Source organism: Drosophila willistoni, chromosome 3R (genome assembly GCF_018902025.1).
Source record: "Drosophila willistoni isolate 14030-0811.24 chromosome 3R, UCI_dwil_1.1, whole genome shotgun sequence".
Classification (NCBI taxonomy): domain Eukaryota; kingdom Metazoa; phylum Arthropoda; class Insecta; order Diptera; family Drosophilidae; genus Drosophila; species Drosophila willistoni.
This window is the reverse complement of record NC_061086.1, coordinates 16629352-16904349: the sequence shown is the minus strand read 5'-3', so window position 1 is coordinate 16904349 and position 274998 is coordinate 16629352. Positions and strand designations below refer to the sequence as shown.

At 36.5% G+C, this 274998-nt stretch overlaps 47 protein-coding genes, 4 long non-coding RNA genes and 4 other non-coding genes across 78 annotated transcripts; 29 read left to right on the top strand and 26 right to left on the bottom strand.

Annotated features, from left to right (window-relative positions):
• Positions 1-2239: 2239 nt before the first annotated feature.
• LOC124459773 lies at positions 2240-2856 on the bottom strand. The gene is made up of 3 exons (XR_006953790.1): positions 2802-2856; positions 2666-2702; positions 2240-2588 (listed from the first exon to the last, which is right to left on the bottom strand). It is a non-coding gene; the product is annotated as an uncharacterized LOC124459773 (long non-coding RNA).
• LOC6647446 lies at positions 2343-2449 on the top strand. The gene has a single exon (XR_049902.1). It is a non-coding gene; the product is annotated as a U6 spliceosomal RNA (small nuclear RNA).
• A 940-nt stretch (positions 2857-3796) lies between the features above and the next one.
• Positions 3797-4325, top strand: LOC124459772. The gene is made up of 2 exons (XM_047009380.1): positions 3797-4031; positions 4093-4325. The coding sequence occupies exons 1-2, from the start codon at positions 3839-3841 to the stop codon at positions 4227-4229; spliced, it is 330 nt and encodes a 109-aa protein (XP_046865336.1). The 5' UTR covers positions 3797-3838; the 3' UTR covers positions 4230-4325.
• A 36089-nt stretch (positions 4326-40414) lies between these two features.
• Positions 40415-40521, bottom strand: LOC6647447. The gene has a single exon (XR_049903.1). It is a non-coding gene; the product is annotated as a U6 spliceosomal RNA (small nuclear RNA).
• A 7910-nt stretch (positions 40522-48431) lies between these two features.
• On the top strand, positions 48432-50107 carry LOC6647225 (sorbitol dehydrogenase). Its single transcript, XM_002070774.4, has 5 exons — positions 48432-48578; positions 48642-49111; positions 49300-49518; positions 49579-49700; positions 49771-50107. Exons 1-5 carry the CDS (start codon positions 48491-48493, stop codon positions 49952-49954), a joined length of 1083 nt encoding a protein of 360 aa, XP_002070810.1. The 5' UTR covers positions 48432-48490; the 3' UTR covers positions 49955-50107.
• On the top strand, positions 50038-54062 carry LOC6647226 (myosin type-2 heavy chain 1). 2 transcript variants are annotated; one of them, XM_047013159.1, is made up of 4 exons: positions 50038-51787; positions 51866-52661; positions 52717-53357; positions 53773-54062. In XM_047013159.1, the coding sequence occupies exons 1-4, from the start codon at positions 50216-50218 to the stop codon at positions 53827-53829; spliced, it is 3066 nt and encodes a 1021-aa protein (XP_046869115.1). In that variant the 5' UTR covers positions 50038-50215; the 3' UTR covers positions 53830-54062. The 2 variants fall into 2 exon arrangements, with proteins under 2 accessions (XP_046869115.1, XP_023034437.1); XM_023178669.2 differs by having other exon boundaries at positions 50038-52661.
• Positions 54063-55640: 1578 nt separating this feature from the next.
• LOC6647227 (axoneme-associated protein mst101(2)) lies at positions 55641-58436 on the top strand. Of its 2 annotated transcripts, XM_002070776.4 has the most exons (3): positions 55641-55920; positions 55985-56086; positions 56147-58436. In XM_002070776.4, exons 1-3 carry the CDS (start codon positions 55707-55709, stop codon positions 58330-58332), a joined length of 2502 nt encoding a protein of 833 aa, XP_002070812.2. In that variant the 5' UTR covers positions 55641-55706; the 3' UTR covers positions 58333-58436. The 2 variants fall into 2 exon arrangements, with proteins under 2 accessions (XP_002070812.2, XP_023034228.1); XM_023178460.2 differs by having other exon boundaries at positions 55985-58436.
• An 11-nt stretch (positions 58437-58447) lies between these two features.
• On the bottom strand, positions 58448-61535 carry LOC6647228 (arrestin domain-containing protein 17). Its single transcript, XM_002070777.3, has 4 exons — positions 61348-61535; positions 59856-60011; positions 58933-59784; positions 58448-58866 (listed from the first exon to the last, which is right to left on the bottom strand). The coding sequence occupies exons 1-4, from the start codon at positions 61460-61462 to the stop codon at positions 58712-58714; spliced, it is 1278 nt and encodes a 425-aa protein (XP_002070813.1). The 5' UTR covers positions 61463-61535; the 3' UTR covers positions 58448-58711.
• Positions 61536-61911: 376 nt separating this feature from the next.
• On the top strand, positions 61912-64755 carry LOC6647229 (E3 UFM1-protein ligase 1 homolog). Its single transcript, XM_002070778.4, has 6 exons — positions 61912-62074; positions 62139-63142; positions 63194-63671; positions 63735-64045; positions 64104-64451; positions 64509-64755. Exons 1-6 carry the CDS (start codon positions 61998-62000, stop codon positions 64646-64648), a joined length of 2358 nt encoding a protein of 785 aa, XP_002070814.1. The 5' UTR covers positions 61912-61997; the 3' UTR covers positions 64649-64755.
• On the bottom strand, positions 64741-68822 carry LOC6647230 (PAX3- and PAX7-binding protein 1). Of its 2 annotated transcripts, XM_002070779.4 has the most exons (10): positions 68656-68817; positions 68420-68541; positions 68033-68355; positions 67310-67550; positions 67064-67246; positions 66301-66945; positions 65694-66242; positions 65436-65631; positions 65054-65377; positions 64741-64992 (listed from the first exon to the last, which is right to left on the bottom strand). In XM_002070779.4, exons 1-10 carry the CDS (start codon positions 68766-68768, stop codon positions 64941-64943), a joined length of 2748 nt encoding a protein of 915 aa, XP_002070815.2. In that variant the 5' UTR covers positions 68769-68817; the 3' UTR covers positions 64741-64940. The 2 variants fall into 2 exon arrangements, with proteins under 2 accessions (XP_002070815.2, XP_023034023.1); XM_023178255.2 differs by lacking the exons at positions 64741-64992; positions 65054-65377; positions 65436-65631; ... (1 more) ...; positions 66301-66945; positions 67064-67246 and having other exon boundaries at positions 67444-67550; positions 68028-68355; positions 68656-68822.
• A 307-nt stretch (positions 68823-69129) lies between these two features.
• LOC6647231 (G patch domain-containing protein 11) lies at positions 69130-70120 on the bottom strand. Its single transcript, XM_002070780.3, has 2 exons — positions 70015-70120; positions 69130-69955 (listed from the first exon to the last, which is right to left on the bottom strand). The coding sequence occupies exons 1-2, from the start codon at positions 70059-70061 to the stop codon at positions 69208-69210; spliced, it is 795 nt and encodes a 264-aa protein (XP_002070816.1). The 5' UTR covers positions 70062-70120; the 3' UTR covers positions 69130-69207.
• Positions 70121-70239: 119 nt separating this feature from the next.
• On the top strand, positions 70240-73200 carry LOC6647232 (nucleolar complex protein 3 homolog). The gene is made up of 4 exons (XM_002070781.3): positions 70240-70334; positions 70392-72019; positions 72090-72713; positions 72787-73200. Exons 1-4 carry the CDS (start codon positions 70326-70328, stop codon positions 73001-73003), a joined length of 2478 nt encoding a protein of 825 aa, XP_002070817.1. The 5' UTR covers positions 70240-70325; the 3' UTR covers positions 73004-73200.
• LOC6647269 lies at positions 73126-74515 on the bottom strand. The gene is made up of 2 exons (XM_002070782.3): positions 74444-74515; positions 73126-74385 (listed from the first exon to the last, which is right to left on the bottom strand). The coding sequence occupies exons 1-2, from the start codon at positions 74513-74515 to the stop codon at positions 73282-73284; spliced, it is 1176 nt and encodes a 391-aa protein (XP_002070818.1). The 3' UTR covers positions 73126-73281.
• Positions 74516-77759: 3244 nt separating this feature from the next.
• LOC6647270 lies at positions 77760-84121 on the bottom strand. Its single transcript, XM_002070783.2, has 4 exons — positions 84091-84121; positions 81383-81429; positions 81055-81321; positions 77760-80991 (listed from the first exon to the last, which is right to left on the bottom strand). Exons 1-4 carry the CDS (start codon positions 84119-84121, stop codon positions 77896-77898), a joined length of 3441 nt encoding a protein of 1146 aa, XP_002070819.1. The 3' UTR covers positions 77760-77895.
• Positions 84122-101912: 17791 nt separating this feature from the next.
• Positions 101913-104560, top strand: LOC6647271 (facilitated trehalose transporter Tret1). Its single transcript, XM_002070784.4, has 7 exons — positions 101913-102228; positions 102294-102411; positions 102527-102638; positions 102721-102851; positions 103149-103507; positions 103573-103985; positions 104054-104560. Exons 1-7 carry the CDS (start codon positions 102147-102149, stop codon positions 104249-104251), a joined length of 1413 nt encoding a protein of 470 aa, XP_002070820.3. The 5' UTR covers positions 101913-102146; the 3' UTR covers positions 104252-104560.
• A 3248-nt stretch (positions 104561-107808) lies between these two features.
• Positions 107809-109753, top strand: LOC6650339 (facilitated trehalose transporter Tret1). Its single transcript, XM_002074185.4, has 7 exons — positions 107809-107871; positions 107935-108052; positions 108118-108229; positions 108294-108424; positions 108489-108838; positions 108904-109316; positions 109393-109753. Exons 1-7 carry the CDS (start codon positions 107865-107867, stop codon positions 109588-109590), a joined length of 1329 nt encoding a protein of 442 aa, XP_002074221.3. The 5' UTR covers positions 107809-107864; the 3' UTR covers positions 109591-109753.
• A 4318-nt stretch (positions 109754-114071) lies between these two features.
• On the bottom strand, positions 114072-115800 carry LOC124459771. The gene is made up of 3 exons (XR_006953789.1): positions 115294-115800; positions 115133-115190; positions 114072-114831 (listed from the first exon to the last, which is right to left on the bottom strand). It is a non-coding gene; the product is annotated as an uncharacterized LOC124459771 (long non-coding RNA).
• Positions 115801-118612: 2812 nt separating this feature from the next.
• LOC111519421 lies at positions 118613-119884 on the top strand. The gene is made up of 2 exons (XM_023180316.2): positions 118613-119301; positions 119359-119884. The coding sequence occupies exons 1-2, from the start codon at positions 118779-118781 to the stop codon at positions 119379-119381; spliced, it is 546 nt and encodes a 181-aa protein (XP_023036084.1). The 5' UTR covers positions 118613-118778; the 3' UTR covers positions 119382-119884.
• A 6637-nt stretch (positions 119885-126521) lies between these two features.
• On the bottom strand, positions 126522-128918 carry LOC6650338. The gene is made up of 7 exons (XM_002074184.4): positions 128571-128918; positions 128196-128503; positions 127568-128130; positions 127363-127509; positions 127195-127305; positions 126976-127133; positions 126522-126915 (listed from the first exon to the last, which is right to left on the bottom strand). The coding sequence occupies exons 1-7, from the start codon at positions 128779-128781 to the stop codon at positions 126629-126631; spliced, it is 1785 nt and encodes a 594-aa protein (XP_002074220.1). The 5' UTR covers positions 128782-128918; the 3' UTR covers positions 126522-126628.
• Positions 128919-130388: 1470 nt separating this feature from the next.
• On the bottom strand, positions 130389-147338 carry LOC6650337 (phosphatidylinositol-binding clathrin assembly protein LAP). Of its 17 annotated transcripts, none has more exons than XM_023180049.2 (16): positions 146794-147338; positions 144270-144412; positions 141852-141927; positions 141430-141462; positions 141025-141127; positions 140848-140969; positions 140599-140792; positions 140399-140535; positions 139596-139761; positions 139205-139520; positions 138572-138658; positions 137559-137783; positions 135091-135409; positions 134226-134325; positions 132666-132755; positions 130389-131802 (listed from the first exon to the last, which is right to left on the bottom strand). In XM_023180049.2, exons 1-16 carry the CDS (start codon positions 146927-146929, stop codon positions 131587-131589), a joined length of 2463 nt encoding a protein of 820 aa, XP_023035817.1. In that variant the 5' UTR covers positions 146930-147338; the 3' UTR covers positions 130389-131586. The 17 variants fall into 17 exon arrangements, with proteins under 17 accessions (XP_023035817.1, XP_023035825.1, XP_023035820.1 ...); XM_023180057.2 differs by having other exon boundaries at positions 135091-135313; XM_023180052.2 differs by having other exon boundaries at positions 139247-139520.
• Positions 147339-147874: 536 nt separating this feature from the next.
• LOC6650336 (protein SHQ1 homolog) lies at positions 147875-150419 on the top strand. The gene is made up of 3 exons (XM_002074182.3): positions 147875-148164; positions 148233-148638; positions 148702-150419. Exons 1-3 carry the CDS (start codon positions 147953-147955, stop codon positions 149941-149943), a joined length of 1860 nt encoding a protein of 619 aa, XP_002074218.1. The 5' UTR covers positions 147875-147952; the 3' UTR covers positions 149944-150419.
• A 1601-nt stretch (positions 150420-152020) lies between these two features.
• On the bottom strand, positions 152021-174161 carry LOC6650335 (putative epidermal cell surface receptor). Of its 3 annotated transcripts, XM_023180278.2 has the most exons (9): positions 173641-174161; positions 161286-162481; positions 157876-158140; positions 157036-157668; positions 156745-156946; positions 154912-155948; positions 153060-154085; positions 152643-152867; positions 152021-152574 (listed from the first exon to the last, which is right to left on the bottom strand). In XM_023180278.2, exons 1-9 carry the CDS (start codon positions 174083-174085, stop codon positions 152567-152569), a joined length of 5037 nt encoding a protein of 1678 aa, XP_023036046.1. In that variant the 5' UTR covers positions 174086-174161; the 3' UTR covers positions 152021-152566. The 3 variants fall into 3 exon arrangements, with proteins under 3 accessions (XP_023036046.1, XP_023036044.1, XP_023036045.1); XM_023180276.2 differs by lacking the exon at positions 154912-155948 and having other exon boundaries at positions 156707-156946; XM_023180277.2 differs by lacking the exons at positions 154912-155948; positions 156745-156946; positions 157036-157668.
• A 13971-nt stretch (positions 174162-188132) lies between these two features.
• Positions 188133-188995, top strand: LOC6650318 (non-structural maintenance of chromosomes element 3 homolog). The gene has a single exon (XM_002074180.4). The coding sequence runs from the start codon at positions 188197-188199 to the stop codon at positions 188905-188907; it is 711 nt and encodes a 236-aa protein (XP_002074216.1). The 5' UTR covers positions 188133-188196; the 3' UTR covers positions 188908-188995.
• LOC6650317 (interaptin) lies at positions 188952-191928 on the bottom strand. The gene is made up of 2 exons (XM_002074179.3): positions 190032-191928; positions 188952-189973 (listed from the first exon to the last, which is right to left on the bottom strand). Exons 1-2 carry the CDS (start codon positions 191844-191846, stop codon positions 189122-189124), a joined length of 2667 nt encoding a protein of 888 aa, XP_002074215.1. The 5' UTR covers positions 191847-191928; the 3' UTR covers positions 188952-189121.
• A 104-nt stretch (positions 191929-192032) lies between these two features.
• Positions 192033-197531, bottom strand: LOC6650315 (GPN-loop GTPase 3). Its single transcript, XM_002074177.4, has 3 exons — positions 197448-197531; positions 196726-197384; positions 192033-192245 (listed from the first exon to the last, which is right to left on the bottom strand). Exons 1-3 carry the CDS (start codon positions 197490-197492, stop codon positions 192095-192097), a joined length of 855 nt encoding a protein of 284 aa, XP_002074213.1. The 5' UTR covers positions 197493-197531; the 3' UTR covers positions 192033-192094.
• LOC6650316 lies at positions 192374-196588 on the top strand. Its single transcript, XM_002074178.4, has 4 exons — positions 192374-193112; positions 193166-195168; positions 195676-195823; positions 195888-196588. Exons 1-4 carry the CDS (start codon positions 192642-192644, stop codon positions 196449-196451), a joined length of 3186 nt encoding a protein of 1061 aa, XP_002074214.1. The 5' UTR covers positions 192374-192641; the 3' UTR covers positions 196452-196588.
• A 1191-nt stretch (positions 197532-198722) lies between the features above and the next one.
• LOC6650314 (coatomer subunit beta') lies at positions 198723-199715 on the top strand. The gene is made up of 2 exons (XM_002074176.1): positions 198723-199086; positions 199150-199715. The coding sequence occupies exons 1-2, from the start codon at positions 198723-198725 to the stop codon at positions 199713-199715; spliced, it is 930 nt and encodes a 309-aa protein (XP_002074212.1).
• Positions 199716-201265: 1550 nt separating this feature from the next.
• On the bottom strand, positions 201266-206782 carry LOC6650313 (pancreas transcription factor 1 subunit alpha). Its single transcript, XM_002074175.4, has 5 exons — positions 206392-206782; positions 205355-205659; positions 205135-205300; positions 204863-205007; positions 201266-201610 (listed from the first exon to the last, which is right to left on the bottom strand). The coding sequence occupies exons 2-5, from the start codon at positions 205546-205548 to the stop codon at positions 201372-201374; spliced, it is 744 nt and encodes a 247-aa protein (XP_002074211.1). The 5' UTR covers positions 205549-205659; positions 206392-206782; the 3' UTR covers positions 201266-201371.
• A 3387-nt stretch (positions 206783-210169) lies between these two features.
• On the top strand, positions 210170-210241 carry Trnag-ucc. The gene has a single exon. It is a non-coding gene; the product is annotated as a tRNA-Gly (tRNA).
• Positions 210242-210260: 19 nt separating this feature from the next.
• Positions 210261-211497, bottom strand: LOC6650310. The gene is made up of 4 exons (XM_002074174.4): positions 211410-211497; positions 211269-211321; positions 210835-211023; positions 210261-210772 (listed from the first exon to the last, which is right to left on the bottom strand). The coding sequence occupies exons 1-4, from the start codon at positions 211450-211452 to the stop codon at positions 210302-210304; spliced, it is 756 nt and encodes a 251-aa protein (XP_002074210.1). The 5' UTR covers positions 211453-211497; the 3' UTR covers positions 210261-210301.
• On the bottom strand, positions 211068-211139 carry Trnag-ucc. Its single transcript has one exon. It is a non-coding gene; the product is annotated as a tRNA-Gly (tRNA).
• A 224-nt stretch (positions 211498-211721) lies between the features above and the next one.
• LOC111519451 lies at positions 211722-213141 on the bottom strand. Its single transcript, XM_023180452.2, has 4 exons — positions 213128-213141; positions 212330-212651; positions 212095-212266; positions 211722-212031 (listed from the first exon to the last, which is right to left on the bottom strand). Exons 2-4 carry the CDS (start codon positions 212645-212647, stop codon positions 211850-211852), a joined length of 672 nt encoding a protein of 223 aa, XP_023036220.1. The 5' UTR covers positions 212648-212651; positions 213128-213141; the 3' UTR covers positions 211722-211849.
• A 576-nt stretch (positions 213142-213717) lies between these two features.
• On the top strand, positions 213718-217018 carry LOC6650309. The gene is made up of 2 exons (XM_002074173.4): positions 213718-213824; positions 216147-217018. Exon 2 carries the CDS (start codon positions 216157-216159, stop codon positions 216511-216513), a length of 357 nt encoding a protein of 118 aa, XP_002074209.1. The 5' UTR covers positions 213718-213824; positions 216147-216156; the 3' UTR covers positions 216514-217018.
• Positions 217019-217139: 121 nt separating this feature from the next.
• On the bottom strand, positions 217140-218392 carry LOC6650511 (dephospho-CoA kinase). The gene is made up of 3 exons (XM_002074172.4): positions 218036-218392; positions 217658-217949; positions 217140-217589 (listed from the first exon to the last, which is right to left on the bottom strand). Exons 1-3 carry the CDS (start codon positions 218145-218147, stop codon positions 217277-217279), a joined length of 717 nt encoding a protein of 238 aa, XP_002074208.1. The 5' UTR covers positions 218148-218392; the 3' UTR covers positions 217140-217276.
• Positions 218393-218503: 111 nt separating this feature from the next.
• On the top strand, positions 218504-220303 carry LOC6650510 (THO complex subunit 4). Its single transcript, XM_002074171.3, has 4 exons — positions 218504-218930; positions 219360-219570; positions 219636-219833; positions 219903-220303. Exons 1-4 carry the CDS (start codon positions 218658-218660, stop codon positions 220061-220063), a joined length of 843 nt encoding a protein of 280 aa, XP_002074207.1. The 5' UTR covers positions 218504-218657; the 3' UTR covers positions 220064-220303.
• A 717-nt stretch (positions 220304-221020) lies between these two features.
• LOC6650509 (terminal uridylyltransferase Tailor) lies at positions 221021-223596 on the bottom strand. Its single transcript, XM_002074170.4, has 8 exons — positions 223428-223596; positions 223194-223319; positions 222690-223134; positions 222410-222634; positions 222107-222349; positions 221878-222048; positions 221610-221811; positions 221021-221547 (listed from the first exon to the last, which is right to left on the bottom strand). Exons 1-8 carry the CDS (start codon positions 223530-223532, stop codon positions 221346-221348), a joined length of 1719 nt encoding a protein of 572 aa, XP_002074206.2. The 5' UTR covers positions 223533-223596; the 3' UTR covers positions 221021-221345.
• Positions 223597-224263: 667 nt separating this feature from the next.
• LOC6650508 (tubulin alpha-1 chain) lies at positions 224264-226422 on the top strand. Its single transcript, XM_002074169.4, has 2 exons — positions 224264-224433; positions 224841-226422. The coding sequence occupies exons 1-2, from the start codon at positions 224431-224433 to the stop codon at positions 226188-226190; spliced, it is 1353 nt and encodes a 450-aa protein (XP_002074205.1). The 5' UTR covers positions 224264-224430; the 3' UTR covers positions 226191-226422.
• Positions 226423-228512: 2090 nt separating this feature from the next.
• LOC111519397 lies at positions 228513-229465 on the top strand. The gene is made up of 4 exons (XM_047009379.1): positions 228513-228579; positions 228637-228741; positions 228931-229349; positions 229409-229465. Exons 1-4 carry the CDS (start codon positions 228526-228528, stop codon positions 229446-229448), a joined length of 618 nt encoding a protein of 205 aa, XP_046865335.1. The 5' UTR covers positions 228513-228525; the 3' UTR covers positions 229449-229465.
• Positions 229466-229544: 79 nt separating this feature from the next.
• On the top strand, positions 229545-230804 carry LOC124461507. Its single transcript, XR_006955108.1, has 2 exons — positions 229545-229732; positions 229810-230804. It is a non-coding gene; the product is annotated as an uncharacterized LOC124461507 (long non-coding RNA).
• Positions 230805-231509: 705 nt separating this feature from the next.
• Positions 231510-234211, bottom strand: LOC6650506 (importin subunit alpha-4). The gene is made up of 6 exons (XM_002074167.4): positions 234070-234211; positions 233655-233846; positions 233196-233576; positions 232307-233137; positions 232059-232235; positions 231510-231973 (listed from the first exon to the last, which is right to left on the bottom strand). Exons 2-6 carry the CDS (start codon positions 233712-233714, stop codon positions 231878-231880), a joined length of 1545 nt encoding a protein of 514 aa, XP_002074203.1. The 5' UTR covers positions 233715-233846; positions 234070-234211; the 3' UTR covers positions 231510-231877.
• A 309-nt stretch (positions 234212-234520) lies between these two features.
• Positions 234521-237589, top strand: LOC6650505 (protein Son). The gene is made up of 2 exons (XM_002074166.4): positions 234521-234589; positions 234654-237589. The coding sequence occupies exon 2, from the start codon at positions 234687-234689 to the stop codon at positions 237333-237335; it is 2649 nt and encodes an 882-aa protein (XP_002074202.2). The 5' UTR covers positions 234521-234589; positions 234654-234686; the 3' UTR covers positions 237336-237589.
• A 550-nt stretch (positions 237590-238139) lies between these two features.
• On the top strand, positions 238140-242384 carry LOC6650504 (zinc finger protein 2). Its single transcript, XM_002074165.4, has 6 exons — positions 238140-238633; positions 239495-240350; positions 240406-240492; positions 241203-241673; positions 241732-241881; positions 241946-242384. Exons 1-6 carry the CDS (start codon positions 238487-238489, stop codon positions 242023-242025), a joined length of 1791 nt encoding a protein of 596 aa, XP_002074201.1. The 5' UTR covers positions 238140-238486; the 3' UTR covers positions 242026-242384.
• A 206-nt stretch (positions 242385-242590) lies between these two features.
• Positions 242591-243044, bottom strand: LOC124461489. The gene is made up of 2 exons (XR_006955095.1): positions 242839-243044; positions 242591-242640 (listed from the first exon to the last, which is right to left on the bottom strand). It is a non-coding gene; the product is annotated as an uncharacterized LOC124461489 (long non-coding RNA).
• On the top strand, positions 243031-245082 carry LOC6650503 (kynurenine aminotransferase). 2 transcript variants are annotated; one of them, XM_015176818.3, is made up of 4 exons: positions 243031-243046; positions 243321-243617; positions 243677-243913; positions 243982-245082. In XM_015176818.3, the coding sequence occupies exons 1-4, from the start codon at positions 243044-243046 to the stop codon at positions 244792-244794; spliced, it is 1350 nt and encodes a 449-aa protein (XP_015032304.1). In that variant the 5' UTR covers positions 243031-243043; the 3' UTR covers positions 244795-245082. The 2 variants fall into 2 exon arrangements, with proteins under 2 accessions (XP_015032304.1, XP_046868957.1); XM_047013001.1 differs by lacking the exon at positions 243031-243046 and adding an exon at positions 243142-243201.
• A 328-nt stretch (positions 245083-245410) lies between these two features.
• LOC6651054 (cytochrome c oxidase subunit 5A, mitochondrial) lies at positions 245411-246139 on the bottom strand. The gene is made up of 2 exons (XM_002074163.4): positions 246124-246139; positions 245411-246065 (listed from the first exon to the last, which is right to left on the bottom strand). The coding sequence occupies exon 2, from the start codon at positions 246050-246052 to the stop codon at positions 245603-245605; it is 450 nt and encodes a 149-aa protein (XP_002074199.1). The 5' UTR covers positions 246053-246065; positions 246124-246139; the 3' UTR covers positions 245411-245602.
• A 105-nt stretch (positions 246140-246244) lies between these two features.
• Positions 246245-247758, top strand: LOC6651053 (histone-lysine N-trimethyltransferase SMYD5). The gene is made up of 4 exons (XM_002074162.3): positions 246245-246354; positions 246414-247028; positions 247084-247261; positions 247330-247758. Exons 1-4 carry the CDS (start codon positions 246319-246321, stop codon positions 247683-247685), a joined length of 1185 nt encoding a protein of 394 aa, XP_002074198.1. The 5' UTR covers positions 246245-246318; the 3' UTR covers positions 247686-247758.
• Positions 247759-247831: 73 nt separating this feature from the next.
• On the bottom strand, positions 247832-248986 carry LOC6651052 (DDRGK domain-containing protein 1). The gene is made up of 2 exons (XM_002074161.4): positions 248824-248986; positions 247832-248758 (listed from the first exon to the last, which is right to left on the bottom strand). The coding sequence occupies exons 1-2, from the start codon at positions 248915-248917 to the stop codon at positions 247929-247931; spliced, it is 924 nt and encodes a 307-aa protein (XP_002074197.1). The 5' UTR covers positions 248918-248986; the 3' UTR covers positions 247832-247928.
• A 273-nt stretch (positions 248987-249259) lies between these two features.
• On the top strand, positions 249260-250324 carry LOC6651051 (transmembrane emp24 domain-containing protein eca). Its single transcript, XM_002074160.4, has 2 exons — positions 249260-249480; positions 249543-250324. Exons 1-2 carry the CDS (start codon positions 249348-249350, stop codon positions 250058-250060), a joined length of 651 nt encoding a protein of 216 aa, XP_002074196.1. The 5' UTR covers positions 249260-249347; the 3' UTR covers positions 250061-250324.
• A 311-nt stretch (positions 250325-250635) lies between these two features.
• On the top strand, positions 250636-253682 carry LOC6651050 (peptide transporter family 1). Its single transcript, XM_002074159.4, has 7 exons — positions 250636-250912; positions 250979-251176; positions 251738-251966; positions 252174-252448; positions 252513-252718; positions 252781-253086; positions 253146-253682. The coding sequence occupies exons 1-7, from the start codon at positions 250879-250881 to the stop codon at positions 253557-253559; spliced, it is 1662 nt and encodes a 553-aa protein (XP_002074195.1). The 5' UTR covers positions 250636-250878; the 3' UTR covers positions 253560-253682.
• A 23-nt stretch (positions 253683-253705) lies between these two features.
• On the bottom strand, positions 253706-255269 carry LOC6651049 (nucleoside diphosphate kinase 7). The gene is made up of 4 exons (XM_002074158.3): positions 255032-255269; positions 254808-254974; positions 254575-254742; positions 253706-254516 (listed from the first exon to the last, which is right to left on the bottom strand). The coding sequence occupies exons 1-4, from the start codon at positions 255137-255139 to the stop codon at positions 253820-253822; spliced, it is 1140 nt and encodes a 379-aa protein (XP_002074194.1). The 5' UTR covers positions 255140-255269; the 3' UTR covers positions 253706-253819.
• A 500-nt stretch (positions 255270-255769) lies between these two features.
• On the top strand, positions 255770-257391 carry LOC6651048 (alpha-2-macroglobulin receptor-associated protein). The gene is made up of 5 exons (XM_023180195.2): positions 255770-256043; positions 256110-256325; positions 256387-256597; positions 256669-257030; positions 257093-257391. Exons 1-5 carry the CDS (start codon positions 255834-255836, stop codon positions 257219-257221), a joined length of 1128 nt encoding a protein of 375 aa, XP_023035963.1. The 5' UTR covers positions 255770-255833; the 3' UTR covers positions 257222-257391.
• Positions 257392-257502: 111 nt separating this feature from the next.
• LOC6651047 (flocculation protein FLO11) lies at positions 257503-262306 on the top strand. Of its 2 annotated transcripts, none has more exons than XM_023179901.2 (8): positions 257503-257798; positions 257999-258136; positions 258192-258322; positions 258394-258807; positions 258865-259005; positions 259079-259683; positions 259741-260032; positions 260474-262306. In XM_023179901.2, exons 1-8 carry the CDS (start codon positions 257662-257664, stop codon positions 261229-261231), a joined length of 2616 nt encoding a protein of 871 aa, XP_023035669.1. In that variant the 5' UTR covers positions 257503-257661; the 3' UTR covers positions 261232-262306. The 2 variants fall into 2 exon arrangements, with proteins under 2 accessions (XP_023035669.1, XP_023035668.1); XM_023179900.2 differs by having other exon boundaries at positions 260471-262306.
• Positions 262307-262432: 126 nt separating this feature from the next.
• Positions 262433-265833, bottom strand: LOC6651280 (BTB/POZ domain-containing protein KCTD3). The gene is made up of 2 exons (XM_002074155.4): positions 265547-265833; positions 262433-265422 (listed from the first exon to the last, which is right to left on the bottom strand). The coding sequence occupies exons 1-2, from the start codon at positions 265606-265608 to the stop codon at positions 263214-263216; spliced, it is 2271 nt and encodes a 756-aa protein (XP_002074191.1). The 5' UTR covers positions 265609-265833; the 3' UTR covers positions 262433-263213.
• Positions 265834-266148: 315 nt separating this feature from the next.
• On the top strand, positions 266149-268377 carry LOC6651279 (L-asparaginase). Its single transcript, XM_002074154.4, has 3 exons — positions 266149-266338; positions 266400-266635; positions 266699-268377. The coding sequence occupies exons 1-3, from the start codon at positions 266239-266241 to the stop codon at positions 268187-268189; spliced, it is 1827 nt and encodes a 608-aa protein (XP_002074190.1). The 5' UTR covers positions 266149-266238; the 3' UTR covers positions 268190-268377.
• Positions 268378-269905: 1528 nt separating this feature from the next.
• On the bottom strand, positions 269906-274626 carry LOC6651278 (F-box only protein 11). Its single transcript, XM_002074153.4, has 4 exons — positions 272087-274626; positions 271492-271672; positions 270348-271422; positions 269906-270285 (listed from the first exon to the last, which is right to left on the bottom strand). Exons 1-4 carry the CDS (start codon positions 274211-274213, stop codon positions 270156-270158), a joined length of 3513 nt encoding a protein of 1170 aa, XP_002074189.1. The 5' UTR covers positions 274214-274626; the 3' UTR covers positions 269906-270155.
• Positions 274627-274998: the final 372 nt, after the last annotated feature.

Genomic DNA, 274998 nt, shown 5'->3' with positions numbered 1-274998 from the left:
CCATACCGTCAGTTAAATGAAATGAAAAATGTTCTTAGCCAGATACATTTGGCCAGTTGTGGCTTGGCTATCTTGCCCTAAAACTCTCTCCCTGCGTCTCCCTGTGTTCCTTTAAAAGCTGATGTCCTCCGAAGAGGGAATGTCATCATCAGCAGCAGCAGCAACGGCAGCCAAAGCAGATAAAAAATCCATTAAAATAAAAATGCGATAAGGTTTTCCTTCTTCTACTGCTTCGTTTTTGCTTTCTTTTTTTTTTTGGCCTGCTGCTGATGAAAGCGTGAAAAAATTGTCTAAATTTATGCGGCTTTGCCATAAATTTGAGCAGGCTATAAGGATATCATTAAAGCTCACCCACACACACACACACACACACACACACACCGCACAAAGAAACAGGCAAACATCTTGGCAAGCTTTCACTTTCATACAACTTGAGCCTTGTCCTTCAGAAAGTGATGGACAATGGGATTAAGAAATTTGAGGACTTGTCGTAAATTGAAGAAATATTTGAAAAACAAAAATAAATTAGACAAATTAAGGACTTAAAATCTATATCAAAATTCTGAATATCTCTGTTGTGTTTACAAAAATTGATGTCGGAATCGATTCCGGTTATGGTTTAAGTGTTGAAACTAAAACCAAAACTAACAATCTTACATCATTATTAATGTTAAACAAAGGTGTTTAATTAATTACTTAGTATCTCAGTAAAGTTTATTTTGATTTGCTCGTTCCTTTCCAAATAATATGAATTAGTTATGATATAATTAGAATGAACACGTCTTATATAATATTTTACAATATTATAAATATCTATATAGACCGTAAACCTTGCAAGGATACTAAATACAATAATAATAGCAGGATCCATCCCATCGTTATCAAGAAACTCCTCATTCAGCGACAGTCATGAGAAAGCCTAACAAACATTTTTCCTCCTTTTGGCACATTAATAATAATTTTCGATATTTATGACAGGAAACATCGAGCAATATTCTGCCCCCGGCCTCTCATCAGCGACCAACGTGAAATGTGATTACAAAAACCAATTCATTCTGCCTCCCCTCCTTGCCCCAGCGCGGGACAGGGAAAGACAACAAACATTTGCCATTTGATAGAGTATTAAAACTTCGGCGTTTGCATGAGCTATTGTTATGCTATGGTGAGGGCGGAGGGCGGTAAGACAGACGAGTGGCCAGTGAAATGTTTTTCTTTGCCAAAATTTTTGGGGCAGCGAAAAAAAAATTACAACAACAAAAAAGAAAAGAAAGAAAAAGAAGAATTTCATTTATATCGAAATAAACAACCACTGGAAACCCTCTGTTCGGGGCGCACTCCAACGTTATTTATGATGTCATCCATCATTTTTATCGTGAAAAAACATTTTCCTGTCTCAGACCAAGCGCCCGAGCCTGCTCCTTCTGCTAGCTGCTGATGCCGCTGCTTCTGCTGCTGCTACTGCTTCTGCTTCTGTCATTGGCCAAGGACTTTTTGTGTGTCGCTTGTCGCTGATGCTGATGCTGATGCGAAAGCCATCGCCCCACCACTCACACACATGCAGAATCCTTGAAGAAATTAGAGGAAAGGTCTTTGCCAAAAAAGGACGTAAATTTTCTTCGGGGAAAAGGCTCGACGCTGCTCAAACGACAACTCTAATGATGCAGCCAACCCAAATGCCTCCCTTTTCTACTCTCTCGCATTGAGTTTGTCCTCCAAGAGCCATTCAACTGCAAAACTCTTCCACGAGACGAAGATCCTTCAGCCATAACGGGGGGAGGATGGATGTTAATGAAGTGTATGCGAATGAAATACGGAAAATTACTGTGGAAACGAAAAGAAAAACAAGAAAACCCACAAGAAAAGGAGCGAAGAAAACTGCAAATGTTGTTTACGATGTTCACGGTTTCCTTTCGATTTCGTTTGCAATTTATGGTGAACAGCAAATTTGGAATCGGTTTCGGTTTCGGTTTCAGTTTTGGTTAGCTTTTTTTCGGGTTGGCTTGCTTTCGATTGGTTTGGGTTGGGCTAAGAAACTTCATTAGAAGTGGTTTCATATTGGTCAAAATGTGACTCACACTTTGGTGTGGGTCATTAATTGAGGCAACTGAAAGGATTGATTCGTTGCGGTATATGATTTGTATACGTCTAATGTGTTTCGATAATACTTCTTTGGTTTGTTAGGAAACCATTACCATTTGTAAAATTCAAACAACTACTGACAAAGAATAAGAGAAGCCAATTGGACCAATTGAGGGTTCACTCAGGTAAGTGCTCGTTATAATTCTCAAGTGTTTATTTGCCACAAGTGTGAAATAAATGTAACCTTCTCCTCAGTAGTTTTCGTTCTTGCTTCGGCAGAACATATACTAAAATTGGAACGATACAGAGAAGATTAGCATGGCCCCTGCGCAAGGATGACACGCAAAATCGTGAAGCGTTCCACATTTTTTTGCTGCCATTTAAACCAGTAACTTTGTAGATAGTAGGCCGTTAGATTTTTGGATGAAACGTTTTTCCACTTTGACGGGAAACAGTAACAAAACAACAAAATACAAACAATGACGTTAACTCCGGGCTTCTGGTTTTTTCTGAATTATAAAAATTTCATTTCACTCTGCAAGGCCATAAAAACAAAACAAAAACGAGCAGCTCCAAAGTCGCTTACTTTTGTTTTCTTCATTCAAATCCAAATAGGCTTTTCACTGCAGTGTAAAAATAATAAAACTTTGTGATAAAATATCAATTTTCCTTGAATTTCTATCAATATAATGGAATAACAATAAATATTTATTTTAACTCACTGTGAAATTGTAACGTTTTAGGGTAACTGGAACAGATTTCACTTTATACTCCTATACTTTTTCACCTGTGCATGAGTATATATGTACATACATACGTCAAACGAGACTATATAGACAGTATGCAAAATTGCATTAAACACCCGAGGGCTGGGGCTAACTTCGACCGCGTTAAAGTTTGTATACCCTTGCAACTTTTTTGGTAAGTATTTCCTTACCCATAGCCATCAAAGTGGAAAAACGTTTTATCTAATAAGGCGAAAGAACGGCCTACAAATTAGCATAGGAAATAACCAAGATATTGATCAAAGTCACTGTTTTGCACCGATCGATCCTATGGGAGCTATATGATATAGTTACGCGTTCTTTACCAAATTCCGCACAGTCATTAACAGATATATTAAACTAACAAATGTTTAATTTGAAAGCAATCGCGTTAAAAGTAACGAAGTTATTGACAAAAGTCACCGTTTTCGACCGATCGTTCCTATGGGAGCTATATGATATAGTCACCCGATCTTGATCAAATTTGGCATTGTCAAATATATGTGTAATAAACTCACCAATATTTCATTTGTGTTCGTGACTTTGCCATTTGTATGGCAGCTATATGATATAGTGGTCCGATCCGGCTGAATCCGAGATATACAACCCCTGCAGTATATACAAGCCTACATACAAAATTTCAAGGCTGTAGCTCCAACGGTCGAGGAGAAGTTTGCGTTGATCCAGACGGACAGACGGACGGACGAACGGACATGACTATTTAAACTCGTCTCGTCGTGCTGATCAAGAATATATATACTTTATATGGTCGGAGATGCTTCCTTCTATGCGTTGCACACTTCTGACCAAAATTAATATACCCTTTTTGCAAGGGTATAACAACTAAGTTCTGCATGTTACATTTCGTTCAGAGTATCGGTATCGATTACATTACTACTTCAAATAATTCGATTTGCTTCAAACTCTTGAGTTTTATTTCAGCATTGCAAACCTTATTGTTATTGTTAGTAAAAATTTGTTCACTCCTCAATAAGATGATGGTATCGTTCCCTTGGCTTGTTATTCATTTCTTGGCTTTTTGCTCATTTTTGGAGTACACTGATTCTTTCTTTTATCCAGATAGATTTACGGATAGATTTATCATATGTAGGCCTGGGGATTATGGCTGCCGACGTTTTATTATGAAAGCGGATCCGCAAGATTCAGAACCGTCGTCACAGAAACATAGTAAGAATTTCAAATGGTTTAAAATATCCAACAATCTAATAATTATATACTTATTTTAAAGAGCGTCAAAGAAGACCAAAGCATCAACAAGGTCGGAAGAATAAGAAGACGGATGTCCTTCAAGGCATTCGTGACTGTTTGCTAAAAAAATACACCATGTCGTTTCTCAAGTGTATGAAAGGTATCAAGGGTTTTTAAGAATGAAGTAATCTATTTAATATTTGGAATTTAAAAAAACTGAATTTGATTAAACATTTAAAATACATCAGATTTAATAAACAAGTTAATCCGAAATCCGAGAAATGGATTCTTACTTCAGAAATGATGGGTGTACTTTATAAATAATGACTTAATCTATATATGTATGTATGTATATTGAGTATTAAGATTTATTTCGCATTGTTGAGAAGAATACGCGAAAGTTTAAAGCAAATCGATTTATTTAAAAAAAAAATACCGTAAAGGAAATGTAACATGAAGAACCTAAGAATGCAATTCATTACACTGTGTTCTCTTACCCATTATTTTATTGTGAAAGTTTTGCTTAAAATATTTTAACCATTTTTATGATTATTTCATTAAATATGTAGCAAACTCTGAAACACCATAGTCCTGAATCCAGCCCTGTGAGGTTTGCCTCTTGTGATGTCTGCCAAGTGCATGTAAAAAGTAAAATACGCACACAAGTTTATAAAATTTAAGTACGCAGAAAATGGCCATAAATTAAAACGTATTTCATTTGGAAGAAAAAAATCGGAGGCATATAAAAACAAATAGCATTTAAAATTTGCAGACGCATATGCAACGTCTTGATATAGTACATTTAAATATAATTCAAATTGGAGACAAAAAAAAAATAAAAGAAAAACTTACGGTTACAAAAATTCAATTTCTTTCTGTCCCGACGCCAGGCAAGGCAAATGGCCGAAATGCTTGACAGCCATTTAACCAGACTGAAACAGAGACATCCACAGATACGAGATTGACGAGCGTATCCATGGACGATGATAGATATGTATATCGTTTCAAGTCTGAGGAATTAAATCATCTTGAAAATACAAAATCGAAACGATTTCGACATTATAATAAAGTCGTTTTTGATTTCCTGTTTCCCTAGAAAGAAGGCAGGAGAAAGCAGGGAGTGGAATGGGTGGGATGGGAGAGAGAAACGAATTTATGTGGCGAAATAATTAATTCTGTCAGCAGCATTTGGCATTAAATGCAACACAACACAGAGAAATTGACAGAATGAAATGTGCATAAGGAATGATTGTATTTTTTTTTTTTTTTTGCTTTTTGTGTTTGTTGTTGAAATCGTTTTTCGATTATGTTAATTTTCAGTTGCCATTTGAGAGTTGAGCTGAGATGAGCTGATTGTGTGTGTGTGTTTGGGTGTGTGTGTGTGTGTTTGGAGTGGTGTGGCACACATGCCGGCAATATGTCCAATGGGGCGTTGGGAATAAATCCAAATCATGCGATCCAATGATCACATTGTGCCCGCAACTTGAGTTATGGCCACAACGACAGAGACAGAGACAGAGACAAAAACAGAGATAGATAGACGGAGACAAGTTGAAAGAGTGAGTGAGAAACAGAAGCCAGCGCCATGAATAAACAGTTTTTCAATGTTCTGATGGCAAATAAATTGCAGATGTGAAACAACAACAGGACAAATATTTTGTGCAAACATAAATAAATATGTACACAACGACAAAATCAACTAAAACAAGTACTTGAGCCAGCTCCTGAGACATGAAGGAGTAAGGTTAAAGGATGGACTGGCAAAAAAACTTACGGGAGTGTGTGTGTTTGTGGGAAACAGCCATCAAATCCACTTTAAAAGTTCAACTTCAGATAATTTCTTTTCACCCACATGTTAAAGTTGAAGATTGCAAAACTCAAATGTTGATGACTAGCTTTTAAACACAATAAGAGGATGAATTTGTCACATTAATTATTTTAATCGAAATATTTTAATACATAAATACATTCATACTTACATATATTTGTTTAACTCTGACAAATTTGCTTTGTTAGGAACAATTTTTATTTTTTTAATTTAATATACACTTCAAATTAAGCAAAAAGTTTAACTGAACCAAAATATTAGTGCGCGTGCCAACGATACAAATTAAATAAAATGCATGTTCTATTCGAATGCAAACATAAAGTGTGAACAACTTTTTTAACGAATCTATTCCAAAGCTTGAAATACACCAGAAAGTGCGAAGAATGCTTGAAATAAGATAATATAAAAAAATAAAGTTATTTTACCATTTCGTTTTCGAGTTATGAGCATTTGTAAAGCGAGCATACAGGGTGTCCTATTCAAGTGGCGGGCAGTGTACACCCTAAGACCTCTTGCCGTAGGCCAAACACACGAATATCCTAGCAAATAAACGCCTCATCATAACCTTATGTGTTCCGTCGGAATCAGAAAATTCCTTATAAGTATATACGAACCATCTGAAGTGGCGCCTTATAAATTAACAATTCAATGTTTTTTTTAAAATCAAAGAAAAACTTAGTCATCCTAACACAAGAGCACTTCAAATAATACTTTATTGCAAGTTATGTGAAATATTTGTTGTATCACCTTTATCTTTTAAAATCTCAAGTACCCTCACGAAACTCTTTTAAGGACTTTATTAACCTTTTGCCAAAAGTGCCAAAAAAAAAATAACTTTTCCAACTATGTGAAGACCTCAAATTAGGATTGAACCTTATTGAAACTTTAAGGCAAACAAAAGATTCGCAGCAGAGCGAAGAGAGAAGGATGCAGGTTAAGTCATGCGGAACCACTTACAAATCCATAAATGTGAATATTATTACCAAAATTGTTGTTGTGGTTGCAGCCAAAAGACTGAAGTCGATGAGGAGGAGGAGGTTAAGGAGGAAATAGATGGAGATGAAGTTAAAGCTATGGGGAGGCGGCAGTCGGGCCAAACACCGCAATGACTTTAGCAAATAGTCAAGAGACAACAGCAACTGCAACAACAACAACAACAACAACAATGTTTGCACTTTGCTTTTGCCGATTTGCAGTTGCTGGTCGAGAAAGAGAATAAATTTCCAGTAGCCGGAAACGAACGATTTTATTGCTGGTAACTAACTGCAATTGTTGTTGTTGTTGCTGCTGCTGCTGCTGCAGCAATTGTTGTCGTTATTATTGTTGTTGTTGTTGTTTTTGTTGCTATAACATGTCGTATTATTTGCGATTTTTGGGTTATTTGCCTTTTGTTTTGTTTGGTTTTGTTTTACCCTCCAAATTCCTTTCCAATACTCTTCAACCTCTTGTCTCTGGCAATTGATTTCATTTTATTTATAGGTTTTGCCCTTAAAACTATTAAAAATTGTTGTTGTTGTTGCTTCTCTATTTTTTATTATTGTTTTTATTTTTGCCATTCTGAGCCAAATGAATAATATTTTGTGGCATCGTTTTTGGTTGTTGACTTTAGTTATTCGTGTTTGGCTTAATTTTTTTATTTTTGTTTCTCCATTTTCTTGCAAATAATTTGATTTACAAAATAATAAATTTCACAAATATATAAATTATACTTAGTTTGGATTATTACAACACTTTTAAGGGATTATAATATCAATAACAATAACAAAAAACAACGGAAGTAAAAAATGGTAGATTACAACAGGGATTTTGATTTTTATTGAAAGAAAGAAAAGTTGTACAAACATATATGAAAACAGGTGTCAATATAATTTAATAACATAATATGAACTTCTTTAAAATATAGACAATTGTTTAACATTGTTAAATTTGAAAGTAGAGTAAATGTAAATAGATCCAAGTATTTTTATCCTGTCTCAGAAATACCAAAAATAAAATACCCTAACTTAATATGTATATTAGCTGTAACCATGTCTATATAATTTACATATTTTGTATATATTTCACTTGGCCTCAAAATAAATAAATTTTAACCATCAATAGTTATGCCAAATTTAGCTAAGATGGCGGAACTTGGGCATAAATTAGCCGTTCGAAAAACTTCCCTCGAACAGAAATCAATTCCGATACTTTGCCACAAAACACACAAAGCAGAACTGAATTCGTTTGCTGACAAAAAAAAACTTTGTTTTCCCCCATTTTTCATTGCCCTTACAACAGAAAGTTTTAAGTAAAAAATAAATTTCAAACGGAAAGGAACTAACAACAACAAAAAACCAGAAAGAAGTGAACTAAAATCAAGAGGGGAACAGGAAGAAGAGAACATTTCTGGTATTATTATTTTTCCTTTTTTTTTGCCGCATATATTTTTGCCTTGCCAACCGAATAACAGACAAAACGTCGGCAAGTCACTCAGTCAGTTAGACAGTCAGAGATTATTTTCTACTTCAGCAAAACCATTGGAACGCATCCAAATTATAAGTTTTGCCCTCATTTCAATTTCGCTGCAGAAGCAAGAACCCCCCCAAAGAGGGCGGGGTGGGGCAAAGGCAATTTGTCGCATTTTGAAGTCTGATGCGGTAGCAAAAAAGAGAATAATAGACGGGCCTCAAAGTGAAGTTCATAAAATTGTTGTTTATGTATATTATTTTTTAAGGATGTCAAAACAGAATGCCCCAAAACGTAACGAAGTCGAGACCATTAATTTTCCAATCGCCGCGAATTGAGATACTCCTTCAAGTGCCAAATTCTCACACCTCGTGTGACCCTGCAGAGACTGCAGAGAATAAGTTGTTTAGCGTTTAACGAGATGCCTCAAGATGGCTTAGAGCCGATGGCGGCTTAAACTGCATCAGGAGCAGCAGCAGCAGCAGCCATTGTAGGAAGATATGCGTTTCTTGCATTCGAATGGTTTTTTAACTGGCAGAATAGGAAAGACCAAGAGAGTGCGAACTTTGGGGGGCTGGTCTTAAGGTGGCTGATAATGATAATGTGCTATGCTGATGCTTTGTGCTTTACTCAGGATAAAGCTCTATAGAGTGGTCTCTCCTGGTGCCGGTGGAGGACTCAAAGTGCCGCCATTATGATGGGAAATGGGAAACGACGATGACTACAACTACACACGATGATGATGATGATGATGCAGTCATAGTACCAGTCCACGAGACTCCACTTCAAGAACAACTGCAGCAACAACAACAGTAACAAGAACAGCTGCAGTGGCCCCACGCACAGTGATTTCAAAGACAGGTAATAGAAGTCAAAGCAAATATACATATGAGTAATTAAGTGAAGATTGTAAAATGCTAAAGCTTTTCGATTTGGATTGGAAAATTCGCAAAACAATTTTCTCCTCTTATTGTTAGTATAATATATTTCAGGCCTGTTTTCTCCTTTTAGTCAGCCGCTGCAAATTGCTTCAAGCTTTGCTTAACTTTTGGCATTTCAATCGAAATTAAGAACAACAATTTCGAAAAATTAATTTTTTATTCCTGATCCGTTCTTACTTGGACCATTATTTATTGAGTGACAAAAGAAATAAGAAGAATGGAATGAATATCCTTTAGGTGGTACCGTTTTATGGGCCTTGACTGAGTACTTTAAATATTATTTTCAAAAGATGTTCCAATTCTTTATTGAAAAAGGTCTACTTAAGCATAGATTATCCAATTAATCACTATTCTAAGGCATTAAACGTTATTATTATTAAAGGTGTGACTTTAATTTGGAACCCTAAACGTATTACCAATTCCAAGTGCACTACAATTGTGAGACATTTTCAACCACTGTGCCGCCAATCGAATTCGTTTTTTGGCTGCGAGTCAAGCATTTTGGATGCATAAATCAAACATTTATATGCGGCACAGCAACGGCAACGGCACGGCACGGTATTGCCTTGCCCCCACCCATGCCACACCACACCACGTCTCACATATGGACACATGGAGCCGGGGCACTTGAATGCGATTACGCAGCAAGAGATTGCACAAGGGAAGAGTCTCAAGTTGGAGAGTAAGAGTATGAGAGACTCACTCACATGCTTGGCCTCTTCTCCATCCATCTACAGTTTGGCTTGCCTCAATATCTCTGAGTCATGGTCGTGGCCAGGGCATCAAAGGAGTCTCCGACTATGGCTCTGACTGGAAATGAAGACGATTACTTGGACTTGCTTGCGAGTTGGAGCTGGCTGGCATTGGCTTCGACTCTTGTTCCTGCAATGATGATGAATATTATTCCTAAGGCGAAAAGTCTTTGCCCAGCGGTGCTTTGCGACACCAAAGCGATTTGCGCTTTGATTGATTGCTTTATGGCGATTGCAGCAGCGAGGAAGGATTTTGGCAAAGGATATTCTGCTGATTTCAGCAGAGTGTGTGTAACAATGCGACATAAATATGGCTTAGAGGTTGATTCCTTGGCCTGAAGATCACTAAAAAGCAATGGATCTGGAAAAGGAATTGATATCTTAATTCTCAGGATACGTATATAACTTATCTATAGCTATATGTATATAAGGAGCCTTTTCTCTCAGTTCAATTCAATCTTTGCTCGTTCCGAGTTAGACTCATGAATAATGCATAAAATTGGACTTCATTGAATGAATACAATTACAAAACTTGCCCAGTCTGTCGAAAGTTGCTGCTCAAGTTTTTGCTTAATAAATTTACGAGTTGAACTTTTAGTCTCTGCTCTACTCGACCTAGCACTTCCTCCCGCTGCTGTTTCCCCCTGCAGCAAAAAAGTAATCACTTAACTTTACATTGTTGTTGCTCGAACTCTCTTAGCATGGCGGCGCGGGGCATTGTCTTAATCATAGCATTTGCTGATATGTTCAGCTCGTATAAAAATAGTCAAAAGTAAAGATCTCGGCTTCTGAGCCAAGGAAACAAAGAGAGAGAGAGAGGGAGAGAAAGAGAGAGGTGCCCATTAAATTCATGAAACTAATTTGCCAGTTGCCACGGCCATTGGTATGATGTGGGTGTGGGGGGAGTGTAGTAGAGATGAAATAATCCTCACCATATCTTCCCTAGCTCATCTCTCCATCGTCAACTGTTTGCCACCCGCGTGGAAAGCCATAAAGCAACAGCAAAGCAAAGAAAAATAAACTTATATACACAAAATATACTTACGCATTATTTATTTTTGCAACAACAAACAAAAAACAACCAAAAATAAATAAAAAAAAAAAAACAAAAAATCCAAGGGAAAATTAAAAAAAAATACTATAAACACGATAGGGCAGAATGAGAATTCATTAAATACAGGGTTTCCACATTAAGATAATTACGAAAAGCTAAAACAAATCGGTTCATAGCCTGGCTTTTCATATATATATATAAATTTCTCATATCCCTTTTGTCGATTGCTTCGTTGTTTGTTTAGTTATTGCTTAATTAGCCATTTGTTGTGGAGCACCCTGTTAGGTAGTCTTAGGAAAGATAAAGCTTAAAGTTTCGTTTCATCATCAGACAATAGACGCAAGCAAGAGAATCGCATTAATTTTTTGCTCCTTTGTTCCATCTTTTCGCTCCTCGTCTTAACGTGCCGTCTCGCACTTAAAAATTAATTTAATATCCTTGTGTATCCTTTTGCACGAAACGAAACTTGCTAGCATGCTAGATATACCTTAGAGCCATAACGGTACATCATAAAACCTCTGCCGGGCCATCCGAGCCAACGGGCGAGACGCTCCCTGCGTTCCCGGGTCCCCATTCACGTTTCCTTTTCGTGTGACGGCGACGATGGCTGTAAATATAATTATGTCGGGAAAATCCGATCCTAGCAGGATTAATTAGCGAGCATTATGAGACGCACTGGAAGAAGCCCTCTGAGTTCTCAACTAATTTGGGCATCAACAAGGGTGCCAACCCACCGGTAAAAAATGACGAAGGAACACACAACAAATGGGATACATTTGCTACTAATTAAGAATCCATGTTTTAAATTTATACATACAAGTTCACATATGTGTGTGTGTGACTCTATTGTGGGTATGTGTGTGACTCTATTTGCCTTGGGGTTGCTGTGCATGAGTGTGGGTGGTGGCTTTTGTGGTTTTGAGTTGCAAAGAGCAGCCATAAAAATATAAGTAGAACATGGCGCATAACTGTTTCAAAGGTATTCAAAACCCAAACCAGGATACATCAATAAAAGGACCGTGTTTTGAGAAAATTGATTGAAAACATTCGCTTAATTTGTTGGTATGCAAATAATTCATTAAGATGGAAATTGAGTTAACTTCAATTCGAAATCTTCAAACTCATAATTGCCTATAAGAAGCTTTAAGAGCGTCTTCTTGATTGAAAGCATCTTTTTCGGATCCTTCGGATGAAAAAAAACTATCATCCGAAAACGGAGAGTTAACTTCTTATTGAATATGGAGCAGATTGAAGTGAAAACCCTTTGCTTCTTTGACGAGGGCAGTTCTCAAAAGTTCTCAAACTTCAACGCAACAAATTAAACCTGCTTAATCAAATCAAATGATATTCCAGATTAACTAAATGATCTATAATCTATTTACTATTGATTTATTAATCTCTTTACTATTACATTTACCTCATCGCTTCGTGGCTAAACGAATCTTACTCTAAGGAAATTTAAAACATGATTACAATTTAACTATAAATTATGCTCAGTGTAAGTAAATTGATTATCTGCCGTCTTTATACCCCAAAAATTGCAACAAATTTTAAAAAATTATTTTAAAATATTTTTTATATATATATATATATATTTTTATTAAAGATATCTTGGTATTATCATTTAGAATGATAAAGCTTTAACACTTATACAATGCCTAAAAAACACCTTGAAAAGGTGATTAAGTGATAGATATTTATAAGTCAAGATAAATTCACTATTTCTAAAGAAAAGCACGTTATGGAGTGATACGATTACCAGCAAAAATACTAAGTCATATAAACCTACTATCCATATTCACTTTTATCCTTCCAATTTCACTTTATTTTCTAGGAAGACTGTCCCATCATCCGAATCAATAAGTTCCATCTACGTTAGAGCATTGGTCCGTTCGTGGCATTTTCTAAAGAGAATCTCACACAATTGAGATAATGAAGACATCCAATCAATGTTGCTTTAAACGGCATTTTAATTTATTTACTCTCTAACTGGGTAGAACTGACAACCGAGCAGGCAAACGAGACAAATCTCGTAAAACTCATAAATGTTAGCAATAACAATAAAAATTCCGGTTGCAAAATAAAGCTACCAACTTTTTAGAGGCAACACGCCGGAGATTCTCAAAAGAACATGTTCATAAAATCATTGTCGCCTGTTGCCTTTGCCGCTGTCGCTGCCTTCGCCGACGGCAGGCCAGACCAGACCAAAACCAAACCAAGACAGACCAGACCAGACCCAACCGAGACGAGATGTACAAGTAGAATTCAGCAACCAACTGTTGACTGAATTTTACGAGGCGAGTAATGACGTCATAAAAATTAACAACTTCAAGGACTTGAGTGTGCAAAACAAGAGTTTTTATTGAGACGAAAGGTTTATGTAGGCGAACAGATTGAATCTCTGAGTATAAAGAGTGTGAAACGAAAATGCCATAAAAAAAAAACTCAAAAAAAGAAGAACATGTGAAAATTGAAAAGGTGGAAAAGGTAAAACAAAAAAATTTTGCAAAAAAAATGCGTGGTGAGATTTTTCAAGCCAAAAATCGAAGCCAACAAAATGCACACACACTCTCACACGGACAGAGAGAGAGAGGAGGAGACACTCATACACTGAAATGGACAAATCCGGCCGGGTCCTGGCTTCTGGCCGAGTGCATTTTGTGTGTGCGTCGCCGCCGCGTTGGTCCAACGACGAATAATAATTTATTCGATCTATGATAGCGCCAGCCACGGCTGCCCCGGTCCTCCGTCCGGCATGTCTCATAAAAATTGCAGTTTAATTACTCCATCGACAGTATCAATTTAGCGAAATCTTTTATTAGTGCCCCGCAGATGGATTGCCATCCGTGTTAAAGCGACATCTGTTAAAGGTAAAACTGAATAAGGATGAAAGCGTGGCTATTGACAAAAAGGTTTTTGGATTTTATATATAAAAAAAACAAATTTTTGGTATTCAGCCATAGGATATACTCAATATCGGCATACTAGTGTCTGATTTGGGTCTGGTTTATCCATAAATAATAGTAGAAGCAACAGAGCTTGGCTTAATAACTTATAAAGGATCCTCTTTTCGGAGGATTGTTTCAGGAATATTAAGATGTTCATTTGCCTTACAAATTCTTTCTATAAGACGACTTGGTTTGACTTGACTTGGTTTATATCATATAAGGTGAATGGTCATTGTTTTTCCAGTAAACGTTTTGAATATTATAATAATGACTATTTAAGGCTTGTAAGATAGTATGAGTATGGGACCCTTATTTTCCTATTATTATTTAGTTTTATTGGCGATACGGATAGCCTCAGTTTCAATTTGCCCGTGTGATAATACAAGATTAAAACAATATGTGTGAAAATTTTCATCCAAAAATATTCAAAATTGAGTGAGATATAGGCAACCTCCGGCGGGACCTCGAACAAAAGTGGTTTTCGGTGAACATCGTAACTCGTCACAGAATCATCGGAAATGAAAAATTCAAATTGCATTAGTTAAAGCGTTACCTGAAGAATTCAGTTAAGAAGTACTGTGCAAAATTTCAAAACGATTCGTCCAGTAGAATTTGCAGGATCGTGTTCACCGACTTTGAAAATGGCAACTTTTCAGGAGAGCGTTTTAATATAATATAAAACGGTCGGCCGATCTGCGTTCAACTGCCAATAACTTTAGAAGTTTTACTCGGATCGATCTAAAATTTAAAACACTATTCTTGTGATGTTGTGCATTCAGAAAAAATATACAAAAAAAAATTCAAAAAAAGTAATTATATCCAAATATAAAAGATGATGCCTAATGCTCAGCAATTATTTTCCGTTTATTTTTTCAAAGCAGTGTAACTAAGAACTAATGCTAAAATCAATGTTTTGTTTTCATTCTGACAGATTCTAAGTGTGTACAGATCTAAATATTAGTTAAAAACTTAAAGGTGGTCAAAAGTTAAGCGTAAGGAATAGATTTACCCTTAAGTAGGGAGCCTTCTTAGTCTCAGATTCACTTCCATTCTGAACTAAAGCTTAGGACGCAGCTGCTTTTCTCTCCTCTCCCATTGGCAATGCCGCCCAAAACTTTACATCCTATCGAACAGGGAGCAGGGGTAAGGAAAAAAGAAAACCCCAAACCAAACCCACCAAATGCTGCACGCTCATCCACAAGATTTATGTATCTCAAAAATATCTATGTGTGTGTGTGTGTGTGTGTGTGTGTGTGTGTGTTTGTGTGTGAGACCGAATGCCTATGCAGCTGTAGCCCAACATTCACAATTTTCCATTTCCACAGTTGCTCTCGTTGTTGAGACTTTTTCTTCTTCCCTATGTATATCTCATCCTCTCATTTCCTCAATCGGATCTCTCTCCCCTCTCTCTCTCTCTCTCTATCTTTGTAAATAAGCGAAAGCAAAAGCAGCAACAGCAACAATAAGAGAAATGTTTTTGTTATTGTGTTTGCCGCGCTTTTTAAATTTACGTGCGGCAAATGCAACATACTTCACTTACGGAATTTGCGTTAATGTGAATTTGCAGACCACTTCAGTTTTTCGATGCCCCATGCCCTGGACTCTGCTCCCTTGCCCTTGTTACCCCCACCCCAACAACCTCCTGCATCTATGGCGGACTGCTTTCGTTGTGCATTTGCATGCCGGCCGCCGACGCATTGCCGTTTCAATGGCTTGTGGCGGGAGGGGGTAGAGGTCAGCGGAGTAAACAGGGGGCTAGAGAGATGGCGAGTGGAGAGAGAGAGAGAGAAGTTGGAGGCATGTGCAGGGCACAAGTGCAGCGGCCTCGACTTTATACAAATGCACTCGTATGACTGCATGTTGCCTATTGTCGTACCTGGCATGGAGAACGGAGCTCCTTTCGGGCATATCATGCCCAGGGAGATCATTCAATTGCACCAGTTTCTCCCACATTTCATTGGTTGTTCTTGTTTACGAATTAAAATGACTTTTATCATAGATATTTTCCATCTTACTTTGTATACAAAGGATAACAAATAGATCAGAGAGCAAGCTGTCCAATTTATTGATTAAATTAGCAGAATTTCTAAATATCCTCCAAATTTCTTACCTCATCTTTCCCTTTTTTATGATTTCCACCAAAATTTGCAAGAAAACTGCTTCTACAATATTGAATAGCATACTTTTTGGAGTAGTCCCTTCTTTACTGGGTACTTATTGTGCGTATAGTGTCTTGTAAATGCCAAAAAAAAAAGAACTGTTCATACTTACTTGTTGTGGCAGGGATTTTGCTTGGGCTCTGTGGCTGTTATTGCAGTTGTTTTTGTTTTTTCCCCTGTGATGATGCAGCCAGCCCAACGTTAGCTACAAGGTATGCACATGCATTCAAATATACATACATATATACACAACAACAGACCGACATATATAAGTATATATAGGATACATTCAACATTTGTCGATGCCGGTGTCTGTGCCGCTGCAGACTCTGGCCTCTGAGAGTCTAAAGGTCGCTCTATCTCTGTCGCACACGAATGCAGCAGCTGCCTGCATCTGTGGCGGCCAGTGAGTGCAAGTGAGTGTCCCTCCATCTGTATGTATGTGCGTGTATATGCGTGTGTGTGTGAGTGTGTTTGGTTTGAAATGTCCGTCCGTATGTATGCAAGTCCATCTGTCCGCCTGTACGCAAATGCAGCCATGATTTATGATCTGAAACAATATTGAGCGCACGAAAATTTATGGAGTGCTCCGCTTTTTGCAAATAAAGCGAAATAAAATTTTGTCAGTTGTATTTTTCGTTTCAATATTTTTTGTTGCTCTTTCTTGTTGTTGTTTTATTTGCTTTCGTTGTTGTTGTTGTTTTATGTCTTGCCCCATTCATCCTTTTGGTATCCATTCATTTCGCTCTCGATTTATTTCGTTTCCGTAATTCGTAGGCGTCGACTATACGATGCAGAGATGAGATGGTCAAAAATGCATTCAAGCTTAATATTTGTTCTTTATTGTTCAATGAAATAGTTGAAATTTTAAAGAGTTCACTTCAATTTCGAAGAATTTTATTTCTATTCTTATATATTAATAACTTATTGGTAGAGAATTCTTAGCTGAAAGTAAATTTGTTTGAAAAATTAAATGGGAAAAGCACATGAGTCAAACATAGTATAAACAGAAAAGAAAAATAGAAACAATAAAGATTAAACACAATTAAATTATGAAAAAGGAAAGAAATCCAAAACGTGTTAAAAAGGAGAGAAGAAAGTGAAAATGGAACAGCAGACTATAAAAAGTCAAGGAAAATACAAATAATAAAGGTTAAAAATAATCTAATTTTGAAAACGAATCCTCAATGGATATAAAAAGAGAAGATTATAGAGCAAACGAGACAAAAAGATGCTGCAATTTCGAATTTCCCATTATTATTATTTTCTTTAAATCGGTAATTATTATTTTTGTACATTTTCAAGTGCCCAAATGTTTCCAACAAGGTCTTGATGAATGGCTTTCTTGATAATGAGTAAACTCTTCAAATTATCTCTAGCTACATACACTTGGAATAGTATCAATATCGATGGGTTCATTTGATGTCTAGAACCCTCGGTAGAGAATAGATTTTGGACTTTCTCTTCACAATCTCCTTCTAAGCCTAGCGCTGGAGCTGGAGTCGCATGTGTTCGAGTGCGTTTAGTCGAGGGGTTTGGATGCATTTGCAACTGACAACTGGCAAAGGAGGATAAGTCGAACATTTATCATGTTCAGCTACGGCTATGGCAATCGATTTGCGTTCGATTTGGGCCTTATCAGCAATAGCAGCGGCAGCTAGATGGATGGGAAGAAGTTCGAGATGGTAGAAGTTGTCGTGGTTGTAGTGATGGAGCTGCAGGAGGACGGCATGCCCAATTGAAAGCCGTTACGCTTAGACGGAAAGACGCTTCCTGCCAAAGGACACAAAACACACACATGCATAACATATCTATCACCACCAGCATCAGTAGCATCATCTCCATCTCCATTGCCATCTCCAATCCTCAACCCCAATACAAATTCCAATTCCATACAAATGGCAGATGATTTTGGAGATGCACCATTTTGTGTTTTCGACTAAGAGTCAGGCATATGGGCACAAGCGGGTGGAAGTGGAGGATGAAGAAGATTTTCCTGAGGAGGGTTCTCTTCTCTTCTTTTAGGCTTTTCCCATTTCTATTTTCGTTGCGTATGCACGTGACTTTTGCTCACAAAATTGTCTATAAACTGAACTAAATTTTTAATTGATTTCTGACAAAAAAATTTCAACAACATATCTCAACATATGTTAGAAACCAGAACGAGAACCAAGATAGAAAAGTTTCCTTCCTACGACACAGACACTTGCCGTCGTCTCTAAGTATCCTGCAATAAAATGCCATAAATCATAAAAACGCACAGGAGGAGGCGGCGGAAATAAAAACAACGAGCCGAAATTATGTTTTGCTCTAGATATGCCCAAGGAACGAATTGCGTTCATATTGCGTAGTTTTGCATATGCAAAAAGGGACCAAAAGATGCCATAAAACAGCAACAACAACAATGCACCGAAAAAATATTTACACAAATTCATACATATACAATATATTTCTCAGTTTTTTTTGTTTCTCCTTAGTTTTTGGGCGTTTTTTTTTCCAGTTTGCATGTGGTGCACTGTGATTTATGATGATGCAAACGGAAAATCGTCGACGAAAGATGACAACAAAAACTGCCGAGAAGCGCATAGAAAACACTAGCCAGCCAGCCATCCAACAATTGTGACGAAATTTTTATGTCCCAGAACTGAAATCTTAAAGATTGATCACATTTTTAAATTCTATTCTCTAAAAACTAAATTCAACTCTATCAAAAACGAATATAGTAATGCTGCATACCCAAAATTTATTTATCAATGGAGTTTTAAACGAATATTTAATTGTGCAGAAACGAATAAAATTTGAATTTATATTTGAAAGTGATATACAGTGGCAGCAAAAAATTTGAGACATTTTTTTTTTGTACCTTAAATTCTGATTTCATTCGATTGTTACTTAATATTAGTGAAAAGTTTTCATATGTTAATTTATAGCCTTCAATTGGTCCTTCTATTGAGATGATGTACTGTCAATTTCGTAGGCGTATCTCTAGCGGTTTTTTTTTATATGGATTTTGATAAAAAGCCCCGAAATTCGGACCCGGCAAACAAAAAAGACACGTTTTTAAAACTTGTAAAATTGATCGTACATCTTTGGACTCAAAGAAAAAATTTTAGGTCTAGTAAAACTAAGATAAACTGCATACCACAAATTCTCAATTTGGCTCCAGTGTCCAATTTGGAGCCTATGAACTATGAAAGATAGTGAATTAAATTTCCCGTCGTATGAGATATTGTCCATAAAAATCGGCGTAAAAATAGATAGACTTCGTTGCCCTGCAAAAAATGTGTTTTTTTTTTTAAAGAGGTGTTCTCAACAGCCCAACTCTGTAGATGGAAATAGGAAACCAACTATACATATTAGAAAAACCTTTGACAGAAAAGTTAATTTGAGTTAACAATGTTCAAAACAAAGTGAATAATTTGAATGAATTTGAAACGCGACTTCGTCTTAACAAAATGACAAACCACTCAGTCAAGCAACACTCAAAAGCAAGAAAAAAACGAGTTGAATGGGAACGGGAAAATTTGAATAAGGACTTGGCATTAAAACTGAATATGAAAACTCTTCGTATTGGATATTCGGAAGAGTTATCCAAGTTGAGACTATCTGATCGAAATAAAAGAAAATTATATTGGATTATTTCAAATTTGATATTGACTTTGATTTGGATTATGGCCCATATTTTGCTGGGAATATATATTTAAACATTTTTTGGCAAAATCTTCACTTCAACTAATAGAAATTTGAACTCTTTGAAGAAGTTGTAGATCTAGCAAAACTACGTTACTTAGAAGCCGAGAAAAACAGAACTAAAATCCGAAAATTGTATTTACATAGTATCAGGGTCAGAGGTATATTGGTTTTTTGAGTCAAAAACAAAGCAAACTTAAAGTTTATTTCCGTCAGAGAGTTTAAATTTGGAAAAGTTTTTCAAATATGCAAATCGAAGAGTTTTCAGTTTAAGTTGTTATGTTTAGACCTAATCCACGTATCTGAGCGAGAATAGAAACAATTAAGATTAATTAATTGTTTCAATTCTCGCTCAAAAGTCCTCTAGTCCTCCAGTCCTCTCCTTAATTTCATTGGTTATATATAACATCTTTTTCTATGAGGATAGCAATGAACAGCAGGAGTTTCCATTAGACTCTGCGGTAGGTAATTAAATGTCCATATAACCGAGCATTAAAATGGTTAAAATATTAATTTCAGATTTCTTAAGGACCCCCCCCTCTCTGTTACCCATCCCATTCTCAATCTCTTGAGTAGCAGCTAATTTATTATTAATTGAATTGAATGTTGGCCCATCATCTTCGCATTTTCATTGCTTATATCTGTTTTATGTCCCATTTTATGTTGTGCAAACGATGTGTCTGTGTGTGTCTTGTGTGTAGGTCCCCTCTACCCTCTCTAGAGCCAAACACAGCCGTTGTCCCCACTTCAAATAATCGTAAAAATATCAAAACAAATCGTTAAAATCGATCATTGTCATTCGAATGGCTTCATTTGCGAGAGTTTGCCACTTTTTCTTGTTTCGTTTTCTCTTTCAGTTTTGTATATGGTGGGGCAAACGCGTGTCAATTGGAAAATTCAAAGAGAGAGAGAGAGGGAGAGGAGAAGGGTGTAACAAGGAGGGAAAATGTATCTCTATCTCTGTATGTACATATCTCTCTGTTTCTCTCTGGGTGCTCCCACATGGCTACCCCAGAAAAGTAGCTCATAAATTTTGTGACTTAATTAAGTTGGTTAGAAAGAAGGCGGAGGGTGGCTGAATGGGAGCCATCACTTGAAAATTGTTTGAATATTTTTTGTTGTTGTTTTTATTGTGGTTTGTCTTTGTTGTTGTGTGTGTGTGTGTGTGTGTGTGTGTGTGTGTGTGTGTGTGTGTGTGTGTGTGTGTATAGGAATGGATGTGTGTATCGTTTACAGATAGTTAATAATTGTAAGAGGGATCTACATAATTGATTCCAATATTGATTTATAATTATTGAATTGACTCAAGAGCTCTTTACTTAGATAGACAAAAGCCAGATAAAGAGAACTTTAGAGTAGAAATGACGACAAAAAAGCAGATGATAAGCAATAAAGGAAAGTATACATTTTAAATAGTATTTAAATATTTTGTAATTGCTAATTGTCTTATCAGATCTTTTAAAGCAAATCTTTTTGCAAGATTAAGTTTAGGTTTTTTATTTCAAACATCATGCAAAATATTTTCATCCTAGCTGATGTATTTTTAGCTTTTCCAACTTTTCTTGGCAAGGAATAATTTTAGATCACCTAGCACCTGAACTTAAACCTAAAACCTTTAACCTTTAAATCTTTCAACCTATATCAAATATCAAAAGCCCGATATTTTGTAGTTTAGTTATATTATAAATCGTAAATTAGATAGGTCTTGTGTCTCTTTTGCTGCCATTGAGCATAGTAAATTCTCAAATTATGATCCAGATTCGAATGGAAAATTTTCAATATAAGCAAAATGCGAGAAAGAAAACATAAAAAGATTACATTTTGGGTCAAGATTACATTTTTTGTATATTTTGTCCCAAAGCTCAGGAGCGGACGGATTTAGAGGCTTGATGTCTTCCCAACATTTGTAGCTCTTTCAATTTTAAGAAACTGTGTTAAAGAAAGTTTGTAAAAAAATGAATATTTTAGAAGTTAGAAGCAAATGAAAAAAACATCCTTTTCGAAAAAATTACAAATTTTATGAAAAACTTCCGCAAAAAATTTTGTATAAAACCATCGTGATAACTTAAAAAACTAATGATGCAGGTCGATTCGCAGGACCCGAAATAGGGTGAAACCATCGAATTTTGCCTTGCCATGTCGACTATCAGTGTTATTAGAAGACCAATATTTTGTAGTTTAGTTACTATAAGCTACTGGAAATTAACTGCCCATTTTGATATTAGAACTATATTACTATCTTCCTTTACTATATACGTTTCTAAAATATTCTACATCATTCGTTTTCATTTTCTTCCATATGCAAAGTTTTTTTTTTTAACGAAACCATTTTATTTACTGATGCTTAAGCTCATTGTTGAAAAATATTCGAAAAATGAAAAATACCATAAAAAACGAGTTTATTCATCATCGGAGTCTACTTTTTGTTTATTTACTTATGGCTGAATGGTGAGAAATGTTGAAAAACAATACTAGAAACAAAAACATGTAGAAATTTTCGCAGCATGCCCCAAGTACATTCAAAATTGAGGGAAACTAAGAGACTCTATGGCTCCCACTGCTATACGCAAATAGAATGAGGTGTTAGATGATATGTGCACACACATACCCACAGAGAGAGGGAGACGGGATGGGGAAGGTTTATGGAGGGGTGGAGGGGCGCAAGAGGCGCTTGTTTATCCAACGGGGGTCGACACTTGCTAGCCATATGCCTACTATTTGTTTTTATAGACTAATTTTTATGTGTTGTTGCTGTAAGGCCCACCACAACAGAAATTCATGTTTGTTTTTTTCCTCTTGGATTACTCAACACTTGTGAGGATGATGATGATGAACATGATGAAGCTCTGGAACACACACACAACATAGCATAATAATCATCATAATAAAGCATTAACTTCCTCATTAACCACAACACCATGGACACACAAAAGGATTTTCGGTCATAAAGACATCATAACTTAACTGCCTGCTGAAAGGATAGAACGGACATCACACTGTTCCGTTCCCATTCTGCCCTTTCGTGGCCTTAACTCTACTCTAGCCATAATTAAGTAGTTTTCTATGCAAAAAGTAAAACAAAAAAGTAGTATCTAGTACCTGAAATTAAAAAGAACACCCTCTGTGTCCTGGCAAGACATTGTCACACATTATCCAAGACTGAAACTTTGCATTCGGCAAAACAAAAGGCGCATAAAAAGGGTTGACAAGAGGCAAGAAAAGTGTGGAAATGGCAGCGAGTCGAAAGACAAAGTTTTTCACGCCTATCGACAAAGTCGCCCTCTGAGTTAGTTCCCAGTTCACGCAGTTCTCTGGGCTGTGGGTTCGTTCTTCGTTCTGGTCTCAATTGCAATTACGGCAAATTACTTTATTACATCCGTAATTGTGTGACCATCGAGCGTGCCATTTTTCGGGCAGTGAAAATTAGTAAGAGCAATGCCACAAGTGGTTGGTTGCTTGTTTCGTTGCCGTTGGGTTTGTTGGGCCCCTTCCAAAATCCTGCTCCTGCTGATATTTATGATGATGTTAATGCACGCACAGCCGCCGGCAGGACACAGGTTCATTCGCTGCTGCCGTTGATTGAAGTGGAGTGAAATGACTCAACATTACCTACCTCACTCATGTCAATCCGTCGGCAATTTGATTATTTGAGATACTTTGTTGGCATTTTCAACATTTCTCATTTCAACAATTACTAACAAAGCAAAAATATATTAATATAATAATAACATTTTTATTTTGTGTTCATCTTCAAAAATATGAGATTCAGTTTAGATTTATAGTACTAGTAATTTGATGAAAGCCAACTAGTCTAACGTTAAAAGCGGATAATCGTTATAACCATATTCCTTTTTTATATCTTTAATAATTTGAAGAACAGAGAGCTTCTTAAATATATGCTATATTTTAGATTATTTTAAGCTGTCTTGTAGAAATTTGTTTTGAATAGCTATTAAAAGTAAGACCTTTACATTTTGTAATACAGTGGTGGACAGTAGGTTAGCCCCTTTTTTTCCCAAGAAATTAAATGAAGAAATTTTTTCAGTAATTTGTTGGTTATTGTATTTAGATGATGACCCGTAATGATTGTCATGTCAGCTTTCGACGTTTTTTTACAGGTGCCTTTAAAGGAAAAGCGTTCCCCAAATTCTGGTCAATAGTTTAGCCGGGTCTTTCCAAAATGGTTAATATTATAGTTAGACATGTGTATTCTTTGAAGAAGTTGTAGATCTAGGTAATCTAAGATAAACTGCATTCGAAAAATATTCATTTTAGGCCCAGTCTTTATTTTGGGGCCCATCGAAATTTCGGTTTTTTTTATATAATTCTTTCGTTTTACGATACCAATTTTAACTAAAGTACAGTAAAAGTAGTAAGTTTTTTCTTAATCTAAGTATGAAAGTTAATTGAATTTTCCGTCAAATGATATATGTTTTATAAAAATCCGACAAAAATTAAACCGATTTCATAGCCCATACTTTAAAAAAGAACCAGGTATGCATATTTATGTATATTATATAATTCTTAAAATAAATTTTATGGTATAGTTTAAAAAAAAAACAAAAATTGGTTGACCTTTCCGGCGGACTGAGTGCTTTTGATCTGTTTAACTGCAGCAAAGAGCTGAACAAGAATAGTTTGAAAATATTGAATAATTAAGAAAAAGAAAAGTAGTTTGGCTTATAGCCCTTTTCGAGCTGAACGTATCATGATAGTCGTTTTTGAGATATGATATTGGCCAGTTGAAGAAAAGAACTAAACGCGTTTGATACCAGGCGTAGTGCAGTTCTTCTTAGGGCTATAACGCGAAAACAATGACTATCGAAAAATGCATATATATATATGAATGAAGAAGATATTCTTCAGATGCAATTTATATAAAACGAATGTTCGTTTTTTAAACTTTGTCATACGGGTCAACACCCTTGAACAAAAAATTAATAGTCATTTGACTTGTTTTACTAAGTAAAGACAGAAAATCGTAATCTTAATAAATAAACTACCTACTTTACATACAAATGTGTTACAATAGTTTATTAAATTTTAAATTTTACTTTATTATTCATACCTTATAGGAAAAATGATTCTTTTTAGCTTATATTTTGGAATCGAAAGTTCATCAATATTGAATACACTTTAAAAATAGATATAAATGGCGCATTTCAGGCATTATGCATAAAAATTTTGGAGATCTACTAATATAAAATACTTTTACCTACATAAAAACATCTATTTTTCTGTGACTTTGAGAATTCTCGGAATGTAAAATATTTCGTACCAAGAATAATGTAGAATAAAAAATATAGAAAAATTTGTAACTTCTATCAAAGTATTTCACATTTACATTATTTATTAGATCTTAAGCACCTTTCCATTTCGATAATTCGTGGCCCGTGCCTAAAGCTAATTATCTGTGATCGTGATCAAGAGCATGTTTTACCCCTCTGACGTCACAGGTTTTTGGCCGAGTATCTCCAGATAACCGCCTGCCCCTTTTCCCGTCTTTAAGACAAAACGAAACGCGCGCCAAAAATTGTTGAAATCTCAAGACCAACAACTACGCAGACTCTTGGCTCTCTCTCTCATGGAGAGGAGTTACTCTCTCTCTCTCTCTTTCTCTCTCTTGCTCTCATACTCGTTGTCGCTCTCTCTTTCGCGCTCATGTTCTCTGTCGCTCTGCAGCCATATTTATGATGTAAACAAACCATTAAACGGGAAAAATTACGAGCGCAGTCGCAGTCGGACGGCCATCATGGCGGGCAGAGGCAGAGACGCTGACAGCGCAGCATACGCCGGCTGAGCAGTTTGCTTTATGGCTGCCGAGAATGGTTTATTGCTATATTACACACACACACACACACACACCCTCCTGCAGCTAACTGAGTCGGCGCTGGCTCTCGCTCTTTCTCTCTCTGTCTATCTGCCTCTTTGAGAGAATCTGCTTTGTGTGTCAAGCATATGTTGTTGTTGCTTCCTAGGCTCCGCCTCTTTGAGTATTAATGAGAAACCTGTTAGAGGAGAGAAAACCAAAACTGGTCCATTACCCCCAAGCCTCTCTCTTCCTCTTAACCATTTCTGCCAGAGAATTTATGACTACACGTGGCGCGTTCATTGAGAAAACAGATTCTCTGATTCTCACTCAGTTTTTGTTTATGGGCGTTTACATTTCGCAGCATTCAACAGCGATTTACGACCATTCTCAGTCGAGTGAAAACTCCAAATGGAGTGAAGACTCAAGTGTTGCATGCGCTGGCTCCTTTGTTTTTTTATGAGCCCTTTTTATGTTGCATTTGAACTTGAAAATTACTTTATTAATCATCCAGGAATAAGAATGTCTATTTAGGCACATTTATCATTACGCGTTGTAAGTATATCGGACTTTCCCTATGTCCATGGTGTTGGGCAATTTTTACTTCAATTTAGATTAAAAGTGATCCTCAAATTGATTGATTAAAAGATGAAATGTATTACAAAAGTTTTGAGTCAAGTCACGTTGAATATTGATATTGGAAGTTTTCTATTTAATCAGTGAAAGACCAAAGAGCCTTGCTAACAATCCTTTCAAATCAAAATGGGCTTATGCAGGACAAATTTAAACAATGTTTTATCGACTAAAATAGTTTAAAAAATTGTAAGATATTTAAAATTTTTTTTCCAATTTTAGCCCTTTACATCCACTACACATATCTGATATGGTTGATCTTATGCTACAAATACTCATCGATAATATATCTTTCACCACTATGCTTAAAAAAAATTGTAAACATTTTTTTTGTCATTGTTAACAACGATACCGAAATTTAAATTTTTGTAAATTGAATGTTATTCAATAATTTTAAAAAATTGACTAATTTAATACTAATTAATAATTTATTGGTGTGCCCAAAAACTAGCTTTTCGCAAATATCTCGAAGATGTTGCTAAAGCAAAATAAACGAATTTTACTTTTGTTTCCGTCGACTTCAGTTATCAAGTATTTGATTAAAAATAATTATTATTATTGATTATAATCAATCATCATACATCAATCTTGAAGTAGTTGAAACTTCAACTTTAAAATATTGCATACTTTTTGTAGAGTATACAGTTGTTAATTACATTAAATTTTAAATAAAAACTGAATACAGTTTTCATCTTTTTCACGAACAAAATACTAATGTCTTATTTTTGAAATTTGCATGTTTTTTTAATTAAAAGTTTTGTCTTTTTAGTTACTTTTGTATGCAATAATTAATAACACCTTGAAAATTTACTTATTTACTTATACCAACGAGTCCTCAATAAAATATGACTACATAAAAGTAAGAAAGATCATTTTGGTAATAGATAAATGATGCTTTCATCAAATTTTTCAGAAGTTTTTAATGTGGATTCGGACCGATCTAGAAATAAATGTTAAGGGGGTCTAATAAAAAAAATGCTCAATAAAACAAAATCAAAATTGGCCTTTTATTGTTAGATACAGCTATTTGAGTCACAGACATTACTGATACATATTGATACATGATCCATAATAAAGAATAAACTGTTTAAATTTATCAGTTACTAAACAGTTTTAAAGATCGTTTCCTGAACGGATTCTTCAGTATGAATCTGGAACTGGACACTGGATTATCCTCCTGCATCCGGAACTGAGCTGTCTCTAAAAACGCGAATAATAGCACAAGAATTTTATTTTTTATTTTTAACTACTTATGTACATATATAAAATAAACCGATTGCAATTTGCATATGAAACGATCAATTTTAAATTACTCAGTTCAACTTATTACCCAAATTAATACGTTAGACTTGCTTCAATTTAACTATTTGACGACTTTCTAATTGCCACCTGGAAACTATTTAGTTTTTATTTTAAAATGTTTTTTAATCCCTTGTTTATTTTGCCCATCTTTCCTTAAACTTTATGTTAACCAATTAATTTGAATACAAGTATAAGCAGCTTCTTTCGGTCTGTCGTAGCGTGTTGGTAACATTTAAAAAATGGTTATTCCTTACAAAGATCGTGGCCCGGAATGCACAGCAAATTAATCTTATTAGGAACAAGTTGAGTGTGAAATCGCCTCGGTAGACCAAACCAAACAAGACCAGAGTGGAGTAAACCGAGACCTCCGACCAAAAACCACATGAGCAGGCGTCGGCAGCAGCACAAATTTATAAACTTGCGTATAAAACTTGAACATGGCCAAAAAGGAGACAGCCACAATACAACAAGCTCACACACACACACACACACACACACACACACACACACACACACACACACACTCCCAAATTATGGCAAGTTAAAATAAGAAGAAACCTAAAAAAAAGAAACAATCACAAGATGAAGTTTCCAAGGCTCAAAAACACCAAAAAGAAACCTCAAGGAGCAAAGTTTTCATTTTTGGTTAAATGCAAAGCGAAGAATGGGGCGGAGGGAAAGCCAAATAGAGAGAGAGATAGAGAAAGAGTGAGGGAGGTGGTTGTGGGGGATGAGGTGAAATCGGTGGGGCATTCATGTGTTTGTGACAAACTATCTTAATGGCTTTTCGCAGCTTGGCGGCTGTTAAATGCGAATTTAATTAATTGGACACTTAAGTTAACGACATTTCTTTTGGTTTTATTTTCACTTCACGCACTCCACCACTCCTCCTCCTCCTGCATTCTGGTGAACTGCCAAGGACTGCACACGGCGACGATTTTGATTAATTGATAAACTGGAGGAGCAAAACTCACTGGCCAAGCCAAATGTAAGCCGATCCCCCAGTCCGCCATTATCCAGCCGAGGTGTTGCTTAAAGCAGCAGGAGGATTTGCTTAAGATTAAGTGCCCGACGGCTTATTAATTAATTAAGTCAGTTGGATCACTAAAAATGTAATGCAATTGACTTGGAAAAATTACCTACACAAATTTTATGTAGATCCATTTGTAATTCTTTGCCACCAGGTTGATCCAAGAAGGAGTTTGATAATCAATCTAATCTATCCATTCCATAAGTATTATTAACAAAATGTAAATATTTCAAATCAGTATACGATTCTATTATTTCTCAGAGTTTGAATTCCATATATGGGCGTATTTGACCTACGTCTATAACCTTCAATATATCACCCTAAACACCATAAAGGTCCTTTGGAATTAGGGACTTTTAGCTACTAGAGAGAGGCTACTTAACTTTAAAATGTGCACAGAAACAGGCCTGATCAGAAATGGATTTTGCAACCAGGATTACATGTTTTGGTTTCGACACAGAGAAGACTTTCTTTTAATTCTTCAGGCAACAAAATCATAGTATTATAACTTTATTTATCATAATATTTTAATTGCTATATGTATATACGCTCTGATTCTGATTCCCTCTAAAACTCCCACATCCAAGACACATTCATTAATTTACTTTTGCAATTCCTTTTTCTTCTTTTTTCAACTACATTGTTTTAAATTCTATTTTGTCTTTTTGTGAAAATTTATGAACTCAAGTAACTGACTTAACATTTTCTTCTGCCCAAGAAGTTTTTACCACACCAACACCCACAGCAGTTAGTTAGTTTTGTTTAAACATTTTGCCAGTTTTCTTCTCCTTTACTCTTTTACAATCTCTTTTAATTTATTTTGCGGCAAGTTAATTTATGGGTTTTATTTTTTTCCCTTATTTAGACTGTTCAAATGTGAGCAGCCGCTTATCAAATAATTGTTGGCCCAGCAGAATGTTACAACAATTAAGAGGTAAAAAAGGTTCGACCATATACGACCCCACGGAATAGTCCCCCCCATACCTCAATTCAAAGAAAACATACGTGTTATTTTCCCTTTTCATCCTCCCATCTTGGCCATCTATCTGAATGCTTGTTGCTCTATTTCACCTGCGTCCTGCCATTTCTTTTTTTCCTCTTTTTGGGTTAGCTATTTTTTAATATGCTCCATTTTCGGTTTATCTTTATAGTCGCGTTTAGTGGTTAACCAAAAGAATGATGGCGCATTTTGGCGACATTGCAAATGTTTGTATGTATGTATGTATGTATATAGGTTCTTATTCTTCATTTTTGGCCAACATTTGTAGTAGAAATTGGCCATCCTCTTTTTAAGAGTTGGAATATTTAAATGGTAATTACGATAATTTTGATGTTTGAATTAAATCAATTGTGAAAATAAAATATTTAAAAAGTTTAGGATTGTTTCGAAATTGTCCAAGACAGTTTATTTTTTACATTATTCAAGAGAGCTCAAGAGCACATAACATTAGGTATATAGTATAAGTATAAACTGAACAAATTTTTATAGTAAAAAATCATAATCATGGCCTGAAGACATTTATATTGACAAATTTGTGCAGTTTTTATAACTTTTTTACATATTTTCGGAAGTTATCCTGTCGAATGATGTACTTAATCAAACGGTCAATCCCTAAAAAGGATCCCTTTTAGCAAGTTTGCTGTAAAACTGTGTATAAAGTCATATTTTATGAAACAAAAGTTTATGGTTACATTAAAATATGAAAGAGATCTATGATTTTGAGAAGTGTCGCAGGCAAAATATTTTCACTTAGCCTTCCTTGGAGGATTCATCACTCAAATGCACCAAGCAAAATATGACAAAAACTGAGATGAGAGATTTTATTTTCAGTACATTATCGTAATGCTATTTAAAAAAAATTTTTAGGAACCAAATTAGAAACCAAATCGAAGTCAAAAATTGGTTTGACCAAGTAGAATTTTTTAACCAAACTCTGACTCGGAGTTTTGGGGGGAAATTTACCCTTTTTCACCCCCGTAGATCCGCTACCGTCATTACTGCATATCTATTTTTCCATATTTTGCGTAGATCTTGTTTCAAAATACCCATATTCTAGATCAGCACGACAGTATGACGAAAAAAAATATTCTTACAAACTTTCTGCCTGAATTCTATTCACATTTTGATCAAAGTTTTACTTTACCTTTTTAAAATAAATAGAAAGAATAAAATGTATTATTCACCGAATTACTGATAATGATGCTATTGTAAATTGCAAATTTTGAATGTCATATAACATATGACATATGACTCAATAATTGACTTGGTCCCAAACATATTGGTTGGGTTCATCAGGTCTTGAAAATGCATTTAGCGGATAGCAAGTTCACTTGATAAGACAAGAAAGAATAATGTATAAGGAGCTTCAACCCGTGGCACATCTTCTAAGTATATCACCGCCCCCCTCTCTCTCTCTTCCTCTCTGGTTATTGTTAGGTCTATCAGCCTATGCCGCACACGAGTAAGAGGCAAAGTCCCCACTGTCACTGGGACTCACTTGCACTACGAGTCTGTGGCTCCAGCTGGTGGACATCGATCATTTCATTTCGAAAAGCGCGTGTGTGCAGTCTGATGGTGCAACCTGATGCCACAGGGCAAGGTTGCTTTTAGTTGGTTTTTTTTTTGTTTCTCTCTCTCTCTCTTGACTCAAAGGTTCGTAGAAACCCAACCAAGAGCAGGAGATACGGCCATCTTGTTTGGTCCAAGGTGTGTCACATCTCGCACATTTGTCAGAAATTAATCATGTTCTTGTTCCCGCATGGAGGTATGTGAAGATACTCTTCCATATCTCGGTGTGTGTGTATGTGAGCTTATGTGGTGTGTGTGTGGCGTTTGTATGTATGTGTGGGCAACATTCCCAGCATTTTGATAAATTAACCAAGGAAAGGTGCGACTGAGGTGCCGTCTGAGAGTGTGTAAAAATGCAATTAAATGCGTCCAAAACACACGACTTTGGTGGCGCAATTAATTTTCATTAAAAGACACAAAACAAAAAAATAAAAAAAAAGCATGAAAAACGAATTGAAGAACTAACCAGACATACCGGATCTGAACTTGAAAGTAAATACCTGTTCAACTATTTCTTATTTTTACATTTTTTGTGTTGCATTTGTTGGTTTATTCCTCTCAATCGAGATTCGTACGACATTAATTGATATTCTTATCCAAGCCATCGATTGGGTCATTACATTTACCTTAAGCAAGTTCAATCCACTTTCAATTTGACAGTTGCGACAGACAGGTGACAACCCATAACTCACCCATACCCATACCCAAACCCAAACTGATCCAAAGTCGGCGCATTGTTTGCCACATTGTTATCCCTCGCGTCTTGGCATCCACTTTAACTTATGTATGCAATCCACTGCCGTCTTACGCATTTACTCTGATCTCTGGCCAGTGGTGGTGCTCTTCATATGCAATGCCAGACACGATTCCCACCAGTTGGCGGCACTTGCTCAATGGAATTCTGCAAAAAGGAATAAACAAAAAGAATCCCAAATATCCAAGAAGTTCAGCTTTTGTTGAATTGACTGCATTTTGCCATAACATAATTGATGATATTGTCTTTTAATTCGTTTGCTTTCGACGCGTTTTGCATGGCTAATATCACTTTTGGCCATTGTCATATATTAACCCTGATCCGAGGATCACTAGCAGAGAGCATAAGTATGTGTACATATAAAGATGTTTTATAAACGACACTTTTGAATGGATTAAGAATGAAATTTGAATGAAATAAGATATAATATATATCTGTGTATTATATTGTATAATATTTAAGGATTATAACGAGTATGATAGCTTCAAAGTATTTTTCAAAAAATATCTAGACATATTTAAAATTTCAGTTGACTGATCTTAGATTTTTCCATTTAGGAAATTTCTTCTGTGATATGCACATGTAAAAAATAAAAGTCCTAGTATTGGTATTCGTTTTAAAGACATTGAGAATTAGTTTATTTGTAAAAATATATAGTTTTTTCAAATCTTAATCTACATACATTGTATAAAAATTATATTCAGATATTTTTACTTTATTTATCAGGTAGTATTGGGTAGTCAAATATTCGATCTTTCACAAAGCTCAGTTTTATTCACATCTTTAGAAACACGAATGAAATTTAATTAGGTCTGATGTCGCAAAAATAATGGATGATAGAGAAAATATAGTAAGAAAGACATCCGTAAGTATATATATTTAATGTATATATATTTTATGTTTAAATAAATACACTTTTACTTGTATTTCCCTATTACTTTTCCCTCAGCTTGATACTTCTTTATCCTTTTTTATATTGATTTAAGTTTCAAACCCAAAACGTGAATCTAAAATGGCTAATCTTTAAATTCTTTACACTCTCAGCATGTTTTCAAAGTCAGCGACAACAAAAGGGGATTTAAATGAAGGCCAACAGGATTCTAGTTACCTTTTTATTTCGAGCAAAACAAATTAGAGATTTGTGAAGGTAATTTATGACCAAAATGCTTGATCTATGGTTACCGAAAGAAAATTAAATAAGGGTTCAGGTTGAGAATGGTGAGGCTTTTGGATAGTGGATGGTGGAGACCAACACTATCGATGCATAGTCTAGTCTAGTAGAGGTGAGAAGTAGTGTAGAATGGGAGATAGATTTTTCTTTTCGTCTTCAGAGTATTTCTGTGTTATTTGTACAAATCACCGCCATGACCAAACAAAAGTCGCCAAGACGCCATTTGTCTTCTGGTTTATACTGCATCGCACATATCACAGATATATGTATGCGAAGAAGGAAACTGAAAAATCTTTTGCTGCAAACCGGCAAAATAAATCAGCGCAGTCGAGAGCAAACAGCGAGCTGAGAGATATGTCAAGTGTATTTTTGGACCTCGACACAACTCTTTCGTTTCAGTTTTCGGTTTTAGTTTTCTTTTATTTTGCTGCCCGCTTTTAACTTGGCTAAGATTTATGACATTTTAGTTGGCAGCTTCTCTTTATACTTATCTTATCGAAATTTTGGCATCGTCTTGGGGTGTAATGCATATTTTCCGAACAATAAATGACCTCATCCCGAGCAATGCCTGCCTAAGAAACAATCTTCCCTCCATTGCTCGACACTTTCGATTGCTCAATGTTCTGCCATTCAAAATTAATCACTCTCTTTTACCTGTGTTGGGAAAGGAAAGTAAGAGTGCCGCAATAAGTACGGCATAATGTTAATGTCTAACGGTAGAGCATTAAAATTGACCTAAAGTCAAGGTCAGTCTTTGTTTTGTTTCACCATTGACTCACCTGTACGAGTTTGTCCTTCAGCTTGAAATGCTTTAAGGTCAGCAAATATTTGTATTTCAGCTTTATTTGTTAACGAATTTGGAAATTGCGTCAAATCGTAGTACCTACCGAACTGCTCGTATTTAGGGGAACAATAAAAATAATTACCATATCAAATCATTTTATATATATATTCTTTTATATTTATTTTTATTTGCGATGCCTCCTAAATGGATAATAAGCAAATATTGTCAAAGGTGATCATGAAATGCGGGGTGGAATCACCTGGCCTCTGGTCTAAATGGCAGGTCAAGTGAGTGACTTCTTTTCAGACGTCTAATTAGCATGCTGAGCATGGCTTTTCATAAGATATAAAAATCAAAATTAATCCTAAATAAAATAAAAAATAGAAAACATTCATAAAATAGAATTTATTTTGTAGATAAAAAGGTTGCCATATTTGGTTTAAGATATCGAACACGAATGAACCTGGACAAATTCAAGAGCAGAGTTTTTTTGTCTCCCGAAATGTCATTATTTTGAATAATTTGTGACCTATTTTGGAAATTTTACTGAAATTACTGATCCGAAAATCCTGATTTATATATCCATTGGTTAGATAGCACTAAAAGGATAACAAAAATATGTTTCCATAAACTTTTTCAAGTGGTATAAAATCTACAATATTACAAAATTTTTGTCTCTTAGTTTCAATACAATGAAAAGAGTTATTTGTATTTGAAAATTTATGAAACTAATGGTAAATTCAAATTATAAAATAATTGATTGGTAATAATTAAACTCTTTTAATATCTAATACTTATTTTAATTTAGATTAAGACAAACGTACATATATCAGATTTTGAGATCTAAAGTTCATAAATGTTGATTCAGAATAAAAGTGAAGAAAAGTGACTTCTAAATTTGAAAAATTGTTTATGGTCTCAAAAATATTACCCAATTTAGTACTTATCAACTATAAACTAGATTTTTTGAAATCAAAATCTGTTAAATTCAATGAGCTGAATCATAAAGAGATTCATTTTTGCACCTTTTTTTGAAATTGTATCCCACTTTAAACTTATCAATGCTCTGAGGGCAATTTTAAGTGTGATAAGGATAAGGGCAAATGGCAGACCAACCAAAAGGAAAGCAAAAAGGGAAAGTGGCCGGGATTAGAAACCATTTTGTGGTGCCAATGGAGACACTCACAGGGCAGCCCAGACCCAGAGCCAGACCCACAGATATACACATAAGGTCCTTACGTACTTAGGTGTATCCCGAATATGGTAAAAGGGATAAAGAGGATAGCGGATACGTGTCAGAGTGAGTGTATAAGGGAGTGGGTGTGCGAGTGAGTGTATGTGTGAGTGTGTGTGTGTGCGTGGTGTTGGTGGAACATCCATAAGTGTCATGTTCGGGTATCCTCATTCATCCTTGGCATGCACGCACGTTTTTTGCGCCCCTTTTTTTTTGTTGTTTTTGTTTTATTATGTGCGCACGAATACGAATTTCTATATGAACAACCGAAAGTGAATGTGTGTGTGTGTGCAAAGCCAAATAAATTCCGTAGCGCTAGAAGCAAAGATTTATTATCAAATTAAATTTCTGACAGAATTTATTGCTTTATCTCTCTTGCCAAACATAGTTCTTTTGCCTTTCGGCAGCATCAACCAACCAACCAACCAACCAACCAACCATCCAGCCAACCAACAATATTATTCTCATTCTATCCACCCACTCGAATCAACCGAAACAGAGAAAAAAAAGAAGAACCTCTAGCCCTTGGATTCATTCCGTATGTAGTATTCGTATATTCCGTACTCTCCGGTAATTCAGCAGCACAAATTTCATTATGCTCACTTTTGCTTTTTTTGTTTATAAAATTTATAGAGAATAAATTTGAACAATATGCGAGCATTATATCTCGCGTGTTTTCATACATTTTATTTGCAGAAAGACAGAGGACATAGAGGATGCGGGCCAAACACACATACACACACACATGCAACTGCCACATTAGCGTCAGCCAAGAACCCTCCAACTGCTTTCTCTCCTTTCCATTCCATTCTTTCTCTTTTCTCCTTTCTCCTTTATGAAATATGATGCATTGCCTCACATAATTAACTAAACAAGCAACAGAGAGTAGAATAAGTTTAGATCGATCCGAGGTGGAGTTTGCACAAATCCGTTGCATACTTTTAGGTTTCGTATTTGAACTAAAGCAATAAACGAACAATGAGATTTTTAATTAATTTTCATTTTGGCATCACTTTGGCTGAGCACTGAAACTTACCAAATCTAATCTTAAATTTATTATTAAAGAAAATCAACCAAAAAAAAAATTAAATGATTCGTGTATTGGTTACATTTTTGACCTGTTAGAGAAGATCTTGAGTTTGTAGACTAAAATAAGACTTCTGCTTTACAATTAAACACAAGCCACATGAAATTAGCCAGATTCCATTGGTAATCAGATCTAAAAATATAATATATATATTTTTTTTTTAACCTCCTTTAAGCCTAATATTATTTTGTTTATCGAAAAACCCACGAACTGTTTGAGGTTCAACAAGTCTTAGGCAATGGCAATACCCTTCCAAATCACCAAACAAACATTTCTTCTTTTTGATCGAACGATTTTTTGTTTCATGAAATTTTAATTCAATAATTTGAAAAGGTTTTAGTATCAATATTAGTATTATTTGAACGTTCATATGGCGGAAGAGGACTAATTAAACAGTACAATGAACAGGGAGAAACCTATCTGACAGATTAATTTGTAGATTTTAAAAAGGGAAGCATGAATCAGAAAAGCCTAGCCTACTTTTGATATAAGTACAGTACAGGACATAAGTACATACAGATGGTGACCCAGTCATTTACCCAACTGAACAGCGAGGATCCGAGTTTGAACCCCAGGCTAGTGTATGGATATAGTTTTCGTCTAAGCCGAAGGCCTTAGTTGCCAGTGATTGTAAAGTATCGTTAGGTTGATAGTTTACAACAATATCCTATACTTTAATAATAATAATAATATACAGATGGTTAGACCGAAGTCGTACGAAGACAATTATAGCTAAGCTCTTTATTGATTCACTTAAAGGCAAACAGTTCAAACGCCAATAATTGCCACTTATGGTCAGCTCTGTCAGTTATGGTGGTGAAGTTATGTCATATCTATATAGTTTGCTGACAAGGGAGAAAGTGGGGAAGCTCCACTTTTCAGTCGAATTTTTGGGTTTAGTTGTTCCCGTGCAGAGCAGTAGATCGAGATATTGGATTGAGTTAAAAAAATTCTCAAAGTTATAGTCTGCCAAAATCGTAGCAGTGTTTTTTTGTAATATCTTCTTCAATATGGGCAGAATTTAACTTTTTATACAAAAAATGAACAAGAAAATGAGCTAAAGTTTTATTTATGTAAACTAATTTCATAATAGTTGAATATTTAAATAAAATTTGTTTCAATACAAAATTTTAACTGTACTTAAAAATACTCGTCACCAAACTAAATAATTATGCAACAGAATTTAAAAATAAATTTACCTTTTACTTCTTTTTATTAAAACTTGAAATTTAATAAATCCGACCACTGTGCAATAGCCTTACATGTCTTAATTTAATAAATAAGATCTTTATCTTTTTTTAGTAGGAAATTTAAAAAAGATTTTTATAGAAATGTTATTGTTTCTGTTATTATTTTTTTACCTAACTTGATCAATTTTATTATTAAGCCTATGATGATATAACTTCTTGTAAAAATCAAGCAATGCTTATTGTGTAAATTTTGTTCTAAGAAAAAAAAAAGGGGAATAACAATAATTCTTAGTTAAACCTTTAAATAATATGTTTTCATAGATCATTTGAATTTTCGATTCGGAACATGTATTATGTGTAATACAATCATATTGATTTATCTATATAAAAATACATATACATATATTGCCATTTACGTATGCCGAAACACACCCACAAAATGAATGGAAACTTTGGCAATTTCAAATAATAATGAGGCCTGGGAGTGTGCCTCTTCTCTTCTCTTATTCTTATTCTTATTTTTTTTCTTCTCTTGTTGTTGTTGTTGGTTTGGCCAAAACACGCACCGTCTTAGTAAATGGGACGACTAGGAGTAGATGTAGCAGACCAGAGGCAAACAAAAGCAGCATCGAGCAACCCACAAAGTAAGCAAAAGGAAAAGCAAAAGAAACGAAAAGGAAAAAAGAAAAACTTTCTTATTGCCAAACTGCCAAACTCACCGAAAATGCCAAAGAGAACAAACCCCTCCAGAAAACCACCAAAAATTCCCCATCGTTCACATCTTCCATTTTCCATCTTCCATCTTCCATGTTCCGTCTTCATCTGCTCCATCTTCGCCTTCGGTCTGCCAAGACCAAGACGCGGCGATAGCATGAGGGATTACAGCGCTTGATTTATATGGGATTCCGAAGAAATATGGGCGAAATGTGTCGGCAATTTTTATTGGACATTTTAAAAAGCAAGTAAGATGTTGTTGCTGTTGCTCTCGCTGTGGCTATGGCTATGGCTGCTGCTGCTGCTGCTGCTGGTCTACACTTCTCCAGGGAATAAGAAAATATAAGGAACTGCGGCAAAAGCGAAACCAACCAACCAACTTAGGCATGAGAAGGAATATGCACTGCTGGGGCTATGGTGAATGGTGTTGGTGGTGGTGGTGGTGGAGTTGGTGGTGCTCTACCGCACACATATTTTCCGCGGCAGCTGCTCCCCAAACACTTGATTTCGTTTGCGTAGTTAGTAAGGAAGTCGCGTTCATTTCGTTCGCCCAAACAGCATCTTCTTCTCCCTAACGAGCAGCGAAGCAGTGCGAATATTTATGATCAGCCCTGCTGCTGGTCCGGCCAGCAGCAAAGTTTTGCCCAAACTTTTGAGAATTTTCAACGGCGGTTTTTGCATTAATTTAAATTTCGTATGCAAATGAGCCAATTTCACTGAGTGCCACGTTCTTTTTTTCCCTATTTCATTGAGGCAAAATCCATAAGAAACTGGGCAATTTCAACCCTTCGAAATGGAGAAACTGCAGCCAATTGTCGTCCACAATTTGACAAATTGCATAAAGCCCAAGCTCAGGCTCAAGCCCCAACCATTATCTTTGACCAACTTTGATGTGACTCCAAACGCTCTGCTCGGCCGTGTGAATTGTGACACTTAAACTTATGCCTCCGAATGGTGTCAAAATGAGTGCGGTTCTTGGTCGACTGCCGTGTAGTGGCGTCTTCCTTAGATTCTCTACCCCTTCTTCATTGAAACAGGGAATGAAATATCTTTAAATAGTCAATAGTAATTAGATAAGTGATTTGTGAGTTGAGTTGGATTACTTAATTAAGTTCATTAATTGTATAAATTTAAAGTATTTTGAAGAATTACAAGTGTCTGATGTCTCCTGTTAAACTCGGCTTTCCTAATAGATACTATCTTGATCATCTGTTGTCTGCTTACTGCTGCAAAAAGTCTGTAACTCTCCACCATAACTTATATATATAAGGTACAAATAAGTATTTGGAATTTTTTTCCTTTAATTTTTCCTGTATGCAAACCCTGGTCATAATCGTTTTGTCAGTCCGATCTCGTCACCCAGTTATGAATGAATTCGACTTCAGAAAACACTCTTCAAGAAGGGTTTGAAATTGATCATTCACATCACTTGCTGCAGGTTTTTGATCATGGGTTTCTTCGGTTTCTTTTAAAGAGATATAATAAAATTTTAGCTTACACCTTGTACTGAATTTTCCAAAAGGTAATTACATATATGTATGTATGTATGTGTTTTACAATCGGCTGAATAAATTCAATGTTTTAGTTATGCCAAATTGTATTATAAAGCTAATAACTAAAAATAATATCAACTCCAATATTAACTAATATATTAGGTAATAAGTATTTTCACTGAGAACATTCGGAGAACTTCGAAAAGTGAAGTCCACCAGCTTTAGCAAAAAGTAGTTCCTTATAAACAAACATTAGTAATTTTTTTTTTTTACCAAATAAAACAAAAAACAAATTCGTCCATACACTCTGCCCAGGGATTTGAACCCGGATCCTTTTGAGAACTGTCACAGACTATCATCTACTAACAGCTGCTTGAAGTCCACTTGGCGTTTTACTTATAAGTCACCGAATCTATAGCTTTAAAGCCGATTTATTATGAAAATATAGAATAAAAATATAGAATTTCACACAGCTTTAAATGACGAGGTATTCTACAACATATCCAAATATCATCCATGAAGTTTCCCTTGTAAGATAACAAAATAGGAAATTAATCTCTTGTAAGATAGGAGTTTTTACTACTTCTGCTCTGCTCTGACATTGAGCATATAGAAAAAATTCTCAAGTGCTATTTAAGACCTCTATTAGAAGTGTAAAAATTAATTAAATAGCTGAATACTTATTTAAACAAAATAAATAAAAAATTATAATAAAATGTGATGCAATTTAAATATAACCAAAATTTTAAATGTATTTGAAAAGAATTTTTGACAAAAAAATGTGGAACGCTTCACGATTTTGCGTGTCATCCTTGCGCAGGGGCCATGCTAATCTTCTCTGTATCGTTCCAATTTTAGTATATGTTCTGCCGAAGCAAGAACGAAAACTACTCGGGCAAATGTTGCATTTATTTCACACTTGTGACAAATAAACACTTGTGAATTACAAGGAACAGATGGAGGAGATACGTTTAGGGGTTGTTTTTCCCGTTGTACCTGGAGACTAATACATCTAATTAGAATCTGATTGGTTATTGGAATCTTAGCATCGTAATTACATTTCTTTTCTAGTTTGACTGTTTTTACTCTTTTGCTATAATAGGAACCACAATTGAACAAATAATTGTAGATGGAAAAGGCTAGAATTGGAGTCTTTTATGGCCATAAATTAAGTTAAACATTTTCAAATCGAGCAATCGAACAAAAATTGATATGCGATCAGTAAATAGGTTTTCCGCTTTTTGTTTTGCTAATACACTTCCTGGCCAGGACTTCCGTTGCTCAACTTAAATTTTTAAATGGATGCCGCAGATGGTGATGGATGGATGGGTCGACCGATAGAGAAGATGAGAGAGGAAAAGGGAAAGACACGAAAATATGGACAACAGCAGAGAGTCATTACTCTCAGCTGGTGTCCTGTAAACTCGCAACACTTTGATGTTTCACAAAAATTATTTCATTTTCTATACACACACACACAGGACGCGGGTTAAGAGATTTATGGCCACTACCCAGACAAAGTGTCTGCTGCGGTGAGAAGGATAAAAAAAAGTTGCAGTAGCTAAAAATTCTGACGACGACCAAGAACATTCTGTGCATTCATCTATGTGTGTGTGTGTGTGTGTGTGTGTGTGCATTGTGTCCCCTGCATCCTTGCCAAGGCAAAAACTTGAGCAACTTGGCTAAGCTCTCACATGCTGAAGTTTGCACTTCTCTCATGCTCTATGCTGGTAAGACGAAAGTTTAGTGCACTTTTACCGGAAACCGGAAGTACTCCATATTCCAATCTGCAAATAAAACCTCTCACCCACTTGCAATCGAAATGAGAAATTCATTTTTTATTTAAATTGTTCTTTTTTCGTTTTCTTTGCATTGCATTTCTTTGCCCGTACAAAGGAAAAAACATCCTGCGTGATCCTGCCTGCTGGCACTTCCGCTCTGCTAGCTAGCACCAGGAAGATGTATGCCTTCAGAAACGACAACACGATGACGCCAATGTTTCTTCCTTTCCTTTGTCCTGTTTTTTGTGTCCTTCGAGGTTAGCTCATAAGTTTGGGGCTGCTTAAATTGAATTCTTTATTTTTCAATTCATTACTTATTTAACAAAACAAAATAAAACTCATTTATTTTATTTCATCGTATTTCAACAATTATGCAACTTCATTAAATTTGCTCGTTTATCATGAGTGCATTTCGCCAAAAAGAAAAAAAATTCAATTGCAAAACGGAGCGTGTAAGCGTCGGCGGCGCCGACAACAAAAACAAATGAAAATTGTCCGTCCTTTTCAATCCGATGGTTGATGGCGTTGATTTAAACAGAAAAATACCCTGTAATAATACGATCAACAACTGCTTTACAACCTTTTATTGAGGGTTTATCAACTGCTTGCCACACTGCTTGCCATACTGCTTATATTTATACCCAAATTAGCGATCCATTTTATAGGCAGGAAAGGAAAGCAAAAATATCTCATTTGACAGAGAATTTAATTAATTCTCTTTTATAGTTAAGCAAAAATAATAATTTTGAATCAATGAGTAGCGTAAAACTTCACCAAGTTCAAAAAGGAAAAAATTGCATACAAATTTCACATTTAATTAAAAAAAATTTCTTAGTTTTTCTATACCTACAATTACTCCTAAGCGTTCAAAGGTATATTGGATTGCCAGTTCCTAGTTGGCGGCTTTATATATTAAATAAACGTAAACTTTGTTGTCTAATAGAATAAATATGTCAGATTATGTCTTTAACATATTGTTATTCAAATTTATTTACATTTTAGTTATATATTTAGGTATGTGTACGAAAAAATCGATAAACATATGTATTTGTTCAGGCTTGTTCTCGTTTCCAAATCGTTTTCAAAAGTAAATCGACAGCTATTGTATACCGGTGTTGAACTTGCTGTTCTTAATTCATTGTGAAATGTCAATTGTTTTCGTTTTCGAAGCTTAGTTCTACTTACGTCTGTTTAAACATTCGTAACACAAAACGATCAATTTCAATTCGATTGCTGTCACATCTTATTTCCACTTAACTTTATGATTAAGAATTATTTTAGAATTTGTTGATAGGTAAGGCAAATATTGTTTTTATCATATTGAAGGGAAATTAAAAGAATATTAATTAAGTATAATATTTATTTTTCATTCCACTGACCAAAAGGCAAATGATTTTAAATCAAGTAATTTAGCTCGGAAAGCTAGAAGAAATCTTAAATACGATTTGAAAAAAGTCATTCGAAATAAAAAACGACCTTAAGCTTTATATATTTTTTATCGGTTTTTTTTTTATATTATTTTTATAGGAAAAGGGGATTTCGTTTAAGCATGAATGAATTAGAGAGTGACCGTTAAGTTTGCATTAAAACCTCAATAACTAAAATTTTTCTATTATCGTAGAGAATAGCACACTGGTATAAATTAAGTCTTTTACAAAGATAATTTTAAAAATCTAAAATATTTTTAAATAACTCTAATATTGAGATTCGCAAGAAATCAGAGTTTCAATTGGCCTAAAAGCCATAATCGAAAAAGTTAAACTTTTGTGGTATTGAATTACTTTTAGATGAACTGACCTACAATTTGTTTTCGATGGTGTACATTGAAGTAAGCGAAGTGTCGATCGTCTAAATTGTGAGACATATTATTCAAATAAAAGGAAAAGAAACATAACTATACATGTTGGGATAATAAAATTGGCTAACTAATACTTAATATATCCGTAGATCTGTCCGTAGATCTCTATAACTCAAAACTATTATCGTACTTTTTAAGCTATTGTAATGAAAATAGTATTTGAGTCAAAATCGTGACAATCCAACAACTATAACATATAGAAAATATGATTCTTTGAAGACATAGTTGTATAAAAGAGACATTATAAACTATTCCTAATGGAATACCCGCTGTATAATAATACTCCACCAAGGTGACAGCAAGCCAAAGGCACGATCGGAGTTACTCGTCATCAGACGTCGAATTAACGGCTAAAGATTTCAAAAACGTATAAATATTGGCATAGCTAAAGTAAATTTCATATAACATTTGTGTGGAAGAAACCTTTTTCAGCTGGTTTTATCTGGATTTCAAAGAATGTTATATTAGGCTGTTATATAAAACAGTGAAAACTGCATTAATTTTCTTTAAATGCCTCTAATATGCAAAAACAAATCATTTTAATTTTATTTATAATATAGTTTAAGTATTTTATCTTTATACTCGTAATCATATAATTGACTGATGGACTATTAAAATTATATATAGAATCATAAAAAAACTTAAAACATTAAATAAAAAACGAAATATGATAAAAATCCGTAAAAAAATGGATTAATTTAAAAATAAAGAAAAAATTTAATCATAATTATTGATGACCTTAGCCAAAACTAATCGCCAATATGTTGTTGGATGTTTTTTGTTCAACTTTTTTTTATTCTTTGTCATAAATTAAGCATTTAATTTGTAAAAATAAATCTATGTTATCATATTTGATGAACCATAGAAAGTAGATAATATAGAACATGGATATATCCATGGCGAAACACCCACGATCGGATCCAGTCATAACTGGTCCAGAGGGTGTGAGTGAATGAATGAATGAATGGATGAATGAGTGTATTCCATACATTCATCGTGTAGAGGCTGTGCAGCAAGTGCAAGTGCGTTTATGGTTTGATGATTTACAGTCACAGTCATAAATACTCGCACGGCCAGTGTGCACATTATATGCGCGATTTATGCTGCGCCGACCATAACTCATGCAACACACAGCACAGCACATGTAAAATTTATGCAATTATTAATTTAACACGCCCAGAAAACCTGCCGCCTTCCCCATCCCCATCCCCGACTCTCCAATGAACCCCGTTTTTTTTGCCAAAGTTTAACCTAGCCAACAAAAAAAAAGACAAAAGAACTAACAGAAAAATAACCGATTCTAGAGATCTAATCTGACCGAGGCTAAGCGTTTTACAGCTCCCTGACAATCGTGGCATTTCCAGCAATTTGTTTCTGGGTGCCACCCTTCGTTCCCATCTCCATCAGCATCAGCATCTCCACCCATTTCCATCACCTCCCACACTCACACCCACACCCACACCCACACCCACACCCACACACATGCCCATAATTTACAGGACGAGCAAAAACACTCACGAAAATAATAAATGTCCAATATGTTAGCCTCGACTGGGCAAAAAGCATATAACAAAACGAGGAAAAAAAAGAAAGCAACACCAAACACAGCATAAAATCGACAACAGACAGCAGGAAAAATAAAAACCCTTGTTCCATACGGAATGTGTGAACCAGCAGTAGTAGTCCTCCTGGTAGTAGTATCAGTAGCTGGGGTATGGCCACCTGCTAGGCTCGAATGCAGTTTCCGTTCGGTTCAGTTCAGAGTTCCATTCCCCATGAACATGGGCGGCCAACATGTCGCTCCATTAATTTGCCATAAAGCAGAAGTGGACTAAAATTTGTTTTCAAAAAATTACTAGAAAGACCAAATATAGAGATGGGAGGGGAAGTAAAATGGGTGTCAACAGAGTGGGAGTGGGGGGAGAAGCACCAACAACAATGCTTCTACTAATTTATGACAACAAACATTTTTTGATGTTATGTTAAATGTCCCACAGTGACACAACCGAAAATTGACATCATTTTTACATGAGAATGTCGAAAGAGTATGTCTTCAGTTGGTCAAGGAAGAAATGACAAGATAATTCATAACAAGAAATATTAATAACTTAGAGAATCTAACAATACGTATTTACAGTGCTTATGCATTTATATAATACTTCTATTCACTCAAGCCCTTATAATAATGGCAATCTAATTTGGCAATTGTCGCACCCAGAAACTTTTATAGAATCTTCTCAACATATTATTCTGGCTTTGAATATTAAGCTGAATAAAGATGAGTTCTTTTACCTTCGACCAAAAATATATATTAATTTTTAGAATTGCCGATCAGTCTTCCTAATACATACATACTGCATACATACATATATTTGGTATTCAAATTTAACTGCTTGCATGTATTTTAGTGCGTTTTAAAGCAGTGCGCACTATTCACTGATTTGTTGCTTGTTGCTCACCCACTTTTTCGATCGCCTGTCTTGTTTAGTTGGCTTACTGGTTCCCTGATCAATCACACTATTGATAGAGCTCAGCTTTACATCTTCTCATTAATTTCATGCTTTCAATTTAATCATTATAAAGTAAAGAAATCTATTAAACAAAGACAAAGTCGTTTAATGTATGCTTTTATTCAATCAAATGACCAAATTTTGGGAAAGTAAAGTTTGTTAAAATGACATCGTTTATAGTTTATAAATTTTTATAAGTTACAGTTCAAAATAATAAGGTAAGGTATTAAAATTTTCAATAAGGTAGTTACTTTGTTTGCATCTTGAGAAACAGTGAACAAAAGAGACAACGAGTCTTAGAGTGAGCAATTGAGTGATTAAAATGGGAACAAGTTTAGTGAACATGTTCGCTCATCACTAAAGAAAGTTGTTAATTTTTGTTATTCTTTCATTTTATTCTTTTAAATTTAGAACAATAAACGTACATACTTGGCTTAACTGTTCAGAAAATATGGATTTTTATTATCGTATGGTAATATATATAACCTATATACAACGTTTTGTCGTAGATTTTAACAAATTTTGTCATTTTCCTATTTTTGTATTTAAGTACATACGTACAATGTACATATATGGCAAATAATAATGGTCTAAACAACATTAAAAAAATAGTAATAAAAAGTTTTGGAAGTAAATTGAAACTTGAATCAAAGTTTAAACCAGTGTTTGCATTTGCTGCTACATAGCAGCAATTTCAATAAAAATATTGCTCTGCTCCCGCTACTGCTGTGATTTCGAACGGCTACGTAGCATAGCAGAGAGCACAAACGGAAAACGATTGCTCTTCTGCTCTGCTCCGTAGCATACATTGTCGGAGCACAGAGCAATAGCAAGAGCAAAAAATTTTCGATACGCTATTTGTAGTTGTAGCAATAGCACAAGCATTAAAAGCGAGATGAGAGCGGAGCAAACAAAATAAATTTTTGTGCTACTGCTACGGAGCATTTCCTTTTCTGTTGCTCTCGTAACAATTTCGTAGTCGCTCTCGTAGCAACTTCGTAGTCGCTCTCATAGTAGATCTGTACTAGAGGTGGGCATGGGCCGAAATGTTACATCCAACCCAACTCAGCCCATGGGCTTAAAATTTCATCCGCACCCGAAAGCTAAAAAAAATTTGGACATTCAGAGGAAACTGTAATTCCACAAACTAGGAGCACAACAGTGGCATCACTCCAGAGTTGATCCTTGGACTTTCACCTTGCGAAACACATTGATGCTTATCGCCAAGCAACTGTGAATGTAAGCGCCAAATCCAAGAACCATAAGCATTGGCTGACTCATGTTACCCAGCGATCGTGGCCACTGCTAATATTGCAGATGCATCCGCTATACCCTCTTGTCCATGTTAACTTGCATGTTGGATTTATCCCTGTTGTGCTCCTAGTTTGTGGAATTACAGTTTCCTCTGAATGTCCATTTTTTTTTAGCTTTCGGGTGCGGATGAAATTTTAAGCCCATGGGCTGAGTTGGGTTGGATGTAACATTTCGGCCCATGCCCACCTCTAGTACAGATCTACTATGAGAGCGACTACGAAGTTGCTACGAGAGCGACTACGAAATTGCTACGAGAGCAACAGAAAAGGAAATGCTCCGTAGCAGTAGCACAAAAATTTATTTTGTTTGCTCCGCTCTCATCTCGCTTTTAATGCTTGTGCTATTGCTACAACTACAAATAGCGTATCGAATTTTTTTTGCTCTTGCTATTGCTCTGTGCTCCGACAATGTATGCTACGGAGCAGAGCAGAAGAGCAATCGTTTTCCGTTTGTGCTCTCTGCTATGCTACGTAGCCGTTCGAAATCAGAGCAGTAGCGGGAGCAAAAAAAAAAACTCCGACGTAGCATAGCATTTTCAATCCCTGGTTTAAACTACAAATTTGAAATTTTGAGTTATAGATATCCCAAAACTTCCGTTTTACCTTAATGAATAAATTGCCAATTGTTATATGTATGTATTACTCTTTTTTGGTAAAGCATATTACTAAATAGCACTTCAAAAACATGTAATTTTTTCTCAAAATATAGAAAATGTTTTAGAAAGGCAGATTTAAAAAATGAATTAATTTTTGTTTATTTTAATATTCTTTTTTAATCTTAAGGTTAAGACTTGTTTTGCGTCACAGTCATTTGTTAACCATAATTGGCTGACGTAGAGTTTCTGCAAACTTCAAAATCCCAACTCATTTTTCTTTTGTTTCCTAATTATTTTTAAAAGCTTAATCAAATAATTATAATCACTACCAAACATTTGGAGGTAGATATTGCACACTAGTTTTGCACCTTTATCAGCTTATAAAAATCAAGGTTGAAGTCAAATAATCTGCAACGTAAACAATAACAAATGAAAATAAACAAACCAACCAAATAAACCGATTTATTCTATTATAATATTGGGAATCGGGAAATCAGATCGTACTCTTTACAACAGCTGTTCTCAAGTGCAGCGATAAGACTTGACCGAACTATTAATAAAAACAAAAAGGGGGGTGTGTGAATAAAAAGTGATTTGCTAGACACCTATAAAAGTGTTGGTGTGGCCCAGTCTAATCTCAATTCTCCTACACACACACACACACACACACTTTGTTGATAATGCCGCATGTGACTGGGCATAGGCATTGAGAGAAATCGTTTTTGAAATTCAAATTCAGTCCCCCATTGGCATTCAAAGCTTAAGGTTTAACTTTGCATCAATTAAATTCAAAATGGCCAAGGATAATTTAACAGCAGTGCTACACGGTATTGAGGATCTGCGTTTGGAGCAACGTCCCATACCGGAAATTGGCGACGATGGTAAGCAGACACTCGAAAACATTTAGCCCCTCCTTTCAACTATTCTCTATGTGTCCTCTGCAGAGGTCCTTCTTGCCATGGATAGTGTTGGCATTTGCGGTTCTGATGTTCACTATCTGCAACACGGACGCATTGGTCCTTTCGTTTTAACCAAACCCATGATCATTGGCCACGAAGCTGCTGGCGTGGTGGCTAAAATCGGCAAGAAGGTCACAAATGTGAAAGTGGGCGATCGTGTGGCCATCGAACCCGGTGTACCCTGTCGTTATTGTGATCACTGCAAGCAGGGCAGATATCATCTTTGCCCCGACATCGTATTCTGTGCCACTCCCCCCTACGATGGCAATCTCACGCGCTATTACAAACATGCTGCCGATTTTTGCTTCAAACTGCCCGATCATGTTAGCATGGAGGAGGGAGCGTTGTTGGAACCACTCTCGGTGGGTGTGCACGCCTGTCGTCGTGGCGGTGTGGGCTTGGGATCAAAGGTTGCCATTCTGGGAGCCGGACCTATTGGATTGGTGACGTTGTTGGTGAGTGAAAATAGATTACAATTATTAAAGGCAAACGAGACCCAATTTTTGACAAAGTGATAAGAAACTCTAATCACAAGGGGCCCCTACTGAATGAACCGAATCTATGAGTTTCTCAATTATTTTATGTCCTTCAAAACCTGCTGTTGATCTTAAAGATATTTACTTTACTCTTATTTGTCTTTCAGACTGCCCAATCGATGGGAGCTTCCGAGATATTGATTACAGATCTGGTACAAAGTCGTTTAGATGTGGCCAAAGAGCTTGGCGCCACACATACTTTGCTCTTGACCAAGGAACAAAGTGCCGAGGATACGGTTAAATTAGTGACACAAAAAATGAGTGCTCAACCGGATGTGACCATCGATTGCTGTGGAGCAGAGAGCAGTGTTCGATTGGCCATTTTGGTAAGAGAAAAGTCTAAAACAATGTTGTTCTTGTTAACAATAACTTTCTTCTTTCTTTAGGCCACACGTTCGGGTGGTGTAGTTGTTGTAGTTGGAATGGGAGCACCGGAAGTTAAGTTGCCATTGATCAATGCGCTGGCCCGTGAAGTGGATATACGTGGCATATTCCGTTACTGCAATGAGTGAGTTTCAAACTGATTGGAATTGTATTTTAGTTGGACTTAACTGACATTGAATATTGTTCTCTTGTAGTTACTCTGCTGCTTTAGCTCTGGTGTCTTCGGGCAAAGTGAATGTCAAGCGGTTGGTCACCCATCATTTTGATATCAAAGAGACGGCCAAAGCCTTTGAAACATCTCGACATGGCCTTGGCGGAGCCATAAAGGTCATGATCCATGTTACACCGCGTAACACCAACAATCCTGTCAAATTTTAATCGTATTTAATGTAGTTTCTGTAGGACTAAAACTTGTATGTTTATTTGTGTAGTAATCATTGTAGTATCATTCAATCACTTAATTCAGGTTGAGATAATAAATCTTTATTCTCGACCATGTACAAAAATTGAATAATTTTGCTCATTGTAAAAGTTTTTTCCTTTTTTTTTTTGGTTTTCCTCATTTAATTTAACCAAAATTTTGTGCGATTCTTGCAACATTTTACACTCAATTTGCACTTAAGAGACGAGATAATAATAATGTCTGGTATTTTATTTGGTCGTTATACTGCGTATCGCAGATCATTGGGGTTTTTGTATGTCTCATATCGTCCTGGTTCGATATCGCTAGCCTCAAGCATACAGCATCAGCGTCGTGAAAAGCATCAGGATACAAGTGCTGATGATGGTAAAGGTGACGGCCGAGGAGGTGCAACCGTTGACGATAAGACCAAGGTTCGTGCGACGCGTTTGCGGCAAGTGAAACCCATCGAAGTACGTCAGAATATCAGTAAGAAAAATAACCCCAATGTCGAGAAACCCACCGTAATAAGTGGTCCAGAGACCAGTGGTCTGAAAACCTCATTCATTGAGTGTGATAAGACATCGCCATCGAAGGTTAATCCCATCCCGGAAATACCAATGGAGCGTAAGCATGAGTCACCATTTGAGTTTCTACCAGAATTACCATTGCCAGGTCAAATGAATCCAGTCGAGATTCAACCCAAAGATCCTCTTAAAGTCACTTGTCAGGCGGCGGACTCTTCGAATGAAATGGAATCGTCTGAAGCTCGAAAGGACCAACAACTTATACCAGAGTTGGGACAGAGCTATCATATAATTCAAGCGGAACTATTAAACGAGGAAAATGATCCGCATACAATGAAGCTACTTTCTGAGTATACGAATTTTCCCAATCCTGCTCTTAACTTTGATTTTAGAATTTCCAGCTTTGAGATGTTGCAAAAGCAAATCGAGGCTGATACCAAATTCAGAGCTGATTTAAAAGCAATGAGGGCTAAATCTGAGAATAAATCAGATGCTCAGCCTGCTTCTAATACAGAGATAAGAGATGCAAACTTTGAGGTCCTGAAAAGCCAAATCGAGGCTGAAAATAAATTCAGACTTGGCGAATACACTCCATCTACTCCTGCTACCATTAAGGCTGATCAAGAGACTATTGACGTCACAGCTACCACAGTATTTTCTCAAGCCAAAGAACAGAACGAAAACTCTGAAGATGTTTTGGGTTCCATAACTAAAAACGAAGAGAAATTTGAAAGCTTTAGCCCTAGTCCAAATAAAATGTCTACGAAAATTGAAATTAAAACCCAACCCATCTGCGAAGCAGTATGTGAACTACAAAATGCTGTCTCAAAAATTGCTACCATTAAGTCTGATCAAGAGACTATTGACGTCCAAGCTACCACAGTATTTTCCCAAGTCAAAGAGCAGAGCGAAAAATCTGAAGATGTTTTGGGTTTCATAACTAAAAATGAAGAAAAACATGAAAGCATTAGCCCTAGTCCAAATAAAATTTTTAAGAAAATTGAGATTAAAACCCAACCCATCTGCGAGGCGGTATGTGAACTACAAAATGCTGTCTCAAAAATTGCCGAGAATGCAACAAAAACTTCCAATAAAAAGGAAAATGTTGAAGTTGACGAAACTAGTTCAGAAAAAAAATCAACAAGCAGAGTGGAATCAGATATTCAAAAACTGTATTCAAAGATGCAGAACGAATCTGGTTTTGAAAATATATCAACAAGTGCAGATATAACAAGCAATGTGGAATCAGAGGTAAAATCTGATGTTAAAAAACTCTATTCAAAAATGCAGAACGAATCTAGTTCTGAAAATGGCAAAGAAGAATCGGGAACAAGTTCTGATGTTAAAAAACTCTATTCGAAAATGCAGAACGAATCTAGTTCTGAAAATAGCAAAGTAGAATCGGGAATAAGTTCTGATGTTCAAAAACTTTATTCAAAGTTGTGGAACGAATATAGTACTAAAAAAAGCAAAGTGGAATCGGGGATAAATTCTGAAGTTAACAAACTCTATTCCAAAATGCAGAGCCCCGAACTAACAGATAGTATTACTGAAGTAACCAAGACAGCAAAAATTAACGAATCTGCATCTCCAAATGCAATTCAAGTACTTTATGCTAAGATAGAGACTCCTGAATCTTTACAATATACAACTCAGTCAAAAATAAGAAACGATTCAAAACCAATTGTGGCTAACCAATTCAAAACCAAACCTCCTCTTGAAAATATTTCTTCCCAAAAGACCAACAAATCAATGGCATCCTCTACTGGAACCAATGAACAGAATGATAAAGCCACTGCTGATATTGTGGCAATGTTTGATCAATTTTACGATGATAAAAGCAAGATGAATACAGAAGAGCCAAGTATTAAGTCAACTGACCAATCAAAATCTACCAAAGACTTGCTTAAGGCAACATCAGAGAAGGCTCAAAGCGAAATTAAAAGTTCTTTAGAAAAGCCAGAAGTGAATACTAAGAGCCAAGACAATGTTGATAGCGAGGAAACCACGCAAAATTTCAATCTTGAAACAGTATCCACAAATTTTGTTAAAATGCGCAATGAGGCGAGAAACAAGAACAAGAAGGAAGCCTCAGAGGAGGCAGAAGACGAATCCTCTGATACACTTTATATACCAGAGGAAGCTCTATACACAGAAGGTAAGTCTGCGATTAAGAATTCATAAACATAAGCAACTTTTCTTCCCCTCCATAGAGGAAATCAAAGCTAGAAAGAATCGTAAAGCCACAAAACAAGGAAAGTCAAAGAAATCCACCCCTCAACTCGATGATGGTGAACTGGGAGTTAAGTTGGTTTCACAAAATCCAGAAGACAGTGCACCAATAAAAGCAGAGAAATCCGGTTTCGTTCAATACTTTTTCGACAAGATCTTCAGTGTTGGCAAAAAGAAGGGCAATACTGGTAGACGTACCATGGCCACTTTTAGTGGTTCGCACTTAAATAATACTAAAAAAGCCAAGAGCGAATTGAAAACGAAAAACTTGAAACAAGAACCCATTATGGGTGATGTATATATTTCGCCAGCCTTGGACGAACAAGGACTTGGGGCCAAAAACATTCGTAAGGCGCGTGAAATAGCTGAGCAAAAGAACGACATCCAAAGGAAAATCTCTAGCCACGAAGTAAAGGACGATAGCTTTACATCCCTCGAAGTAAACGAGCAAATTGCAAGTGATACAACGAAAAGTATCCGGGAGAATATAGAACATAGCCAAATAATATGTGGATCGCTAAAAGATAAGCCAAAGAAGATCCGTGAAATGGCAAAATCAAATGGGGATGGTGGAAAACCAAGTTTCACCAGCGCTTGGCAGCGTTTAACCCGTATGGTTTGGGTATGTATCGGAACTGCTTTGAAATTAGGTCCCCACAACTGATAGACAGAGAATGAGTAAGGTAGAGAGAGAACGAGAAGAGGAGGAAGAGGAGGCGGTAAACGCATTATACGTATTTGTTTATTTTTACTACTCTTGAATGATTAGTCAAGGTCATATCGAGGTTATTAGATTTCTGCCTGTGTGCGTATTGATTAGCCCCCTCTCTCTCTCTGAACCCAAAAATAAAGAATTTGCTTTTGGTGGCGTCAATTAAAAAATACATTATTTTTACCACCCCGTGAAGCCTGATAAGGTTCTCAGTGGAAACTTTAACTTTGATAGCACATTGACTACGGCAAATGTGATTAGTGAGAAGCAACTTTAGGTTATTTGTAGGTCATGACCATATCTCTCTAATAGATTTCGGGGACAGTTTTACATATTTCCAGATGCGGCGACGGCAGCGGCCCCTCCAACGAAATCCAAATAGACGAACTCAATGCATTAAGGCAAACTGTACAAATTGGCGCTATCACTTGTGGAAGGGTCAAACTGAATCACTGATAACGACCGATGATGATGATTATGATGATGAGAAGATCTCAGAGCACTGATATTGGCAAAATCAAGAGCAAATATTTGAAAAATTTTCTGTGTATTTTTTGAGATTAAAAGAATTAATATTAGCACTTAAAAAAAAGAATAAATATATACATAAGTAAATTAATATGCCTATGTAAATCAATACATAGATACAATTTTACGTCTTCTAAATGGAAATCCCGCCACAGCAATGATGTGTTTTGATCCATTAGTTAGACCATATGACCAAATAATTAGCTTGCAAATCTAGACTTTAGAATTTACATAAGAATATAAAAAATTGCAATAAGTCATCTCGCCGTCTTAGGTATAACGTGCAGAAGGTGAAAGCACTGTTTTAAAATTATAAGGTCCAAATGTATGAATACTGAATACAGTACTTCAGATTCGAACAAAAATTGCATACAAAGTTCAAATTTATAATTATATATATCAAATATATAATTATAATTTACAAATTAGATTCTGAGTCCAATTTTAAAATTTCTAGTATACTGTTGTTCTTAGTTTTACTAGAAAACCTTTAAGGGTTTAATGGTATATTGCCAATATATTGCAATTTTAAAAAAATGTCTCGTTCAAATTAATGCACAATAAAAAATAATCGTCTTAAGCTTAGTTCTCAAAATTTAGAATACTTATAATAACTAACTCAAAGTAATAAATAGAAAAGTGCAGTTGAATCAAGTTTTTAAAAATAGCTAAAATTGAAATTAAGAGACGAAATTCTTTAAGGCTTTGCTATGCTGTCTCGCTCCCTCGTACAAGCACACAAGCACTCTAGCGCCACCAGCAGCTAACGGTCAACTTCACCCTAATGGCCCTGCTATTTATAGTCCGATTTTAATAAAATTCGGTGTTTTAAAGTTTAAAATTAGGAAAGTAAATAGTTTTATTCGTAATTCGTGGGGGACGGGTCAAAAAGTTTAAACTAAACTTGATCTTGTACATCCTACACGAACCTACATACATACCAAATTTGATGTGTCTAGCTCCTATAATCTCGGATATCAAGATCTTCACACTGACATGCCTCGATCGAATCGGCCGTTGATCAAGAATGGGATCCTTCTGCCAGTTACATAAATTTTGGCGACTTTAATGTACCATTTCACCCAATGGATACGTGGTACAAAAATGAAATAATCTTGTGTTTACTATTCAGCATTTCCGGGAACAAGAATTTCTATTTATATATAGGAATAGGAATATACATAATAGTAATTTGAATTTATTGGTCAAGACTCACTGTCACATTAAAGCAAACACAACTTCGTGATCGTCAAAGTTTCGGAAAATTTAGCATTGTAAGCCTCAAAGTCGTGCATTTTCCACTTATGTCTTTGCGGCCTTAACAGAAAAAACGAACTGAACCCTCGTGCTGATGGAGCTTTGTGATGATAAATATCTCACTCTGGCGTGACATTACCTAGGTTAGATTAGGGTTCCTTCATTACCCTGTAAGCACTTGTACTATCTCGGTTAATCGAAATCAATATCTTTTCTATGTAGTTCGTATAAATTTACTAGATCTAGTTAGCCTTGACAACACATGAAATTATCAAGTATCCAAAATATTCTCATTGTCAAATAGTATTCTCATTTGTAGGCAACGAACAGGCAAAAAGACATGAATTCAGTCTGCCTTTAGTTTTATTTTTTGGACAAATAACAAAATAACAAAATTTCCAGTAATAAAAACAAGAAGAAATTAAAATTAAAAAAAAAAGTTAAAAAGTTAAAGGACACTTTTCGGCAATCAAAATGTTTCGGAGATCCGCGTTAAGTTTGAGCAATAACACGGAGGCCTACATCCGTGCCTGCAATTGCTGTATGCAGCCCATGATACAGTTTAAGGCCAATCTTTGTACGGATATGGAACGATGTCGTCAAGCCGAATCCAAATTGGTAGCATTCAAGCGCCAAAGAAGTTCATTCTTTTCGGAGAGACGTCACCTGTCTACTATATCGCAAGTTGGTAGGTATTCCAATGTTCTATTATCTAGACTCTGATTCTTAAAGAATCATCCATCTCATTATAGAAGTTATGTTGGCTGTTGATTGTGGGGAAAAACGTGGTGCCGATGCGCATTGCCCTGAGTATAATGCACATAGCGTTTTGAAAGATGGTCATGGCTCATCCGGTATGGTGATCTACTCTCAAGAGTTGACAGATTTTATGAAACATATTATCGCTGGTATAGGTGACATGCCCAAGCCCAATGCCTCCAGGAGCATTTTCCGAAATCTGCAAGCCCTCTTTTCCATTTTTAGCTATCCTCAAGTTTTATCGGGCAGAATTCCTTTTAAGCAACTCATTACCAATCACTACCCATTGCATGACACCCAAAAATTCTATCAACCTCCTAGTCAGCAAACAGATGGTGTTGGCAAAGTCCTTGTGCATGTTCAGCAGGATCCTGACACCCATTATCCTAAACCATTAATTAGTGATTACCTAAAGGAGCTTGTAATACAAAGAAACAGACGTCTCGAGGACGAGAGGGAAGTGGATCTTTCCAAAAGAGGCAAGGAACTGATCATAAAATTCATGGAAATAGAGAAGGACCCTGACGTAACTGAGAAGGATGGAGGAAAATATCAAAGGGAAACTGCCAGCAACGAGGACTGTGATGAAGAAGAGGGATCCAGTAAAGGTGAAGGTAAAGACAAGAAAGATGGTGAAGGAAAAGATAAGAAACTAAGAAAACAATGCAAAGAACTAGCCGAAAAAGAGGAATGCGAAAAGTTTAACAAAAACAAGAAAGGCAAAGGCAAGAAACGTAATTCTAAAAAGGATAAAGCCGATAAGCTTAAAAAGAAATGCAAGGAACTAGCAGAAAAAGAAAAGTGCGCTGAATTGGCCAAGGAAGCAGAACTTGAACAAATGAAAAGGTTTTGTATGAAAATCGCCGAAAGGCAGGCAAAGAAGAAGGCAAGAGGCGATAAATTGAAAAAGAAATGCAAAGAATTGGCTGAGAAAAAAAAATGTGACAAGCTGGCTCAGGCAGAAAAGTGCAAAGGCAAAAATGGAAAAGGAAACAGCGAGGACCATGGCGATAAAAATGGCAAGAAATGTAAAGGAGAAAACGGTAAAGACGAGCTTAAGAAGCAGTGCGATGAATTGGACCAAAAGGAGAAATGTGCTGCCTTGGCTCAGAAGGAAAAGTGCGATAAATGGAGTAAGAAAGGTAAAGATAAGGCCAAGTCCAAGGACAAGTGCAAAGAGAAGGGAGGAGAAAAGAAAAATAGAAACAAAGAATTGCAAAAGAAGTGCAAAGAATTGGCGGAGAAAGCGAAATGTGACGCATTGGCCCAGGCAGAAAAGTGCAATAGAAATGGTAAGAAAGGCAAGGGTGAAAAGAACGAAAAATCTAAAGGAGAAAACGGTGAAGACGAGCTTATGAAGCAGTGCGATGAATTGGCTCAAAGGGAGAAATGTGCTGCCATGGCTCAGAAGGAAAAGTGCGATAAATTGAATAAAAAAGGCAAGGACAAGGCCAAGTCCAAGGATAAGTGCAAAAAGAAGGGAGGAGAACAGAAAAATAGGGACAAAGAAATGAAAAAGAAGTGCAAAGAATTGGAGGATAAAGCGAAATGTGATGAATTGGCCCAGGCAGAAAGGTGCAAAGGAAGTGGTAAGAAAGGCAAAAAGAACGACAAAGGTAAAGGAAAAAACGGAGACGAGCTTAAGAAGCAGTGCGATGAATTGGCCCAAAAGGAGAAATGTGCTGCCATGGCTCAGAAGGAAAAGTGCGATAAATTGAATAAAAAAGGCAAGGACAAGGCCAAGTCCAAGGAAAAGTGCAAAAAGAAGGGAGGAGAACAGAAAAATAGGGACAAAGAAATGAAAAAGAAGTGCAAAGAATTGGAGGATAAAGCGAAATGTGATGAATTGGCCCAGGCAGAAAGGTGCAAAGGAAGTGGTAAGAAAGGCAAAAAGAACGACAAAGGTAAAGGAAAAAACGGAGACGAGCTTAAGAAGCAGTGCGATGATTTAGCCCAAAAAGAGAAATGTGCTGCCATGGCTAAGGAGGAAGAAGCTGCCAAGTTCAAAAAGCAGTGCCAAGCTTTGGCCCAAAAAGAAAAGTGCAGCAAGGGCAAAGGTAAAGAGACAAAGAAAGATAAGAGAAAGAAAGGACAAAAAAACAAGAAACGGGAATCTAATATGGAACGAATGAAGGCCCTTCGCAAACAATGCCAAGCATTGGCGGAGAAGGAGAAATGTAGGAGACAGGCCGAGGAGGAGAAATGTAGTGCAATGGACGAAAAAGCTAAAGCCAATGGTCAAGGATCGGAAATAAGTAAGCGACAGGCCCAGAAAAAAGCTGGGGAAAAGCTTAAAGAAGACTGTATGAAACTAGCCAATAAGAAGCCAAAGAAGCCTTAGAAATTATGTGCCAACAAGCAAATCTTAACGCGAATTTTAAAACCGAGAAATCAAAATTATATAATATTGTGAGAGATATTAAAGTATACCCTTATTAACTAGTATACACAATGGCTTTATATTATTGACAGATAGATGTAGTATATATCATTTATTACGAAGATTATCGTAGGCACTATTATTGATGACAATAAGAAATACAATTTTGACTATTGAGTTGTGCGTAAATATGTGTAGATAATTGGAAGCTTTCGGTTTACGGACGGTAAAGCTTCTGTTTTACGTGTTCCATTAACCAAATGCGATAAATTAAACAAATACAAAACATATATAACAAGACGTAGCACACTTGTAGATTCTAGACTTTGAGATTCCCATTCTAAGAGTTCATTGAGGGAGCTGTAGCATTGTTGAACTGAAAGGTTGGATAGCGCGGTGCAAAAGCTCCATCACCGATCATTTGTGTATGCTCTGAATCATCGCCTCGAGCTATGGTTGGCGCCCGGTACTGGGTCTCCACGAATTGTGGCGGCGCTGTAAGTATATTTTATTGAATTTTAATAGAAAGATCATTAATTTGGTTAGTTTAAAATTTCTTACGTATATTGGGATATAGACTGCCGGCACCTCCGGCGGCACTGTCAGCCACATTCCATCCCAAGGCCCCACCTACGCCTGGGTCGCCAGCTCCACCAACAACTGGACTAACTGGGCTGACCGGTTGAGTGGGAAGTAATGATGGATCCTCGCTAGGAACATCTGTCTGTTGCATTGTTGGTGGCTTAATACCAGCCAATGGAATAGTGCCCAATGTTATGGGTATTTTACCCGACAGATTACGATGAGCTCCACTCACTTCGCACTCGACATGCACATCATAATCCAAGGCAATGATGCCGCAGTTAAGAAGATTCGTTGGCGGCAGTGCTGGAATCTCCAGTTGTTGACTAAACGTTCGAGATTCCCCGCCATTGACTGGTCCAACACTTAGTTGAGCTATAACCACCTTCGATTCGCGTTTCTCGCTCCTTGGTTGATTAGTATGGAAGGTAACCAGTTTGCGTAGCTCAAATTTCACGGCAGTGAGATTCACATTGCTAGTATTATCCACCTCACAAGTAATGGGCAAGATTTGACCCGAAACATAGCCCGTATATGGGACACTAGTTATTACAGCCAAGGGGCCACTGCGACAACAGAAACAGCAGAATGATTTCTCCAATTCCAAACGAAAGGGTTCCTTTACACGAGGATTCAGATTCAAATCTTCAGGAGCAATTACTGTAAAAGCCATTTTCATATCCTGATCGAACTTCCATGGCCGATCCAATGTCACCTTAATTGTGTACCGCACATGGCCGAATTCACCCTCAAAGGATGAAGGCAAGTTTGGTGGCAAGGCGCAGGTGAATGGATACGTATGGGTACCAGGTGGTAGTTCAGTTTCAGAGCCTAGAAAAACCAATTCAGATAATGATGATAAATTCATGTAGGCTTTTCATTTAATTTATGGACGAACTTACTATTTTTGCCACCCAGCAAATAATATTGGATCTTGAAATACTCCTCATGTCCCTTTAAATTTGTTATCTCATTCTCAGTTTTACCCTCGCTGGTGGTGACATTACGTTCTTCCGTCCATTCCGTATTGGCCTCGCCCAAAAAGCGTATGATAATGCCTGAAATAGTTTTCGAATAAGAACAGTAAATAAATAAAAAGTGTTCTCAAAGTGTTCACTCGTGCCATCAGCTGTCTCGTTTTTATCTAAAAATAAATCTGATCAATTATTATTGAATCTAGCTGATCGTCCAATAAATACCCTTTATATTTAAATAATTTTTACTTTAACAAACATTAAATGTTAAAAAAAAATTAAAATAAATACTATTCATGGATTTATTAAAAAAGTTCATCAAATATTATGCACATAGTTGGGCTAATTTTCGGACATTCGTCGCCTCCCAAGTAACTATGTAAATGAACAAATATTTTAAATAATTTTTCATAATTTTACTATTCAGATGAAGTAAATGTCAAAATTCGACGTTTTTTCTGCAGGTGCATTTGAACACAAAAAACACCTACTTACGGCTGGGCAAATATTTAAGACATTTTCCATAAAACATTAACTCTTTGAAGAAGTTGTTGATCTAGCAATGCTAAGCTAAACTGGTATACTACCTAAAAATTTCAATTTATCGACAACATTTGTTTTGGGGCTAAATGAAATTCTAATTTTTGTATGCGGTTTTTTAATGTTTTGGCCGAGGCCGTTTTACGTACCAATTTATACTAAAATACTACAAAAGAAAGTGAATCGCCATCAAATTATACATTTTTTATTAGAATCTTATAAGAACTAAATAGTTTTTAACCCTTCTCAATAAATGGTATATTTTTATGTATAATTTATGTAGACAACGTATAATGGAAAAATTTCAACTGATGATTAATGAATATATATAATGTAACAATTTGTGCGGCACACCCTACGTAAGCCTTATGGCTGGTTTAACCTATTCACACGGATGAGCAACTAATATACCTCAGTCTATGACACTCCATAAACAGAGGGTAATTTACGCTACTGTTGACGCTTGACATGAATGCCCAACAGATGACATCATCGAACGGCAGCATCAACCTTCCCCTTCCCCTTATAGTAGATTGGCCTTAGTAATAAGCTAGGGGGCAACAATTGAAATTGGATTGATTAGTTTCACTTGCACTTTAAAGTTATAGTTTCTCTTATCTACACAACGGGTTCAATAACCCTGACCTACACACAATAAAATTAAAGAAAACTGCAGCCAGTGGGTGGATTTTTTCTTTATGCCGGCAAAAGCTCCACCCACCTGAAACAGTTGTTGTTCTCTTAGTATGTCGTCATTTGTATGACTAACGATAAGATGCAACTTTGAACTATTTTTGCTGTTGTTGTTTGGTTTAATTATTATTACTTGGACTTGGTTCTCTTTGTCTAAATTTAACTTCTCTAAAATAGGAATTTATACCTCGAACTTTCTTTGGCGAATCAAAGGTGATTTTCACCTGTCCATTGATTGTTTGTCCAGCATAGTAGGTGTTCCAGGGATTATCCAAAAGCACTTCACAACCTTTAAGACCCATGGCAACGAGTTAACTTTTAAAAAATAATTTTAATAATAAAGTTCGAAATCTCCTCGACGTGGAGTACGGTCACACTAGCAGTTTTTGTGGACAACTGTTAGTATGACCGCACAATAGAGATGAGCAGCTAAAATCTCTAAACATTTACGTGAACATATTTACTTAAGCTACTCGGGACCAAAACGCGCTTAAACTACATAAATGTGGTATCAAACGAAAGAAAAAAATTTCACGAGCACGAACTCAGGTGCGCCTTGGCGATTTATTATGTAGTTTTTGTGTAATTAACAAAAGAAAAATCATGTTTTTAGCGGGATCATAGCTGCCAGAGCAGTCAAACAACGCGCCAAATAAAACAACAGACTGCCAACACCATAATCCATCAAAAATAGCGATGGCCAACACTGAAATTTAGCTTTAGCCGAAATCTCGAGCCAAGTTGTCACAGCTGATTATTTTTGTTGACGTTTACAACAATTTTTAATTTTTTTTAATCCAAAATAATTTCACAATTTAGATTTGTCAAAAAAAGAATATGGGAAGCGATTGGGATGAGATTAAACGTTTGGCGGCTGACTTTCAAAAGGCCCAACTGACATCAACGCTCCAGCAGTGAGTCCTTTTGTTTTGGGTTAGCCAAAAAATGTATTAATTTGCCCCTCTCTGTTCGTAATAGATTGTCAGAGAGGAACTGCGTGGAGATTGTGGCACTTTTGTTAGAGAAGCAACTTCTGGATGTGGTGTTTACCAATGATGGTAAAGAGTACATTACACCGGATCATCTGGAGCGAGAAATACAGGACGAACTTTATACAAACGGTGGACGTGCTAATCTCGTAGAGGTCAGCAAAACTCTAAATGTGGATCTGTCGAGAATTGAGACTCTGGCTGAGCGTATAGCCGAAGAGAATCCACAAATTCATCTTATATTGGGCCAACTGATCGATGAGGACTATATTAGTCACATTGCGCAGGAAATTAATGAGAAATTGGCTCTTCGTGGAGAGATTTCGATATCGGATTTGGCATCTCAGTTTGATTTGCCATCAGATTTTCTGCAACATCAAGTGGTGGAAAAGCATTTGGGCAAAACTATTAAGGGACGTCAGGATTCCACAAATCCCAGAGTATTCTTTACTCAGGCGTATATACAGCGTTGTAAGGCCAAGATTCGAGGTGCTCTTAATGCCATTACTAGGCCCACGAATGTGGCCACCATACTCCAGCAAATCAATGTCCAAGAGAAGATTTTCCATTCGCTACTGGATGAGATCTCTCCTGCGGGTCAGGTGACTTCCAAATTATCCAATGCCCAATATGTACCTCATATCTATGCAAAAACGCAATCGGAGTGGGTTCAATCGTTTTTCAAACAAAACGGATTCATTGAATATGAAGCTATTAACAAGCTGGGCATCTCGGATCCCAAATCGTATATATTGAAGCAACTGCCGCAGGAGGAATTGTATTTCCTGAAAAGGATAGCTTTGCAGCAGCGTTTGGTGGATCTCACTGTGGTCACTGCTCTTAATGAATGCAATGCCACCAAGCAATATCTGGATTTATCGACAATTTTGCCAAGTAATTTATCTGTCGAGGATATAGAAGAGGTATTCCACACTCTAACATCAGGACCGAAGCAGAGTCATCTTAGTACCTTGGTCTACCTTGATGGCATTGGTAAGTAATTAGAATTTTTTGAAATACTTTGATCTTAATTGCTTTTTAAAGTCTTCTCCCAGCCTTATCTTAATGAGTTGATACAACCCTGCCAGGAATTGGCTTTGTCTCAGGGCAAGTCAGCTATTGACAGTGGCATTTATCAGCAATATATAGTGGACAAGACGCTGGCTCAAAAGGGTGGCAATGCATCCAATCAACTGGACGACGATGAGGATGGCAAACCAGACAAGCGGGACGAGCGTCGCAAGAAGGCAGCTTCGGGCAAGGCAGGTGGTGGAGCCCAGGGACGAGAAACTAAAACCAAATCCACCAAAAAACATCAACGCGGACGCGCAGCAGCTGCACAGCATAGTGATGACGATGATGACGACTTCCAGCGTGGCGGCGGCGGCGGTGGCAGCAATAAAAAATCAGTAAAACCATTGGACTTGGTGAAGTGTGAGGATGTAGTCAAGCTAATTTTCCCTGTTTTAGAGGAGGAAGGCATAGAGCATTTAGCCAAACCAATTGCAAAACTCTATTTGCAGTAAGTTAAAAAATGAACGGCTTGCTTTCGCTTCGGAATCAAACTAAATTTCTAATTTTTCAGGCAACTGAATCAGTCAGCCTTGGCCAAGGCCCAGGAACTGTATGAGGCCACTCCACAAACGAACCGTCGTCAAACACATGCCTCGATTCAAGAGCGTATTAATACCCTTCTAGTTGATATACGTCTCTACGAGAAGGGTCTGAAACTATTGCCACAGGATACACAAGCGCAATTGGTTAAATATCTGCTTAAATCTCTGGGAAATGAGATATGCAATGAACTAGCTCTCTATGTGGCCAGTGAATGCAATTTGACTGTTAAAAATAACAACTTGAATGTGGATCAACGCAACAAACTAGCTCAAGAATGCGGTAAGTGGTCTAAGAACTTGTTTAATTAACTTTATTTAATGTATTATCCCGTTTTTAGATGCTCAATATCGTGCGGTGCTGGTAGAACAAAATAAAGCTTTGAACAAATCAATCGATGACTTTGAACTGGCTACGGAATCCGTCTTGAAAGTCTGTAGCATGATTATCAAAAAAGTTGATAAGAAAAAGGATCGCCTCTTGATTGCGGATCATAAACAGAAACTGCAACAACAATTGCTGGAAAATCAGGAACCAGCTCTGATCCTTCATTTGGCTGCTTTAATACTATTCACCAGCATAAGCGGTTGCATATTGCATGCGTCGGGCAAATTTGTGTCGTCAATATTGCAGTATATTCGAGGATCACTAGATGACCAACAGAATGCCTTGCTCATAAGCTACCACGGTACGTACAAGTTGAAGTAATCAAAGAAATGATGATGCTTATTGGTATGGTTTTTAGATTTGGTTCTCAAAGTCCTACAAGCTTCGCCGGAAAGTGCCGAATCAAAATTGGCTCATGAACAATTGCAGGGACTGCAGTCCAAAGTTGTTGAACTGGCACAGAACTTTTCACGTGCTTCCGTATCAAAGGCCGATTAAAGATTTATTGAAAAGTTTTTAAATTGGTTATGGTCGAAATTGTTAAATTTGATTTATTTGTTTATAAATAATTATTTTTTATTGCCATTTAAATCAACTAATAAAGTTAAAAAAAACTTGAAGGTTCCACAATTTATCACTTTTAAAGCCTAAAGTCTACAACAAATTAGGATCGAATTCATTATGATTTTCCTTTTTTTAGTTTGAGCAGTATTAAAATTTATATGTACAAAAATGTAGTAATATTTTGGATTGCTTAATTCAGATATTTTTATAACGATGTGTGTTTGTTTTAAGTGCTATGTAGTCTTTGTAGAATTTCCCTAGCCTTGTCACAAGATTGCCTGAAAAAAAGTAGAATCGTTAATGATCGGTTGAATATTTTAGCTTGATTTCATTGCTTACATATATATAGGATTGTTGGCATCACAACTATCCAAAGTCTGTCGTATATAGTTGATGAATAATTCTAAATTCCGCAGAGTTTCACTGTTGGGCAATATCCATACAGTTGGCAAAGTATTCACTATGATGTAAGCCTTGTTAATGGCATCATTTGGCGAACATACACGCAACGCCATCAGAAGATAGCGATTGAGTAGGGCTCCAATGGCCAACTCCCTTAGTGGTTTATCCGCCAGTATACCCTGCCAGCTAAGAAAATTGCGAAATAGTTTCAGACCGCTGCAGAACTGACGCTGAAAAAATGAGGTTTTTGCCTCTTGAACTCTAAATAAGGAAGAAACAATTAGAAAGGCTTAAAAAACCCATCACTTTAATCACTTACTGTTTGGGAAAGATTGGTATAAAGACATCATTCTCGAGAGCAAGACGCATTCGCTCCATAATTGACTCAAATAGCTTTGTGAGCTGCTTATTTGTTGCTGCACTCAATGGAAATTCCCGGCCCAAACGATTGATAAAGCCTACCAGTCGCAAGGTTTGTGTTGTAGAGAGGGGATCCCAACATTCGGTGACTAGGGCTAGAGAGATTATATATTTTACTGGTATTGTCTGATCTCTTTAAGAAGTCAACTAAACTTACATGTAACTTTGGGCAATATAATTCTCTCTATTAGCACCGGAACCAGATTTACATCGGGATCGCTTTTCAATTGCTCCGTAGTCTCATCCGCTTGGCAGGCATATAGCATGCAGGACTGATACCAATGCATTGTCTCCAGATCGGCATACTCATCCAGCAGCGGTGACCAAAGCTGCAGTTTATGTCGCACCAGCGGAGTTAATATCTTGGGCAGGCATAGACTAACAAAGGCATCCTGATACGAGGGCATATCGGTCTTGCGCCAGGCATAGAACTTAAGCAATACCAGTTCAATTTTATAAAACTCATCATTAACGTCGTCGAAAGCCTCCAGGGTTTGCGATTTTATTTGTCCAGTCGCCTGTAAATGTTGTTCTTGCTGCTGATCTGGAACTTCATCATCGCTGGACATGCCGTCAAGATGAGATGAAAGCAAATCCTGACGTTCTCGCTCACAGCGTCGGCGTGTCCGACGACCCTCACGTTCTGCTGCTCGGCGAACTTGCTCCTCATATTCCGGTGTACGGCGAGCAGATGATGAAATGGGTTCTAAAGTTAAAAACACAAATTAGAGTAATTCTAAGAGTAAAGGTCACTTAATACTCACTTGAAGCTTCGGCCATTTCTTTAGCCTGATCTCGAACATCCTGTCGCCGACGATTGACCAAGTAGCGTTGATATTTCCCATATTGCTGAAGTGTACGCTTCTCCAGATCTTGAATGTGCGGTGTCTTCTCGGCCAGACAGTCGACTAGATCATTGACATAGCATTTAACCTCTTGATAGAATTTATATTTGGCTGCGGCTGTGGGTGCATTTTGCTGGCATTCCAATTGTTGTAATTTCAGTGATTTCAACTCCAATTCAATTCTAGCCATGCTGGCCTTGTGGTCGTCGGATCGTTCTTTAAGCTCCTGAAGTCGGGTCTGCAGAGCCGTTCGCATCTCCTGCGGTGTACGCAACGCTGCTGTCTTTTTCTCCTTTTCCACATTTCTAACTTTATTCACAGAGCGTAGAGATTTCTCCAGAGATCTCTTGGCATAAGCTTGTTCCAGTAAACTGGATGTGGACTGTGGTTGCAGGCCCATTGCCTCCTCATCGTCTAAACCGCCTGCCGGCATGGCGGGCTTGATCATGAACCGTGAGAGCACCGTCTCATGTTGAGCATGTACCAATTGTGCCCCCGTGACTCCTTTCCGTATTTGCTGATTCTCCCATTCATGCATCTCATGATCGGAATCTTCCTCGGTCACTAAAGAATTAGTAAACATATAAAATTAGCTAAATCGATTGCAAGTATTATTTAAGTATTGTCAGCTTGAGATCAGCGTCTGCGAATAACCGACCACCCCAACCTCCCCTCTACATACAATCATTCTCAACGGCATAAAACTGTTCGCGGCGTTCTTCACGCTCCTTGCGCCCTGTGATATCGTTCATATCCATTCGTTCCTCATCGTCCGATTGATCTCCCTCGACATCTTCGCAGGGCAGGCGAGTGCTTAGTTTATTTGGCTCTTTGGGTTCCTCTACCGGAATATAATCAGCAGCACCTGAAAGTAATCTCAAACGTTACACAACCACTTTCACTTCACTCTAACTCTATTCCTTTTTACCCTGTTCCCTGGCCCGTTGGCGTCGTTTGCGTGCTGCATGTATCATAGCTGCATCGGGTATGGAACCACTTTCAAGCATTTGCTTCAAATGCTCTGGCTTGGAGAATCGATGTCGTGTCGATTTATCCTGATCATCAGCCGTTCTTTCTTCATCATCGTCGCTCAAATCATCTCGGCCAGCACAAAGGGCGGCACGTCCATTCAAAATGGCTTCTGGTGTTTCCGATTTCTTGACAACCAACTAAAGCGGGTAAAAATATATATTAGAAGGGGTTGATATAAACCATTCATATATATGGTTACGGTTATGACAGGTTACGGAACATGCCTATATACACAGAATACAATTGAAACAAATCCAAGCTTCAATTTAACGATTTGTACATTATAGATTATTGTTTCGGTTGCATTCCCTGTTACACTACGCTAAATACATTTTAAATTGTTTATGTTGTATAGTGTAAATACTAGTGAAAAACAAATTAAAATTAAACTTAAGCGTATATTAATGTGGATCACATAGGATCACAAAATGAAAACCAGAAGTAAAATTTTACTTTATCTACAAACGAGTTGAACAAATATATCTATTTATATGTCTACAGCACATATGCATATATATATGAGAGAATTCATTGAAATTTTCTTGATTTTTGTTTAATTTTTTTGATTGGTTTGGTTTTTTTTTTTGGTGTAGGAAAAATTGAATAATAATAACCTTACCACAAAGTCGTCTGTGCGTATTTCGGTTTGGATCATATCATTATCACTTTTTTTACTCTTATTATATCTACTAGAGGAAGAATTTGCAGACGCCGCCGAAGAAGAACCCAAAACTTTGACACTGTCCCCGGACGACTCTAAATGTTGAGCATGATGTGTACTACCATTTTCCTGCTGCTGTTGCCCGTCACCACTCGGACCACCAATCACTCCTCCACCAGTGCGTTCCTCGCGCTTCTTCTTCCGCCGCTCCTTATCCAGCATACGCATCACCTTTTTGCTATGGGATGATTTTCGCACCTGAAACACATCACCATCGTCTTCTAAACGGTGGCACAAAGGGTTCAATGAAGTCCTATTGGATAAATTGAGGCGGCATTTTCTTACCATCGTCTGCAAAACTTAACAAAGCCTTCGGCTTATCCTCTTGGTTCTTCGTTTTGTTCCTTGATCTCTCCTTTTCGCGTCTGTTGGATGGAACGCCGTCGGCTCTATAATCTTCGGTTGAGCTGAAATGAAATTTAAAGCGATTCCTTAATGCATGTATCATATTTTTAGTCTCCACGATCCTCAGGAAGTGCCGGGCCGTCTATGAAATCCCACGCTCAAAAAATAAAACTCACGCAACACAATCCGAGTCCGCAATGGCTGCGGTTTCATCCTCGTCTTCGTCGACATTGCTAGAGAACACTCGCCGCTGTATTTTCTTGGGCTTCCGAAATAACGACATTTTCATTAATTTTTTTGTTAATTTTTTGCAAATGTTATTGTATTTCTCTTTTTTTCGCCCAGCCAGCAGAGGTTATTTTCGATTATCGAATACAACCGTAATCGATTACGATCGAAAAAAAAATTGCCGTCGATTAATCGATTACACAGGTTTTGAAAAATCGCATTGACTTACTGGAACAGTCTGGCAATATATCGTCGAATTTTCAATTTGGCTGGGTGATTTGGTAGGGTATCGTTGGGAGGTTTGACACTTGGAAGCTTATTATTATTATTATTTATACAACAACTATTACAACATAGGCGACAACTATATCCCACTGACTGGAAACTATACAAGATTATCAGAAGGAATACGAAGCTTTTTCTCTGACTATTTCCTTCGCTTTTTTATTTACATCGATTTACTTATCATTACATATATTCTCCTAGCAATAATGACATTTCTAGTGATCATCCTTTGTGGTCCCAGGACAATTGCGAACTAAATCATCACTACTTTCATAATGGGTCCCACACCAGTAACAAAAATTATAAGAGGTACGAAGATAAGAGGTGAGCATGTCCAGTTGTTCCATTGGACTGTAAGATTCCTCGTCGGTGTCTTCTGTTTCAACCTCCTCTTCGTCCGATTCCTTTTCTTCTTGTGGTTTGGGTGGCCAAAAACATGGTAAGTCTGGCTGTTGAATCCCTGCCTCCAGATCCAAAGATTCACACGTTTGCTGACATCGTTTTACATCAAATATAAGCTTTCTTTCCTCTGCTTTTTGGGTGGCTCTTCGTCTGTATGCTTCTGTGGTGATTTCCTCACCACTCTGAATTCCAGCTTTTTCCAAAAGATGTGCTTGTCTTAGCTCTAGTCTTTTGGCAGCAAGATCCGCAATGGCCTTTTCTCTACCCAGACCTGCGCGATCATTTTTAATGCTTATTCCAATGGGTTCGATGCGACCATTCTTTTCCTGTTTGCCCAGACTGGAACCCGCTTTATATCCCATTTTTGCCAGCAATTGAAACCCCTTGTTGTCTTCGGATATTGGACGACTCAAGTCCTCTTGCAGTCGCTCATTGTTAAGGTTCTTGGACATAGAGGCTTGTTCGCGTTGCCGTTTCCGATGATCTTCTTTAGTTTTTTCAACTTCGATACGGCGTTTATTGACACGAGAGTGTACCAAACTGGGACGCTGTTCCTCCAGCCTGTAGTAAGAAAAACATTCATAAAGAGATTTCGCAAAGGGTCTCTGGGTGTTGCTTACCCCGCCAAAAACTTATCCGACATGTAATCTTCATCCGAATCAGACATTTTCAATTAAAAAAATAGTAATGATTAATTGCCAAATAATTTGTTTACTTTTTTATGTGATATGCCGGCTTAGCTGTTTTATAGCCAAAACAACATGACAAAGGTAGCTGCAATTTAGCTATATCGGCAGCACTTTAACAGGCTGGCAGCTCCACAAACCGGAGACCAGCTGTTGCTTATATTTCCAAAGAGTTGGCAGCACTGGTTCTACGGTTCACATGTGCTCCGCGTTAAATTAAATTGTTTTTAAATTTTTGAATTAAAATGGGTACAGTAAGTATTAAAGCTTTATTTAAAGTGTGAGTTGATGTAATAGTTTGTTCTTTGCAGAAAAAGGTAAAAATCAGCGCGGTGAAACGAGCGGCACACTTAAAGTCGAAAAAGACGCCGCTGACCAAACAACAACAGCAAAAACAGAAACAAAAACGTGATCAATTGAGCTCAAAACGTGAACAAGGGCAAAATATATTCTCACAGAAGGCCAGGAAAAAGGATAATTTGGCACAGCGGAAGAAATATAATAAATTAGCATCTCTGGGTTTAAAAGACCACGAAGATGATGATGATGATGAATTCGGAGGAGGAACTGAACAAATGCTGGACAATGTGGCCGATATGTTGGATGGCGATGATTTGGCTTTGTTGAATGAGATAAAACGCAAAAGGAAAGTCAAAAATGTGGAAGATCATGTGCAACAAGAGCGATCCATTGGCTTGGAAATGGATTATGCCAAGGCCAGCAAACAGGAAGAACTAACGCAGAAAATTCGAGTGAATCTCTTGCCCATTAAATCCCGAGAGGGTGAGATTATAACGCGATCAACTGAAGTGGACTATGTTAGTCAACCGAAAAAGAAAAGATTGGAAGATGAAGAGGAGCAAGAGGAAGAAGATGACGATGAGGATCAGCCATCTGCTTATGAGGACAGCGATGATGATGTGGTCAATGATGTCGACGGTGCAGGAACAACAGTTCCGAGCAAGAAAAAACTTATATCCACTACAGATTTGCTAATAGCCCGTCAACAGGAGATTGAACGACAGAAATATCGGATTGGTATCATTTGTTCTGGTCTAATGGAGAAACCCGAAGATAAAATGCGCAATTTTCATGCCCTCTACGATCTAATGGAGGAAAAGAATGCAGGCTCTGTCAATCTTCTAGTAGTACGCAAATTGGCTATGGTATCCATTACGGAAATTTTCAAGGATATTTTACCAGAATATCGTGTGGGCCAAGTGGATACCAAAATGCAAACAGTACGAAAAGCTACTCTACAGCGAGTCACATTTGAGAATGCTCTGCTCCAGCAATTTAAGAAATTCCTACAAAAATTAGAGAAACTTACGGCTGATGTCAATAAGCGCGGTGGCAAACGAACTCCACAATCGGTGAAATTGGCCGTTGTGGCTGTACAATGTCTGAGCGAGTTATTGTTGGCTCATCCATATTTCAATTATGTTCAGAATATAGCCCAATTACTGGTCTATATGTTGAATTGCAACTATCATTCAATACGAAGCATTGTCAATCAGACATTTCGCTCACTCTTTGCCACAGATAAGCGCCTGGAGATGACTCTGTTTGTGGTGCGTCGGATTAATCACTTGATCAAGACCAAACAGAATAATGTCCATGTGGAGTGTATCACTTGCCTAATGAGTTTGAAGATCAAGAATGTGAATTTGGATGCCGAAAAGGAGAATGAGTTGAAGCAAAAGAAATTAGAGAATCATCGTCAACGTTTGCTGAGTCTCTCCAAAAAGGAGAGAAAACGTCGGAAAAAGTTAACCGAAGTTAACAAAGAGCTAGAGGAGACTCGCGCCGAGGAGAATAAGCAAACCAAACTCCATAAGATGACCGAAATCATTAAAATGGTGTTTACCATATATTTTCGTATTCTAAAGAATGATCCTACATCGCGAGTGTTGAGTGCCATTTTAGAAGGATTGGCCGAGTAAGTGTTATCTATAAACTGGACTCGTTTTGAATATATTTTTATATGTATTATCATTTCTATTTAAAAGGTTTGCCCATGTTATTAATTTGGAGTTCTTTGCCGATCTTATTGATGTTCTTAATCGCATTCTGGAGGATCAGCCTGAATTGGGTTATCGTGAACAATTGCATTGCATTCAAACGATTTTCGTTATCCTGTCCGGACAGGGTGAAGTCTTGAACATCGATCCCATTCGTTTCTATCAGCACTTTTATCGCAATATGTTGGTTGTGAATGCGGGTAAAAATCATGAAGATTTCGCTATTATACTGCGAACTTTGGATGAAGTTCTGGTCAAGCGTAGGCGCAATATGAGCCAACAGCGGCTGATGGCATTTGTCAAGCGACTGCTGACCGGAAGTTTACATCTACTTCATCACGGGGCACTGGCCACTCTGGGAACGATCAAGCAAACCTTCCAGCTTACCTCAGTCTTGGATGCTTTGCTTGATACGGATGCCAGTATTGGGTCGGGACGTTATGATCCTGAATTGGACGACCCTGAATATTGCAATGCGGCCAGTACGGCTCTGTATGAGTTGTCTCTGCTGATGCGTCACTATCATCCCACAGTGCGCAGAATGGCCAATCACATTGCTAATGGTGTCCCAGCATCTGGTGAAGGAGCATTGCCCACTGACATAGGCAAACTGTAAGTAGTGTTTCCCTCAAAAATTGTTAACTTCTCTAAAATGTTTTTTGTTTTTTGATTTTTCGCCCATCAGAAATGCACACGACTTATTCGCTCAATATGACAGCACCCAAATGGCCTTTAATCCAACCATACCACTACCTAAATCGGGTGAACCCAAACTCAAACGGGGTAAAGAAATGTATCTGCAGTCTGACTTTAAACAGGAATATAAGAAATTGTTAAAAGATGCCAAAGTTAAGACATCGAAACAAGGTTTGCAGTTGGATTTTCTAAGTGCGCTGAAATAAAATTAAAAATTCATAACAACCCATCTTGTATAAATTAGAATTGACAGATCCAGAATTTAGCTTTATACCATATTAAAACCGATGTAAAAAAGAAACCAACTTGATTCCAAGTTAAACTCGAAATGTTTTATACATACATATATTTATATAAACGAAGAATTGGTTGAAATTATATACTAACTAATACTGGAAAAGAGTATGTGTGTGTGTCGGTGTGTTTGGAGCTCCTAACGTGGACGATGCAAAAGTGGATCGGGTAACAATTATCATTCTCTGGATTATGCTGAAGTTGTGCCGCCGCCTACTCGAAGACGTTGTCCAGCATTGGCCGGTGGCAGATACTCTCGATTGCCAGTCTGCACGACCGATTGCTGCAATTGCTGTTGCGGTTGCTGGACAAATCCTCCGACTGTGCGTTGTTGCTGTTGTTGTTCATTGGGCAGTTGGACACCGGCGGCTGTGGCAGCTAATAGACCAACTGCAGCATTTGATGGTGTCAGCCTGTTTGCAGCTCCAGGACGTATCACAGATGCAGCACCGTAAGGAGATTGGGATGATGGTAGGACGGCCGCGGGAGTCGGAGAGGCAAACGAATTGCGGCCAGTTGGAAGTTGTGTTCCAATAAACCCTGTTGGCGCGGCAGTCACTGCCGCAGCTCCAGATCTGTAGTTTTGACCACCTGTAGCCCGTTCTGAATAGTCATAGATATATGCATTGTTGGCATACAGATTTGGAGCCGAAATACAATCATATTGATTCCACCAGACGCAGACCAGTGTCTCCTGACTGAATACTGTGCCATTGGGGCAGAGGAAGGAATATGTACGATTTAGAGCGCAGATATGAAAGACCTGACACTGGGCTTCGATATCAGCATAATATCCAGGTAGAGCCTGTTGTGAGCAATCGAAATTGGTTCGTGGCACTTGAGCATAAATGGGATAATCTACACCCGGCACACCGGGAATGGCTGAATAGTCGCCCTCATTGTCGGAATAGTCGGGTTGTTCGCCAACGGTTGTGGTTCCAGTATTACGTGCTATCGCCCCATATTGACTGGGCTGCGGTCCATAGGGTCCGCCACGCGGCGCTGAAGAAATGCCCGGCGGGGGAGGCTGCGGTCTGCGACTCGTACTTGCTACTGGTATGGAAGCAGGTGCTCCAAATGCAGTTGTGGCCTGACCGCTGGGTGTATAGCCCACCGCCGGGGATGGATATAAGCCCGCCCCATAAGCTGTGGTGGCTGGTGAATCTGGCCCTGTCGCTGCAGCTGCGGTGGGATAGGCTATGGGAGCTGTGCCTGGTGAGGCTAGGCGACCACCAGCCGTAACCCCGCCAGTATTGGTCAGATCTGGGCGCACATAATTGTAACCAGACTGTGCCTAAAAATAAATTCAAAGCTTAAAAAAAATTCTTTCAAGTCGAATCCATCGGATTTACCTGGACTTGCACTTGACCTGCACTTCCGCTCCACAGTAGGAACAGCACTGGAAGAAACGTTTGGGAGCACATTAAAGTAACTATTTTCAAACCAAAATCTATGGAAATCTTTGGTCCGTCTAAAGTGGTCTAGTCGACGATTTGAATCGTAATGAACCAATCTCATCGCATCGACAGCAAAAAGACTTGGGCCTACAATTGTTTTAAGGCCAAGTACACACACACACACACACACACGTCTATTCTGTTGTTGTTGTCTGACTACGTTTGATTCTTGGCACTGATAGCACGCGTGGCTTGAAGGGAGACGGACGAACGGTTCTGCATTCGCGATCTTTATTTATCAGTTTCCTACACAAGATGCACAGGGCTAACACTGGTGCGGGATTCGACTACTTTTAATCTCTTCTAAATGTGATGTGGTAGATTTCTTATTCCTCATTTTCGCCCCACTGTGCTGGGGCAATGGCAACAATTTCAACGCACTGCAAACATCGAATAACGCATTGCATCGTAAATATGCAAGGTAGCAAAAACTTAGACAGACAAGACGCCCTCCCTAGAAAAGGAAGTGCCTAATAATAATGAGGCAGTTGCGCTGGACTGGCTTCTCTCTTTCTATATCTCTGAGTCTGCCCTCATCCCACCTCAAAAGCGACCCTGACTGATTGTTGGGCAACAGCAGCAGTAACAACAAAAATAACAAAGGCAACTCACCTGCCAAGATACTAAAGCAATATTGAAATTGCTTCATTTTCAACAACTTTGAAAATTAATCCTTTTGCTTTTGAGTAACAAATATATATTAATCCTTTTTACTATTTCCACTGGTCAACAATTCGTAACCAACTGCAAACTGACTTCAATGAGCTATAGAAATTTATACCAAAATTGCAAACCGATGCTAAAAGCGCAGTTGCATCTTTACGATATTTATGTGTCAGCTGGTTCGGACCAGAGGCAGAGGCCGAGGCTGAGACCATAGACCCAGAGCCAGACCCAGTCCCAGACTCAAAACACAAGCTTCGTCAGTTAGTTTTGTCTTGCTGATTTATGACACTGGATTATCCCATTGTCAGAATTACATATATCACCGAGTGAGCCGAGAACCTATCGTCGGATCACCCTAAACAATATAGCTAGAATGTAATTTAATTAAATATTATTGGCCAATTCAAGTGCAATCTGATTTTGTTTTTGTAATTTGCCCTTGAGCATGACGTTCTAACTTTTGTCTATCGTTTGGAAAATGACAAAAATATTTAAATTTCGCCTGATTACATGTGCATTTTATGGCCATTTGGCTCTTCTTTGTTTTGGCCTTCTTCAAATGGGGCGTTTTGAAAAGATTTATAGATTGAAGCTATCCAACTTGACAACTCATTTTAGTGTCAAGGATTTTATAATAGACAAAATTGGTTTTGAATGGTTTCAGTTGGATCACACATTTACTATGTATAAAAAGTTAATTTTTTAAACCATTTAAATTTATGAAATTCACAAGAATAAAGAAAAATCTGTGTCATAACATTAATTTATGGCATCGCTTCAGAATAATATTTTTCTCAGACTTTGTTCAAGAAGATGCCCCAAAATTTCTGACTTGTGCTCTCTACATACATATGTATCTCAAAATTAATGTAATTGAAAAAGATACCCTATGATTTAATATTTACTGACATAAAATCGAATGACTTACCAACTCGGATATATATATACCTTTTTTAACACTAACGTGGTCTTAAACGATTACACACTATTTTACCACGCCTTAAACCCTAATACAAATATCAAATTCGAAGATCCGACAATCGATAATGTTCAATATTTGTTGAAAGATCTAAGTTTGATTTTACGATGACATATACAACTAGGCTGAGAGTAAAACGATCAATTCAAAATCAAATAGATCTTTTAGAATTAAACTCCTTAAGAAACCTTTTTGAAATTGTCTTGTAAAAACTAGGAAGTTAGCATCTGATGTAATCTTGAAACGTAAACCCCTAAATTTGTATTAATTGTCATCATATAGTATTTTAGTGCGATATATGCTATTGGACTTAAGATACTGAGTAGTTGAGACCTTGAATACATGAAATTTACTCGTAATCAATAAAAAGTAGTAAAAAACAAACTACCTAAAACTAAAATTGTCCTTTATTTTCAAGGACTAGGGCGTCTCTTAATCAATTTTTAAAAGCTATATCTCAGTTGTAAAAATATTTGTAACCCTATTTACCATCTCACATAAACCTTTATTCGCCCTGAAAATTGTACAAACCTTTTTTTAAAACATTCTATAATGTCTTCAATTTTTTGACATTTACAAGCTAATAAAAAATTAAAAAATGTATGTCCAAAATTACCAAACGACAATTATTTCGTACCGAAAAAAGCATTATTAATGTTTTGGTGTCAAAATTTTACATGATGCATTTAAAAGTTAAGGAATAGAAGGGATATATCAATGCATAAGAATGAAATCAATGACCATTTACAGAAAAGACTGATCTCTGTGGTTGTTAACTAATCAAAGAAAAGAAAGATATTTGAAAGATACATTACCAGTTTAATTACTTAGATGAAAAGCTACAATTAAGTAAAACTATTTGATAAACATTTAAGTCCTTTCTTTTTAAATCATCTAAAGAGCTAGATTTTAAATAACCAGATTTTCTGTTTTATTATTGAAGTTTTTGCAGCCATTTTCAGATCACCTTGATCCACGCCTCTAAAGTTTCCCATTTTATATATCCAATCTTTATATATCGAGCAAAAAACTGTCTAATTAATTGCAGCTTCTAATAATAAAACAGAGGTTCGAGATAAATTATTATTTAATTATGTTTTATTCATGTAATTTATTTAAATTTAAATAAATATTTACAAAAAAAGAGTAAAAAGTAGGTGTGTTCAGTGGCAAAGTAAGAGAGATATAGAACTCCCATTTGATAATTGTCGGATACTGAAAGTATTAAGACTAACAATATGAAACTAATTTGAAAACAATCTCGATTATACCATCATTTTGTAATACGTGTGTATAATAGATCAACCAAGCTAATACTGTAACTTGGAGGGATAAAGGGGATTTTTTTTTCATTTGGATTAGGGATCGAGTATTCCTTTTCGTTTGACATATTTACAAGCTAAAATAGTGGCAAAATAAATTGCATTGGCTAAAAGATATTACAATTACAACAAAAGGGCAAAACGGCAAGAAGAACAAGTATCAAAGGATATTTAATCTACCTAGATTAAAGTACACAACTGCAAACAGGAAGACAGGAAGTTGAAGAAGAAGATGGAGAAGAGAGTTGACTAAAAGTTAGGCTTGAATGCTGCCTTTGAGACACTATCAAATTGTGAAGTGTGTGTCCTTCGTGTCCTTGCAGCTTAAAGTTACGCACTTTGTGTTATGTTATGAACCGTTAGGAACCCATATGGATTATCTATCGCCTAGTGCTAAATTTCGACGCCAGCGAATATAATGACTTGAGCAGCTCCAAGGCGCGACGATCCGAATTGGTGGCAGAGAGGGAATTGAAGCCTCCCCCCGAGCGAGATGGGGAAGCCACTGTGGAAGTTGTTGTGATGGAGGAGTCATCATCGATATCCGGAACACGAATTTCAAATTTAGTTGTCTCCTCATAGCTTCCCGACGGACTGATGGTTGTCGAGCCAACGAGCGGTAACTCTGTGGTGGTTATATAGCCGGGAGTGCTTGTGGTAAAGGAATCACCACCCCTTCGGTAAGTTGTTACCGGAATACGTGTTGTCGTCGTTGCTAATCTCTGTCGTGAGGATTTGGGCACTTTGCTATCGATGTCAATGAGAGCATTTAGCAGATGTTTCCTTGATCTCTCCAGGGCCTGTCCATTGTGATCGTCACAGGTTTGGATGAGCAGAAGCAGCAGACTCAATACCTGACGATCGTGCTCCGCCTTGGCCATCACATTTCGCAGATGCAGTGCCTCCTGTTCGTTTAGGCCGCCAAAGAGCTTATTAGCTATCCTCTGCAGGCCACTGCTCGAGGGCAAGGCATCTCTGGGTATGTCATAGCTACGGAAAATATCCTCCCACTCGTATCTAGAGGGCGTGGACGTTGTGGTGAGTGGGCCCGAGCTGTGTCTAGACTGATAAGTAAATGGCGTGCTTGTCGTTGAAGTGGTCAATCTTTGTTCCTTCATTAGACCATCATTGATGGTCAAGGGATCCAAAAAATCCGTTTGTGATTTCAAGGACCAAGGATTCTCTGTTGGCTTATGGGTGGTTATCAGCTTCTGTGGCTTGGCATCCTTCAGCAGATCGTTGCGTGATTTAACAAACGATTGCGTCTGCTGCTGCTGCAGGAACTCATCACCTTCACCCGAGTCTGGGCTGGGTGGCGACAACTCGGCCGAGAGCTCCAATTCCAATTCGTTTCCTCGATTTGTGGTTATATCGTTGCCACTGCTCGTGGTGGTGCTGGTGATAAAGTCCGGCTCCGCTGTGGTAGTCGAGTCAAACGTGTGATTTATTTCCTTCGCTATGCTAGATGGAGTCGTTGACTCTGGCAGGGATTTGGTTGGCAAATAATATTTGGCTGTGCCAGCACTGAAGAGCGACGAATCTGTTGTGGTCACCACTTCGAAATTGGGAGTCATTTGTGGTGGTTCTGTTGGTCGTGCCTGAGCAGCTAACTCAGCCCGGAAGTTGCTGGGATTGTCGAGATAACTGGTAAGCGCATTCGAGAAGATTTGGGCTATTTTACGTGACTCGGGCTGCTCGGCCAGTGATGCTATGGTGGAGCCAGTGCTGCCAATTTGCGGGAACTGCTGGAAGTTACCAGCGCCGTCGGCTTTTTGTGTCTGATTGGAAAGCAATCCTTCACTGATGTCTGCTTTTCCCTGATCTCTGCCCTGCGGCGATTTCAGCCCGAAAAGATTGCTATATTTCTGCACAGTTTGAGGTCTTAACAGGCTGTGCTTAATATCATCGGCATTCTCACTGATGGCTGGAGGCTGCTCCGAGGTGGTTAATATGGCTGTGGTATCTGAGGGCTTGGCGGTGGGCAGAGGAGGAAGTGCAGCGACTGTGGGTGGTTTCACCGAAAGTTTGGTTTTCAGACCATTCTTTTCGGGCTTTTCCCCATTTTTCACGGCATTGCCGGTGTCGTTGTGTTCCTGGGCAAAATACTTGGCCAACGAGACCAAAGCATCTGGCCCAGAAGAAGGGGGAATTTCCAAGCCCGCCCTGGCAGGTTGTGCTGCCTGCCCAGTGAGCTCAACATCTTCAAATTGATCTTTGAGTAGATTCATAGTCTTAAGCATATCCTGAACATTGCGGTAAACCGATTCTTCCTTAACAGGATTGGGGGCGAAAAGTAAAGCATCTCCTCCAGCGGCTGAGGCGGAATTTCCTCGAGGTGCAATGCCGCTCTTGGGCAGATATGTGGGTCCACTGCTTGTTGCCGGAACGGCAGTGGTGGGCAAATACTCTCGACTCTCTGTGGGCTTACGAAATTCGCCGGAGCTGGCCACATCGTAGTGATGACGCATACCAATAACCACGGGCTTAAACGACGTATTATCCAAATCCAGGCTCGCAGAAGCAGTGGGCTTCACCTTCGGCAGAGATTCCAGTAGGAAACTCGAGCCAGAGGCGCCAAAACGATTGGGATTAGGTGTGGTTGCTTGTCCGCCCTTTATATAATTCAGTTTACCCTCGGTGGCTTTGGATTTGCTGACGCTGGGCACTGTGGGCGTGTAGAAGGGAGTGGATTTGCTTGGCTCCAGGCGACGGGGTGTGGTGTGTTGAATGCTACGTGTGGAGGAATGCGCCTCAAAGAACTCCAATTTGTCTTTTTCCTTTTCCTTCTCTCTCTCCTTCTCTTTACTTGACTCTTCATTCGGTAGATCCTTATAGCGTTGCTGACCTCTTTGACCATTTCGGGCTCGCTCTGTGGACTCAACTCGTGGCAAGCCAATACGCTCTTGGGAATTTCTGCTACGCAGAGGCTTTACCACCGAACCAGATCCCTCATCGTGACTGTTGGCATTGTGTCCAGCACCACCGTTAGCACCGCCATTTCGCCTCTTGCCCGAACCACTGACAAATGACGAACTCTCTGCTGTTATTTGAGTCTCCTGATCGTTGCTATTGTTATCGATAACTGGCAAAACTTTGCGTTGCTTCTCACCCGAGACGTCATCAAAGTCCACAGTCTCCACAGATGAGGGAACGACATCTTCAGTAGAATCAATTCGTCTGTCAGATTTGCCACGTGACCCAGAACTGCCAGGAGATCCGGATCTTCCTTGACCTGCAACTTTGGGTTTGATATTTAATCCTCCACCCACTATATTAAAGCCTTGTACTGGCACCGAAGGACGCACTCGGTGGACTCGTTGCTTATTGAGGATTTCAGCACTTTCGGCATAGTAACCAGATGAGCCCAGACAATTCACTTTAAACCACCAATCGCAGGTGAGTTCACTTTGTTGGAAAATTGTTCCATTTGGACAGAGGAACGAAATCTTGCGACCCTCCTCACAGATGTGAAAGACCTGCAACGAGAATTGTAAGGTTAATTGATGGAATTTTCCCCTTTCTTCTTATGCATCTGTCACCTGACAATCTGTTTCCATGTCAGCAAAATAACCATTGCCGTATGAGCGACAACTGAATGATGTTTTGGGTATGCGTGGATAGATTGGAAAATCTATGCCAGGTCGTCCCACAACACCTTGATACACTTCGTAGTCCACATCCTCATCAGAGGCACGTTTCTTCAGATGATGTTTGTGCTCGTTGCAGTTTGTGTGCGTCTCGTAGCGCTCCTCCTCGAATTGTGTGGCCCCCGTTTGCTTGGCCAATATTCGTGCTGGAGTGCGATACTAAAGCAAAGACGAAACTGTTTAAGTATATTCATTAAAGAAAATTAAATTTCACACTTACTTTGCCCTCTGCATTTGTGTAGCCTAGAAATGCCAGTACGATTATCGCTAGAAAAATTAAATTACAATTTATTAATCAAATAAGTGGTGAAAGTTTATATACCCTTACAGTCATTAACCCATTACATTTAATTACTTTAATTCTGTGTCTTAACATGCTACAGAGATGAATTATTCTTTAAAATTGTTTCTAAATTGTCGTGAAATCCAAAATGTCTAAAAAATATGAACACAATGAACTACAAACCTCTACAAATCTTTTCCAAAGTCTCTAGCTATCTAACTAAAATCATTTATCATAAAATTACTAACACAACCTGGTCACCAACTTACCCAAGACCACCCACATTCACAGAATCGCAGAAATATTGGATATACGTACATACATATATGTTATATAACTATCTCTCCCAACCTTATGCTAAAGGATATAGTGGTATAACCTGACCGAGTCCGACTAAACTTGAACTATGAATGAAACGGCTTAAAAAGTGAAGGACTAACTTCCACAGATGTTAGTTATGTACATATTGAGTTCGCTGACTTAATTCTTAGTGAATGATAAAATTCATTTAGTTAGTCATTCACTCAGTTGCTTAGTCTGCACTGATCTTATACTCTTGTATGTATTAACGGTAGTCGAAAGTTTAAAAAGATTAAAGCATTTCACACTATAGAAAGAGCTTACGTATCAATTAATCAGATATAATAAGGTAATTTACTAAGTGTTTCTTATTTTAATTAATAAATTTAAACTTTATTCACTGCTAATTATTTGGCTACTGCAAAAATAAGTAATTTGGGAATCTTCTTCTTTTAAACTGCAGAAAGTCTTAAAACAATTTAGAAAACTTATGGACTCTTTTTGTTTTTGACTTTATTTTAATTTATATTACATAAATCATTCGCTACAATTTCTCATAGATAAATTTATTTACGAAATTCATTCGCCCTTGACCTTGTCCGATTCATAATAGATTTCATTTGATATTTTCCCATAATCCATCTCATCTAACGGGTCACAGACGCTCGCTCTCTTGACAACCCAACTGCGTCAAGTTGACGCATTTGCCGCATGCGTATGGATAGCCGGATCAGTTTGGCGTGGGCGCAGCTGCTTTAAGATGCCGTTAATGTGCCTTTGTTTTTTTTTCTTCTTCTTGCGTTTTTGTTTTTTTGCCGGTTGCGTGAGTAGTTTGGCGTGCGACAAAACGAAAATAAAGTGAGGCCAAAAGTTGCGGGTTTGCTTTTTTATAGACTAATGGAGGATGGCTGGATGGGAGACCGCAATTGGCCGTCAAATGGTCGACTTCAATTAATCAAATAAAATCAACAAAAAAATGAAATTTCTTTTGACCCAACTGTAAGCCTAATTATGCGGCTGCCACAAATTAAGTTGGCAGACTTAACTTGCCCCTGTCTCCCAGCACCCAGCCCAGCCCACCCGTTGATCTGGTCACGATCGGTGGGTTTCTGGTCGAGCCTAACGGCAAATTGGTACTGCAGCTTATGCCTTTTCTTTAAGCTGTTGCCAATCAGCGGTTATAAATTATAGTCAATTGTTTAATTTCACAAAGCACCAACACCCTGTGTGTGTGTGTGAATCTTCATGAATTGTATTCATTTTATACCCTGTAAACGAAAGGTGGCAACATGAATCTGCATAATTTGTTTAAGAGTGACAACAAGACAGGCATATCAAACTTATCCAGTAATTTGTTCACCTCATTGTCTTTAGATTTTTTGTCATACTAAGCTAAAGGTAAAAGGTATCAAAAAGTTCATAGTCCTACATAACATTTGAGGTATTTTAATTTAATTTAATTTTTTTATTTCTCATTTTTATTTCTGGTTATCCATGGTGATTCATTTAATCACGGTGATTATGCTGCTGCAGCAAGTGGACCTTGAGTGGCATTTTTTGTGGTTATTTGTTTATTGAATAACCTCCTCGCATCTGAATATACTCATATAGATGTAAATGTGGCTGTTGATGTGAATGTGACTATGGTGTCATCTTCATCTAATGTCCCCTGTTTAAGTTGTAGTTCATCATCAGCAAGAGCTTAGTTTTCTTTCTTGCTCTTTGTACATTTTAATTGTTTTTATGGTTTGAAAATTTAATTATTGCAAGTGGTTTTTGGTTTTGGGGCCCGTCCGGAGGTCAGTTAACTTGTCAGTTAAGTCTCTGCCAATGAGTTGCCAATGGCAAGTAATATGGCAACATCTTGCACTTCAAATGGGCTGGAGAGGAAGGAGGTTTGGGGGAAAAAGTCAAGGTCTACAAGTAATGAATCCACAGCAATAGTAAAAAGAACAAGAATCGAAAGAGTTAATGATGATGCTGATGGTTCTAAGCAAACAAACAAAGAAACTAAAAAAGAATCACTTTAATTGCCCGAAATTTCATTGGCGGCTCATTAAGCATACAAAGGAAAAGCAATTTTGTAGCAAGAAAAGCAATTTCGTCTTAAGACGGTTCAGTCAACTCAACAGTCTCTAAAGATTTCCATAAACAAAAGTTTTCAAAGAGAAATGTTGAACAACAAAAACCAAAATTTCAAGACTCAACAATGTCAAAAGGGAAGCGCCTCTTCCCTGGCTTTAGTTAGATTTTACTGCTTGTTATTTCTCAATTTTTTAGGCAGTTTCCTTTAATTATTTAGCTAAATTAAATACAAAAAATTAAATATTTAATTTGAAACTTACCACACAGCAAACTGAATTGTGTCCATCGCATTTTGTTACCCAAATTGCCTTAAAGTAAACAAAAGAAAAAGTTGTTGCTTAGATTAACAAAATTATGAATATTTATTGCACAAACTCGTGGGATGCCAAAAATGAACAACGAACGAACCAAAAAAAAAAAAAAAAAACACAAATAAGAAACACACAATAATTATGGCCAAAAACACACCACAGTCAGAGCCACCATCAGGTATCTCTAGTACACGTACAGGGCAAGTCTCAACATAGATTAAGTAATAGAAATTATACAGAGAGGAAAAGACAAAAACAAAAACAAAAACAAGAAACAATAATAAATTGAAAGACAGCAGAGCGCCAAGTTGTCAATGCACTTCGCATTGAATTACATAATTGAAAAGACGTCGACAGATGGCTCTGGTAAGGGAAACCAAGTCTTCTTACTTGTATATTATATGTAGATGTACCCACAGGGCGTATGAGCAATAAATTATTCAATTGACCAAAAACGAAAGAAGAGCCCAGAGGTAAAAGTTGATAAAGGAACCAAAGCAGCAGCAGCAGCTGCTTTCAGTCAGTCAGTAAGTCATTCAGTAAGTCAGTCAGTCAGTCAGTCAGTCAGTCATTCCATTCACTTTGGCCATATTCCTCGTTTCCGTCAGCTCGTTTACTGCAGCTGCTGTTGTTGTTGTTCCCGTAGTTTCTGCGTATTTTGCATAATTCCATATAATTGTTTGGACAATTTTTCTCTTTCTTGCAACGACAAACAAACAATATCAAGTTGGCACCAGCCGAAAACCGGCCTATTTATACCCAGTGGCACTTCTTAATATCAGTCCAAATGCCGCGCTTAGGACACCCTCTACTAGAAAAAGGGCCAATTCTAAGTTAAACTCAATCTTTGACTTCAAGTGAATCGTTTAATTCTAATCGATTGTTTTGTAAATCCTTGAAAACTCCTAAATATGTATATACACTTTCATTAAATCGATGCGAGGTATGCAAATTATTTTCTATTTGTTTCGTAATTTTTATCTTTTGTTTGCATTTTCAATAACAATGCAAATCGAAAAAACTCTAAAGTTATTTAATGTCCAAATAAATTAAAATAAAGTGGCGGGGATGACGGTGTTTGGGGGTGGTGAGGTGGCAAATAATGCCTCAACAGCAGCTATTTCTTCTTCATCTTCTCCTCCTCCTTTTATGCATTGTTCTTCTCTATGGCTTGAAATTTGTTGTTTGTGTTTTGTTGAATTATTTAAATTAGTTGATTGCCTTGGTTAAATTGAGTTTTCGCCTAAAATATTCTCACACCCAAAATTTCAATTTCATCATCAGAAAAAAAGGGAGAAAAAATTACTCTGTTGTAATATCAAGCTAACCATAAGTCGAATTTCATGAATAAATGGAAATTTTTAATAAACATTATTAGGCAAAACATTGCTTTAAAGTTCAAGAGCTATTTACTGGCTCTTTCAGTTGGTTGAGTTTGGTTTTCTTTTCATTCACGTTTTGCAATTTGCCATTTGCGATTTGAGTTTTTGTCATTGTCAAGGTTCTTTTATGGCGGCGATTCAAATCAATTTGCAAATAAGCAAATTGATCTCTAAACTTAATCGATGGCATCTTTGAAAGAAGACAATGAAAAGAGAAGCGTAATAAATAATCAATGCGCTTAATGCAAATAACAATTCTTGAAATGATCTTTAGACGAATCAACTAAGAATAAATCCATCAGTTCATACAATTTATGTACTTTCTAAAGTCTATCGAAATGGGTGAGTCAAGTTTTTTAATGAAAGTTTTTTAAAACACATAACCAAAGTGAGATTGGCAATAATTATTTAACAGTTCGTCAAGGAGTTCAAAATTGATTTAGTATCATGTCATAAAAGAAACTTACCCTTTTAATTAATAAATTCTAGTTATTCTAGTTAGTATATCCCCTTAATCTATTAATTTAAGTCTTGTAATCATCTTTCTATTTTTTTGTTATTCATGTTAATCGTTTACACATTATCATTTAAATTTCCGTATTTGTGAACGATTCAAATGCTTCCTACTACAAAATGTGTGTATTAATTATTATCAATATTATTTGTATATAGCTGGTCATGCCTATGACATTATATTAATCATTTAAGTTAGAAAATTCAAACATTATAATCATAAAAGAAAGATGACACAAAAACGAAAAGAAAAATATCAACTTCAACAATGACAAATAAGGAAGTCAAGAGTTATGCTGCTGAATCATTATCAAAGGCGAAACGGTAAAAAAAAAATCAACAAAAAATGTCAACTGCAAGCCACGGGCCATGGCAACAGCTCGACACTAACAGCAGGTGGCAAAAACAATTGGCAACAAGAAAAAACAAAAAAAAAAAACCGCCAACAACAATAAAAATACAAATAATAATAAGCTAGCGCCAAGTCAACGTGTTGGACCTGAGGTTGCAGTTTTTCCTTGGAGAGGGTCTACATCAAACGCTTTTTGGTTCCGCCTTTAACACATACCGACAACTAGGAGGCTGACAGATGGGGGAGAGAAAGAGGAGGCGAGAAAGGGGGACTGAAGATGGGCACAGGATGACAACAGTTGAATTTCGATGGTTGGATGCTTGAAGAGATTGCCTGGTTCATCGCCGTACTCCAGGTATGTATGTATGTATCTTGACTGCCTCTGACTGTCTGTCTGCTCAAATCGTTTTAACCTTTTTGTCAAGTTGCCGCTTAACCTTTACCGGTTACATGAAGGAAGCATTCGATGGATGCTTCAGTTGGTGTTGAAACAAAAACTAAGGCAACCCCTTTATCTTACCCACAAAATAGGAGAAAAAAAAAAATATCACTGTTAAACCGTATGCCAACCACATGTCGTATACGTGTTATTTGTAAATTTGATTTATTTACTTAACTTGAGTCTCTTCTTCTGGCTTTTGTTATCTCTCGTGGTTTTTGTGTTGAACCTTTTTGTATGGCCTTCTGGGTTAAGTTTTTTCGCTTAAGAAGCACAACAATTTCACCTTTATATGGAAAATGCATGTGAAATTTGTGCACTTCTCTGCTTGATTATGAAATGGCAAAAACACACAGAGAGCCAGGCTTGTCCATTGGCAACAGGAATCACCACAGTTGCCAGAGGAAAAATTGCATAAAAAAAAACTTTTGCCGCATCTTCAAATAACGAAACTTGATTTGGGTTTGGTGATAGTTTTTTTATTTCTGACTTTTTTTTAGCCATCACAGGTGCGGTTTTTGTGTATAAGTATATATATATATATATTTGGTCATTTGCCTAATGGTGGGAGAGAAATTTTACTTGATATGCCGGCAATTTCTGATCGAAGATAAGAGGGCAAAAGGTTAAGCTCAACAAATGTTTCCCGACTACAATGTCTATAAATTCTTAAACGACTTAAAACCAATTTTAATAGATACCTTAATGAGTTAATAACATTTATAAAACTGTTTCATTAATAGGTGCTAAACTCGAAATTAAATTCTTTATAAAGAAATATTCTAGAAAGTATTTCAAACACTTGAGAATCAGCATTTGCTATAATAAGAACGCATCTTTAATTCAATATAATGATTGCAAACACGATAAAGAAATAATTGTCTGTATTTATTTTTCTAGATTTTGATTGCAAAAACCATAAAAAATGAGTTGGCAATTTATATTTACTCATGAGATAATGCTTTCATTCAACTTTTGTTTATTCCAATGCAGCAAATTAAATCAAGTTTGTTGTTTAAGTCTTTTGATTATACATATGAGAAAAAAATCAGGTTTCTTTATATGCTCATTGATCTTTTTATGGATCATTATTTTTGTTTTTTTTTTTTTCGAAATCGAATAAATATTAATAAAAAGAAATGGGATAGGCGTTAACTCAACTCTAATAGAACCAAAACATCTCAGGAGCATTCGGTTATGACCAAAGCAAAACTATAATTATCCAGGTACTGTATGGTAGGTTAAAACCCTTGTTATGCATATATGTATAACCTTTATGGGATCTGGCTTGGTAAACAAAATGCTGAAATAACAAACCCATCAAAGTTATAATTAAGTAGCAAATAAGCTAGCTGGAAGGGGTTGAGGTTAACAAATGAAAATGGAAATGAAAATGGAACTGCCCCCTCGAGGCAGCTCTTGCATGAAGAATTCCTGAAGCGCAAAGCCGCAAACAAAACGAAACACACACACAAAAAATTTAAAATCATCTTGCGCATTTAACGCCAAATATTTAGTTTGCTCTTTTACAAATCGGCAGACAAAATAACTCAATGGGCGGTCTCTATCTTCATTTGGTTGGACATGGTTTCAAGTGTGAACCCAGTTGACAGCGGGACTACCACGAAGCGTTAAAAAGCCAAGCCAAAATAATACAAAAACAAAAATCTAACAGCCAACAAAAAAATTCCAATTCAAATTGCAAATGAGCAGAGAAACAAACAAAAACATTGCCACGGAAATGCACAAGAATTCTTAACGAAAATTGTATCAAAAAAATACACTAAAACACCCAAAAGTTTGTAAAAAAAACCGTTTGCCTATTGCATTTGACCTCAAAATCTATTAGCACGTCGAACTCTGGCGGCTATGTAAATGCAATCAGTTTTGGTTACCCGCCCCCCTTTGGGCTATGTATGCATGTACTTAATGTCCGAAAAAAAAACTGTGAAGTTGCCTCAAAGTTGTACTACAAGTGGCAGCAACAGCAACAACAACAACAACAATAACTGCCATAAAAACTGTCTGAGTGTCTGTCTGTCTGTCCGTCTGCATCTTCAGCACGTAGGTCAACGCATAGTTGCCATCATGTCTGGCTTTTGGGTGCCTTTTGCTTGTATCTTCAGACACCAATCTCCGCTGCTCCCCGTCTTCTAGTTCCAACAACAACAACAACAACAATAACAAAAACAGCAAAACTTAAGAAAGAGAAGAAAAAAAACAAAAGTTTTGTTTGTTGCAAAATTTACGTGGTTTTTGGGCTTGTCTAATGCATATTCACACTTTAGTTGGAGGTTCTTCACATGAACTTTTCATAAGCCTCTTCTTCTTTTTCGTCTTCTACTGGATAACTACTTGATGTAAGATACTAAAATTTTTAATTAAAAATACTAGAAAACTAAGTATACGATCTTTTGCATTTTGTCGTTGGACAAATTAATTTCTTGTTTAATTGTTCTAAATATGAATTTAGGTAAAAAATTCTTCGCCAAATCAAGAAATAATCTTCTTTTCCGACTCCCAGCAAACATATTGAAGTTAAGTTTATTATGGATCAGTGAATTTCCAAATCACTTATGAAAAATTGTATATTCTCGTCTATTCTCCATCAAGATTTGTGTCTAAATCTTTTCACAATTGCTCCCCTTTTAATTGGTTAACTTTCGTGTTACCTGGATTCCATTTGAGCATTAAAAAACCCATAATTAAATTATGCTAAAAAAAAAATACCCAACAATTTGTAGTTAAACAATTTATTTGTAATTTGGGAAAGTTTGAGCAAATACTCGCAAAAGTCACAATTAAGAGCTGAGCTCAACAGATGATGCTTATCTCTGGGTATGTGCCAATATGAAATATGCTTTTAATTGTTTGTTGTTTTTTATTTCCTAGCAGAGAAGATTAAACAGAGTGAACATTTGGTTAGGTGCATTGCCAAATATTTGACTGTAAAATAAAATAAACAAAAAAATACTCCACAATGGCACTGGACTTTCAAAACAAACAAATTTGAAGCCTGGGAAAAAAGAGTTTTGGCTCGAGTTGATGCATTTTTAATGGCAGTTTTCGCACAATTCATTTTAAATGCTAAAACGCAAATTGCTGTGCGTTGAGCTTTTGTTTATAAATGCTTAACATTTTAATTTGGACTTGTGTGTTTTGTTTTCTCTCTCTGCTCGATATATATATTTGTGCAAATATAAAAAATATATATAGGTATGAATAGAGTAGTTTAGCCAAATGGCGACTGCTGTTTTGACTCTTAGGTAATTAATTTAAGAAATTAGCATAAATTTACGTGTGTTAAAGTTTTTTAACGCTTGATATCATCCAAGCGGGAAATATTTCAATAAAGATTTCAAATAAATTAATTAAGATTTATTATTGCGAATATTTGTATTGTACTTGGAAGTTAGTCCGAAATACTAGAAATTAAAACTGAAGTCATTTAATTTACTAGTAGAATTCTTTGTTCTTATAGAGGTTTCATTATTGAAATATTTATTAATAAACAACGAACCTATTGAGCAATATGTAATATCCATGTTAAATGTAATTTAAACAATTGACATTTTAAAATTCAAATATATATTTTTGCATTATGAAGTGCAAATTTTATTGTTTATTGAGATAACAAACAAAAGCCGCAATATCAACGCTGAAAATCCGGACAAGTTTCAATTGATATGAGGCAATCCGCACTGCCAAGCTCCAACGCGGCCGACAGACAATTGCAGAAGCCAAACTAGCAGCAACAGCAACAAAAGAGTACCAAGCCGACGTCTGGCAATTAACAACTAATTGCTGTTGACTCTATTACCAGTTGCCGGTTGTGAGTTGCCTCAGTTGTCTGAAAATTGTTACATTTTGCCATTGCATTTTGATTCTTTCTTTTGTTATTGTTCAGTCTCGGTTTGGGTCAACTTTTCTTGTATATTTTCTTATCGCACTTATGGCATATTTATGTCACCTGGTTAAATAATCAGGCTACTGTTGATTAATAATATAATTAGAAGCAACAAACAATGAACCAAAATTTGTTTCTTTTGTGGCTTTTCTTTCGGCACTTTTCCTCATCCTCATCCACATCTTCAACATCATCATCATCATCTTTTGATGGCCTTTTTATGATTATTCCCCGGTATCTCCCGTTGCCTGAAGTCATCTTTTTATGCACTTTTGGCTTACATATAAACACAGATAGAAACAGACATCTGAATGTATGTATGTATGTATGTAGGTATATGTGTTTGTATATCAAAATGAAGCTGCGAATTAGTCGCTTATTGTATGAAGTAATTGTTTCTTGTTGGTTTGAATTTTGCTGCTGTTACCCACGTAAATGAAAGTCACTCTTGATTTTTCATCTTTTCTTCTTTTTGTTTTGCTTTTGCTTTGTTATAATTTCGTTTCACATTGTTCGTTGTCTTTGTTTGTATTTTATGTTGTGTATGTGTGTGTGTCAGTAGCGGAAAATAACAAAAACTAAGCGGAAATTACATGGAAAATTAAATTTTCAAAAAAACAATATTTCTTTGTAGGTTAAAGATTGAGTAATTGGAAAATAGGCTAAACAAAATAAAGTCATCAAATATCAATTATTTACACTTTGTTGTTAGTTACATTCTTGTAACTATACAAACATAAAATTTATGTAATGTTAGTATTCATCTCTTGTTTTGAATAAGCATCTCGATAATTTTTTGTCTCCAATAATTTGAAACTTTATTCGGACTAATTTCTAATCAGATTCTGTTTTAATTTTTTATGAGGTTCATAAAATATTATCTTTGATTTTGTTAAAGAATTTGTCTTAATTCCGGTCACATTTCCATAAGCCAAAGGAATATAAATTCTGGCTCTTTTTAATTATGTTAAAATTCTAAATTTTAAACCCCTTGTGTTTGAGGGTTTTCTATAGTCCGAGCATACAGATGGTTTGTTTATTAATAATCGTTGAATCGCTGTCTTTACTATTCTAACAATATTTTTTATTACCTTGTCGATATTTTAACAATAAGTTGTATAATAATAGAACGACTATTTTTAGAGCCAAAAAAACAACTATTTTTAGAGCCAAAGTTGAATCAGTCCTACGACTAAGGTCATAATCAATAACAACTAATGGATTTTCATTTATCCTGCCAAACGCATTTGAACGTTTCATTTCCTTCATTTTAGGCGTGTTTTTTTTATAATCTATTTCATACATATTTCTGTAATAGTCACATTGATATTTATAAAAATTTTGTTAAGCATTGATTTTCATTCACATTCTGATCATTTTTTCTTTCTAAAAGCTCAAAACGAAACATTATCAAAACAAAAGACTGAAGCAACGAACTTGACTTTGGCATAAATAAACATATTTGATTGCTTTGCCTTTTTTTTTTTGTAAACGGCAACAAGTTCCCAAAACAACCAAAAACAAAACGAAGAATTAAAAATGAAACATGGTTATGATGGCTAAAAGCTCTTGTCATATTAATATTTTGTGTCTGCTTTGTGTTCACTTTTGGCTGCCTTCCTTTCAATTGTGCTTGATTCACTTGAGTATAATGCCATAAGTCTGAGTGGAGCATATCAAGGAATTAAAGGCGGAATTATTTGTTTGATATTTCTTCATTTGATTTATTGATTTCGATGTTTTGAGTGTGGGGTAGGCGTTTCTAATTGGCTGTGTTGTTGAAATTCACCTTTGATATGGGATATGGCCAAATAAAATTTGTTGAAACTGTTGACTACTTAAGTAGTCATTGACAGGTTCAAAGACGCATTGACAAATAGACAGCTGGGTAAAAGGAAGTCTGGCCCACTGTACCCATATATATATAGGCACACTTTTTATAAATAGCTATAAAACAAATATCATATTTAAAAGCATTTTGGATCCTTTTGCGATAACTTTAATAAACCATATTAGAATGATATCATCGGTTTAATTTTGGATCCTGATAAATCGTAACAGAAACGAGTTTGGGAATCGAAATATCTTTAGAAAAAATACTAACTGTAAAATAATAAATAATATGAAACTTGTTTTCTAGCTTAGTCTTTTGTTGTTATTTATTTATCTTTCTTTTGTTGCTAAACGAATGTTTTCGCTTTTGTGGAATATCGATAAATGAGAGTTTAAAACTCTAGTTTTATTATTTGTTTGCTTAAATTTTGTTTTTCCCGCTTGGCATTTATTTATTCATTCTTTTATGTGGATTATTAGTCATTCATGTGGATATATACATAACCATTGAATAAAGATCAAAATGTCAGCCCTAAAATGGCGGTAACATATCAAGAGAAGAGGCCATGGAGGTCAGTATATTGGCATGACATTTAGCCTTATGTCTTAGAGATGAAGCTGTTTTGGCTTTTTGGTTGTCCACTAAAACGAAAAAAAAGACCCGAAAACCCTCTCTACGCGCAATTCGCAACGCACGTGGCTTGATGAATGATTTTTGTCTTTGCATTTGCTTGTGGTTGTCTGCAATTGTAGAACCTCAGTCATGGCATTTAGTTGTATAATGAATATAATCATCATATTTTAAATCGTGAGGTAATTGAACAGTTTAACGCACGAAAATTGTATAAAAAGATGCATCAACGTGAAAAACGGTGTCGTGGATATTAAGAATATTATGTGAGTGACTCCCAAATACATCGTGAGAATTTTAGAAAAATTTAAAAGATTCCTTTAATTAGTACTTAATTGTATTAGAAACATTTCTATACATAGTTTAATGGTCTTTTCAGGAGCTGGCTAATATATATTTATTGGACTTAAGTTTAATTTTAATTAAATTTGGCAAATTACAGAAAATGTTTTTCTTTATGTTTTACAAATTGTACTTTTTCTATGTAGAAACCTAACCGAACTGAACTACTGGAAACGTAAATAAAGTTCAAGTTCGTTGCTTAAGTCTTTTGTTTTGATTACCCAAAAAAAAATTGACAAATGATTTATATAGTACCAAAGTGCACACAGCTGACATTTGGCTAAAATGACAACTAAAAACAAAACGAAAAAAAAAAAAAAAACTAAAGGTGATGATTTTGTTGAATGTTGTCGTTGTTGTTGCTGGTTCTTGCTGTTGTTTAGTTTGAGCAAGTTCTTTGTCAAAGTCGTCATAGCTAATAACAAAACAGAAGCAAACAACACAAGCCACAACAGAAAACTAAGCTCTTACGCTTAGAATATGATGAAATCTTCATGATGAATAAAAAAACACGAGAAGAGAAAAAAACACAGAAAACATGTACATTATTTACACTTCATTAATCACTAAAGATGGGTTACAAAAACAACAGCAGCCGCAGCAACGACTACAACTACAACATCGACAGCAACATCGGGCAACAGCTAAAGCAATTGTAAGGTTACTTGAGGCTTTCTGAAATGTATCTTTCGCATCTTTGAGATACTTTTACTTAAGCTCCAGCTACGTCTTTTTGGGCTCTGTCTTGGACTCTGTATGTCTCTGGCTCATTGGCTTTTCAGCGAAGCTCACGCAGCGGCTAGTTAACGCATCAACACTTGAATGAATACTGGATAGAAATACAACAACAACAACAACAAGAAATACATCTGCAAAAGCAACATCGAGTCACAATCAGTTGAAGCTCCTTTTTTGGTTTGGGGGGAGTGAGTATATTGTGTTGCTTTTGTTGCTTGAATGACTTTTTAATTTATTTGCCATTTCTTTCAGCATTTTGAACTTTTCTCTTTCTCTCTCCTGAACATCTGCAGACAATACCATCACCCACAACAACAACACTAACAACAACAACAACATTAACAACAAGTAAGCAAAAATTATATTGTTACATTTTATTTTTCCTTTGCCTTTGGTTGCCCAGTAAACTTTAACCTCCTTTTACTTAGACAAGGAAAACACCTTCGCTTCGGCTTTTTTGTGGGCTCTATTTCGTCTGATTTTTTTTTTTTTTTTGTGTGAAAGACAACAGTTAAGTCACACATTTGGCCCAAATTTGTCTTTTCTTTCTTCCCTTACCACCGCCCTCCCACACTTTTTCATTTTCTTCTTTTTCTTTTGTCTTACTATGTGCAACCTCTTGACATTTAACTTGGGCATTTCCTAACTTATTTTTTGCTGCACTACTTTCTGTGATTTTTTTCTCTCTCCTAGTTGGCTGTTGTTTTCATTCATTGCAATTTGAAATTATCTAACCAAGAAAATGTTTAAGCAGCTGCAACAATTTGAAATATTTTCGTCGGAATCCTTGAACCATTCTGAAACCCTCAATTTTGATCGAAGCTAACCGACAATTTTCAATTAATCATCAACGGCAGCAGCCAGCCAGCATAAGAAAATTTCCTCAGGCGAATGCAAATTTTATAATTTTTTTCAGAATCGAAAATTGATCAAAATTGTTAATTAATTTTGTGGTTTTTTGTTAGTTAATGAATTTCAAGAGCTACAGCATTTTAATTGTAATGGCTTTGAAGCTAATGAAATGAATTAAGTCGTTAAGTCTGCTTAAGATGAGAGACCTATGAGAAATTAAGGACAATAGAATAAATACATAATTATTCAACTACTCAGTTATGTGGAAATTTTGAATTTTGATAGAATTTTGATAATGATTCTATTAAAAAGAAGACAAATTATATTGTTTCGTTTAGGGGGAAAATTATTTTAAATTTGACTAAATGGAATTTTTTATATTTTAAATGTTTAATGAAAATAATTATCATTCAAAAAAGATATTTAGACATGCAATTTAGCTTAGATAATTACGTCATTTTATATTGTTGATGATGTCTTTAAAGTTTAAATTAAAGTAAATTTGAATTTAAACAATAATATAGTTACAAATATATTTCGTTAATTTTCGTTCATTTTGAAACCAAAGTTGTAAAGATCTCCAAAAACCATAAACATATATAAAACACATTGGACAATTTTGTAATATAAATAAAAAAAAAAAAAAAACCTTTCAAAAACTAAAGTCTTAAGCCAGCATTTGCCTGCATATGTCCAGAAAACAGTAAGATAATAAAATTAAGTAGAAGCTGGTATGCCAATAAATCTAACAAGCCAACCGATGATGCTATTCCTATTGGTGTTGGATGTTGGTGTTTGTGTTTTTTTGTGAAAGGCAACAAATCGCCATGTAACCGACAACTAAGACACAATTTTTTGCTCATTCATGCGTATGAAATGCGTTTGGCATTTTGTTAAGGTGGCCATCCAGCAATGAGAAGATGTTTACGATGATCATGATGAGATGATGGAGATTCGAATTGTTGATCACATTCACTCACCTTTAAGCAGAGGCAGTCGCATTGAATGTCAGTTTGTAGATCAGTAAGTTGGCAATTATAATTCAGCCAGCTGGGCAAGTAACTTCCTTTTTTTTCTGTGTTTGGGTGCTTTCAATTTCGTGATTGAAGCGAACCAAAATTGTTGTTCGAAGAGTTGAAGTTTTCGTACTTTATTTGAGTTTTGTTGCTGTGCCTAATCGTGAATATTAGTTATAATGTTGCTTTATCTTTATTTTACTTGTCGTTTTTTTCTACACAGAGACAGGGAGAGAGAGAGAGAGGCAACTTTTTTGGTTTTTAATGCACAAAACTCACGATTTATGCCAAACATACAAAATCACTTTAAGTTTAGCAAAAAAATTTTAGGAATAAAAATAAATTGAGGAAACAAAGACTGTAAGATTCATTTGAAATCTAAAAGTGATTTTGATGTTTTGAGCATAATTTGTTTTCAACAATCCATTAATGGTTTTCAACACATTTTTTGTTTATTATTTTTGTATATATTTTAAAAACAATTCATTTGTTTAAACTCCTTAAGCTCTTAAGATATTCTAAAGTCTCCGTAATTTGATTTCTTATTCGCTTGAATCCCTTTTTATTATTGCTTCTTTATTTTTTAACACAAAAAAAGTAAATTCTTTTTTCTCTTATACACTTTGAATTTTATTTTATGTATATTGTATTTAATTTGGATTTGTAGCACAATAAAATTCCTTTTGATGTTTACAAATATTGAAGAGCCAGACGGAAGACCAGCAGAGAAGACGTCTTCACCCGTACGATATTCACATTTGAATGTTTCAATTGGCAAATGCGGCATCCAACTTTAGTAGTTGAGGCTGCCGAGATGCCAGCTCCAAAGACTCCAACACACGAAAAAAAGGCAACAATAAAACAACAAAAATAACAACTCTTTTTGTTGTTGCTTTTGGTTTTGTTTGTTAGCGAAAACGCACAAAGACAGAGACTAACAACAAAAAAAGAAGGCAAAAAAAAAAGAAGAAACCAAAAGCAAGCCTCGGCAAGTTGCCGATGTTCGGTAGACACTCAGCCAGCCAGTTAACATTCTGTTAGTTAACAGAGGACAATTCAAAAAAGTAACGTATTTCTGAGACGTCATGCTTAAATCTTAACGAGTGAAGCAACTTAAGAAATGTGCAATTATACCCTATTAAAATAGAAGTTTCTCAAGTTGATTTAAATTTCAAGTAAATAGACAAAAAACTTAGTAGTCCGTTTTTAAATTTAAATTTCAAAAGAAATAATTGAACTGAGTCCCATTATAATAAATTTAGTAAAAACAAAAATACTAAAATGCATTAGAATATACATTTTTCATTCTTAAATAAAAATGTTTTAGAATGTTTTTTTATAGTTGTAAATTGGTTATTGAGGTGATTAAAAGAGATATTGAGGACGTAGATTAAACGGTTATTTTTTAAAGGGGAATTTTAATGCAAAGACCCAAAATTTGAACTTAATTTACTTTAATTTAATTTGGTGGCAATTCATAAACTGTATTTTGTATATATAATATTTTCAGTATTTTACGATACTAGTTTTATTTAAAGTTGTACTACACTTTAACTACAAATGAGATATTATTCAATAAATCGAATCGGAAGTCGTGGCCAAGAAAACTCAACGATACATCATGTCAATAGAAGTTGGTAGTTCTCGAATGGAATGACTTGGGTATATTCACTCAAAGAAATGACCTTGAGTCTGCTCATGCGAAAGTTTAAAAATATAATTACATTTAGATAAAAGTTTTATGTATATTCTATCAAAAGTTTTAAAGTGAAATTTTATTCAACAGAGTTTAAATTGTCCATATCTTCCCAATGCTCAAGAAAACCTTTGATTTAAAGCATATTTTTGCAAATAAAAATGCTCGAAGTTTCAGGTTATTAATCTATTTTAAATGAAAATCAAATTGATATTTATTTCTGTAGTAATAAAAACTAGTTTAGAAATGAAGATGATTGCACACTTTTCTTAGGCAGACTTGGAGACTCGTTTGTTTGTTAACTCAGCTAATAATAAGGATTAAGCATTTGGATTTTTGTTTGGTTATTTCGTGAACTCGAAGGCGAAATTAAAGATTCCAGCTGAGGTTGCTTATTGACTTGAGGCGTTTCTTGGTTAACGAATTAAAAAGCAAATAAAAGGAAGAAGACTGCTGAAAATATCGACAGAGAGGGGACAGTGCTGTTTTTTTTTTCATTTTTACTATGATTTGATAGTCGAGTCGATTGCATAAAGCGACCCAATACTTGGCTACTTTATCTGCGCATCATTATGCAGTTTTCGCCTACCAAATATTCCCACGAAATTTGAGATTGGATTCCATTAAAAGAGGCAAAAGTGCCTGGCTTAAGGTGATTTTAATGGCAAACTTTTTGATCAGTTTTAAAATGACATTGAGTTTTTAAAGTTCTCATTAAGAGACACCGAGTTGCCATTGCATGCAAACATAATGAATGGCTTAATCGATAGCATAAGCAATAAAATCTGTGTATAAAAAAAAGTGAATAATAATAAAATATATTTATATAGAAAATATCACTAGCAATCAGCTAACAAATTGTTAGCTGAGCAATTTGATTGTTCTCATGCCTGCTGTGAGCACGTTGACAGCGTTGGCGTGCTGTGTGTGTGTGTGTGTGTGTGTGTGTGTGTGTGTGGGTGCAAAAAAAGATACTTACAAAAGTATCTACAAGATACTCGTACCAACAGTAGCGAAGCAAAACTCGCACGTTTTCTATGCAAATCTTCTTTGACGACGACAACGACAAACGATGCCTTGGCGGCAAACTTTTTGTAATTTTTTTGGCATCTATTTTTTTTTTTTGGGTTTTTCTTTTTTGGGGTGGCCTGTAGGCAATAATTATCGCTTGCATTACGTATTTCGGTTGGCTTCTCGCTTTTGTTTTCGAACTCTTGTGTGGCAATCGGGCCACATAGAGCAACCGGGCGGCAATAAAATTAACGGCATTTAAATGGTTTTTCAATTTTACTTCATTCAGGCCAAAAGGCAGTTACTTCTTTACTTCTCTTCTTTTTTTTTGATGGATAGTTTTAGGTTAAATATAGGGTTCAGATGGCTTCTTAGAGATACTTGCGATGATTTGACACTTTGCTGCTGCTCTTGCTGCATTTTTTTTTGGGTAACATCTCAGAAACGACCTTTTAAGGTTGTTGCCCAATTTATTGCCATACACAATTTAAGTTTATAATTTAAACTAGAGATTTCTTTTATTTAGAATTAGTTATGGCCATGAGCTGGAGTTGTGCTTCATGGCAATTTTCGAAAAAAAATCCTTGATATTTTTTTTGGATATGTAGAATCATGTCATCGTTTTCTCTTTCATACTTTCCTTAACAAGTTATTCATTGGAATTGCCTACCTTTTGCACACAAAAAGATGTTCAGATTTACCCAACCCAAATTTGTCATGATTTGTGTTTAAGATAAATTTATCAAAAAGTTGATTTATAGCATAAATGTATGTTTTTGGCAAAAACAAAAAACCTTTTTAAAATATTTCATATACAATACAAAAATGAAGTAAGTATGTCGTTTCGGTATACCATGCACCAAGTCGGATAATATTTCAAATTTGGACGACCAATTGTCTATTAAATTGTATGTGAGTCTAGTAAATTTTTTTAACATACCTCGCACACTATTACTAAACACACCAACACTCTAGAGCTACCTCCGCCCTTATGGACCACCTAGTATTATCCGTGTAACTTAAATATTGCTAAGCCGATTTTAGTTAAATTTCGAAGAAATTAGTGATACGTATTAACCATAAGTAAACATAATTTAAGCGCATACTAAACAAGTCAACTCAGAACATTTGGTATTTTTTTTTTTGTTCGCCTTCGATAAAATCGGTTTTATTTAATTTTTATTTAATTTTCGGCGACTGTAGTGGGCGTGGCAAAGTATAGTATAGTTCTTGACAAAAGGGGAAATCAGAGAATCAGACGGCCATGGCTAGATCGACTGGGCTTTCGATGCTTATCAAGAATATATGAACATATATATGCTCATATGTACATACATTTTTGTGACTTTATTATACCATTTCACCCTATAGTGCATGGTATAAAAAGACAAATTTTATTTGATGACATCTATCAGTCTTAGCCTCGATAAATTCTTCAGTATATAACATAAGACTTCATACTAAAAAATTAAGTTTAAAAATTTAGCAAATAATTTCTATTTGTTGAATTAGCCAAGTATGAAAATACAAAACCATACTTTTAAATCTATAATTTAATCAGCACGAATGACTAAGAATATGCATAAGTTAATTCTAATTCAAATATGTGAAAAATAAGTTTTAAAGATTTAAATTGAAAACTTGAGTACATGGACATAAACCACAAAGTTAATTTTGTGTGAACACAACAAGTTTATTCGATTTAATCTTCAAGTTAACATCGAAAACTTAACCATAAATTGCAAATGAATCAGAGTATCATTAGTTCAACTTGAAATCAGAAACCAGAACCCCTCAGTAAAGAGCTCTTTTTTTCTTCTTTTTGTGACCTGCTCTAAGGAATCATCCCGGTGGAATGCGAATCATCATCAAACAAGTTCAACAAGTGAAACCAAATTGAAATAAATAGCCAAATTCTGTGTTTTATTCTTGTGGGGTAATTTGTCTGGCCAACTCAGAAAGACAGAGAGACATCTTCAAAAATGATCAAACAATTGTGTGCTAATGATGAAAGCAGATACGAGTAGGTAACTACAACTGCAGAGTCGAATAAAAAAACCTGATATTTAAATTTACCAACTTCTTCCACATAAAATGATGATCATTGATCACGTCTGCGAACGGTTTCCATTGCACTGCAAAAGAAGAAAAATAGTTGCATATTTTTCCCCTTTTTTCTGTAGTATTATTTCCTTTTTTTATTGAGCATTTTACAAACTGCACAACAAACCACAGGGCATGAACTCTGATTCAAGAAAAAAAGAGGAAAAAGAAGGAATCACGAAGGAAACCTTATGCAGAGTTGGCTTTTTGCATTTTAGATTTATGTAAGCTTGGTAGCACCAGGAACCCATCATTATAGCCAGATCGATATAACTCGTTGAGAGCTGAGAGATAATAACTTGATCACAGCCACGATCCCGAACTCTGAGCGGCAGATGTCAGAAATTGATATCTTTTGTTTTCCTTTCCTCACAACTTCACAACTTGTTGTCATGCTGTCATTATCATAATTTACTGAGAAAACAAATATTTAAGCAAATTGTCACTGATGTGAGATAATATTCTTATTTCATCATTAAAGAAAATCTTCGGCTCTAGCGGACTATACTTATTTAACATGAGATTATCTAGTGTTACTAAGGTGTCAGGCACTTAGTCACATTGTTTACATATATGCTTAAAAGCTGTTTTAGTTTTATGTAATTGCATAAGTTTTATGTTACATACATATTTATATGTATTTGAGTCGCAAAAAGTATGCTCTTATAAAATTTAAGCCTAGATAAGAATTGAAAACAAGTTTACAAATGCAGGAAGATAGATTAACTATTAAGATAACATATCTTGTTGACCCTCAACTTCAAAACAAATGCTATCTTTTTTTTGGGTTATTATGTCAAGCACAGGAACAGGAATCGTCTACTAATATTGACAAACACTTGTAAATTAATATAGTATTTCCAGTTAATTGGCGATTTCTTTAAAATTGATTAGGAACCCCTCAAAACCCTATAATCATTTGCATCAGCAGCCAGTAATAATTTGTATATGAGTTCATGTAGTCCAATCTAATGTACCCACTATAACTTATCTAATCTCATCAAGACATTTTTTTATTAACGATTACGCTAAGAACACCAAAATAAAAGGTAAGTGCGATTGGGGGCGATAATACGAACGTGATTTGCTTTAAAAACCTCTGTGAACCATCACTGAGCCTCTCAGTAGGCACACGACCATCCAATAGACACTTTCAGCTACTTTTTTTTTTTACAAAAAAAAAATAAAAAATGGTATACGATCCAAACTCGACACATAAATTGAGTATATTCAATAGACGATACCGATGGCAGTTTATAGCCACTATGACAGGTATGACAATTTAGATGAGTGTATAAAATTGCAAAGTACCTATGGAACGATTTATTCTATTATAGTTCACATTATGACTTTGACTCATGGCATAGCCGTTGGATGGCTATCGCCCTCACTGAGATTACTGGGATCCGAAAATAGTCCAATTGGTGATCCCCTAACCATACAGCAGGCCTCTTGGTGAGTTTAAAAATAACCTATTAACCGATAATAGAGGTAAATCAAAAACTTTATTTTAAACAAGAAAACGTCATTGCTGGGTCTATAAAAACTTTTTTATGGTTGGCTCTTTCAGGGTTGGATCTTTGATTGGCCTAGGCTCACTGACAGGAAATTTAGTTTTTGGCTTACTACTTGATCGTCTGGGTCGCAAATTTTGTATGTACTTCTTGGCCATACCCAATATGGTAAGTCATAGATGGGGAATTCCTTATGAATGCATTACTCATTTTTATTTGTTTTCTTAAATTGTTCCGTATTCTAATCTAGATTTATTGGATTCTTATCTATACGGCCCAAGATGTGACATATCTGTACGCCGGGCGTTTCTTAGCCGGCATGTCTGGTGGAGGGTGTTACGTTGTTTTACCCATATTTATTGCGGAAATTGCCGATAATAGGTGAGCCTTACATACCAGAATAAATTACTTAGAAAAAATTGGTAAATATTAATATATGACAGCAATTAAGTCATCGAATACTTAACAAATACTATCAGATAGACAATCTAGTTTCAAGTGCTACGTGCTTTCCTGATAAAGTTGTGTGTTCGACCGAAGTTTAGGTTTTCTTCCCCTCTCTCCTTGAATTTTGGACAGACAAACAATTATAATTTAAGAAATTAGTAATTTTTTGTTTTGCTTAAAGTCTGAAAGATTTCCTGTGAACCTAATCACCTGTTTTCATCCTATTTTTAGCGTCCGTGGAGCTCTCTCCTCAATGGCCATGATGTATGTTAGCATGGGCATGATGGTTGGCTTTGCCTGTGCCTCGTATCTCTCCTACTATCTGATGCCATGCATTATCATTTGTCTTCCCGTAATATATGCGTTGGCCATCATCGGACTAGCTGAGACCCCACAATACTTGCTGAGACATGGGCGGGATGAGCAAGCCAAAAAGTCATATTACTTTTACAAGAATCTATCATCATCATCGTCCGACACTTCTGATAAGGAATCCAACGAGAATGATGCAGCTAAAATTGAATTTGAGACATTTCGTCTTCAGGTGCTTGGTGGAGGTATAACCCAGAAGATAACGTTAAGAGATTTCTGTAAGTATATTCTGCCTCTGGCCAATGTTTGTCATTATCTCTAACGTTATCTTTTTGCTCTTCAGTTAACCTGCCAACGATGAAAGTTTTTGGACTGATATTTGTGCTAATCATTTGCAATCAGTTATCGGGCAGTTTTGCATTATTCAACTACACGTCGCACATCTTCAATGAACTGCAGACAAAATTGGATCCGAATACCTGTACAATAATTGTGGGAGCTGCCCAGTTGTTTGGCATATCGTGTGCTGTTGGACTCGTGGATCGCTTGGGTAGACGAGTTCTCCTGCTGACCTCAATGGGGGGCATGGGCTTGGGCGAACTAGGAATTGCTTTCCTTAAAGACTTTGCTTCCCCCGAATTTCTATCACAAAATGATTGGCTGTCAGTGCTTTTGATGTGCTTTGTGGCCATTATAGCCTCAATAGGTGTAATAGCCTTGATTTTCATTATTATCATAGAGCTTTTGCCGGCCAAGGTGAGTTTGGATATCTTCAATTTTGTAACTGACAGTTTTTAATATTTTTTGTTTTTGTGCACTTTCAGATACGCTCTATTGGTACTTCCCTGAGCATGGCCACTTTCAGTTCCTTTATCTTTGTGTCGTTGAAAATCTACCCCATCATGATCTATGATTATGGCTTAAATGTTACCATGTATATGTCGGCTGGCTTATGTTGCTTTGGCTTCATTGTCTTGGGTCTGTTTCTGCCCGAAACCAAAGGCAAATTGATGACGCACTGAGCCAGACATATCCGATAATTGTTGTTGTCGCTTGGATGTGTCGTCGTGTGAAACTCAATGAAGATGACTTGGCCCTAGGCCATGCCCAAAATGCTCATTGCATAAGACGCAGTTGCTCACTCACTCACTCACTCACTCACACACTCACTCATTCGCCTACTTATTGACTGAAAATCTCATCCTGAACTTTTGAACCTAATTCAATTTCCAGACGTTTTTGCGGCTTGTATTGAATTTAATGCTTGTCGATAAAGAGGAAAGGGAAGTAGTAGGGACCTTTTGTTAAATAGAAATTTAATTTTGTTTGGAGAAAGTCTTTTTTCCCTTTTTGAACTGTGATCTTGTGATTGATATGAGTTCAAACAAAAGTAAGTGAATAGTTTCAGGTATAAGGTTATCTTTTATTGTTTACATATATATATGTATGTTAAATTGAATTTAAACCGGCTCGAGGTCAATCTTACAAAAGAAGATTATTTCAAAGGTAACACACAAAAAGGTGAGCAGGTTGTCTGTATAGCTATTTCAAGAACTACCAAGTTCTATCATCAGCAGACTTTGCTAAAGAACTCCAGAATTGCAATAGCCATACCATGTCTTCAACGCTAAAACTAGTTGGGAATTACATTGCCAACTAAATGAAGCGAAAAAAGCTGGCGAAGCCTACAATACCGAAGACCACCTTTTGTGCATTACCATTAGGCGCTATGAAATATTAGTGTAAGAGCTTCGCCCTTAACAAACTAAATTCAAGACCTGTTTCTTTTTATACACGGTATATTGTACCATATAGAAAAAGGGGTTTTTTTTGGAATAAAATTCCAAAAATAACGGCGTGCCTTCCGTTATTGTTATCTGGTTAGAGATTGCGACCTATTGAAATTTAAATTGAATTTAAACCGGCTCGAGGTCAATCTTACAAAAGAAGATTATTTCAAAGGTAACACACAAAAAGGTGAGCAGGTTGTCTGTATAGCTATTTCAAGAACTACCAAGTTCTATCATCAGCAGACTTTTCTAAAGAACTCCAGAATTGCAATAGCCATACCATGTCTTCAACGCTAAAACTAGTTGGGAATTACATTGCCAACTAAATGAAGCGAAAAAAGCTGGCGAAGCCTACAATACCGAAGACCACCTTTTGTGCATTACCATTAGGCGCTATGAAATATTAGTGTAAGAGCTTCGCCCTTAACAAACTAAATTCAAGACCTGTTTCTTTTTATACACGGTATATTGTACCATATAGAAAAAGGGGTTTTTTTTGGAATAAAATTCCAAAAATAACGGCGTGCCTTCCGTTATTGTTATCTGGTTAGAGATTGCGACCTATTGAAATTTAAATTGAATTTAAACCGGCTCGAGGTCAATCTTACAAAAGAAGATTATTTCAAAGGTAACACACAAAAAGGTGAGCAGGTTGTCTGTATAGCTATTTCAAGAACTACCAAGTTCTATCATCAGCAGACTTTGCTAAAGAACTCCAGAATTGCAATAGCCATACCATGTCTTCAACGCTAAAACTAGTTGGGAATTACATTGCCAACTAAATGAAGCGAAAAAAGCTGGCGAAGCCTACAATACCGAAGACCACCTTTTGTGCATTACCATTAGGCGCTATGAAATATTAGTGTAAGAGCTTCGCCCTTAACAAACTAAATTCAAGACCTGTTTCTTTTTATACACGGTATATTGTACCATATAGAAAAAGGGGTTTTTTTTTGGAATAAAATTCCAAAAATAACGGCGTGCCTTCCGTTATTGTTATCTGGTTAGAGATTGCGACCTATTGAAATTTAAATTGAATTTAAACCGGCTCGAGGTCAATCTTACAAAAGAAGATTATTTCAAAGGTAACACACAAAAAGGTGAGCAGGTTGTCTGTATAGCTATTTCAAGAACTACCAAGTTCTATCATCAGCAGACTTTGCTAAAGAACTCCAGAATTGCAATAGCCATACCATGTCTTCAACGCTAAAACTAGTTGGGAATTACATTGCCAACTAAATGAAGCGAAAAAAGCTGTGGTGGTCTTCGGTATTGTAGGCTTCGCCAGCTTTTTTCGCTTCATTTAGTTGGCAATGTAATTCCCAACTAGTTTTAGCGTTGAAGACATGGTATGGCTATTGCAATTCTGGAGTTCTTTAGCAAAGTCTGCTGATGATAGAACTTGGTAGTTCTTGAAATAGCTATACAGACAACCTGCTCACCTTTTTGTGTGTTACCTTTGAAATAATCTTCTTTTGTAAGATTGACCTCGAGCCGGTTTAAATTCAATTTAAATTTCAATAGGTCGCAATCTCTAACCAGATAACAATAACGGAAGGCACGCCGTTATTTTTGGAATTTTATTCCAAAAAAAACCCCTTTTTCTATATGGTACAATATACCGTGTATAAAAAGAAACAGGTCTTGAATTTAGTTTGTTAAGGGCGAAGCTCTTACACTAATATTTCATAGCGCCTAATGGTAATGCACAAAAGGTGGTCTTCGGTATTGTAGGCTTCGCCAGCTTTTTTCGCTTCATTTAGTTGGCAATGTAATTCCCAACTAGTTTTAGCGTTGAAGACATGGTATGGCTATTGCAATTCTGGAGTTCTTTAGCAAAGTCTGCTGATGATAGAACTTGGTAGTTCTTGAAATAGCTATACAGACAACCTGCTCACCTTTTTGTGTGTTACCTTTGAAATAATCTTCTTTTGTAAGATTGACCTCGAGCCGGTTTAAATTCAATTTAAATTTCAATAGGTCGCAATCTCTAACTATATGTATGTTATATACAGGAAAAACGTTTGATAAATTGCACAGAGACACTAGTGAATATATTGAAATTAACTTAATCTCATCAGGCCAAACATATGTAATTGTTGTTTACTAAAAGTAAAAGTTATACTCAAAATGTTTTCACAAAGATATGACCCATGTATTATCTTTCATTGACCAACAAAATCTTATCATCACGTACAATTAAAACTTAATAAATATTTACTTTAAGACTGAATGCTAATCTGAAGAATAAAATTTATTTATCACTATTTATTCTGGGTTTCTACCTTGCAACAATGTAACTAATTTATATATGTCTTTTTTTTTAATCATCTTAATAATCTGGAAAATTAAGAAACTGCAAGTCAAGTAAAAAGAATACCGTTGAGTTATATAATAAAGTCTTCTCATTACAGGGTATTTGGGAATTCATATTTCATTCCAAACTTTAATGATCTAATTAGACAGTCGCTTTCAAAAGTCATGCCTAGATGATCTTTTTCCCTTCAATATGGAAATTTCCTGGCTATCTTCACACATTGGTTTCAAGTGGGGAATTGCGAGACTCCCATTGTGAAATTCTCAATAATCTTATCTTTCACTCATTTGTACGTACCTTGTTATTGAATATGCTCAAAAACATTAGTAGAATAGTAAAAAAAATCATTGAAAAATGAGATTTTAGTGGGAATTGATTGATTATTGATTCAACAACTTCAACAAGCTATTGTTGACATTCTCAGTAGACAAACGACCGTTCAATAAACAAGTCGTTGAAATGAATAAAATGCAAGAACAAAAATTAAATGTATTCAACAAACGTTACCGTTGGCAGCTTATAGCCACGATGGCAGGTGACCAAATTGTCTGGATTTGCGTGAATTTCAAATAAACCATTATACCATACATTGATCTAGTCCACATCATGACTCTGACTGATGGCATAGGCATTGGATGGCTGTCACCTACATTAACTTTGCTGACTTCCGAAAATAATCCCTTTGGTGATCCTCTCACCGTAGTCCAGTCCTCGTGGTAAGTTAGATAGGGCCTAATGAAATTATTATTACTAATTTATTTACATGATTTTGCCCACACAGGGTAGGATCTGTGATTGGACTGGGCTCGTTGATGGGTGATTTAATTTTTGGTTTTTTAATCGATCGCCTGGGACGCAAAGTCTGCCTTTTTATCATTGCCATTCCAAATATGGTAAACAAATTTAAATAGTCAAAGACAACTAATTTTAAAACAGTGAATCATTTTAATTATATAGATTTTTTGGATTCTGACATATGCCGCTAAAGATGTGACTTATCTGTATATCGGCCGCTTTTTAGCCGGCATCTCTAGTGGCGGATGTTATGTTGTATTACCCATATTTGTAGCGGAGATCGCAGACAGTAGGTGAGCACAAATCGGTATTAATTGGTACATGTTCATTATCTTATCAATAACTTGTCATTCTAAGTGTTCGAGGTGCTCTATCCTCACTTACCATGGTGTACATCAGCATTGGAACAATGATTGGCTTTGCCTGTGCCTCGTATCTCTCCTACTATCTGATGCCCTGTATTATTATTTGTCTTCCTGTGATTTATATATTGGCCATCATAGGATTGTCGGAAACTCCACAATACTTGCTGAGACATGGGCGGGATGAGCAAGCCAAAAAATCATATTACTTTTACAAGAATCTTTCATCTTCCAACACAACTTCTGAATCCAACGAGAATGATGCAGCTAAAATTGAATTTGAGACATTTCGTCTTCAGGTGTTTGGTGGAGGTATAACCCAGAAGATAACGCTAAGAGATTTCTGTAAGTTTATTCTGCCTCTGGCCAATGTTTGTCATTATCTCTAACGTTATCTTTTCGCTCTTCAGTTAACCTGCCAACCATGAAGATTTTTGGACTGATATTTGTGCTAATCATTTGCAATCAGTTATCGGGCAGTTTTGCAATATTCAGTTATACCTCTCATATATTCAACGAACTAGAGACTCAATTGAATCCCAATAACTGTTCTATTATTGTGGGAGCTGCCCAGGTATTGGGCGTATTATGTGCTGTCGGCCTTGTGGATCGTTTGGGTAGACGAATCCTCCTACTGACCTCAATGCTTGGCATGGGTTTAGGTGAACTAGGAATTGCTATGCTTAAAGACTTTGCCTCCTCCGAATTTCTAGCCCAAAATGAGTGGCTATCTTTGCTTTTAATGTGCTTTGTAGCCATAATAGCTTCGTTGGGTGTGGTAGCCCTACTTTTTGTTATTATCATAGAGCTTCTTCCGGCCAAGGTGAGTTTTGGGGAACTTCCCCTCAATTATCAAAGTTTTTACTTTTTATTTCGTTTTTTTTTTTGTCTATCATTAGATACGCTCTATTGGGACTTCCCTGAGCATGGCCACTTTCAGTTCCTTTATCTTTGTGTCGTTGAAAATCTACCCCATCATGATCTATGATTATGGCTTAAATGTTACCATGTATATGTCGGCTGGTGTATGTTTCTTTTGCTTCATTGTCTTGGGCCTGTTTCTGCCCGAAACCAAAGGCAAATTGATGACGCACTGAGCCAAACCTATCTGATGATTGTTGTTGTCACTTGGATTTGAAGTCGTGTGAAACTCAATGAAGATGACCATGCCCAAAATGATCATTGCATAAGTCACTAAGAAACTAACTCATTTTAGCCATTTATTCCTTCGCTTTATTTTTTAGATCATTTTTGGTTAATAATCGCAATTTTAATTAGAAATTTTATTAAGTTAATCGTAAGCTGCTGTTCAATCACTGATCTTGTGTTATGGATCAAACAATAAGGAAACTAGTCTGTAATAGACTTAAGAGTCTAACTTTGAAATCCTCCAAACAACAAGTCACATCTTTAAGGACTTGAGGCAGAAATTGTAAACCTTTTGAACCCAATCAATTACGATTTCGAATATGTATCTGCTGCACTTTATCAAACTTAAAATGAAAGTTCAACTTGCCGATTATAAAACTTTTTATTACACAATGATACAAAAAATGCAACCAAAAAGAAAGAAAAAACTTCAACTTCAACTCGTGGCAGTCAGCGAGTTGTCTGATAAGCCAAAATAAACTGCAACTGCAACACGAGAAGTTGCCCAGATAGATGGGAAGAGTGAGAGAGAAACAGAGAGAGAGAGAAGGAAATCTTTTTTTATGATTATGAATTTTTGAATGAATGAAGAATTAATGAATTCGCAACGAAAAGCAAACAAAGACTCATAAATTCAAACAAAAATTTATTTACATTTGCCTCTTCTTTGCAAATTTTTTTGTTGCCTTCTGCATTTCAAATTGTTTGAGTTTTTATGACAGGACACACAAATCTTTGCCCAGATCTCAGGCAGAAAGTCCACAAAAACCCACTTAAGTTCACAATTTGGGTTAGCTGGCTTCCATTTCGAGCCTGGAAAATATGAAGATGAAAATGCTATTTCATCATTTTCACACGTTTTTCTCAAAAACAAAAATTGGAACATGTACTTACTACCTCATGTATGTATGTATGACTTGGTCTTGACAAGCGGAAATTTGTAACAATTTGTTGTTGCACTTAAGTGCAAGGGAGCTAATTGCAGTTGTGTGATTAAAGTTGATAAACACACTCCTCCCTCCCCAATATCAAAACTCATCCCACCCTCCAACGCCATCGCAACCCTGTCAATGACTTGCCGGAAGTTTGGGCAATCCAAAAAAAATATAAGATGGTAAAGAAAGGGAAAAATGTGAAAATCATTCGCCTGGTGTGTGGCCAATACTTAGTTATGAGAGCAAGTTCCGTCCCCCCTTCAAAACAATCGACATCTAATAAGATCAATTGTGTATTGTTTATATGATTTGTGGTTACCACTGACTCCAAATTATTTACCAATTTCTCTAGGGCAACGATTGTCTTGACCCAGTCGAATTCAGCCTATGGCTCCCTCTGTATGACTTCCCAAAAAAGAGCAGCAATTTTACACTTACCTTAGAGTACATTAAACTTAAACAAAAGCTTGTTGCTAAAGACAAACTATTTATACTAATGATAAGCAACTGTTTAAGAATTAAGCAATTGCTCAAATTAAGACATACTGAAATATGTCAAATTTTTTTAAAATTAGTTATCACAAAGGACTTATAAGAGATCTAATTTGTAAGGGTATTAACACTGCTATGTGAACCATGTATGGAAAGGCAATTTGCAGATTTGTTGTTTAACTGCAAAATGTCATCTTTTGTCTTGGCTCTTACAGTAGCCAAATTTTTCACAATTGTTACACTTATGATTTCATTTTTTTTGGGCCACAATCCCATTGATCTACATTATTGGCAAGGAATATGATTCCGCAATTGAAAAGAAAAGTAAAGAAATTAGCGTTTTTTTGCTTTCAATTTATTTACTGTGTCATGGCATATGGTTTATTAATTATTTATTGTGCGTGATTTTGCCATTGTCTGTCGTTTTTTCTCTCCTTTTTATTTGGCTTATTGTTAATTGTAAAATTGTGATTTCAAAAATATATTTACATGCTCTAATTTTTTGTGAATCGGTAACCGGAGCTTACAGATTTGATTTCAATTTTTCTCTATTATACAAGCCATTGATTTTATTAGGCTCATACATGATAGGTAGAAAATTTTTGCATAATGTAAAATTAATCAACAATTATTTTTCCAAATCACGCTCTTTTTAGCCAATCTGAAGAAAGGTTTAAAAACATTTACAATTCCTTAGCTCCAAATGTTAAGAGTTTTTTTCTTTCAAATATTAATACAGATGAGTTTAAAAGCTAATAAAGCAAAAACAAAACAAGTTGTCATTAATCGTCTAAAAAACGATATCAATTATAATAAATTATGGAGTTTTTGGCAAATTTAAGCTCATTTTGGCCATTAATAATATTTCATATCTACATACATATATGACATTAAAAAATGTGCTGGAAATTTTAAGAACTTTACTAAACTGTCGCGCAATTTAACGTTTCATCTATGAAAATTTTAAATCGATTGCATCTAATATTTATTTATTTTTAAGTTATTGAGCACAAAGTTGATTGAACCTTTTAACAAAATGAAAAAATATAAAATTTATTCAAAAAATAAATTTGCATCTCATCTCAAAAATTAACTCAGACTTAACCTAACGATCAAATATAAATAAATTGAAAACGGAGTCCACAACATAAATATTCAAAAAACCAGACTTTTGGTGTGAAAATTTGTGAGATAAACAAAACGACTCATGGTCCATGAATATGAAAAACTATCATCTGTCAGTCAAGAGCTACCGTTAGTTTTGAATAAAACTCAAAAGCCAGCGAAAAAAAAAACTGGAATCTATTTGGAGTTGTATAAATTAGCCGTGATTAATTGGAAAGGTCAAGTGCTAAGCTCAAAGTGAATCAAAGTGAAGTAAGGTGAAGACTTGAAGACTTCAAGAGCTAGTCAAAAAAATTGTACTATATACTTAGGTACTGTGTACACAGAGATTACAATTAATTGAGACAACCTTCTAGACCATAAACTAAGAGGATTAGAACTGGTTGCCAGTGTCAAAAATAAATGGCAATTAATTAAAAGTTTGTACAAAAGTTCATTAAAATTGCACACACACACACACAATAAAATGTGAAACTTTAATTAGCACTTCCCGTCATTAAAGCATTTAATTTGTAAGGCTTCTGCCAATAATATAATTAATTTACTTATGCCAGCATCTCCAGCTAAAGATAGACTCTCTGTCTATCTGTCTGTCTGTCTGTCTGCCTGTCTCTCTGTCTTCAGACATTTTGAAAGGTCATTAAGAGTGGCAAACTCTAGCTGAATATAATATAATATTTTACACGTCTTGGCCTTTAAAATCGAAATTTATGTTAGAACATTAATTTTATTGTTGAGCAAACGAAATTTCGCCACACATGCCATAAAATTAGCCATGATCAAAGCTGCTAAGAACGATGGTTGAGGCCAAAAACACCATTGGCCATATACTTATACATACATAATTTGTCTGCAAATCTTTCTATTTTCTAATTTATGTTGGACACGACAGCTTTATTTCTATAATTATTGTGTAAGATTATTTTCTGAAAGGCAAAAGACACAAATAAATTCTTTAAAACTTAAAGGGGAATTAATTATTATTAAGTCTTTTGTGAAGATGTAGAAAAAAAAGTAGCTGACGCATTTTTCTTATTCTGTTGAGCTGAGCTTACATAATGGTTGACCCTGAAAAAAAGTTATATGGAAAGAATTTGAAAAGGTATGATTAATAGTTGATGGCTTAAGGCAATTTTCAACCAGGTATTAGGCGTGAAAGTTTCTTCAAGTTCTTAAAAGAGTTTTGTTGTTTTTTCCAAAAAGCTAATGCAAAAAATTTAAAACGATGAAAGTGTTTAAATATGATACAAAAAAACTATCCCTATAAATATATAACTTTTACTGCTAGCAAAGGCTAATTTGGAGTGTCAAACCATATGACATTTCTATTTTTATAATGATTGATTAATGATTATTAATAAAAGAATTAAGATAGGTGAGAGATACAAAAGTGTTGTGCCTTTGGGTTTATTACAAACTATGCATGTTCATTGATAATTTCTACAACTTTCCGTTTCGACTCAATATAAATAAACTTTAAATACGTTAATCTATAGAAGGATTTAGGGGGATCAGTGCCTTAATATAAATATTTCCAATATATTTTGATTCTTTTCATCTCTTTATAACCCCAAAAAGTAAATCTAATTTGAAATTACTGAGCCAAAAATACTTTTCCAGTTTCGTTTGTGATTTGATCCTTTAATTAAGTAATACTTAGGTCTATCTTAGATCATCCCAAATCTAAACTCAATGTGTGTGTGTATAAGTTTCTTCTACAAAATATTCTTAACATTCTTTTACCAAAAACATCCATTTAATTTGTCCAGGAAGTATTTATTCTGTGGAAGAAATGAAAATAAACTAAGTAAATGAAATTTAAATAACGTTAAACTACAAGTGCCAGACAGACAGGTGTTTGCTCAAAGAGGCTTAAATTTTATATTTAATTTCTTTTTTTTTATTTTTTGGTTGTTGGTTCGTGGTTTAGTTAATTTCCTTGAAGTTTGTGGTGGTCCCTTCGGTGTTGTGGATTGGCTCAACTGTTGAAGGCAATTTGACACACAGTTGGCGGACAACTGACAGCTAAAGACAACTGAGAAAATTCCTAGTGCTCGTACTTTTTGGTACAAGTTGCCAACATTAGGATACTCTATTATTTGGTTAGAGAACTCATTTTATATATGTAGACCTAGTTGAAATTCCCATCATTTGGTGGCCTTTGGCATGGATTGACCTGTAACGATTTGAATGTTAATGGCATGTTAATTTCTATTTGATTTTTGTGTTTATCTTTCTTTATTGTCTTATGCCAGTTGGCAAGTTAGTGATAATCTCTTGTTGCTGTTGTTGTTGAGGTTGTTCCCTTTTTTTTGTGTGGGTTTTATTTTGGTTATAAAACAAACACAAATGACATTATTCGCACGAAGACAGCAGGATGGCTGGTTGGCTGGTTGGCTGGTTGGCTGGTTTTTTTGGGCATGGGCTGCCGTTGCCGTTGCCGTTGCTGTTTGCAGCTGTTGTGGCACGACTTTCTTCAGGCTTAGCTTCTTCTTGGCAGCAGCAACAACAGCAACAGCAGCAGCAACAACAATCAATTCGACAGCAACAACGACGACATTTGCGCCTGCGCTTCAACTTCCGGAAATCACGTTACTTGCCCCTTGCCTCATGTTATATTATTTCTATCATCTCCTCCTGTTTTTATTTTTTTGTGTGTTTTGGGAACGAACAACATCCAAAAATGTGCACGCCAACAAAAATTACAAAATCCGTAAAGTTGAATCAACAAGCAATGCAAAAGAAAAATAAGAAAAGAAATGCATAAATTATCTTATAGTTGTTAAATTTTTCAATTATATACTGTGGTTAGTATTTTATTTGCTCGCTAGTCATAAAAACGAAACGATTTAACTGACAGAAAGAAATTGCAGCTTAAATCTACTGAAACATTCATAAAAAAAAAACTTACAAAACAATTATATTTTTAAAGACGTACCTAAGATAAAGAAATTGTGTTTTTTCTATATTTATCTCCTAAATCATTTTGATATAATCTATTAAAAGAAATATTAAACTATTACTTAATGCTAAACATAAATTAAGCTCAATTTTAACTTTTTACTCTTATCAACATAACAAAAACCAGATTTTACTTACTTTTTAAAGTAATTTCGAAATTTCGGAACCAAAACTTCTGGTAGTGAGTCCCACAACCAATTCAGAACTTAAATATATTTGATTTATAACATGAAAATCTGCGGGGTCGGATCCAAGGGGGGCATCTAGAGAATTCTCCCTGATGTACTGAATGTACGTACTGAAAGTTGTCGAAGTTGTATCGGAATTCCAATTTCATCATGTTTTATGAGAAGAATTTCATGATAAATTCAACACACTAGTTTAGTGTTCTTTGCCTACAGCATTGACGGTTTTTGGTACAAGGAAATAAGAAATACAGTGTTTCTTATTGTGTTATTGCCTCTACCGAAACTGAAAATATATAAAAATGGATAAACGATCAATTAGGATATTTAGGAATGTCCTGAAAATTATGGCTGCACAGTTTTCCTTATTTTGACCATAAATTTTTAAGCAAATTGTAACAAGATTTGAAATTTTTCCAAAAATTATGCTTAAAATATCAACGCCTTCTGCCTTATCCAGAAGATTTCGAAAAACAACAGTATCCGATCCACTTTCTCTATTTTCTATTACATCTGTTGAAGAACACTTTGTGTATAGTTCAAACTTTTTTAAAAGTTTAAATCTTGCTAACTTTACTATTTTATGAGCTCTCTCAAGGTCATAACTGAAATCTAGTTCACAATCAATCCATTTCCTTCATGGTTTGCAATTTTCACATAGTTTAGATTTGATCAGAATCTTTTGTTGCTGTCAATTTTCACACAAGCAGAACTAATGTGAATTTAATTTGATGATCATCATCTTGGTAAAATACCTCGCACACGAATTAATACTTGATCGCCCTCTCGGCGGCACTCCCTAAGATGGACGTGAAGCTAATGTCAGACCTAAAGACACAATTTCGGCAATCCACTAACTCTAGCACCCAAATCATAGCATAGTCCGACCAGACCCGACCTAGCCTCAATTAAATTTAACTGCAATTCTTTTGATTTATACTGCTGCTGCCGTTGAAATGGCCTTCTAAAGTGGCAATCAATTTTCTTTGGGTGCTGCTGCTGCACGTGTTGAACTCCAACTCCAACTTCCAAATCGAAGTCGAAGCCAAAGTCGATGATCCAACTCGCGACTCGTTACCTCAACGCCATTTGACCCACAGCTATGTTTCCTTTTCTTTTTGCGGTTATCAAAAAATTCAGTTTGTCTGGCATCTTCTTCGCTCAGTTAAGACAATATATTTTCTATATGCCTCATTTTCTGCACAAATCGCTTGACCTTAAGCGTTTTACTTGTAATTTATTTGTCGTTGCCGCAATTTCCCACACACAACATAGAGATTTTCTCGCTTAGAAGCTGTAAACTGTAAACTGTATTACGTTGATTCACATTTTTGGGTTCACTCTTGGGTTAGTTGTCGAGGTTGTGGGTTTTGTAGGTTATTGTGCCTGCTGTTGGGATTATGTAATGTCATTGTTGGATTTCAGTTTGGTTTCTCTCCCTCCGAATTCGGGTAAGTGACTGGTCTGACTTCGCTTATCAGTTCCATTTAAAGAGCTGAACAAAAGGCATTTTAAGTACAATGACATAACCCTCTTCCACACCCTTCCTCCCTCACGTTCAGCAACAGAGTTACATTTTGTTATTGCCATACAAGATGATTTAGTTGATTGTAAATTGTTCGTGAATGGCAAATTATTGATTTAATTGCTGATATAAGAGAAATATTCATCTTAAACTAGTTCCACAATCGACATAAGGCCAGGCTTTTTTCACACTTTATTTCAAATAGAAAATATATGTATTTCATATTTTCTAATTATTGGTTAATATTAATATTGGTTAATATTTATTAACCAATTTACAATTTATTAAAATTGTAAAAAAATTTGAACAGGTCCTCAAAGTATGCAACGAAATATTTATACATATTTACGGGACCCCTTCTTTTATTTAATATTTATAAACCGTGTATGTTATGACCAGTATGTGGCATCGATTTTTAATTATATATCTTCAATTATAATAAGAGAATTCTAAACATATCATTTGAATTTGAAAACTGTATAAGAATAGATTAAATAGAATTCATACGTCAGTAAACCAGATACAATGTGGGAGTTCGATGGAACAAAAAAAAGGTATATTAGATGGATTTCTTCCAAAACGGTAATAGTAAATATTAAGTTTGTTTAGGTTGGCTTACTATTTTCGATCAGAATCTATGGACCAGTCGATCTAGCCATGTTCGTCACCGAATTTTACATGTGGTCTCTTATAGTGTGGAAGTAGATCAAGTTTGTTTCAAACTATCGCTTTCCCCCTCAATAAATTAAAAAAAATTTGCAAATTTGATCAATTACAGATACCTGTTTGAATATGCCATAAAATTGCATCCTATAACTGATCGAGTCCTGATTTGAAGTCCATTCGTTGACAGAAATTCTTGTTTTTAGATAAAACGTTTCTTCGCTTTCAAGGTATACAAACTTCGGCATGGCCAAAGTTAGCCTAGCCGTCTGGTTTAAATTTAATTTTGGCAAACCATTTTTGAATAAATGCATTCGTTTAATTAATTTTTTTTAAACTTTTAACTTCTTTTTTCCACACAAATTACATAGATTTAGTAGAAATATTTAAAAACAAATTTTCTACCACTTAGCATTAAATAACAAATATTATTTAGTAATTTTTTGCATAACACTTTTCCTTGGTTTTTTTTTCTCCTATGGTTTAATCAAATTAAGCTTCAATTTCCTTAACATTCCCGGCTCCCTTCTCTACCGCTCCTCTGTGCTCCGAGAGTATCATGCCTCATGTGTAACACTTCCTGACTAATGAAGTGCCAGACATCAGACATGGCAACATCTTCATTAACATCAACTGAAAGGGAAGCCGCCATGGCTAGGCAAGTATGTATGGCTCCCATTTTTGGCGAAAGGGTGAATGGGACGAGGCAACAGGGCAGAGAAATGGGCCCCAATGACCAAAAGTGTTGATGTTGAATGCCTTCAAGGTGCCAAAGTGCAAAAAGTCTTTCTTCTCGCTGTTTTTTTCTTGGATTTCTTGTTGTAAGCCGCCCATTTAAGTGTCCAATAATTCAATCACATCAAAGAGCCCATGTTGATGGGGCTCTAAAATGCCGTTAAAGAGTTTCAATTATACCAATTTCAATTTGAAAGTGATCAAAGCTGAGAAAGTTGCTGCTCATCATGAGAAATGGAAACCAACGAAAAAAAAAACGAGAGATGAAAATAAATTCAAAATAATCAAAATCTTAGTTGGCATTGCTTTTTAAACGTCAAAATTTTTGTCCATGTAGGTCGAGCAGGTTCTAAGTAAAATCATTACAGTTCCACAGCTCGAGCAGTTAACAACGTTTCGTCTACTAAATTTTATATAAAAAATTATTCATGGAAATAGTACAAAATTCTAAAAGTCATTTCAAAGTTTCGGTCCTTTTATCCTCCAATCCTGAAGTTTGTGTTTCAGGTTAACTCATGGATCTACACAAAGCTGAAAAACAACACCTTCCCATTGAAGTCCCAGCTCCAGCTTCCCGGGAAAGGTCAGTGGAACGACTCAAACACTTGGTGCAGGATCTTCTCTGTTTTCTCGTGCTGTTTATGATTGCGCTGCTCGTTGTGTCTGCCGTGTTCTTTGTAATAGATGACTGGAGGCATCTGCAGCAAGCCAGCCACAGGCGGCGTTCGGCCCTCAAAGTGCAGTCCCCAAATGCCTTTGTGGCTAGTTCAAAGTCCGAGTCGATAGATTCCTTGCAGCTAGATGAACAAATCCGACAAATTGTGCCACAATGGGGACGTGCATTATTCCATTGTTATCGTGTGGGTAAATCGCGTGGGCCCAGCGATTTATCCACTGAGCAGCCAATGGAAAGGGTATTGAATGCCACCGTTATGAAGAACTCTACAGAAGAAACTACCACCAAGCAAGGAGAATTGGAAAAAATGAACGAAGTGACAAACACAAGAAAAGATAAAGATAAATTATACAACTTTTTGGGTAAGTATAAATCTACATCTATATGTCCTTATGCCTGTAACCATTTAATTTTTGCAGACTACATTAATCGGGCAACCTAAATTGATCAATTGGGGTAAATTCCCAATTTTTAATTATGCTCGTTTTATTTGCGTGTGTTTCATTCCGAAGTATTGGGTCCCTAGTCCAATAATTTCGCTACTTGATGTACAATTGCCACTGGGCTCTGCCTTTTTTCAATGAAAAATGTGTCGTTGTCCCGGGTTTACCAATCCGAATTCAGCCGTGGAAATCGTGACAACTGCTTTTTTGATCCTTCGAACTCTGGAATGTTTCCCCAACATTCTGTATGGCCATCAAGAATCCCTTAATATACGACGCCCTAAAACGAGTAAAAAAAAACACAAAAATGTAAAAAAAACATATAATTTACACACTTATACCTATATTGGCTGCTGATAGCGTTTGCAGTTGAAAGGGGACTGGTACCAGCAGCAGTCAATATATTTAGAATTACACTTTATAATTTCAGATATGAAATTCACACTAAGCAGCTTAAATACAGACACAAGGCTACAATTAAATACAACAAAAACAATGAAAATCAAATGTTTTTTTCACTTTATGGCGGAATTCAATTTAGATCTAAACTCTTTTCTATTGGCGGCATAAAAATGTATTTGATGAGCGATCTGTGGGGAAAGAAAGATATAAAATTTCCATTTCTCTTTAAGACGTTCAAAGATTAAAAGGTCTTTCTGTTGATTGACGGTTTGCAAATTAAATTCTAATGCATTTCTGAAGGTAAACCGAAGTAATTTGCATATCATAACTATGTATGATAGAGTTTGGATCCGTTTTTTGTGTTAGTCACACCCAAAAACTTTAGTCAATTTCTTTGGCCCCCAAAAATAAAAACCGGCTTTGTGGTCAAACAGAACAACAGTTGACAAATCTAAGCTATAAATAAATCTGTGTCAGCAAACGACAAAAAGACAAAACCCAAGAGACAAAGGAGATAAGATTATGCAATTTAAAAAGACTAGGTAAGTTGGTTAAATTAAAATATTATAAACATGCAATGTTTCGAGAACGAATCTTAGAACAATTCTTGGGTTCTAGCCAAAAAGAACAGGTTTTGTCAAAATAGTAATAATAAAAATATTCCCATGATAGGACTTGGCCTTAACTGTATTTACATGCAATATGGCTAAGACTAAAAGAAAAGAGAAGAAGATTCATCCGCATCCTACAACTGGCTAATTAAGACTGCCAAACAAGACTCATAAATATTCAGATGAAGAAACAAGAGGCAACAACAAATCATAGATAAGAGAATGTTGCACGTTTCGTTTCGTGTTGCTGGATCATTAGTGAAATCCACAAAACAAATCTGACCGTTAATGAAAATTTGTGATTTTGTAATTTGTATCTTCTATAAATATGAATTTGTTCTCAGGAGAGTCAACTGTGTGTGTGTGTGTGTGTGTGTGAATAACTGATTACTTTAATTAAATTTTATACAAAATCAACACAAAAGCTGCTAGTAAAAAAAACTAACGCCCACATGCCAATGGCAAAACAAATGCCAAAAAAAAAAACCAACAAAAGTTAACTGTTATTGTTGTAATTATGCAATTGTTTTTAAACTTTACCAGCTGCCATTGCTGGTTAGTCTATGCAAATTTATGCTTTATCTTTTATATAATTATACAGCTGCAGTTAGTTATCAGGCCCACACCCACGACATGACCTGCCCTTCAACCGCAACTGCAACTGCAACTGCAACTGGCTGGATTTTGTCTCCTCTTGTTGTTGGCAGACTTGAAGCGCGATAATGCCAACATTATACACTTCATTTCATTTGGTTTACACCAAAAAACAAACACACACACAAAGGGCAATTGTGTGGAGAGGGAGGGGGGAGGGATGTCTTCAATGCCTCAATTAACTCATTATACACCTCAAAGAAAACTTCTGTTTCTGTTTGCTTTTCGTGAAGATTTAAAGATTTGAAGATTTTTATCACTTCCAGGGGCAGTACTTACATTGTCTGAGAAGAATCGTGAATCAGTTAAAGTGCTTTGAAGTAAATTGAAAGGTATGTATCTACCATTTGACATTGTCTGCAATTTTATTTTGTATTTTTATAAGACTGGCTATAAGGAAGTAGCGATAAAATTTCCGTAAGAATTTAACTACCTTAAAAAAAATATATAAAAACAAAAGTATTTTACTATGACTGCATACCCTTAATTGGCTCCCTGCTGTTGTTAAATTAGTTAAAATAATTTACCCACCCAATGACCAAGTCGAAATGGCCAATTGCCTTTAGAGAAATTGATGTTCCTCAGTTAACATGTCTTTCTTTTCTTTCACTGCTTTCCCTGCCCCTCTCAAGGCAATTAAATAAAACATGCCTCAACGAATTCGAACTCCGGTGATGAATTTTGCAATGCTAATGCTCTTATATAACCATATGTAAATTATGTTAACAAATGAAGAAGAAATATGGTACTCGGCATGGCCAGGGAGCACATGAACACACCTTAAAACCAAAGAAGAAGAAAAAGATAATACAAAACGGTCCCATCTAAAAGGGAGACTGCTGGGAACGGGAACTCTGCTAGCTACTGTCCATACGCCAAGCCACAGTGGAGTTTTGGCCAGCCAACCAACCAGTTAGTCAACCAGCCAGTCAGCCTGGACGTGGATCGCAATTGAAGCTCTTCTCAGCTCTGACCATTGACAAGATAATTTCCTAGGGTGCCGCCAAACAATACAGTAAATCCTACCTACCTTTCGTATACACTAACCACACAAGGGCAATCCACATAAAGAGTGGAATACTAAGACATAGAATTGAACAAATTTCAAAATTTCATAGGATATTTCTAAACTCTTTAAAACAATTGTCCGAAAAAGTGGGAATGATTTAAAAATCAGGGACGTTCTTGCTTTCAATTTCTCAACAAATTTATCGGTTTCATATCGTTTGTCTTCCAATCCTTGGAATTAATCTGCCCAGTAATCATTTAAATTTCAAAATTGTGTTTAAATGAATCTTATTCTTACATTTTTTCTTAGACTCTAGAAAATTGGAAAAGTTTGGCAAGTTCTTGACCTTTGAAAACCACTCGAAAACAGGCCTGAAAAATTCTGTTATTTTTTTAGGAATTTTATGCTCTAATCAAAACGATTAGACGCGCTAAAACGCTTGAGCCTGAGGATTTAAAAACTATCTATATGATATAGCCTGAGGATTTAAAAACTGTCTTTGAATAAAGCCTGAGGACTTAAAAACTGTCTTTGGATATTCAAGAACTGTTTCCACGAGAAGACTCTAGAAAATTCTGACTGGCGTTATGTGATGTTCACTCAATTCGAATACTCATACTACTTACTGCCAATTTCAGCTACTGTCTAAAAAGAGTATAAACAAATCGTTGTAATATGTAAATTGGACTTTGCTTTCCTTCCTTTATTTTTTTCGTTTCTTGGTACGTCTTCGTTTTACAAATTGTAAAAAAAAAAAAACAGAAAAAAAACCTATGGCCACGACAAAACAAAAATTGGCTAGTTTCGCTAGACCGCGTTAAGTTGACTGACTACCAATTGTTATTGTTGCCACGACCGAAAAAAAAAAAGTTCGACTTCTTCTGCAACTTGGATTAAGGCTAAATCTGAGGTTGAGGCTGAGGCTGAGGCTACTACAAACGAATAATTTTCAAACAGACAACAGAAAACTGCCGCCAAGCCAAGAAGGTTCATAATTATCAACTGAATTGTTACTGTGGATGGGGCTAAGGGGCTGTGGCACTTCTGGAAATGTTGCAACCGTTTGAGAGATCGCTACAGGAACTGCAGACGGACGAAGTCACCGTCTTTTGGTCTAGGTTTGAGCCAATAGTGCAAAGTGGCGGGTTAAATAGGTTTTGACTACTTGCAGACAGTTGGAGTTTTGATACCCTGCACTCGAAATGGGGTATATTAAAGTCACTTACATTAGATAGGAGATATAGCTAGGCATTAAGAGATTTTGACTTTTGAGCCTTTTTATTTTGCTTATATTTTTATTCCATAAAACGTAGTGCTTTCCAATTTTCGTACTTCTATGGGACACGGTAACTCAATGTCGGCTCTTACTTATTAAAATGTGCTTGCTACATTTTAAAGATGTGTATGATGTAGTAGTAAAAAACTTATTTTTATTTTTATTTCAAATCAATGGTAATTAGCCAACGAAATTGATCAGGGCCAGAAGCCACCACTATAACAAATTGATTGATATTTGGTTATTTTTAATTATAAATGTTGCTCAATTGGTCGAATCTACGCAAAAGCACATACCATATACATTTATGTACATATATTTCCTTATTTGCATTGATTAATTAGCCATAAGAAATATGAAAAAACACGCGCATTGTATTTGATAAATTTACTTTTAATTGAATTGGTCCACAGACATTTGAAATTTTTAATTTGAAAACAATAAAAATCCACATCTAGCATAAATGCCAAGAGAAAGAAATGCAATCCCCTCACCCATACTAAGTATGTTGGACTGGGGGACTGAAGGAGAGGTTGGGGGGATCCATAATAAATAGCAAACGGCCAACGAAAAAATTAATAAATCGTGAACAATGGAAGCGTTTGGTAGTTATGACGATGACGATGGCGATGAATCTAAGACTGCAGCTGAGGCTAAGAGCGGAATCTGGCGATGTCTTGGTCTTACCTTCTCATATAATTGATCTCGAAAATTGCTGCAAACGTTTGGTTTGCCTTTGCCTTTGCCTCGCTTTTTTGGGGATTGCATTGCATTCAACTTTGGCTTTCGGTGGACGCGACGCCCTATGGTTTTCCTTGGCTTGTTTCGGTTTGGTTTTTGGGATTTTCTTTTCGGTAGCTGTGGCAGTGCCAACACAATTGTTATGAAGAATTATTGCTCTTCATTGCCTCATCACATAATTGTGGAGGAGAGTTATTTATGTGTTTGGCTTGTGTGTGTTTGTTGTAGGCCTGTGTGTGTGTGTGTAAAGTGCGGACGAAAACAGTTTTCAATTCATCTGAAACTCTTTAGAAATCACGCTATTAGGTATTTATTTTATTGCTTGGCCTTACCTTAAGAAGTGGGAGGAAAAATAAGAATTTACTCTAAGTATTATTATAGTTCAAAGAGCATTCAAAAACTAATTAACATATCTTGTGTGTGTGTGTGGGCGACCTTGTGGAAATCTATTGAAGCTAATGGTTAAGTACTTAGGTTAAATACCACACACATTTAACCTGAATGAATGAAGGGATCTAGAAAATATATTGTCCGATCAGAAATTTTAGATTATTGGCTTTAAAAATTCATTGATTTTCGAGGTGATGTTTTGAGAATTCATTAAAATTCACCGACCACTTTGAAGATTCACTGATTTTGGCGTAAAAATAAGCGAGAAAAGTATTATTACAAATATCGACTAGTGCGGAACCTGTAGCAATCAAATTGATCAGTTCACAGGGGAGCTTATTGGAGGGAATCTTCCCTTCAATTTTGGAGGGATTGTAAGAAGTTTGTAAGAAGTCTTTTGTGGATTTTGCAAAATTTTCCAAACTTATCCTGATAATGTAACAAACGAACAACGAATCAACCTTTCAATGATCAACAATCTTTTTACAATAAAATAGCAACAATCTTTTTCAATAAATAGCATTTCTCAACCCTGTAATATTGATAATCCGGCACTGATTGTAAGTTTCAAGTAAACGTTTTTGATCTGTCAACCTTTGCATTAGCAATTTTTATTTTTTCAAAACCTTTTTGGTGCAAACTCTCCCCCTCTCTCCAAAATACACAAAACTAAGTTTTTACTTTGAGTTGTCCCAATATTTTTTGACCTCTGACGGAGACGGTCTTATAGACAATTTTACTTTTTGCCTTCGTTTACTTGTATGGCCTATTTTGGCCAACGCAGAGTTCTAGTTAAATTAACAATAAATAAAAACAATGGCAACACAACACGCAATAAGTTAGTTCAGCCAACTTTTCAATTAATCAGCTGAGAACTGTTTAAGACGTCCTACAAATCATTTTTTAAATAATGTTAATACATTGCTTGGAAAACCTTCATAGAGGTTAATAGACTGTCTAAATCTTCAGATAAACCCAAACATATCAGAAAAATTGCCCCAAAAATAGTAACAAAAGTGAATCGATTTCACATTGTTTACATACTTAGCCCTTCTGTGTCGCTTTAATGATCAACTTTATATTCCGATTATGAAATTAACAATTTAAGTTTCATGCATAATTTTCTTCTATGTGAGATTTGCATACTTTAATTCTTTTTATCCATTTTTTTTATCGTTATCAATAAAGTCATTAATCATTTCCTGGCCACTCCAAAAGGCAAGCCATTTCCTCTCAGCAAAGCAAACAAAAGGGGTACAAGCAACAATAATAATCTCTGTCATTCAATTGCCACTCCAAAATGATTGTGATGCTGTCCAAAAAGGTCACTCATGTTGTCATAAAAATGTAACAACTTTATTTCGAACTGAAATGAAACCGCAGACAGTCAAAACACCAAGCCCCAAAAAAAAAAAAACCGAGTATATAGCGAAAAAACCAACAAAAAAAATTTGAGACGGGAGATGTTTGGTTTATTCGTCTGTTTTTTTGTCAGTTGAAGCACACGCTTCCACTTGATTCGGAATCGGTGTACATGAGTAAGTGCACTTGCCTGCCTGCCTATCTGTGATGTTATATCTGCGTACACGATATCACGCCGACTCCCCCGGCTCCGATTCAGACTCGACTCAGGAACACGCGAGCTGGCTAATGGTAGCAACTTTACCGGCGATGCCGATGCCACCACATAAGCCCCTCTCCAAAAGAGGTTATGCAAGAGCGCAGACCAGACGATGTTTATTCATACAATATGTTCAGACTTTGCTCATTTTTCGCTTTTTTCTACTACTTTTTTTTTTAGGTTTTTGGTTTGTTTGTTTGGTGTCATTGTGGCCTGGAAAGCATCACAACAACAGAGACAAATTAGGCACAGAGAGTGTTGGAATTAGTTGAAAATATTGTATGAAATGTGGCAAATGAGTTGGCCCTAAAAGCGTCCATTTGTGGTTACTGACTTTCGTCACTTTCGTACCAAATCATAATAATATTTTGATCTAATAACTGACTTTTGTTGTCTTAATAAGGAAATTAAATGTCAAAATGATTACCGCAAATTTTGTTTATATTTTGAAATGCACCGAGACTATCAAAAAGAAGAAAAAGTTATCTGGGGGTTAAACCATTACACTAGCAATCATCCAACTAAAAACGCTTAAACTAATATTAATCATCCCGCTTAGATAACTCTTCCACCAGTTTGGCACTTTGGGCTTTAATCTGTTTGCGATTTGGTACATTGGCCATCGTTTTGTTCTCCTGCAGGAGATCTTCTTCAGGCACTGCCTGCTGTTGCTCATCTGGACTGGCGTGCTCATACATATCCAAGCTGGCCAAGAAATCGGCATGATATTCCTCCACATTGCGCTTAATGGTAGCTGGCTTCAGTTCCACAGTATAACCCTTCATTAGCTTATAGATCTTTCGCTTCACTATGTGCATTATGTTGTCAACTAATAAATGGAAAGATATACAAATTAATATATCGATCTTACAAAGCGATAAAACTCAACTGTTTTCTTCGAAAATCTCTGGAGCAGCAGCTCGCATGTTAAGCATTTCGAATTTAAGTAATGGCAATTTCAAATACGAATTTGGATACTGGGAACGTATGAGTTTGGGTTGACGATCCACATGTCGCAGTATTTCCACCAGATTCCAAATGCTTAATCTATATGTTAAATAAATATATAAATGCATTAAGAAATCTATTTAAATTGATCATTTCCAACCTCAGCATGACATAGGCATCAGCACGATTCTTGAGATGCTGTAGAGTCTCCTGTTCGAATTGTTCATCTTTATGCAATATTTTCTTCAAGTCCTTAATACGTTCCTGCCGACTAAAACGAAATTATGTAAATGGTAGTCCGGTCTATATGTATATTTGTAATAATTACTTGATCTCTTCTTCGGAAAGATTGTTAACCAAAACACCCTTAAGAACACTAGCGCATTTCATTTTAGTTTCCAACATCTCGTGGGCCAGGACATCGTTGACAATCATTCGATGCAGCTTATCATTGTTATCCACTTGGCTCTTCATACTGAAAATCAAGTATATGAAAGGGAAACGAGATAATTGCCAACTAATTTAACACTCACCGTGGATATATCTCTCTGGCCTGAGAGCAAAGGGTCACAAATTTCACCTCCTTAATCGTCTTTTCGATTGATTTGAGTTCCAACTTTAGTATCATCATGCTCTGCGTTTCACGTACATATCGCTTCAGATTTGTGGTTGGAGCTTGTTCCTCCTTGGCCTTTGTGTGTATCTGACTTGGCGAATTCGCTGGCTTTCTCAGTGCGGACAACATTTGCAACTTGGCTTGTAAATTTTTGCGGGACTTCTCCTCCATGTGACGATATTCTTCATTGAGCTCCTTGAACTTTGCTATAGCTGGCATACCAAGATATAGAATATGTTTAATAAAGTTCACTTGATCTTCCATATCAGAGCTGAGAGATCGGAGTATAGGCTCATAAAATATCTCATCGTGTAAGAGAACTTGTATCATTTTCTTATAGGTATTATTAATAGTCTTTATGGCCTTCAATCGAACATTAGAGTTTTCAATTTTTTTCAAAAACACACGAGATTTGAGTTCCTCATCCAATACGAATTCATTTTGGTACTTGATACGATTCTCCAACATCGCACGCTCTAGCTATGGATAATAATACTATATCTATAAAATTTAAATTTTGGAATTAACTTTCTAGTTTTAGCTACCAGCAAATCTTTGTAGTGTTTTTTCAGCTGATCCAAACGAAATTCCAAACGATCCCTCTCTTTACGCAGGACAAATGTTCGCTGATTTATATTGTCGACCACAAGATGTATGGGCATTTTCTGGTATAAACGCTGCATATCCCTATGGTTAATAAGGAAATTGCGTATTTTATGTGTATTATCATTGGCAATGATGTTCTGCAATTTGGTCCTTCCATCGCGACATTGCAACTTCAATCGTCTATTCTCGCGAAAATAACGCAAACGATTAGCCTTCGATTCGTGCGATTTGAATACCACTCGACGAGCTTTAGTTTAGACAAAATTTCCATCTTTTAATTACCATCGTTGAGTATTATTAGATCAACTACTTACTTAACAAATCGGTCATTCCCTTGAATTGTTCAGTTAACGAATTCGGTGTCCATCTTTCATCCACCATCAAATGTTGACGAACATAGGACATACCAAATAAGCCATGGAAACGCAAGGCACGCGGATGCACTGGTTTCGGTGCAAGGACATCCTTCTCTTTGTCGCTTTTGGTCAGGGATGATATACCCTTTTCACGCAAACTGCAAGGCATTTTCTCTATTATATATTCTTAAGCCCTATAATTATATACATATATCTATATACGAAATTAGACAATTGCTATGTTAATAATAAGCAAGACTACACAATATTTTGTGTGTGTGAATTAGAAATTCCTTAGACAAGAATTCAAGATAAGTTGTGACAGAAATCGAGAGGAGAACTTAAACTCTCCAACCAGCTCTGTCTAAAATATCGGATCTTATACAAAACATTTTCCAATACTAATTAAAGTAGTATTTTTAACTCCTTTATCATTTAAAGATAAAGATAATAATTGATTCAAATTTTTAATCATCGACTTTGATGGCCTTACAGTTTCAATAAACTGTTGTACTTTCTATAAATCAGATTACAAGCATATGGAAGGTCATTTTCGAATCTTTTTTCAATGAAGTGTAAAAATAATGCCTTTCCATTAAAACAGAGGATACGTCCATATACTAAGTGGATAATATTTCGAAAGTCTTTTGCATGGCTTCTTCTTTTACAGAGAGTTCTGAAACAAAATCATATGTAAATTAGTTATTAGACTTTATACAGTAACTAATACATTTTTCAATATTTTTCTCATTCCATACAAACCATAATTTCAGAAAAAAAAGCATTTTATTTTACACATTTATTTTGCACTAACATTTCATTATCGTTTTTGTTGTTTCTTCTGTTTTATACAATTACAGGATAGTATGTTTATTTTACTTACTTATGTGGCGATGAGAGCTTGAGTGCTTGTGTTTCAATCAAAATTTAATTTAATTTCTCTCAAAAGTTCATGGCAAAATATTGTTTTGTTTTTTTGGTACTTAATTTATAGAACTTTTAAATAACATATATATGTTCTTTGTTTTTTTTTTAGTATTTATATAAAACTAAGTACATGGAAACAATTTAACATTTCATTTTGATTTGAAAAAGTAAAGGGCTGATTTTTGCTGTTTTGTGGTATAATCATTTTAAATGTGTGTGTGTGTTTTATTGCACGTCTTAAATGTATCTACAAGTTCCATATATATATATATAAATTTGGTATGCCAACACTTTAAGCTTTGTTTTTTGTTTTCTTTTGTTTTTGGGTAGGTCTTAGTTTTTCTTGCTAAATTTTTACTTTGTTTACTTTTAAATGAAACATCAACAAGTGGTCGCCTTGGTTTGTGCAAGTTCTCAAATTACAATTTTAATATTATTCAAGGTAGATGCATGATTAGATCCCAATAGATATATATGTATATGTAGGTATGTATAGTAATAGTATGACTTGTTTTGTTTAGCTCAAACTCTGGCGTCTAAATATTGTCGTAAAACGTTTCTCTAATTTCTCTTTGTCAGTGTATAATTTAGCTAAAATGTACATTGATTTAGGGGATTCGCTTTAGCATTATTGAACAAATTCCTTTGATGATTGTTTGCTTTTATTATTATTCTTAATTCAGTGTGAGTCGGTGTTTAAAATTGTGTTGCATGCTTTGCGGCTTTCAGTTTAGATGCTGAAATGTATTGCCTACTTCTTGTTGGAGCATAAATCAAATTTTTGGGAAACCATTTTCCAGTTTTCTAAACCAAATAAAAGTAAAAAAAAAAAACCAATCAAAATGAATATGCCTTTCATATATGTATATATTTTTAAATTTTATTTAAACAGCTGAGAGTGTGGAAAAAACTCGGCTCTTATGTACATACACATATCGAAATGATAATTAAAAAATGAACTACGTATTTTGTTGTGTTGTTGTTGTTGTTTCTTTAGGTCAGTTTTAAATAAATGGCTAAATACAACAATATTCAATATACGTTGTATGATATTCTCTCAATAACATTTAATATAAATATATATATTTATATATAATTGTATATAATTATAGTATGTATACAGTGTTTTTGTTAGATGAATGCATTTATAATTTCAGTAATCAAATTCTTCTAATACTTAAAATCTTACAAAGAAAAACGATTTTTCTTTTGCCGTTTACGCAAATTAAATTTTGGACAAAGAACAAAAACAGAACTAATCAATTAAACAATTTGTTGCTACCATGGAATGCACATTACAAAATAAATTTAACAAATTTTGAGAGTATGCCACAAAAAATAGGCTATAAATAACATAGGGAGGAGGGAACAAAATCAATATATATATATATAAAGAGTTACATGATTTACTTCGGCTTATATAGACGGATTAAAATATTGCAAATTATTAAAGCAGCTCACACTTGAACCAATCGTTTCGCCGCCCGTTCAGTTTGACAGTGTGTGTGAAAAAACAGCGAACAGATTTCGTTTCACACTTTTCTTTTGATAGTGATGATTGGCATAGGACACAACTACAGATTTTTGTAAGTTTTTTCTTACAGTTATAGATAGATAGGTAGATATTTCACATAGACTACCATTTCGTTTAGCTATATTATGGAAATTTTTCTTTTGCTTGCTTGCGTCTTCAAACTATTTTCATATCGTTTCTCATTAATATATATATAGTATATAAATTGGTGTATACATAAATAGTCAAACTTATGGTTTTTTTTTTTTTTTTTTGCTTTTGTTGTAATAATATAAATATATAGTATATATATATATTTATGTATGTATATAGCAATTTGTTTTGTGTTTAACATTATTATAGAATTTTTTTCGTTTTTTTCCAATAAATTTGTTGTAGCATTATAATTTTCATTATTCATATATATCATTATGTTTGATGAGGTTTTCATTTTTGTGTGTGTGTGTGTGCTTATGTGTGTGTTAAAGTGTTTGTTGGTATGCGGGGGTGTGGTGGGTGTTGTTGCTTGACATCTTATAACGCTCCAAATGGATCTAAGGGTACACTTTTACCACCACTGCCATTATGTGTGGGTTGCATCGGTTGCATTATCCCCGTGGTGGCACCCGCCGATAACGGTTGGATTGGATTACTGTGCGGCGGCGGCGGCGTTGCCCCCGTCATCATTGTCGTCGGTGGCACCCCAGTCAAAGGGGCTTGCTGTTGCAGTTGTCCCATCACCGGCATCCCCTATAAATATCCATAGACTCAATTATTCATTTTATACTTTCAAAAACTAGTTTGAAAATTCAAAAAGAAAAATCATAAATCATGCAAGGGACTCAAATACTTAAGTCTAGGACAGACGCAATGCTACAACAATTTTTCTTTTTGTTTTCTTTTATATAGTTGGTAGTCAGATAGAAAGATACAACTGAGCAGGGGGAAAAGGGGGGTCGGCTGCGGCGGCGGTAGAGTAAGAATACCGCTGTGGAGTTGGTTTTCGGAAGTTTAGTGAGAGTGATAGAGAAAGGCACACAGAACTAGAGATAGAGCAAGTGAGGGCGAGTGGGAGTGGGGAAAGGAAGAAAATTTCTACACACATTTAAAAACCGAACGAAAACCAACTAAAAATATACAAGAAATAAAATTATAAAATTGATGGTTTAACAAAATGACCAAAACCAAAGTAAATATATACAAATATATTTTTGAAAATTCTTGGATTAGGCGTATAGGTCTCTCATTATACGATTAAACTTCGTAGGTCTAGTAGTAGTAATAGTAATAGTAAGTAGTAGTATAGTAGTTGTGATAGGCTCTATGATTAAAGGTTAATAACATTCTTAAAATATATATTTCAATGTGGAAATAAAAAATCGAAAAACTCGTTAGATTCAATGGAAACTTAGGAGGAGAAGAAAAAAAAAACCGAAAGATTCAATTTAATTTCCAAAGTAACAGTTGAAAAAAAAAATTAAAGAGCAACTCAAACAATTACAAAATTTTTAATGTATTTTCTTTTGTTTTTTGGTTTTAGTTTTCGTAAAAGTTGTTATAATTTTTTTATTGTTCATTTCATTGGATTTGTTACGTCATTTTCATTTTCTTACCTGCATATAATTTGGCATAACAGGATAACTAGCATGTATATACGGATGATTGATTGTGATTGGCGCAGGACTTACTGTCATGCCATGTGCCTACCGATTACACACATATATAAAGATATATGTATATATATTTATATATATTTATGTGCATAGATATATGTATATATATTTGTATTATTTGAAACAAACAAACACAAGTCAGCGGTGTGAGTTGTCAATATAGATAGGTTTTGTTTTTTGTATGATTTGGAGTTTTCAGTTTTGAGTTTTGCAGTATGCCGATGGTGGGATAGTCGAGATACACATATATATATATTTATGCATATATAGATATATAGAAAAGCGAAAACATAAAATAAAGAAAAGAAAGTAAGTGAGATATTTTATACAATTCAAGTAGACATAAGGTTAAAGTAAGGTATTATGAAACAAAATAAAATGATAAAAATAATTTAAAATTATAATGTGATTTGTTTTTCTCAGTCTGGCCTGAGCAGTGTTCATTGTCTAGCGAGGTGTTCTACAACAGTTAGCCCTAGTGGTGCTCACTCTTCACCTTGTTTGGTGTGTTTGTTTTGTTCTTTGTTTTCAAGGGAGTAGTGAATGAATAATAACATAATTATATAGAGCCTTAACCAATCAATTGATATACCAAATGGAATGCCTTATCTTTAAGTCAGTCTCACATAAATGAGGATCTACAGAATAAAACCATTTTTGAAAAAGAAACATTGTAGCTTAAGAAAAGTCATTCAGACATGTTCTAATTTCGATATCGGTTGGAAATAAGTGAAATATTTTTCATCAACTACATATAAGCGGACAAATTGCTTAGAAAACAAAGGCGAAGGGATATATCAATCACAATAGACCAAATAATCAAAGTAATCATCAATCAATCTTGATGAAAAATTGCAATTAACAAAATAGTTGCATTCCATTTGGCAGACAATTGTTAACGTGGTTAAAAACAACCTGCAAGGACTTGGCATCTAGAAATTTTCAAATACAACATTTAGATTTCAAATAAAACGAACTAAGAAATTGACTTTTTGGATACAAATTTTAAAAATCGTTTTGCAAGCAATTAAATAGATTGTCAGCCAAATATCAGTGATTAACCAAGTAGTTCAGGTTGTTGGTGCATTTTTTTTGGAAATTATACAACAAACGTAAAAGAGTATTTAGACATGAATTGTTGTTGGTGAGTGGTGTGTGTGTGCTAGTGAAGGGTGATACAATAATATATATAAAAAGAAAAAATAAACTAAAAGTTGTATATTTAATAACAGAATAAACTAATAAACTTGTCATTTGTTTTGGGCATTTTTTTTGTTTTTGTTTTTTGCTGTTTTAAATTTGATTTTTCGTCTTCTCATTTGTTTTGGGCACAAAATTTGTTAATATAAGAATTCGATTTACACTGCGAGTAAATTTGTACTTTTCTTGATTTATCGTAAGTTGCTTTTTTTACATTTTCGTAGTTTGTTGTAGTAGTAGTAGTAGTAGAGTAGTAGAAGAAGAAGTAGGTAGAGGTTAGAGTTAGAGTTCAAAACTCACCATTGGACGATAGCCAGCACCAGTTGTAGCCGCCATTGGTTGTGGTGTCCAATTAGCACCTGGTTTCGCTGTATTTTTAGGTGAATTCCATTGCACGGGTCTATGTGAGATATATAATGGGGTAAGAGAGTAATGATTTTAAGAGAAACGAAATGGCATTGTTTGGTTTTTTTGTTTTCTTTTGGTACTAATAAGTAGTTAGAAATTTTTCGATTTGTTTGCTTTTCAAACTAAATATGTATTATGCACAATTTGTGGAGAAATGATTAATAGTGGATAGTGGAGAATGGCAATGGAATGGAAATTTTACATAACATTAATTTGGAGGAGTTTTGGTGGGGCTATGTACAAGGATTTGTTGGGAGAATGAGGTGAGGAGCATGACTTGTGATGGATTCTTAAGCTTGGAAAATGGATGAAACAAAGTTCTCTACTTTGGGGAAAACGAACATTTTAAGGATGCAGAAATCGTTAATGTATCGACATTTAAACTACCGACATCTTCAAAATATCGTTATCGGAATTGACAATTTGTTCGCTTACGATTAAGCTTAAACCATTTAGATCGAAATTACACTGAAATCGTTTATTTATGTAGACAAAACAGCTTGAATCAGAGGAGCGACTATTTTGGTATCCCGATTCCATTGAAATATTTACTACAATTATCGATACAATATTACTGCATCCCTAGGTTTATTTTGTATGTAAATTGATGTTATGACTTTGTACTCTCATCTTATTTCGTCACTTTTAGTTACACGCGTTAAAATGTAGTGGTAGTTAGTTGGTCAGATTAGTTAATCGCTTTTGTTTTTTCTGTTCTTTGTTGTTGGATTTGTTGTTCTTGTAGTTTTTTACTCACTTTGCACTTGCTGTTTTATTAATATTTAAATTATCAACTAATGACATTAGTGAACTATCCAAATCGCCAGTTATAATCTTGCCAGTTGTTGGTTGCTGTTGCTGCTGCTGATGGGGTAGTTGCTGCTGCTGGTGATGATGTTGTTGTTGTTGTTGAAGGAATTGTTGCTGCTGTTGTTGTTGCAATGTCAGCACTGAATTGTTGCTATTCGGATGTTGATAACCTGTAGCGACAATATTCATTTGATTGCTGTTGTTGCTCGTGCTGTTGTTGCTATTGGCTGTAGCCGGTTTCAAGACATCACCCAAAGCATCGAAGCCTTTTGTTTTTGTTTGTTTAGTTATTGTTTAACGTTGTTGTTGTTGTTGTAGCCATTTCACCATTTTTTTGATTGCATTGATTGATTGTTTGTTTTTTGGTTTAGCAGACATTTATACACAAAATACACAAATACACAGAATGAAGCCAATGAGAAGCCCATTAAATTGATTTAAAATTTGCGTTTTGAAACCGTAATATTTTCATCGGATTGTTTTTTTTTTTTGTTTTTTGTTTTGTTTAGAATGCCATAATAATTGTAATATATAAACATTTGATATGCATATACATATATGAAATATATATGAATTGGTTTTTGTTTTGTTTTTGTATTATATTTTGTGCCACCAACATGAGACAAATGTGAGTTTTCATGTAAAGTAAATAAGAATACACACAAAAAAAGAGAAAGAGAAAAAACATGTACAAAAATAAATAAATATATGCAAATATCCTTTTTATATATGTATATATTGGTCAGTTAATATGAGTTATGTATTGGGAGTATTAGTTAATGTTTATTTATATGTGTTTTAGTAAGGCAACAACACAAAAAACAAATTTGAATTAGTTACAACAAAAGCAATTAAAGGTAGCAAGAAAATAAATAGACGCAAAACGCATGCCATACAAACTAACAAAAAGTTAAACAAAATGTATATAAATATAGCTAAAAGGCATCTAATTTAAAAGTTAATTTTGTTCTTTTCCCAAAATCTTTCTTTGTATTTAAATATTTATTGATATTATGATGTACTTATTAATACTTATAACAAGTTGTTATATGCAACTCATATTAAGCCTTTTAATGAAAGTCAAAAGTTAAAAGTACTTGAATACATTCTTAAAGCAAATAACTCTGATTCAAAATTCGTACAACGAATGAAACGAGTGTCAAAATTGGTATTTTTTGGGCAAAAGAAGGTGAATAGATTAGAGTTCAATTAAGATTGAAACATAACCAAGTTTTAATATGAATTCCAGTTTCCAGTAATTCAAATTATTATTACACCAAGTATAACTTAGTTTTAAGGGTCCTTTAACTCTCTAAGAGTCCAAGAGGTCACTCTATTCGCTTTTTGAACATTAAATATTTTGTTGAAACGAGTGAAGTGAGTTGTAAGTCCATTCCAAAATTGAATGACAATGTTCTAGTAATGTTTCAAAGCCTTTCTCCGAAGAAGAAGAATCTCTTATATGTATATTTGACTTTAAGCCTATTTTTCTTTATAAGTAGCTGTATATATTGGACTTATAATAAGCAAATGGGCTAACAGTTCAATTCATGCAAATATAAATTCCAAAATGGACAAACGGATGGAAATTTCTGTACAAAAGAGATTACCCAAATTAAATTTATAACTTTTAATACCAGCACCTAAAGATTTAAACAATGGCTCAGACCAAAAGATGGGAGCCAAGTGTCTTATTAGTCTCAAAAACATCAGTCTAAAGAATCTAAAATATTCGATAAATTAAACAAATACTTCACGTGTTTTTTTTTAAGATATGGAGAATTAAACTACTTAAAACTGTAAAATTTTAATTGCTTTCGAAACTAAATTGCTCCAAACAAATAACAAATACGAAAAAAAATAATAAACTTATCAACTTAGCACACATTTATGTAGTTACACAAAATAGAAGACACATATACATGCATACAAATTACACACTCACACAATTTGTACACAAGAAATAATTATAATTATGTACAAAGAACAAATTAAATATATAAAAGAAATAAGACTTTTCACATAGGGACATGGTACGATGAAGGACAACTTCGAGCAACTTTTCAAAAAAGGCAATAGAGAGAGAGGCTGAGATTCGGTTTCAGTTGAAACATTTGAATGAAAGTGATATACATATATATACGTACATTTATGTAGGGGCAAATATATATACATATGTATGTATATACCCATACACAACTACATTTTAAAAATATATATATATATACATATACATATGCATAGAAAGACGTGGCTATTGTGGCTGTTGTTGTACGCGGTGGTAGGCAAAAGCGAGTGTCTTTTCTGGCTATAAGAAGCAAGTGATTGACTGAATGAAATTGCATTGCATTCGTCTTTGGTTGCAACAACAGTGCCAGCAGAATATTCATTTGGTACGGCTGGAAAAACATTCACCTGATGGAAAATGTGCCGTAGTTGCTAATATCGATTGTTGGTGTTGTAGTTGTTGTTGTTGTTGTTGTTGTTGCTGCTGCTGCTGTTGCTGATAATGTTGCAATTGTAAAGACTGTTGTTGCTGTTGCTGCACATAGAACATCACTTGCTGTTGTTGCTGTTGTACTTGCTGTTGCTGCTGCACCATAATATCATCAAAAAAGGGATTTGCCAAGGGCTGAGAGGCTGATTTATGATGGGAATATTCCAATTGCAACACAAATATATAAATTTGTACCACATACATATACAGAGTATGTATGAACATATAGTAAAAGGCGGATAAAATAATTGTGGAAGAGTTAAAAATTAAAATTAATTAATATAAAGATTTATCTTATAGAATCGTTCAATAAATCGCAACAGTCTATACGAATTCACACAGTTATTAAAAAAAAAGCAATATCTCTCCTGGATGATTCTTATGAATCCCTGCCCACGATAAGTTACACACGATTTCACATAAGAGATTCCTTTCTTTCTGTTCAATTGTTTAATTCTTTTAGCATCGAAAGTAAATAGAAGTAAATGCCTCTACTAAGTAAATCAAAATTTTGGATAACTTTGATAGAACAAATGCCTTGACTTATTGAACGATTTAGACTATAAACCAAACAAAGAAAAAACAAATTATATAAATATATAATAACAAGTAAGAAGAAAAGTAAATTAATTAGACACACATACATCAGAACTAGCTTTTGCTTTGGAATCTGTTAACTATTCTGTATTAAATTAAGTCATGCGAAAATGTGCTAACAAGTAATAAAAATAAAAAAATACAACTTTTGCCAAGTTAAAGAAATATTAAACAAAAATTGTTTTTAGCTTAGTAAATGCCTCCAATTATTTAGTTATTAGTAAACCTTCGCAAAAGTGTATTAATTGTTTAGTTCATATATTAATTCTGAGCTTGCAGTTAGTTAGTGTGTGTGTGTGTGTGTATTGTTTAATGTTTAAGGAGAGGAACTTACCTGCCGGTTCCGTATTACCGAAAACGGATGTGAAATTACTATCGGAAACGAAGGCATTTGTTGCAGCAGCAGCTGAGCCATTGAAACCTATTTTCGTTTGATTTTTGGTATTTGGTATATATATGGAGAGAGAAATAGAGAGAGAGAGAGAGAGAGAGAGAGAGTGGGGTGGGAAAAACAGCGATGAAAATGAAGAGTAATAAATACATTAGACAATATAAAACAAATTCAAAAATTATGAAATCAAAATACTTAAGCCATAAAATTAAAATAACAAAAATTAAAAGAAAAAAAAATAAGAAATAACTCTTAATAAAAACAAATTTAAGGGAATTATGATATTGATAAAGCTATATGAGAAAATATTGCAGGACGTCTACAAAGAGAGGACGGAAGAGAGTGTGTGCGAGGGTAAGGAGGTATAGATTGTGGGTGGTTGGTGGTGATGGAAAACTTTGGGCTGGTGCTTCCCCCTCTTTTGGGTTTTATCATTTTTTTCAGGTCTGACCACAATTAGGACAACACTTCACATAGTTTAACTACACTTATCGCTATTTAGATATACACAGCTTGAAGGATTCAAAAAAAAAGGAACTTAAATGGAAATCATAAAGAAAATCATAAACATGCTACCATTATTATGCATCCATAAATTATTAGCATTTAATGCAGCACCTGATCCAGCGACACCTCCTCCAGCTGCAGCATTTCCCTCGAACATATCGGCAAATGGATTGCCCAACTGCAGCAAATCATCAGAGGCCTTTGTGGTCGTGGCAGAGCCTTGTGTGGCCGCTGCATTAGCAGCGGCTGGCTGTCCAGACGCAGCACCAAACAGATCAACTATCGGCTGACCAGCCTGCGAGGCTGGCGGTGACGACAGAAAAGGATTTGTTAGTGCAGCGCTAGAGCCACCAGCACCGCTACTAGTGGGCGATGATACCTTGGACTATGGCAAACACAAAGAAAGGCGTAAGTAAATAGGAATAAATATATAAGTAATACTCAACTAATTCTCACTTACTTTGTATTGGTTCATGGCGGCTTCTTCTTCGGCCAAAACTTGGGCTTTCAGCTGTTCATCAATGCCATTGGTGGCATCAAATTTACTCGAAGCAGCTGCTGTTCCAAACGCCGAGCTGGTAGAAGAAAGCGCAGATACAGCGGATTTTACATTGCGTTGATTGCTACTGGCCAAATGATGTGAAATTAACGCAAACGGTAAAAAACATAAAATAAAACGAAAAAATTTAATCAAATGACAACACTAAACATAAGATAAAATAAAACAATAACATATAATCATAATAATATCATTCCAAAAGTAAATAAGATGTAATTTAAAAAATTATTTAAAACATAATAAAACAACACAAATTGAAAGTTTCTTTAACCCAGTTTTGACCGGCCTGGAATCCCAAATCTGTTATCAACAAATGTTAACCATTTGAAGGTTTTAGGCTATATGCAAAAATTTTTAACGAACTAAGACTTAAATTTGAAATAAGATGATGTTGATATTGTACAAGATTTTTAATACGAAATTTGGTCATATAGGATAACATGAGATCTCAAATGAATAAAGCATTTTAAAGCCCCATATAGACCCCAAAAACAAAGAAATAAACAGTATTTTATCCCAAATGTCAACAAATCAAACTAACTGAACAGTGGTCAAAAATGGGTTAAATTATTAAACATTATTTGAAACAGGAATCCTATCAAGTAAAAGAATAAGTCTAAACTTAAAAAAACACTAAAATATCGTGGAAAAATAATGTGTTTTTGGTGCGATTCATTTAGCTTTTTTTTTCCTTTTAGGTTTACCTTGATGATTGTGTGGGCGTATTGGCCGCAGATACTCTACGTCCTTCAAGAGCGGCCAAGTGCTGCTCTAAAGCATCTAACAAAGAGCTGGGTGCCTTGGTCAAATCGGGTATATCGCCCTTATCAATGCCAACATTCTGTTAAATATAATTTCAAGTGAATTTCACATAGAAAAATTCTCCTCTGATTTGTTAATTTACCTCGGCCACCTTTAAAAATTCACCCACACGATCCATGCGCACCAAGAACTTCTTATACAAATCCAATGCATCGCGTGCATGCTTCTTATTCATATCGAAATACTTTTCTAGCAAATTAATGATGCCATCATTATAGCAGGCAAACAGACGTATGAGATCGCGAAAGAGTAACATGAAACTCATGTTAATAACACCTGCAATATAATGAACGTATTATGCTTAGATTTAATCAAATTAATTTGATTATACCATTGGATAAATCATTTGATTGGCAATCAAACTCTAAAAGTGCATCCAATTGTGCCTGCAAAACTGGCAATGTCTTTAAGAGTTTTTCGGCATTCATGCTCCGCAATGAGCCCTCCTCTTTGCTGTAAGAAACAACGAATTAATTATTAGATTATTTATTACATAGGAAATACTTACCCACGCTTGACTTTGCAAAAATCAAATGCCATGGCTCGATAGGAAAGCGATTTTTCATTCAAATATTTGGCATATCGTCTTATGAATGGGGACATATCGTAACCTATTGGAAGGTTTTCATATATAGTTCTATTAGTTGCGTTAAAGATTCATCACGTACAAATATGTACAAACACACACATAGACATAGTTAATTTTAGTTAATTGTTTTTTGGTTCTTTTAATAGGTTAGTTGTACAAAATTTCTAATGCCAAATGATAATTAAATGATGTTAGTATTCGTTTAAATTAGAACAAAACCATAACCTCACGAATTTTGCTAAAATTATCACCAAAAATTTCCATTTCTATGTTGGTTTTTTTTTTTCTTTTTGTTTTTTTCAATTCTATTTACTTAATACTCACCCATTCTGCCACCTGGAACTCCCATGCCACCATCTGTATTTGATTCGATTTATTGATACGACATTATTTAAGTTCATAAATAATATTTAAATGTGATTTTTTATAGTTGAGAATGAGTGTAAGTAAGCAGCGCCATATTAATTTTATTTAAAAGGTGTATTAATTATACAAAAAAAAAATAGAAACAAATGATTAAAGCCAAACACACGCGCAGCAGCATTCATCAGAGAAGAATCAGAATAGATATAGATATAGAATGATAAATAAGCATTAGTTTTGTGATATTTTTCATTTTTGAGAGGTGAGAGGAGACGGGGGTTATTATTGGAAAGCATCGAATATCAATTTAGGGTTTCTTTTGGGTTATATCTATATAGGATATGAATGGAATAGAATAAAAAAAAACTTCAATAGTTTTATACCTTGCACAGTTCCTTTATCCAAAAAGGAGCTGAGATTGAATGTTGAATTGCTCGATGCCAGATATTGCATAAATCTCTGTAAAAGTTAAAAGAACAGACATAAAGTAACGAATTAGAAATTTATATTAATGTTAATAATACAGTTAATTATGAATAGGTATAAATGTTAATCACATTCTTAATCTACATGTTTTTGGTTTTGAAAAGAATGGGTACAAAAGTTTTCTTTGTATAGGAAAGACGACCAAACAACCTAATCAAATTATTATTATCTTTAAGTTTTTGTGTTAATTAATAAAATTATTGAAAAGATAGATTAATTTACTACAAAAAGTAAATACAGTGTGCCTAAATAAATATGAGTATTTCATTTGTAGATGACAACTTTTTTATGATTTCTTAAACTTATTTTATGAAATTGTTTCACATTTATTGGCTTTAATGGCAAAACACATGTCGCATTTTAATAGATGGATTGAAAAAACCCTGCACAAATTGAAATGGACATCTCCTCGTTTGCTTAAAGGAATTTTTGAAGAAAAATAACATTTTATTTGTTAATATCAGACAAAATCCGAAGCTGGTAAGAACCGAAACCATCTCACTTGAGATGAAAGCTACAGAAGAGCGGGCAAATGGTCATGGAAAACTCTACGAATGGTGTGAGAATTACAAATTTTAAATGTTTGTTGCATAAATAGAAAATATCAAGCTTTATTATTAGGACTTTTGATTTTTGGAAATTTCTCTTCTTTTTTAAACGACGACATATTTTCCACATTACATATACCATAATACTAATTACATTAGTATTTGAACTAAGATTACAAGCCAAAATAATAAAAACATATCTACATATGAGATGCAAAAAACTAATTTAAACGACGAATTTAGCAAGAGGAGCGTTAGAGCTACTTTGCCGTGACTTAGACAACTCTAAAGGTAGTCAATATTTCAACGAAATAAACCCATACAAAATATCAAATTTGAACACTTTTAGTTAACATCTTTTTGTATTTGTTAAATAAAAGTGTTAAAATTTGATATTTTGTATAGGTTTATTTCGTAATGTATTGGTTTTCCTTCTTTTTTGGGATTCCGGTTTTGACCTATTACAGAAATTTCCACATTTTGTAAAGTTTAATTACTAAAGATTTAAAGTGGGCCTATTAATTCGGGAAAACAATTTATGCATTTTGTATATATGTACATAAATATATATTCTGAATGACTTGCAATGAACGCGGTAAACTGAAGTTATTTCATTCATTAAATTTAATTTTAATCAAAAGATCATATAGTATACTACCTAAATAATTGATAAGCGAACTCTGTCTTTATTGCCTAAGTAAGTGTAATGCATAAATCAAGAATTGTCTCTCTCTCTCTTTCTCTCTGAATCAATTGATCTTTTTGTTACGAAATGTTTTCATTGATTCTCAATGCTCTCCCTTATTCACAATTACATAAATGAAATGGAAACCCCAGCAATGACCCAAAGAGCATTCTCGCAAACGCTCGATTTGACTTGACTTGACTTGACTTGTACTTCGACTTCGACTTTACTTTAACAACAAAGGAAATATGCAATTATGTAGCGCCAAATCAAAGTCAACAACCCAAGCAAATAACTAAACAAATATTGTATAAGTAAGACAAAAGGCAAAAGAAAATAATGGGAAGCAAGTCCAATCAAATGAACACGCACATATACATATAAGAACAACAAAAATTAATAATATGAATAAAAAAAAAACTGTACGTGACCTTTTTCTGTAAAAATGTACGCCCTCTCCCACTAAAGAAATGAAATGATTTAAAAAGACAAACAAAGTAACCGCAATATGTCTACTGAAAGTGCAAGAAGCTGTCTAAAGTGCTGAGATATATTTACACAAATTCTACATACAACTAGTCAAAGAGCTCATACAAGACGCCCCCAATTTCGATGTATGAAAAGGGGCGGATCGGTATATGATAGGGACTATTGGAGTGATGACTGCTTGGAAGAACTGTTGAGAGGTCTTGGGTGTATTTGTTATCTTTTACAATGTTTACAAACATTTAACAAATTTTAAACCATTGAAGTCAAGATTTAAAAGATCTAAAGAACCGATTAGAGTTGTTTCAGAAGTCAGTTGAAGAATAATAGTTGATATAGTAAAAGTATGAAAAATAAGATACTTTATGATTTAGGCATATTTGAATAATAATTTTTACAGATTTTCATTGAATTTATAAAATTGAGAGATAAATTCATAAATGGTTCTTATTTAGAAAAGATGTAACATTTTACGGAATTTTCTAATAAATATTTATTAATCAAAACAACACACAAAATAACTTTTGTAATAAATGTGTAGCCCACTGCTGCAAAATGAATTTTATATACAGATTCTTTTTGTTGTTTATACAAACCTCATTGCCATATGCCATCAAATGATGTGTGGTTATCAAGGACTTGTAGACAACCACCCAATTGGCGTTCTGTGAACGTTCGATAAGTAAATTGGCCAAATGTGGAATCGAGACATTCGGTTCGTTTGTGCAATGCACCAAATCTGCAATGAAAATAAGCAAAAATGAATTTAGAATATGTCGTATTACAATTTAAGAGAAAGTGAGATTGTGAGTCTGAGGAGGAGAAAGAGAGAGCGAGCGAGAGAGAGTGGTTCTTATCGGTGACTACCCGACTGGGTCCGGTCATTATTTAGCAGCTGGTTGCTTGAGGGCTTATCGTTTTCTCGGACAACAAATACAATTTCAATTTGGAATTCTGATATGTACGTTTCATGTTATTCGTCTGTGCCGGCATGTAAATATGCAGGATGCAGTATATATATATATATATATATAAGTATCTTTTTATATGTGGCGGAAAAACTTTACCCTGATAAAAACTAACTAAGCTGTCCAGAGGAAAATGTGTGTAACCAAGCAGTAATTAATTTGCAATTTTAAGGGGCGTTCAGTTTTCATATGTATGTATGTATATAATAATCTACGACCTCATATATTTCGGATTCATATCAGTTTATGGTACAGAAATGTTATTAGAGAACATAAAAGAAATTTTGATAACTCTTTTCTAAGAGGTTTGCAAATGTTTCACAAACAAAGAAGTATACGAAAAAATTTAACTTGTGTACTTAAAAAATAAATTTAACGTTTCAATCTTAGATTTATATTCTGCGAAAAAGTGTTTTACAAGTATCGTAATATTTTAATAAGTACTGATAATTGATATTGCATGAATGTTATTTTTACTGTTTTTTTCAATTCTTCAGAGTTAACAAAAATTCCAAAAACTCGACGATAAAACTTTAATTAAACTATTTAACGGCATTGATTCAATCACGAACTGTCGGGGAAACACAAAATATTTGTTACCAATTCCCCTCATTCATTCATTTGCTTTAAAGCATCGTAACCATCTTGGCTAATTTCAATGAGAAGAATCTTAACAGGTTTTCTTTCTTTGTTTTTACATTTCTTCTTCGTTTTAAAGCCCAAACCGAAAATTCGTAAAGAAAAGAAGCGCGAGAAGAACCCAACAAAAATAAAAGGTTTCCTAACAAATCTACCTGCTGTGGGCATGTAAACACTGAAATCTACTTTGGGGCTTCTGCTTCGACATTCGTATACCCCTTAGACGATAAACTGAAAGGAATTCGTAATAAACAACTAAAAGTTATTGCCATTACTACCTCAAGCCTACCTCAACTTTAATTTATGACCGATAGTATTGCATTTTGCAGTACTATTTATTTTATTTGTGAAAATAAGTACGGTACTTGACTAAATAACAGATTGAGTAAAAAGAAAGTAAAATTTATTTAATCAACTATATAATTTTAGTTCTTGACTTTACTACCTCAATGCAAGTCTAAGTAGTAGAGGGTATGGAAAATGTGAAAATAGACAAGAAAAACTTTTTGAAGAAATTTAACTTTTGATTGATTAAGTTTAGTTTGATTTAAAACCGACAGAACCTTTTCTTTACTAGAGCATAAAGTTTGTTTTCGGCAAAAGGGCAACAAAAGAATGCCAGCTGTCGGGAGGGGGGTCGGTCACAGTGACTGCATATGTACATTCGTATGTATGTACGTGGACCACAAAATGGCTAAATGGAATTGGTCAACAGTTTCTGATGAGTCATGCAAAGGCAAAACTTTTTCTCTACTCTTTTTCTTATTTTTTTGCAAAGAAACAGGTCAACATAAAAGAAGCTAATAAGAAAAAGAATATCATCAAAATCATCGTCTGATTATAGTGTCTCCAAAAACCCAATCAGAAATTGTAGTAAGTCATTAAAATATAAAATAGGTGGGAAAGAGTGACGTGAGTGGGAGAAAGAGAGAGAGAGTGTGTGTAAAAAACGTGTGCATAAATTAAAGAGACAATGACATCGAGGCAATGATAAGACAACAACAACAACAAACACATTGCGGCTTATAGTAGGCGTTACAAGGCATTACAGCCGTGAGAAAGTGACGTAACATTAGAAAGAGAAAAGCTAATCAGAGTGAGAGTAAGTAACATAGAGAGAGATAGATAGAGAGAAAGAGCGGGACAGTATGGGTGGGAAGGGTAAAACATGAATGACAAAGCAGCTGAGACACAGGTAAATTGAGAGCACTTAGTCTGCTGGTTAACGGCACCTTGTGGATGCCAAGCATAAAGCGACAGAAAGGAGGAAGAAACAAAAAGAGGAAGAGCATGGAAAATGAAAGCAAAACTTTTCATACTGCTAAGTTCAACAAATTATCATTTAATTAAAACAGCTGTTGGTAAACTTGTTTGGCTCAGTGTGCCAAAAGGCAAAGGAAAAACTTGCAATTGCCTTTTTGGTTGTTTTTATAGTTTTTTTTTTTTGCTTTGGTGCCGTTATGTTAATGAACAGTTCTATTTTTTTTTTTTGTGGGTGTTTTTGTGAACTTACAATCCAAATGCTTCTTCTTCGGCCCAATGCATTCCTCAGTTGTGGCCTTGCACACAGACTTGGCGAGTCCTTGGCCCGCAAGGCTGTGACGGGCAGCCAGCAGCCTGTCGTTGATTGTTTGCCCAGCCATAGTCATGATGAATGCTGTTGTTTCTTATTCCTCTCTCCTCTTAATTTATTTGATTAATTTAATTATGCACCCAAGGAGCGGACACGAAAAACACTCACTCACACACACACAAACACTCTCGTTCAAACACACACACACGCACTGCGGGAGCAAAAGAATTGATTGAAAATTGTAAGACACAGAAGAAAAAAAGACCAGGGACCACAAGAATTTTTCACTATATTTCAAGAAATGTGGGTGTGATTTTGTTTGATTTTCTAGCAACCCGCACTACGAAAAAACTGTTAATTGCCGCGTTTGCAATGAGCTCTGTGTAAACCGGTGCTTAAAGCTGCAACGCGTTAGTTTAATTTTTTTTTTTTTTGCTTAAAGATAGATATTATTGATTGCTTGGAAAATAGAGCAAAAATCGAGTAAATTATCGAGAACCGAGCAAGTAATCGAAATCGCGCAGGTTATCGAAAATCAGGGAAATTTAAGTGTGACCAAATTCGCCCAGAAAGATTTTGGCATTTTTTGCGCGACAAAAAAATCTAGATTAAAAAACGCGGGAACAAAACCGCTAGCGTTTTAAAACGCGTGAGTAAACCGCTTGAACACGTTCGAGTTCGCGAGCAGTGTTGCCAAATCAGCTACTTTGTAGCTACTTTTTAAAGTGGGACAATTTAAATAATATTAACTTGCAAAATATTGAAAATACAGAGAAGTTCTGGGCCGAAGTTTATAATTATTAAGACTCGACCTTTACCAATCCATATAAGCTAGCCCCGCATTAAAAACTTTGGTGGTGTTCATCGATCATATAATACCAACATTGAATTAAATAAGTTAAAATTTTATTTAAAAAAACTGTTTTCATTTTAGCTACTTTTTTTTAGCTATTTTTTACGAAATTTTTGTTCGCAATTTTAAAACGCTCCAACATGTTCGAGTTCGCTAGTAAATGTTCGAGTTCGTGAGTAATGTTGTGTTTAGATTTTTTAGCCAAAAAAAAAAACCAATAACAAATAAATAATTAACAATTAAAAAATGTTGAATGGAGAAATTACACACACTTTCGAGGAGAACACATGCCACCTGGTGATACGAGATCCACATGCCAAACACAAGCCCAGCGAAGAGGAGCAACAGTCGCAGCCAGGCACGGACGAACCGACAGCACATGTCGATCGCATTAGAAACTGCGATATATTTATTGACTCGCATGATTTGTACTTTTATGCAGATGTCAAGCTTTTCAAGTGAGTCACCTTTGGCATCTTTATCCATGGAACACCCTTTTTGATAATCAATCCTGTTCAATTTTCAGATTCCACAGTCGACGCACATTTGATCTGAAAGAGCTAAAAACGCTGCATATAAATTTTGATACACAAAAGAACTGCTATCAGATTGACCTGCCTATCTTGCCTTCCTCGCCGACAGCAGACGATGGTGGTGCCGCTAGCGGTGAGCCTGCGCCTGGCGGTGGAGCAACTCCCAAACCAAAGACCGTACGCAAGGAATATATAGGTGCCCTACAGGTCCCGTTTTTGGCAGACTGGACGTTGGGCAAACTGGACAAGGAGATCGTTGTCCAGGAATGGAAATTTAAACGTATCACCGATCAGTGCCAATTGCATCTCAATGGACACATTGAGCGTGCCTATAAGCTGACCAATCAATTTGGCTATGGATTCGCCAGCAAATACAGTGGGCCGTTGGAAGCCAGCGAAGTGAGTAAAAAATTAGTGAAATCAGGGATTGATTTTATTTTATCTATCCCTTCCAATTTGTAGCTGGATAAATCCACTTGTCGGATAGCTGAACCGCAGCGACTTAGTCCATTTCAACGACGTTTAGATCGACTTGTGGATGAAATGAAACGCTTCTCGCGAGATCAATATAAAATGAATTTCGTTGAGTTGCAAGTTCCGTCGGGTCATCAAAATCCTCTGCGCTATAGAGCGAAAATCTTGGAGACTTCCATGACCCAGGAGCAGGCACATTTATTGCACAATTTAAGCCGTTGCCAACAGAAGCAAGAAGATGAGCCACTTTACACTCGCCTACAGCACAACGAGATTGATTGCGGCCTCATTAGCATTATGCTGGCCATATGCTATGACGTGAGGACCACTAATAATGATCCAACCTGCGAATCCGGCTGGACGCGTTGCATTTTGTGTCCATTAATTTGCTATTTCGAACAATTTGACAACTACAGGGATGTAGTGGTGGCATTTTTGCGTCGCGTGATAACCTATCCACTGTATAGAAACTTCGAACTCGGGCGTCAATGTGTACGTGATGCCATTGAGGTGCTCAGGGGAGGAAGAAATTGGTTGATTAATCAATTACTACTGACCCATCAACAATTTGCCACTAGTGAACCGAGCCGCGATACCTTTAATAGCCTTTATATAGAGGATTATATACGCTATGTAAGCAATACGGAGATATGTACAGACGATCATCTGCGCTTATTAGCTCGCAATGTGAAAAATGTGCTTATGGACGTAAGCAAACGGCATTTGGGATTGGGCATCAATGAGATTGAGACTGAATTGATCAAGGAACTGATGCAGGAGATGCGCTTGGATGCCAATTCTTCAGCGCAGCAGCAGCAGCAGCAACAATTAGAACTACAGGTACCAGGAGCTGATGATTTGGATGCAGATAATGATACATCGGGGCAGGAGGATGAGACAACGACTGATGATGATAGCGTTATAACCGATTCGTTTGAATCAATGGATATGGATATGCGATTAATTGAAAATGAAATTGTTTACTCCGTTGATGACGTAGATGATGACGATGAAGACGACGACGATGACGATGATGAAGATGATGATGACGATGAAGAGGAAGATGATGATGAAGACATCGACGGAGACGATGATGATCGCAGCAGTTCAACCTCAAGCAGCGATGCCGAAGGAAACAGCGTGATAGAGCAATGTAGTAACAGCAATAGCGAAGCAGCCCTAGCATCACCAAATAATTCACAAAAAATCCTGCCCACAGATTATCATTAATAATGTAAACTTAATGTCAAAGAACGGAGGCTAAACAGTGATTACAATTTAAAAGAATCAAACTAAAACTCACTCACACACACACACACACAGACACACGTACACAGCACCCGAGGTGTTCACAGTTTAAAGGGAGGGAGAAAAGAAACAAGCTATTTATGTTTCCACAGCCACGCCCCCCTTTTCCTGTAGTGTCCACACACAAACACACACACACATAGGAACAGTTCTTCTACCACTTAAATACATAAATGTGTACAATAATTATTTTTTTTAATCACATATATTCTTCCTTCCTCCTTAACCGAAATTTGAAAATATTTTTGCTGTAAGAATTTTTGTGTAGATCTATAAAAACAAACAAAAAATTAGCATTTAAAGCATAAGGACAAAAAGAAAATATGTTTGAATTTTAAATTCTTCAATCTGAAATCGCAAAACCATAGTTGTGCATTTTTGTATATACATATATATATATATATCTAAATATATTTATATAACTACTATATCTATTGTTGGTGCTGAAAGCAAAAAAAAAAAAAGAAAAAAAACAATGAATAACAAAATGGAAATTTTATTTGAAGTAGAAAGATGTGAAATAAACATAATAATAAACGATCGAAAAGTCATTTACAATTAAAACAATTAATGTTGTATAAAAAAGTCAAAAAAAAAAACAAAAAAAAAACAAGAATAATACCTACTAATTATAATAATAAATGGAACAAATGATTTATTTTTGTAATGGAGGCTTTAACGTATTTTATTACAAGTCTCTCGCATCTAGAGCTAAAGATTTTTGTCATATTTTGAAACTGCACTTGATTCAAAAAGCTCAAATGTTTTTTTAAAAGTGCAACCATGTTAGCAATTAGATTTAATTTATTTTGTTTTGTCACCGTTTTTTCTCCTTTATAAATTTGAACTATTTTTCCTGCTGACACCTAGAAAATATTTAAAATTTTTTAATATTTATCAGTAAGTGAACTGACAACTTACATACATCCACATCATCAGACCAATAATTGAAAAACTATATCGATTTTAGAAATTTTAAAAGTAATCAAGTTATTGGGCAACTGGCATCGAATGCTATTATACATATCGTTCTTGGTGCAACAATAAATCTAGCAATTTGGAACCATGTTCAATGACCACGAATTCAAAGATGCAATATAATGTTTTGATATGTGCAGATAACCATTTTGACATCCAACGTTTATTATTACCCAGCTTCTAAAATCCATAGACTTGATGCTTTGTTACCCAAGAATCTTGATTAGATTTAACAAATGTAGATTCCAATACACTTTATTTATATTGAAACAAAATCATAGTTTGTTTGATATTTTAAAATAATAAACTCAAATTAGATTCTCCTTTAAAAAAAGATCATGATTTACATCTAGAGTATTGGCCTTTCAAACGAAGGTAATTAGTTTATGTACATTTAGCCTAAAACTATGCAATGTTTAAAGTGAGGAGCACGAAAGCTGTTTCAGGTGTATGAACCTGTTCATTCATTTGCCGTTAAAGTTCAATAATATTAGCTGATTCGAGTATTATCCGACGACTATAGGCAAGTAAAACTATATTATATAGTTTTGAAAGAAAATAAATCTAAAAGCAATCAATACATTGGTTTATGGTGTGCAGCAGGAGTAGACCCACAACAAGGAGTCCTAGGGGATCGGGTAGTAAACATTTTAAAAGAAAATTAAATGCACTAATGTGGCTTTTTTGTGCAAAACACAATCCTTTCGTAAAGTAAGAGAGATGGAAAGTGTCCGATCGAAAATTTAACAGTTTTCGCTGGAACCAATTTTCCAGTATAAGGATCTAAAGTGAAGTGAAGTGGCTTTTTGAATCAATCAAAATAATTACTTTAAAACCTTTATTTGCATTTTTATGGAGATTTTATTTCTCTATTATTAAGAAGCTGTAGGGATTTTAATCTCAATGAAATTTTTTCAGTTTAACACCATCTAAATTATTGATTAAAAGATACTGCAAGTAATTATTTTATTATTGTTTATTTCTTTTCATACATAGTACATACATTATTTATTTGTTTTTGTTTTGCATATCTCTCTGTACGTTTTAAAAACTAATTTAAATATTTATGGACTGTTACTTGCGAGAACGCCTCAAATATATAAAGGGAAAGCTGTTGATCTTTATTTCGCTGATCCCTAATAGAGAGACGTTCGATTTTGTATTATAATTATATAGTGTAAAGCTAAAATTTACAAGTTAAACTAACTACTCGATATTTTTTCCGATAATCATTCAATTGTTTTGTTTTTAAGGCCAATTTTGGGTTTTGCTTGGAGTTTCTCCGTCTCACTCTCTCTCTATATATATACACACACATAAAATTTTTTTTATTTATATTGATATTGTTTAAAGACTTACTTAACCCCTACATACAACATGGCGGCCAATTTATGTATATGTTTTTTTTTCTTTCGCTTCTATAATTTGTTTATATTTTGCTTTCATTATTTTTACTGACACTGAGTTAAAGTTTTGTTCCTCCTCTTTTCACTTTTAAATATGTACAAGAAAATGTATTTTTCGTTTGTTTTAACTAGTTTTGGGCGAGTTTTGCTTTTAAGGCCAATTACAGATCTGGTGAAGAAAAAGATATATTTATTTTTAAGGACTTAAAATTGGGATATTCTTTTTGGCAAACTTACTCATTGTTTCTTGTTGGATCTCTACTTTATATGAGGGATTATCGTAGGCCGCATCACTTTTGCGTGGCGGTGTTATAGATGCCGTTTGATGAACACGTCTCCGGGTGATAATTAACAATAAGGCCAAGGTGGACATAATGGCCAAGGCAGCCACCACTGAGACCACAACCAGAGGACCATAATAATCGCCCACTGGTTGATCCGTGCCGGCAGTGAGAAGTTTGCCTACAAAAAGAAAAACAAAAGTTCAATGACTTAAAAGTTGTTCCAAGGATTGAAAACACCAAATAATAATTTCGACTTGACTAAATTACCAAACATCTTAAAGCCCAAACAAATCCTTTCAAAAATTAGCAAGACTTGAAATTACATATAAGATAAATTCTATCTTTCATATCAATTATTCTAATCACTCACCAGTTTTTCCTGGTGTCGCTGGACCTCCCGGCTTGGTAATGAAATTAACTACATTACTCTTCTTTGTGTTGCCATTGGTGAGATACATTTCCAACCAGAGGCGATATTTGGTGCCCGGTTTCAGATCCATTATCAGCGTGCCGGTGGTGCTGTCTCTCTTGGCTACCTTGAATACACTGGAATCCTCTTTGCCAGCATCACTCTGATAGATAGCCCGATAGATGTGAACGAACTTGTCCTCCGGATAGGGTACACCATTCCATGAGATCTCAACGCTTTGTGTTTTCACTTTAGTCACATTCACGGTGACATCGAAGCCATAGACATCTACCTTGGGTGCTGTGCGCACTTTGATCATATGGCCAGCCCTCAATTCGGCGCCATGACCAGCAAATGGTATGTAATACAAGCCAATCTCATATGCCGTATCCGGCTGCAAGTTCTGTATGGTATAGCTGGTCAGAGTGCGGTGTATCAGCGGGGAAGAGGAATAGATCATGCCAGTTAGTTCCTTGTAACGCAATTGAACTCCATCCACATATTCCATTTGCTCATCACCCAATTTCTTCCATGTCAATTGCAACCAAGTGGCATTTGTTTCGCTCACATTCAGTTCAGGATCCTCAACGGTCTTGAATATATCCTGGAAATCGGGTCTATAGTCCGATATCTGTGGTGGCGGTGTGATTGTACGTTCTGCTGGCATTTTCACAGTAAAAACGCTGCTCGTTGGCTGGGAATTCAAATCGCGTAAGATTAAAGTTATTTTCACTTTGTATAAAGAATTCGGTTCCAGTCCTGGTAAATCGAATTCCATTTGTGAGGTGGCTATAAGATCTTCCGGCGGGGCAAAGATCTGTTGATCCCAGTTGGATGTATCGTTACCAGGACCATTTGTATAACGCAACTCAACACGTCCATGCAAATTCACATAGACCTGAGGTACAGTGAACACAATGCGTATGGTACGCGGATCGATTGCCTCCAGAGTATGCACTTCGATATCGGGTTGCAAGTTGTTCAAGCCTAAAAACGAATCGAATCGAATTTAATATTAGAATCTTATATAATGAAATCAAAAAAAAGATAAGCAATATTTCATATTTAGTTCCAGAACTAAGTACAAAGAAAAAGGGAAGAGGTATCAATCGATTTTGTCTTTTGGAATGTTCTTTTGATACCCTTGCAGAAGGTATAATCCAAGAGGATAGGAATCCATCTGGCACTATCCTCTCAGTTTTTTAAGACATGGATACAAAACTATATATTTAATCATTATTTTTATGTATGCCGGGCATTTTTCAGAATTGGATGGATCGGATAACTTTATTTATAGAAAAAGGCGGTAAAATGAAAATCGTTTGAAAGAGACAGTTGTGATTTCTTCTTGTGGTATAAATGAGAGAGATATTGCCGACAAAATAGATTTCTAATCTGATTTGATTGCTATATGTAGAAGTATTGTAGATCAAATTCGACTCAGCCGAAGTTAATTTATGTGTTTAGAACTAAATGTATTGCTTATCTCGTAACTGTCTTAAATTAAGATTATTAGTAGATTTAGATATAAAAGTATTTTTAGGAATTGTTATCAAATTTGGGTTTTTTGAAAAGCATGATAAAGCGTAAATGATAAATGATATTGACTTTTGTGGGTTGTATGTGGATGTGGATGATAGTGTCTCAATGTTTTTCTTTTTCTTGTTGTTGTTGTATTGTGGGTGTATTTCTTGTTGTTGGTCACAGTTAGTACAGTAAACCCTGTCACAGTGTTCTGAATTGTGGTTGTTGTAGAGAATAACAGAGATATCTAAAGTCAACTACGAAACATATATTGTAATTTATTTTCAACCTGATTGCTGTTTGGGTAGTTTATCCTGATTCTGACTTTGATGGAGACTATGCTCACTGGCCTGAGTGGATAGCCCAGATGTGGTGCTGGAACTGGGCGGTACTGTTAGCTGATGTTGCTGTTGCTGCTGCTGCTGCTGCTGATGATGTTGATGTTGATGTTGATGCGTTGCCGGTGGCACACCCAAACCAGGTATAACTGGATAACTCTCATAGGCCACTGGTTGGCCGTCGACAATTGCAATGCCATGAGCTGGCGGCGGTGGAGGCAATCCACTATGAACTATGGGTACATAGTGACCAGGATGTTGTTGTTGTTGTTGCTGCTGCTGTTGTGATGTCGGCGGAGGTGGTGGCTGTCCGCCTGGAACACTTTGTTGCAAATGTTGTAGAATCTGCTCAATCCTGACATGCGGCTGCAGATTATGATTATCCTTTTGACCCGATAGAACTGGTCCAGGACCTGGTCGTGCTGGTTGTTCGGCTCCCAAAATGTTAAACAAATCCGATTGACTAGTTGGCGCTGGCGGTGGCTTTCCCTGAGGTATGCCATTGGGGTTTATATCATAGGGTTCATAAGGATTGTAACCATCATAGGCTGGCTTCACTGGGTTATAAAAGCCATAAGGGCCAAGATGTTGCTGCTGCTGCTGCTGCTGATGCTGTTGCTGTTGCAGCTGATGTTGCTGATAGTCATTGTAATTGTGTCCACCCAATTGCAAGGGCACAAAGCCACCATGAGGTGGCAATGGAGCACCATTATCCTCATGCTGATCCTCATGAACATCGTATTTAATATCATTCTGTTGTTGTTGTTGCTGTTGTTGTTGTGCCTTTTTGTGAGGTTTCTCAAAGATTCCGCTGCTGCTGCCAATTTTTGGTGGCTTGCCATCCAGAGTGGGATAGAAGGCGCCAGTTGAAGGTTTCTTCTCATATTCCGATGGTTTTGGCATTTTGCTAGTTGCAGTCGTCATGGTTGCTGTTGTAGTTGTTGTTGCTGTCGCTGTCGTTGGTGTTTTTGTTGTTGTTGTTTCTGTTATCGGTTGCATGTTGAATGGTTTTTTTTTTTTTTGTTTGATTATTTACAAATGCATAGCGTGAATATTGTATTTTATTTGATGAGCGTAGAAATTAAATATATAAAAAAAAAAACAAATAAAGTAAAAACAAAATATTTAATAGCATGTCAGCGCCAGTCAGCAGAAAAAACAGAGTGAGACAAGATAAGAGTAAAAGTAAGAGTAAACGGCTCAGAAAGATAAATTGCAAAAGCGCAAGAAAATGATGATTAATAATAAAAAGAATCATAAAACAAATTAGAAAACGATACTGCATTCACATAGATGAGGTGATACAATGACGAATGAAAAATTATGTTTTTATAGGTGATGAAAATATAAAATATTCTAATAAGGGGAATTAAGGAATAAACTAAAAAGGCTACTAAACACTTTGCCAATATGATTTAAGAAACTCTTTTAAAACAATTCGAATAATATTTAAAATAATTATTTTTCAATATTCTAAACAAGCTTAAAATCATCTACTAACTCAAGAATTCTTGGTTAATTTTTTGTTTTAAGATTGAATATAAAATAATTAGTTTAACCAATTTAAGCCATCCTCAAAAGGGATATAAATTCCAAATTATCTAACATGCATCAATTTGGCTTAAAGATTCAAACCCAATTCATTTAGTTTATGTTAATCAAAATTTTGTTGTAATCTTGGCTCTGCCCATGCTGAGACCCTGAGAATGGTAGCCCAATTAACGTTATTCCTTTTACCATATTTACCATTGTTTTGTGTCTCAGTATGGTGTTCCTCTGGTTCGTGCTCATCGTGGCCGGCAGCACCAATTTTGGGTATGAGCGGAGCACAAGCCCAATGCTTGCAGCACTCATCATCGGGTATGGGCAATAGACGAGCCAGCGATGGTTCGCAGGGCAAATCCGATGGTGGTAACGCCAAAACCGGGGGACAAGCCGGACGACACTCGACCTTACCATTATCACAGAAGCAATTCTGATCACAACCTTAAAGGAGATATAATGTTTTGTGGAGTGAAAGTGATGACTTGGCATGACAATGGTTCGACTGATTCATGTGTCCTCTCTCCTCTTACCTGTCAGATTGGCTGGTATGGGTGACCAATTCTCAAATTCCATGCCCTGATAGGTGCAGGTGCCATTGTCGACACAACGCATGCTCTCGGGACAGCAATGGGGCGGACTGGGCACAAAGTTAGCGGGCACCGTTTCCCATTTGATGCAATGTGGATTCAAGACATCGAGACCGAAATTAGAGGGACATTCCACTTTGGCACAATGGATGCCTCGTTCATTGCAGATGCACAGCTGTTCGCAGCCATCATTGAACTGTTGACCCACTTCATAGGTAGCGCCCTTAAAGGAGCAGGTTGGCTCTGCATGTGCGGAACCTGCATCACGGGCCTGCTCTTGTAGATTAAATAGCAAATGCTGCTGATCATCCAGGCCATTTTGTTGCCCATGCTGCTGTTCATGATCATCCAGGGTGACATCACACAACTCCAATTGACAACACACATCTTTGGGATCCTTGACATAGACACACTTATCGGCACGCGTATGATTTTTCTCCGGACATCTGGGACGGCAGTTCATCTTGCCAGCTTCTTCGCAATGACAGATCTCCTCACAGCCAATCTCAAGACGTTCGCGGAATTTATAGGTTTCACCCTGATAATGGCAATCATTGGGTTTTGGCTTGGGTGTGGCTGGATGTGGATGCAATGAATATGCATGTCATTTGAATGTGTGTGTGTGTGTGTGTTTGTTTGCATGTCATTTATGTATGGAAATTGCAGGCGATTTATGGAATGCATAACGAGAACAACATAGAAAAGCGTTAAAGCAAAAGCATCCATAAAACTACAAGCTCTCTAATCTCATCTCCCGTCCTATAATTAGAGTCTAAGTCCTACCTTCAGTATCAGTTGTTTCATTGGCATTTACTATGCCAGCTTCCTGTACTGTTGTGGTTAATGTTGGTTCTAGCAATGGCTCATTGCATTCCATTAGGCGACAACACTCGTCTTCATCCACTATGCGTTCCTGGCAATTCGGATTGGCCATACTGCGTTGACTGCCCTTGGGATAGCTGAGACCCTTGCAGCGTGGCTCACAAATCCATTCGCCACGATTGCAGGTGCAACGTTCATCACAATCGCGATCCATATTCTCGCCATGCTGAAAAGAAACGAAGCCCAAGAAAGGAGAAATAAATAAATGATTTGTATATAAAATTTAGTAGCAACTTTCCCTTTACTCAATTCCTTACATTTCACCCATCATCATAATCATTTGCTAAAGTTAACTCAAATTGCCAATTGTCAGATAATGAGAAAATATTTTCGACCCAGTGTGCTAGTTTTGTCATTCTTCATTCACGACAAGCGAGCTACAAATATTTGTGTACTTTGTGTGAGAAATTGCGAATTGAAGTTATTTGCACAGTAAATTACGTCAATTCGGTGAGTGAACAACTAAGAGTTGGAGTGGAGAGGCCTCATCAATCATTTCGCATTGGCTTGGTAATGATTTCCTGCTTTGGAGAGCGACGAGTGCTCCAATAACCAAATATGTCAAAGCGCCGATGTTAAACTGGCTTATTCAAGTACCACCCACACAAGATAGCCACAATCATGGGGCTTTTGTTTTTCCATTTTGCAGTCTTTTGTTCATTTCGGTTCTTTTGTTAATTAAAAAAAATCTTTGTATAAGTTTAGTCTTTTAACGCCCCTCGTTTATGTAAATTGTCTGTTCTCTGAGGCCTAGACTTCTTAATGAGGTCATTTCTTGAGAACATTTCGGTAAGTGTCGTAAAAAAAACAAAAAACTGGGAAACTGTGCTCAGTGGCCATTACGCCGCCCACCTTAACACATTATCTTACTTTAAATTGACCATAAACTGAACACTTTTCATTCTTTTTTTGAGACCATTTGGCTGCTCACTTGAACAAAAAAACATTTGCGGCATGCGGGTTGGCATGTTGCACGTGGCTTGCCGTCAATCGATTGCAATTTATAAATAAAAAATAACTGGGAAATCGGGAACGGGACGCCAAAAAGAGGCAACAGGAGGGTGGACTGGGGTAGACAACAATTCATTAAAAGTGAAAGCAAAACATTATTTCATATCGACAGCAAAAACCGCAAACTAAACCCCCCCTCTCAACGATTATGAAAACCGATGCAAAAAAATATTAATAAAATTATATTCCAATTGACAACAACGAAGAAGTGAATACTCTTTGAAATAGACATTCAAATAGATACTTTAACCCAATCGATGCTCAATTTAAATTAGCATTTGCAGCGGAAAGGTTTTTTTCTAATGAACTTTTATCTTAAGGTAGTAAAACTAACTTAATTATATAAAGATAAAAAAACAAAAACAAAAAGCTGGCAAATCATACCACTAACAATAAAGAGGTCGCAAAAATCGACATTTTCAAAAAAAATAAATAAGTTTAAAAAACTATAAATACAGATTTCAAAACTTTTTGGTGTGTCTAAAATTTGCCGTTCGAGAAGTCAAATGAAACGCCAAAAATGGTTTAAAAATGTGTAAATGACCGACTTAATTATTTATTAAAAGTTTAAAAAAGTTTCAAAAACAATAAGGACTATATATCTATAAGATTTATCCTCAGCAATTGCCAACATCTTGCACTAACATCTCGTATAGCTTACATAGCTTAAACTTGCAAGGGTATTAGAAAATGAAAAGAAAACGGCAAGTTGTATGTATAATTAAAACAAAATCAACACCCGATCAAGACCAGCACACACACAAACGCAGCAGCAACGGAGCTAGGCAACAATTGGAGCTCTGCTAAGACAATATGGGTTGGTCAGTTAGTCAGTCGGTCAGTGAATTTGTGAGTAAGTCCCAGCTGCAACTGCATGGCAGGGAGTTGAATGTTGGGAGGGAGGCATTCCTTAGTGTCTACTGTGCAATGACTGGGCGCCATTTCGTGCCTCCACTTGTGGTTTACTTTTTTTTTCTCTTTTTTTTGTTTGGTTTTTGGTGCAATGTTTGATGAACACGTCATGGTTGGGCAGACAATTGGACAGACCTACCCAAGAGGCGTGTAGCAATTTATTAATTAGATGAAATATTCGTATTGCATTCCCCAGGTTGGATAGTTCTTCTAATCATCAAATGTATTCTCATAATTGACAATGATTGCTGCATGCCTACAATGGATGTCAACATCAATCAGAGATCAGCAGCAATTTGTTGGGCATTTTTCTTGATTTTAAGGTGGGCAAATATTTGCATAATTGCTGCTCGATCGAGCAAATATGTTGACAGAGTTGGGAGTGAGAAAACAAAAAAAAATGATCGAAAAAGGCATTCAGGGAAATGCCTACCCAAAATATACATACACAACTGCATACAATATCTACATAGAGGCAGCTGTTGCCACAACGCTTCAGTTTGGGTTGACCGGTTTGGCTTTATAGGCAATCCGGACCCGGGGAAGTGGGGACAAACGTTATGCAATCCAAGTGACGACAAGGCAAATTGGAGTTGAAGTTGTGTGCCAGGAAGTGCAAGCTGATTATTAATTTTTTTTTGGGTAGGCAGATGCAAACAAGTAAATAAAAAGGAACTTTCTCTACAAACTGCATAAATAATCAAATAAAAGGCTTTCTTGAGTTCAAACCAACTAAGCAAACATCTATGACTGATGATGTCTTCCAAAGAACTAAAGCTTATTTTATTAATTTTCATATTCATTCATTTCATATTCATATTCCAACTCTAAGTGGCTGTTATAGGGTGACACTTCAAGGAAGATTTCAAGCTTAAAGGTATAAATCTTTTTGCTATAAGCGCTATAATTTATTACAATACTTATTGTTGGTAAAAATATTGAAATATTTTTCTCAAAACAGTCAGCATTCTTGAATTCCTCAGACTGAGATATTTTTGACTGCTTTAAAATGGTCAACTTGGCAGTAAACTAAATACCCGAGGGCATTATTATCCTGGTCAGCTGTATGTAGCGCAGAGAAGAAAACGTTTTCGACCCCATAAATAATATATATTTTGTATTATCATGAAAGGTCAAGTCGATAAAGCCATGTCACTTTACAATTCTTCTCGCTTTCTTTTAAATACTGTCAAGCTTTTGCAAATTTGATAAAATTCTGGTCCAATTCAATGGTAACAAAGGTTTAGGCCTCAAGTAAAAATCATTTTTGGGACTCTTTTCAAAATTAATCTCATCTAAAGAGTTTTGAGAATACAGATATAGGAGAATTCAAAATAAGTAGGTCTATAAATTTTCTACATTTTCCTTCTTGCCCCTTATGTACATACCTTATAGGTCTTATCCTGGGCTTGACATTCGCGTTGCATGGTATCTCCACTGACAGTGACTTCAACAATTTTTGGCATTTCCGTTTCCGGTTGAGCGGTTGTCGTGGATGTTGTTGTGGATGTTGCAGTCGTGTTGCTGCTATCCTCATCCATGCTAACATCGCTGAGATCCATGAGAGCCTCGTGAGTGGTTGAATTGTGTAGCTGATGGAACAGCTCCACTGCATCTTCGTCGTCACTGCCACCCGCTGAACGTCCCTCACCAGCAAAAGCCACAAATGGTGATGGCTCCGTTGTGGTTGTGGTTGAGGTTGTAGTACTGCTGCTGGCCTCCTCCTGGTGTTGGTGTTGCTGTTGATGTTGTCCTTCAACAATGTTAATCACTGGACCTGATTCGCTGTCTGGCACATTGGTGGTAGCTGCTTCTTCTTCGGCCTGCTCATTCATATGCATGGCACGTGCTCTCGATGTGGTTGTTGTTGTTGTTGTTGTTATGGTATCTGGCTCGGCTGTAGCCTTATTCTCCAGGCTAACAACAATACCCGACTCACTGGTTGTGGTTGTTGTTGTTGCGCTTGTTGTCGATGTTAGTGACTCTTCAGTGGTGCTTGAAAGCATTTGATAATCTTCATGTTCGGCCAGGCGATCATGATTCTCGGACAGTATATGAACATGATACGGATCTTCTTCATGCTCACTTTGAATGGGCGATTCCGTCGTCGATGTTGGAGTGCTTGCTGTTGCTGTAGTGCTTGTTGCTGCTTCTGCTGCTGCTGCTGTTGTCTTTTCACTTTCCTTTTCATTAACTGAACTTGATTCTGTCTCAGTCTCATCGGAATTGTTGGCCGTTATAAGCGTGGCCGGATGTCGAAAATTATTCAAATCCTTGACATCATCATCATTTTCATTGGAGATTTGATTCAACAGCAGCTCATTCTGTTGCTGTTGCTCCTCGTGTTGTTGATGTTCAGTGGTGCTGCTGCCCTCTGCATGGTCATCTCTTAGAGGTATATGCTGTATATGTGATGCATCTGCTGCTTGTGGCTGCTGCGAGGTGGACTCTTCATTATCAAGTCTGGGTGTTGTTGTGGGCTCAGTGGAGGTAATTGGTTCAATGCTTGTTGACCGTAAAGTGGTTTCCTCTTGGGCAATCGATGATGAAGACGATAACGATGGTGGCAATGTTGTGTTTATTTCTGTAAAGAGATTAAAGTTATTGGAATGTTAAAAATGGTAACTCTTTTGATGGGAACTCTTAATTATATAATAGAAATCCACCTTTAAGCAACTAGAAGATTGATCCATTGGAAAGAATTACACTGAACTTATTTCGATAATAATTTCAAACAAAAACCACATGCGGAAGGGATTCTGAATCAAAATTTTTAAGGCAACCCGCATCATTATGTCATATTTTTAATAATCAATGATGGATTTTGAATGGAAATGTGACGTGAAACCCAAACAATTGTTATAAATTAATGATCGATGGATTCTCTTAGAAATCATTTAAAAGATTTTGATCTAAATCATGACAATTGCCAGCTTCTGACAGAAACTATGAATTAGTCGTCTCTAGGGCCAAGTAGTTCTTCTTTTTTTTTATGTGTGTGAAGACATACCCAACACGAAAAGGTTCCTCAACTAAAAGTCATCATGTTATTTATGACATCAGTCCGACTATATAAATGTAATTATATAACACTAAGGAAAAAAAACAACGACGAAACTAAGAGGAACACGAAACAAGAAGAACAACAACAAAAACTCTGTAGTCTTTTGGACCCTACCTAAAAGCTCTTTACAAGTTCAAAAATGGTAGAAAGAAGAAGAGAACAAAATGTTATATAAAAAAAAAAAAACAAAACCGACGCGGTCTGGACTGAGCCCGGCGGCATCTATGTATGTATGTATGTATGCGTGTGTCTCGATATATAGTATATATATGTATATATTTCCAAGAACAGTTTCTGCTGGTGATTCAGCAGCATCAGCAGCTTAATGAATACCTTGCAGATTTTGAGGAATTGATGCTGTAGCCACAAAGAAAATAAGAAAACAAAACCCAAAAAAAATAACCAACTCACAAAAATTACGTTTCAATGATGGCATAGCTGATGCGAATTGCGAATGTTGATGAGACGCGTGAGATATTTTCAATACGATTAGTGTTATTTCCGCTAGAATTGCGTAAAGAAACAACAGCAAACCAAAAATGTTGTGAATCTCTGCAGTTACCGTAAATCTAGGCCAGCTCGTAAGAAGAAGAATGAGTTTATTTACCTCACAAGTATGAGTCAATAACTATTAGTATCTACATTTTATCCATTACTTAAAATTTGTGTTACTTCACTTTTTATTTTAACTAAAGAAATCATCTATAAGGCATTATAATTTAGATCAAATAATTGCTTTATATTGGTGGCCTTAAAAGTTTATGAGCAGCATTGAAATAAGAAACACAATAACAATTTAACAACAGACATATAAACCTAAATACTATAATTTCACACATAATAGTCATAATATTTTGTCATACTTTTGTGAAAGAAATCACGTCCTCTTGCCGATCTGTTTAGATCTTCTTCTAAACTTTTAAATATCTCGGATTAAGATCAGTCAACTATATCTAGAGAGAGTAAGCTTTGCGGCTTGAGAACTGTCATTTTTGGCATACCATTTGAATTTTATACGAAGTTATATGCATAAATAAGAAATGGAGAACGTAAATTCCATGCAAGAACTTATTACCATAACTGTCCATAACAAAGACATCCGGTTAGGAGGTCTGCAACGCTTGGCAGCTTGTCAATTCTAAACACATCATTTATGGATCCGTCTCCACCTCAGCACCGACATCTACACCCACACCGTACTCCGCAAACTCTTTGGGGGTTTGAGTTTTTCATCATTTAAGCCGCAAAACGTGCGGTGACTGAGAAAAACCGCAAATGAGCAAATGAAAAAACAAATTTGTGTCGATTTTTTCACGTAGTTTTCCATTTTCCGTTGCCTAGTATATCTGTCTATGTATATCATAATGTTAAGTATATTACAAGTTCGTTGTCTAAGTCTTTTGTTTTTAAAGAGACTTCAATTACAGTTAGTTAGTTAAAGCTCTACCAATATACGTAGCTATATCTATCTATATATAATTAACATTCCCTAGCATTACCTTTTGCACTCAACACGACGAATGCGACGAGTGAAAAATGAAAATCAATGACAGTAAAAAGACAAATTGTGCGCCAAGCAAAAACAGACAAAACAAAAGGAAACCAACTGGCTTTAAGCCTTTTTCTACGCGACGTCTAGGGGACTCCTTTTAGTCAGTGTTGGAGTTTGGAGTTGGAGGTTTATAAACGGCTAACCGTGACAACAACAACAACAACAGCAGCAACAATAACAACTGCAGCCGAAGCTGCAGGCAGCATAACGAACTGAAATTCAAGGTTCATGTCAGTAACCCTAAACAAAAACGAACAAAGAGACCACAAACAAAAAAAAAAAAAATACCAAAGTTCTGGTCTGGGACAACAACAATAAAAGCAAAGAGTAAAAACATAAAACACATACACATACACATAAGTAAGCACATATAGAGAAGTTGGCTAACGAACTTAGGCGATCTCCTTCTTTTTTTCTACTTTTTTTTAGCGCTAAATTGGCGTACGTTGGCATAGGAACATGGGCATCCTCAAGAGGATTGCTCGGTTGAACAGTATTAAAAATAAATTTTTAAGTACACTTCATAACTTTATAGATTAACCAGAGTATTAAGCTCCATGTCATAAAGTGCAGGAGTACAAAAATATTTGCCCTTAGCCGAAAAAGTTTGCTAACTAAATAGACTTTCCTAATCAAGAACACATAAAAATTTCTTAAAATTTAACTAAAATTGTGTCATAAATCTCTTCATTGGAGCAACTTTTAGTATGATGATATAATATAGTAGAACTATTTCCGGCTACGCCCCTGATGGTATATGGCTGACTCTGATGCTGACTACAGAAAGGCAACAACAAGTACCCAGAACTCTGTATCCAGTACCCAGACTAGGGTTTGCTTTTATGCTTATTATCAGGCATGCATGACAGTCAACCGCCCTCCGCCCTTCCGCAGCCGGGACAACCAGCCCGCCGTCTCAGTCTAGACCTAGACTCTTGACTTGTCTTGAACGGACACAGACTTGGTAAATGCCGGTCCCCATGGGGTAGCATTTTATGTGAAGAGGCTCGTCAAGTTGCATGCCTGCTGCTTGCGGGTGTTTCTTCATTCTGTTGACTGTTGGCTTGGCATGAGTCAGAGAGAGATCCATATGGACGTTGTATAGGAAAAAAGAACCAACCAACCAATGCTGCTTCAATGGCAATGATGGAGTGTGCAAAAGTTAATGAAAATTGCAGTTGAGGGGAGCAGTTGAAAATTAAGTACATAATGAAGAGCAAAGATCCGAAAGTGTAGCCTCCCAAAAAGAAAAACTAAAAACAGACAACCTGAAAACATTTTAACTTTGACTTTTTTTAAATTTACATATCATGTCACACAAATTTCATTAACAACAAATTTCTAACAATAAAACAAACACAATAGAAATGAACCTGGTGAGCAACTTTAAAGTTTAATTAAATCAAAATCAACCAAAATGAAAACACAAAAAAAAAAAAGAAACCAAAAATTAACACTCTCCTAAACCAAAAAATTGCGTAATATTTGAAGTTTGAATCAAAAAAGTAAAACCGGATCACAGATGACTGCAGCGCATAAACAAATCGCATAATTATTTATTTTTTGTTTTCGAATTCATGCCACATACAAGCAGAGAAAGAAAGAGAGAGAGAGAGAGACAGACCCAACTGGCAGGTGGAGAGTCATGACCGTTACATTGCCCAAATTTGAAATTGGAAATGAAAATACATTTCGCTTGGCGACACTTTGTTTTTGGCGCATTACAAAACCCATCGAAATGATGGTTACCATAGGTAATGATCATTACGAGGCTTCCGGTTGACTGCATTGACAGACAAATACAACAGAGATATACATACAAACAGATATTTATATATACATATGTATGTTGGGCAGATACATTGTGGATGGCCTTGTTAGTGATTAAGAACAACAATGGAAATGTAAAATTTGTTTTCTTTTTAGTATCTGCGAAATTTATCATAATTACATATATCCACAGCCATTATTTGCCTTTAAGCTTCAAACATTTAAGTAGTTTAGCGAATATCTTTATCAATTCATTTCTGCAAATAATCAAACAAAACTTATGTTAGATAAAATAATCTTGACGTCTTTTCTGTTTAACAAACTAGTTCAACTGGTTTAATTTTTAATAAAAAATATATATTAAATGATTGTTAAAAATTTCTAAAAATGAAACTCAAAGAGCTATAAACATTTATACATTGCATAACCTAGTGGGACTAAGAAACAAAATTTGATTTGGATTAAATTGAAATGAATTTAGAATATTCCTCTAACATAAGCTAACATTGATTCTAAATGATTTGACACTCAAAAAATAACTCTTTGTCTGAATTTTTGTTAACCTTTGGCAGGAATTAAGGCATCCATAGCCGATTCTTATTCTGATAACCTTCTTACTTAAAATCTTGTATAAATATATAAAAAAGAATGTAAAATATCAATCTAAAAAACCTTGAGTTGAAGGTCTGATATTAATTTTCTTATCTTGCATTGTAAATAAATAAAATTCGAGCATTAAGCTGGACCAAGATATACAAATAAATTTGTAATTACAATTTTTTTAGAGCATTTGTGGTCTATCGTTAGACAATAGCAAAAATGTAATGATCCATACATACATTAAAATTACGCTTGACAGGCGCCTCAGCTAAAAGAGTGACATTAATCTTAAAAGAACACTGCTCCGAAAAGAAACAGTCTACTTGTAGTTAATTGGAAAATGGAAAATGTACCTGGCTATCTGACAAATTGCATCCTAACAAACATGCCCATGAATGAATCTTAAACTTATGAGTTTTAATCTCAGGGAGTAACTTAGACCTTTAATATTAAGATTATCTAAATATTTAAGGATAATGTTTTGGAATTCGGGTAATGAATACGCCACCTAGCAAGTTATTTAAGAAATTTTAGGATTCAGCCTCCGTCTCTGCTCAAGACTCCAAAACGAGTAGCAAATAGCACTCAAGCTATTGGAGACATGTCAAGACAAGCTGCCACCACATTGGTAAACAGAGACCAAGAAAAAGAAACTTGTAACCAGTCTCAGATAACTGGCTACAACTTAATATATGATAATGCAGTAGTCTAAACTGGAGTTTAGTCCACTTGGGGTCAATAAATCTTAGGAATATATAAGATTTCGAACCAAAGGAAGTTCCACAGTATTAACAGCAGACTTTGCTAATGAATCCAGACTTGTAAAGGCCACAACAAATCTTTAACGCTAAAAGTAGTTGGTAATTTCAACAGCATGAAACGAAAAAAGAATGCCAAAGCTGCATATTTCAACTTATATCAAAAATTATTTAGATAAACCAAAGAGTTGTATCTTTGTATTTCTACATTTGGGTAAACTTTTAATTGCTAGATCACAAATATGTTTAGATCTTATGTTAGAAGGTGAGTCAGTTAGCCCCCAGTTGTGCCATTCAATTGACCTTCAAACGCACTTGCCACAACTGCACACACATACACACACATGAACCCCTCTCACATGCAAGAGTTGGAGTCATTTGGTTGTCTGGTTAGTTTTTTTTTCTCTATTCATTCAAAATGAAAACATTTGCAGCTCCAATTCGATTTCATGGCCGGCCAAACAGCAGCAACCGACAACAACAACAACGACAAAACAACTCTTCGAGCATTCACTTGTGCAAAATGAAAAGCAAGGTGTCATTGCATTGAGTTGAGATACATTTAACCAGACAAAGACATACATACATACATACGCCACACAGCTAAACTAATGGCAACAACTACCAATTGTAAAATATAAAGTTAAGTGCCTGTTTGTATGATTATTTTGATTGTCTTTGTCTTGGACGATGACACGCGCCTTGAGGCTTCAATTGGAAACATGTTTCTCTTTAGGATTAGATATCAAAAGCCGCTGACGATGCCAACACACGATGCCACCTTATGTCCCTCTTACAAACCTGACTGCATTTGCCTTTCTTTGTTATTTTCAAATATTTTCCCTCTATCTCATTTTTTTTTTCGTTAGCACATGAACTTTCGGGTTGAAAAAGGTCAAATGATGTCTCTACACGTTGCGTTTTTGCTTTATTATGGCTGTTGTTGTCGGCTTTTTTAATGGCGTTGAGGTATTTTGTTGCCTCTGGGTCATTTCTTACACACATTTTGTGTGCCATTAGCCTGAGAGTTGATATTAAAGGGCAGATAACAAAGCAGAGAAATAAAAACTAATTTTGGTTACAAAAAATCATCTACATAAGATCAATTTATGATAGAAAAGAGCATTAAGTTGACTTTTCAGTAGAGGCAAAGAGAAGACATTAACCTAAAATGGTAGGTGGCCTAGATTTTTTTTAAATTAAAGATATTATATTAGATATTGCATCAAATATGATTTAAAGCAATATTTTGTATATTTTCAAACAATTTTGATGGAAACCAAAATGAAATACATATATGTTTCCCAAACAGAAATTTAAAATTTAACTGAAAACTCATTGATTCAGAACTGTTTCAGGAAACCGAACTTGTAATTGTTATTAATTGATTTTTCCAACCTTTATAGGATCATTAAACTTTTACATACAAACATTAAATCAATATCTTATATATGCTAAATAAATTGTTTATAAATGATTCCATTTCTAAAATCGTAATCATTTAAAGCTCATTATGTAATATATAGTATTTCCTTTCTTTTTATATCCATTAACATTATCTATTAAAAAAATGTTCAAGTGTTCATTATTAGATTCATTAGCATACTCTTTCCGTATTTGGTTCTTCATTCTCTTGCTTTGCCAAGCATTCTGAGTAGCAATTTCCTGTTTTTCACTTTATCTTTTTCTGTGCTGGCCCGTTCAATGACACAGTTAATTACATAAACACCTAAATACATATTTAGATACACGCACACAAACTCACAGTTTCAGCAATTAAAATGCTTTAATTAGTTGCAGTTGCACATTGACTTTAAATTTTTTCCTGAGCTACATTTCTTTCTCACTGCACGCACACATTTCTATCCATAAAATTATCTAATGGAAGACTAGACCGGCCAGAAACAGAATGAGGCCTAATTTCGATCATAACAAGTTTTAATTTAAAGAGGTTCCTGACACAATTACAATTGAGCTCCTATTGCCTATTTTACGATCGGGTTTTCCCTGTCAAGAGAAAGTTGTCGTTAATAAGGAAAATGGTGAAAAAATCCCCACACAAAGTTCAAAGCCCAAATGTTTTATTGTATATTAGTTTGTGTTTTTTTTGGTGGACAAAAAACTTTAAATTTTGGGTGTTAACCGCACTTTCACGGATCACCCTGAGCCAATGTGTCAATGTGTACACAAACAGCCAAACTCCACACAAAAAAACATAATAATAGGAATCCCAACCTCCAATTAACAATAGTTTATGTTGTTGAGTTTGCTGAAAAGAGTTGTTGGTTGTTTGGCTTTTTTTTCATATATTTTTAAGCTACTTTTACTTATCGCAAGGTTCATTTTAACGGATCGCTAATCGTGCATGAACTTTGCGTAGCGAAAGGTGGGCGAAAATATACAACAAAATATCAAAATCCGGCTATTCCTCTCTCACACACACACACAAACACACAACAATGTCTATCATATGTTAGCGAAAAGAAATTTTATATACTTCGCGAATGATATGAGTGACTTTTAAGAAGGTTGTCTGCTATTGCTCAAGCTTTTTGAGCAATATTCTATTATTGGAAATAGTTGTTTAAAGAAAGTTTAATGATTCACTACTTTTCAAATTAAAGTGACATAAATGGAAATTTAGAATTCATAGCCAAAGGTAGCTGCTGTGATATATAAAATCCTATCAATTAATCAGCAGTTAAATTCAAAAAAATCGAGATCTATTGTACTTAAAGTAATCAAGAACTAACAATTTTTAAATTCTCTTACGAAATGAGAATGACTCAAACACTTCACCATACAAACTTTTTAAGAGCGAATAAAAATATACTTTCAATTTCATTTATCATTCAATTCTCACACACTTCTTAAAAAGAAACATCGGTTTATCCTTGAAACTCTGAGAAAACGCACAACAAAAGACTTAAGACACAAACTTGGCTGGCTGCCTGCCTGCGTGCCTGAGTTTTTCTGTAGAATTTCACATTTACTTATGCCTACACATGGCACCGCCTTACACACTCACACACACACACACCCAAATGCATGCACAGACATACATACATATATAGCAAAAGCAAACAAAACCAAAAAAAGATTTCACTCTCATGGGTGCGAAAACAAAAGACTTAAGCAACAAACTTGGATGCTTCTCATATGACTTATGTCTGACTAAGCTCAGTGTGTGAAAATAAAAATTAATATTTCTTATATAAATATATAAACATAAATGTAGGTGTATATTTTGATTAAATTTTGTATTCAATCATTTGTTATTTCATCTTCAATATTTAATCAACATGAAAAGATCCAATTTCCAAGTTTTCATCACGATTTCGTGCTTAAAGAAGTGTTTTCAAAAAAAATATATATATGTAAATTCAACAAGTCAGTTCAATAATTTTTTTTTTTTATTATGTTAACGTTTTCCTTGAAGAAAGTAACCAAAATATTTAATTGAGGTTGGCACGTTATTGAGTTTTACATTATTAACCACGAGACCTTCTTCTATTTATGTATGTATACCACTATAAAAATATATATACATATATATACTTGTATACTAAGTACATTTTGGCAAGCGTTTTTCATAACATTTAGGCCCTGACTTGCATTATTTAATTTTATTTCATTTTTTCTGCATTGCATTTAACGCTCTGCAAGGTCATAAATTAGTAAACAATTTTCTGGACATTTAACCAAAATAACAATACAAACAAAGCCGCAAACTAATTTTTTTTCTCCACATAATTGAAGTATTTGTATTTCACATTCAAGTCTAAATACTTAACTGCTATAATCTGACCATGGTCTGCAAAATATTTGCTTGCAATTTTCCAACTTATTAGTGTTTGTATGTGTGAGTGTGTGTTGCTGTTGTTGAGTTTTCTTTTGTACTTGATTTGCTAATTGTTTGGCTTTATTTTTGGTTTTCCCAACAACAACTAGTTTAGCAAGCCAACAAAAAATGTGTAGCTTTTTGCAATTTGCTAATTAGGTTTTTAGCGGGCAAATTTATTACAAACACCCTCTAACAAAGTAACTGGAAACTGTCTTAGGACAAACACAACGGAAAACAAACAAATTATTTCTATTTATAATTAAATTAAATTTAAATACAAGTTTGAAGTCTATTAAATACACAGAAGTTTGTAATAATTATCAAATCACTATCAACTTTTACTTAATAGTTCTGAAGTCAATATTATTACGATTTCTCTTCTATACCTTCTAGTGATATCTTACTTAATTTTTGAACCGGATTAACATTTTTTGAACTTGAAATTTTTGTTAACCAGTGTAATAGGTTTATTTATTTGATCTAATGACATTTAATCGCTGCACTTTCAGACTAGTTTTAGTTTTTGATTGAACCAAACCAATATAAGGCCAAACCAGTTAAACGACTGTCTAGTCCGGTCTAAAATTAGTCAATAAGTTTTATAAATTTATGGACGGATTATTCATTTTAATAATAAATGATATGCCCACATATCCGCTCAATTAGATGAATAGCTTAAATAGATTTAACAAATGAAATGCAACTCTTTCTCAAACACATTTCAAGGCGTCTTCAAATTAGTTTTATAGTGGGTGATGAATGATTAATTGCCAATTTTACGTCTTTTGTTTTTTTTATCAAAAACATTTTATACACCCAATTTTAATTAGCCCCCGTAAAAAGTGTTTTTATGTTGGTGTACAAAAATAAATTTGTACAATTCATAAACCGACAACAGAGACAGGTTGGAGCTATGAGTCACAACTAACTACAAGAAAGGGTTGGCTTCATTGTAATAGAATTACTGAAATTTTTTGTATAGAAGAAGCCAATTAAGCTTAAACATTATGCGACTTGCCCTTTAAGAGCAAAAATTCCCATTAATTTTTCAACTTCTTTTGTCTAGGATGCACTCCCGAGTCGACAGAATCGACGGCTCTGTGTGTGGCCCCCTTAAGGGTCTTTGTTTTATCGAGTCATCATCATACAATCGAAAACCACAATAGAAATAGCTTATAGTATTTTTAACGAGCTCTCAAAAACTAGTTCAAAACGTGAGGCATTTCCATGTACTGTCTGACATTAAAGCCCTAAAAAATTACATTCAAACTAATTATTTGCCTACAAAATAAATCAAAAAAGCCAACGATCCAGTTAATTAAACTGGTAACCTAGATTTCCGACATTTTCCAGTACCTTTCACTCTTTCTAATCTTAAAATAACATTCTATAAAAACCACTGAGGGCACGTGTTAAAATCAAATAAAATAATGCAAAGATATAATATGTATGTTGAGACTTTCTAAAGAAACTAAATTTTCTATTTTAGTTTTGGACACTAACACAAAACTTTTCTGTTCCTTAACTATGTGGAATCCTTTATTATCAAGCCCAAGAAAAAGGGAATCAATCGAGTGAATAAATCAAACCGTTCTAATTAAAGTAAAAGTTTCTGCTTTCCACTCAAAGGTTTGTCATAATAATGCCTAATTATGATGTATTTATGCTTCAATAAGTTTAAATTGGCAAAGCAAAAACAAAACATTTGGTTAGAAAATTGTTTGGTTTTCTCAAATTTTCACTTTGATTTCTACCGCGGATAATTAATGTAACAAAATAATTCAACAGGAAACTTCCATATTCTCTCTTATGTATGAATGATTAATCTAAAATAAATTTCTTTACTTTTTTCGTTTGCTCCATTTTAACAAATAATTATGGGGAGAAAATGTTCGAAAATGGTTGAAAAAAAAAGAAACGAAGGGCGGGCGTTAATTGGTAACTCAAAGAACGAAAATTTGATTATGGCCTCTAGTAAGAGAGGCCAACAGATAGAAGAAGAAAGATATTGGAATGGGTGGTGAAGGAGGAGAAGGCTGTGATATGCAAAGGGAAAGACAGAACAAGAGAGAGAGAGGAAATCGAGTAAAAGATTAAAGTGTCGGACGGAAAAGCGGTTCGTCTATAATCTTCGCTTTGGATTTTTATAACTCACCAGCTTTAGCCTCAACTTGGGTCTCATTCAATTTGTTGCTTGTTGTTGGTATTGTCGGTGTTGGTGTTGTTGTTTCTAGAACTGAAGTCGTTGAACTATCCACAGATGCCTCACTGCTCGTGCTGCTGCTGCTGCTGCTGCTTTGTTCTATGCCAATTGCTGCTGCTGCGGCTGCTGTTGTTGAGGTTGCTGTTGGCGCAGAGACTTCAGTCTCTTGTGTTGCTGCTGTTGTTGTATCCAATGTTGGATTGTTGGTTGTTGTAATGATGAGGGCCGCTCCATCATCCTCGCCTGCAGGCGCAGACCTGGCAAGATCAATTTGAATGCCAAACAGCAATAATCCACAGAGACCAACCAGCCAAAGTTGCCTTCCAAATATCGTCTTCGTCATTTCTGTTGCCTTTGAATGACCTCGAGCTTCTTTTCTTCTTCTACCGGCTTGCATGTTAGTTGCACAATAATTTATATATCCAAAATTTTCTCACACCTTTTTACACTTGTTTTTTTTTCTTAAATTCTCTCTAAAGTAAAAAAAGTACAAAATAAAGTACAACTTTTTTTGTTATGTTTTTTGGTTTACTAATTTGTTTAGGTTTCTTTTTCGTTTGGTTTTATATTTTGCGGTTTTTTCCTCCAGTTTTTGACATTTATTTTGTTGCCGTCGTTTTGGTGCCTGTCATTTATTTGTTAACCTAAATGCTGTCATTTCCTGTTGAAAGTTATGTTAAATAATGATTTTTGGTTTTCTTTTCTGAACTGGATATATTATCAGGTGCGGGACGTTTTGAATGAAAGTCGGCTAATCTCTTGATGGATGATTTGCCAAAATTTCATATGTGTGGGTAAAAGTTACAACAATTGGCAAAGTACAGAACGGGTTGACATATATATGTTGTCTACCTCAATAATCGTTAATTGATTGATGACTTACAAAATAACAATAAGACAATCGCTTTTAACATAACATAAGTTCACTCTAATTAACTTGGATTCCAAATAAATATTTTTGAAGTGGAAAAAACAATATTTAAGGTGACCCAAGTAATAGAAAACATAAATAAAAATTAAAAATTAAGTCTTAACCTACTTTTGAGTTTGTCAAAGAGTCAACGTCTTTAAGTTGTGTTTGCTAATTATAGTGTAAAAATATTAGCATTTTTTATTATGATTGCAAGCCAAACTAATTGAAAGATAATAAATAAAAAGTTCGTTGCCTAAGTTTTTTGTTTCAGAAATTTGTACCCAAAAATTACGTAAATTGTATTGCTTCCAATTGTCAAGCCAAATTTCTAGACTTTCTTTGTTTGAAATGCAACTTTACATCTAAAACATATTTTTCTCACAATTCTTAAAGATGTGAAAATGTGAACGAAAAAAAACCTAAGCTAATAAAACTGAAAAAATATGCTAGGCGGCGGCAGCAACTCAATGATCATGCAACAACACAAAAACAAAAAAAAAACAAACTTTAGACCCAAATTGCATTGGCTAAAATATTTGAACCGGTTGCGAGCAACAATTGGAATTGCAACTGCAACTTGAAAGCGGTTTTTGTGGCAAAGAAACAACAACAACAAAATTTTGTATATACTTAGTATTTTTGTTTGTTTGTTTGTTTTTGGTCAACTAGAAAACCGCAAAATATAAACAGTTATGTGCCAATTTGAATGTAAAACATAAACTTCATGATGTCATTTTGTAAAAGTTATAAACTTTTTTATTTTACTGTGTTTTATGGGCCAATTTGCATTGACATTTCACATTTCAATTTCACTCTCACTCCTTTTACAGAGAAATGGCAAAACGCAAACAAATCGAACAAGAGAGAAAGATGGAGACACAGAAACACAGAGAGAGAAAGAAAGAGAGAAAAGGAAAAAATGAGCCATAAAGAGAGAGGTGGAGGAGGCAGACAAAAAACTTGTTTTTTTGGTATTTTGAATGGAATTTTTCTTTTTATCTCTCTTGTTGGGATTAGCTTGATTTAACACTCTCGTGGTTATTTGTCTACGAAAAAATCACAAAAGACACTTTCAAAATGATATTATTTGATTTGGCACCAACCCGGCAAAGGTTTGTTTTTTTTAGCTTTTTCTATAAACTGGCACTCGGCGGGCCACGTTAATAGAAATTTTTTAGTAGATATTCGTTTGAATACCTAATTATTATTTTTTTTTTACCGCACACGGCAACCGATGCGCTTGAAGCACGTCCACCAACTGAGCTCAATGATGGCAATAGGGCCATAGGGGGATCCATGGTCCGTGATCATGTCTAGAAACTCACCACACTTTGGCCACGTTTGTCTGGGCCAAGTTGGTAAAACGGGTTTGAGTTGCGGTTTGAGTTGAGTTTCGTCAGCTGAGCTAGCAACAAGTGAGAGATTCATTGACATAATAGTTGCTCTCCCACTCTTTCTCTCTCTCGCTCTTCCTCTTTTGTCGCTGTCTACTCAGACTCTCAGCTAGATTGTGGGTGTTCATTTTAAGAAGAAGTCAGAAAAGTGATTTAAAGTTGGACAACGACCATGATTGCATTTACGGAAATTTTGTCTGGCAAGGCAACTTCTTGCAATTTCTTGACAAGTGACTTCAACGAACTTCGACTATTGAATAGCCAACGACTCAATCTAAGGTCTTAAGGCCTTTACCCAGCATTTGGCATTACGCCTACATACATAGTATTTTTTTCGGTTTTTTGTTTTCTTCTTTTCTTAACGTTTATTTGTTTGTTTGGTTTGGTTTCATTGGATACTCAACGGTAAAGATCACAAAAGGCCAACTCAGGCCAAACTCGCATAGGATGGAATTTAAGCCTTGAAAGAAATACCACAAATAAAAAGAATTAAAATTGACTGTTTAGCCGAACATAAAATATTAAAACTGTATTTTTTTTATATTTTCATGTTCAAAATGTATTTAGACATCGCTTTGTATGTTGGCTTCCACTTCTTAAAAACACAACTGAAAAAAAGTAGACTAAAAATCAAAACATATCGCTGAATTAACCGAGGGAATCATGTTGTTTTAAGTAAGGTTTCACAAAAGACTTTTCCGTCAATAAATAACTTAACTATGGCCTTATTGATTGTTTAGGAAACTTAACATTTAATTCGTTAAAGCTGGGAAAGCTTGGCTTAAGTGTCTCCTCTTATCGTATAACTCAAGGAATCATTTCCAATCTTTTAATAAACTTAAAGAATTCATTTCGTTTATCCCCAAAAATAAACACAAACACACCGATAATCAGAAGTCATATTCAAGGTATTTTATCTCTCTTAAAAGCCGAGCTGCTCCCCAAAATAAAGAATAGCAATGATTTCTTATTTTTCCCTCGCCTTCAAATACCATCAATGCAAATATCAATCCAATGTCTCATATGAAGACGACGCACCCATTTAACCCAAACCGTCAGCTCACATCAAACACGAATACCAAAATCCAAGAATCAAGACTTCATCAGTCAATGGAAATATATTAAGAGTTAAAGACACACAGGATGGGCTTATATTTATTTCATTTAAATATTTGTATTCCCTTTCCTAATTCAACTGAAACTTTTGAACAATGCTTTTGAACACAGAATAATTACATGCAATTCCTCATGAAACAGTAAATTTTCTTTTAAATGTCTAAACTATAAAGAACTTTTATCTTTAACGAAGTCCATTTCATAATGTAAATGACCTTTTTTTGAAGGGTATCTACAAATTTGGAAAAGACGTCAAAAGGCATCAGAAATTATGGAAATAATGTGAAGTCGGCGACTGTTATAGATGTTATTGTTGTTGCAGTTATTGCGGTTATTTTTGGTAAAACAAAACAATAACAACAAAAAACTCACTTTTACCTTGTTGCACAAACTTGGCCAAGTGTGCACCCAAAAGTTGCATGACAACCCATTGTTTGCCATAGTTTTTGTGTTTGTTCGTTGGTTGGTCTGGCTGCCTGGAGCTTATCTCTTTGCTATAGAATAATAAACAAAACTAAGCCAACTTTATGCACTCATTTTTTGAATGGAGTAATATTTAAAAAAAAAAATTGTGAAAAAAAAGAAGTACAAAAAATAACCGCAAAAGCAGCTGCATGAATCCGTCCATTTTGGTGGCCAAGAACACAGGTGTCAGAAAAATGATTTTAAATTCAGAGCCATTTAACAAATAGTTAAAGAAAGATGCAAATACAGAGGGTTACAACAGTAGAGAGAGATCGAAATAATAGGTACTTAGTAGATTCAAAGGACTGACTCCTAGTGGGCGCCATACATGATTACATTGACATTACTTTGAGACAGACGAATTGTTTGCCCAGACACATTAGTCTGGAACTCATTGCCAATTAGGTATACCATTATGAGTAGCACATGTTATTTTTCTATATTTTTTTATGCGACTTACTGAGCACCTTTACTCTTGACCTCTATAAAGAAATGAGGAAGTTAATTTTCTAGCTGATTGCATGTTATGTTTAAATTACATAAATAAGTATGTAAGAAGTCGCTTCGAGTTTAAATATATATGTAAATCTTAAATTCTTTTTACTTGCCATACTTCCACACATATGTTATGATGAAGAAATTGGCGCCTCTAATGGGCAAGGCCACTTTTTTTTATTGACCTGATCAAAAATATTAACAAAAAGAGGAAGGTAGTTCATTTTTATACCATACACCCATAGGGTGAAATGGTATATTAAAGTCGCCAAAATGTATGTAACAGGCAGAAGGAAGCATCTCCGACCCTACAAAGTATATATATTCTTGATCAGGATCAACAACCGAGTCGATCTAGCCATGTCCGTCTGTCCGTCCGTCCGTCCGTCCGTCCGTCCGTCTGTCCGTATGAACACCTAGATCTCGGAGACTGTAAGAGCTAGAGCCACCAAATTTGGTATGTAGACTCGTGTAGTATGTAGAGTGATCAAGTTTATTTCAAATTTTTGCCACGCCCCTTTCCGCCCCCGCAATTTAAAAAAAACGTTTATCTCAAAAACTATTCCAGCTAGAGACACCATATTTGGTATGTATATTCGCTTAGTAAATGCACACATTTTGTATGTATAAAAATTTTGCCACGCCCTTTTCCGCCCCCGTAATTTGAAAAACTTGATTATCTCCCGTATTTTTTTACCTTATGCAATCAAATTTGGCGCACTTAAATTTGATACTAATATCCAGCAAAATACTGATCAAAATCGGACAAAAAACAGTCGAGTTATGCATATAAACGTTTTTCCATAAGGCCGGAGTTGGCCGTTGGCTGGTGGGGGCGCTAGGGTGCTCGTATGATTCAGTGAGCGAGATACTTAGCTATGCTTGTAAAAAGCATGTGAAAATGCATTTGTTTAATAAAGTTGAAATATTTGCTTTACTGGTGTATGGTATACCTAAGTCGGCGCGTCGACTTACTTACTTCATTTTCTTTAGTCGTTCATTAATCCTGACTTGGAAGTAACATATTGTTTCAATTGAAAGGTTAATTCATTGTGTAACATTTGATCAATCATCAGTCAGATATAATTAACCGTTAAAAAGCTATAAGGGGGTTTTCAAACTTACCCAAAAGCTCGGCAAAGTGTCGTATCTTTACTTTCTTTATTTTATTTCAATAAAAGCGTTTTTTGTACATTTTTTGTCAATATTGCTTTTTGAAACAACAATCAAATTATGGTGCAGTTGGTTAAGTTCTTCATTATGTCTTTTAATTTCATTGTTTATAAAAGAGCTATTGATATAGTTATCTGGTCGATCTGATTTAAAAGTATATACGTTAGCCCATGCTATTTTTCCCCGACCCAACTTTTAGCCTTTCAAATTAAATATTTTATTTACTACTTATAAGTAACTGCATTTCGGAACCTATTTTCAATTTACATCGAGCAAAATTAAAATCACAAAAATATTTTTTGAAATTATTTCTTGGGGAGCAAAAATTATTTTTAAAATTTAAAAAATACATAGACCTAGATATTTTGAATACTACAAATAAAAGTCTATCATAATGCAATATTAGGACACTTGTTAATTGTCGACTGCGCCGCATGTGTCAAATTTTGGCTTACAATTCTAAGTTTTGTGGATTGTTTGTGGCTGTTTTAGTCTCCGGAATCTTATACAGAGGGAGGGCCGAACAAACGGATAGACAGGTGGCCAGATCGTCTTGACTTTTGATCCTGATTAAGAATAGAGGAATGAAGAGTTCACAATGCTTTCTTCTTCCTGTTTTTTTCCCTTGATTGTTATATTTAGATTAAAGCTAGCTATATTCATTTCAGAGTTTAGACTATTTAAATGCCTTGGGTGAATTTAATACTCACTATGACTACTTAGTAAAAAAAAAAGTTTGAAGGAGAAAGAACAAAGTAAAATTAATAATCTCGTATAATATCTTATTTAACTAGATGTCAATTTAATTTAAGACAAATAATTAACATTTCAAATTTAATGAGTATTTATATATAAAATGAAAAGTATAAAAAATATTGATAAATATAAGTTATATCATATAACACATCAATTTCACAACTAAGATCAAATTATTAAAGTCATAAATACTTTTAATGATCAAACAAGGAAACATTAAACAATTCAACTTTAATTCGGTTAGTTTTAATAGTAAATTATCTTCTTGTGTGTGTTTTTTGGGGTCTGGGACAGAGTTTATATCATTTTTGTGTGTTTGTTGTGTTTCGTTTTCTTTTGGCTTTGATTTTTGTTGAAATCCACGTGATTTGATGCGCAAATTTTTCATGTGAAATCAAGACATCATCAAAAGGAAAAAAACAAACGAAAAAATAAAATAACGAAACACATGCAATGGCATTTGAAATCAAATTGTTGTTGCTCGCGTTTTTATGTAATGTGGAAATGATTTTAATTTCAATTTTAAGTTATTTCTATGCAGATCAGGGTAAAAACTTTCGCCCAAAAACTAGAGGCAACTAGCTGGGAAACATTTTTGCACAAACACTCAATTTATGTCAAGTAATTTTAAAATGTCCAAATAAACATATTATTATTAATTACAATATTACACATTTCCGATTGATGTCAATTCAAATTTAAATTAACTGGCTAATGCCGAATGCTAATTGATTACATACGAATTGGTTGAAATAAACTTGAACATTGAACTATTCAATTTTGATTTGCAGTTGATTTGATTTTAACTACATTTTAAATCGATACTAACTTAGGGACGAATATCAAATGAATGTAACAATTTACCAATTTAAAAAATCTTCATGTCGCTTCCATACAATTACATGTTATGTAAAAATGTCCAACTTAACAAAAAGAGTCCGTGAAATCTTAGCTCACTCCTTTACAACGATATTAGGCTTTCATTGTAATATATTTTTGACACCACTTTCATCCTGGTCCCCCAAAGGACGAGATATTTTTATTTGTTAAATGTTTTTTAATGCAATAAAGACCTTTTATCTTAGCTTTTTGCACGCCCATACAAAATCTAAAAACCGCAGTCGATGTCAATCACTAAGCACTAGAGTCTGATAAACAATTCAATGGAATTTAGAAGACTCACCTTTTTTGTCAGAGACTTTTATGGATTCTCTACTAGGTTCCCATTAAATTATCCAAAAATTTTATAGGTTTCATACATCTTACTAGCAAAATTCATCAAAGAAAACAATCAGTCTGTCAAATTATACAATAATAGATAAGTGCCACTGATACTAGGAGAAATTTCTTGCAACCGTAAGCCTTCAAATTATTAATATCTGTACTAACTTTAATAATGATTAAGTAATCTTGGCGTATATAAACATTAAATGTCTCTTAATTGAACAAAACAAATGCCACAAACCCTAACGAATGTGGCTGAAGCAGTTGTCATTGTTGTAGCTGTTGGAGCAGTTAAGCGACATGCCACCAAAAATGATTGACAATCACTTTGCAAACAATTTCATTTGTTCAAGACTTGGAGACTCGCCCCAGACACCAAACTCGCACACTCGCAGACACACACACACTCACACACTCACACAAACACAAACTCACACACACTTCCCCATTCATGCCAGCAAACCAGTCGCATATGAAAGTAAAAGTAAAGTAAATGCAATACATGAAACGAAAAACGAAGAAGACGAAAAAAAATGCATTTTAAATAGGCAGACATGTTGGTGAATATGTATATATGTATACAGGTAAATCTATATGTGTAGCCACCTATATACATGCATACATATATATAAAAATAAAAACAAAACCAAATAAACAAAAACCCCGGTCAAAACTAAACAGAGCCGGCAACAAGAGATAGCCAAGAGTCGCTGCCACACCGGTTGTGAGTGCAGACAGAAACATATATGTATGTACATACATATGTATATATATCCTACATATGTACATATCAGCATTCATATGTATACCGATTTGTCTACATACATATATACATAATATAACGAAGTTTTATATAAAACCGCTAATGAAATGCGTTCAAAAATAAAATATAAAAAATGCCGCTGCGCTTGTAGTCAGATAAACAAAAAATTGTCCCAAAAAAACCAAGAAAAAAATCTGAAAATAAATTTTATTTCATGGATATGACATCATAAGACATAAGATTGCATTAAGCTTTTGGGCATTTCTTTGAATAATCTTGATGTGAATTTCTGGAAACGACTTCAAGAAACACAAAAGCACGAAAGAAAACACAAAGAAAAAAGGTTACCAAGTGAATTTTCTGTTTATTGTTTATATAATATATTTGTTTTATTCTGAATGTTTTTTTATTTGGTATTTGCATGCAAAATGAGGTTTTTACTTATAAATGCGCTCAGTATATGATAATTGTTAATATGTATGTTTATTTGGCTTAAACACAATAATAAGCAAATTGTTGTTAAAGGATAGTATGTATGAGCTTTTGTTCTTTGTCAAAGCAGGTCTAAATCCACAATAAAATATATCTGTGAATAAAATGCCAAGAGATATAGTCTTCACCTTTAAAAATATTTATCTTTGATTAGGGGAAATTTCCAAAAATAGACTCATTACCAGGGACATTTTTCCCACAAAGTGCTTCAAATTGTAGAATTGTAAAATATAGTCAGAGTGACTAAGACCATCTATGTAGGTACAATTGTAGACTATTAATTATGAAAGTGGATTGACACAAATGATTGAATGTTTTCACAAAAATAGGTTAAATTCAAACGTTTAGATAAACGGTAGGAACTTATTCTAGTCCTGAGGAAGTGCTATGGATATTTTTAGTGGGTTCATTAAATGTCACACAATAAATATATGATAGAGTTGACATCAAAAACCGTAATTGAACATGACATTTTGCAAAGGATTTTATAAAATGCGTATGAACATAATATTTAAGCTTTTCATAAACCATTGATATACAGTGAAACCTCGATATAACGAATCTGAGGGGGATCGCAAAATTATTCGTTATATCTATTGATTCGCTATAGGTACTGAAATGTAAAACCTTAGTCCTTTCAAGGGACTTAACAAAAAATTCGTTATATTGGGTTTTTCGTTATAACGAAGTTCGTTATATCGAGGTTTCACTGTATAGTATTATCTATCGAGAAGCCTCCTTTGCCGAGAGGTATTTTATAAGGTAAAAAAATATAGAGTAATCTTTAAAATAGAAAAATATTTGAGCAACGGAACAGATTATATGAACTTTAATGCAGTCAAATTATCTTTTTTGATATCTGTATATACAAACATCAAGCTGATCGAAAGTATTAATTAATTGTTAACAATCGATTGGTTAGCAAATATTATTGAATTTGTTTCCTTTAGGAGACCTGAATTACATTTCCTAACTTTATTGAAAGATTTCGTATATTTCAGAAAAAATTAAAATTACAAATAAGATAACAAATAATAATTGCCGATCGAGTTAATTGACACTATCTAATTAACTAATTTAGTTTATGATATGTTTTGCAAATGAATCAATCTCGTTTTTCTCCTATATGATTTGAGTCTTATGGCCTGTCGTTGACACATTCAAAATAGCCCTGACCATGACTGACTCTTTAAAACTCAAATATCTTCGCACACTGCATAAAATTTCATCAAAACAAATTTATGCATAAATGTATTTAACACGACACCGAAATAACAATTATTAAAAAAAAGTGCCTTTTGGCGACAAAAAAAAAAAAACAAAATAATAAAGGAGAAAAACAAACTCAATATAAAGCATCTTGTGAAAGTTTTTCACTCACACACACAGAGAGAGCGGGACAGGAAGCAGGTTAAAAGATTTATGCAACAATTTGGATTTTGTTAATTTTTTTTTCTTCTCTTTTTTGTGCTCTCTCAAGGCTGCTTTGCCAGTTGCATACTAAGTGAATTGTGAATCAGATTTTGAGTTTATCGACAACGACCTTCAGCAAGTACTAAAAAAACGTCACAAAATCTATAAAAAAAATCCCAAAGTCAATTGACAATTTTGTCAAGTTAACAATTTCGCTTAACATTTATTTGGCGTAGACCTAAAAAATGATTCATCCAATGGGAATTTCTAGTAAAAAGGCGAAAAAACATCGAGAAGTTCCCTCCATTAATTTGGAGACCAACGGTAGAAAACTAATTAATTATACGTGTTTTTAAGTTGAGCGTAAGAAACGAAAAATGAAACTTAATAAACCTTTTTATAAAAGAACATCTCAAACGAGATGAGATCGTGCATCTTGAAGAGGTCATTATAAAATGAAATTCAAGCCAAATTTTGAAAGACAACAGAGTTAAAGATATAAATAAACTGTTAAAAGTTTAATACTATTTTATGTTTTGCTTCTCCTTTTGTTATTGACCTTCAAACCAACAAAAGTAAAAACATGCAGAAAACATCCCCTTCCATAAATCAAAAGATTTAGCATACGATTTGTGTTTAGGCAAATATATAAATATTAATCAGGTGATTTAGTTAAGTTGATTAAGTTGTGCTTTGATACAGTTTAAGTTTTGAAATCTTTAGCATGATTTTGGGCACAGGGAACAAAATCTCGATTTGAAAATGCTTAGAATGTAGTTTACTATAGCTTACTTTCTTACCGAAAAAGGTAAATTTAAAGTTATTAGAAATTAGAAATTTATTAGTGGTATAGTCTATATTATTGGTTACTCCAATTAGCCGTGGCGCTCAATACAGTTATACCTACGTAATGGAACCTACAAAATTTTCTCATATTTCTCCATGCAATTAGTATTTCTTTTTGTTATGTTTTATATTAGTTGCATTTGCTTCATCATTTAGATCCGCTTAGCGATTAATTGCTTACTCAATTGCCTACCAATTCAACATGAGTCTCCACTCCCAGGGTTAGGGGGTTATGTCGTCAGTCTCTGCCTACTTTAAGTCCATCGTGCGTATACGTGATTTTCCATGCACGAGTGAACTTAACCCTCAAATGCTTAAATTGTTACTCATATTGTTTGAAATGTTTCTTCATTTAAGGGGAAAAAGAAAAATATTGGTTGATAGGCGCTTAATTTGATTATCAGTTTTTTTCAAAATTTATTAAGTGTTAAAGGTCAAAGGAAACAAATCATTTAGGTCAGCATTGAAAGAAGAGCTCCTAATTAGTAACAAACAAAAAACAAGAGGAGAATTCTTCAAAAGCAAGTTTCTTGCCCAAGTCATTTGTTTGAACTTTAGAACATGCTGAAGCTGTTGTTGCTAATTTGACATTTAAGAAACAAGATGCAGAAGAAGAACGAGAAGAAACAGAATTCATATTTTTGTTAATCTAATCGAAATGCCGGCTATTTCATGTTGTAGCGCGTGTGTTTAGCATCAATGAGCAATACCAATCACAATCGCAGTCACACACTCAAGCACTCTAGCACTCCAGCACTCGAGACTCGTTGGACAAGAGCTGAAGGTAGACCACTTTCAAGCACCCGAAACAATACAGCAAACCAGAATATTTGCGCCAATATGTAAATTTTTTAGAACCAGAAAATAAAAAAGAAAGAAAGAATCGCTTAAAGAAATCTGCAATATTGATTTTTGACAAAGCTCAAGCACAAAGATCAAGATTAAGAGAAGTATGTATGTATATGAATATAGGAAACTGGTTTTGTAGTTGTAATAGAAAAGCATAAGGTGGTTAACTAATAAAGGTTGTATTCTATTAATTTTTAAACGACCATAATTCGTTTATAATATTGAATTCATATTAAAAGCAACCTTTGAGGCAGATCCACGGGGGTTAAAATGGTGGACATTCCTTTCTTGCCATAAAAGGTATTCTTCAGCCTCTGTAAAAGTCTTGGATCGTAATCCTTTATTCAATTAAATATAATTTAAAACTGTGTTTTCAAAACTACTAAATGAAAACTTCATATTCTTCATATTCTTTTAGCATACTCGTAGTACTTCTTATGTAGGGTATTTTTAACTTTCACATGGGAATATCAATTTTTTTTTCTTAACGCCTATAATTGTTTCTTTCATTTTGCTGTTGCTTATTTCGTTAATAATTTATCAATAGTTTTTGAGCATACGCAAAGCAAAGCGAAAAAAAATACCAAAACGAAAACTGGTTGGTCATGAGTTTTTGTGTTTATTATGAAAATTCTAAATGACTTGCTTTATGGCACTCGCTAATTTTAATGGCTCTTCCCAGCCTCATCTCGCCCAACCAAATATACGAAAAAGTCGTATGACAAGTTCAAGTTGCTTAAGTCTCTCGCTGTCTCTAGAGAAAGACCTTGACTTTCTTTTCAAAAGAAACAAAAAATAACATAAACTTTTCTTCATCAACTTTGAGACTAACTACAATTAGCCAGCGAGCCATAAAAATGAAGAAAAAAACTTGGCAAAGTTTACATTACAAAGCGCAAAATTTTGAAAGCATTTTAGTATGATGTTTGTACAATCATCTCCAAGCAAAATGTGGGGTAAATGTGGGTACATATGTATATAGAAAGTTCAAAACATTGACAATGAGAAGGGCATATGTTTCTAAAAGATAAATTTCACTTAAGTTTTTTCTAGGTTTTTTTTTTGTTTAAATAATCGTATGCAAATTCCTTTTGAAATGATTACTTTATCTCAGGCATAACTAAAACGGATATCCATTCTTATATAGTTCTGACAGTTTAAAGACTGCCTTTTGTAATGTATTTGCTTTTGTTTTTAGTTTCAACAATGGTCGAACAAATCAATTAAAAGTGACCGCCAAACTTTGTTAACTTTTGTACTCTGCTTCCTTTTAACAAAAGGTTTACTTTTTTTCGTTTGAGCTGCACACTTTATTTTTTTCGAAGCACTTGTTCGGAACTATTGCCGATTTCCACATTGGTATCAATTTAGGTTTTTTATTTATTTTTCTTAATTTGTTGATGGCGAATGTTACCCGTTTCGTTGTGTGTCATTCGCATGTTGCATCTATTTTTGTTTTACTTTTTTTTTTTTGGTTTTTAGTTTGAAAGTTGTTTGCTTCCTGCTGCTTTCCGGTATTTTTAAGCAATTTTTTTATTTGAAAAAGATCAAAATACCCACAATCTCCTATGCAAAATTACGATTTCAAATGCACATCAAATGTGACTGAGTTAATTTCGCACACTGAGCATCTGACAGAGACAAAAACGATAAAAACCATAAATCAATAATCTAAGGACACACTTGAATAGGTTCTAACCACTTGGCACACTTGGTGGATGCATTGACGAGATAATTGAGAGCATTACATTGACATCAAAAAGTCGGTCTAAATAAAAATTGAACAAAATTTGAACACCCTTGCTAATTTTCTATCAGATTTCATATTTGTATTTATAAGAATTTTTGACGTGATTTGACTGAATTAAAGTGAGTCTTATTTTTTGTTGGAATTCTTTCATAATTTGTTATTATTGTAAAGAAGATTCTTATTCTTATCAAAGTTTATTGTTTGTGCTCTTGTCTACGAGTTAGAGTATTCATTAAGATTTTTGCTATTTTATATTCTTGATTGATTATCAAATTTGGCCAAGAACACAACATTATTGTTGTAAATTTCGGCGACCGACTCCAGTTACTTCCTACAAAGAAATTCAACAAGAAGAGAAGAAATCAAATATACGTTTTTTTTCTTAAGGTTATTAATAAAAAATGTGTTTCCTTTTTTTTCAAAATTCTCGGCGTTCCATTAATTTGAAAAAGCATAAATTTATTTAAAACTGTAGCTGAAACAAAATTGGCAGCAGATACGATAAATTTATCTGTAGTTGTTTAAAAAATGCTGACTTTTTAATTATAATATCAACGTACAAAGAAGCAAATGACCAACAAATAAAAATAAATATGCAATTGGCAAAAATTTTTAATTTTGCTGGGTTGAAACCGTTTTTTTTTTAAAAACACATCGATTGGCGCCAAATGACCTAATGTTTCTTTGCAACACTACCCCTATTCTTCTGAATGAGAGGTATGGGAACCCTGCCATGTCGATAATTATCGGATCGCAACGAGGAGGCGGTTTTTGTTTGTTATTATTTTTGTTGTTTTTAAACAATTTTAAAAAGAAATCTCGTCAAATTTCTGTTTTTTAGTTTTGGATAACCACAAATATGGCTAGCACGTCTAGATCTTACCGGAATAGTCAAAGAGCTTCGCAATCTCAAAATCGAGAACAGCAGAGAGTGGGCGAAGAAGTTAAGAGTATAGTGAAATTTATTTTGGATCATTCTGCTGAAAAAGTGGCTATCAAAGAGAAGGACATGCACGTTGTAGCTGGGGGCAAGGATATGCTAAGGCAACACCTTCCTCTTGTGGTAGAGGAGCTGAAACGGCGATTTGGCATTGCGTTCCGATTATTGGATACTTCTACTCCACAAAACAAAGTCTACATTTGCGTGGCCACTTCGCCCATGGTGTCCATATATGAGCTGACGGAATCACAGCGTCCCCAATTTACTCTACTGCTCATTATTTTGCTTTACATATTTCTGCGTGACAATAGGATTGAGGATCAGAAATTATATGAAATGTTAGCCTTACTAAACATTCGATTGGATGAGGAACATGGATACTTTGGCAATGATCTAAAGAAGCTAATTGAGGAGACATTTGTGCGTCAGCATTATCTAAAGCGAGAGCGTTCAGAGTTGAGTGCATATGATGATCCCAAGGTGTACTTTCAATGGGGTCTCCGGGCCAAGGCGGAGTTTTCGTATCCGCAAATGATACAGTTTGCCTCGAAGCTGTTCCAACAGGATCCTAAATATATTGAGCAACGTTTAAAGGCGACCCAAAGTCAACAAGAACAAGCTGAGCAGTAAATATATTATAATTTATAAACACCTTTAAATGTAAATAGAAGGCATTTTCTGTTTTTAATGTTTTAATATATCCTTCTTTGTAAAATCATTGTGTTTAATTTCATGCTTTAACATAACTTTACAATTTATGAAGTTATTGGAATTTTATCTACATCTTAGAACTTAATCTCATTAAGTGCTGTAATTCTACATTTAACAATTATATTTCATTCAGCTAATACTTGGCATAATCCGTATCCATTATCAGTTTGCCATCTTTATCTTTCAGTCGCACGCGACCATTTGAATAGCGTGTCTCTTGGCTTCCATCGGGATAAACTAGTTTAACAGTACCATCTGGATATTCTCGACGTTTATTCAATTTCGTGTGTATCTCTTTTTGTCCATTTGGTAGATTAAGTATCTTATCACCACTTCTCAACTGAACCAAATGTGTGCCATCGGCGTAACGCCATTCTTCAAGTTTTTCCGTATCATTAGGATCTACCACTTTAATGGAGTTATTGGGAAAATGTATCTCAATGGTGCCATTTTTATGACGATGTTCAGTTTGGCCATTTGGAAATTCAAGAATTTCTAATCCATCTAAATATGTTGTATGCCAAGTATTGGTCTCATTATAATAATATTTAATGGTGCCCTCGCGTATGTCCGTTTCCTTTATGTCCTTATTAAAGTATAGCATTCTTATGGTCATGCCATCGGCACTAATTTTCTTTAGGTTGCCATTCGGATACCAAATATCTCGGCTTCCATCCGCATTGACAATCTCACGTTTTAAATCGCTGAGTGGACTGGAATCTGTATTAGCTTCTGACTTTTTTGAAGCTGTTGGTTCTTGCTCTTTGGCACCCTGCGGTGTGACAACTCTTTCGTCTTCATCGAAGTTATCAGAATTGCTTGATGCATCTTCACTTTCCTCCAATTCTGGTTTCTTTTTACTTCTGCTCCACGATCGACGTGGCTTAGAATTGGGTTTGTTCGGAGCTTTGGATGGCACGCCGTCCAGGGATTTCGTGCGTCTGCCATTCTCATCAAGGACTTGAGTAATGGTCTTTGTAGGTAGCTGAAAAGTAAATATTTAAATTTATAATAGAATTTCGACTTATTATATAATTTCTTACCACTTTTGGCGCTAATCTGGCTATATTTCTATTGATCTCTTGCAACATTTTGGTATTATTTTCACGACCAATCTTGATTAGCTCCTGCTCGAGACGTTTGTTCTCTCTGTGCAATAGCTCGATCTCATCGCGATAGTTTTTCTGCTCTCTCTCGCTGGCCCTTAATTGGGCACGTAAACGAGCTTGGGCTGAAACATGCTGCTGCTCCTTCTGTTTAAGCTGAAGTTGCAGCTGCTCCACTTCCTGTTTGAGGGCCGATATTTCTTTCTTATTATTCGAATGAGCACTGCTCTTTTGGAGACGCATTTGTTGATCGAACTTGCGACGTTCCTCTTCGATTTTCATGCGTTCGTCGTGTAAATAGATTTCAGCTTGAATTTTCTCATCATGAACGCGATCCATGGCTTCTTGATGTTCCTCCTGACATTTGGCTTGATTCAATTCATGTTGTTGTTTAAGACGAAGAAGTTCCAAATTTTGTGCTTTAAAGGTGGCTATCTCCTGCTCCAATTCTTCAAGTCGTTGGCGTACCAAATTTGCTTTAGATTGAAGATCTTCCTGCTCCTGGGAGCTTGCAGATGGTTGCTTGTTTTTCTCCAGTGCTTGGAAAAGGGCGGATTTGAATTGTTCAAAAAGTTGTACATTGTCGGTTAAAGTAGATTCATTAGAATACGAGTGGGTGTCATTTGAGTCTGAGAAGCGGACCCGAACTTGGGGTTTTCCTCTTTGATGGGTGGTCAATGTTGAATCCTCCTCCTCGTCGTCCTCGTCCTCTTGTTGCGGCTCCCTCTCCTGGTCTTCCTCATCTTTATCCTCAAAAATTTCTTTGATCTCTGGCTGAAGGCGAAGATGCCTCATTTGTTGTGTAAGTATTATCTGATCTGTTTCATTTTTTATGTCCTCTCGTTGACGCTGATCTTTTCGGGCCATAAAGGTTCTAATGCAACTGGAGTTCATATCAAAATTACCCTCTGTGGCTTTTTGCTCAAGTAACTCAAAAATGCTAACATTGGAGTCGTCCTCGACTCGTATTTGTGCCGATCTCCTTTGTATAAGTGGCATGGCTTTGATATTTTGGGTATCCAAAACCTGAGCCCACTTCACTCCTACCAACGGACTTGGATCTGAGGATTCCGTCATCTCATCATCTGCCGTTTGTTCCGCAAAGCGAACTTTGGCTGACGAATTAGTTGAGTGAGTAGAGTGGGAAGCGGAGGAAGTAATGGACTTGAGATCAGGTGTAGACTGACAAAAATTCTTAGATTTTATTAGTAACTCCTGAAACTGCTGCTCCTGAAGATCTAGGGGCGGGGGAACTGATTCTTTGCGAATAGGTGCAGGCTTTTTTAAACTACTCTTTTTAGACACTGGCATAGTTCTCCGAAATTGAGGATGAGCATTGGCAAACTTGTAGCGGGGTAAATTGTCTAGGCGTAGTTCATCGGGACTAATTTTGAAACGCTGCTTCAAGCCTTCTCCACGTTTCAGGAACGGACGCTTTGGTTGTGGTTTTAGGTTTATCTGACTTTCATTTGTATTTGCCATTTCTGGCATTTCTAGAAATTCTTCCTTTTCCGACTGTTCTCGCTCGTCATCGTCTCCCATTTGAGTGTCTGTATCCTTGTTAAGAAGACCCAACATTTTATACATATTTCGTTGCTCCAATCCAAGCATTTGACGCTGATTCTGCTGACGCTCCTGAAGGAGACGTTTCTGTTCATCCTGCCACTGATTTAAAGCGGCCAGCCGTAGACTTATGTCCTCCTGTGAAGAGCCGTTCCCGCTTGGTTCTTTGGGGTTCAATGAATTTTGCATTTTTCAACATTTAAACATAAACAAACTCTATTCTTAAAATTAAATTTAAAATTAGGCCGCAGTGTGACCGTATGACACGCACCGAATTACCCTCAAGCAAGCTAAACTTCACTGGCAACGCCGAAAATTCAGGGCTACACTAGTTCTATAATTATTTAAAATTAATTTGGACATCTTTTATTATTATTTTTTTTTTTTTAATTTATTAAACCTATTTTTAAACTAGAAAGAACAAATTTTTACATATTTCACTCCTCTTTTTCGTCAGCATCTGGATCGTCAAAGTCCCGCACTTGCACATCGGCATCTTCACCATATTGCAATATGCTGTCAATTTGCAATAATAAATCGCCCACACTCTCCTCATCTTGCGTGTCGAGGGGAAAAAAACGCACCAAACTGTATAAATAAAATAAAAACATTCAAATAAACCTTGGCAAATAAATTCAATAAAAAGTTAATCAAAGTGGCAGCTCACTTTTTGCCAGCCCTGGTATGACAAGAACAAAAGCATTTTTTTCTTCATAGACTCATTGTAAATGTTATTGTGCTTATTAAAAATACAATTGCAAACGTGTATTAAGTTGAAACGACAATTTTAACAATTTGTTAAACTATGCCTAAGCCTAAGGCCCTTTGTGTTTTGAAGTTAACCGACAACTGAACAAAAACGCGCCAAAAAATCCCAAGAAATTGACCGGCCAACACTGTTATTCGGGCAAAACGCAAAAACCCAAAAACCCTGAAAAAATCCAAAAAAATATCAACCCGCAGAAGTGTCCAAATTCAAAATACATGGAACCGAACTTGATCCAAAGCTATGGCATGGACTTGTCCAAAGTGTCCGTCGTGCGTTCCGCCAAAGGCGTTGATATGCTCTGCGTGGACAATTTTTTGTATCATTTTGATCGGATTGGTAAAAATAATTCATATCGCTGGCTCTGCAATCGTCGAAAAGATAAGCATACACCATGCAAATCCCGGATTTGCACTCTACTGCCGAATCCCAGTGACAAGGGGCGGCACATTGTGACGGATGTGGTTCTGGCCCACTGTCATGAGCGGTGCAGTGACCATGAGATTAAAAAAGTAATACAACGCAAGCGTTTATCTCTAATGAAAATGAACGATGCGTACAGTGCTACCCAGCCCAAGAGAGCACGAATCTATGAGCGGGCCACAGCGGGATTGTCTGGACCCGAATGGATATCGGCGGATGGGGAACCGGGTTCAAAAACAAATTCCAGCTTTCATTTGGATTTTGAGGTTTGTATCCGTTTAAAGAACAGTTAATAACTAATTCAAATACTCCTTTGCAGGAAAAGGATCGTGTTTACATGCTCCGACGTCGCGATGGCCGAGTCATGGTCTGCGTTGATGGACATTTATATTATTTGAGTGGTAAATCTTACATGGGTGATATGTGTGCATGGACTTGTGTACGTAATCGTGACATTGAGTGCGATGCAAAGATATGCACAGAAGTCACTTTGGCAGGGGCCCACCGATTGCATGCCTTTGAGGAATCAGATGTACACATACATCCACATTACTCGGCCACCAAATTGATGCACATGTTTGAAAAGCATCAAATCGTTTTGATTGAGGATGAGCAGACCAATGACGTGCTACTGGAATGTCAGAATATGGAATATTTTGATCCAGCTATACTGTTTGATCAGCAGCATCTTCAGCACCAAGAAGGTGGGTCGCATCAAGAGGGCTTTAATCAACGGGTAGCCGATGATTTGGAATCAATTATTATAGAAGATTGTGAAGAGACGTTCGAAGATTATATAGGTAACCAGGAAGAAGCGGAAGGCATAGACAATGTCGATGTGGTCGATGAGGTAGTAGTGGAACAAGAAGAACAAGATGACGAGGAGGAATTCCTGGATAATGAAGAGAAATGGCCGCCAGCTTTAAGAGTAATTGAAGATTATATAACACCAGACGATCACAATCCCATGACCGAAACAGATCTAACAAAATTCACCTTTCTACCATCAGCGAAGGGTCGCAAAGTTTTGTGCATTAACAAATATTTATATCATTTTGATGCCCAAAGTCGATCGAATGGGCATATGTTCTTTACATGCATTATGCGTCGAGATAAGCAAAGGACATGTCATGTTAGAGTAACTTTGGACCCAAAACCAAATGGTCCTGTGGTCCTAAGAATAAATGGCGAACATACTCATAAGGCTGATGTAAAAGAAATTTTAGTACGATTGAAGCGACTGGAGAAACATTCAACTTCAGGCCCCTCTTACAAGGCATCATTCAAATGTAAATCGAATCCAAATGAAAGCCCAACTCATGTAAATGAATATCAAGATTCAGAACACTTTGAAAATCAGGAACAGGAAGCACAGGAAGAACAAAATGTTGTAATGAAAAAAGTCATCAATATGGATGGGTCCATTAGAGTAGAACCCCATGACTCGAAATCCAACTTGATTGTAGAATACATGAAGGACACATCGGATGACACTATAAGCGCCAAAATTGAAATATTACCGAATACTTCAAAGGAAAAATCATCGCCCCATCTGCCCGAGTTAACGAATATACGTCGCCGACGCGATAACACATCTGCCCCTAATCCGGATGGTAAAGTGTTTCCAGACATGGATCTTACAAAAATCTGGACTGTACGTTCAGCCAAAGGAGGTGAAATGTTATGTGTCGATGGCTATATATATCATGCCAAAAATCGAGGTCTAATATCACGCAACTACTGGGTATGCATCAAGAGTCGGGATGCGCAGGTTAATTGCAAAAGTCGAATATCGACATCTACCCAAAAAGATGGCTCAATTCGTGTATTACGTGTCTATAATACCCATAGTCATCCTATTAGCGAAAATGATATAAAGCGTCGGTATTTTAATGAAATCAACAAAAAGTCAAATAAGCAAATTAAGTTTCGTCCTTTGCATTTCATGGGAAAATCATTGGATGAGATTAAACAGGAGTATGGTGATTTATCCATTGAGCGTTTGAATGTGTCCAATATTAATCCGGATATTTTGGTCAACAAAAAGCCACGTGTTAGCGGTGGCAGTGCATCTAGCCCTAATTCAGAATCATTTATGTGCAAGCAGGAGCCATCCGGTGAGGATTACGATCGATCAGAACGTATGACTCATGAAGAAGGTGAATGTGAAGAAGCTCCTGTTGAGGATCAAGAGGAAGAGGAATTCCAGGATGAATTACATATGATAGACGACTATGTTAATATGGAGGAAGCCACAGATTCCATTATTGAAGTGGTAGAGGAAGCAACAACTGATGAAATGGATAACTATGGAACTGTTATGTAAGTAAATTTATGAAATTTAACATTATTTGCATTAAAAAATTAGAAGATTTAGTTGCCTATAACCAAGTTGTAAAGGGTATTCCAACTTCGACTTTTGTATTTCTTGAATAACAAGAAATACATGTAATAAATAGATGCATAGAAAAATAACCCACAGTAGTTTTTCGACTCTTACCGAGTTTAGTTCATCATTTTCTGAGTGTGCGGATTATTATTGGTAAATAAAAAAATAAACAGTTTAAATTCATACACATACATACATATACACAAGAAAAGCCAATACAAAAATAGCTCATACTGAAAAAATTGAAAACAAAAATAGAAGAAATAGAAAAACCTCAAATACAAGTCTGGCGAGTTGGCGTGATGACAATTATTTAAAGACACTTTCACTTTTTGCGCTTACGGAAACCGGTTAAACGAGAAGAAAAACAAAAAAAAAATCCAAACAAAAAACATAATTTGAATAAAATTCTAAACTTAATTCATTTTCTCAACCGACAGACCAATTTTTACGATGAAATTATACGCCGTATCCGATGGTCCACCATCTCTGGCCGTTCGAATGACTCTTAAGGCTTTGGACATACAATATGAACTAATCAATGTGGACTTTTGTGCTCTGGAACATCGCACTGAGGATTATGCCAAAGTAAGCAAAAAATGTAAATTTAACCAAATGTTGAATAAACTAACATCAATCTTCTTTTGTCTAGATGAATCCCCAAAAGGAGATTCCTGTGCTGGACGATAATGGTTTCTATCTGTCTGAAAGTATTGCCATTATGCAATATCTTTGCGATAAATACGCCCCCAATTCAACAATCTATCCGCAGGATGTCAATCTACGAGCCCTGATCAATCAGCGACTGTGTTTTAATATGGGTTTCTATTACAATCCCATTTCAGGCCATAGCATGGCACCCATTTTCTTTGACTACGAGCGAACACCCATGTCTCTGAAGCGTGTGGAAAATGCCTTAGATGTATTTGAAACATATTTGGATCGTTTGGGCACTAAATATGCAGCCGGTGATAATGTAACTATTGCCGATTTTGCTCTCATATCGGCCACATTGTGTTTGGAGGCAATCGATTTTGATTTATCGCCATATCCATTGGTTCAACGATGGTATTTCACCTTCAAGGAGGAATATCCACAATTGTGGGAGATAGCCAACAGTGGAATGCAGGAAATTAAAGCATTTGAGCAGAATCCACCAGATTTATCAGAAATGAATCATCCGTTTCATCCCACTCGAAAACAACCCAAGGCATGAATTAAAAGTTAATTTAAGTTTAAAACCAAGTTTTACATTCATATGTAACTCATTAATTGTGCATTAAAGTCATCTTTGTAGATATCATAGATATCAGATTGTAGATATCAAAAATATAATAACAAATTTTAAAATAATGTTATGTGAACAAAATCAAATTTTCTTAGCGAAATTAGTGAAAGGCATAAAGATGGAGTAAGACGACTGATGTAAATGGAATTTACACCGAAATACACCATAATGATTGTATTCTAAGAGAATTTAAATAACATACCTGAAATCTTCAATTAACGTTCCAATGGCTTCAGTTAGCTTTCGATACTTTTCACCAAATGCTGTGCCAATAGTTAATTCACCCATAAGATTATGGGCATCTGGCTCAAGATATAAATCCAATTGTTTACGTGCCTCCGTGCTTAACAAATCCACTTTGGTCAATACATTCACATGTGGCTGCTCCATATTGGCCATGACACTCAAAGCGGCCATAGTTCCCGATATAAATTTAGCTCCATCCACCATAAATTGAGAGTCCAGACAAAAGACCACACAGGTGCGGAAATTCCAAGACTCAAGCAACTGGACCAACTGTTTGCCCATCTTCAAGTGGGTAAACAATTCAATTTGTCCCGGCATATCGAAGAGTATATAATCATCGTCTGGTTCGCCAACCATTAGCTCGTTCTCACCTCCACATAGCTGATCCTTAAGCCAGTCCTGATTTTCAATAAGAAACTCTAGGCAAAAGATCAGCCCACCATTGGGCCCGTAATGTAATTCCTCATCCTCCATGGCATCATCGAGATGAATCAGTTCCCTTATATCTGTTAAGGGTGTATAATTGAAATGTTCGGCTGCCGGGTCGAGATTTACTACTTGGATATTCCTTTTACTATCCATTGCATGTTGTTGCATGTAACTACAGTATGTGGACTGTGGATTCGTGGGAATTATTATTACCGACTAAATGTGTATATATAATGCCTTAAAACATACCTTTCCGCTACCGGCAGGACCCACAATTATTTGCGCAAACCTCATGTTTAAAAAAAACCAGAAACAAATCAAAATTAAAAAGCGCGTGTTTTTTATAAATATTTATTTCAAAAAACATAAACACAACATTACTCGCGAACTCGAACATGTTCGAGCGTTTTACTCACGAGTTTTTTCGATATAATAAAAATCTAGATTTTTTCGTTTCAGTGTGACTGTGACCAGCGCTGACTTCTTAATTTCAAATATTTGCAATTTCTTTGGGGGCAAAGAAAGAATTTCAAAGAATTTCTAGTTTAAAATTTTAAACTTAAAAAAAAGCAATGAATACATTGGAGACGCGCTTCAATTGACCAATTCTCTATATGAGGAGTTTCCGCAAATGTCTTTAAATGTGAATTTATCAAAGATCATTTATCTTACCTGATATTATTAAGAGCAAGAATATAGCGGTTATGGTTATATAAATTGGTTCTGTTTATATTCTCTATGAACTATGTTTGAAATTTTTTCCGCATATTGTTTTTATTTATTGCTTTATAGGGTTTTTATTTAATTTGCTTATTTGTCTTTAAGATATTTGAAATATTTATTCCAATATCAAATACCATTTATACCAATATTATGTCGAAAATAATTAGAAAAGAGAAAAAGAAAGCTTAAGCTTAATCGCTAGACTAATTAAGACTAGTCGAAAGATCAAATTCTGATTTCCAAAAATACAGTTTTAAGGTCTTATCTTTAAAAATTTTATAAAATTCAAAACTCCTAAAGAATAGTGGTTTTTTATTTTGACTTTTTTTATTTACAAAAAAAAGAATTGCATAAAATTCAAAGACTACTTCTTTGGTTTATTCTACTTCTTAAGGTTTATAAAACAGATCTACAGATATTCGTAAAATTATCGTAAAATCTGCAAATATCGAAAAAGTTAACAAAAATCATTTTCGAAAATTGCTATGAATACAAATTAATTAATTCCATCATTTCCCGGGGGGTTTTTAAGTGTCGTCATAGCTTCTGGTATTCGTCTAGCTGAGTGAGTCATTTCATTAATTTACAACAAGATAAGTTGATAACAATTTAAAGCCCCAAAACGCCACCCTCGCAGTCTTGCAGCAAATATGTATGTATCACATCAAATCCACGATTTTAATGAATATTTCATCATTCTCTAGTCGCTTGTTGTAGTATAAATTCTGGGACACTGAGCCAGAGTACCATCAAACCCGTTAAGCCTTTCATAGCATTCACACATTAAAAACAAAAAAAATAATGTCTCTTAAATTGAACATTAAGCAGCACCTGAGTGTTCCCTCAGATCGCGTCAAGTGCATTGACCTCTTGTGTCACCCGTCGGCGGAACCGTGGATGTTGTGTGCTCTACACAATGGTCACGTGCTGATAATTAACTATCAAACTCAACAAATTGTCGAAGATTTCGAAGTCTGTGCTAAGCCCGTGCGTTGCGCTAAATTTATTGAGCGCAAAAATTGGATCGTAACCGGCTCGGATGATGGCATGATACGAATCTATGACGTCAAGTCACTAGCACCGATACACTCATTTAAAGGACACTCGGACTTTGTGCGCAGTATAATCGTCCATCCTGAACTACCGTTGCTCTTGACATGCAGTGGTAAGTGAAAAGAGTGACCTCCATAAGTGAAGCACATATACTAATTTAAAATTATTCCATTAGACGATAGTCTCATCAAACTATGGAACTGGGACAAGCAATGGTCCTGCGATCAAGTTTTTGAAGGCCATTCGCATTATGTAATGCAGATTGCCTTTAATCCCAAAGATTTTAACACATTCGCCTCCGCTTCCTTGGATAAAACTGTAAAGACCTGGCAATTGGACTCTAACGTGGCAAATTTAACACTGGAAGGTCATAAGAAGGGCGTAAATTGTGTAAATTACTATCATACCCCAACTGAATCGTTCTTAATATCTGGTGGCGATGATTATGTGGTCAAAATTTGGAATCCAAAGAACAATTCGTGTGTTCAAACACTGGGGGGTCATAGCGACAACGTTACAGCTGTAGCTCTTCACAAGGAATTACCTATTGTTTTCACCGGATCCGAAGATGGAACTTTTAGGATTTGGCGCTTGGACATGGAAAAACAAACACATTACCTGGAATCATGTATTGATTATGGTCTAAAGCGTCTCTGGACCATTGCCAATCACTTCAATAATGTAGACTTGGCCCTTGGATTTGATGAGGGATCGATTATTATTAAAGTGCAACAGGAATAAAATGTAATCAAATGTTATAATCGTCTATTCTGTTTCTGCATCATAATATATAAATGCCAAAATCCATAATTTTAAGTGGATTGTACTCAAAACGAACTTGCATATCTTTTTTTCATAAATTTCCTGACCTATACTTTTGATAAGGCAACAAGATTATAAACAATTGAGTAGTTAAAATTTCAGGTGATTAGTTATACGAGAATATACCTTGCAAATGGTATTAATTAATCAGTTTGCTGTTTGTGACTTAATGATCATGAGCTTGGCCAGCATTATAAGCCGAATCGATCAACATCTGTCCGTTTGTCCCTTTTCGATTCGCAATTATTTATTTATCAATTTTGCTGCCATCGGTCATTAATATCATAAAGATGGATATAGAAAAATTTATCGGCGTGGATCATGGTCCGAACCGCCTAACTCCCATATTTATTGATTCGTTGGAGTATCTTTACTCAATTCTGTATTTAAATAATTAATTAAAAGCGAATCTTAGCTTTATTGATATTGAAAATATATTATACTTTTATACTACTTTCTGTTTGTTATATTTTATGTGAATCTAATCGTTGATAATTCGACTTTAGTCAAAAACTTTTCCTTAAATATTCGGATTTCTATATTAATCATTCAAGTCATGATGGCTTTAAAAAATTTTTCATTGTTTTGGCTTACCCTTGTTATATCCTTGTTATATTATCGTTTGATCAGAATCCTATCGGAATCTCGTGTGGGCTTAACCATTCTTGCAGCTGTCGAGAATTTAGCAAGTTAATTAAAACGTTTGACCGCATCATAAATTTACATATGATGAAAATCAAATTGATTTATCAAATCATCAGTCTCTCAATCACATCACTCTCAACTAACAAACAATTGCTGACACCCCCTGGATTGAATAACCGCTGCCGTCTAATCCTAATTGTCTGATAAACATCAAAATTGTCCAGGGAGGCACGCGCTAACTCACCCAAGGACAACAGCTGCCCCGTAAGGACATCAACTAATGTTCGTTTTTGTGACAGTCGTAATGATCTTTTAAATGCCATGGTGAAGAAAACTATAACGCTTAAAAAAATAAAACATAATTTTTCATATTTTATAACGTAAAAAAAAACAACAATTTTCTTGCATGTCGGAAGACCGGAAATAATTTTCTAGTTGCACTTATTGAACTGTGGGCCGAAAACCACCCTCAAAAAAAGGAGACTTAAACTGAATTGCACTTGTGCTTTATGATATGTGGCTGTTATTTTTGTTGTTGTGTTTTTCTTTTTTTTGGTTCGAAATGATATCAGGGGACACAGGCCAGGTGTTCAATACTGATAACTCTATAATTTGGACCTTTTTACCCTCAACAGTTGAACTACAATTAGCAAACAATTTACTTAACTATTTTTCATGTTTTTTTTTATTTGGTTTTTCAAATTTTTATTTTTGATATTCATTTTAACTAACCCACTAATTTATAACATTTAGATATTAGCAAACTTAGAGCAATTAAATACCACAGAACATTGTTTTTTTTTTCGTTTTAAATATAAATTTTAAATTTGATTATACTACTAAGTATGTATATATATAAGTTAGAGAGATGCCACTAGAATGTTGCCGTTGACTAGTTTCATTCGACTTGCTCGATTATATATATTTTCCTTAATACATGGCAGCAGCTCCAGCAGCCGATCCAGCCTCAGAGATATCATTACTTCCATTGAAATCGTCACTGCCTTGATTACTATTTTGATTATGATTCAAATTGCTATTATTATATAGAGGCTGACTGCCAATTGGTAAACGAGGATCCTCCGGTGTCCAGGTGCGTGCATAGAGTTTGCTGCCAGGATACCGATCACCCTTGCGATACCAGGATAAAGAATGCGAAACGCCGCCGGCTGAAACGGTCATAGAAAAAGTATTGAAAAGAGTGTTTCATATGGTTAAAATTTAAGTTAAAGAATTCTTTTAGTCTTTCTAGTCATGAACTAGACTGGAATATCGACTTAAATTAAAGAGAAGTTCCAAAATATAGTTCGATCTTCGGATTCTTGCTTTGCCGTCTAAGTTTGAGTAAGGCAAGTAATTACGTTTATCTTCTATGAGTGTCTAAATATGTTGTTTGGCATTAATCAATAAGTCAAGTTGCAATGCTCCGCCCAAACAATTAAAATTGTTGCCAAAAACTGAGCAAATGCCATTAGCGGTCACATTACAAGCCCATCGAAAAACATGTCCAGTTCTAGAGAAGCGAAGCAAACACAAATGATGGGCAAAGGGTTCAGGACTCTGGGTAGAGATTTCCGTATTCCTTCTTTCCGTTGCTGTTGTTGTTGCAGCTGCCGTCATGCTGGGTTCTGTGTGTGTTTTTCCTACAACCGCCATTTGCCTTGTGCAAACAAAAGCACAGCAACAACAAAAAAAAACAGGAAGAACCAAAACCGAAAACCTTCCCCCTTTATGAACTCTCCTCCAATCAGCAACACCAGGACCAAAAAACCGTACCAAAACGACAATGGGCAATTTGTAGCACTCACAAGTTTCGAGTGCCTGATGCGGGTGTTGCTCAAATATGCAACCACCCAACCACCCACACAGAACAGCTTCCTACCTCTCTCTCTCTCTATCTATCTCTCTCTGTCTCTCATCATCCGCGACGTCATCTTGGTAAAGTTTGGTGTGAACATATGCCAGGCGCGTGCCATGGAATCTCATTCCCATTGCTGCATTTCTTCTTCTCCTTCTACCACCCAATTCCAGCCTTAATGGGGGCGTTTCGTTTCTCCTTATTTTCGTTTTTGTTGCGATTTTTATCTATTTTTGTATTATTTTGTTTTTGCTGAAAACATTTTTAATGCCCGTCAAGCATGAAAACGCTTTTGCTCTTTGGCCACATCCACATTTGCCCTTTAAGCAATGATGATGGAGTAGTTCCTACTGCTCGCTGGCAACGTTTTCGTTGTCCGTAGTACATAGGTCTAGCACATCTGCTGGAGTGTAACGAATTTCTCACGCTATGATTATGTCGATTGGATCTTTGTTGTTACTATTTCTTTCTCCCCCTTGTCCAATGTCAGGTACGAGTATGTAGGATACGAAATGGGTACATACATGTCAGAGAACTGTTGCGGGAATCGAGCAAGGTGTCTGTCATATTGGGATTCTAATCAGAGACAAAATTATACGTCTGCATGTTCATTTTGTTAGGGATTTGACGAATAGACATTATTACAATGGACATATATGTTCCTGAATACTTGATCTAGAATCACCACTAGATTATATATAAAGCTTTCCAAAAGAAAATTGGTTCAAAAAATCATTAAAGAGCAGCTAATCTCGAATATTATGCCAAGAGTATTTACTTTTCATCAAATAGCATTAACATTAGTAAATTTTGTAACATTCAGTTTAATTGCTGGTATTATAATTCTTAGACACCCCATGACAACTTAATAAGTGACATTTCATACAAATGCCCAGAGCTGTAAAATTTAACAGATTCTTCCGTTTGTCTCATAGTTTTGGAGAACTCTCAAAATATAGATAATAAAGTTTACTACCGTTCCGAAAATAATCTAACTTGGTTATTAATACTTATATTAAGAGGTCTAATTTTTCTATATTTCATGAAAGTCGGATTCCTTTAGTGTATTGTTTGAATACAGTTATATTCACAAGAAGTATTTCTAATTCCACACACAGTTTTGTTTGTAGATATTTTAAATAAATATGACAATAAGGTAAATTTTGGTAGATTCGAACTTGCATTTTTGTTTTTATATTCCGGGTTTGTCTCATTACCGGATCTACATATGTAGGTTGAGATGTAGAAGGATTTTCGCCCGTAAAGTATGCAATTCGCTTTTTGAAACATATTAACAAATTTTGGAGAGGATAAAAAATAATCCTCTAAGCAAACATTGTTTATAAAACACACTAAAAGTTAAAAAACATGTTTAAAACAATTATTAAAATAAAAAATTATCTATTGGGTTCAACTCAATATTTATAATTTGTTGAAGGAATTCTTATTAAAATTATAAAAAATCTGGAAAACTGATTGCAACGTAAGCATTGTATATATCTGATCTAACCGGATCGAACACCTATGTATGTATATATCCCGATCAATAGAGATCAAAGGAAAAAGATTTCCAATTTGATTGTTGTTTACGGCTAACGTGAAAATTTACAAATCTAAGACCACAGTGGATTACTATTTAGATAGTATTTGGCGATCTTTTTGATTAATATGAAAAAAACAAAATTCTGATATCATGTGAATACAAAAGGTAAAAACTAATTAAAATAAGAACAAACTGTTCGCAAAAGTATTTACAAATCTAGATACTATAATTAACATGGCTAATACTAACAACAGGATATAAATTTCTTGATAACTATATTCCTTTTGGGACTATCATTTACATTACCATTAAATGAAGCATATATTTAGTTCGTAATTTCTATTTTGACACTCCAGGGTTAAGAAAAAAATGTAGAATTTATAAAAAAAAATTAGTTTTTTTTACAGTATATCATTGAAAAACCGCTCTCGAGTAACCCTTTATCCAAGTGTTTGGGTCTATTAGTTATGCAGATGCATAGGATCAGTTTTCTTTCTGCATTGTCATATACATTTTGAATAGAAAAATTATTAACCAAAAAACCGTAACTAAAGCTACTTTTATGAGCCAGGACACGGAAACCCTTAATCTCTCATTGTCATTACATTTTCCCCCTCAGCCACAAGCTCATGAAAACCGAAATCCTTCTCTCTCTCTCGTCATACGTATCTCAGGCCATGTGTTTTTCCAGCCATGATGTGATCGATGCGACGGCAAAAACAATTTCTCTCTAACTCAAAACTGAAACAGTCACGCAAACCGAACACAGAGCGAGAAGTGTGAAAATTCTAATTAGTTACACTTTGGCGAACGTAAAAGCAGATCCAGCATCATCCCCCGGCACTAGCTTATATCCCTCATTTCTAACTCATCGGATGCCCATGACCATGCCCACGATGATGGCCTTTAAATATGCAACTAACCGTCCAACGAGTGAATTATGTTATTAAATGTGGACCTTGAACGGGAACCGAGTAAAACCGCCCACTATATATAGTATTTGATTGATTGACAACTTACTGCGATCCTTTAGTATAATTTTCTTGGGCGGTTCCTTTTGATAGTTACGCTGCAAGCTGAGTCCTGGTTCATTACCATTTTTATCCTTCTTTACCATTTCACTGAGAAATGTTATATAACTGATGGCCAATTTGAGTGTGTCGACCTGTAAGTTGGTTGAAATATATAATCGTTAAAACGTATGCCAGCTAATCGATAACCAACTGCTGTCTTAAACGGTCCTAATTATCTTAAAAACCCAACAATATAAGTGATATGCATTTCAAACTCACCTTGCTTAAACGCTTTTCATAGGGTAAAGTTGGAATATGAGTTCGAAGTCCTTCAAAGGCTTCATTGATACTCTGCATCCGACGACGTTCCCGAAGATTGGCCGCCTGCCGCTGCTGTGCCATCTGTGAGGCACATTTCAAACGACGGGGCTTGTGACTACGACGCCTACGGAGAAAAGTGTTACTGATCTAACAGACTAACAAATTCTTTATATCTTACGTCTTTTCAGTATTTTCCTGATCACTGTTAAATCCACTGCTATATGCATCATCTTCGTCTTCATCGCTCTCCGAGCTGTGTTCATCACCAAAGAAGTATTCCGAACTAGAGGTGGAACCATTTGTGGCCTGTGATCCCTCGAAAAAATGACGGGCCATAGTAGCCTCCAAGTCAAAATTATCCATGGAAAACATAATTGCTGGTTAATAGAGGACGCGTGCCCAGCACGTGTCAGACGAGGAGCAATTGGTGGTATAGAAAGCAAGTGCCAACACGTGTTCGTAATATGATTGACTTGTGATTTTCTGAAAATAAGTTGTTTAAACAATTATGGATGATGGGGGTTTTCATTATATTTTTTTGTTCAGCTGCTATTGATGTTGTACTTGTTCAATTGATAATCAACATGTTTTCCTGATAAGATAAGATAAAGGAATTCATGTTGAAAATATGTAGATATAGGCAGATGGAAAGGGTTTCAATTATTTCGACTTATAAAACATTTGTTCTATGCAAAAAAAAAACTGAAAAAAACATAGCAGATAACAAGTCTTATGATCAACGACTGAAAGATCAAAATAAGGTTAAGGGAGAGTCCTTGGAGAGTCCTTGAAGTTTTATTTCTCAAAACTATGTTATTATTAATATTTTACACACTCTTTAACAATATCCAGTGCCTAAACAAGTTTAATACAGTGTTTTGACTTTAAATTTAGATTCCTTTTTGTGTTTAAAATTTTACAAAATGAGTGGACTTTAAAATGATTTTTTTTTTTTTATCCGAGATCCACATTGTTTTCCACTGTCTTGTATTACCTTGTAGTACTGGAAAAATGTTAAATTCTTCTAATCAAGGATATCAATTTAATGGTTTGTAAAGGTTTCCACCTAGAAACTAACTAAGTGGTCTAAGCTATCCTGTCTATCAGGATCAAGAGTCACAGACTATTAGGTTCCATATACGATGTATTCAACCAACTATTTCTTGTCATAGTTTTTAATATACATATATCAATCTCATTCCAACTGTTACTCACCTTGATTCACATTTGATGTTATCCAATAATTTGTTTGGCTTTAAGCACTTGACTAGATTTTTCAATATATATCTACTTGTGTGTATTCAAATTTTCTCACAGACTTAAAATTTTGTATTTTACTCTGTGTAAAAACAATTCCCAATTGCACATTCACCATTGATTTTTTGAAATAGTTAAACACTGCATTTAAGTATCGAGTTTTAATCGACCACCCCGGTTACCGCGGTGATCCTTCCGAGTAGGTAGAAGCGCGTCTTTCGTACCGAGCACGCGAACGGCTGCAAAGCGAATGTGAATGCCCGGGCCAAAAGTTGAAGCGCAGGACATTTCTGATAAGACCGTATGTTTGTATGTGTGTCTGAATTTGTGTATATCAAGGGGGTTGGCTTCCTATCTATGTAGTGTGTTTAACGGGCAGCGCCATTGGCTGACTTCCGATAGAGACAAAGTTTCCACCAATACGAATAATGCTTCCTATTCCAACAGGGATGAATTTTGTAAGTTTTTTTTTTTACTTTTGGGGTGGTGGTGTTATAAGCTTATTAAGCTCGAAAACTTGTTGGTTAGATGGGTATGGAATAATGGGTGGTTAGAGACAGTGGTTCAGATGTACAGTGAAATCATTATTATTTGAAGATGAAGGAATTACCAAACTTAGGAATTACGGATATAAATTTTAACTTTTTTGGCAAGTATTAAATGAATCGGGAGGAGCATCGAAGCAAGTGTGCAATTTTTTTTCTTACTGACATTTACATTATTTTCTTTACTTATATTGACGTTATTGACAGTATATAAATCATTATTTCAATCTTAAGGATCGGCCAAAAATTTAGTAACCAATTTAATACTGTTTATTTAAATGTGAATATTTATAGGAATATAGTTATTATATATGTATGTATGTACCTTTTTGATGAGGTCGATGAATAAAAACCTTAGGTTTTCTTTGCTTTTGGTTCATCATAATATTTTTAAATCTCATTAGAAGATAGTTTTCGGCAGTAAATGCTTATAGATTATTAAGGAACGAAAATAGACATAAATCTCACTATGTCTGTCAAGATTATCAAAAAAATAAGTCGTATGAATCCACAATCAGAGCTAGTCAACTATATTTTAAACTTAGGGCATCACTTTTCCTTATCAGTATATAATTCAATTCCATCAATACCTGTAAATTAATAATAACATATTATTATTATAATATTATATTATGTATAATTTAAAATTTAAAAAATTTATTTCAAACTTGTGACACTATGCAGATTAATAAGGTCTGATTAAGTGGGTTGATTTTTTTTCTCTTTGTGAACAAATTCACATTGAAGTGGTTCTTTGATTTGGTTGACGGATTTATCTGGTTAAGCAGAATTATTGTCCAACTGTTCGACAATGCAAGGTGCAATGTTGATGTATATTTTTAGTGCTGCCATGAATTGAATAAAAAGGATTTTGGAACTCAAATACAATCGTAGAAACTTACAGCTGCAAATATTCCCCGAAATGATTATTTTATCGAAACAATATACAAAGTCTAATTAATGGATTGTTTTTACTACATACTCCAAGACAAATAACTTTAAATAAGCAAGTCACAAATCTGAATTTAAAAAAGAATTTGTCAACCAGCATAATTTTTAAGCATTAGGTCCTAGAGACTAAATGCAAATATTTGCCTTGTCTAGGCTTACCGAAGAGCAAACGAAGAACAACTCCATTAAAAACTTGCTGAATGCTGTGCGTATGAGTGTGTGTGTATGTGTGTGAGTGTGGTGCAATATTTGCTGCATATTTTTTTGGGATTCCTGCTAGTAAAAGTGGTGACAGGGGTGTCAAAATATATGTTTGTATGTATGTGTTTGTTGTCTCATCACGGTTTCAATTCCCTTCCATTCTCCCTCACTCACTCTTCAACGTACAGTGGTTGGAATCACAACTTTTTTATGCAATAATGTCCAATATTACATTTTTTTTTAAATTTGTCCTCACATTTTTTAAATGTTTAGATACCCAAATTAACTATCCCATGATGAGATAACTTGTCTAGACACAAGTTTACCTAATTCTATCTTCTTAACCAACCCACAATTCTCTTTGTACCCAATCCCCAATATAATTTCAGTTATAAAAATATACAAATATAAAAAAAAATTAACAAGCTTTGCTTAAATTTTAAAGTGGATATTTTGGACTAATATTAAATTCAAAAATTTTTAAAAATGGGATGAATTTGATTTTAAAGTGATGTCATTGCGAAGTAAAACTTAAGACTGTTGGGTATTTTTTAAAGTTTACGGTAAGAATCATCAAAGGAATGGAAGTTCAACCACTGTGCACTGTTGTCCTTTTTTCGTGCATTGGCTCATCATCAGGCAACAGACAAGCTCACTAAGGCTACCATGATAAACAAATTGTTTTTGTCCTTCCCTCTCTCCCATCCACTATCCTCTTTTATTTCCCCACACCCTCTCTAATTCATTCCCTCCTTCTTTTGTCTTTCTGTTGGTATCGTTGCCGTCGCTGCTCGTTTTGTGCAGCTGTATAAACAAATTAGTTTTCAATTTTATCAAGTTCTACCCGGCCGAGTAACAAATTGTATATTGAAATGGGTTAAAGACTTTGTAGACTAGGTGCAGGAAGAATTCTAGTTAAGTTTGCCATAGTAGATTGAATAGTTTTATTTAAACTTGTCTATCACTTTATAATTAATAAGGTTTACTGAAAATTTACCTAGAACATGTGGTACTTCTTCTTGGTCTTTCTTACACTATTTCATATTTTTTTTTAACCAAAGTAAATTTTCAAATATAATTAAATCGCCGACCAAATTGCTGTATATTGGTAATAACCTATTCTAAACCAACAATTCTGCACACGTCATAAAACACAATCATGCATAACCGCCCAGAACCAACCCTAAGCGAAATACATCCCGATATCATTACACGCAATTGCCTGTCGAAGGGTTTCCCTACACTCAATGTAGTTTTCGTTTCTATTTTTTTTCAATTCTAATTAAAAACCCAAATGTATTGTACAGACCGGTGAGTGCTTATCACACGGTTTCTATCCGACCTTCCTGCACCATTGTTGACACTAGGGCATTAAAAGGGACGACAACGGAAGGAAATCCTCTTGAGTGCATGCCTCGACGAGCTGTCTGGAATAATTTTTAATCTCATTTGAAAAGTTTAAAAAAATTTGAAATTGCAATCAAAATGGATAGGGGATCAATCCATAGCAAGGGTTTAGATACATTAACTTTTGAAACCGTTTTAGTAGAGCCAACAAAATTAGTCAAAAGAAGATAAGAGTTTTACTAATTGTCCTAAATTAAGTAAGTTACATTGTCACAGAGTGAAGGATGTTGAAAAATATAGTTCATATATATCAATTTTCCACGTGATTTTAAGTGATTTAGAATACTCTCCCTTCACCATGGTTTTTGGTAACTTATAATCTGATGGCAAGTTAAAAATGTTTTCAAGACTTTCTAACAACGTTCGAGGCATTAAAACCCATACTATGCAGTGTAGGTCATAATGTATGCATATGTATTAGTTCAGCATCTTCAATTCTCTCATCACGTTTTCAATAGAATATTTTATGTGCGAAAATATATTTAGAAGATTATTATGAAGTTTCATTATTAACAAACCACAAATCTGGATAAACTCGTTCCTTCAAATAGTTTGTCAGTTTGCAAAAAAAAATTGTTTGAATTTTTGCAGTTAGCTGTATAAAATGAATATTTGGCTCGTTGGCATTCAGCGCGTCGGTGGTGTAATGGTTAGCATAGTTGCCTTCCAAGCAGTTGACCCGGGTTCGATTCCCGGCCGACGCAGGTAACTTTTTTTATTTTATTTTATGTTTATAGTTATTTTATTGTATGAAAACATTTTGTTTACAATTTATATGCGACATGTTCGCAGAATTTATGCATGGGATCGATGCGCTCATCGAAACGTTTACCGTTATATGAAAATTCTGTGTATGGAACTGTATTCAAAACCTGAAATCCAGTATCCTTGCCAAGTTTTTGAGAAAACCTAGACGTCCAGAGAGCTGTTACAGCTGCTGGGCGATATTCACGCAGCTTGTCATTAATATCGTCCAAGCCTAGACCCTGCGACAATTCTCTAGTTAACTCAATAGTGCATTTAGCCAAGTTTCGTCCAAGTCCCAAACGCTCAAACTCGGGCAATGTGGCCAAAAACATTAATTCCAAAAAGCAATCCATATTTAGCATCGAGCATACATCTATTCTTCCATCCGTTTCGATCATAAAATTCATTAAACACTTAGCTTGACTGCTATGAACTTGCTCTTTACGGAATTGAAGGAAGAAATATTCCTCACCGGGTGGTGGGGTAAACTGAAACAGAGATAGAACTTTTTTTAATTCACAAAATAAATAGAAAAATTACAGAAGCCCACCTGCAATTTATTAAAAGCGACTGCAACAACCCGACCGCTCTCTGTTTCCTTAACCAGCAAGGATACTCCGTCCTGGGCAGTTATTTTGCAGAGCTCGCGCAACTCCTTTCGAGCTTGAACAGCGTTGGGTAAACCAATTTCACAAGCAACACAAACCGATTCATTAATGAAAAAAGATCTATCAAGAACCTAAAAAATAAAATATAAATTTAAATCAAAAAAAAAGATACAACTGCGTCGGCCGGGAATCGAACCCGGGTCAACTGCTTGGAAGGCAACTATGCTAACCATTACACCACCGACGCCACGGCAGTTTCAGAACCAAACTTTGAGTTGGTGTAGCCGCCGCTTGCTTCGCTTTTCTAAATTGTCTAAATTGACTGTTGGCAATTTTGTAACCGACTTGATTAATTTCAATAGATTTGCATACTTACATCAAGAGCCTCTTCCAAATCTGCTTCTGTTATACCACGTACTTCAAATTTGCCTATATAAAATTAACAAAAACATTGCCATAAAATGATATCAGTGAAGAGAATTAACCTTAGAGGTTATTAATTAATCGCTTTACACACCACCGTGCAACTTAGCCCAAATTCTACCATTCTGAGCACGCATTCTAGATGATCGCAACTAGCACCGGAGAGACGTACGAAACACAACCGTCGAATGCCGGAGAGAAACTAAGCGATAGAAAATATCATTTTGTCTTTGATAGCTAAATGGAATTGTTATCAATTCGGCACGCGATCTTAAAGGCAAACAAATGTTATTTACACAATCTAACTTAAGTGTCTGCAGGTCTGAGAACCGAAAAGCATGGGCTTTGTTAGTCATTTTATAAAATATAATCTACTTTAGTGGCTAAACACTTAATACATATCTAATTGTAATAAAAATACACCTTTATTGAACTATGGAATAAAAATAATAGGTAATTAGTTTCTCAAGTCTCCTATATGAAAATATATACACGTGACTTTTTGACTAACTATAATATAAATTTGTCGCCTTTTTATTCAATATCTGGGCAGATAACTTCTTCGAAAAAGACTTCAGGTTCCAATTGAGCAGCCTCAAGATTTTTTTTCCTTAAATCACTGGCTCTTTTGTGTCTCCGATTTTTGTATGTTTGAAAAACTTCTCGCATTTCTTTAACATATTCCGCTTCGGTATAGCCTTCGCGGCGATTAATTTCTACAAATTATAAATGGTGTGGATTAACATGAGTGTCAAACAAAAACTAAAATATATTATTACCATATAAAGCTCGATTAAAATGTTCGTTATCTCTGAACGATTTTTTATTATGAACACCAGTAAAGTTATATTCAAAAATCAAATCAGCATGGATTATGCGATGCAAATGTTTTCTCATTCCGCCAACACGCATCTGGCCGTTAGGTTTCAATATTTCTCGCATTATGGGGACCTGTGAAATCAAAATAGTTCAATATATTAGAACTTGTTAATTCAAAATTCCTGAAGTAATTACATATTTGTTATGTGGATCGGCCATTTCGGCATTGACTTCTTCAAATTGTTCCACTGTAGTTATTGGAAATAATTGCGATATCGTATTACTCATTACCGGCGCATTCGTCAATTCTTTTAATTTAGCTATAATTTTTATTTGATTCTTCAAAACCAAATCCATTTGATTTTGTAATTTTTGAATCTCCTCCTCTGTGCTAACTTTTGCTTCACAATAATCGTCCTCATCATCGGAATCTGTCTGAGGTGTCAATTTAATCTCCTTTTTTACTGTTTTGGTTATTTTCGATAAGTTGTTGCTGGGGGCATTCCTCTTCATTGTCCTAATCGAGATAAAAATAAAAAACAAAACAGAAAATGCTATTTTAGTGCCCCATGCTTAAAAGGGACAAAACAAATACTATCCGCCGGACTAGGATCCTAAGAAGGGCGGACTAAATAATTCATGCACCATGACTCGATACTATCGAAATTTTTCTTTTTGCAGCACTGGATTCATGCATGATTCTTCAGGCTGGATTCGTATTCCTCTTTATGCTAGATTCGTATTCCTCTTTATGCTAGATTCGTATTCCTCTTTATGGTGGCAATTCTTGTTTTCTTCAATTTCTTGTTTTAGAGAACGACGCATGTGTGCGTGAGGTATTATTTCATGTGTGTGTAATTATTTCATGGTGGGTGATTATTTCATGCCTGAAACAAGTAAGGCAACAAGTCAAAGATTGCCAAATTGATACAGAATGAGCATTTCACTAATTAATGGTAATAAATAATTGTTTTGACCTTCTGTAACACTCACCCACCTGTATTGCTTATTTTATATTTCAATTAAAAAGAAAATATTTACTTTACTCGAGATTCCAGTATTGAAAAGTGGAAAAATCGGCTAGAAGTAAATTTATTGGATTATAGCGTTGCCAGTCCGTTGTTTTTTATTTTGGCGCGTTGTTCGAAGTGTGTTTAAATTGGCGTTTAAGTTCTTTAAGGTAACTGTGGACATATGTGAGCCACATTATTTTTGTACACAACTTTGTTTCCTGGAATGAGAAAAGTGCGACCAAAAGTTCAAAAAGCCCGCGTATTTGAGAATCAGCTGGATCCGAAATGTAGCATCTGGCAACATTATCACAAAATTTTACATATTTTTCAACCGGAATCCCGCTAAAAATAAAAATGAATTTTATTAATTACACAAAAACTAGGCCATAAATCGTCGAGGCGCATCCGAGATCTTGCTTGTTTGATACCGAATTAATGAGCCTTAAGGCTGTTTTGGGCCCAAGTATTTTAAGCAAATGTTTACCAACAAATCAAATATTTCGCCTCAGCCAAATGGTTCTCCAACACTATTTTCCCTACTGCGGCGAATTTTCATTAACAAGGCGAACAAATTCAAAAATTAACTGTCCATTGGCGAAGAAGGTTGTGCGTCTCCGCGAATTTAGCACATTTCTTTAAAAGTATTTTACATTAGTTTTCCGATCAAATAAACTCAGGTAAATATTTAGCGCAGTGCAAACGATTAAAGTCAACAAAGATCATTAATGGATATGGGAAGACGGCTGACGAGAAATCAATAATTCATCATCATTTTTCCACTTGTGTGATGGAATTTTGTGAGGCTGACCAAACGGTTTATTTGATGGGCTTGGTCAGGGAGAAAGGGGAGCTGAACATGGGGTAGAGTGAAGAAGCGCAAGCGCTGTATCTACATATGTGTTGTGTGTATGTGTTTATATGGAGTGCAGCTGCTTTCAAAAAAATTGTATTTGGCCCCAGCTGCCATATGCATATGCATAAAAATAAAACACATTTCCCCCGGTAATCCCTGGATTGTCCCATATGTTGTCTGTTTTAGGTTGCTGCTTTTTGTTGCTTTTTCGTCACTCACATTGCATTGGTCCACCTTAAAAACTAGCTAAAGTCAGTTTAAACCGAATTTTAGACAGGCGTCGCGCGCATTTTTGTTGTTGTTTCTGTTGTAGGAAGTGACGTTTCAGCCGCAAAATCAGCGATGCGCAACAGTTAGTTGAACCTAACAAAAAGTGGCTATATGCATTTGCGTAAAATTAAAAGGCAAAGCGTCAACAAAAGTGTGCATTTCACATGTCATTACTAAGCAATCAAAATGAACTATATAAGAAAGTCAGTGCGATGGAAATAAGATCCCATTATGAAAATAAACAATAACGAAAAAAGGCTAAATGGAATTCGGATGCTAAATTGTCATCACTTTGACTAAAATTTATTAGACTGTGCATCGTCGTCGCATTGTTTTAAATTCGGTTATAGCCTCTCACTAAAACAAGTAGGCTAAAACCAATCACTGGTTAAACTTGATTTCCATATATGCCTCGTCTTTTGGCCTAATGGCGAATTAGCCGTAACAAAATATGGAATTTACCTACGAAAAAGGAGAGCATTGCGAAAGAGAGTGAAGGGAAATGGTGAAGTAATTTCAAGTTATATCCAGATTGTTCATTACTCATAATTTCAACTACCAATACATACAAGTCATAGCTAATGTGTTTTTTGCCCAGAAGGTACAATCACATATACTCCTCATCCGAATTACAAATACCCTTCTTTTAATCTACTTAAGATTAAATAAAATTGAAATACTAACAATTTAGCAACATACAATTGATGAAAGTTTATAAACGTAAATGTAAAAACCACCAAACCACCATTGCCCATTTGCATTCATTTTAATGAAACTAATATGCCCTTTTGCTCAGCAAACAAGTGTAAATTGTTGTTGTGCTACGGTTTTGCTTTTTGTTTATGCTCTACAATTGTTTGCTTTTAGCTATGATGGAAAATGTTTGCCATTTAACTTAACTATGGGAAAACTGAGACGACGACGACGAGGTAAATGGCCACGACTATTAAGAGATCTTTGACTTTTTGCGGTCATTCCTCCTCTTGTTGCTTTGTTTTTACTTTTGCCCTACACTAGCACTCACTCCCTTCTACCCCCAAGAGCAAAATGATTTGGAGCCAGACCCTCCCCAAAGAATGATGACTCATCATGGGTTTTGTATCATTGTTACTTTCTGTTCTTGTGTTCTGCATTTTCTTTTCTGTCTAAACGCTAACACAAATTTAAAATAAACAATTGAGTCTGGGTCTTTTGAAACCTTATTTTATTTGCCAATATTTTCTCACGGCTCTGACCCACTGTAATGAGGCTTGACACCAAAAAAGCCAACAGCAAAAACAACACCGAGAAAGTGCGACACAGCAAAAAAAAAAAAAAAACACGCAATTACAGTTAACGGAAAAGTGTACAAAAAATGAACGATAACCTGCAAAAAAAACAAAAAAAAAATAGATAGAAGAGGTGATAAATTTTAGGAAAAGAGTAGAGTGAGAGGTTTTGGAGGGGTAAAAACAGTGAAGTAGTCAGTAGTTTTTACAAAGGGGGCTAATATTTTTGCATAATACGACAAAAAGTAATTTATTATCAGTGTGATAAATGTATTTAATCACCCTGTTTGTCATTGTATTTGGCACAGTTTTTGTTAAGTGGAAGCAAAGATAAATAGACCATGCAGAAAAGGAACTTATCGACAATAATAATCCCTCTCTACGGCTCCTATTGTATTTTTAGTTTGCTCATTTCCATTTTGTGTGTATGTTCTCATATCCCCCATTGGGGTTCCCCTCTGATTTTCCCCCGCATTTGTCAGTGCCGACTGTCGCCGAATCCATTGTACTGCCGTGGCGTGACGTGACGTGACTATATATTTTTGTTCCATTCCGCACGTATACATAGTTCTCGTACTCATATGTATATACATGTGTCTTCATTCCAGTTAAATCAAAATGACATCCACCGAATTGAAAATTGGCCTAAACTCCTCAGCTCGCCCATCGAGCCGTGTCCTTAAGCCACCAGGCGGAGGACACACCAATATCTTCTCGGAACCCGAGGTCTCTGTCAATGGCCCGCGCCCCAAATACAATCAACAGAACTCTTCCAATTTGAATGCCTGTATGGGTTCCACTGATCCCAACAAGAAGGTGGAACAGTTACGCGATGAGATCACGGTTCAAAAGGAGGACGAGGCAACCAAGCCACCTCCAGTTAGTCAAGCCAAGGATACCAAGGCATCGGCGTCAAATGGCGAGTCGCGTGGTCGTGTTCCACCCGGCGGATTTTCGTCGGGAGGCTTTTGGTAGAGACACGAGGTGAAGCAACAGCCAAATGAAGACAAGCATTTAATGACTCATCCTCAGTCCTCATCCTAGACCACAGCCAACCATCCATTAAACATACATTTATATATATAAATCGCTTAATACACATAAATACCAATAATTATAGCCTTATTATTCAGATATATAAATATATAATTGCTCTCTTCCCGCTCTTTGTTTCATGTTTTGTATTAACGTCTAACGCAATTGTTTGAAGTTTAAGTGCATCATCGAGATTCCGCCCTAATTAAATTAACAACTTTTTACCATCTACTTACTGTGAGAAATAAAAACCTAATTAATTTAAAATTTGTACTTAAAAATGTGTCCCAAAAAGAAACTAAAGTAAACCTTCTGTAAAGTGGGTCAACCTCTAACATTTGTATCAAAATGTGAATTATACTCTCGTGTTTTCTAATGATGTACTATGTATTCGTATTCTAAAACAAACGACAAAATAAATTAAAAACAAAAAAAAAACGTTAAATATCAAGTCTTTGTTATTGAATCTATTTAAATTTCGTCCATGTTCATTTAAGAGACAATTTAGTTCACAAAATTAAATTAATTTAATTTATTTATTGATTACATTTTAACTATAAAAGCAATTTAATACGATTGGTTTATTGTGTAATTCTATTTTGACTACAAGCATTAATTTGGTTACAATTGCACATACACTAGACAGAAACGCATGTATAGGATTATACATCTTTGGGTAGGCCACGGAATGAATATCTATGGCTCAAAAGCTCCATGATTTTGGCCAACCACCATTCAGAAAAAATCGGCTAATCAAAAAGATGCTAAATCCGATCATGAGAATTAATCCGAAGAAACGTAGTCGATTAAACCAATGCTGCTTAGACTCTTGCATCATGTTAAAGATGCGTAGTGCGGATTCTTCTGTATCCTTCACTGAACCATTATTGTCAATAACAAAATGCGATTTTTCACATTTCTTCTCCAGAGGCATTTGAGAATCCACACGATGGCGTGCCTCTGACTCGGTTAGTTCATTACGGGCAATCAAGCGTTGCAATTGCTTCTCCGAATCACTGTAAGAAAGGAAATATGTAAATAGGGGCATAATGGCATTGCTAAATATAGAAGGTATTGCTTTTACCAGGAAACTGTGACAATTTTGTGTATGAAATCAAACAGGATACCAGTTTCAAATAGCAAGGGCAAATCGAGCACTATCCAAGGTTGTCCAGTGATTAGAAGCTTGCACACACGCCAAAATATAGTGCGATGTATAACCGGATGAGTTATCTTATTAAGTTTGCCCCTCAGCTCCTTATCCGCGAATATCATTTTTCCCAAGGCCGCCCGATTCAACTCCTTACTGGGCAAAAGAACTTCATCCCCAAAGACGGCCCGAATTTTGTGCCAACAAGGTTGGCCTGGTTCCACAACTAGAACAATTTACATTGTCATTAATTAACGTTAATGTTTGGTGTAAATTGCATTTAATTAGACACATCCGCTGGACTTGACTTACTCTCTCTGGCTATTTTGTCAGCATCAATCACAGGTACTCCATTGCGTTCAAATACCTTGCTCACGGTACTCTTACCTGTGGCAATGCCACCAGTTATTGCCAATATAAACATATTTATTTCAATTTAAAAGCATATACTTTTATCTGTTATTTTTCAGTTTTTTTTCGGAATGTTTAGTGTTAAAATTAAAATCAACTACTAAGCAGTGCTGCCGTATCGCTTAAAAACGTTGCCAGTACTAATGGCACCACTCCACAATGGGCCCAATTGACGATTTTATGGCAAAAAGTAAAATATGTGTGCTATCGAGTTAAAACTTAAGTTAAAAAAGTGAAACAAATTTGACTATTTTGACCACGCATCATCATCGATTGACGTTGAAAACATCGAAAACATCGATTGTCCCAAACATCGATGTTTTTCCAGCTCTAATACGAAAAAAATAATCAACACTGTTTTTCCACAAAGTCGCCATTTTGAAATTTGTGAAAAAATTGTTTGCAAGTAATTGTGAAAATAAACCACGCGCTTAAATTTTTAATCACAAATTAGAAAAAATAGGTCACAGTCGACGTTGATAAGGATCTCATTTTACAGCTAACTAAATAAATAATAGGCAAAATGGTGGATAAAATTGAAATGAGCCTTGACGACATAATCAAGTCGACCCGGTCGCAGAAAAAACCACAGGGTGGCCGCGGTGGCGGACCCGCTGGACGCCGTCCTGGCTCTAGTCCCCGTTTTCCAGTCGCTGGTGGGCGTCGTGGAGGCGGCGCCGCTGGTGCTTCTGTTCCACCTCGTAAGGGTGCAGCATCTGGTGCTGGAGGCGTTGCTAAAGGTCGGCGCGGAGCCCCCGCTGCGGGTGGCGTCGTACAGAAAGCGAAGTTTGCACGGGTAATTTGATAAACAGCAAATAAACAAAAAAAAACATATCCAATGCATTCACAAGGACAAACAAAGCCCAAAGATTGGAGAAAAGATCAACAAAAGAGAACGCGATTGTGTTAAATAAGGGAAAATTGTCCGACCCGGCGGGTGAACAAAATGGCGGGAAAAGGATTAACGGTAGAACTAAAGCGACTTAAGTGACCCCAACGAGATCAAGTTCCATTTCTGTAAAAACCAAGTCAAAAAAAACACACATTTCGTTGTCTAAGTTTATTTTCTTTCCCTCCTAATCCTACTCCAAAATGAGAATCCAAATCTTTAGAATGGCCGCGTTCGTCCTCATGTGGCTCAATATATACTTCTACAAACAAGAAACAACAACCAACCAAGATCAAATCTTCTACTGCAACTACTACCCCCTCCTCAACTCTCTAGGGTGATGTGAACAGCGCTTGGAAGCATGATATGTACGATGGACCCAAACGAAGGGCTGCGGCTGGCGGAAGCAGCTTGCCGGGTCCCACACGATTGATTGTGGGCAATTTGGATTATGGCGTTTCAAATATGGATATCAAGGAACTATTCAACGATTTTGGGCCTATGAAGAAGGCGGCCGTACATTACGATCGTTCAGGCAGATCCTTGGGTAGGATACAACACAGTTTGAAACCTCTAACATCTAAGGCTAATTGCCCTTATCAATTATTTTAGGCACTGCTGATGTGATTTTTGAGCGTCGCTCAGACGCTTTGAAGGCCATTAAACAATATCATGGTGTGCCCTTGGATGGCCGACCAATGACCATACAGCTTGCCGTTTCTGACGTAACCGCTCTTACCCGACCAGTGGGTGCAGCTGATGTTAAGCGACGCGTCGGTGGACCAAACACCAGTCCCTATAAGCGTGGTGGTAGGTTGTAAATTGCTAAATCTTTGGTGCAAAAGTTATTAAATTTTTGTTACATTTCCTTTCATAAAGGTGGTCAAACAGGCGGCCGTGGTGGCTTCCGTCGTCCAGGCAATAATGCTGGTGGCAAACCCGGCGGCGGAACTAATCCTCGCCGTGAGCGGAAGGCCGCACCAACTGCCGAAGAACTTGATGCCGAACTGGACTCGTACATTAATGACATGAAGATCTAAAAATTAATTTAAATAAGCTGTATCTAGTTCTTAGTCTAGAAATCTTAGCCTAACACACACAAAAAACCACGAACACAACCAACCATCCTAGTTTTAAGGTATAATCTTTCTTCTACCATATGGACTTAACAATTAATGGTATATCAATTGCAAAAAGAAAATAATACAAATTACACTTGGTAATTTGACATAAAAATAATCTTTAATAAGTCGAAACATACAAATTTCGAGCAAATACAATGCAATGGTATTTATTTATATACACACAAAACAAACAAAAAAAAGAATACAAATATGCTTTAACACACACAAGAGATGACGATGTTAATGATGATAAAATTGAAGACATCAATTTTTAAATAAAATGAATTGTAACAAATAAAATCTTTAGCAAATGTTTAATTCACAAAAAATGTCAAACAATTATTGCGGCTTGATAAATGTTTTTTACTCACTCAACAATTTAGTAAGCTTGTAAATTACACGGCGACTTTTTTGAGGTCGTAAAAATGTTTTTTAAGTTCAATTTAATTGGGGGTGCTGATCACGACCCTGTACATACTTAGTTTTTATTATCAAAGAGGTACTTATATATTTGCTATGAGATTTGCACCCAAAAGTATGCTATAGAAATTTTGTAATTGCTAAGATTTTTCACCATTTAACCAATTTTAGTTTTATGTTATTTAATAGTTTCTTTTGGTTGCATATTTTACAACTTCAGATCGCTTGATTTAAAAAAATCTGGACGCGACCTAACCAGAGTCATCGTACCTAAATTAAATTCAGAAAAATCCAATTGTTTACTAGTTTTTGCAACAAGTATCATTTTAGGACTTTCTAAAACCACTTTTACTCTCTATTGCATACTTTTGTGTGCAAACCCAGTTCGCCTATTTAAAATCACATCGGTCTGTGATATTTCAGTTAAGTTCTTTTTGCTATACAACATTAAAGTGTTCTTTATTCGTAGTTTATTTTTTTGTCATAACGTGGTTTACAATGCTCCGCACAAGCTTATAATTATTTTATTTAATTGAGTTTTTATGATTTACCAGATCTTTTAGAAAATTTTTGATTAATTTTACATGTTTAAAGTAAAGCGAAATGTATATTACAATTTTTTTCCTATAAATATTCAAAACGTATTGCTTAAAAACTTAATTGGCCATACGAAGTTTTTCTTTCTCACATTTTCATTGTTGAACCTATCAATTACGAAAGATGGTAATATTTTTAATTGTTTAAAGCTAAAGAAATAGAACTGTAGCTCGTTGCATCCTTAAGCATTTCGCTGACGCCAATTTTGCCCAGAGTCTCCCAGCAAAGCTGAGGTTTGCTGGCAATAATCAACAAACGTTTGAAGTCCATTTCGGGTCACTGCTTTGGTAACATTATGATTCAATTGTATGGGATCATGGACAACCATCGGCTTGCGCAATTGTAAGGTACAGTCGGGATTCTCTTGGGCATAATTCGAATAGCTAAAACAAAATATGAATCATGAATTAAATGTATGCAAAGTGGATGAATTACATTCACTTACCGCCCGGGCAGACTCTTTTCAATAAGCAATAAATCGACATCTGGTATACCATAATATGGGCAGACCAAAAAACGATCATACTTAAATGTGGCATAGTAACTAAAGAAAGCTTTTAAATACTTTTTCACAACCGGCACTGTGACTTCCACAGATTGTAAACCAAGTTCACTTAACGATTTTTGTGCAAAGTTCACTATCCAAGCTGAAATCCACAACAAAATCCTTGTTAGAAGGGAAATTACTGGTGTTTTTTCCAGTTTTCACTTACGTCCCACCATCTGCTTAAAGCCCTGATCATCTTGCAAAACATTTATGGGGGGCAAAAGTTTTTCCAATTGCAAAAAATAAATCAACATTAGGGTTATGCTATAAGTAGTTATTTGTTCCGTAAGCTTGCAACGTTCCAACCAGTTCTTCACGTAGATACACATATATTGAGCTAAATACGATTTGCATTGAATACACTTTGTGAAGCTAGTTAATTGAAATAAACTTACCAATGGGCTGCAATTCGAAAAGATATTTAAGTAAATTTGTATTACAAAAACCCAAACTATTTAGACAAATGTCACACTCAATGCCAGTGGGCAGATGGCAAGTCTTTATAATGGGAACACGAGCCTGTTCTATCACACTGATGATCCGCCAATGGTTACTGTTGACGAATTTCATTCGCATCGTTCGCAATTTGGCAATGGTGGTCTTCGAGGCGCGATGCTCAAAGATGTGAAAAGTGTTTCCTAAAAAACGGCAAGACGATAAATGTATAAATTGAATGACTCAATTGAAATTCGACTAACCAATATCCACAAATACATCCAGATCGGAGGACCGAGTGCCAATGCCGGTGATACGAGAACCAAATTTATAAACTCGCATTTGCTGCTTTGGAAACACAGGGGCCAGAAGCAAACACAGATCTTGTTCAATTTGATCGTACTCCGGTATGACTTTTAATTTATCAGCTACAGGATACTTGTCCTTGAATACATTTGTCATCTCACCTAAAATCAGAGATTTGGCCTCTGCAATGGAAAATGGATAAGTATTGCACGTGGATTGCACTTCTTTATTACTCACTCTTGGGCAATTGAATATTCAGCTTGGCACGCGCCTCCACCTGGGCGCGTTTTTTCTCCTGTCGCGTTGGATGTTGTGTCGGGTTTTGTGGTTGATTATTGGGATTGGGATTCGGATGTCTTTCGGCCAAATGAGCCACTGCCTTGTTTATGGTAGTTCCTACTATCCGATTGGTGCATGCAGTGCAACTGAACGTACGTTTGATCTTGGACAGCTCTGCAGGCAGTACAAAGTTCACACCACTCTCTGTGTTGCCGGATTCACCATTAGTTTCATTGGCCCCAATGTAGGTGGGATTGCCATCTAAATATTTTTCAATTCCCACTACAATGCTTTCCAACAGCTTGGTCAAATGTGGATCCAATTGTAGCTGATTGCCATGAGTACGAGTGACATCCTCAAGGGTTTGAAGAAAGAAGTTTGCCTCCATAGTCAGCGGATTCAGCTGAAGACAGCAAAGCGATTGTCTTTAGTTTGTTTACCAATTATTGGATATTCACTTACATATAGAAAACTACTTTGCTGACTTTGCGGAGCATTCTGTTGGTTTTCATGTTCATTTTCCTTCTCCTTCTCTGCCATGGCTTTGGTAATCCTTTTGGTCTTTTTTATTATTGAATCGGCAACTACCTGGATTTAAAATAAAAAAATAATAAAATTATGATTTTGAAAACTGCTATGTAAATCGTAGCTTGCTTGTAGCTTCTCTCCAGTAAGCAAGGTACTATTAATTCTAACCAAAGTGATAGTTTTTCCCGCGCTCTCGTAGTATTGTCTCTCCGCATTGCTGTAGAGGGGTTTTTCCAGCCAGTAAGGATGCATTTCTTCAACGATTCTACGCATGGAATTGCTTTGTTTTATAATTATTTAATTTAACAAAAATCAGTCACCAATAACAACTTATCTGACAGTATTGACTAACACAAAAAATAGGGATGACAGTCCATCGTACGCGTTACTCACGAACTGGAGACGTTGAACCCAATGAACATTAACCCAGATATTATATGATATTTATATATTTTATTTACTATATTATATATACATATGTTATGAATTATATATGTATATGACTAATTATTATCGGGATGGAGACATCACTTCAACGGTCTCCTCGACTTCTGGTGACGCCATTGACCAAAAAGACATAATTGGCTCAGGTGCATATAATTCATATGTATCGTGTAATTCATGTTGCACCAGAATATGCAAATGTTGTTTCCTTTCCAAGAAAGCGACGATTTTGTTTCCGTTCCAAGAAAGCGACAGTTTTTGTTTCCGTTACAAGAATAAGTTTAAAAAGCGTGGTACGCGGATCACAACATCGGAACATTGATATTTCAAAACGTGTAGGCGCCAAAAGTTCGCGCGTTTTACTCAGAGAGTGTTGACTAAAACAAAAAGTAGTGTTGCTTAACACTATGATTTATTATTTTTCGGAACCCACTATTTTCAGGCTCCCACTATTTAAACAGCGTGTTAACAGCAGTGTTAGCACTATTTCTTTTTTTGTTGGAAAAGTAGGCGTGGAAAACCAGGCGTCACCGAGGGTATATAAAGCAGGCCGGGCGGAAAATTTCACCATTTCGATTTGTACTACGTTTGTGAAAGCCTCATAGCCGGCACAATTGAACGCAGACACAAGCCGATATAGACGTTTTTAACTGCTCTAAAAAAAAATAATTGTGAATATTTTTATTCCCGTTTGTCGCGAGTGAAAAAGTAAAAAAAAAACTTCAATATGGTAAGTACTAAAAGAAAAGAAAAAAGTTTTAAAAAGAAAAAAGGTTTAAAAAGAAAAAACAAGCTGCGGCATACAAGATGGCCGACTTGATGGCATCATGCGATGACGTCATGTGAAGAAAATTGCAACAAGGGTAGGAAAAATAGAAAGATCCTAGCTGTGATTTGGGAAATTGTTGAAATTTGCAAGTCATTCTAGTAACTTTCTTTTTTCCTTTAACTTTTTGCAATTAAAGAAAAGATTTGAAACGTGTCGGCAATTTCATTTAGGAGAATAGGAAACCATACGGTTGTCTCGCTCGCGCACATGACGATGCCGCATTCAGGTCCGCAATGCAGTAGGGCGCGGCCTATTGATTTTTTTTTCCCCATCGATTTAAATTTTTTTTTTTCTCTTTTAATTTACAGCGTGAATGTATCTCTATCCATGTTGGCCAAGCTGGTGTCCAGATTGGTAACGCCTGCTGGGAGTTGTACTGCCTGGAGCATGGAATCCAGCCCGATGGTCAGATGCCCTCTGACAAGACTGTGGGCGGTGGCGATGATTCGTTCAACACCTTCTTCAGCGAGACTGGTGCCGGCAAGCACGTTCCCCGTGCCGTTTTCGTCGATCTGGAACCTACTGTGGTCGATGAGGTCCGTACTGGTACATACCGTCAGTTGTTCCATCCCGAGCAATTGATCACTGGCAAGGAGGATGCTGCCAACAACTACGCTCGTGGTCATTACACCATCGGCAAGGAAATTGTTGATTTGGTCTTGGATCGCATCCGTAAATTGGCCGATCAGTGCACTGGTCTCCAGGGCTTCCTCATCTTCCACTCTTTCGGTGGCGGTACTGGCTCTGGTTTCACCTCCCTGTTGATGGAGCGTCTCTCCGTCGACTACGGAAAGAAGTCCAAGCTGGAGTTTGCCATCTACCCAGCCCCTCAGGTCTCCACCGCTGTGGTTGAGCCCTACAACTCCATTCTGACCACCCACACCACTCTGGAGCACTCCGACTGCGCCTTCATGGTCGACAACGAGGCCATCTACGATATCTGCCGTCGCAACTTGGACATTGAGCGTCCCACATACACCAACTTGAATCGTTTGATTGGCCAAATTGTGTCTTCAATCACCGCCTCTCTGCGTTTCGATGGTGCCCTCAATGTGGATCTGACTGAATTCCAGACCAATTTGGTGCCCTACCCACGTATCCATTTCCCATTGGTCACCTACGCTCCCGTCATCTCGGCTGAGAAGGCCTACCACGAGCAGTTGTCCGTTGCTGAGATCACGAACGCCTGCTTCGAGCCAGCCAACCAGATGGTCAAGTGCGATCCCCGTCACGGCAAGTACATGGCCTGCTGCATGTTGTACCGTGGTGATGTTGTGCCCAAGGATGTGAATGCCGCTATTGCCACCATCAAGACCAAGCGTACCATTCAGTTCGTCGACTGGTGTCCCACTGGATTCAAGGTTGGCATCAACTACCAGCCCCCCACTGTGGTGCCTGGTGGCGATTTGGCCAAGGTTCAACGTGCTGTCTGCATGTTGTCCAACACCACCGCCATTGCCGAGGCCTGGGCTCGTTTGGATCACAAGTTCGATTTGATGTACGCCAAGCGTGCCTTCGTCCACTGGTATGTGGGTGAAGGTATGGAGGAAGGTGAATTCTCCGAAGCTCGTGAGGATTTGGCTGCCCTCGAGAAGGATTACGAGGAGGTTGGCATGGACTCTGGCGATGGCGAGGGTGAGGGAGCTGAGGAGTACTAGAGATCCCCACAACATAAATGGGATGAAGCGTCACTAGTGGGCGTCTAAAGACGTCGAAACTAATGATTACGCTTCATTTAAAAAAAAAAAACAAATGTTCACTGTTTCTACACTGAAAGTATTTTACTCTGGTAATCGACTACATACACACACAACACACAGTCAGCGCTGAATCGTGTACAAGGAAATAAAAAAAAAAGCTGACCTTAAAAGCAGTGGAATATCTAAAGAATATTTTTGTCTTTTTACTATCCATATTTGCCCCTTCCAATCCCCGCAGCAGCTCTATGCATCTCGAAATTACAGCGGAAGTTCACTGAACTTCTCGGCTCCATTCCGATGGATAGCTTTCTATTTTTAAATTGTGGGGAAAGCATTGCACTCGCTCTGCATGTGGCAAGTTTTTGTCGGGACTGTACGCAAGTGGAGAAAACTTGCAGTTCTATGTGCAGGCACTTGTATATATGTAAATACATAGTACTTTTATGGATTTATTTTTTCGCTGTGGCATGGATGGATGACTCATCGTTTTTGAGGCCAACTCAGCTAGAAAATCATGCCATGATGATGACTTCACTTCACACACACACAAATATGTACATAAGTTTGTATGTGTGTGAGTGTATACCGATGTGGGGGTTGATTTTTCATTTAAATTGAGGCCTAGGTAAACCGGCTTGCGGCCGGCAGCTGCTATCGAATTTTCAAGAAACCGGCAGGAAATGCACATGCATCAAAGGTGTAAATAAGCCCACACACATACAAATATGTATACGTTGTTTGAGGTTATGTTGCCTGCACCTGGTATGAAACTTTGCCATTTTAGGCCGGGCAAAATGAATTAGCTTAAATCCTTACACAAATCCATTACGTTTTCCTAGAAATTCCAAGATTCACTCGACAGAAATTTCTTCTTGCCACAAAAATCTGAACATCTGTTAAAATTAGAGATTTCTATACATAGTCATGACCAGCTTTAGTTGGAAATGATTGTACCGACTGGCACGAAATTGTGGGGGCGGGGGCAGTTTGATTTGGTTTTTATGTATTCCCACATACATTCATCTATTTAACTAAATTGAGCCGCTCAGTGGATGTCATTTTTATTTTTTGTCAAGCTAAAGTTTTGTCAATAATTTTGTATCAAGTTTCCTGAACGCTCCAATATTCGAGCGTACAAAAATTTGGTCGCATAGGAACAAACTGCTAATAATATTTAGAGTAAAAAATGATTAATTTTTTTATATTTATTTTTATTTTCCAGGGGTGGAAATTACCAGTCCGTCTGAAAATGGAATTTTAATGTATTTTACTTAATTTTCAACGCTTTCCAAACTGCATCTCGTTTTCAATGGTTTCCAAACTGCAGCTCGTTGACAACGCTTTCCAAACTGCAGCGCGTTAACAGCGCTTTTAAAACTGCAGTGCTCAGCGGAAGTGCTAAGGAACTGAGTAAAAGTCCTAAGGACGGTGTAATTTACTCAGTTCCTTAGCACTTCCGGTGAATAAGTTACTAAGCCCTTAGGACTGACGTCCACACTGCTTTAATATGCTTACAGACGATGAATACTGCTTGCCGGGCAAGTTCCGCATGTAGATGGCGCTATTAATTGAATTTATATTTTTACTTCTCGTTTTTGGCCTTGTTACTTCAAATTGTAATACCCTGCAAAAAGGAATAAGAATTTTCGACCATATAAAGTCCCCTTATATATTTTACTTATTTTACCTCGTTTATCTATTTTCCAGAAAGTCTGTCCAAACGAGGGCAAAGAATTATCCTCCATTGTTCTTGTCGGCAAAAATAGGAAAGATTTGAAATTTGTTACAATAAATACAAGAGAAAACTTATCAAAATGTAAAATTTTCTTCTTTCTTACAAAAAAATTTGACGTGCTAAAATTTCAAGAAGACACATCTCTTTGTCGCATGTTTCGAATATAAGATTAGAAGGGTTTGGGAAAATAGTTTTAAGCGCTTTTAGGGAATATTTTAATTTAGGAAAAATTAGAAATGTAAGCGATAATAATTTAGTGTTAGATGGGGTTTTAGAATTAGTATTTTTGTTAGCATTTAAGAGTAATTGTTGTTGTCAAAAGAAATGAAAAAAATTAAATGAAAATGAAATATGTAAACAAATTGAATTTCAATTCCAATTCCAATATTCCAATTTCGTTGGAAAGTTGAAGTTCAAATTGCAACTTGCGGCGTTACCGAAAATTGTAACGGTTAACGGTTAATTTTTTGCGCACAAATTGAAAGGCAAGTTGTGTTATAAATTCTTTTTGTATTTATATCTTTTTTTTTATTTCTACACTCCTATCTTTTTTTCCAGATGGCCGAGGAATCGAATCGTGTTATGAAACTGGCACTGGAGGCTAACCGCAATGTAAGTATTTCGATATTTCCACATTGTAAGCTCTTTCATTTTTGGTGCTTTTTCCAGGCTGCAAATGTGATAGCATTGCTCCGTGGAGTTTCGGAGGGCGCCGTTGCGACTCTGAGGGAGCAGATGAGTTTCAACAGAGAAGCACTGCTTCAATTTTCGGAGGTACGTAAATTTCCAACCCATAAAGTACACATATATTCTTGAGAAGCTGAGTCGATAATGTCCGTCTGTCCGTTCGTTGCAGTGAACGTAATTCCAAAATTACTGCAAGGGTATGAAAACTTCGGCATAGTCGAAGTTTCTATTTAAGTTTCCCATTCTAATTTTTCAAATTTTTCTTTCTCCCAACAGGAGCGGAAGGCAAAGGCAAAGGCAGAAACCGTGCAGTCGGTGCAGGTTCCAATGCCACAGGATCCAGTGTCAGGGGATCCAGCGATCATGGAATCCGTGATCCTGGAGCCCATTATACTGGGACCGGTGGTATCGGAACCACGGAAAGTGGAACCTGTCCCAAAGGTTCCTGGAAGATGCGGGCGAGGTTGGTCGGGTCACAGGAGGTGGCCGACACAACCGATTGGGTGCTGTACGCGGAAAATGCGTACAGTGCCCAGTCTGCAGCTGGAAGCGTTCGACCCGCCAGGACGATGGCGGTCGAAAATGCGTACAGTGCCCAGTCTGCAGCTGGAAGTGTTCGACCCGCCAGGAGGATGGCTGTCGATCTGGGAAGAATGCCAGATCGAAGCGTACAAGATCCTATGGCGTACACCCAGGTTTGTATGAAATACAAATTCAATTGTATTTCTAATTAACATTTCTTTCCCAATTGCAGGATCAGGATACCAACAGCCACTTCTATGGCTTTTAATTAATATTTTTTATTTCTTGTTATTTCACTTTTAGACTTAAGTATTGAATTAATTTTTTATTTCTTATTTCACTTTTAGACTTAAGTATTGAATTAATTTTTTATTTCTTCTTTTTCACTTTTAGATTTTCACATGGCAGAGGGTCCTAAAGAAAGTCAAGATTGTGTGGTCCGATGGATGTAGGGGGAAATATGTATGTACAGAGCATCTTGGGTTGGACACCTGCTTTAAAGCAGGGCTCAAATGATGTGGAGGTCTCCTTCAAGCCGGCTCGTGTCATTCTGCAGGTTAGTAGAACTCAATTCGTAGTCATTAATTTTTCTAATTACATTCTTTGTTTCGATATTGTCGGCTATGGCTGCAGCTGCATGACTTGCATTGGCAACTCGGGTCCCTTGGATGAGAATGTGGTAAACACGATTGAGAAAAACAATCTTGTCTGTGCTGGTGTCTTGTCGGGGCAATCGTAACTTTGAAGGACGTATTCATCATGGATGGATGGATGTTCAGAGATTGTAGGCGACTCAACCTACATTAAGCGCCCGCCTTTCTTCGAGGGAATGACCCGCGAACATATGAGCGCATTCATCGCTCTAATTTGGTTGGCATGGGTATTATTCCTTTGCAATTCTTGCCTGGCCAAAATGCATCACCGGCTACACCCCCACATACATTACCCATATCCATTCGAAAGATGACTAATAACTGTGGAATGGCAGCAACTCAAGTGTGTTGTTTCAAAGAAATGCAAGTGTTTTCACAGATTTCAGATTCTACGGATGAATTTTCTTATTAACTTCAGTTACAAATACCATCATAAAGTTGTTTTTTTTTTATACAATCTTCAATAAAAATAGAAACAGTAAATTTAAAGGTTTGTAATTAAATTATATTCATTATAAATCAAATAGTTCTACATTTTAATTATTTTATTTATCATTCCTGTGTGTCTGTTTCATTGAATCGGATGGACATGCATTAATATATGTATATATATATTAAACTTTTGCTTTTTTTTATTATAGTTTTTTTTTCTCATAAAATTTCGATAACACAGAATTGAGAGACAATTGGTTGAAGAGTGAAAATTGCAATTTTATGCATATTTTGCGGTTCGTTTGCTTCTTTTTCTGCTACAGATCGTTTTAAATAGAACTAAGATGTCGTATAATATAATAATTATTATTGTTTGCCATTGTTACTGTGGGAAATTATAACACTATTGCTTGATGCTTGTCGGATTCAGATGGAGTTCTCCCGTTCTTATTTAGGTTATACATATATGATTATAATTCTTCTTTTTTTTTTATTTTATACACATATTCCTTGTGTAATGTGTGTGTTAGAGTTTTGCTTCGTTTCTTCTGGTTTTAGTTGCTCTTGTTTGTTTTCTTGATTTGTTTGGTTGATGGTGTAAAGTTCATTCTAACGTGTTTAAAATCGTTAAAAGTTGAAAGAGTTCATCGGTAGCTTATCAGCATTCGGGTCAAAGTTATACTGTGTGCCATCGGATGATGGCGCCAGATTTGCTTGTTCGCCCTGAAACAATATCGGGGGGGAAAATGTGTTTTATTAAGGGAACGATAGAACGATAATGAAGCCTGTTGAATAGGATTTCACTCACCTCAGCCAAAATGCATCACCGGCTACACCCCCACATACATTACCCATATCCATTCGAAAGATGACTAATAACTGTGGAATGGCAGCAACTCAAGTGTGTTGTTTCAAAGAAATGCAAGTGTTTTCACAGATTTCAGATTCTACGGATGAATTTTCTTATTAACTTCAGTTACAAATACCATCATAAAGTTGTTTTTTTTTTATACAATCTTCAATAAAAATAGAAACAGTAAATTTAAAGGTTTGTAATTAAATTATATTCATTATAAATCAAATAGTTCTACATTTTAATTATTTTATTTATCATTCCTGTGTGTCTGTTTCATTGAATCGGATGGACATGCATTAATATATGTATATATATATTAAACTTTTGCTTTTTTTTATTATAGTTTTTTTTTCTCATAAAATTTCGATAACACAGAATTGAGAGACAATTGGTTGAAGAGTGAAAATTGCAATTTTATGCATATTTTGCGGTTCGTTTGCTTCTTTTTCTGCTACAGATCGTTTTAAATAGAACTAAGATGTCGTATAATATAATAATTATTATTGTTTGCCATTGTTACTGTGGGAAATTATAACACTATTGCTTGATGCTTGTCGGATTCAGATGGAGTTCTCCCGTTCTTATTTAGGTTATACATATATGATTATAATTCTTCTTTTTTTTTATTTTATACACATATTCCTTGTGTAATGTGTGTGTTAGAGTTTTGCTTCGTTTCTTCTGGTTTTAGTTGCTCTTGTTTGTTTTCTTGATTTGTTTGGTTGATGGTGTAAAGTTCATTCTAACGTGTTTAAAATCGTTAAAAGTTGAAAGAGTTCATCGGTAGCTTATCAGCATTCGGGTCAAAGTTATACTGTGTGCCATCGGATGATGGCGCCAGATTTGCTTGTTCGCCCTGAAACAATATCGGGGGGGAAAATGTGTTTTATTAAGGGAACGATAGAACGATAATGAAGCCTGTTGAATAGGATTTCACTCACCTCATCTGTAAAGTATTGCTCAATGATTTCGTATGCCAGTTTATAGATATCAACATTTTCGTGGCCTTGCAGGCGCTCAATTTTAGCCAGACCCTCGCATTCTTCAATTAAATTGGCAACGGCCTCCACATGCGATTCGGCCATTTTGAGCATGTTGTTAAGACCATCGAGTACCACCTGGAATCAAAAAACATGTTGACCGTGTTGATTGTAGTTAATTTGGTTTCCCCCCTCTCTCACTCTCTTACATTGATAACTTGTGTGTCCTGGCATGATAACAGATCACAGAACGGTGCAATGACACCTTCTTTTATCAACGTAAAGACTTGATCGCGATTACCACTGATAGTCAGATTACTTATGGCCCATGCGGCTTCTTTTTGTGTCTGGAATTCGCCCTTGCTCAAGTTCTCGATGATTTTCGGCAAGAGACCAACATTGATGACAGCCTGCACTTGCGACTGATTGCCAGCGGTAATGTTAGACAAGAACCAGACCGCTTCTTTGCGTATCTTTTCCTTCGGGTGCGAGAGCAAATTTGGGAAATAGGAGAGCGCATCATAGTTGAGTACAACTTGTGTCTGCTCATCGGATCCAGTGACAATATTTCCGACTGCACGCAAAGCCGCCGTTTGGACTTTAACCTCATTGTTGCCCAATAATGGAATTAGCTTCGGCACAACTCCACTCTCGATAACCATTTGGATCTGCTCGTTGCCGCCATCGGTTAAATAGCTAATAGCCCAGACAGTGTCCACTAGAATATTCGTGTCCGTGTGATGGATAAGCACATTCAGTGCGGGCAGGATCTCATGGATTGTGGCGGCTGGCGGCGGCGGATCCTTGTTACGGCATAAGTTCACAATCACCCAGGTGACATTGCGCAAGAACGAAATTGGTATGTCCGGCTTGATGAAGGACAACAACGGCTGGACAACGCCATGCTTAATGACAAAATCTCGTAGCAATGGACCATCGCCAATAATGTTGCCCAAAGCCCATACGGCTTGTTCGCAGACATTTGGAGCGGGTGAGTTAAGTAGTTGAAGGAAGAGCGGAACGGCACCAGCAGAGACGACCTTAAGATTGTTCCAGTTAATATATATATGTCGTTTCGAGTCTTTTCATCTTGCTCACCTGATTAGTCTGATCCGATGTGCCAGATGCAATATTGGTAAGCGCCCATGCTGCTTCAAACTGTAACATTGTGTGATTGTGTTGCTCTAGGCACTTGACCAATTGGGGCAATATGGCGCTTTTGATAAGTTCATCGATTGGTGGATTCTTGTCCGACGAGAGTAGTTTGCGCGCTGCCTGAACGGCTTGCAACTGTTGCTCCGGTTTGGAGGTATCTGCCGCCGCCAATGCCAGTTTCTTCAAATTGATCGAATTGGGCACTTGGTCATCTTCATCTGTGTTCGAATCCAAATTGGGCACATTACGGCGCTTGAGAATGGTCTCCTCACGTTTGTTCTTGCGAAGCTCTACTGTGACTTCATTACGCCGCCGACGCATCTCCTAGCGATGGGACAATACAGATATATATGTTTAGAGGTCATAGGGTGAAGAGACAACATCATTTCAGCTGAGACTCACCTCTTGATCCTTGCCTTTGTTTTTAAAATTTTGCAAACGATTCTGGTCCAACGACGTCATTTTGAATGTGTGTGTGTATGTGCTAGTGGTTTTTATTCTATTTTTTTTTTTAGTTTTTTTCTCTCTCACAAAAGTTTTTTTTTTGCTTTTGCTTTGTGGATCTTAACCTGTCCACTGTGGTCTTGTCTCCTCCTTTTTGATCATTTTAAATTGTTGCAAGTAAAAAATTTAATCATACACACAAATACATACAGCACACAATTCACACATATGAACACACGCACAAAGAAAATAACGAGGCGAAGGCAATGAAAATGAAATCGAGAAAAAGAGACGGCGAAAAAAATAGGTAAGAATTAGAAACGCAATTACAGTTTTTCCAGTGTTTCTCCTTACTTAACAACGTGTGACTTACGTTTGCAGATGTAATTTATGCAGTATTTTCAATACACTGGCACCCAATTTGGTCGTATGAAAAGTGATTAAGAATTTTTTATCTTTTGATTATAAAAATTGCAACTCGGGTGACAATTGACAGGCGACGTGAGTTAAGTTGGCTGCGGTTCGCCTATTTCGACCTTTTCGATAACGGTGCTTGATTTCCGATAATAGTATGTTTACACTACAGTGCATTTCTAATGGAGTCTGCCATCGCAAATAAAATGCAGAAAATGTGTTTGCATTTTCAGTTTGATTTAGTTGATTGTAGTTAGCCTTTAATAATTGAAGTAATGGGGTTGCAGATGCAGTAAAATGCACATTGCCATTTTAGCGTTTTTTTTTTTTGCACCTTCATTTATAGTGTAAGCAGATTATAATTGTGCTCGATTTTCGATAACTGTGCGCGATGGGACTTTTTGCAGTCTCTTTTGATTCCCAAACATCTGTTCCTCTTTAAACGCCTGTTCGCAGCAAGATTGAATTCGCTCTAAGAAGTAAATCGAGAAAATTTAAAAATAAATAAATGAACATTGTTTATTATTAATTGGCTTGTTACAGAGAATAAATGGATTTAAGCACAGGCCTAAGGCAATGGTCGGGACCATGACAGAAACTCATGCAAAGAGCACTTCGGATGTGGAGCAGTCAAGGTCGAAGGCGGAAACTCAATCCCGGATAGCATCGGCAACTGCAACTGCAACTGCAAGTGCTCCGTCTCCTAGCAAGGTAAAAGTAAAAAGCGAAAAGGTTGATGCTGAGGTGGAAGCCAAGTTGAAAGCTTTAAGGGCAAGAGAACGTGCCTCACGAAGCAAAAGCAATGAGAATGAAGCGGCCGCCGATTCAGAGGGTGACCCTGGAGAGGATAAAAAGGATATTGCCCCCGTGAAATCTTCAAATGAGATACTTGCCGAGTTGTTTGGCGTGTTTAATGCAGCACCGCCTGAGGAGTTGCTGGATGACAAGAATCTTCTTAAGAAACACAAAAAGGAAAAAAAGGAAAAGAAAAAAAGGGATAAGGAGAAGTCAAAGGCGAAGAAGTTGGCCAGGCTAACGGATGGCGAATGTTCCGAAGCCGAAACTGAGGGTAAAAAACACAAGCACAAACGAAAAAAACATAAACACAAGGACACCAAGGATAAAGATAAGCTAAAGGATGGTGAAAGAACCAAGGAGAAACATCTAAAGGAGGTGCTGAAAGAGTCTCTGCCAGTGATAGTCAAGGAAAAAGAGAAGGAGAAGGAAAAAGAGAAATCCCAGAGTAGAAAACGTCATACGGAGATGGGCAATGCCTCTGCCCATGTGCCTGTAGTTAAACGCGAACGTTTGGATAAGGAACGGGAAAGAGAGCGAGAAAGGGATCGTAGTCACAATAGCTTTTACAATGGACAACGTGAAACGGTTCGATCCCGCGAAGCCTCTAAATCCAAAAATCGTCCTGATCATGACCAATCCGATGTTTCGCTCTCCGACGAAGAATCGTTTCTACGGGAAAAAGCTTCAAATGGACACGGACGTGGACGTAGACCAGCACATAATAGTTTTTATGGTGAGCCCAAAGAGAACCAGCGTAGTCATGCCCATCCCACAAGCTCTAACCATAGACGGCGACGCACTCGATCACGATCTCGCTCGCGGGAACTCGGTATTGACAAGAAGCGACTGTTGGAGATTGCGCGCAAAAACGCCATTAGCATGTTCAAGCGGGGCAACATGCCCGGCGTTGACAACATGTCACCTGAGGTGAAGGATAAGGTGCTCCTCAAAATGCGATATGGTGGTCGAACCGTTCAGGACTTAACGGAATTCTGTAAAAAGATCTCTAATGGAGATAATTTGTCTGATCTCAGCTCTGAGGAAGATTCCGATGTGGATAAGAATGGCAATGCCAAGGCCTTTCACCATCCCTTTCAAATTAAAGAACGGGAGCCAATCGTAATGCATATCCGTAATTCTACGCCACTTGTGCCATCGACTGCTGCACAGCGGGAAGAGCAGACCAAGGCCATAACCATGCAGTTCCCCGTCTCTTCAGGTCAAGTGCATCGTATGAACGAAGTGTGGGTGCCCGTTGAGACGAAGGACTCATCGTTGGCGCCATTACCTGCGCTGCCGCCTGCGAAGCAAGCGACAAACTTGTTTAAGGATACGCAAAAGAATGTTTTTGCCAAGTCCATACCGCAGCAAGAACAGCAAAAACCTGCCTTTAAACCAATTCAATCGTCGCATGAGATGGGAGAGTCTCTCACAGACGTGCCTAATGGCTTTGTAGTGCCATCTAGACCAGCTCCAGACCCGGTTCCCCCGCCTGCACCAGTAAGCAAACCTATTGCTCCCGTAGTCGTTCAGAAGTTTGTTCCAGAAGTGCCCATACCATCGGCTAGAACTAATGATAACCCATGTCCCCCTCCTGCACCGCCTACGCCAATGCCACTGGCAATGCCACCGGCAATGCCACCGCCAACGCCTGCTAGTGTATCCATTTTTCCAGTCACCGCTCCGCCCTTAATGGATGTGTCTACCATAATCACGCAGCGCCTTAGTGCTATACGCCGACTTCAAGATAATCCCGCCGATTCGGAGGCCATTAAAATGATGTATAATGCCCAGCGAGATATGTCTTCATGGGCATCATCGAAACATTTGCCGGGTCAATTTACTGGTAGCACAGGAGCCCAGGTGATGAAGGTCCACGAGTTAAACAGTGGACCCCAATTATGGGCCAGACGGGATCAGCTAACTGCCACCAAGCCAGTCACTGGCGGTATGGGCATGGCTTTAATGGCGAAAATGGGTTGGAAGCCCGGTGAAGGACTCGGCCGTTGTAAAAGCGGATCACTTCAGCCTCTTCTGCTAGACGTAAAGCTCGATAAGCGTGGCCTGGTGTCCCGCGAGGATATCAAGCAAGCGCCGCCACAGCAGCAGCAGCGTAAGAACAAAGCAAATCCAATGGCAGGCTCTGGGAATCCAGCGGCATCTACAGGACCCGCTGTTCCCCAGAACAATCAGGACAAGCATCCTGTGTGTGTGCTCAACGAGTTGACCTCAAAGAACAAGTGGACGCCGCCTCAGTATGTTTTGCAGCAAAACACGGGTCCCGCTCATATGCGCACGTTCCTCTTCTCTGTGGAGATCAATGGACAGAAATATACCCCGTCCAATGGCTGCAATAGCAAAAAGGAGGCCAAACTAAATGCGGCCAAATTATGTCTGCAAGCTTTGGGTCTCCTGCCACCCAGCTAGTGACCGAGTGTGAAGGCAGTTAAGGTTTAAGTTTAAGAGAATAAATAGTTTAATTTGTATATAAAATAGCATTAAATCGATTTATTCAGTTTATTATATTACATCCTCATTCAGATATATATGTATATTAATTAGGCAGCTCCATAAATGACAGAAAACTCAATTTTCTCAAAATGTTCACTCTGGAACTCCCCTGCTCACTGGAATACAAGCCAAAACATTAAAAGTTGTAGTTCATATTTATTTACTATTCATTCATTCAGTTTTTTAAATGTTATTGTCTTTATTCAGATCGACCCAACCTCTTTCATTGATATTCCGCTCCTGATTTCTATTGCAACTGAGAGAGCTTTTTACAAACGAATTTGCATAAGCTTTTGCCTACAGTGGTATAAGAAGGGTTCAAAATCTATGCTGCGTCTCATTTTATACTCTGAGTATGGGGACCACTGTGCAATTGTTGGCTTGCAAATAACAGATTTCTGCGCAAGTACACAAACAGCTGACTGGGGGGGCCAAGTTGGGGCGGATATGAGAGGGCAAAGTTGTTGTTTTTGTTGTTATTGGTGTGTGAGGCTTGAGTTTAGAAAATATGCAGCCAATCCCCAAGCAGAAACAGCTTAACCACACATTGAAGGTCAGTTATCGCGGGAGTGCGCTCCGGACAAGTTGTCTTCGGACTGGGATAGACAGGCGCAGGATGCGGTATTAAAGGAGTCAGTGCCACATTCGCCTCCTCTTTTGTATTTTCGTCTGTCAGATACAGACACAAAACTGTTTTTTTTTTTTGTTGTTTTTGAGTGACCCCCATAGAGGTTTTCTTTTGCTCTATCGCTCCCAGCAGCAGCATCGTTCGCCAAGCAGCATTGTATGCAAAAAGTTTTCCTATGAACAATTTTCACAGATGTTCATTTTATAAGGGAAATCAAATTGCAAATTGCTTTAAATAAAACAAAAAGTACTCATAGTTGCATAATGACCTGGTAGTAGTAATAGTAGCTGCTGTTGTTGCTGTCGATGGCTCCATTTGGATCTGGTTGTAGCTAACGTTATGGTTGTGGTTACTGCAGTTTGAGTGCGCGTTTCATGCAGTTTTATTGCATTTCGGTGTTGTTGTTGTTGCTGTTGCTGCTGTTGGTGCAACCATAGCAATGGAAACGTGTCGCACCTGTGCACTTTCCATGTTTGTATGCGATTTTGAAAATGGAAACAATAATTTTTTGGACCTATTCCATCCCACATGCTGGCAAAGCGAAATGGGCCAAATACGCATGGAGTTTCTTAACTGGAATTTAAAGGTGAGTCCATTAAGAGCGAAATGTTCATTTAATGAAATGAATTTTGAACCTTAAATTGGGGTAAAAAACGCTACCCAGAATATCCTTTTTTGTATACCCTTTTTTCCACCAACTTACAGGTGTCAAAACGAGAAACCGTTTATCTAAATAGTTTTATTCATTAAAGCCCCATTTTTTTCGTTTTAACTCTGTTTGAGTCTGTCCTTACTAGCTAAATTATTTAATTGCATATCTTTACGGTGTATGGATCATTATTGAAGGATGTGGAATGAAACAACCTGTAAAAAGTCCGCTTTAGATGCTTAGTCTGGGTACAATTCTTCAATAGATTTATTGTCAGTTAGACATACAATCGCTTAGGATCACATAGTACGAAGTTTTATGATAAATGCACATGTTTGTTTGATAGCTATATATTTTCATGATTCTATTTCGATCAAATTTTGGCATTGTAAAGTTTTTCTATTATATCTATGTATATACTATCATCTTACCTTGATCAATTTCACTACAGATTTTAAATCTTTTTAACATATGCTTGGATTCAGAATGCACATAAAATTGCTAGGTTAAATGATAAATGAGCGATTTATTGATTTAAAACTTTATTCTCAACCGATATGGAAACTAAGTATCACATATGTATTTGCAAAATCTCAATCTGGATCCATCCATAGTCTACTTTTTAAGAATATATTACTTAGTGTCGACGATGCTTTATTCTTTGAATTGCATAACTCGGCCCAAAATGAAAAAGGTAGCTTTAGAGCTAAGACATTATCCAATCCATCCTCTGGGTTATCAGGTAGTAGTCCTTGTGACAGATTTAACTAATGATGTATTTATATGTCTATATTTAAGATATTACCGAATGATGGACTGCCTCAAAAGATTTGTAGCGATTGTTTTACAAAATTTTGTTCTTTATATACATTTCGTTTAACGTGCCAAGAGGCGCAGGTAAAACTATTAAATATCTATGAGAAAATTGATGCCAGCAGTTTGGATGATCATTCGGACGTAGAACCGGATCCAGATACTCCGGAAGTTGATTTGGACTTAAACAATGATATTAATGCCACAAATGAAACAACATCAAGAACAATGACGGTTTCAACTGAAGCAACATCAAACACTGCCACTGCTACTGCAGCTGCTGTTACTGCCCCCATAGAAATCTATATAGATGCAGCAAAGGTGGCAGATGCAACCGAAGAATATTCTTCCGAACTGGTCATAAGCTACGCTTGCAAATTCTGTTTCAAGCCGCAAGAAAGCTTTCAATTGCAACAAATGCTGCTGGAGCACATCAGTAGCGAACATGATCCGGAGCAACCATATAATTGTCCCGAGCCCGACTGTGACGAAGCTTTCCAGGATGCCGCGTCGCGTACTGTCCACATGAAGAGTGTTCATGTTGATAAGCAATTTACTTGTGATGTATGTGGCAAGAAGTATGGGGATCGTCAGAATTTACGACATCATATCGAGAAATATCATTCGGACACGGATTTCGAATGCAACATGTGCGAGAAGCGCTTTTTCACCAAAAAGAGTCTTAAATACCATATGAAATGGCATAATCCGGATCGCCAATTAAAGTGTCGGCACTGTGATCGATTGTTCATCTCATCTGTACATCTTACTAAGCATATGGCCACCCACACCCAAATGGCAAGTGCCCGAAAGAGCGAACATTGTGGACTGTGTGGCAAAGGTAAGATCAGAAGCTATATTGTTTAGAGATTATACTAATATTACATGATATTCAGCGTTTATACATCTTAAGACTCTACGCTGGCATATCTATAGACAACATGGCGGAGAGAAGCCCTACAAATGTAGCAACTGTACCCAAGGTGAGCTAATGTATAACCTATTAGATGTCTTCCAATGAAGCTTGATGACCTTGAAGATGCTGTAGAAAAGGATAGCTCTCTTCGATTTAAATTCAAAAAGTATAAAGCTCTCTTTCGACAACATCTCAAAAAAAATTCCACTAATTGTGAAATTGGATAATTAACATTATACTCGTTGAGAGTGTCCTTGACAATTACGGCATCTATTATAAGTGAGAGTCAGAAGGCTTCATTCACAGAAAGGAAACTTTTGTGAGCATTAACATTAACAATATCAATTTGTTGCAAATTCATCAACACATCGAAACAAAAATATTCATCATAGAAAACTGTCTACTACGCCAAAGTCGAAGGCGGCTGCTTCTTATAGTTAGTCAAGTCTTATGTGAATAACGGTAAACATAATGGCCCAATCTCGTTATTATTTTGTTGTTCTATTTATTTTGTTTTAGCACATAATTAGTCAAAGCATGATCATTTAATTAACCATAATGATACATACATACATACATAGTTCACTTCTGCTAAACAATTTATATCCGAATATGTATCTCGTGAGTCCAATGTAGGATTATCCCATGAGAGTAGCATGCCATCAATTCCTAAACTTTAACCAATTCATGACACTCCCTTAAAAACAAAAAAAAAAAATAGTTGGCCCCGGAAGAGTTTTTTACGGATCTTCAAGTAAGACTTTTCGTTTCCCACAGTCTTTGCATCGTATGCGGAAAAAAGGATACACATGCTGGAGGACCATATGGAGAATCTGACAGCCATTGAGAGAAGCGAGTGCATGCTGTGTAGACAGGTTTTTGGCAATGAACAGGACCTGGTTCACCATATGAGAAGGGAGCACCTAAAGAGTCCATCCGCTCCGGTGATTGTGAATAACAAGCGGGTTTTGCAACAAAAACGCGAACGTCAGTATTCGGGCCTGTTCCAGTGCGATAGCTGCCCGCAACGCTTCAATATGAAATCTGCTCTGGAACGGCATGCAGAGGTGCATTCCGAAAAGGATCGTCCTCATGCCTGTGCACACTGTTCCAAGCGATTCAAACGTGCCCAGGACATGAAATGGCACATGAAAACGCACGAAAAAGTGAAGCCCAATGTGTGTGATGTGTGTGGCAAGGCGTTTGCCTTGAAGTATGTGCTAACCCAACACAAAAGGAGTCATGAAGGTCAGTCAGATACGTAATCCCTTGAGTTTATAATTATATTATAATTTATCTTTTGCAGTTCTCGAAAAGAACTTCAAGTGCAGTGTATGCGGACGTACGTATCTCTTTGAAAAATCGCTGCGCCTCCATCAACGAGTTCACACTGGGATGACCTATTACAACTGTGACCTCTGCCAGGAACGTTTTGTTACCCATATTAAGTTAAAAAGTAAACATTTTTAAACAGAAATCTTTATAAGAAATAACAAAACAATTTTCCCATCTTTTTTCAGCTCATATGCAAAAGGTTCATGCCCAAGCACAGACAAAGGATTCCTCATTGGATAATTTAATTAACATTGTGATTTCCTAAAAAATATAAGCCCAAATAACAGGAAGCATTAGAGCTTAGCTCCAACATCCTGAGATCTACATATACCCTCCATTTCCAAACTGTATCATTAACCATAGTTTAATCAAGACCAAACGGACTAAAGCACAGTCTTCTCTCTGTAACTCTTGCTCCCTTCAATCCTGAACACATTTAATCTTTAATATACATATACATATTTTTCACTCTCTCGCCTTTCACGCCTACATTATACATACATACATATATAGACACATGACCAGTGGTGACCATTTTAGTGATAACAAATGAAAAAAAACCCAAGAAAATCCAAAACCAAATTCAAATGTTATAAAAGCAATTTTAGCTCCAAAGCGAACTTTTAATGCTCATATTAATAAGATAAATGCATTTATTCAAATATATGAAATTCATTGTGGTTATTTTGTTTTGTTTTTAAAATTTCAATTTGTATGTCCATCTTTCTTCTTAAAGAAGTTGAAACTCTGAGTTATTTTCAGATTGCTTCAATCTGTGTATACCAAGGGCTTTGTGGGGAACAAGTCGTCAAAGTGGCCCAAGTCCCATATTCAAAGATTTTAAAAAACATTTATTAATCATTTCAACTTGGTTTTAAGACTGAAGAAGACAAAAGTAGAAGTATTGGAAATAAATAATTTGGGCAAAAAAACGCGCACTGGTTAACAGTGACAACGGAACAAACTCAACTTCATCCCGGATAATAGCGGTGTCCGGGTAATGGGAGCCCGGAAAATCGGGGTCCAACTGTATACTCTTAATATTAATCTTTATAGAATAAAAAATCCAATGAATCACCTTTGAACGAGATGCGTTTAAATTTAAAGCAGCTGTTGTTGAAAACAACTTTCGGCAGAGAGAGCGACTCCAGGTTAAGATGGACAATGTGTTGAAACAACCATTTTTTAAATAACCGATCGATTGGCGGCATAAGTGTTGTAAAAATCCTGGCGTCAATGAACTACTTTGCAACACCACTCCTATTCAACACTGGCATTAAGGCATGGTATGTTTGTTTTTAAGAATTCTTATTCTCATATACATATATATATATTCCGCTAGTCTAATCAAAAATCAGTTTTATTATGCAACGTCATTGTACGCCGCATAGTTTTTTGAAACATTTGCATTTAAATTGTGATATATTTGTGATATTGCAAGGTAGAATTAAAACAAATGTCACGCACACATACGCCTAATTCGTTGCGCTTTGGTTATCAGTAACAATAAACAAGCAATTAAACACTTTGATGAACCTTATCAATGTCGCCTTTCCTTAGATGCTGAGAAGCTGTCATCGCCTTTCTAACTGCTTGAAAAGTAACTTTAACCAGACTCAGATCCGGCACCAGCATAAAACTAATCCCAAGGTCATGGAAAAGTTTGATCTGCCAAAACGTTTGCAAGGTAGCACTCCAAGTGTGTGGAATGAGTATATTGCTCTGGCCATGCAGTATAAACCACTGAATTTGGGCCAAGGGTTTCCCGATGATGCTGCACCCTCATATGTGACACAAACGCTGGCCGACATAGCGCACGATAAGAATCATTTGCTGCATCAGTATACCAGAGGCTATGTAAGTTGGCAAAGCTTTGGGCAAGACTTGGTATAATCTACATTTCTTTTTTTTTCTAGGGACATTTGCGTTTGGTTCAGGCTCTGGCTAAGCTATATAATGGTTTAATTGGACGCGAATTGAACCCTTTGAGCGATATTCTTATCACGTCCGGTGCTTATGAGGCTCTTTACTCTACCATCATGGGACATGTGGATGTCGGCGATGAGGTTATTATTATTGAACCCTTTTTCGACTGCTATGAGCCAATGGTAAAAATGGCTGGGGGTGTACCACGTTTTATTCCATTAAAATTGGTAAAAAAAACTAAATCTGAGCCTCATCATTTTCATACTATTAATTCAAATATCCTTATTATTTTTAGCGTAAAACTGAGGGACCAATTAGCTCAGCCGATTGGGTTCTAGATGACAAGGAATTGGAATCGCTGTTTAATGAGAAAACCAAAATGATTATTTTGAATACACCGCACAATCCCATTGGCAAGGTTTTCCAACGGCACGAACTGGAGCGCCTGGCCGAACTTTGTAAAAAATGGAATGTGTTGTGTGTCTCGGACGAGGTTTACGAGTGGCTAGTGTTTGATGGTTCCGAACATATACGGATTTGCACATTACCTGACATGTTTGATCGCACCATCACAATTGGCTCTGCAGGCAAAACCTTTTCGGTCACCGGATGGAAAACCGGTTGGGCCTATGGACCCACTCATTTGATTCGCAATTTGCAAATGGTTCATCAAAACTCTGTTTACACTTGCCCCACGCCCTTGCAAGAGGGTGTAGCCCGCAGCTTTGAGGTGGAATTGGAGCGATTTGGTCAACCAGAAAGCTATTTCGTAAGTCTGCCGCGTGAGCTGCAAGTAAAGCGTGATTTTATGGCAAAATTCTTGACTGAAGCTGGAATGAGGCCAACCATACCCGAAGGTGGGTATTTTATGCTGGCTGATTGGTCGCCTCTTGCCCCGAAAGTCGATCTCAGCTCAGAACAGGATAAGCATAAGGACTACAAGTTCACAAAATGGATGACGAAAAATATGGGTCTACAGGGTATTCCACCGAGTGCTTTTTATAGCGAGCCCCATAAGTCTTTGGGTGAGGATTTTGTACGCTATTGTTTTATCAAAAAGCAGGAGAATCTAAACAAGGCAGCTGAGCTGCTTCAAAAGTGGAAGTAGAATTCTTTACTAACCAAATGTTTAAGCAATTAAATACCCGAATATCCGTGAATTTAATTGAATTTATATATTCCATATTTTTAAAGTCTCTTGGTTTGTCAATAGAAACTAAATAATTTCTTGTTATTTCGTAATCAATAATGTATCCAATGAAAGCAATTATGAATCGAAAAAAATTTCCTTAAAATGATAATGATCAGAACGAAAATCGTAGGTTTTTGCTTTAGAAAACCTAAAATTTGTCCCTAAATGATAAAAAATTACCATTTTTACGGGCTTCCAAGTGTATAAACATGTCTTTTTATTCTCCTGTGCAGCTCATTTAAAAGAATCTATAGGATCTAAATAGTTCAATGTTTCAGTAATAAATATTGTGTCCTTGTTTAAAGTACTTGTTACTAATAACACTTCTAGTGAATGGAATAAAACGGAAACGTAACGATTTAATATCCATTCGCCTACGAAACGTTTGATATCAATCCTCGATTTAAATTAACCGCCAAGCTATTATTCTTGCCTTTTCGATCACTATATATAACCTAGGGAGCGAGTATTATGAGCCATTACATAACACCCACCCCTATCAACTATAATAACAAAAACACAAATTTGCAACTATTTGGTAGCCTTACTCCAATCTCCTTTTTATTTGCAATCCAATAACATGTTCATCCGCACCATACATTAGATTTGCATTTATGGTAGTTCGTGTATCTGTCTGCTGTTTTCTTTGTAATTGTATTATGTGTTGCTTGTTGCATTAAACTAAAGGGGGTAAGAAAAACATTGTTCGCTCAAACTGCCCCATTTAGGCATCGTACACGGACTTCAGGGCCAATTCGGGCTTGTCATAGCCCAGCTCCTCAATGGTTGGAATACCCAATTCATTAAGTGTGGGGGTGATCTTCTCCAGCAAGTAGGGGTAGAGAGTGGCTTTCTGGTCACCGCACTTGTCCTTGCAGCCCTCTAGCCACCTGATGGCCAAAGCAATGTCGTTCACGCGGCGAGAAGCACGTAGACCAGCTTCAATGATACTGGGGCTGGGCACCAAATCCATGCCCAACAGATCGTTCATTCCCTTGCGGACCTCCCAACCGTCAATACCTTCGCGGCTGAAGTATTTCTCGTAACGTTTGTCGAATTCCTCGGCAGATTCCTCGGCTCCATGCAGGCAGCGAACAGCAGCCACGCGGGATGAGGTCACTCCAACGGTGCCACGCATGGCATTGGCGAGTTTACCGGCTGTGATACGCAACATGGCTAATAGGAATCTATAAATTGCAAGATTTTTAGATTGCAAAAAAAAATTTTGGTTAAGTAACAACTCACTTTTTTCACTTTTTGCTATTGACAGATATGGGATTGTCGACCAGTGTTGTCATATGTCTTGCCAATGTCATATGGGTATCGATATACATATTAGTGCTGGGAAACTTTGTTTTTGTTGTGGCCAAAAAGTATCCACCTCTAATAATTGTTGCACGTGCATTTGGTCCACTTTGTTTAAATGCTGTTTATTGAAAAATGAACCATTTCGAGATTCGTGAAATACCCGGAAAGGTAGGAGGCAATTTCTATAGACAAATATGGTTAAACTATCACATTGTATTCTTTCAAAGGGTCGTGCCATGGTGGCAACAAAGAACTTTCAAACCAATGAAATCATCTTCGAGGAGGAACCGTTTGTGTCTAAACAATTTTCTTGGAATGCTGCCTACGGCTATGCCGCATGTGACCATTGCATGCGCCCGCTTGAGACTGTATTGGAAAATGTTCGGCGTTTGGCCAGTGATCCAAAAGTGGAGGTGCCATTGCTTCAGCATGATCCTACAGCATCGTGGGTAAATCAGTTCACACAATGCCCTAGATGTAAGGTTCGGTATTGCTCCGAGGATTGCTTGATGGAGGCACAAAAGCGTTATCATCGCGTGGCTTGCATGGGAGCGTTTCGAGCGGATGATACACATCCCATAAATGTTTTAAATGAAACATGGAAGAAAATGCACTATCCACCAGAGACCGGAACCATTATGTTAATTGTCCGTCTAATGGCAATGTACCAGCAAAGTACCAAGAAGGAGGAGTTTTTCGAACAATTGCAATCCTTTCAGGCATTAATTGTAAATCGGGAGCAGAAAATTTATCACAAAATGCTTGGAGAGAATTTTGAACAGCAAATGGAGCAGCTTTACCTGGCCTTTTGTCAAGCATTTCAAGGCGAGGACTTTGCCAGGGTATGCAGGAGAAATAAAGCATATGTAACTTGCTATAGATATCCAATATCCACAGTTTACAACGCCGGATGCATTTAAGACTCTAATGGGCATCATGGGGACCAACAGTCAGGGCATAGCAACAAGTGTTCTTTCTCAATGGGTCACCATTGTATCAGACCTCCCTCTGTCCGATCCGGAAAAGGTTCAATTGGATCAAGAGATTGATAATTTGTACGCCAAAGTTGGTGAATGTAAGTAACTTGAGTGCCCAAACAAATAACAAGTCTTTTAATCGAAATCCTTTCTATTATTTTTTCAGTTGCTGGCGAATTTCTCAACAACGAAGGCTCTGGCCTGTATTTACTTCAGAGTAAAATTAATCACAGCTGCGTACCCAATGCCTGTTCTACGTTTCCCTATTCCAACGATATTGTAGTTCTTAAGGCACTGTCGCCAATTCAGGAGGGTGATGAGATTTGTATATCATATTTAGATGAATGCCAATTGGAACGCAGTCGTCATTCGAGACATAAAATTCTTTGCGGAAATTATATATTCATTTGCCAGTGTCCTAAGTGTCGTGCACAAGCCTCAGATCCTGATGTAACGAGCGATGAGGAAGACGATGATGATGACGAGATGGATGACTATGACGATGACGATGAAATGAACTAGACTTAGGCTAAACTATCGGTTTTGTTAAAAAATATATAAGATCAAAATATATACGCATTTGCATATAGTAAAAGTTGAACTTTAGATCTTAAACTTGTGTAAACGCTTCTTGGAATGATAAATTCCAACTCATAATATTAGTTAGCTCTCAATTTGTACAATTTTTTTTTTTTATTCTCTATTCAATAGAATCTGCAACTAATTATACATTTAATATACAAGTGGCTAATAAATCTCAATTGATCAGGAGTCGCCTCCAGCAGCGGACTGAACAGGCGTTAGGTTTATCAGATTATTACTGCTCTCGGCCAATTCAGCTATCGAAACACGGCCACGCTGCTTGATGAACTTGGCAACTGCGGCCAATTCTTCTTGTGATATATAAATAAATTTGCCACGATCATCAATGACTCCTGTGAGCGACCCATTCGCTTGCAGTTCCTGAATACGCTCAATCGCTTGTTGTGTCTTTAATTTGAACGCAACAGCTAAGTCCTCCAAAAGAACAACTTTGTTGTCTTTGATGTACTGAATGAAGTCAGCTAAGAGACTTTCCTGATCATCTGCGTCACCCTCCTCAAAGCCTTCTTCCTCTACATTAAAGGCAGCTTTCATTTTAAGATATTCCTCATGCTCTTTTCGTTCCCGTTCTTCTTTAGCCAAGCGTTCGGCATCCAATTTCTTGCGTTCAGCTTCCGCCTCCACTTCCTCCTGCTGCTTGCGCTCGGCATCTTCCTTGGCTTCCTTTACCTTTCGCTTTTCGCGTTCCTGCAATTCATGTTCTCTTTGCAAGCGCTTCTGCTCTTTGGCCTCCATTTTTGCTCGTTTCTTTGCACCCATTTTTTCGTTTAAAACGGCACCCTGGGGTAGCCGAGCACCATCGGCTCCAACATTTTCTTCGTCGTCATCGGAATCGCCAGCAGCTGCTGGTGCGACAGCTTCTGGAGCTGGAGCCGGAGCGTTTTGTTGCAGACGATTGCGTTGATTTCGGGCAATTTGAGCTCGACGCGGGACTCCTTCCTGGGCCCGCTGTGGCACGCCACGTCGCGGCGCTGCTGCTGCTGGCTTTGCCTCTGCAAATGGTATTATCGTAATGATATGCATTTGTGGAATTCCATGGGAAATGAAAACAACTTACCCCCAGCTGCCTTATTCTTGTTTTGCAAGAAGTACAATGTAGCTAAAATTACCAGCAAGGCAACGGCTATCCCTACAAGTAGAATCAAGTCCATTATTTACTTTAAAAAATGCCCAGTACCACGATATTTTGGCAAAAGGTAAACGTCAACAAAATAACAGCTGTCCAAAAATTTGTAGAGATGGTCGCTTTATTTAGAGATGTTGAATTCGGCCAAAATAAATTTTTAGCTTTGGTTTGCAATTATCTTTTGTGGAAAAATAGTTTTAAATGACTTTTGTTTGAATTCCTGGTACATGTTTTGCGCAATATATATACACAAATTAAATTAATATATAATATGATTTTATATGGGCATTCGACTATTTAATATATCTAGCTTTTAAAGGCTAACTTGTTAGCACCTCTCATCAGCAATCGAACAGAAATTGTCGATTCGATCTGGCACTTTTTTTCATGACGTGTCGGCGAACATAACTAAAACTAAGTTAATTTTGTAAAATAAAAGTGAAAATAGATCGAAAATGCGCAACCAATTCATCTGTGTAGCCCTGCTGCTGTGCGCACTGAATAGTGCCTGCGGATTGTACTTCCACATATCGGAAACGGAGAGAAAATGCTTTATTGAGGAGGTGCCCGACGAGACGACAGTGATCGGTACAAAGACGCCAACTCACAGAATCCAACAGACGCTAACAAAATATTTTTTACCTTTTTAGTTAATTACAAAGTGGAATTATATGACCCACGCTCCAATGGTTTTATGCCATCCTCGCCCGGCATAGGCATGCATGTGGAGGTTCGCGATAGCGACGACAAGGTTATTCTTTCACGTGTGTATAGTTCGCAGGGACGCATATCCTTTACATCGCACACACCTGGCGAGCATGTAATCTGCATGTACTCGAACAGCACGGCTTGGTTCAGTGGAGCCCAGTTGCGTGTTCATCTGGACATTCAAGTGGGAGAGCACGCCATCGATTATGCAAATGTGGCACAGAAAGAGAAGCTTACCGAGCTACAGTTACGTATACGACAGCTCCTGGACCAAGTTGATCAGATCACCAAAGAGCAGAACTATCAGCGCTATCGTGAAGAACGTTTCCGTCACACAAGCGAGAGCACAAATTCTCGTGTCCTTTGGTGGTCATTGGCTCAAACCGTTGTCCTTGTTTGCATGGGCTTCTGGCAAATGAGACATCTGAAGAGCTTCTTTGAAGCCAAGAAACTGGTCTGAAGAATTAACGAGTGCTTGGTATCTTCAATTTATATTCTGCTCATCATTTGGCTTCATGGTGCAATCACACAGTTCGCGTACTTTTCTCAAAAGATCAACCAACCATACAAAAATGAATATTGGTTCCCAACTCCAAGCAACTTTTAGTTATAATTTTTTTGTGTAATTTAATAAAAATCCATTGTACGATAACAGAGGAGGTGGAGAACTAGAGCAGGATGCGAGCATATATAATTAAAATTGGGTTTTAATGTTAACTTGAAAGATTCCAAAATGTATATTTGTTGACTTTACCATTTAATACCACTTTTGTATCAGTGTAATGTCAACTCCAGTTCAAGTTGGATCCTTATCGGTATTCAAGTCAGCTGAGCCGGCAAATCCCGTGACTTACTTTGCCTGACTGAGCGCGACTTAACTTTGCGTTGGCTTATCAGTCCTAGGAGATAACCTGTTGTATTCAAATAATGCATCTCAAATTGACTTTTATCGCAATGTTTGTTCTTGTGCCTCGCTACGATGCGTCCGCGTCTGCAGCCGGTCGTAACAAAGGCCACTTTTTAGTAGCATTTCGTCTGTGCTAAGCAACGGTCGATTCTCTTTGGCGGTAGTTGTTAGACGAAAATACGTTTTCTTCGGCTTGTCCAACAATTGGAGCTCATTGTGAACGAGAAACAACAAACCCACAAAGCCACAAAAGCTGGGGCATGTAATTCAATCTGCCTGTTTCAGAGAAAACAAACAGACCCTACATTTCCCTCCCTCGTTTTACCTTAGTTCATTCACGTCGGATTAGCGGGTGGTGTTGGTAGTGGAAAATGTATCGGGCTACGGAAATTGGCAGCGAAGAAAGTGAGTTTAGTTTCACGGCCCGATAAGATATGAGATAAAAGATTTGGGTACATCTTGCCGTTCTAGCTTTGCCAGCCCTCGCTGAGCTTGCCCAGGCCGACTTTGAGGCGGACATTGAGAGGAATCAGTTGAGACAACGCAAATCTTTGCCCAATTATGGAGTGGCTCCCATACAAATTCGGATGGAGTATAAATATCCACGTGCCGTATATTTCATATTGGCCACCAAATTTTTTGAGGCCTTCGCCGCCAATGGTATACGCAGTAAGTATATATATAGATGACCCATAATTCAATCTAAAGGAATTCCATACAAGTGCAATCAGTGTCTTCAGACCTTTTACAATAATTTTGCATTGTCTGGGAGAATTATTCTTAAAAATTCCATATACATATTGAGCTTATCATATCAGAGGGAGGTCTTAATGAAAATGTATTTCATTTCATGCGAGATTTCTATATATACAAAATATTTACTACAGATTGCTCACCTCGGTAATCGAAAAGACCTGGCATTTATACGAAAAAAGTGCATAAGATAAGACAATGCATTCAAAATTTAAATGCAGTATTCCATTTTAAATAAATCCCAGGAAGTGGAAGCATATTACTTAGTATTAAGTAAACTGAAATCAAAATATTACACAATTTCTCTAGCTAAATTCCCCCAACTCTGGTTGGGAAATGAAATCAAAATATTACACAATTTCTCTATCTTAATTCCCCCAACTCTAGTTGGGAAATGAAACAATTTTTGATAAGAATAAAATGCATTATTCACATTGTTGGGGTTTTCCTACATGGATTCTAATATATAATTTTCAGCTATACTTGCATTATATCTACGTGATGATCTCAATTTTACGGAAAGTTTCTCTACAATTGTGCTGCATATATTCAATTTCTTTGGTCAATTCTGCCCGATTTTTGGAGCGGTTTTGGCGGATAGTTATTTGGGTAATATTCGAACCATATCAGGATTTTGTTTTATCTATGCATTTGGATGGTTACTATTGACCATGACATCGCTACCAGACGTGGGTGTACCTTTGACGTGAGTATCCTTATGGATTTATATTTAGCAATCAGAAAATACCTTTTTTTTCTAGCTTAAATAGCGTGTGTTTAATTAAATTAAAGCAATTTAATAATATTTTTGAGAGCTACAAATTGGTTTCATATTTTAATAATTCTACAGAAATACAGCCGGTTTAAACTTGTACTTTGTGAAATAACTTGTTAATTTTTTTTATCTGTGCAGACTGATAGTGTCGATATCATTGCTGCTTATAGCCATAGGAAATGGTTCCATAAGGGCCTGCATCACTTCCTTGGGAGCATTACAATTTAAGATGCCCGAACAAGCTGTCCACTTGGCTGAATATTTCTCGTTTTACTATTTTGTGTACTATTTTGGTATATTTCTGAGTAAAATCCTGCCGCCTTTAGTGCGAGCCAACACTCAATGTTTTGAAAAGACGCAATGCTATCTAGCTGTCTTTGGTACACTTGGCAGTGCCTTTTTATTGGCTTGGGGTAAGTCCAACCATCGAGTTAAGTAATATGAAGTATCTCAGTAAAAATTTTTGAAAACTTGCAGTTACATTTTTGATTGGAAAATGTTTCTATAAACCCGAAAAGATATCCAACGATAATATACTTTTTAAATTTTTTGGCTGCATTAAGACTGCCCTTGTCGAGAAATGGCGACGTCGCAATTCAGTGAAGCGTTCAAACTATTGGTTAAAGAACGCCATTGGACCCTACGATCACAGATTTGTCCATGATGTTTCCAAAGTTCTAAGAGTGGGTCAAATTCAATTTGTTTTACATTTTCTATTATAATTAACTATTTGCTTCCATTGCAGCTTTCAAAATTGTTTATACCTTTACCATTTTATTTTGCCCTGTTGGCCCAACAGGATTCTAGTTGGACATTCCAGGCTTCGATGATGAATACAACGGTTCTGGGTGTTACCATCGAACCAGATCAAGCCAAGGCTATAGGTCCCATATTTCTATTTATGCTTATACCACTTTGGCAATATGTGACGTCTCCTTTGCTGCGTCGTGTTTTCAATTGGGAACTGAAGCCGTTGCATAGTGTCACTGCTGGGGGTATATGTTCAGCAGGCGCCTTTTTTTGCGCCGGAATTTTGCAAGACAGAATTATGGTGGGTGTGATGTATGCACAATCTATTACGATTCTCATAATTTGTATTTTTTGTTATAGAATTCACCCAACCAATCGATTAATATAGCTTGGCAGATGCCACAATTTCTGCTGCTTATGCTTGGGGAACTGCTTTTATCTATTCCGGGATTACAATTCGCTTTTACCCAGGCTCCAGCATCCATGAAATCTGTGGTAACCGCTGCTTGGTTTTTAAACAATGCTTTTGGTAATCTCATTGTGGTTCTGGTTACTGAATTCGATGTGCTTAGTTCTCAGAAGGCCGAATACTTCTTTTATGCTGTCTGTATGCTAGTATTTATTATTGTTTTTGCCCTATTGGCCTTTGACTATGCACTACAGGAACGAAAAGTTCGCTATGCTGCGTTAACTGAAATAGTCGAGGCTGAGGATGAGTGTAGAAATGAAAGGGATGAGGATTGTCCCAGTACTAGTCGAAGTGTTAGCATTTGAAGTTCATTGGAGGGAAAAAGCAAACACTTTTCGAAGATTAGTGGTTTTCGATTGTCAACTAATAAAAATAATAGGTATTTTATATGCTTAACAAATTATAAATATAAGAGATCTTATAAACAACTTTACAAGAGCCATTTGTGAAGTTTGTTACAGCTTCCAAATACAATTGTTATTTTGCACTTGTAATTTATTTACATATACACAATGGAACTAAAATAAATAATATTTGAACTAAAATGCCTATAAGAGGAATCGAATCAATCGATTATCTTGAACATATACTGAAGTTCCAGATTTGTGTCATCATGTAGATCGGTGCAATGCACTGCATTTAGCACTTTTGACTTGCCAAATTTGGCACGCAATGTGTGTGGCCGCAAAAGTTTGGCAATCTCGGGATCCATGGGTCCACAGAAATTTCGGAAGTCTGTGTGGGATACTTTTTCCGGATCCTCGGCAAAAACCTCTAAGCACATGCACACACCACTAGCTAACTGCGCCACCATGGGTATATATTCGGGTAGAATTCCCCGATAGACCTCGTAGAATTCCTCGCAATTGATACGGGCCATTAGAATCATTCGCATAGCTGTGATTTTAAAACCATTCGAGAGTATTTCATCCACTATTTTGCCTAGATGACCATCCTTTATGCTGTGCGGTTTAATAATGGCCAATGTGGTGTTTTTAAAAATACAATCCTTAATAATACTGCGTCGTTCTTCGAATACAAATTTGAGATCCATGGCCACATCCTCCTCTCGAGTAGGACAGTAGAATCCATGTCTCACTTCTTCTATATCAAACAACTGCTCCATGCTGGGCGACAATCTAATAGAAGTGGAAGCATTGTCTGATTTGTAATTGGCACAAGCTACCATAATGTCTACAACATTGTCACCAATCAACTCAAGGCTGATTGCCGGACCAGAGAGCAGCTCGTTCATGAGGACTCTATAGATTAATGAATCTGGATGTGATGTTATCTTCTATAAGTTCTTTGGCTACTTACGAGGCTGTTACGTCGTTATGCTGCTTGCCCGACAGAAACTTTGTGACCAATTTCGGAGTAAATTGCACCATTAGGCCATCATTTATATTGATTTTGTTCTCAATTAAAGTTTTAAGAAACTTGCCCAAATGTTTCATCCACATATTATTCTTAAGCAGCACAAATCCTCTAAGAAAAAATACATTATATGATTAAAGCGACTAACAAAACATCTCACAACATTAGTACATTACTTTTTCCTATATCTTGCCAAAGTGTTGCGAGTGGATTCATCTGCATAATCTACAATATCGAATTGCCGGCCAAAAACATTAATCTTGGATCCCACAAAGAAATCTCGTTGTGTTAGTTCCGGTATCTTCGTGCGGCGCAAAAACGTTTTCTTACTGCGCTGATCAAACTGAAAACAAATGTGGAAATGTATTTCAAATTTAAAAGGATAGTCCGAGAATCCTACCACTTCCACCGCCTGATCTGTTATATAGTAAGTCACCAGAAAGGTACGAATAATGGCTGCTTCCACTTGATACCATTCGGCCAGGAAGGCCAATCGATTTTCACTCATTTTGCGGAAATATAAATTATTTTTCGTTTGTTTGCAAATTTCTAAGTGAAGCTTGTAATTGTTTTGAACTGTTTAAATCGGTTTCCCTAGACAACGATAGTTATCGAAAAGCACCTGTGTTAGAGCCGAACAACATGACACAATGACTGTGCTGCTCTGTTAGCTTTTTATTAGTCAGATAAATATTTGATCAAAACTTTCTGAAGCTAGTGGGGCCCAAATAATGTTTATGAAATATGTATCTATTACATGATAACGAGCGTGGGGAGCGTTTTGGTGATTTAATGCCTACATTTTGTGTAATTGACATACGCATATTTAAATTTACTCACAAAGAAAAAAACACAGTTCAAGCTAGGCGGCAATTTAACAACAGCAGTTTCGAAAATATGGCGTTTACCAACACGACACTTGTACAACATTATAATCTCGAGTATCGTAAGTAAATATTTACCCTATTCTCAATGCAAAGTTTTTTTAAAGAATCAAGTTCAGTATTTTATTGCTTTAAGGTACAATTTAAAGCATTTATTTACTGCGGATATTAGCATTTTATTACCGACTGTGATTGTGAAAATCCCCGAAATGCACGGATAAATTGTACCCTTATTCTTAGCTGCGAGCCCCTATTGTTGGATAATATAACTGTTCGGCCAGGTCAGCAAAAACAAATTAGATTGCTTTTTATTTGATCATGGCGAAAATTGCAGTTACAATTGCAATTGTTTTTGCTGTCTTGCAATGTGCCGCTGCAGATAAAAAGGAAAGCAAAAAGTACAGTCGTGAGGCAAACGATCCACATTTCAAGCAAGTTGTAGAAGAAAAATATGACCCCGACTTTAAGAACATCCAGAGGCCATACCGCATGGCAAAATTGAATCTTCTGTGGTCCAAGGCTCAGAATGTAAGTCAAGATCTACTCCATGTTAATACAATTGTACACATAAGTCTCATCTGTGGCTTTTTACAGCGCTTGACAGAACCAAAGCTTAAATCTTTGTATATGGAGCTGAAAATTCATGACAAGGAGGAGATTGCCTGGAAGCAACTAAACTCCCAGCACAAAGACAAAGATGGCCTAAAAGCTAATGATTTGCGGCTTAAGTTAATTGGCATCATGAGTACTTACGATTTGTTGGAACACTTTGATGATACCCAAGATGCAGAAAAGTTGCAGCCTTTTAAGGTAAGATTTTAAATTCATTCTTAAAGCAACAGGTTACTCAGTCCATTTTTCCAATCTGCAGAAATTTCATGATCCCGAGGAACGTCATAGAAATAAAAGCCTATTTAAGGATAAGAAATTGAATCGACTTTGGGAAAAGGCTGAAATCTCCGGCTTTACTTCTGAGGAATTAAAATCTTTGAAGCAAGAATTTGAACACCATCAGGATAAAGTAGATGTTTATTACAGCTTGTTGGAGAACATTGGGTCAATCGATACAGATAAGCATGAGAGTAAGTTCTCCACACTTTACTAACGACTGAATGAGTTCGTATAATTTTTCTACATTCCTGCTTCGTTCTAGATGCAATTAACACTGAAGATTTGGATAATTACAACCTCATTTCGAATGATGCCAACGAAAATGAGATAAAAACCCACGAACAGAATGTGAAGAAATTTGAAAACGATCTGAATACGCTACGAGGACATCATGTTGGCATTAAGGATCACTATGACCGACTGGAGCGCTTGGTATCGTCAGGTCCGCATAGCCAGGACTTTATTGAACCAAAAGTGCAAGGTTTATGGCGCGTAGCAATGGCAAGCAATTTTACAGAAAAGGAACTAAACTCCATTAAAACTGAATTACATCATTTTGAGAGTCGCTTGCTGAAATTGCGACATTTACATGCAGAACATGCTTTACACAAGGAAAAGTATAAGGTTTGCATAATACAACTTTCTGAATTTCAGAAATTATTTCATATTGACTAATTTTATTCCAGGACGAAAAGCACAAGGACAAAAGTAACCGTTTCGAAGACATGGAGGATCAGTTAAAGAAACAAACACGTAAAGTGGAAAAACTACAAGAGAATATTGAAAAAACCATATTCAAACATTCTGAACTGTAGGCAGTGTGTGTGTACAACAAAGTGCCAAACGAATAAATTAGATTTTAAGTACGAAAGTTTGTGTGAAGCACAAAAAAATCTCTGAATGCAATTAATAGAAATTATTAATTTTTTTATACCAAATATCAATTGTATTAAATAAATTCTCATGAAGTTATGTACATATTCAACGATTTTGAAAAACTTATTTTAAATAAATTTGCCACTATTTTTTCTCAGTTTCCAATACTGCTTTTATAAAATTAATGATTTATCGATAACACAGTAAAGTATCAGTTATGTCCACCTCTAGTTTAACAACACTTCGAAACTGCTAAAAAGAAATGTTTTAATTGTTGTATTTATTGTAGAACTGCAATGGTTTTTAATAAGATTCCGTGCGTACGCACTGCAATATCGTTCTTCTTTATCGTACATAGTGCATATGTATAGACTTTAGCATGGGCATGGTTGAGACGGCGGCGGCGGATCTCCTGGAAGCCAACACCTACACGTATTTGATTGTGTCTGCAAATCTGACGCTGTGCTTCATCGTCATGTTGGGTGCCTGTCTCTGTTGCAAGAAGAGAATACCAAAGTGAGTTGCATTCTGATTTGCATTCGCAGATACCAATATTATGTAGCGATCTCTTGTATATAGAGGGGGTCGGCACATACAGAGAGGCAGAGAGAAAGTGAAAGTAGCAATTTTTGCGATCTCTCCAACTCTGGTCTGTTCCAGTTGGATGCACTCGCTCTACTAATTAAACTTGCATATTAAATCTTATTCATTTACAGAAATGATATGCTAGGGCTGGAAGGTATGGTCAAATTGAAGAATCCGGACGAAGTAATTGTTGTTACCAATCTGGTAGGCAGTGAATCTCAGGCCGAGCTGAATGCTTCCACAGTCTCAAATGCTGATTCGGAAAAACGGTAAGTAGTGCTCATTTAGGATAGAGTGTTACCATTTTCATAAACCTTTTTCTAGATCGAGCACCGCAGCTCATCGTAGTCTTCCTGACATTCCCGTGGCCGAAAGCAATGACAATGGCTCCGAGTTGTATGAAACTGTGGCCGATAAGCAGCTGGTCGATGCGCGCAATGCCCATAGCCAAAGTCGTAAGACCATTCGAATACTTTCGCTCAATACTTAATGAAAAATAAATACTCTTTGTTTAATCTCTTCACAGCCCAGCCCAGTATGAAAAAGCAGACTAGCGTATCGCAGCACAGCTCCATCAGCCAGGCAGACGATGTGAGTTCACCATATTCAAGGGTCAAAGGACTGCCACATGACTATGCCAAAGTTCGTGCCACCGAGCATCCATATGCCCAATTAAATGCACCGTCCACATCCAATGCCGCTCAGGGAGCAGCAGCAGCAGCTGCTGCCGCCGCCACAGCGGCTAGTTCATCTGGCGCTGATCGTCTTGACCAGCACATTGAAGGTACCAGGGAACATCAGAATGATGTAGCCCAACCTCAGTCTGAAATTCCAGCAGCATCTGCAATCGCTGGCATGATATCGGCCAGCCAGGACCTACCATATATGACACCACCAATTGCTAATCAGCATTTTAGTGGTGACTCGCAGGATTCGTCAAGTAAGTGACGATGACATGGTGAATATTCTTTTTCTCAACATTTATTATTTTAAATAGAGGGCTATACCAGCATCAGTGTGCGGGAGCCTTTGGCCAATATATTGGCGCAACAGCCACCCGGTAAACCGCCAACCAGAAATCCGACATTATCACGTGATGTAAACGATTCACATTACGCCACCGTCTCCGACGATTCGGGTAAGTGTTACAAAGCAGATATTTCATGATTTCAAACGTAATTCTTGTTATATCTTCTGTCTATCGGAAACAGATGAAACATATGCAGCTATTGAGGATCCCAATAATCGTCATTTACCAAATGCCACCGATATTTATACAAGCGGATCAGAAACCTACGCACAAATTCAACCCATGCAGGCGAATCCTATTGTGGTCGCCGTCGAGATAAACAACAGCAGCAGTCTGCCGTCCACGAGTCCTGTTGCAGCTAGTAGTGGACCCATTGGGTCAACTCACAGGCCAAGCAGTAGCAGTACGGATCACCCTTTACCCGTTCCTCCACCGGTGGATAGTCTTCGAGCCCAAATGCATTCTCGGCAGGCATCCTCCTCGTCTAATAATAGCTCCTCCGTTTGTAATTTGGGCTCACCGAAACCGGAAAAGCGCCAGGCAAATTCACCACTACCACCGACGCCCAAATCCAGTATTGTCCAACCACACCATCTGCATGCCACTACCAGTAGCAGCAGTAATCTCACGTCCGGTCGAAACTCTGTTATATCCGTGATTGAAGCGGGAGGTGATGGTATCGAGTTAGAGTCAGCTGAATCATCGCCACAACGCAAGCACAGTAAGAGCTTGAGTCCATCAAAAGAAAGCGATGGCAACAGAAATATCGAAGGCATGTATGCCAAGGTAAATATGATTACTATTCAATAATTTTCTGTCCCTAACCGCACTCTGGATTTTTAGGTCATGAAGAAGCACAAATTCTCGCGCAATTCGCCCTCTTCTCCAAATAACTCGCCAATTTTGATTCGCAAACAGCAGCAGCAGCAACCACATCAAGATATATTGGGTGTCAGTCCATTGGATGGAACTGCAGACACACAAAAGAGTCGCGTGCGCAGCAATAGTTACTCCGCAAAAGATCATGGCTATGAAACCATTCCAGCAGATGGTCATAATCATGTGATTCACGAAAATCGCAAATCGGATTGTTATGCGGCCAATATGTTGCAAAAAGAACGTCAGCAGGAAGCAGGTAACTATACACTGATATGCCTTATCCAATAACGTTTTAGCATGATAGACGAAAGTATTTACAAACACACCGGAAGGTCTATTATGCTAAAAAGTTATTGTTCTCCTTGTCCAATATTTAAGAATCCAAGCTTTTACCTAACGCCTAATTTACCTGTCTATCTACATCTATCTTTCCTTGTGCCTCCAAAAACAAAACAAAAAAAAAACTTAACCAAACGCCTTAACCCAACTTAGTTGTATTGCCAAAATGAGAAATTTTCGCATTTGTTAAATTAAAACAGCGTAAATTTCGAGAGTTTTTATTTGGAAGTAGCCATGGTTAGTATTCAGAAACAGGATAACATAACCAGACTCGTAATTTCTATAACCTAACAATTTGTGTTTTTTTTGTGTTGTTCTCTGGCTAATTGATTTTCGATTTTATCTCCATCGCTAGCAGCAGCCACAACAATAATCACAGCAACTACAACAGCAACATCAACAGCTGTCACTGCGATTAACAAGCACTACGAGACTATTAGCCAGCCACCGCCGCCGCCGCCACCTCTTCCAGTTAGCAGCAGTAATGATCCAGGTTATGAGCAACTGCAGCCCCATTCCGTTGTCAACGAAAATGATACAAAAAAGTTCGATTATGATCCTAATTACGAAGAGCTTAAGAGTCGTGCCCACTCGGATGATGGTTATGCCAAGGTGTTGGAAAAAAAGCGTCCTCCGGGAGATACCAGTGGTTATAGTACCATACCAGAGGCGGATGCTAATCACAATTATGCCAGCATTCTAGAAACGAAAGCCAATGCAGCAATGGACATAGATCACTATGCAAGGATATCGGAAAAGGCGATCTCTAACTCTAGCACTAGTGGAAGTCATTTGGCTTTAACTTCGCCCACCTCGCTGACATCGTCGTCGCTTACCACTAGCAATACGACACCCATTTCATCGCAATATGAATCGCTAACGGGTACAGGCAGTGAAACGGATCCCAACTATGAATCCGTTTGCTATCTTAATACAACAAGAACAACCACCACAACAACTGTCACAAGTACAAGTAGTAATGACACTTTAGAGCATCCATATGAGCGCCTGCAAACAGATCTAGAATCGGAAACTCAGGCAAGCAGTCCATTAAGTGCAGCCACCACTTCGACACCAAGTGAACAGCTATTGGTAGATGACTACTTTCAGGTGTAATGAGCTGGATCTCTTTTTTTTCTCTCTCTATATATCTGTTTTCCCCTTATTTCCCTCAAGTCCCAAACTTTACACCTTTGCCCAACGCGCTCTCATCAGTTTTTGCTTAGCAATATTTCATGCACATATCATTATTCATTGGATGCACACACACACACATACACACACACAGAGCTCGCTCAGCGGCAGTTTTAGATAATTATGAGTTCATAGACCTATATCTTCATAAATATATAAGCTTACAGATTTAAGTAAACAAGTATCCACACTATGGATTTTGCTTCCATATCGGTTAGCTTTTAGCATTAAGTTCAACATTGTGTACAAACTATTTGTATGTTCAATTTGATAATTACATTCAGGCGAGAATTGTAAATCTTAGCTCTATATCTATATACATAGTTGTATGTATACCATATGATTGCGTGGGGGTGTTTAAAATAGTTTTCTAACTTGACAACAACTTCTCGTGCTTTCGTTAAGATTAACAACATTCAATTAAGACATTAAAATGAAAAAAAAAAACTAATCTGTACATCCATAAGAGAAAATGAATAGCCAAAGCAACTTAAACTTCCAGTAATTACAAAAATACATATATATAAACATTAACTTCCAATTGTTATTAAGCACCCCTCGTAGAATCATATGATCTAAATACCAGTGCATTCGTTGCGTCCTAATTTAGGTAAATTGAATTCAAACTGAACAAAGCGCTCCACTTGAGACGCAAAACATTTGTTTAAATTGATAAGCCAGAAACGTTCCGATGTGTCGGGTTATTTTAGGCATTGATATTTAAAAAACAAAAAAAAAATAAAAAACAAAAAAGGAGCGGATAATAGAGTATATAGAGATTACGTATAGGTATATATTTTTGTATGTTTTGGCGTTTTTGCTGCTTTTTACTTTATTGATGATACATACCTAAGTTATGATATCCGAGAAGATAATCCAAGTATAATCCGTGTAATTGCTAAATGTTAAAACACTTTTCAAGTATTCCCAAGCATCGAGAAACTAAACTTAATGGTTGAATAAATTATTGATGACTCAAAAAGCCGTTGCATTTGAATTTTTGTTATTTTATCTGGAAAAGCCATTATCTGTGGACAATTATTCTTGAAATGATAAGTCAAAGACCTTGGTTTAAGCTAAGGACAGTCGGTACCGGAACAACAAATCTAAATAGACATGTTGATTTAATTTGTGTATAACTAATATTTATTACATATGCATATTGAATTCTGGTTTACAACATGACCTGTACACGGCTGATTTGATATTGTTTATGGGATGTTTGCACTAAATTAAATTCGTTAGCTAATTCAAATGAACAGTTGGATCAATTGTTTAACAAAAGGAAATATGAATTGAATGATGAATATTGAAGAAAAAATTAGTCACAGTTGATAATTCAAATATATATAGTTTTTATAGCAATAGTTTTAACATATCTATTCATTCGATTTTATAGTGCAAGAATCCCATTCCAAATTGTGCATTATGTTTTACTAATGTGGTATATGTGTGTATATATATTATATAAAGATCGTTTACAGAAGTCTTATACTCTGGTTCATATTAATTTAACTAAATTCCACAACTTTAACTACAACAAAGTTAGCAAAAAAAAAAAGAGAAAAAATTGAAGAAATAAAGAAATCTCCCTTTAGGTTCACATAACATTTTTGACGAGGATACATTTCGGTTAAATTTTTGTTTCCAGGACATCGAGCACGAATTAAAATGGAGATTATTTCATTTTTGATTTAAATGCTAAATTTTGCAGTTCAATTACTATTATTATTATTATTATTAGGCACTGTGCCCCGCCAGATTCGCAATAAGCAGACGTAAAGGAGGGCGCAGAATGTGAACTGCAGGAATATAATTTGATAATCGTAGATCATGCCACACCTAGGAAATGTAATCGATGAAACGCGCCCGACAAGCGCTGAAGAAGCTGCCACTTCCACGTTTCATTCGTTGTTGCCATCGATCATGGGTATTACAACTGGAGGAGCAGCAGACGGAGCCGGTGCAGGAGCAGGAGCTACTGCTACCGCAGCTGCTGCCGCCGCTGCTAGCTGTTGCTGTTGTTGTCCCTGCATCTGGACTTGCGCTGGCGATGGTGGTGGTGGCGGCATCTGGTGCTCCCGATTCAGCAACGCTATGTTGCTGGCCTTCATTCGGGCTATGGATGTGTAGGCCAGTCCAGAGCCGTTGCCCAGAGTTGATAGACACGGTGACATACAAGGTGTTGAGCATAAAGAATTTGAGATTTCGCATTGATCCAACAGGCGGAGAAGCTCATTGGTGTCGGGTCCGCCGTTGGTTTTCTGCTGGGGTTCATCCTTGGAAAGAAGTGATAATGCAGTGGTTAGATCCCACATTTGAATAGCGCCATTACAATGGCCTGTGAGTATAAATCGTGAGCCCATGCGCGAGGCAACTTCGCATTCGTGAACGCAAAACGATGATATAGTGGAGCTATCCACAGAGCGAATGACGCAGACACGATCTCCGTTGGATGCTAGACGCACATACAGTTGATCCGTCTCAGGAACGACTTTCTGTACAAAGATCATGTCTTCATAGTCGCCATAGGGACCAAAATCATTACCAGCCGCATAACTAGAATTGGAATCTGTGGCCTCCAGCGATACAATCTTGAAAGATGCCTCTGGCGTGGAGCCCGGCTGTGTGGAAAGCATTCCTCGAAAACGTGTTAAACTCCAGGTGCGCACATGATGATACTCGCTGCATACGGATACTAGATATTTCTCTGACAGCATCACTTTGGTGACGGGACTCTGATGGACGAAGAATGTCTCAAAGAGATGTGGCCCATGGCCTGCAGTTTCTGGATGCTGGACAATAATACGGACGGCACCCGACTTCGTTCCATAAGCAATTTCAATCCAATTGCCGCTGATGCTCGAAGTCTTGGGGGTCAAATAAACGGAAATTGCGGTAATGGGATCCAGAGTGGCATCCTTATACAGTTCGGTAACCAGCAAATCATTGTCTTTCATACGTAAAGGGAATTTCTGCATATCTATGTAGTAGATGGATCCATTGTTGCAACCCAACAACAAGAAAGAGCCAGCCGAGTCAAAGGACAGGACAGGCACCAGATCCTGGATCTGCCAGTGCTGAGTCATCGCATGCCAGACGCCAATTTTGCCTGAGGATGATAGAGCTACGAGCTGGCTTCCTATAAAGAAGAGATATTCCACTCGAACATTGAGATTGAAAATGCCAATATCGGTCTTTTGGCCTCCCACATCTTGAATACTCCATAATCGAATTTGACTGCCATAAGAGATGGCCACCATTTTGCTGGGAATCGGCTCAGCCGTTGATGTATTCACCTTGGAATTGATGGCTATTCTCTCGATGGGGGCATCAATGTGGGGAGATGTGAACACCTGCTGCCATCCATTGGAGTCCTTCACCCGGTAGCAGATAACAAAATGAGCATATGCCACGGCAATCCAGTTCTGATGGGCCTTTATAATCTGCACACGCAGAGGATCCACCCAATTGGACGTTTGGGTGGGACTGAAGACCATGCCCACCTCGTTCCTAATCACTTTGTTTAGATCAGCGGATGAGTTGCGTGAGTGTCGCATAAAATCCAACGAAGGATTTCTCGAGTGCAGCATAGGTGCTCCGGTAGGATTGGAGACATTGTTGCCACTGGTGCTGGCCCGACCACAGCGCAGATCCCACGACGAGTTGCGCGAGTGTGAACGGGATGGCTCAGGTACTCGAACCATAGAGCCAGGACGCGGAGCTGCAGAATTGGCAGAAGTAGACGGCAACATCGATTCATCCATGGCCGATGACACCGACTCATTGTTTGGCATCGACGGAGGCGCCAAAAATCCATAGAACAGTACATCTCCGCAGGACGAATGATTCAAATCCTCGCAGAGGGCCAATCGCTTGGTCAACGGAGTGATGCCATAATACTCAGCTTCATGCCTTAGGGCACGAATTTCACAGTTCTTAATGTCAATGTCTTTTGTCCGCAAATAATTCAATATAATTGAGAATAGAGTGGGATCTCGGTCTATGAACACGGCATTATGCTCATCCCTCAGGCTCGAGATTCGGCCACTGAGTAGAGCAGTGAAAAATGTATCCGGAATCCACGTAAGCGTCTGCCTGGACGTTGAGAACCTAAAGCGGGGGAGTGAACGGGGTAAACAACATTCAGTTTTGCGTGCGTCATCAATATGGAGCGAGAATCCATTATCTTTCTGCTTCTATTTTAATATTTCTTTGTTTGCCGTTTGTCACTTACCGTTGGCCACCCACATTGAGATGGACTAGATCGCTAGTGGCGCTATGCATAAAGTGGGACATTCCCCTGTCCACCAAGCTGCCCAATTGCAGCACAGGCGGACAATATGCAATTGCTTTCGATTTGTCTGGCTTCCTATCTGTATATGTAATTGTCTTTACGAGCTCTATGCTGTGAGTCTCCTCCAGCCAACAACTGCAAACGGAATGGCCCACTTGAAGCGCTCTTGGGTGCAATTTATTCGTTTAATTTAATATAATATGTGGCCCTTTATTTTTGGAATTCAGAACGACAACGAAACGACAACGACAACAACAACAATAATATGGGAAATATACTAAAAATATACCAAAATATACTCACACTACTGCAATACCGTTTATGCGGAACGCTCAATACGTGAATTACAGTTTACTCGCTCAGAAAATTAAAAATAACTCAAATCATTGATTTACCGTTCATTACTATTTAAATACCAAATCCTTTAATTTGAGTTTTTTATAATTCATTGATTGGTAATCAAATAAAAATCGATTAGTATGTTCCTTACTAACTGATACGAAATCTGAACGATCTTTTTAAGGATCATCAATCAGGTAGGCATTGGTTTATCTTTGCTGTTTTATATTTATTTGGGTTTTCGAAACATATGTATTTCAAAATCTGCTGTTTCATCCAAGAGGAGTGCAATTATGCCCAAAGTGTCATGCAAATGCCGATCGAAGAAAGAAGTTCAAGTCCATGTTATATACGTGGGCGGGGCAATTGGAATGGTGAGGAATGCCGAAGGAGGTGAGTATGGAATGATGCCAAATCCGTTTCATATCATTTCAAACTTGTCTGCATCGGACAGTCCTAATTGCCAATGAAAACGAGCTGTCCAAGCAACTGCGTCATAATCCCAATTATCATGATCCAAATTTTAAGCCTAGCTGTGTGGATTGTCAACCGAATCAATCGTTTTTGGTTCTGCCGTCTGTACAAGATCACCCGCATCGTGTTATTTACGACATTGTGGAATACGCACCATTGTTGGACTCCAGTTGCATTGGCGTAGATGAATGGAGAAGGATAGCCAATGATCTGGGAGTATGTGAATCGTGAACACTCATTATTATTATTATTTTTGAATGTTTTCTCTCTGCTTTGCAGAAGTCGTATAGCCGCTATGATGGATTCGTTATCCTCCATGGAACAGACACTTTGGCCTACACTGCCTCCGCCCTAGCTTTTATGCTAGAGAACTTGAGCAAGCCTGTTGTGATTACTGGAGCCCAGATTCCCATCTTTGAGACACGCTCCGATGGTCGTGACAATTTTGTAGGCTCCTTGCTACTAGCTGGCAATTACAATATACCCGAAGTTGTGGTCTTTTTTGGTAATCGCATCCTGCGCGGCTGTAGAACATCCAAGGTTAGCTCCGATTCCTTTAATGCTTTCGACTCAACCAACCAAATGTCTTTGGGTCGGACTGGGATTAACTTTGAGATCAACAATCGGCAAATATTTAGACCGTGTAATTTGGAAAAGTTTACAGTTCATGTGACTATGGAGAAGAATGTGGCATTGCTACGTTTATATCCAGGAATCAGTCAGAATGTGGTGCGTGCTCTTCTGAGTGATCCCATCAAAGGGGTGGTCATCCAAACCTTTGGATCCGGAAATGTGCCGTCAAATCGGGAGGATATCCTTGACGAGTTAAGGGAGGCTGTCGATAGGGGTGTCATTGTGGTTAATATCACACAGTGTGCCAGCGGTATTGTATTGCCACACAATACAGGAAATGCGTTATGGGAAATTGGTGTTGTGCCGGGCTATGATATGACTCAGGAAGCGGCATTTACCAAATTGTGTTATGTCTTGGGCAAACCCGATTGGGACTTGGTCAATAAGAAGAAGGTTATGCTTTTAAGCCTACGCGGCGAGTTGACCACCAACAAGATTGCTAAGATAAACGATATTGATCTGATCGAAGGCGTGGCTCGTACTTTGCATCTGTCTACCTCAAAGGAGCGTGAGCAAATGTGTTCCACGTTCTATCCAGCCCTTGTATCCGCTGCTGTGATGGAGGGTGATGTTAATAAACTCACCGATTTAAAGCAATATGGAGCCGATCTTTGTGACACCAACTGTGATGGTCGCACAGCCTTGCATCTTGCATGTTATCTGGGAAAACTGAACTGTGTCTGTTACCTGATCGCAGCTGGATGTTCGGTCAATGCACATGACCGCTTTAATCGTACTCCCTTGCATGAAGCCATAGATACTGATAACCATGAGATTATACGGGCTCTTCTTAATAGTGGTGCCATTCTTCGAGATCCTCCCGAGGTCCAGGCGGAATTGTTAAGAGCCCTTACAGAGAGGGGAAGGATTCAACGCTTGGAATCATTTCGCTTAGCTGGTGCTGATCTCACTCTGGCTGATCGCACGGGACGCACAGCTCTGCATTATGCTTGCCAGTTGGGTAACCATGAGGTGGTCGATTATCTTTTGCCCTACTATACAAATCGCTCTATCAAAGACGAGCTAGGATTATCGCCCATTGAATATGCCAAGGCCGCCCACCATGAACATATTGTTACCCTATTGCGAAATCGGGAGAGGCCGGATAATCCGGATCCCTGTTTGTATACTAAATAAGTTTGTCACACTTTTAAAGCCTTCTAAGGAGCAATGTTGTGAGTTGATAACAGAACTTTCAGTTTGAAAGATCTCTCGTCAGAGCTTCCATCAAAAAATCGTAAAGGACTTCATGTAACTATTCAAGACTATATCAATTTGTTAAATGTCAGGAAAAAGCAATCATAAACCAATTAATAATTCTTTAAGCGTATTTGTTTTAGTCTTGGGATAGAATTTAGTTAGTTGATAGACTTTCTCGTTCCTTTGGTATGAAAAACAACAAATTCTCTTTGCATATTATGTTTTTTTTCAGAATTTTTTGAAATATTTGCTTATATATTTATGTTTATATATATATATAATTAGTTAGTTGTCCAAGTTGAGGGCAATGAAGTATTTAGCTTGCATAGGTAACAAACACATTAAAATCTTCTCTACAGAAGTTATATATGTATATGTATATATTATACGCTTATGATTGTGATTCTGTGATAGAGATTGGGTCTGTGGACGATGTGTTAAATCAAAAGGGAAGTTTCCTGTTAGTTTAGAATTGTGTGGGTTTTTTTGTTTTTATAATTATATGTATATATTTTCAAATATTCATATTCATGGTTGATGTGTGATTATATATTTCATAGAGTAAGAGTAAGTTAAAACCTACAAAATGTTGTTCATTAGTTTTAAAAAATGTATAAACTATTATTGTAGAAACAGAAAAACAAATATGCATTGCAGTTTATAAATAAAAAAATTGTTAAAACAGAAATACTTAAGACACACATCATATAAATATAGAATATAATGCATATATGTATGTCGAGAGAGGAATAGAGAGTTAAGTTATATTTAGTTGGTGTTGCTTAGGCTCTTAGACTTAAACTAAATAAAATTCGATCTGCATAATTCGAATGAAAACTAAATATGTATGCATAGTAGACACTAAAAAGATATTCAACTTATTTGACTAAAATGACACATGGCTTTTTGTTTTTCTTATTAATTTTTGTTTTTTTTTTTACCTATTTTTCATTTTGTTTAATGTTTTGTTTTTTTTTTTTTGCTCTACAAATTATTTCTACGACGACATTTAGACATGAAATATTGCTTGGTATTTGACGCTTTGTAAAGGCTTTTTTGATTTTGTAACTTGTCTCGTGGTGTGCTATTTTAGAATATGATGTAGTTAGTATAGTAAGTTATGTACTATATATGTAGTTATGTAATCTATGTATTGTTAGTTGTTGAAGCATTAAAGCCGCTGTTATACTAATTTTTTGTTTTATTTTGTTAATACTTAAGAATTGCTTTCATTTTTTTTCTTCTTTTTTTTTTTTAATGTTGAGTACTCGAAACGGCAACTCTATTTTGCTCTATTAACTATGGCTTAAATTTTATATATATGTTCGTAATATATTCATATATATTTGTGTTAATTGTTGTAATTTTAAAATCTTCTCCTACTAAAATACATTACAAAAATTGTTCTTCACTGGGGTTTTGTCTCCAATTCGTTTTCAACATTTTGTCGTACAAAAACAAATGCAATGCGTATTACAAAAAGTTACCATAACCGTTTATCGATCATTTTTTCTTTTATGTGTTTTTTTTTTTTTTTTTGTTTTTTGTCTTGACTTATTCGTTGTGACGGTAGTCAAAAATGACTTGCAATTTAAATTTAATTTCTGATGGTTTTCGTTAATTAATCATTTAAAATAAAACCAAAACAAGGAGAAAAAAAGAAATTGTGTATGAGTTTTTTTTCAGGTTAAACTAAATTGCACATTGTGTTAAATTTTGAACGCAAAGAATAATTAATTATTATTTACATACAATTAATTGTATTATTGTTTTTCTAGAAATATTTACAGCAACACTTCTGGGTTAAGTGTGTGTTTGTGTGTGTGTGTGGGGTGTGTTTATGTTTGAGATAGAGAGAGAAAATTTGGAACCTCAAAAGGATTAATATTTTGTAGCTGCCTCTCTAATTGACCATCAGAGTGTGCGACTCCATGGGCGCCGCGGAATCGTAGAGCGTATCCGTATCCTGTGTGGGCTCACCCTGCAACTGACACTGATTGGACAGGGTGCCAGCACCGCAGTCGCAAAAGAAACTGTAATCCAGAAATGGAACATATTAAGTTATTATTAAAGCAATATATTTTCTCAAACTCACCGATCATGTCGTATGAACTCAACATCATGGCCTGCATGACAATTTTTAATGCAATTCACGCATATAGCATTACGATCCGTTGTATTGCATGTCTGACAACGATAGAAATCATGCATGGGAAAAGATGTATAGCTGCTTATCTTGTACAGGCACTGCCCACTAGACACCGCCTTCTCTACCTCATCCTCGTTGTTAAAGATATTATTGCCGCGCGTAATTGGCTGCACACCGCTGGCCAAACACAGGCCACCGAATTTATTCTTAAATATCTGATTGTGCTCCAATGTGGCTGTGGCATTGTTTGTTATCTCTACACCCGCTGCCTGGCCATCGTAGATGCGATTTCGACGAAGAATAGGATGCGATTGCGTTGAGATCAATACTCCGGCCTGGGTATTGCGGAATATATCGTTCTCCTCTAGGATGCCTTTGCCGCCGTTGAAGATACAAATGCCTCCATCCCGGCCATCATAGATTTTATTGCGTTTCAGCGTAGGATTCGAGTCAGTTTTGATCCACACACCAGCCATGGCATTGTCAAAGATTTCGTTTTGCTCCAGCAATCCCAGACCGCCATTGTACACCAAAACGCCGCCGTTCTGTCCACCCCAAATTTTGTTGCCCCGTATCACCGGATTGCTGCCCGTTCGGATTTGAACACCCGAATATAAATGATTAAATATATCGTTGTCCTCCAGTTTGCCATGGCCATTGTCATAGAAATAGACACCCACTTGCTTGCCAGAATGGATGCGATTGCGACGCAGTACTGGCGTACTGCCAGTAGTTATCCAAACACCGGCCAGCGTATTAGAGTACACTTCGTTCTCCTCAATCAAACCCTGACCCTTTTCATGAACATAGATACCACCATGCTGGCCATGATGGATTTTATTATGTCTCACTATAGGATCGCTATTTGTGCGAATTTGAATGCCAGCCAAAGCATTACCATAGATATTGTTATGCTCAATGAGGCCGCGTCCCTCTCCAAATATATAAACACCACCCTGATGGCCATTGTAGATCTCATTCTTGCGTATGGTGGGATTACTATTTGACGTTATCCAGACGCCTATAGTTAAATAAGGAATATTAAATCATAAATGTACAAAACGAACAACTGTAGCGTAAATATATTTACCAGCAAAGTTATTTGAGTGTATCCGATTTTCAATGAATTGACCCAAACCATTCTCATGTACATAGATGCCGCCCGTTTGGCCGTGATGAATCTCACACTTGACGACTGTGGGATTAGCACCAGCCTTGACCTCGAATCCGGCTATCCTATTGTTATGTATATCATTTTTCTCAAAGTAACCCTGTAATTAGAAATGTAGTATTAATGTCATATCCTAATGATGTACTTAGCTATAGATATAGGAATTAGATCTGATTTGACTGCAATACGAAACTTATAGTTCGTTAGGTCCAAACTGATTTGTATGTTGGGATTTAAACACAAATTATTTCATTTACTGGTCATTCTAACTTTTTTAAGGACATTGCATGAATATCTAAATTGTAGTAGCGTTGGAAAGATTGCTAAAGCTCAAAACCCACTACATAATGCTACAGATATATGAGTACATGGAATTATCAATACATTATAATATGTGTAAGGTAAGTAAATTTAGAAAAAGATTTTCTAAACAAAAGTATCTTTATCTGATTACACTGTTCTCGTATTTTAGTGGACTTATTATTAATACGATTGGGTTAAAAGATGTACATACCATTCCATTTTCAAATGTAAATATTCCCACATCGCGTCCATGATGTATGTGATTCTCGCGCATAATTGGACTGGCAAAGTTCTTTACCCAAATGCCGGCGAGAGCGTTGCGGCTGATCTCGTTGTGTTCATAGGTGCCCTGGGCGTAGTCAGTTACATAGAGACCCACATTCTCGCAATCGCTGATGTCACAGTTGCGTATAACGGGATTGGCATTGACACCACCCACACAGACAGCAGCGCCCACCACCGAAGTGGAACGAATGATGCAATTGTCGACGGTGGGGGAACAATTTTCACCAATGTCCAGGCAATAGTGTTTATGATGTGACACAGTCGATGTCACCTCGGGCGAGAATTTGAGTGTGAGGTATCCAACATATGCGTATTTGGCACCCTCGACGAACATAACCGTAGAGCCGGCTTCTCGCTCGAGAATAACAGATTCAGCAACATTGCCTGGAGCGGCACCCACCAAGGCCACATCGGAGTCGATAAAGAGATATTCACCCTTATAGTGGCCAGCGTGAAGGAATATCAAGGGACCTGGATGTTCCGTGGGTGCCACTTGTTCCTCGTATATATTTACCAAGGCATTGACACTGGCCCCACCGGCACCAGATCCAGGAGCAGCACTGGTATTTGATAGGCCAGCAGAGACAACATTTCCAGCGCCAGCGCCGGATACGAAAACGCCTGCAGCGGCCCGCTCTTCGGGATAGTCAAGGGCAGCTTGGATGGTGTTGAAAAATACTATACTTCGGCCAGAATAACGCTTGTCCTGATATCCGGGACGAACATGAACGCCCCTATTTAGTTGATGGAAGCTCTCCTTCCAGGGATTTGCATATTCCGACTCCTCCGGCTTCTCAAATATAAATTTGCATAGCTCCGGGTTAAAGAGTGGCAAATCGTATTCGAAGACGGACTGATAAAGTCGCTTCCAGAGTTCTGTGTCGTTGGCAATGGTGTTGAAGCGCTTGCAGACTAAGGCCAGACGGCACAGGTCCTGCTCCATGAGGTATGAAAAGATGGCCAGAAGCACCTCATCAGGCAATTCGTATTGTAGATACTGAGCAGCTGTGGGTGAACCGTTGGAACCAGTTGATCCGCCTGCAGCCACTTCGGTTGAAGGTACTGCTCCGCTTGTTTCGCCACCGCTTTGAGTGTAGAGGCGGCGAGATCGCTTTCTGGCCGGAAGCATGTAGTTGTTATCCTCAATGGCAGCTCCCACAGGCAGAGCACCACAATGCTGTTGGGGTACCGAACTGTGCACATTTGGCGGCTGGGCGAGAGTGGCTCCCGTGGTAGGGGCATTGTTCACGGGAAAAGTGGCGCTAGTCGACGGAGCTTGCACAATGGCTGAAGACGACGAGGACGATGAAGTCGATGAGGAGGACGACGACGACGAAGATGATGACGATGATGACGAAGAGGACGATGACGATGAACTGGATGGCGATGAGCTGGGATTTACCAGTGGTGGCGAACTGCTCGATGGACCAACAAGTATGGCAGCAGCAGCGGCGGCGGCAGCAGCAGCCGAGGAAGACGATGGCCCACTGGAACACCATTGTTCGTGGCTATTGCTGGCAGATATTTTGCGACGCAAGTCATACGGAGATTGATGACTGGAAGAGGAAGCGCTGGCAGATGTCGAGGCACCAACAGCGGCAGATGGGCCAGCTGAACCCGTTGTGCCTGCTCCTGAGGAACCAGCCACTGCAGCTGGTGGCGTTGAGTTTGAACTGCTTGTTGTGGCAGATCCGGCTGCAGCACCACCGCCGCCACCACTACTTCCACCACTAGCACCTGCTGCACCACTTGAACTCTCTGTGGTGTCCATCATTTGCAATGGATTGTAAAAGTTGCCTGAGAATCCAGATGATCCACTTGCACCTCCGCTTGTAGACTGGCCGCTATCAAAGTACTCGGAGGAAGCGCCGGAGCCCGACGCTGCGGCTGAATTACTTGCGGCTGCTCCTCCTCCACCGTTGGTCGCATTTTGCTGCTGCATGGGATCCATAATATTGCCAGCGGGACGATTGGGCATGGCTATACGATTGGCTCCTTTCCGTCGGGAGCGGCGCACATAAGTGCGGGAGGATGTAAACGAGGCGCTGGGCATTTTAGTTGCCTAGCCTATAACCTGATTTCTTGCGAAGATTATGTCCAATTTCTTACTTCCGTATTCGTTGAGTTTTCACAATTTTCCAACCCCATATGCATATGCACTCACACTCGCATACACACACTCACACACACATACGCACACCACTCACACGCACACGCACACACAGAGCCACAAATTGACGACAACTTTTTCTCCTTTCACTATCACTTAGCTCTGCGATTCTGGTTTTTCTTTCAAAGTTTTACTCCTTGCACTAAATAAATTTCGTTTCGCCTAAAGCACTACCATTTTCATTGCAATTAATTGTCCTTCTTATTGAATATAGATGTGGAGTTTTTTTTCGGTTTCTATCTCTATCCTTTGTTTCTCATTCTCCTTCTCCTTTGTTTTTTTATACGTATGTGTGTAGCGATAAGCGATTACGATTTAACGATATTTCGATAATAGTATAACCAGTGTTGCCGTATTCCCAAGAGCAAAAAATGCTAGATAGCAAAAAAAATGCCAGAAAAAGCTGAGTATAATAAAAAAATCGATAACTCGATAACTTAAGCTACTCGAGATTTCAGTGTTGAAAAGTGAAAAAATCGCCTAAAGCTAGATTTCAGTATTGGCAAACGCTATTTTTTATTTGGCGCGTTGTTTGACCGCGCTGGCAGCCAAATATTTTACTCTGAATTATAAAATTGAGGAATATTAAGGCCAGAGCAGCCGAATATTGTATTGTGAACTATATTTGTTCTCTAAAATCAAGAAATATTGTAAGCTCAACAAAATTT

Coding starts and splice junctions, on each gene's coding strand:
- LOC124459772 (XM_047009380.1), top strand. CDS start 3,839: ATGATGGTATCGTTCCCTTGGCTTGTTATTCATTTCTTGGCTTTTTGC. Junction 4,032..4,092: donor ACCGTCGTCACAGAAACATA/GTAAGAATTTCA, acceptor CTTATTTTAAAG/AGCGTCAAAGAAGACCAAAG.
- LOC6647225 (XM_002070774.4), top strand. CDS start 48,491: ATGGCCAAGGATAATTTAACAGCAGTGCTACACGGTATTGAGGATCTG. Junction 48,579..48,641: donor ACCGGAAATTGGCGACGATG/GTAAGCAGACAC, acceptor TGTCCTCTGCAG/AGGTCCTTCTTGCCATGGAT. Junction 49,112..49,299: donor TTGGATTGGTGACGTTGTTG/GTGAGTGAAAAT, acceptor TTTGTCTTTCAG/ACTGCCCAATCGATGGGAGC.
- LOC6647226 (XM_023178669.2), top strand. CDS start 50,216: ATGTCTGGTATTTTATTTGGTCGTTATACTGCGTATCGCAGATCATTG. Junction 52,662..52,716: donor GGAAGCTCTATACACAGAAG/GTAAGTCTGCGA, acceptor TCCCCTCCATAG/AGGAAATCAAAGCTAGAAAG. Junction 53,358..53,772: donor GTTTAACCCGTATGGTTTGG/GTATGTATCGGA, acceptor TTTCGGGGACAG/TTTTACATATTTCCAGATGC.
- LOC6647227 (XM_023178460.2), top strand. CDS start 55,707: ATGTTTCGGAGATCCGCGTTAAGTTTGAGCAATAACACGGAGGCCTAC. Junction 55,921..55,984: donor GTCTACTATATCGCAAGTTG/GTAGGTATTCCA, acceptor ATCTCATTATAG/AAGTTATGTTGGCTGTTGAT.
- LOC6647228 (XM_002070777.3), bottom strand. CDS start 61,462: ATGGGTCTTAAAGGTTGTGAAGTGCTTTTGGATAATCCCTGGAACACC. Junction 60,012..61,347: donor TTCGCCAAAGAAAGTTCGAG/GTATAAATTCCT, acceptor AAACTATTTCAG/GCATTATCATACGCTTTTTG. Junction 58,867..58,932: donor CAGTCTATATCCCAATATAC/GTAAGAAATTTT, acceptor ATATACTTACAG/CGCCGCCACAATTCGTGGAG.
- LOC6647229 (XM_002070778.4), top strand. CDS start 61,998: ATGGGAAGCGATTGGGATGAGATTAAACGTTTGGCGGCTGACTTTCAA. Junction 62,075..62,138: donor CTGACATCAACGCTCCAGCA/GTGAGTCCTTTT, acceptor TGTTCGTAATAG/ATTGTCAGAGAGGAACTGCG. Junction 64,046..64,103: donor CAAACTAGCTCAAGAATGCG/GTAAGTGGTCTA, acceptor TCCCGTTTTTAG/ATGCTCAATATCGTGCGGTG.
- LOC6647230 (XM_002070779.4), bottom strand. CDS start 68,768: ATGAAAATGTCGTTATTTCGGAAGCCCAAGAAAATACAGCGGCGAGTG. Junction 67,247..67,309: donor CCAACGGGCCAGGGAACAGG/GTAAAAAGGAAT, acceptor GATTACTTTCAG/GTGCTGCTGATTATATTCCG. Junction 66,946..67,063: donor TTATGCCGTTGAGAATGATT/GTATGTAGAGGG, acceptor CTAATTCTTTAG/TGACCGAGGAAGATTCCGAT.
- LOC6647231 (XM_002070780.3), bottom strand. CDS start 70,061: ATGTCTGATTCGGATGAAGATTACATGTCGGATAAGTTTTTGGCGGG. Junction 69,956..70,014: donor TCGGATAAGTTTTTGGCGGG/GTAAGCAACACC, acceptor TTCTTACTACAG/GCTGGAGGAACAGCGTCCCA.
- LOC6647232 (XM_002070781.3), top strand. Junction 72,020..72,089: donor ATTTTAGAAGGATTGGCCGA/GTAAGTGTTATC, acceptor TCTATTTAAAAG/GTTTGCCCATGTTATTAATT. Junction 72,714..72,786: donor CCCACTGACATAGGCAAACT/GTAAGTAGTGTT, acceptor TTCGCCCATCAG/AAATGCACACGACTTATTCG.
- LOC6647269 (XM_002070782.3), bottom strand. CDS start 74,515: ATGTGCTCCCAAACGTTTCTTCCAGTGCTGTTCCTACTGTGGAGCGGA. Junction 74,386..74,443: donor CAGGTCAAGTGCAAGTCCAG/GTAAATCCGATG, acceptor ATTTATTTTTAG/GCACAGTCTGGTTACAATTA.
- LOC6647270 (XM_002070783.2), bottom strand. CDS start 84,121: ATGCGATGGACACAATTCAGTTTGCTGTGTG. Junction 81,322..81,382: donor ACACAAATGCAGAGGGCAAA/GTAAGTGTGAAA, acceptor TCTTTGCTTTAG/TATCGCACTCCAGCACGAAT. Junction 80,992..81,054: donor ACATGGAAACAGATTGTCAG/GTGACAGATGCA, acceptor TTCTCGTTGCAG/GTCTTTCACATCTGTGAGGA.
- LOC6647271 (XM_002070784.4), top strand. CDS start 102,147: ATGGTATACGATCCAAACTCGACACATAAATTGAGTATATTCAATAGA. Junction 102,412..102,526: donor ACCATACAGCAGGCCTCTTG/GTGAGTTTAAAA, acceptor TGGCTCTTTCAG/GGTTGGATCTTTGATTGGCC. Junction 102,639..102,720: donor TCTTGGCCATACCCAATATG/GTAAGTCATAGA, acceptor ATTCTAATCTAG/ATTTATTGGATTCTTATCTA.
- LOC6650339 (XM_002074185.4), top strand. Junction 108,053..108,117: donor ACCGTAGTCCAGTCCTCGTG/GTAAGTTAGATA, acceptor TTGCCCACACAG/GGTAGGATCTGTGATTGGAC. Junction 108,839..108,903: donor GATAACGCTAAGAGATTTCT/GTAAGTTTATTC, acceptor TTCGCTCTTCAG/TTAACCTGCCAACCATGAAG.
- LOC111519421 (XM_023180316.2), top strand. CDS start 118,779: ATGGATCTACACAAAGCTGAAAAACAACACCTTCCCATTGAAGTCCCA. Junction 119,302..119,358: donor TAAATTATACAACTTTTTGG/GTAAGTATAAAT, acceptor TAATTTTTGCAG/ACTACATTAATCGGGCAACC.
- LOC6650338 (XM_002074184.4), bottom strand. CDS start 128,781: ATGCCTTGCAGTTTGCGTGAAAAGGGTATATCATCCCTGACCAAAAGC. Junction 127,134..127,194: donor GATGCCTATGTCATGCTGAG/GTTGGAAATGAT, acceptor TTTAACATATAG/ATTAAGCATTTGGAATCTGG. Junction 126,916..126,975: donor AGAGATTTTCGAAGAAAACA/GTTGAGTTTTAT, acceptor TCCATTTATTAG/TTGACAACATAATGCACATA.
- LOC6650337 (XM_023180049.2), bottom strand. CDS start 146,929: ATGACTATGGCTGGGCAAACAATCAACGACAGGCTGCTGGCTGCCCGT. Junction 141,463..141,851: donor GGATAAAGGAACTGTGCAAG/GTATAAAACTAT, acceptor AATCAAATACAG/ATGGTGGCATGGGAGTTCCA. Junction 140,970..141,024: donor TTTTGCAAAGTCAAGCGTGG/GTAAGTATTTCC, acceptor TGTTTCTTACAG/CAAAGAGGAGGGCTCATTGC.
- LOC6650336 (XM_002074182.3), top strand. CDS start 147,953: ATGTTGAATGGAGAAATTACACACACTTTCGAGGAGAACACATGCCAC. Junction 148,165..148,232: donor GCAGATGTCAAGCTTTTCAA/GTGAGTCACCTT, acceptor TTCAATTTTCAG/ATTCCACAGTCGACGCACAT. Junction 148,639..148,701: donor GGCCGTTGGAAGCCAGCGAA/GTGAGTAAAAAA, acceptor TCCAATTTGTAG/CTGGATAAATCCACTTGTCG.
- LOC6650335 (XM_023180278.2), bottom strand. CDS start 174,085: ATGCAAGCCGGTAGAAGAAGAAAAGAAGCTCGAGGTCATTCAAAGGCA. Junction 162,482..173,640: donor CCAAGTTGAGGCTAAAGCTG/GTGAGTTATAAA, acceptor ATCTCTTTACAG/AAATAAACACAACATTGCCA. Junction 157,669..157,875: donor TGAAACAACTGATACTGAAG/GTAGGACTTAGA, acceptor ATCCACATCCAG/CCACACCCAAGCCAAAACCC.
- LOC6650318 (XM_002074180.4), top strand. CDS start 188,197: ATGGCTAGCACGTCTAGATCTTACCGGAATAGTCAAAGAGCTTCGCAA.
- LOC6650317 (XM_002074179.3), bottom strand. CDS start 191,846: ATGCAAAATTCATTGAACCCCAAAGAACCAAGCGGGAACGGCTCTTCA. Junction 189,974..190,031: donor CCAGATTAGCGCCAAAAGTG/GTAAGAAATTAT, acceptor TTTACTTTTCAG/CTACCTACAAAGACCATTAC.
- LOC6650316 (XM_002074178.4), top strand. CDS start 192,642: ATGGAACCGAACTTGATCCAAAGCTATGGCATGGACTTGTCCAAAGTG. Junction 193,113..193,165: donor GCTTTCATTTGGATTTTGAG/GTTTGTATCCGT, acceptor ACTCCTTTGCAG/GAAAAGGATCGTGTTTACAT. Junction 195,824..195,887: donor GCACTGAGGATTATGCCAAA/GTAAGCAAAAAA, acceptor TCTTTTGTCTAG/ATGAATCCCCAAAAGGAGAT.
- LOC6650315 (XM_002074177.4), bottom strand. CDS start 197,492: ATGAGGTTTGCGCAAATAATTGTGGGTCCTGCCGGTAGCGGAAAG. Junction 197,385..197,447: donor GTCCTGCCGGTAGCGGAAAG/GTATGTTTTAAG, acceptor ACGAATCCACAG/TCCACATACTGTAGTTACAT. Junction 192,246..196,725: donor ACGTTAATTGAAGATTTCAG/GTATGTTATTTA, acceptor TTATTTATACAG/TTTGGTGCGTTTTTTTCCCC.
- LOC6650314 (XM_002074176.1), top strand. CDS start 198,723: ATGTCTCTTAAATTGAACATTAAGCAGCACCTGAGTGTTCCCTCAGAT. Junction 199,087..199,149: donor GTTGCTCTTGACATGCAGTG/GTAAGTGAAAAG, acceptor TTATTCCATTAG/ACGATAGTCTCATCAAACTA.
- LOC6650313 (XM_002074175.4), bottom strand. CDS start 205,548: ATGTTTTCCATGGATAATTTTGACTTGGAGGCTACTATGGCCCGTCAT. Junction 205,008..205,134: donor ATGAAAAGCGTTTAAGCAAG/GTGAGTTTGAAA, acceptor ACCAACTTACAG/GTCGACACACTCAAATTGGC. Junction 201,611..204,862: donor AATTATACTAAAGGATCGCA/GTAAGTTGTCAA, acceptor TGACCGTTTCAG/CCGGCGGCGTTTCGCATTCT.
- LOC6650310 (XM_002074174.4), bottom strand. CDS start 211,452: ATGCGTGCTCAGAATGGTAGAATTTGGGCTAAGTTGCACGGTG. Junction 211,024..211,268: donor ATTTGGAAGAGGCTCTTGAT/GTAAGTATGCAA, acceptor TTTATTTTTTAG/GTTCTTGATAGATCTTTTTT. Junction 210,773..210,834: donor TCGCTTTTAATAAATTGCAG/GTGGGCTTCTGT, acceptor TCTCTGTTTCAG/TTTACCCCACCACCCGGTGA.
- LOC111519451 (XM_023180452.2), bottom strand. CDS start 212,647: ATGAAGAGGAATGCCCCCAGCAACAACTTATCGAAAATAACCAAAACA. Junction 212,267..212,329: donor CCGATCCACATAACAAATAT/GTAATTACTTCA, acceptor TTGATTTCACAG/GTCCCCATAATGCGAGAAAT. Junction 212,032..212,094: donor TTTTAATCGAGCTTTATATG/GTAATAATATAT, acceptor TATAATTTGTAG/AAATTAATCGCCGCGAAGGC.
- LOC6650309 (XM_002074173.4), top strand. CDS start 216,157: ATGACATCCACCGAATTGAAAATTGGCCTAAACTCCTCAGCTCGCCCA.
- LOC6650511 (XM_002074172.4), bottom strand. CDS start 218,147: ATGTTTATATTGGCAATAACTGGTGGCATTGCCACAGGTAAGAGTACC. Junction 217,950..218,035: donor TGACAAAATAGCCAGAGAGA/GTAAGTCAAGTC, acceptor AAATTGTTCTAG/TTGTGGAACCAGGCCAACCT. Junction 217,590..217,657: donor AAAATTGTCACAGTTTCCTG/GTAAAAGCAATA, acceptor CCTTTCTTACAG/TGATTCGGAGAAGCAATTGC.
- LOC6650510 (XM_002074171.3), top strand. CDS start 218,658: ATGGTGGATAAAATTGAAATGAGCCTTGACGACATAATCAAGTCGACC. Junction 219,571..219,635: donor TCGTTCAGGCAGATCCTTGG/GTAGGATACAAC, acceptor CAATTATTTTAG/GCACTGCTGATGTGATTTTT. Junction 219,834..219,902: donor CAGTCCCTATAAGCGTGGTG/GTAGGTTGTAAA, acceptor CCTTTCATAAAG/GTGGTCAAACAGGCGGCCGT.
- LOC6650509 (XM_002074170.4), bottom strand. CDS start 223,532: ATGCGTAGAATCGTTGAAGAAATGCATCCTTACTGGCTGGAAAAACCC. Junction 223,135..223,193: donor AGCAAAGTAGTTTTCTATAT/GTAAGTGAATAT, acceptor TGCTGTCTTCAG/CTGAATCCGCTGACTATGGA. Junction 221,812..221,877: donor CTTTAAGCAGATGGTGGGAC/GTAAGTGAAAAC, acceptor TGTGGATTTCAG/CTTGGATAGTGAACTTTGCA.
- LOC111519397 (XM_047009379.1), top strand. CDS start 228,526: ATGGCCGAGGAATCGAATCGTGTTATGAAACTGGCACTGGAGGCTAAC. Junction 228,742..228,930: donor CACTGCTTCAATTTTCGGAG/GTACGTAAATTT, acceptor TTCTCCCAACAG/GAGCGGAAGGCAAAGGCAAA. Junction 229,350..229,408: donor ATCCTATGGCGTACACCCAG/GTTTGTATGAAA, acceptor TCCCAATTGCAG/GATCAGGATACCAACAGCCA.
- LOC6650506 (XM_002074167.4), bottom strand. CDS start 233,714: ATGACGTCGTTGGACCAGAATCGTTTGCAAAATTTTAAAAACAAAGGC. Junction 233,577..233,654: donor ACAAAGGCAAGGATCAAGAG/GTGAGTCTCAGC, acceptor TCCCATCGCTAG/GAGATGCGTCGGCGGCGTAA. Junction 233,138..233,195: donor CATCGGATCAGACTAATCAG/GTGAGCAAGATG, acceptor AACAATCTTAAG/GTCGTCTCTGCTGGTGCCGT.
- LOC6650505 (XM_002074166.4), top strand. CDS start 234,687: ATGGTCGGGACCATGACAGAAACTCATGCAAAGAGCACTTCGGATGTG.
- LOC6650504 (XM_002074165.4), top strand. CDS start 238,487: ATGGAAACGTGTCGCACCTGTGCACTTTCCATGTTTGTATGCGATTTT. Junction 238,634..239,494: donor TTCTTAACTGGAATTTAAAG/GTGAGTCCATTA, acceptor TCTATATTTAAG/ATATTACCGAATGATGGACT. Junction 241,882..241,945: donor TACCCATATTAAGTTAAAAA/GTAAACATTTTT, acceptor ATCTTTTTTCAG/CTCATATGCAAAAGGTTCAT.
- LOC6650503 (XM_015176818.3), top strand. Junction 243,618..243,676: donor ATCAGTATACCAGAGGCTAT/GTAAGTTGGCAA, acceptor TTTTTTTTCTAG/GGACATTTGCGTTTGGTTCA. Junction 243,914..243,981: donor GTTTTATTCCATTAAAATTG/GTAAAAAAAACT, acceptor TATTATTTTTAG/CGTAAAACTGAGGGACCAAT.
- LOC6651054 (XM_002074163.4), bottom strand. CDS start 246,052: ATGTTGCGTATCACAGCCGGTAAACTCGCCAATGCCATGCGTGGCACC.
- LOC6651053 (XM_002074162.3), top strand. CDS start 246,319: ATGAACCATTTCGAGATTCGTGAAATACCCGGAAAG. Junction 247,029..247,083: donor AAGGCGAGGACTTTGCCAGG/GTATGCAGGAGA, acceptor CAATATCCACAG/TTTACAACGCCGGATGCATT. Junction 247,262..247,329: donor GTACGCCAAAGTTGGTGAAT/GTAAGTAACTTG, acceptor TTATTTTTTCAG/TTGCTGGCGAATTTCTCAAC.
- LOC6651052 (XM_002074161.4), bottom strand. CDS start 248,917: ATGGACTTGATTCTACTTGTAGGGATAGCCGTTGCCTTGCTGGTAATT. Junction 248,759..248,823: donor CAAGAATAAGGCAGCTGGGG/GTAAGTTGTTTT, acceptor TACCATTTGCAG/AGGCAAAGCCAGCAGCAGCA.
- LOC6651051 (XM_002074160.4), top strand. CDS start 249,348: ATGCGCAACCAATTCATCTGTGTAGCCCTGCTGCTGTGCGCACTGAAT. Junction 249,481..249,542: donor CGACGAGACGACAGTGATCG/GTACAAAGACGC, acceptor TTACCTTTTTAG/TTAATTACAAAGTGGAATTA.
- LOC6651050 (XM_002074159.4), top strand. CDS start 250,879: ATGTATCGGGCTACGGAAATTGGCAGCGAAGAAA. Junction 251,177..251,737: donor CGCCGCCAATGGTATACGCA/GTAAGTATATAT, acceptor TATAATTTTCAG/CTATACTTGCATTATATCTA. Junction 251,967..252,173: donor GACGTGGGTGTACCTTTGAC/GTGAGTATCCTT, acceptor TTATCTGTGCAG/ACTGATAGTGTCGATATCAT.
- LOC6651049 (XM_002074158.3), bottom strand. CDS start 255,139: ATGAGTGAAAATCGATTGGCCTTCCTGGCCGAATGGTATCAAGTGGAA. Junction 254,975..255,031: donor CAGATCAGGCGGTGGAAGTG/GTAGGATTCTCG, acceptor ATTTGTTTTCAG/TTTGATCAGCGCAGTAAGAA. Junction 254,743..254,807: donor TTGGCAAGATATAGGAAAAA/GTAATGTACTAA, acceptor ATTTTTTCTTAG/AGGATTTGTGCTGCTTAAGA.
- LOC6651048 (XM_023180195.2), top strand. CDS start 255,834: ATGGCGAAAATTGCAGTTACAATTGCAATTGTTTTTGCTGTCTTGCAA. Junction 256,044..256,109: donor TGTGGTCCAAGGCTCAGAAT/GTAAGTCAAGAT, acceptor GGCTTTTTACAG/CGCTTGACAGAACCAAAGCT. Junction 256,326..256,386: donor AAAAGTTGCAGCCTTTTAAG/GTAAGATTTTAA, acceptor TCCAATCTGCAG/AAATTTCATGATCCCGAGGA.
- LOC6651047 (XM_023179900.2), top strand. CDS start 257,662: ATGGGCATGGTTGAGACGGCGGCGGCGGATCTCCTGGAAGCCAACACC. Junction 258,323..258,393: donor CAATGCCCATAGCCAAAGTC/GTAAGACCATTC, acceptor ATCTCTTCACAG/CCCAGCCCAGTATGAAAAAG. Junction 258,808..258,864: donor TGACTCGCAGGATTCGTCAA/GTAAGTGACGAT, acceptor TATTTTAAATAG/AGGGCTATACCAGCATCAGT.
- LOC6651280 (XM_002074155.4), bottom strand. CDS start 265,608: ATGTCCCACTTTATGCATAGCGCCACTAGCGATCTAGTCCATCTCAAT. Junction 265,423..265,546: donor CTCAATGTGGGTGGCCAACG/GTAAGTGACAAA, acceptor CCCCCGCTTTAG/GTTCTCAACGTCCAGGCAGA.
- LOC6651279 (XM_002074154.4), top strand. CDS start 266,239: ATGCCCAAAGTGTCATGCAAATGCCGATCGAAGAAAGAAGTTCAAGTC. Junction 266,339..266,399: donor GGTGAGGAATGCCGAAGGAG/GTGAGTATGGAA, acceptor TGCATCGGACAG/TCCTAATTGCCAATGAAAAC. Junction 266,636..266,698: donor GGATAGCCAATGATCTGGGA/GTATGTGAATCG, acceptor TCTGCTTTGCAG/AAGTCGTATAGCCGCTATGA.
- LOC6651278 (XM_002074153.4), bottom strand. CDS start 274,213: ATGCCCAGCGCCTCGTTTACATCCTCCCGCACTTATGTGCGCCGCTCC. Junction 271,673..272,086: donor TTACATTTGAAAATGGAATG/GTATGTACATCT, acceptor TTCTAATTACAG/GGTTACTTTGAGAAAAATGA. Junction 271,423..271,491: donor ACACTCAAATAACTTTGCTG/GTAAATATATTT, acceptor ATTTAACTATAG/GCGTCTGGATAACGTCAAAT.